The sequence below is a fragment of the Homo sapiens genome, chromosome 11 (genome assembly GCF_000001405.40).
Source record: "Homo sapiens chromosome 11, GRCh38.p14 Primary Assembly".
NCBI lineage: Eukaryota > Metazoa > Chordata > Mammalia > Primates > Hominidae > Homo > Homo sapiens.
In genome coordinates, this window is record NC_000011.10 from 128,676,950 (window position 1) to 128,879,346 (window position 202,397).

Consider the following 202,397-nt stretch of genomic DNA (forward strand, 5'->3'; position numbering starts at 1 on the left):
TCCCGTCTTTGCAACTCTTCCTCCTGAGATGAAAGGAAGAGAAATAACAGGCAAAACTGAATCTTTTAAACTTGGAAAGAAGGAAGAGAGTTATGGAAATCAGTTAATTGGTATTATTAGTGAACAACCTTCACTACCACCTAAAGTGAATGGAAAATCGATCTATTTCATAGGACATGTTGATAGAAACTCAACCAGCAAACATGAGATTAGAAGTTAAACAATGCAAGTGAGCTCTAGCCCGGCCCTGTGGCTCTCCCTGCAAAGTCTGATCAATTACTTAATGTTGCTGGGACTCAGCTTTTTCACATGAGGCTCAGTTTTCACCACATTAAAGATGGTGATAACACTAATGATATCCCTTAGGGAAACAACATATTTAAGCTGTGCCATGGAAAAAGAGGTAATTTCTGTTTGCGATTCTGTTTCTTCATCTGGAAAATTGAGCACAGGTTTCTCTCAGGTCCTGTCTAGTTACATGTACCTCTAAGTGCTCCATAAAATATATTATATAAATGTTGTAAACCTAGATGATGGGTTGATAGGTGCAGCAAACCACCACAGCACATGTACACCTAGGTAACAAACCTGTGTGTTCTGCACACGTATCCCAGAACTTAAAGTAAAATAATAAATAAATAAATGTTGTAATAGAAGAACAAGATCAGATTTTCTATATTCACTCATATCTTTCTTTGACGAAAGTAAAATGTGAGCTTTTTTATGTCCATGGGTGGCTTTTCAATAGCACATGTATTAAAACTTAAGTAAAATTTACTCTAAAGATAAATATGAGAGGTGGAAGGGGACAATTCCCTTTACAAAAGCATTTTTGATTTATAAAGTTTTTAAAATGCTGAACCATGATATTTGTATAACTGTTTTCCAAAGGCAAAAAATGTAACTTAATTGTGATATAACCAATTATTAATTGATGCCACTGATATACTTGATATCAGCTGCATCACTAATGTCAGCTGTGTACCCATGGAACACACATATGGTAAATCTGTATATCTGCATCTGTGTGTGTATATTCAAACAAGTAACTGTGGGATGGAGGTTATTTTATATGTTAGAATATCATATTAAAAATGTGCCTGGAAAATAACCCACTCCTTAGCTCTGACTCACATCATTGTTGATCTTGGTGGGTGCCACTGTCCTACCCAGCAGTTGCAAGGGAGCTGAAGTGAGAGGGCCTAAACACCAGCAATGTGTTCCCTTCATTTCTGTCCCCACTGGGGCAGGCAGGAAATGCCAGCCTCCTCACAGGAAAGCCTGTTGTGGTGAGATTTCCCGATTTACTATATAAATGCAAGAAAGCCAGATACAGGAGGAGATAAGTGCTCAAGGTTGTGAGTGCTTATCATCTCATGGGGTTCTGGGCCCCACAGTCATGGCCAGTTTCTCTTGTAGGGATGCAGGCCAAAATTCAGTTTGGTTCCAAGTGGAAAGAACTGTGCAACTGAAATATGCCAGTCATCAGACGACAACCATTCCAAACAACTTGCTGGCTATTCACCCTGAGTGATATCCTTTCTTTAGCAAATTAAGAGAACTTCACTCTTTGCCTTGACTGCACATCGGGCTTACCTGATGCTGGGGTTGTAAAAAAGATTGCGGTGTCTGGTTCTCTAAGCTAATAGCTGAAGTCATGATACCTACTCGACTGTTGCCTCTGTTGACCTGTGACATTTTCAGTAGGAACACTCTTCTTGGCTCTGATGTTTTACTACTGATGACACTTAAGTAAAACATTTAGTGGAATGAAAAGGATAGAGACCTCAAAAGAACAAGACAGTCAAGCGAGTGGCAAGCTGAGAGAATAAAGGACATGTTGAATTAGCTCAATTTTTAATCAAGCACGCTCTAGGAGCTACCCAGGCCAACTCACTCTCTGGTCAGAGCTTGGGGAGGGGAGTGGTAAGGGTTGGTGAAGGAGAAGACTATTTCTTCAGGGTCCACTTCACTCTACGCCTCCTCTTCTAGTCAATTTCTGTAAAGTAGAACCCCTGATAATTATCACCTAAAGAAGCAGCTTCAGGATGTATATAGACAGGGAACTATAATTTCCTACTCTTTCTGTCTCCACATTACCAATCACTTTGAAGCAATGAAAATTTCAGAGTCAAATACTCAGCTCGTCTGTGTGTCTAATCTTTTAAAAAGAGAAAATAGGATTTGGATAAACATCTATGCCCCTCTTTCCCTCCAACAAAAATCTAGGAGAAACTTCAGCTCACAAAATCTGATTTTAAAACACACTAAGAAAATAAAAACATGTCCTTTACATTTGATCTCTTATCTAGGGAAGCCAGGTTCCCTCAGAGGGACTCTCAAGGCTGTGAGTCCCCAGTGTTTATTGTGTTTAGTGGGCCACATTGTTTCGTGTTCAGCTGTGAAATGCATTGAAGTACTACTGAGTGGTCATGCTGTCTCTCTGGGACCCCACTGTCCCCTGTCTGTCAAAGTTGAGGGTAATAATAATAATCAAACATCAGACATCAGACCAATATTTAATCAGACAAGTATTTATGCAGCATCTTTTCTCTCTAGAAGTTAGAAGCACTTGACCAAACATATCTCAGTTCTCCAAAGACTGTCCTTAAGCACTAGTGCACTAGCATTAGGGATATCATGTATACCTTCTCATTCAACTATCTCCTCATGCTTCACCCCACTCCTACCAGCCCCATTAAGAAATATACCTAAAACCTTTATGTCAAATGTAATTGGCATTGGTGCAGCTTGACTTCTAGCAAGCTTTCTTTCTTTCTTTCTTTCTTTCTTTCTTTCTTTCTTTCTTTCCTTCTTTCTTCTTTCTTTCTTTCTTCTTTCTCTCTCTCTCTTTTTTTTAAATTAAGGTCAGAAAGAAAGGAAGAGGAAAAAGATAATGGCATCTATGCTCTGGTTAACGTTGTTCTCTATTAACCTCAGTGGCTACAGTATGTTTTGTATTTCTGTGGCACTTTTCTCAAAGGTGTCCCAAAGGATTTGGGGTTTTTTCCAACTAACACAATCATCTTCCACCTCAAAGTCTCAATGGGTGGACCAGTTGTCCCACTTATGCAATTATGTTTTGGATCCTTTAAAGTGGCTGATTCATTTCCCATCAAACTGTAATGTCATGCTTTTTCTACAAGGAGTCCCAAACTTTATGCTTTCTTTTAATTCTGTTCTCTTTCCTCCTTTTCAGGGTTGAGTAAGGCCAGATTGATAAAGAAAAGATAGCAATCTTTGCAAATCTTTGCCTTCTCATCAATAGCAAAGTGATATTACTCAGGTCCTTTTCACTCCTTTCTCCCCAGGACACACGAATGAATGACTGATTCCATCAGAAAAAGCATTCCACTCTTAAGAATCATACTGAAATTATTGCAAAGGATTAATTCCATAGTTTTTAAACAGGAGCAGCAATGGAGAATATTTCCCAATAACCTGAAAAAATATATAACCATAGATGAAACTAGCAATGTGCTCCTTAGAATTATGTAATTTTAAGCTAGAATAGGCCTCAGAGATTATGTAATAAAATATAATAAATTAATTGATGTTTATGAAGAGACAAACTTGAGAAGAAAAATTTGCTAAGGGAGTTGGAGGGATGAAAATACAGTACATAAAACTTTGGTCTTAGAACTCCTCTTTGCTTTAATGCATAATCTTATTTGTCCTCCAATAACCTGACCTCTGCATCCTCAATCCTAGGGCACATTACATATGCTTGATTTATGAATGGGAGGAGGGTAAATCTGTTTGCTTGTGGGAGAACTTTTCTGCTATACCGGTATGAATGGCAGATCCCTCGCCCCAGCAGCCCCTCTTTTGCCCCTCCTGCTACCCATCCAAGGATTTTCTTCTACACCTGGGATATGTATGAGTGTGCCTCTTTCTCTCTCTCTCTCTCTCTCTCTCTGCCTGTGTGTGTGTGTGTGTTGGTACATGATGGGAATCGAAGGTCACACACATCCTGGAATCCAAAGCGACCCCTGTCTGATCATTCTTTCCATGGTCCTTGCTCTAGTTACTGCCTCTATTTCCTGAACTTATCTCGCTCACTAGATTTCCCACCCCTTCTCTCTCCCTGAAATGCCCGGGAGCTCAATCTAGGTTTGCAGCCTGTCAAGGGCTACAAGAGGATGCAGATAATGAGAGATAAGGAGGGTGACTCCCTGTTGGCTACCCTTTAAAATCTGAAATTGCTTGTTTGAAGCACAGGAAGTGGCTTTCTTCCTTCACCATCATTAAAAGCAAAAAGAATAGAAAATCCACAAAGGAGGCAGAAACTCAGGGTGGTTTTGGATTTTATGTGGAGTGAAAAGAACCATAAAGACAGGAGCACTGCTTTGCTTTATACACAAAGCCACACATGGCAAAGCAAAACAAACAAAACAAAACACATTGTGGGTTCATAATAGATACTGATCATCAGAGTAGGTTCTAGAAGGGTTGAGTGAAACGAGTCACCATTGTTTATTCCCTTTTACTTACTTGGAGAAACCAAATCATGGCAAAATATTATTCCACAGTTGTATTGGTTTACTAGAGCTGCCATACAGAGTACCATAGATTTCGTGGCTGGAGCATCAGAAATTGATTTCCTCGAAGTTCTGGAGGCTGAAAGTCCATGATCAAGTTATCAGCAAGTTGATGTCTTCTGAGGTCTCCCTTCTTGGCTAGTCGGTGGCTGCTTTTGCACTGTGTGCTCACACGGGCTTTCCTCTGTAATCGCACATGTCTGTGACCTAATCTCCTCTTCTTATAAGGACACCAGTCATAGTGGATAATGGCCCACCCTATGATCTCATTTTACCTTGTTCACCCTTTCTAAGGCCCTGTATCCCATCAGCGTCACATTCTGAAGTATTGGAGCTTAGGGCTTCAACTTGTGAATTTGGAAGTGATAAAATTCAGCCCATAGTGCCCGTCATCAGGAGCACAACCAAGACTGGAACCCAAAGTTCCTAATCCTAGAACATTAATTTGCCTTATGTTCATATCCTTTCCCCGGGCTAAATAATCTTACAGAAGTATAGCATGTTCAAATTTGAAAGTATTTCATGATGATATAATGTAGCCCTCTCATTTGCCAAAGAAGGAAGCTAAGTCCTAATTGTCTTGCTCAGAATGATGGAGTGCATGGATGATTCAGAGGGGCACTGCCCAGATATCTTCTCCTGCTCTCCTACTGGAGTGCCCTTCTTGGATTCCAATCTCTTGCTGCTGTAACCTCCACACGAGAGTCTCTTTCTACCCAGGCTCTGCATTGCAAATCTATGGCCCAGGGAAGCAGCTTGGTATAGGCTGGCGAGGGAGCATAACTGTGGGGCAAGAACCCCCTCCCCACCCCATTCTCCCTTTTGAGGGGTAAGTTGGCTTTAATGAGTCCTCCCTGCCCCCAGCTGCCTCTCTCTTGCTCCTGTTTCATGGCAGCTGTTGCCAATTTCAGCAATTTTCTTCCGGTGAATTGAAGGCTCCAGGTGACAAAGGGAGTTGGCCATATCCTCCTGGAAAATAAGATAGCCTGGGTTCCACTCTCACCCCACCCCTGACCCTGGACTGGGTGGCTAGGGCTCACTTTCCCAGTGAGCATGTCACAACCCTTCCCATCACCACCCCCCACCACATACACACACACAGCAGGCTTCCAGGTGTATGTCCATTTCTTAAACCCTGTTTGAAAGGAACTTCAGATTCTTCCTCAGTTCATTCTCAGCTCATCTGTTTTCCTAAGACCACCAAGATTTTGATCATTTGCCTAACCCTTGGAATGAGCACCCATTCTGGCTTCTAAAATCACAGGAAGAATGGGAAATAGGACACACACACACACATACACACACACACACACACACATGAGTTTCGTACAAAGCCTAGGACACTGGCCTCTCCATCTGTGACCATCTCCCAGGGTGCTTGGAAGGGGCATGATCTCTCTAGTTAAACCATTTATGCACAAATGAAGCAGACCCATGAGCACTGATTTTATGTAACCCTCCCTGCAAAGCAGAAAATGAATCAGTATCACTCAGGTAAAACTTTCCTGTCAGTTTTTCCTTAATAACAATGTGACACTTTTGTTTTGTTTGTTTTATATTTCTGTTATGAGTTATTGGTTAGACAGAAGGGAGGTAGCTTAATAGTTGTTCCACTTCTCTGCCTAAGGATATCAGTGTGAACGTTGGGTGTCTAGCTGTGAACAAAACAAGCTCAACTTTTGCTTTCAGGGAGCTTACAAGGTATTGGAAGGAGACAAACATTAAACAGATACATCTACAAATAAGGATGCAATAACAACTGTGAAAATGTGAAGAAGGAAGAGCTTCAAATCTAGAAGGATGTACCCAAGTGATCTCTTAGAAATCTCTCTCAGGAAAAGAAGGAAGGAAGGAAGGAAAGAAGGAGGGAAGGAGGGAAGGAGGGAAGAAGAAAAGGAGGGAGGGAGGGAGGGAGGGAAGAAGGGGAAAAACTGAGGATGGTGAGATATTCGACAATTTGTTTAGTCCTCACTTTCTCTAATACAGCTGAAGCCTTCATTTTCAAGTCTCCAGGTTTCCTAAAGATAATCTATCTTCAAAATGCATGACATCAGGGTAGGATGCATTATCTGATATAGGAGCATCTACTGTTTTATTTGCAGTTGTTTGGAATAGCATGCTTGTTCCTTTGGGAGGGAAGATGATCTCCCCAAGAATCCCAAGAACAAAAATCTGGGGCAGTGGCTCTAGTCCTTCAGGCCCCCCCCCTCCCCAGGCCCCCTGTCTTGTTTTCCTAAGCAATGGTCAGGAATGTGGGGCGGGGGGCAGCCCAGCCCTCTGTGCCCAGCCCAGGCAGCCCCAGTCACAGTCCCAGGCTGGCCTTTCACCTCATTGCTCTCCCGGCTGCTCTTATTAAGCAGCAAAATGTTTCAATATGTGGAACTCTGGGGGAGGGATGGGAGAGAAAAATCGGGATATTGTTGAGAAGGAAATAACGAATAACCCTGCCGCCAGCCCTCATACCCCCCACGTGGGGAGATCTGGATGATAGGTGTGTTTTCTCCTGAAATGGAATCCTACTAATTGCCTTTTGGTCAGAAATGTCCAGAGCCAATTGGGGAAGGGGGTAGGGGGAGCAGGTACTAAATAAATTTTCTCGAAGGTTCCAGAGCAAAGCAGTCAGGGATCTGGGTACCCAAGAAGGAAGGAAGAGAACGCTTGAGAAACAGAAGCCAACTCAGAGTGGTGCAGGAAGCTGTGGGGTTTGCTTTTGCTAACTGACATACTCCCATCTCCATCCTTACCTGTCACCTCTCCCCTGCCACCCTGCCCCCCCCCCCACACCCAGGTTAGAAACAACTGTGAACAACTCCCTGTTGCCAGAGATCCACAGAGGAGAGTGAGGGGTGGGGTGCCGCCCACCCCAAAGCACAACCAACTCAGCAATGCAGATTCTATTTTGTGGGTAATGGCCCTGGGATTGGGCAGTGGAAAGGGCCCATATGAGCATTGACTCAGAAATCTGAGCCCCATTCGAGTGAAAGAATGAGCAACGTTCCAAATTTTAAGAAAACACAAATTTGACAACCCAGAAACAACTCCTTAACAAGAATGCTTTTAAATGTTTGAGGTTTTTTAAATTAAAACCTCATAATATGGCTATTTCTATGGCATTTGCAATCCACTTTGCTCTTATAGATACTGCCTAGAAAAAGTGGATCAAGAAGAGGTGTATTCTCGGTGGTGGTTGGGAGGGCGGGCGCAATAGGACTCAATAAGGGGAAGGAGTAACCCTTACGAAAGAAAAACATAAGGGCTCAAAAAGTAAAAGATAACTTCACCGATATCAAGTTTGAGGAATGATTACTTGCATATCGATAATTTGGAACTTTCAAAGAATAAATAATCAGCTCAAAGAAGCCTGGGTCTGCATGTCTTCTTTTGGCTTCGCTTAGTTGTATGTCTTTATTTATGATATGCGTTCATGATTTCTAGCGTTCTTTAAAGTTTCCTAGTAACACCGAGTGGTTTCTAGAAAAGCAGCTGGGGGCAAACTGGTGGCTGTCCTGTAAGAATAATTCATCAGACAGCAGTTGGAATATTGATAAGAAAGCGGAAATCAAATTACAAGAAAGGGAAAGAGAAAGGAAGAGGGAGTGGGACCCAGAGAGCTGGCGGGAGGCAGCGAAGGGGAAAGCTTCAGTGCACGCATAGCTCCTGCACAGCGGCTCCTGCAGCCCCCCAGGATGCGCCTGAGCTGAGGCTGCTTGTGGGCAGGCCCTAGAGAGAGGCAAACTTTGACTCCAGGCACGCAGCAGGTTTAACTCCTCACTGGCTGGGTTCTGGGAGCTCTGGGCACACAGGATAGGCACCAAGAACTAACACATCCTGGAGCTGCCCGGAGTTCCGCTCCTGCGGGCTTAGCAGGAAAGGGTGCCTAAGGTGAGTGCCCACTTGCGTCCGATCCTCTGGGGGCGATGCAGGGTCGGGGCGCCTCAGTGTGTCTCGCTGCTTGTTCTGGTTGCAGTCGGGAAATGTGGGACTTTGGGGTCTTCTCCTTTCTCCGGCTTTCTTTTTTCTCCTTCTTTCCTCTCTGTTTTCTTGTAAATTACACTTCGACTTTCAAAAAAAAAAATGTAGGGGACCGGTGGGGTCGCTGGGGTTGGGGGAGAGACTGAAGAAAGTGCGCCTGGGCGGAGGCGGCGAAGGGAATCTCTGGGCCCGAGGAATATACCTTGTCCCTGCACTAGTGTGTGTTCTCTTGTGGCTTGAGGAGCCAAAAAAAAAAAAAAAAAAAAAAAAAAGCTGGAATTTGTTAGTGGGGAGAAAAGTGCTTTATCAGAAACACATTGGCTGCCAGAGAAGCTGTGAGCCGCCACGTTAAAGATGGTTAAGAGAAGGAAGGAAAGGAAGAGGAGAGATACGGCCGCCAGACTGGGCTAAGTCAGGGAGAGACCCACTCACGCAGAGGCACCTGGCAACCTAGGGTGGCTTTTGCGCCTTCCAGCCCAAATTATCAGACCTAAGTAAGACTCTCCTGCCACTAAAAATGAGGACCTGACAGTCATTGTAGCAGTCTCTTCCCAAAAACCTATTTTCTAAGGGGCCTCCACAGACCTCCCTAACCTTGCGTTAGTCTTCCTCCGTCCCCGGGCCACCAGCAGGGAAGAGCAGCGCAGCTGGATGCTGGCAGAGAAAGGGTGGTGAGGAAGTCAAGCAGGTCTGTGCACTGAGGGGCGAGTGTTGGCAGCTCTGTAAGCTTCTGCTCCTCAGCCTGCAAGAAAGGGGAGTCCTACCTCTGTCCTGGTCGCGTTCTCTCCTCAACACGCACCAAGAACTAGAACATCCTGGTTTCCAGAACAAGCTGCGGGCATCCCCAGTTCGAAACTGCCCAGGCCCTGGGGGAGGCGGCAGTCTGATTTCGGGCAGGGGAGAGTAAAAGGACTGTAGGGAGGAGACCCAATGGTGTGAGGTGGCTCTCAGTTCTCACCGTCCCCTGGCCTGAAGCCCGGGGACGGGACTGAGGCGTAGGGAGAGTGCTCAACACCCAACCACTCGGACCCTCCCTCGCCGGACTAGGCGGATCTGAGCTTCCCAAACCCCTACAGTCTCTCCATCTGCATCCCCACTTCATCACCATCCCACCGTCTCTCCCTCGCTCCACTCGCGGGTAACCGAGGCTTCTCCCTCCCAGGCTGGTTCTTGGGCGTTCCCGACCCTTAGCTACCCACGATGTTTCAGACAGTCCCCGACACGTCGTCTTACATCAAGGTAAGACATGGCAGCGTCTTTAAACAGGTGATGACCCCCAGCTTCTACCCCACCCGGGCCTATGGTCCCTTTTCCCTTTCCCCGGGAAAAAGGGGTAGGGGTGGAAGTGGGCCCTACTCTCGGCTCGTGGATCTCAAGCTAGGGCGCTCCTGGCCAGATGAGAGTGGCACAGACCCTCGGGAATCCTAGGTTGAGAAGCAACGCTCCTGGCGGCTAGTGTTTGGGAAACTTGGAGCAGGAGAGCCTGGCGAAGCCTGTGCAGGAAGACCGAGCAGCTCGCCGCGTCAGGTCCCAACGGGTGGGGTGCTCTGAGCGGCTGGCGCACAGCGTGTTCCCTGCATTAAGCGCGTGCGCGCGCTTGTGTGTGAGCGCGTCTGTGCATGTGTGCATGCGTGCGCCTGTTTGCATGTGGGCGTGTGTATGTGGGGTTGTGTGCGGGTATGCGGGCGCCACGCGCTTCTCCTACAGGTGAGACACGCGCTCAGTCCTCGAGCCCACCTTCTTTGGCCCCGCCCGCCCTTCGGAAGCGCAGATTGCTATATTTGACAGCACATCGAAGGGTTTTGGTTTTTTTTTTTCTTTTCCACAACAGTTTCCAAGAATGTAAACAAACTGAAGCTGGGACACCTGGGTTACAAGTTAAATGAAAATCCGCTGGCTGGGTGGGGCGGGGAGTGCGCACCAGGAGGCCCTGCTCATGGGAGGGGCGGTGACTGGGTCCCCTCACGCCATGCAGCCGCGACCTGACGCCCTCCGAGTAGGGACCCAAAGCTTAGGACCATCTGAGTCAGTCCGAGAGCGGAGGAGGAAGGACTCTCCGCAGTGCTGCAAACACCCGCATACTTTTCCCAGATCTCTGCCCCGCCCTCCCCATCCTGAAGCCCCGCCTCCAAGTGCTCCCCAGACCGGTCAGTGAGGCCCAGCTGAGCTCCCTCGAGTGTCGGGCAAATGCCAGGGCAGTCCCTGGCCCTGTGTGATGGGATGCAGACTCTCGGGTCCTGTCCAAGGATTGCCAATTATGCGTCCAACCCTCCTCAGATCTCTCTAAAGGAAAACTTGTCACACGGACGCATCTTCCCGTGTGAAGCAGTCACTCGTCATTTCAGGAAGGGAAGGCCTAATCCTAGAGGCTTGGCCCAAAAAGGGGTGTTTCATTGACAATGCCTGAGTGAGTGAATGAATGAATGAAATACAGTGTAATTCATGTAGCAATAACCAGTGAATGGATGGATAGCAAAATGACTCCCAGGAGGTTACAGAGCATACTTTAAGGTTAGACTAAGGCGCGCACGGATTCGCTGTCCCCAGTTTTCCTGAGAAGTTTAGGAAGAGTACTCGGGTACTCCCACCACTCGGAGTACCCGAGCCCGGCAAGAGGAGCTCTCACTTCTAGCTCTGCACTGAGGATTGTAAATGGCCCCGGGGAGGGGAGCTGCAGTCTCTCTCCCACTCATAGGAACCCTCGAGTCCATACACACCCCGGGACCCAGGACCTCAGGGATGAGGAGCCCTAGAGGGGCACGTGGGAGCCCCGGAACCCGACTCAGGCCACGGGTCAGGGACAAAGCGGAGGCGAGGAGACGGCAGTCTGGGAGCTGTGGGCCGCCAGAGAAGCTGCTCGCTGCAGGAGCTCTTTTCAAGGTGGAAAAATGGATTTTTCAGCAGCCACAAAGTTTGTATTGTTGCACAAAGGGGTGCATTGATGGCGGCGAAAGGTCTGCGTGGCAGGGACAATCTTGAGTCTGTTCCACCGGCTCCCTCCATCGAACATTTGCCAGAGGGGCACAAACAGTTGCAGGCTGCCAAGCCCCTGCCGTTGTCCGGCAGGCACCCGGCTCAGGAGTTGTTGACAAACACCGCAGGCCCAGGCGCCCAGGCCCCATGAGGGAGGAGCCCAGCCTGGCCCCTAGGGGCCAAGGGTGCCGGCTCCACCGGGGTCACGATCTGAACAGTGGTCTGGGCTCTGAGGGGTCCCACAGAGAGGTAAAGGAGGTAATTGCCCACATAAGAGCGCTTTAGGTAGGAAAGGGGCAGGGAAGAACAAGGGAAAGGGAGAGAGGGAAGAGGGTGACACTTGGAGACACTGACATGCAGTAGTTGATGGATAACCGCAACGACATTCATAGCTACCTCTCAGATCTTACCTTCGCCAGCCGCTGCTCTAAGCGTTGTGTCTGTATTAGCTCATTTAATATTAACAACAATCTTAGGAGGTAGTCCATTCTGCAGGCGAGAAACTGAGGCATTGTGAGGTTAATGTGATGTGAGGGGCAGAGCCAAGATACATAGAGTAATGACAAAGTTGTGCTGGCTGCCAGGCAAGTTCTAAAGGCTTATTTCGTCTTTACAACAGCCCTTTGAGATAAGTCCTATTATAACCCCATTGTACAGATGAGGACAGTGAGGCACAGGGAGGTTAAGTAACTTGTTCAAGCCCTCAGAGCTAGTAAGTGTAGAGCTAGAATTCAAACCTAGGTGCGCTAGTCCTCAAACTGGAACTTCCGCTCCTGATATTTTGTTTAAGGATGGAGGCGTGGAGGGACCAGGAGACCCAGTGGAGTAACCCTGACCCGCACCTGCACGATGCCCGCGGAGTGCAAAGCACTTTCTCCTAGCGCGCAGAGCATATATCTGAAAGCTTCTCGCCCGTCCTCCGCCCAACACCCCCGCAGGACTGGCAGGGTCCTCCTTTTTTTCTCCTTGTGTACCCCCCAGGTTCCTTGCTCTAACTCCTTCACTTATCAGCCTGAGGATTGGGCCCAGGCTGCATTCTGAGGGAGATGCCGTCTTCCGCCTGTCCCCCGGACGAAAGGAGGTTGCTAGCCCCAGAATGTTCACAGTGACCCACCCCTAAGGTGGTCTTGCCGGCGGGTCTCGAAGCTGAGTTTCAAGACCACGGATCTGTTCTTAGAATGAATGCTGTTTGGGGCGGCTGGGAGGAGGGGGTGTGATGGAGATTGGAGAAGCTGAACCCACCTTGGCCCCATCCCAACGGCCCCATCTTGGATCCGCCACTGGGCGAGGGTCTGGACACCTGGCTGGTCTCCACCTCTTGTCAGCCTGCTCTCTCTGGTCAGGATTGGACTCCCTCGGGGTTTCCTCAGCGACGCCGCGTGGTCTGGGGGCTCGGAGACCCTCCTCCTCCCCAACCCGCCCGCCCCCGGCCCTCCCGCCGCCGCGGCCTCCCACGTAGCGTTCTGAACCCGCTCAGCGCTAAGGCAAGAACCAGCGTGGGGAGCGGGCCAGGCGAGCAGAGGCTCTAAATCTTCCTTCACTCTGTGAGTAGATGAAGTCTGAGAAACAAATTCAAAGCAGGCGCGCCTGCAGAGCCTTCCTGCAGAAATATTCCCCGGCATTCAAGCGCATCCAGGGGCGGCTTGAGCTGCCTTGTTTGGCTAAGGTCAGACGAGACTCGAGTTCTCCAATAAAAATAAATCTCAAATTAATTATGGCCTCGAGCGAGAGGCCAGACACTTGAAGCTGCATTTGTGCAGTCTGGAGTTTTGGCGCTTGCCCGCCCACCCCTCCGGTTTTCTCCCGCCCTCTCCTCCTCCCCCTTTGCCAGCTCGGATACCCGCTGCGGCCTCGCTGGACCAGAGGGGCATGGGAGGGGAGGACGAAGGACGGAGGGAGAGGAGCGGCCCGAGACATTCTGCCAGGCCTGGCATCCTGCGGAGTTTCAAGTGACGGAGCCACCCCTGGGTCTGTTACCCCAGGGACCAGGCTCAGATCGTCAGGTCCGCCCACCCCAAACCCAGTCTGGGGCCGAAGAAGCCCGGGAAGCCCGTGTCTGGAAAGTCTTGACCGGGTCAAAAGGGCTGACATTGAGCGAGCCAAGACACGTTTCGACCCGCCGCTCCCCTCCCGGGGGAAGCAGGACTTCCGCATCTTTGAAAATACTGTCAAGTGCGAATGGTGCGAGGCAAGTCGTCTCACCAGCGTTCCAAATGAAAATGCTCCAAATCCAAATATTTCCTGAGTATTCACGCCCATGTGCACGGTTTCTGTAAGTGACCCCAGACTTGGAAACATGTGGTGGGCTGTTTTGTTGTTGGGACATTTTTTTCTCCAGTTGGTAGCTTTTGTTTTAAATACTGGGAAGAGCTTCCTTGGCTGTGAGCTGCCTCTGACTTGAAAACCAGCCCCGAGCTGCTGGAAAGTGAGCTGTCGCCGATGGCACTCATACCAGCTCCTGTTCAGCAGCTCTGCCCAGTCTGGGAAAGGGCGAGGCCATTGGAGCCATGGTAAGCCAGGAAAGAGGGTGTGCACAAGTGTGTGGGCAGGGGCAGCCTTCCCCAAGCTGGGCCCAGAGACTAAGGAAAGAGGAAGGAGAGAAGAGAGGAGGGAGAGGAGAGGGAAGGGGAGGTCTGCCCCACTAACACAAGACAGTTTTCATTTGTAGGCCCTCACCGCAGGCTCTCTATCAATTTGTCTCAATGCAAACATTCAAAATATCCCCTTTGGCTGCTCGTGAAAACAATGTGAGCTGCCAGGATCAAACCATCTTTCCAGATGTCTGGTGGTAACCACATTAAACAGGGTAGACTTGTTTACTATTGTGCTTGGTTAGGGCGCTTCCCCCATCCCCTTTCAGGATTTAAAAAAGCAGCAGTAGCAGTGGAGTTGACCATCAAACCCTGAGTTACATAAAAGTGGGGCAAACTGACCTACGGGCATGCCAACACTGGATGGAGGAAATCCGAGATTCCCGCAGGCATCTAGTCAGAGTTAGGTGGGGTCTTCTTTCTGGGTGGAGACCTCTGTGAATGGACAGGAGCTTCTCCCAGGGGGCTGAAAATCGCCAACAACAGTGGCACCAGTGCCAGTCTGTGAGTCCCAAAGGGCCGGGGTGCCTGTGTCTATGCATCTAGTGGTGCCTGTGCCAGGCTCTCCACTACCCCCCGCCCATCTCCAAAACCATGAAATTGCCGTAGCTTTGGAGAAACAGAAAGTGCGATGGAGTTCCACAGTTAAAAACTAAAGGGCAAGTCTTCAATTTAATCTAGTTCCATATTGAATAATTCCAGTGGGGGAGGCAGCTGGTGCTGAAAGGAATTGGGGGACAGTATAGGAATGTTCGGGTGACTACTGATTAATGTAGTGAAGATGATCTGTCACTTGCCAGACCAACAGGAGTTGGAAAGAGAAACCTAGCCATGGTGTCTGCCACAGAGGGACCCTCTAAAGTGCTAGGAGGAGGGTGGGGGGCAGTCGCCACCTGTGGGATGCCATGAACAGCCTCTGCAACTGGCCAGCACCAGGAAGGGGGGCCTCCTGGTGGTGGAGTTGGAGTCCTTTCTGGCTGAATGAGGAGCAATGTGGCTGGGGTGTGCGGGTTTCTGGTGAGGTCCGGGTGGGAAGCCGTCTCTCCGCATTCTCCTGAAAGCTCTGTTGTAGTTTGAAGGTCGGTAGAGCCTGGGCTGAAAAGGAAACAATTTGGGGTTTGAAAGGATGTAATTCATTCTTCCTTTCCCGTTAACCTCTTTCCTCTCTGGAAAGCACGTGGAAACGCTGAAGGGAGGAGTGAGAGGGCAGGCAGCCTGCCGCGGGGAGGAAAGGGTTAAGCCTGATTTCTTTTAATTGAACTCCAGAACTGGTGGCCCCAGGCAAAGGGGGGGACTGACCCCGCTAGCGGTAACCAGATGTGGCGGTCCCAGGGGAGCCCCGGAGCAGACCCCTGGATTGAGAAGCAGACAGGAGCGGGGGGAGTCAGCCCGGCCCCCATCCCACCATCCACCCCACCCCCACCCCCAACACGCACACCAAGTCTCAATTGCTGGCAGGCTGCACCCGCCACTCCAGGTCTGGTCACGTTCAGACCCGTGTCTGTATTCGAACCCAAAATTGGAGCCGAATTGATGAGACTAATTTCTAGAGAGGGAGGGGGAGGGAGGGAGACGAGTGAGCTCTCGGGCTCAATTGCTCCTGAAGAAATAAAGAATTAATAAGTCACCTTTTTTCGCCTCTGTGGACACCCTTTTGAAATTTTTTCTTCCAATTGACTTGGATCTCCTCTGGATTTTTTTTCCCTCTTTCCCCCGTCGGACTCTTAAATAAAAGTGAGCAAGTCCAAAGCGTGGTCCGGAGAGCGTGGACAAGGTAACCTGTTTTGGATGTCCGGGAGAAGGGAGTCCGGCCGAAAGGGCCCAGCCCCTCGAGGCTGCTCCAACTGGGGCGCGCGGCGGCCCAGGAGGGAGGCGGGGAGGTCTCCGGGTTGGGCCGGGGAACGCCGGCCTCCAGGCTGGGTAGGGAGGACGGTCCAGAGCGCGGGCCTCCGGGTCTCACCCCGGGAAAAGTCTGGGTCTGCTCTGCGCTGTTGCGTGCTGCGCTCCTGGGACCTGCTGACTGTCCTAGAGGGAACGTCCCGCGGTAGTGTCAGTTCCCTGGGGACCAGGAAGGGCGACTCTTGCCTGGGAGTCAGTGCTTGGGCCGTCGGGTCCGGGTAAGCGCTGGGGGTTTGGCTCGAGAAGATGCGGATAGGTGGCCTAGGGCGCCGCGGATCTCCGCCCTCTGCGGGCACCGGGAGCCCAGGGTCGAGGCGCGCCGCCCCGAGGGGCCCCTTCTCCTAACAATGCGCCCGGAATGGAGTCCGCGCCCTGACAGCGCGGGTCAGCCCGAAACCGCCCAGAATCCGCTTCGATGAGTGGGTGAGCCGCTCTGGGAGTCTGCCGCGTCTCGGCAGCGGAGGGCCTGAGTGGAAAAATTCTTATTGGATGCACTTTTTAATGGTTGGTTTGCCTCGGTTTTCGTCCGAGTCTTCCCCGGCAGTAGGCGCTGGGTTACCCGCAGCCCTAGCCAACTCTCCCTCCATACCCCCCCTACCCCACCCCCAAAAAGTTTGTCTCCGGCTGGAAAAAGCATTAATGAACGTATCTGTGGGAAGAAACGGAAAGTGAATGAGTCAGGAGGGCCACCTTCGGCCAACCGCCTCAGGAAAAGCAAAGAAGCCAAAGGTCTTTGGCTTTGGATTTTGGGGGAAGGTGATGGGGGGAGGTTCAGACTTCGGGAATCAGGGCGCGGACGCTGGGCGTGGACCCCGTCATTGTTCCCGGCTAGCTCTTATCTCCCAGGAGCAAGTATCCTGTGTGCGCAGCGCATGAATGTGTCTGGGCATCTCCGCGTATATTTATATAGTGTGTGATGCGAAAAGCAGGACCAGCAGGGGAGGAAGAGGGGGTGTGGGGGGGGAGGGAAGACGAGGGAGAGCAGAGGGGAGAGAAGAGAGAGGAGAGCTCGAGGCGAGAGAGAGAGAGAGAGAGAGAGAGAGAGAGAGAGAGAGAGAGAGAGAGAGATAGGACTTCCTCCCCGATTCGCAAAGTGAAGTCACTTCCCAAAATTAGCTGAAAAAAAAGTTTCATCCGGTTAACTGTCTCTTTCGCTCCGCTACAACAACAAACGTGCACAGGGGAGTGAGGGCAGGGCGCTCGCAGGGGGCACGCAGGGAGGGCCCAGGGCGCCAGGGAGGCCGCGCCGGGCTAATCCGAAGGGGCTGCGAGGTCAGGCTGTAACCGGGTCAATGTGTGGAATATTGGGGGGCTCGGCTGCAGACTTGGCCAAATGGACGGGACTATTAAGGTAAGCGGCGGGGCAACGGACGCGGGCGGCGGGGACCGGCCGGGGAGGCGAAGCGGCGGGCGGGTAGGTGCGGGGCCCGCGTCCCGGAAGACGTGGCCTCTCTCCCTTCCCTCCGCGCCCCGGCTTCGCGCCGGCTCCTCCGGCGCTCGGGTGGCGAGTCCTACTCGCGGGCCAGCCGGCCAGGCGCCCGCATTGAGGGCGACCCTCCCCCGAAATCCCAGCCCCCAAAGTGGAGCCCCGGCCCCCCTCCCACCTCGCTGCCCGCCGGGGCTGCAGGAGGGGACGGCGGGAAACCGGGGGACCCCAGGGTACGGAACGGAGTCAAGGGCGAGAGACCTCGGGGTCCACCACTCCCACCGACACCCGGGGCTCCCGTGGCCCCAGCGCTAGGCACTGGGCTTCCTCTCCGCAGAGGCGGAACACGGCGGGGGCGGGGGCTGCAGTCGCCCGGGCTCGGGTCCCTGCCTGGTGGGCCCTGGGGTGGGTAAGTGGCCTCGTTGCACGAGGGTAGGGGTGCAAGTGAGTGTGTCGGGGGATCTATCTGAGCGGGCTCCTCCAGATGGAAGCCCCTGTTTACATGTCAGCGCTTTCCCTTCCTCTCGGCACTCAGTCGCCCGGCTCTAGGCGCTGGAGAGCCGCCGGCTCCGCGGGACTCCTGGGCCGGCCTCGCCGCCTCTCCGGCGGGGAACCTTCCCCAGCCCCCGTCCGCACAGATCCCTAGCGCCCCGAGCCCCCGCCCTTCGCGCCTAGGCGTGCGCCGGCTCCAGGACCAGGGCTCCTGGAGCTGTCGCCTCCGAAAGGGTCCTGCGTCCTTCGGAGCCGCCTCCGTTGCAGGGGCCGGCTGTGAGCCCGCGCCCCGCGCCCGCCCGGCCATTCCCACCCCAGCCGCCGCCGCCAAGCCTGGGTCTAGGTTGCAAAGTGCAACCCAGGCGGAAAGGTGAGGGTTTGGGTTCGCGTCTCACTTCAGAAAAGTTGACTGCTGTCTCTGAAAGGGTTCGCCAAGTAGGGCCAGGAGCAGAGAGGAGGGACACCCCCTAACGTGACGGGCCTTAGAGGACCTAGGGGAATGAATGGGACCAGGGGTTAGCTTCGAGGCTGCCGCGCAACACCAAGCGGGAGTCTGTCTGGAAAAACTATTAGGCTGGCGAGGTGGGGACTGGCAGAGCCCGCCATTCCCCAGAACCCGAAAGAATCGACTCCCTGCTCAGGGCTCAGCAAGAGAAGGCTAAGATGTTGGGCTCAGAGAATTCAAGAGATTTTTATCTTCTGGGTGGGGTCGTGGTTTTTATTTTCTAAGTTTTTTTTATGAAAGTTTGAAATATGCTGACTTAGGTAAAAGACACCAACCGAAGGAACTTGCAAATCTGGAGATGAGATAACTGACTGTGATGGGTTAAAGGGAGCTATAAGAGCCTATAAGAGCCTGGGTTCCTCAAACCCAAAGTGAGTAGGTGAGAAGTAGGTGAGAGGGGATTCCTGCAAAGACCCGAGAGTGGGGGTCATTGGGCCATTTTATGCCTGTTTCTCTGCTTCCTGTTGATGTGTTCATGCAAGTGTCTCTGTATTTCTGGGTTTAGTAATGAGATGCTCCCCTCTAGAAAACTCCCTCGCCCCAATCAGGACAGTTACCACTTACTCTGAAGGCCTCTTCTGATCCAGAAGGGTGGTAAGATGGCCTCAGGGTCTTGATGTGGACACCCTAAGGAAAAGTGAAGAAATATCTCCACACTGCTTAAACTCTACGCACAGGCCCTGAGCAAAAGGAGGAAGCTGTGGTCTGTGTACCCAGGATGTGCTAACCTCTTTAGATACACACAGGGATTGGCATGGCAGGCCTCGAGAACAGGCTTAGAGCAGGAACCTGACACTTCAGGCCAAGGATGGGAGTGAAAGTCCTTCCTTTTTTTGTGGGTGGTAGGAGCCATGAGCTCCTCCAAACCCTCCCTGTGAGCAACCTGTCATTCACCTAAGTTACCTGGCTAGGCTGAGTCCCCACAGAGCTACCTTCAGTCTCCAAGCATTCTGCAAGATTGAGCCTTTAGTGTGTGTGTTGGTGTTTAAGTTGTGTGAAAGCCACAGTTTTCTGTTCGCATGTGACCTCTGGATCTTGGGGTTTCCAGATCCTGTTCCCACAATAGTTCAAATACTGTGCTTGGAGAGGACAGTGGACCAGGAGAGAGGCCAGCATTCTTCTGCTCTCTTGGTGAGAATGAACCGTCCATTAAGCCTGTTTGAGATTCATAGTCATCACAAAAATGAAACAGTGGAACTAGGTTACCTCTACAGTAGTATCTAACCAATCTTCTCAGTGCCTAAAATGTGCTCATATGTGTTTACAAGAACACTTGCCTGTATGTGCACTAAATCCAGCCCTACACTGATCGAGGTTGACGACACTCTAGAGAGAATCTAATTTGTGTACACAAATCCAGGGTGTCCATTTCCAGTTTGAACTGCCTGGAAAAATCAGGTTTGAGTGATTCTAGGATGTGATTTTATGCACCTGCATAGTTCTTCCTCAAATATAAGTCATGTCTATATTTCAAAATACCTGTGGGTCTTGGCACTTAGGTGGTATTTGGTGCAGGAAGCCAGGGAAGTCTGGATTTCTTCACAGAAGCCCTTTATTTTGTGCATAATTTGCACAACTCTATGTGATTACAAAATCCCAATCTTGTTGCCCTCCTTATAAGTCCCTCCATATTATATTCTCTTCTCTTTTCCAAGAACGGCTCCTGGAAAGGCTCTGACCGTCACATTGGGAGAAGCAATATTTGCTGGAGCCACGCTACTCTTTTGTCACAGACAGGTTAACTTGCAGTATTAAACAACACCCGACCCACGCCCCTGCTTCCCACACTGATATTATCAGTGTTAAAAAGCACATGATACTGTTTGCTGCTTTAAGAAATGACCTGGTTTCAAAAACTGCATCTTAATTTTAGGCTGGCTTCAGTTGAATCCAGTTAATTTTATCTATGAATGCCTGACTCAGTGCACGTGGTGTCATTACAGATGGGGAGACAGAGAAGACAGACATGGTGAATGAAGGTGGGAAATAGAGAATGAACAGTGGATTTGGAGTCAGAAAGCCCGGGTTCATTCTCAGCTCTGCTACCTAGTAGCTGTGTGCCTTATAGCAAGGCACTTCTTGTATCTGTTTCCTTATCTAGAAAATGGGGCCAAAGCACCTCCTTGCCACAAGCCATAGGAAGAATTTTTAAAGTCTGCTACCTTAGCTGGATACACATTAAATTAACTTCATGTGCCTTATAGCAAGGCACCTCTTGAATCTGTTTCCTTATCTAGAAAATGGGGCCAAAGCACCTCCTTGCCACAAGTCACAGGAATAATGTTTTAAAGCCTGCCACCTTAGCTGGATACACATTAATTGAACTTTGCTTTTGGGAATGGGCATACCAGGACAGATTGGTCAGAAAATTAGAACACAGGTCCAAATTTACCATCATGCATATTTCATTAATTCAACAAATGTTTATGATGCATCTATTATGTTGCAAGGCTCTGCACTGTGTATTGAGGATAAAACAGGGGTCAAAACCCTCCAGGAATGTAGACGCTAGTGGAGGGAGCTGACACATACAGAGAACAATCTCAGTTGAGTGGTGATATATCTTCTGAAGAACAATAACGCAGGTTAGGGAATGGAAAGTAATGACGCTATATAGCCAGGATGGTGAGGAGAAGCGTGTCTAACAAAGTCACAGTCGGGCAGAGGCACTCTCTCGTCATTAACTCCAGAAGAGTACAGCACCAACCACACAGCCAGTCAACAATGGACAAGCACAGCCCGAAAGAAGGGCCAGGGTTATGGCTGGCTCTGCAAGGCTCTGGAGGGCAGGTTGTCACTGGCAGGGCAGGGAAACATCTGGACAAGGTTTGGAAGAAGCAGCAGAGTGAGGAATACTTGGGAACAGAGGCTTGACTTCTGTCCTCAAGAAGGTGTTGCTGCCTCCCTCTACCACACACACCTTGTAATCTCCATGTCACCTGGATTCACAAGAACTCCAGACAAGATGGCCTCTGTCTATTGATCTGTCCCCGTGACCACACAGAATTGCTCCCCTCAGGTGGTTACCAAGTGGAATCCTGTTTTGTGTGTGAATAATTTCCACCAAAAGGCTTCCTTCCAGTTCCACTGCCATCCAAATTTAAGTTTATAGGTTGGCAACTTTAAAGCTTTAGAGAGTGTTTAGCTTGAATTTCTCACTTTATGGGTGGGGAAACTGAGGTCTAGGTTGTTAAATGAATTGTCCAAGATCATACAGCTAACTACCAACAGAGTCATAGTGAAAGTTCAGGGCTCTGCACCCTTAGGCCAGTGTTCTTTCCACTATACCATGAAAATATCATTTGCTTTTGTTACATTTTTATGAATTATAGAATCGTGGAGGCAGTGTGTGTATGTGTTTGCGTGTGTGTGTGTGTGTGTGTGTGAGAGAGAGAGAGAGAGAGAGAAGTCTTTAAAAGAAAAATCATAAAGAATTTGGCACTTTACACTAAAGACACCTCTGGTATTTAATGAAAAATAAATAAAATTGTATCACTACCATCTTGAATTATTTTTATCCTTAAAGAAAAGAAGAAATTCCAAATTTTTGGATAGAATTTTTATACAACTGTTTTCCAAAATAAGTCCTTCTTTTCCAGCAGACAAAGTAAACAGTCTCCATTACAAGGAGACAACCAAAAATATAGTAGTTTACTGAAATACCCAGGCCCTTCTACAGATCATGGGCAGGTAGACAGACGGAATTCTTATTTCAGCTCCTTTAATAATGGAATATTGGACTATTTAAATAAAATCTATTAGAAGGCATCTTATGGATCCATCAGACTGTGTCATAAGTAGGTCTTGAATAACAATTGCATTAAAAAAGATTTGGGATTTTCATGTCTCTTTCTGTTTGGGGTTAAACAGTTAACTTGGCATTTGTTTAAAAAACAGTTGATTTAAACCAAGCCTCTTTCTAGGTATATAGCATTAGTCTAATGCCAGTACTAAGTTACCCCCAGCCAAAAAAATAGAAAGAAAGAAAAGAGTTGGGAAAATTTTTATATTGATAGTTTTTTTGTTCTGTACTTAAAACATTCCTTTTAAGTCTATATTTTGCTTGTTGTTTTGTAACGAATTAAGTAGGCTAAGGGACATTGTCTGTTACGTACACACAAACACACACCTACACACACAATCTCATAAAACCTTCAACCAGCCACAATAGCTTTTTTCGTAATCTCAGAGTTATACAGGTGTCTTTTCCTCTGCAGAAGACTACACCCTGTTTCAATTTCTGTTGCTTTAATGATTTCATATCTATAGCGTTCTTCCCATTATGTATTAATTGATCCATGGGATGATATCATTAAGTGATGTCACTCTTTGTGTATTACAGTTCTGCCACTGACCTGATAGACCCACCATCAGTTGCCTGTGCACTGAGATGTTTCCCCAGAGGCTATGGATAGGGTTATATGTCCCCACACTATCTGCAGGGCCAATATAGTGCAAATCTGACAAAATTTAGGTAATCTATGGAATAAACCTTTCCTGTGCAAAGCTAGCTGGCCTTATGGGAATTGGTGGTACCTCAGTCTCAGGGGCATCATAAACTGACCAACCATATGAAGGTGATTGCATGTCTGTTAGGCAGGGACTAAACTATGTTCTGTGAAGATAGAACCCCAATGGCAAAAGGGCTCTGCCAGGAGATCTAGCGAGAAGATAAGCCACATATGTGTGCCCTGCAGAGCACAGCAAGTGTTACCATAGCCCTGAGAAAAGAAAGGATGATTTGAACTGGAGAGACAGACAAAGACCTCATGATAATAGTTGTTTATGTAGTCCCTTTCATAAATCTCTTCACAGATCATACAGTCCCTCCACAGATCACTGGCCCACACACTCTTGCATCCCATTCTCACAGTAGCCCTATGGGAGATAATACCATGATGTCTCTACTTCATATGGAAGAAGTTAAAGTTCAGAGGAGTGAGGTAACTTGCCCAAGAGTATAACTAACAGGGGACAGATCTGGGTTTCAAGCCCAGTGTTTCTCATTCCTGATTCCTGCTTTTACTACACACACTGGCCACACTGCCTCTTGGCACAGGTGGATCTAAGCCTGGCCTTGAAAGATAGGTAGGTCTTGCATAGGAAACTATGGTAAAGGGCTTTCTAGGAGAGTGGAGGGTACTTTGGGGAGGAAAGTGTACAGGTGATGGAGAGGATGGGAGTGGAAAGACTGAATTGAACTAGACTACAGAGGACCTTACATACTATAACAAAGAATTTGGGGGTGAGTATGGTGGCTCATGCCTGTAATCCCAGTTCTTTGGGAGACGGAAATGGGTGGATCACTTGAGCCCAGGAATTCAAGACCAGACTGGGCAACATGGAGAAACCTAGTCTCTACAAAAACTACAAAAATTAGCCGGGCATGGTGGCACTCACCTGTAGTCCCAGCTGCTCAGGGAGCTGAGGTGGGAGGATCACCTGAGCCAAGGGAGGTCAAGGCTACAATCAGCCATGAGCGCCACTGTATTCCACCCTAGATGACAAAGTGAATACCTGCCTCAAAATAATAATAACTTGGGTCTTGTAACATGTATAGAAAGGAGGAATGAAAACTTGTGACTAGAGGGATGATCTACATAGCTGTACAAGTCTCTTAGAAACAAATCCTTCGTACTCTCTTCTCCTTAGGAAATGAAGATGGAAGTGGCTCCATCACTTATCAGAGGCCACACAAGAAATGAGCAGCAGTCAGGATTAGACAACCAGAGATAGATTCAGGCAACCAGCAGTGCTGTCTTCTGTCTTCAAAGACACCTGTTGATTAAATATGGCATTAGGGGAGGGAGGAGAAACTCTATTTCACCAGATGACATAAAACTGTGATTATCCTTCTCATCCCTTCCTTCCCAGGGGATTTCACCATGAGCAATCTTTTCAATTGGGCCTTCTATCCTGGGCTACAATTTTAGTTCCTTTTGAGAATGAGTCAGCAGATAGTGCTTGAGAGGAGAAAAAAGAAAAAAAAAAGTCTCTCTAAAACTCAAATCAAATTTCTGTGGGCCTTCAGACAAGTCTGACATTCTTCCATGAGTTGGCTGGGCCGCTGGTCTCAGTTAGGAATACTGACACTTCACCCCAGCAAACCAAAAACGCAGAGACTCATCACCGTCATTCCAAGTAGGATCAGAGATGGAGTGTTCAGACGCATTTTCAGATAATTCAGATCAACTTTACAGTACCTTCAAAATTGCTCATCCCTACAAAAATGAAGCAAACACTAATGTATTTAAGAGATTTGCCATCTTTGGGAAACAATGTGTCTGCCATTTAGTTTAAGATCAAAATCTCAGAGTATGAGAATTTTTCAAATCACCTCAAAGGGAAGGCAGACTTGAACACTGAAATGCTTTCCCAAGAGCAAGCCCCATTTACCCAGCCAGTGCTATGTGTCCAAGGCAATGAAAGATCTTATGTCACATCTCAGTGCACACATGCAAGAGGCTGGAATTACAGGTGCCATGGGAGCTTTAACCTCGAATTTCTAGACATTGTGTGGGTTTCACATGTCTACTGGAATCTAACACTCCAGTAGCAGAATTGTTAGGTCTGAATATATGGGTATTCATTGATGTTATGGGAAAGGAATCGGAGAGTGAGCAATTCTGCAGTACCATTCATGTAGCAAAAGTGTGAAAACAAACAGGTTAATATTAGAAAATTACTCTGCTCATGAGTTGTTTTAAGTTACTGCTGTTACAGTCTATGGAAAAGCGTATGTTTCAATTGAAATTCTCATGTCTACAGAGTCATTTTGTCTTTAGACATTTATGACTGAATTCATACTCATTCATGTATTCAATACTCATTCATGTATTCATTCACCCAAATGTTGAATAATATTACCAGGCACCAATCTCAATAGAGCATTCATGTAAATGAACAAGAATAAGGTTTCTATGCTATTTCTTCCAGGCTTTGAGAGAGTAGACATTTCTCTTCTTTCTGATTTTTAGCTCTGAGTATTGGAAATTCCAAAAGAAGCAATACTCATTGGAGAAATCTTTATTTGTGGCTTATAATCATAAGGATGGTTAGACACATTTTCTTAAAGGTAACAACCAGTTTATATTCTCCATTGCCCCTTCACCCTTGGTGATATAATTTACTGTAAGGATATTTTTGGAAGGCTAGGTCTTCAGCCAAGGATATTTCTTCTTCTGATTCTCCCTTTCTCAGCTTTAGTTCCTCTATTTATATATTAACATGGGGCCAGGCACGGTGGCTCACACCTGTAATCCCAGCATTTTGGGAGGCCAAGGCGGGTGGATCACCTGAGGTCAGGAGTTCAAGACCAGCCTGGCCAATATGGTGAAACCCTGTCTTTACTAAAAGTACAAAAATTAGCTGGTCATGCTGGCGCATGCTTGTAGTCCCAGCTACTTGGGAGGCTGAGGCAGAAGAATTGCTTGAACATAGGAGGTGGAGGTTGCAGTGAGCCAAGATCGTGCCTCTGCACTCCAGCCTGGGCAACAGGGCGAGATTCTGTCTCAAAGAAAAAAAAAAAAAACATGGAGAAAAATACCATAGGTAAGGTGAAAACTAAATGAGAAACGGAGAAAGAATATTTATCATACATAAAGCATAAATGTCCTATCATACAAAGACTACTTACAAATCAATAAGAAAAGACACACCACTTAACAGAAAATAGGCAAAAATGCTATGAATAGACAACACTAGAAAGAAAATACAAATGGGCAATAAATAAATGAAAAGAATTTCAAGCACATGCATAAAGACATTCAAATAAAAATAATAAAATTCCAATGTTTATGACCTAGGAGGACAGCAGAGACTAAAACAGCTTAATGTCTCATGTTGGAAAGAGTAAAGGAAATGTCACTGTCTTATCCTCTTGGTAGGAGTATGACTTGGTATAATCTTTCCACAGAGCAACATCTATTTGAGAAGTTAACTATTTACACAAATTTGATAATGCCAATTCTACAGCTATGTTCACTCAGATATATGTACAATGTGTTTATTGTAGCATTGTTTGTTACAGCAAAAGTTGGAAATAATCTAAATGTCCACCAGTAGGGGACTAGATAAACAAAGGAGGAAAGATTCATGTAAGAAAATGCCATGCAACTACAAAATGGGATAAAATCAATTGTCGTATACACTGATTTAGAAAATTCTCCAATGTATATTATTACATGGAAAAAAGCAAAAAGTTCCAAAATATTGGGCCGGGCACGGTGGCTCACTCCTGTAATCCTAGCACTTTGGGAGGCCGAGGCTAGCAGATAATGAGGTCAAGAGATTGAGACCATCCTGGCCAACATGGTGAAACTCTACCTCTACTAAAAATACAAAAATTAGCTGGGTGTGGTGGTGCATGCCTGTAGTCCCAGCTACTGGGGAGGCTGAGGCAGGAGAATCGCTTGAACCCAGGAGGCAGAAGTTGTGGTGAGCCGAGGTTGCAACACTACACTCCAGCCTGGGTGACAGAGCGAGACTCCGTCTCAAAAAAAAAAAAAAAAAAAAACAAACGTTAAGAGAGACACAGAAACAGACTTGTAAAAAGGTGAATGGGCACCAAGATTTTATCCTGAATGTGCTGGTCCCGGTGACTTTAAGATTCGAAATTGAGGTAAATGCAGGGAGAAATTGGCTGGCCTAGGATCCGGAGACCTGAGTTCCAGCCCCAGCTCTATCCCAAACTAGCTATGGGATGTTAGGCAAGTCACTTCACTTCCTCATCATTCATGTTAAAGGTCTTCTCATATATAAAATGAAGGTATGATTTCAAAATTTGCTTTCAGCTCTCATGTTCATTTGACTCTGATCCTAGACAGGCTTTAAAACATTTCTTATTTGGGGGTGTGGATGATAGAACCTCACGTAGATGTTCTATCTGATCCTGTGTGGCTCTTCTCCCATAATCTCAGGGCTACATTTTGTACTGTGGAGTGACCCTCAAGGCCAGGTGAAGGCAGGGGCTCTCAGCAGGTGCTTGGTGAGTTTCTCCGAGCTGGTTGTTTTTATTGCCAAGTGACACTAGAACTGTGCTAATCCCTTTCCGTTAATGCAAACTAAGAATAGGGCCTGACGCCACTCTGGGGTCTTAGATTCTTTTCCGAAATTTGGTCTCATTTAAAACCCAAAACACTCTTTGGCTCCAAGCGTCTTTCCCGTGGCCTTTAAAAAAATCCTGTTTAATTGAAAGGAAATTGAATTTGTCTGGTTTTGATTCATTTACACTTAACTCTTCTAAAAACAATAATTTGATGTCCAAGGAGAATTTTGAGTCTCTTAATGGGTTTTCTGGAAGGCTTTGTTTCTTCTTGTTAAAACAGGAAGTGGTGTTCTATGGGCAAACACAGTCAACCCCAGAAGGCCCCAATTCAGTTTGAAACTGTATCACCCACCATTTTGCATGGGTCCTCATGACCCCAAGCTAAGGCCTTTCTTTCCCTAGTACTCACCTAAGAGAAAGAGATGCTCATCTTTCATCAGAGGGGGAATAAAAATGAGGAAGAACAATCATAGTTATAAAGAGAATAAGTTATCTATCCAGCTCAAGGTGACAATATCTATTCAAACCTTTAAGACATGCACTTGATCCCTGTAACAACCCTGTGATGTATGTAATATTTCCATTTTGAAGAGATTGGGTAAGTTACTCATGGTCATACAGGTAGAAAATAGAAAAGCAATTATTGGAACCTAATCCTGCTTACTTCCAAATTCCATAAAGCTTAGCCACTGTGATACATCACCAGATTGATACATACATCTCCATATAGTTTAGGCTACGAGCCCATCTATGGGGACCATGTAGGTTTTGTTACTATTTGTTTTATCTCTTTGTCTAAGTGACCACTATCCACAGTCTGCACCGGTCAGATTCATGAAACTGCTCAATTCTTCACAACTCTTTATTCAAGAAGGCCTATTTCCCAGGTAAGAAAGCCTGCCTGGCTTTGTTAGCAGGTGCACTGGTGTGAAACTGACAGGTTCTCTTTTTACATAATGATCCAATGAGTTGATTTTTAAATGTTTTATAGCTCAATAGAGAACGGCATATTCTTTGACCTGCCAAGGCTTCCTCCTCTACCCTTGTACCTTCGTTCTTTCTTCCTTTCCTCCTCGAAATCTTGCTCTCTTCTTCATTCTATTCCACTCATATACACACAAAACTATACACAATTTTTTTTAAAAAACATAACAGATTCAGGAGGTTATATAAAACACAAAGAAGGGAATGTTTTGCGAGGTTAAAAGGAAATCATTGAGTAGGGCTGACTTCAGGCTCCAGTTTCTCTTGAATAGCCTTTCTTGTTATTTCAAGGCTGATTGACTTATAACTGCATCCAAAGCTGCCTCACACCAGTTCCTTTTATCAGACCAAGTGAGACTTCCTGTGGACTGGCCCAGCTTCCTGATATATTTCCTTTTTCCTTTGGCAGAACAAAGAAAACCATAGCTCCAAGGATCCTTGGGAGCAAACACAATTTAGCCCTGAAGAACCTATTATTTTAAATTTTTCATTCTCAATGCGTAGGGCCAAGCGCCTGCCTTTGCTTTTTTTTTCCCCACAGCATTCTGTGTAATGTCCCGATGAACCCTATGTGCAATTACCAGGGGTCGATGAGCTACTTGAATTCATCCTAGTTGTAGTTTGATTTTATTCAAAGTAGGAAAATTAAGCCATTTTCAGTGCACAAGCACCCCCACCTCATACACGCATACACCTTCAAGAGGGACGTGGAACACCTCTCTACATAGGGTTTAACCTTTTGTTACCTGAGCTCAACACAACAGGTGTGCAAGGAAACCCTCTTGTCTAGAGATTTCAACCTATCTGTTTTTGCAGTTCTGACTCTAGAAACATGCGTATAGGAGAAGAAGCTTCAAGGTGTATCCAAAGGATCATCAAAGTCAGTTGAAGAAGAAATTCCAGAAATTGAGTTGAGATCGCTGCTTTTCTCTTTTGCCTGGAGTGTCTCCCACATCACTCCATACAACGTGGCCTCACTATTCACTCTACACATTACTACTGAAAGACCTTTAGGCATGACCCAGGGTAACAAGGGAGCACTGTTAAGAAAGTTGCTTGTTTCTCTGTCATATCTCCCAAAGTACCTATCACACATTGCCAACTTAGGATAGCCCCCTCCCCAGTAGTCTCAAAAAGAAAGAGGCCATTGACGGAGAGACAACTGAGGCTTCAAGATGTAGTGTGTCAAAAGATGGGAACCAGGCAAGAGCCCCTGGAAGCAGAACTCAAGTATTCATGCCCCCAAACACCACGCTCTACAATGAGGGTGTTTTCTGGAGCAAAGATATCAAGGCTCATTTAACCCACAGGGACTCCTGCTTCTTTGTTCATTGGTCCTATTTTCTGACCATTGTCATAATATTTCTGGGTGATTGAAGAGGGCACTTTCCATAGGAACCACATGGGTAAGTGAGTAATCATGTAGCCACCCAAATTTTACTAAAGTAGATTTTTCTCTTTAAAAGGATTGCTGATTTGGAAGAGGGTAAACAACAAAACAAATGTAGCTCTTCTGGCAAGAGGCATTTCTTAGGGCTAATTCAACATGGTTAATTCATAATGATTTTTCCTAACCCAGTTCTCATTGTTATCATGTCTAGTTGAAAATGGATTTAAAGAATATTCACAAAGAAGAAAATAACTCAGAAACTATGTGGCATGAGGAGACTGTGAGGGGGTTATGGGCACGGTTGGTGTGCTCTGCTTTGTATAACCTGCTTGGGCGATAGCAAAGGCAAGGGGTTAAAATGACTGCCCCACACTATGAGCTTAGGATCTTTCTTTTCCCAGCACGATACTCTGTCAATAGCCCTGTACCCAAGTTCATGAACAGTCAGGAATCCTGAAGAAAAGATTCATACATTATCTTAAGCAACTTCCCCCGCCCTGATAACACTGCCTGTAGAGAACCATGCTAACCTGCCCTTCGACTTCTCCATAATAAGAACACATTGGTCGAAGGGCACAAGTCCTCTTTCTCAAATACGGTCTTTGGTGCAACATAGGACTTCCCTAGAGGTGAGGGACTTGAAGGGCACCTGTACTTTTTGCACTTTTCTAGAAAGGAGAGGGAGAAAGAGCAGGTGACTTTTCTAGAAACGTCATTTCAGGAAACCAGCATGTGGAGACTTCCCAGGGTGCCTTGGGGAAGGCATCCAGCCCTGTGGCTGTGCTGCTCTGGGCTTCTAAGCCATTCCTTTTGGAGACTGTGGGTCTCTATAAACATACTGAGTCTGAAGTGTGGTAAAGGAATTACCATGGCTCCCCCTCCCTGCCTTCTTGGAGTTTGCCCCCTGAGTTTTGTAGACAAGCCATGACAGGGCAGTAGGACTGGGTTTAGAGCTCATCAGAATTATTTATTTCTTCCTATCAGTTTGGACAGGGTATGACCCAGACTCTTCTCTGCCCAGAGCACCCTTTTAAAAAATTTAAAACCCTGTGTGTATTTCATGGGAAATTTCACATGCCTGTTTCTGATTCACTTCCAATTAAAGGCTCAAAACACTGGTTTTGTAAGAGCTCTTTGATGATTCAGATTCTTGTTGGTTCATCTTTTTTTCTCTCCTAAATGTCCATAGAAGCTTAATAAATGTTGTTCAGACATTTGCATGCTTAACTGTTGAAAATAATTGGAAACAGGAAAGAATGTTTTGTTAGTGTGCACAGTACAAGCACACTTACAAGGGAAGGAGAGACACAGCCTCAGTGAAGGGAAACTCCTGGGAAAACAGGGGTATCCCTGAAGGTGGGTGCCTTGGTTTCCCCATTGCCGTGCATGGGGGAGGAAGCTTTCAGCTCAGAGCTACCAAAAAGGGAGAGGAGCGTTACATGAGACACAAGAATCCTTCTTACTGTGGTCAGTTACCATCGACAAGCAGTCAGTTGAGTGGTCAGTCTCATCCAAGATGGAACAGGTGGATTGGCATTTTCCATATGCTAACACTACTTTTAACTCCCTTCTGATTGGAAGGAGTTGGTTGTCTGCTATTAGAGCAAGCCTCGTTCTCCACCTCCTTTAAAAACTTTGCTGGTGAAGCTGTCTAGGTGCACCTGTGCCTAGCTCCCCTGAGAGAGTTTTATATATCGGTCCCTCTAAAGTGCTAATGTGGGCACCGGCTTGGGTAGTCTGAGTTCTGTACCTGGTTTTGCCTTAGGCTGGCTTCGTGACATTGGACAAGTTACTCTCCCCTTCTCAGTGGGTCCATTTACCCAAAAGGATTAAGGCTTCTTGATGATCCTCTTCTTCCATGGATTTGGTAAAAAACTGGAGTAGTGAGTTGCTTTGAGTTTCTTCAAGAAAAGCGTGAATTAATTACTACACTTTGACTAACTACTGGGTGGCTCATTGGATGGCTTTCTTGTTGCCAATGTAACAAGATTGCTGTAAATCATGCGGCATTTCAGATTCCGAGCCTTATTTGGACTTTTTACTAAAGAAAGAGCACCCGCCCCGTCTTTTTATTTGTCAGGCAAAGTTCAGTCAGCCAATATTCAGTTAGCCAAAGTTACCAAATGTGACTTCATGCCCACACAATGTAAATATAATGTGTCAATGCTGTGTGCTGTAAGGTGCTTCTTGCCTAAAAAAGGTGAGACAAAACCTTAGGAAGGCTGGCAGTAAACCTCTGGAGTATTTTGCCAGATTACTGTGACAGTGGCAGAATGATTTTGTGAAAGCCACATGCAGTCTGAAGTTTGGAAATCTAGGTTCAGACCCACTTATTAATTGTGTGGTCTTCGGTCAGATAATAACTTCTCCAATCTCCTTTCCTACCTGTAAAATAATAGTAGTACTGGTAGTAATAATGCATAACGTTAATTTTTCTACCAACCTTACTAATAATAAGAATCAAAAGTAGTATGGAAGTAAAAGCACTTTGTAATTGTAAAGTGCTGTGCAACTGCTAGTTGTTATTATCTTAGTTATTATTCTCATTCAAGTCGATGCATGAATATAACAGATAATAAATGTAACTTAAATCTGTTGGGTTGCTTTTTTCTGGCCTTAGTGATTTCAAAGACTTGCTTGCATGTGGTTAAATTCACCAGTTAGTGACTTATTCATATCTCTTTGCCCATGTAGACACCATCCCCTACAAATGCACAAGTACAGATCAAACATCCCATATTCCTCCTTTCCCTCCCACGTATCCGGCCATTGTTCTACTTGTGAAACTCCCATCCCAATCAATGGGGGGTTTACGTAAAAACCGATGGCAGGATATGAGTGTGGCTTCAGGAATTCCAGGCTTGTGCTGCTGATAAAGAGAGTTGTGTCAAACAGAAAACACCAGAGAAACAAATTCTCTTGTCCAACCTATGCTACAGCACTCCCTTGTGAATAGTTTTAAAACATCCGTCTGGCTGACCAAATACCTATGGCTGCCTCCACCCATACATCTACGCCACCTCTTCTATTATCTTCCCCATGTCCTTGTGGTAATACAGTACAGAACCAGGCTAGAAGTAGGTTAATTCAGAGGGAGATACCAGTAGAACTGAGCTCCCTGATTAAGGGATGTGAATTTAATTGGGTTGTGACAGTCTGTATTAAGTGTAAATGCTACTAATAGGTTTAACTGACTTTGGTGTGAGTGAAGGGACAACAGAACAAAAGAAGTAATTTGCCTTGAAGATGATCCTCTTTTAGTGTTGAAGTCACAAGTGATGGAGGCCCTTCTTTCACTTAACGAGGCCAGGAAAGCTGGGTTGGTCTTTATTCTCATCATGCATCATCAATATTTTAGGAAAGGTCATATTGCTGTCTTTCACGGTACACTGCACAACCAAGTATGATTATGTGACCAGAAGTGAAGGGAAGGAGAACATTTGCCCATATTCTACCCACACTGAAGTAGCTCAAAAATGAAGAGATGAAGAAAGGAAAATGGAGTTGACCATTTCCATTTAAGTGCTCATTCAGACATTTAGTATTAAAATGATGAACTTCTTTTGCAATCTTTTTATTGAACGCATTGAACTAGGTATTAGGGTGTTATCCTTGGCCAACAGAATTGGGATTTCAAAGTTCATGAGGCCGAACATTGAACTGCTCAAACACTAGTCTGTAGTTCCTAGGGACCACAATCTAGCTAAGATCAGCCCTACTGCTTTTTCTCCATGACAACAAATCACCACCAAGACCGAGATGCTGTATTGAAAGAGCATGCTGTGTTTTTCCACACTAACACCACAGAGTGAAGGTAAAGAGATTAGAGAGCATCTCAAATTTATATTTCAAATTATGAAGAACATCTGACACAATGAAAGCAAATGCAGCCTTGCAGAAAATTTATTTGTCTATCTTTGTGATGTTGGATTGTATAAAGGGTTTGGACATACTCATTGTCCTACCACCTTAACTACATAAAAAAATATAATCTCTTCAGCTACTAAGTTTCTGATTTTGCATTTGATATGGGAGCAATAGTATTTTATTGGGCTACACAAGGTTCCAAAATCTCTCTTTTGAAGATATTCATGTGTAGGAAACTCTGTAACAGATATAGCTCTTGCACAATTTTTAGGAGAAGAGATTTGGGAAACTTTATCAGTTTTTCTCAACCTTTTTAACTCTATCTTAAAGTCCAAGGAAAGTGAAAGATTAAGAAAACTTTCCTTATCAGGGCTGTCCAACAGAACTTTCTACAAACATGGAAATGTCCTGTTCTGCACTGTTCACTATGGTAGCCACTGTACTCTCTATTTGAGTGGCTATTGAGTATTTGAAATATGGCTAGAGAAAGGAAATGTAAAATTGTGTTCTTTTTTCATTAAGTCAATTAAGTTTAATTAGTTGATTAATCTAATTAATTAAATATGGTTAGAAGCTACCATAGTGGGCAGTACAAGACTGCATCATTCAAGTTAAAAACATCATCTTGAAATCTGAATTCAGTCAGAGGGGCATATTTACACGGATTATTTTGATCTGAGTCAGCAATGTGTTGTCCACATGGAGACTAACACTTCCATTTATTCTTATGACTAACATTAAAGCAAAGCAAAATGAAAAGTGAATGTTCAGCATTATCATGTTGGCCTGGGGCTGGAGCTAAGTTTTCTATCCCGTCTCCTGGCTTCATCATCAATTCTCTGCTGACCTTTAAGAATGTAATACTTTATTTCCCTTTTATCAAATGAGGGCATTTGGAATTTATCAAAAGGATAGTCACGAATCATGATCGAATGTTTATTGGGCTTATCAAAGAAAGGTATGGGCTTTGCCCTATACCTTTTCATTGAAAAATAATCTTGGCCAAAAGGAATCCCTATTATACATAATGGCGATTTCAGTTTCTCCATTTGCAAAATACTGGCATTGTACTTGCTTATTTTTAAGGTCATTTTTAGCTCTAATGCTTTATGCCACCATGAAAATATGATTTCCTATTAGGTAGAGCTCCATACTATTAACAGATGGTTTGCTTTTCTAGTTCCCAGATCCCTATAACCGTTTGTAATATTTCTTCTTAAGTATAAATGTGAACAAAGCACTTTAATTTAGCAAATAACCAGCTAAAGTGGTAGTCTTTGTCTTTTTTTAAAAAAATTTTATTTTAAAACTTACTAGTTAGACTGGTAGTCCTTGAAAGCCAATTTCTCTCCAATGAGTATTCCCTAGGTTTGTATTCAACACAGTTTGGTCGTTTGTCCTCTCCAAATCTCATGTTGAAGTATGATTCGCAGTGTTGGAGGTGGGGCCTGGTGGGAGGTGATTAGATCATGGGGGGCAGATCCCTGGTGAAGGAATTAGTGTCATCTCTGGGCGAGAAGTGAGTTCTGGCTCAGTTAGCTCGCCTGAGATCTGGTTGTTAAAAGAGTCTGGGACCTCCTCCTTCTCTCTCTTGCTCCTGCTCTTGCTATGTGACACGCTGGCTCCCCATTCACTTTCCACCACAATTGTATGCTTTCTGAGGCCTCATCAGAAGCAGATGCTGGCACCATGCTTTCTGTACAGCCTGCAGAACCATGAGCACCATGAGCCAAATAAACCTCTTTTCTTTATAAATTACCTAGCCTCAGATATTCCGTTATAGCTACAGAAAATGGATTAAGCTAGTGCTGTTCTATGGTACACTGTATTAGTCTGTTTTCACATTGCTGGTAAAGATATACCCGAGATGGGGCAATTTATAAAAGAAAGAAAGAGGTTTATTGGACTTACAGTTCCACATGGCTAGGGAGGCTTCACAATCATGGCGGAAGGCAAGGAGGAGAAAGTCACACCTTACACGGATGGCAGCAGGCAAAAAGAGAGCTTGTTTAAAAACCATCAGATGTCATGAAACCCATTCACTATCATGAGAACAGCACAGGAAAGACCCACCCCCAGAATTCAATCATCTCCCACCAGGTCCCTCCCGCAACATGTGGGAGTTATGGGAGCTTTGGGTGGGGACACAGAGCCAAAACATATCATACACTTTCCAAAGATCTATATCCTTGATATCCTGAGACATGAAGCAATTTCTCTCTACCCTTCATACTTCTCACCCATGGATAATAGAAATATATTGCCTGCTACACCTCCTGTGGTTTTAGAATCACTGTGAGGAATAAATACCCCAGGCTTTCTCATGGGGAGATCTGACTTCATTACTGAGGTCTCGCTAATGAGCAGACCTATAGCAGCTTTTTCTTTGGAAGTCTTCAGGTACACATCATTGCGAAGGTCAATCCTGTGTCCATCACTGAATGGCATAAATTTGTGAGGTGAACTGTTTAAAACAAAGATGGGCAGACTCCTCTCAGAAAATGAGGCCATGTTCCTAGAGGTCCAACTCTATGTAATGGTCTTAGGGGTGATGAAGCACTGTAGTCCTGCTTCTCACTCATACCTGCCCTCCAGAAAGGATAAAATTATAAATGTCCAATTAGAGTCTTTATTAGTCTCTTCCTATGTAGAATTTATCAATAGTTTGACAGTTCTGCAGCTCATGCATTTTCAGAAAAATCCTTCTTCAGTTTAAAACATTCCACCATTGTTTTTTGTTGTTGTTTTTTCAAATTGCATTGGGAAGAAGGTAAGGAGTATGTATAGAATACAATTCTGTGAACAAAGTGAGTGAGTTACTTGCTCCTTGAGGGCAGAAACTCTGGCCATTTGTCCTCAAGTCCTCAGTGCCTGACACATATCCATGTATTAATTGAGCTGCTTCTATGTGCCAGGTGCTGGAGTACAGCAGTAAAGCAGACAGGTATAGTTCCTCCTTGGACAGAGGTAATAGTCAAGGCAAAAAAAAAAAACAGTTATTGAGCTTGTTGTTATAAGTGCAAAGGGTTCTATGAAAGGGGAAGTATGGGGTGCCTCGGGAGGGCACAACGTGGGGACCTAACCTAGTCTCAGAGGTCAAAGGCTTCCTTAAGGAAGTGACATTTAGGCCGAACCCTGAAAGATAAGCCTCGGAGTCAGTATGAAAGAGAACAGGCCTTCCAATAAGTCTTTACTGGATGAGTGAATGAATGAAATGGCCACCCGGGGCATTGCTAAATTAAGTACCTTGAGCTTAGTCATCCTAACCATAGTCCCCCCAGGCATTATCTGTGTGGCCATAAGCCATTTTCTTAGCCACTCTCTTCTTCAGTAAAGGCAAGTAGAGTGTAATGAAGAATACTGTGAGAGGACAATTACCTTAGAAGGCATTATCAGACTAATGTTTTACTGAGTGCATAGAGTACATATCTATAGGTTAATATGCCTTTACTATGCAATGCATCCAGAAATTTCAAAGTCAAGAAGATTCTAGGAGGCTGAATTCCACCTTTAGAAATCTCAGCTATGAAAGCTCTGGGTTTCAACTTGATATAACTCTTCACTGGCCAGAAAAAAAAAAAAAAAAAAAAACGGCAACTCTTTGGCAAATAGAGCTCTGGAAGATGCGCTGGCTGGCGCCGACATAAACTGCTATCCTGATCTCCATCAAAGATGTGGGCCTTCTCATGCTGCAGTTTCCTCAACTGCAGAACAGGGAGATTCTTCCAATGATAATTTTACCTCGAAGTGATGTTGTAATAAAGATGGTGGTAAAAGCATTTTGCAAGACCAAAAAAAGAAACACCTACTAAACAGGCATGCTGTCTATATCTGGTGTTTGTTAGAATTTCTGAGGAAACCCTCTGGTCTAAGATTCTAGAGAGTCTACAGAGGTTGATAACTGGGATTGGCTTTTAAGATCTTTTCTGGAATGGCTGTTCCCTTTACCTCATTATTACTTTAAACAACTTTGGCAGGAGATATCAGTAATGCCAATAACAATAATGATGATGATGATGATGGTTACTGAGTAGTTACTGATGAGCCCAGCACTGTGCTAAACACTTGAAGGACCTTTTTTTTTTTTTTTTTTTGACAGAGTCTTGCTCTGTCACCAGGCTGGAGTGCAGTGGTGTAATCTCAGCTCACAGCAACCTCCGCCTCCCAGGTTCAAGCAATTCTCCTGCCTCAGCCTTCCGTGTAGCTTGGACTACAGGCACGCACCACCACGCCCAGCTAATTTTTGTATTTTTAGTAGAGACGGGGTTTCACCATGTTGGCCGGAATGGTCTCAATCTCTTGACCTCGTCATCCGCCAGCCTCAGCCTCCCAAAGTGCTGGGATGACAGGGGTGAGCTACCGCACCCGGCCCTTGAAGGCATTTTAGCACTTGACTTCCACCACAGCCCCAAGGAATCCATCTATCATGACTCGCACGCACCCAGTGAGAAGAACCAAGACATACGAAACTCAAGTGACTTGCCAAAAGTTGTGCAGCTAGCAGGTTCTGTCTGATACCAAAGACTTTACTCACTGCATATGTGAAATATTTTGAGATTTTCAGAATAAGAGCTCAGGGTTGCTAAGTGATTAAACATATACAATTAATTATTCCTGCCCTGGAAGACAAGAGTGTTACCATTAGCAGAAGTTTATTTTTGCAATTCCTCTGGCCTTCTGGTGTTCCCACATGCCTCCACCCCTTTTCCTAACGTATTGCTTGCCTGTTGTTTAAAGAAAACAAAAATTTATTCTCAAACTTGTCCAAATAGAAATGAATTGCATTAAAAATAGTGAAAGCCATGGTGAAGGACTGAAAAAGTTGAGGAGTCAATGACATTTGCAGAGCCCCTGCTGTGCAACTTCCATGGGACTACCAGGACCGAGGCTATATTTTATTAATAAGATCTCAATTTGTAAGGGTCATTTTATTATCTCCGTATCCCCCATCCCACCTCATTTAGTTGGATGATCTAGAGAGAAAACAGCATTTCTACCTTCTTGCAATGGAAACAATAGGCTTTGCTTGTGCCACTTTTATTTTCCCACTGGGGAATCTGAGAGATGACCTGATTGAATTCCACCCGTAAAGGTCATGCTTTGAATTCAAGGCAGAGGAAAAAAAATGAAGAAAACATTTTGCAATGATACCCCACGAGTCCTGAGCATGCTGGGGCCTCTCCTGGTTGCATTGTGGTCTGCTGATAAGGATAACATTAATGACAAGTGGAACATTTCCAGGACAAAGGAAATTCCCTGTTGTATTGTTTAAAGGAAGCCACCATCCACTAAGGAGAGCAAGGTTTGTGATGTAGGCACAGATTTCCCTGCAGGAGAGGCAGGGAGAGCTGCCAAGCTGCCTGTGAGTATGCCTGTCCTTAATTTCATCTGGGGAAGCATTTGCATGGTTAGAAGTCAATAAGGGGTCATGGCAGTTTATGGCATTGGTAGGGTTAGGAGCCAGACTGTTAGAAATGGAGGCACATTGGCTGGGGGAGTAAAAAGCCTGATTCATACAATGCAGCCCATTTAGGAATCATAGCAAAAGCACCAGGAGATTTAGAGAAGTTGATCTGGTTTTGAGTTTAAATTCTGGACCTCCTTCTCTCCCCACCCCCTCCAAGCCAAAATGTCAGAAAAGGGCCTGGTTTCCCTTTATGGAGTGCAAAATAAACAGATCCTCAGCAGCAGGAGAGGGGCCCAGTTCCCCAGCCCATAATGCCAGAGCTGGGGGTGGGGGTGCTGTGGGGAAAAGCAGTTATTCTTCTGTCTGGTTAGTATTTGGCATTGACTTTCATTTTCTCCAACCTCTGTTTTCTAGAAGCCTGCCTGTACGGGAAGTACAGGAATAAAGAGAAGCTGATCGTGGGGGTTTTCTTGCCAGACTTCAAAGGAGGTGGATTTTTGATTTTTGATAGTTTGGAGAGCTAGTTCCAAAAGTAAAAGCTGCTTTGGGGACTTGAACCTAGACACTGGGATCTTAGCCGTGTGCCCATCAGAGCCGCTGCTCTGCTCCTGATGGAATGGAGTGCTCTGGGCTTCCCACTCTCCTCTCCCAGTCCAGGAGGGCTGGAGCTCTGGGCATCTCAGGGTCAGCTGCGGTGAGCCTGGCCACAGGGCTCTGCATTCCTTCTGGGCTTTGCTTGGTTTGAGTGGGTGTGACCGCCAGTTTACTCTGGAGAAAACTGAGACAAAGAGTCTAAATTGGGCAGGATCTTGAATCTAATGACTTGTTTACAGACCCTGTACTTTTTCCAGTGCAGGGAGGAGGAAGAAGGCAGGGCATGCTCGTCACTGTGGGCATGGGCACATTGCTGTTTTCATCCTAAGGAGGTAGGACAGCTTCAGAAAGCAGCAGGGCATCTGCCTGGCAGCCAGCAGGCAAAGTGGCATGCTGTGTAATTTTCCAAGGTAGGGAGGAAGCAGTGGCGGCTTCTGCTTGGTCCTACCGGCTTGGCTTCCGGGGCACACGCTGCTCTGGGGAGAATGCCTGACCCTGCCACATGAAAGGCCTTGCTTCCTCCCACTTCAGCTTCAAGCGATGGGGAGATTACCCTCCTCACCCCTGCTCCAAGTGCATCACAACCCAGAGCACCCAGCCAAGAATGCACACCTGTGATGGGGCTAAGGAGGCCTCACTGGACCTGTGTAAGGAGAGAGGAGATTCCCAGGAGGACCTCACTAATAGAAAAGCACACGCATGATGGTTTTGCTATCGTGTGACATTTATTTCATACTTGCTACCTGTAAGAAATTCCTTGAAAACGAAATAGTATATGGCAAGATTTAAGGACTTGCTCTTCCAGATTCTGGAGGTCCTTCTGGAGCCCAGGGATGCTGTTTCTAAGGCATGTAGGTGCTGAGGGTCTACCCCAAAGGGCAGTTTGGGACTGCAGGGCAGGCAGGAAGTGCCTTTGTTTGTGTGCATGCCAGGCGGTTTATAAACATCCCCTTTACTTCCCTTGCCAACCCAGGAGTATATATTGCAATTACCACATTCTGATGAGGAAACTGAGGCTCAGAGAAGTTAAATCATTCACTCCAGGCCATACATCTGCTAAATGTGTCATGCTACATCCACTTTGCACCTAGTTTGAACAGGTTTACAAAGCAAGTCAGTAACCCCTGCATGCCTGGGTGCCTGAAGTTGAAAAGGGGTGGCTCTAAGATGTGGTCTACTACCTCTCCTGGACTGTTGCAGTTGGGTGTGGCTGATTTGAAATTGTGCTTCAAAAGAATGAGTTCTAGTCCCTGAATAGAGGAGCTCACACCACAGTGCACTGTAGATCTTTGTGATCCAGAAGTCCTCCAGATGTTCCCAAAAGGATCTCTAAGGTGTTGCTGGGGATGTTGTGTGTATAGGGAGTGTTCCCTTGGGGGCCTCTGAGCCCTCCTGGCAGAGAAGCCTCATAGATAATGGCATCCCCAGAAAACTCTACACTTGGAATGGGACCCAAATTAAATACAGCACCAGCAAGACTAACTGAGCCACTACCTGGAATATGTCAAGATACAGCAACTAACACTTACTTTATGTTTGTCATTTGCAAACCCTATCATGTCCGTTAATCCATTCAAATGCTGAGAGGTAGGCAGGGCAGCTATTATGATTCAAAAAAGAGGCCACATCTTTGTGGATTTGGGTTCTAATCCCAGCTCCTGCCGTCACTAGATGTGTGTGGTCTGAGCAAATCCTTCCACTTCTCCTAACCTTAGTTTCCTCATCTGCAACATGAGAAACTTGCTTTCCAAAGTGCCTCAAGCTATGGGAGTGGGGATACGGGAATGAGTCTCCCCAACATTCAGAGGCTCCCCCAGAGCTGGCAGCCCAAGGCACACCACTAAGTGCCACTGCCTTCTCCTCCCCTCTGCTGGCCGGATACTGACCAATGGAGAAACCAGGACTGGGGCGGGAAGGAGTAGGTGGTAAGATTCTTTTTCACTTGTTTCCTGCACCTGGAGACAACAGCAAGACCATTATTTGGATGAGTTATTGTTTAGAGTTTTGTTTGTTTTGGTTTGGGTTTTTTTAGCTTTATGAAAAGAAATGCCTATTTTTCAAATTTCAATTGTTCCTTTCTACTGCCTGTCCAAGCTCACTACTTTTCAAGAGGCCAATCCCTGGGTAAATCTTAGTGAATAGCAGTCGACTGTGTTATTTATCTGTGCCCCATGCTGGAGGTGCAGACTCGGTGAGACCAGCAGAGCAGCTGAGGTTAGACTCAGTGGAAAATCCAGAAGTGCAGATGTGGATCCAAATTGGGCTGAAAAAATCTCATGAGATCAGGCTTTCTTGGACTTCCTGCTTTTAGCCTAAGCACTATGTTCAACATAAACGAACTTTCGGTATTTTGAAACTTCCGTTTCTGATCTCAGAACCTGGAAGTAAAGAGCTGTTGTGAACATTTCCACAAATTTTGTCATGGTTATTCTGGAGGCAGAGTTGAACCCTGTAATTACGGAGCTTTGGGACTCACTACACCCACAGTGGCCTGCCTGGATTGCAGTATGGGAGAGGGGAAGGCATTTTGGTGGAGAGTCCAGGCTTTGGAGACAGGCAGGACCCTGTTCAAATTCTAGCTCTGCCATTTCCGGCCATGTGACTGGACCTGTCAGAGTCTCAGTTTCCTCATCAGTTAGATTAAAAAAAAAAAAAACAGTTCGTAATGTTGTGAGGACAAAATGGTCTGCGTGTGTGTGTACTCTTTCTCCCCTTTTCCCGTGTGTGTGTGTGTGTGTGTGTGTGTGTGTGTGTGTGTGTAAAATCTGTAATATTTATTTACTTATAGCTTGAATAAGTTCCCCTGGGAGTCTCAGGCTGCCTGCCTCTGATAGATGTGACATTGTGAAGTTGCTGAAATCCACCTAATTAGCTGTCAAAGAGTGCATTATACAAAGACAGCGAGGGCTCTGCATTCAGTCTAAGCTCTAAGGACTGGCACGATCTCTGGTGGACTTGAAGGGCAACGGAGACTTACTGCAAATTTTGGGAGCTGAATTACATTCATCCCGTCTACTCATGTTTCTGGGGCCTCATTTGCTTTCCTGGGACAAGCAAGGGCAAGGCGCTGGGCAGGTCAGTGCTGTGAGAAAGCAAGGTGCTCCAGCAGCATGGAGTCACCGGCTGAAATGGACAAGAGCTATGCAGGGCAAGGAAAAAGGGAGGAGAGGGAGTCAGGGCCATGGGAGACAAGGGACATGGAAAACCCACCCAAGGCTGCTGAGAAACAGGACTAAGTTAGTAAGCCCATCCTGCAGGTGCTACTACTTCTTCTCTGTTTCTTGGCTTACTTTTTTTTAAAACTCATTACGTGCATCGTTTAAGTTCTTTAAAATAATGATTGCAGAAGTGTCACTTCATCCTTGTATAAAATTTAAAACGTATAGAAAATTTCAAAATAAGAATGTAAAAGCACGCATAGTCTCACAATACAGAAAGCAGCCGATTCATATTTTGGTGCCCTTCCTTCCGGTCTTTATAATGCAAATATATAGACATATATGTATTATTTTATCTAGCCAGAATCATATTGCTTTGTAACCTCCTTTTATTCTCTTTATATTAAATTACGGCCATGTTCCTGTATCATTAAATATTACACTATATCACTACTTCTGATGGAAGTACAGCAAACCACTAAACACGGAAGTCAAGTCCTGGGCTCTGGAATAGTATATATTATTTTAGTTATGCCCAGCTTCTGGACCTGGGATGGCATTTTGTAACAGACGCAGCCTTATCTCTTTTGTATTTTCATAAAATCTTCAGTATAGGCTCTAAAAAGGAGCCCACGTGAAATGCTGAAAAGACGATGTTTAAAAAGTCACAAAGTCCCCCTAGAGTCATAAAACCAGAAACACTGGGGGGTGGGGAGGCCAAGCCGGGCCTTCGCTCACCTCCTTGTGCCTCTTAATGCAGCCCAGATGGAAGCCCGTCCAAGACCGGATTGCAGGCAAGCCCAGGGCCCGATCTGATAGCACAAAGACACCCACAACTCTGAATTTCCTGCTACCAGGAGGCCTCTTTTTGCATAGGCTGTCTGATTTACACATACGTGGAAAGCAGCCACTAATAATAGAAGGGTTGCCTCTTTTCTTCCGTTGTCAGACTCCGCGGGCCCTGCTCAGTGACTCCCGCGTCTCCAAGCAGCTGCCTGCCTCTCTTTCTGCCCCTCACAGCAACAGGGTCAGCCGGGCTCCTTGTAAGAAAGAGGCCAGGCCCTCTGCGCCTTCTCTGTGTGTGGCGGAGGTGGGGAAGGTGCTTTCTGAGGGCTCTTTGTCTGGCGAGCAAGCCGGACCTCTGTGCAACAGAAGCCGCCTCTGGCCACCCCCGGCCCTTCCCCCTCCACCCAGTCAAGTTCTGCACAGCCAGTGTTTTCTCCTCCAGCCCCAGCTAACCTGAGCTCTCTCAACTAATCCAGAGAAGCTTCTGGAGAATCTGTCCTTGCCAACTAGGGGCTGGCAAGTTCGTGAGAGAGAATTAATTCTCTGTGAGCCCCTTAAGACTAGTAACTATGTGGAGCTCACCCCTGTAGGATGCACCACAGACAGCTGGAATGGTCAAGCCCTTCAGGGATGCCTTCTTCTGCTGCCTTGATTCACATGGTGCCATCCACTCAATCATTCATTCATTCCGCCAGCCTGTACTTGGCACCTCCTATTCTCAGCACGGTGTAGAATATAGGGATGGAAGAATGGAGGCGAAGACAGACGAGGTCCCTGCTGTCACAGAAGAAACAAAGAATAAAAAGAGAAGAAACTAGAATTGAAGAGTCTGTGGTGGGGATTGCAGGGGAGATGCCTGTCAAGTTATAAAAGGCCCTAATACATTTTTGCTTTATGTTTGAAATTGTGACCCTGTCCTTAGCCTATTCCCAACCAGCCTCAAGCATGGTTCAGTCTCACAGTCCAGCTGCTGAGCTGTAGAGAGACCATCTCTTTATACAAGATCAATTATGGGTGCAAGAGCATGCCTGGCTCAAGCACACAGACCCACAGACCCTTGTGGTCAGGGAGTTCCTACATGAACCCAAACCTTTGGGGGCTGGGATGTTTACTCTTGGCACTCTGGGATTTCCTGTTTCTAAGAAAATGGGCCTAGATGCTCAGCTACATTAACCAAACAACATGTTGACACAAATGAATCTGAAGCTTGCCCGCTCCAGGCTCTCTAGAAGGTCAGGTTTGGGAATGAAGGCATTTGGGTGACTTTCCAAACTCTGAATCCCAAGCCCAGTGACTCAGGCCAGGTATTAATTTGAGGGATCTGCTTCCCTCCTCTTCCTGCCTAAGAAGGCCCCACTAAGTGGCTAGAGTCAGAGGCTCCCTGGTCATCTTGAGTAGTGGGAATGCTTCTCCTGTCTGTCTGCAGCTGGTCTTAGAGGGAGGCAGCCCAGGTAGTATGGTAGGATGCTCCAAAAGACCCACCCCGCAGAAACCTCCATCACGTTTCTGTCTGCCTGAAATCCTTGCCATGGGTTCACTCCTTTGAACGTCCAGGAGGTTCATGTAAAAATGTAAAAGTTACCCCCTGACGTGACTTAACCATATGACATTTGACACACGACTATATGACATTTACTATATGGCTGAGCCTAGCAAGGTCCTGGGAATATGGAAAACCTGAAACATTTTGACAGGGTATGGAGGAGAGGAAGGGGAGAAAGCAGAGGAAAAGCTGACAAGGTCAAGGGATGCTTCTCGGAGAAGGGAGAAGGGCAGGAGGAGGATGTTCAGGCAAGGAGCAGAGCAGCCTGGAGATGCCAGTTTGGTGATTATGGACACCTTGGCTGCTTAGCCAGAGGTGGCCCTCACAATGCCATTCCTGCTGTGCCCACTGCCCAGAGTGCCAGCAAACACTGCAGGATTTGCTTGCTCAGACTTCAGGCAATGCAGCTTTGTCTGCTGGGGAGAATCTTACCATTTTTAACCTGTATTTGAACCAAGAGATTTGCGTGACCTCCACAGGAAAGTGCAACTATCTTCCAAAAATGTATAAATTATCAAAGATGTATTCTATAACAAAAATGACAGTCCTTGAGATGTGGTGGATTAATATTGCTAGATCAGGAGCTACTCAGATGAGGTAAAGTCCCTTTGGGAAAGCACAGAGCCTGGGGAATGAGGGATGGAGGCCAGTGTGCAGAAAAGCCGTGCGGAAACACCTCGTGCAGTCATTCTCCTATCGAGCTCTGGGAACCGCGGGGTGGGGGAGAATCCAAACAATCGGGAGGAAAAATATCCCTGTTCTAGCTGTTCAGGCTGCTGTAATGGAGTCCCATAACTGGGTGGCTCATCAACAGTGAATGCTTATCTCTCACAGTTCTGGAGGCCAGGAGTCTGAGATCAGAGTGCCAGCATGATCGGGTTCTAGTGAGGGCTGTCTTCCTCACTGTGTATCTGCGTGGTAGAAAGAGGGCAAGCTAGCTCTCTTGGGTCCTCTTTATTAGGGTACTAATCCCGCTCTGAAGGCTCCACCTCCACGATCAAATCACCCCCTGAAGATCCCACCTCCTATACCATCACATTGTCCGTTAGGATTTAATGTATGAGTCTGGGGAGGGACACAAACACTCACTCCATAACAACATGACAGCTGGCACCATGGCACAATTAAAGAGAAGAGAGGAGCAAGTGGGGGCTCAGGCAGTGTAGGCGGGATGGAAGCTCCCTGTGGGCTTGGACTCATGTAGGAGGGCTTCATGGAGGAGGTACATTGTGGTGCAGGAAGGCCCATCTCCATGGGTGTCTACGTCTCCAGGTGATGAGTCAATGTCTTTGCAAACATCAGAAACCCAAGAAGCATGGTGAGCAGGAACACTATGGGTAATCTTAGGAAATTTGTGCACAAGGATGGAGACATTCCAGAAAAAGAAATAAAAGAGGTGCATTCCTGCTGCCATATATGTGCTGAGCCCCATGAAGCAGTGACATATGGGAAAGAAAGGGGAAGAAGGAGGATAGGTATAGAAAAACCCTGCTTGAGATTCCAAAAGTAGATCAATGCAACCCATTTGTTCTTTCATTAATGTAATCATCCTTTATTGAATACCTACTATCCTGGGCAGTGTGCCAAATTGAGAATGCAATTATGCATAAGACATGGTCCCTGTCTTTGATGAATTTAAGATCCTCTGAAGGAAAGAGGTGTAAATGAACACTCACACTAAAAACAAGTGCTTTCATGGTGCTAGGTGCAAAACATCACAAAAACCCAACCACAGGAGCAACCAGCTCTACTGGAAAGACCCAACAGAGTCAGGAACAGATTTATAGAGGAGGAGGAACAATGGAGTTGATTTTTTTTTTTTTTTTTTTTTTTTTTGAGACGGAGTTTCACTCTTGTCGCTCAGGCTGGAGTATAGTGGCGCCATCTGGGCTCACTGTAACCTCTGCCTCCCAGGTTCAAGCAATTCTCCTGCCTCAGCCTCCTGAGTAGCTGGGATTACAGGTGCCCACCACCACTCCAGGCTAAGTTGTTTGTATTTTTAGTAGAGATGGGGTTTCACCATGTTGGGCAGGCTGGTCTCGAACTCTTTACCTCAGGTGATCCACCCGCCTTGGCCTCCCAAAGTGCTGGGATTACAGGCATGAGCCACCGTGCCTGGCCTGGAGTTGATTTTGAACATGACTCAGAATTTACCAGACAGGGTATTCCAGGGAGAGGGACCAGCACGGAAAGGGTGTGAACATGGGATGGTGCCAGGCCAGTGAGAGTGCCACGGATATGGGGCAGCAGGTGAGGAGGCAGGACACAGGTGAGGCCTGACCCCAGAAAGCCTATTGTGCCAGGCTATAGGGAATTTGGGTTTTCTGTTGTCAATGATGGGAAAATCAGTGCAGGTTTCCAGAAGAGGATGTGACAACTCACATTTTGTTCAATTGAGTTAAATAAGCACTTATAGAGTGTCTACCACATGCAGAACACTCACTGAATCGAGTATGGATGATACAAAGAAAAATCTATCCCAAGCCCTCCTGCCTACACTGCCTGAGCCTCATGGGACCCTAAATAAGTTTGGTAAGGAATGAGTGGTGAGAAAGGGTGAGGAGAAACAAGAGCACACATCGTCTTGATACGGGATCTAAATGGGTGCATGGTTCTAGGAGAGGCACAAGGGTTTATGGAGGTAGAGATTCCCAGTGTCCCAGATTTGTTTCTTCACTCTCAGGTCAAAGCAGGCCTTATTTAGGAGGCCCAGTCATTCCTCATTTCCCTTCCTTGGTAATATCACTACGATTCTCTCTCCTCCCACTGGCCAAAGTGTTTGATTAAGCCTGCAGAGAATGATGGGGTTCAGTAAGAATGCCAGCAAAGAGACGGCATAAAAGCCACCCAGAATGGGGCTGACAGCGTGGCCTCTTGATAGTCCCCCATGCTCTGTCCAGGGGGAGGATGCTAGGCTGAGACTCTAGGTGTTCTCGTAGTTTCGATAAAAACTATAATTGACCACCACAAGTACCAGTGGATGTGTGAGGGTGAGGGGAGAGCTGAAGATGAGTAGTTTGTTCTGATTTCAGTTTATTTTGGGCTCTTCTAGCCTCAAGTCTGTGTTCAGCTAAAGATATATGGCTGCATAGGCAAAGGGACCTGTTAGGTGAGCCTGAAGGTGATTCTTGCATAATTCTCAGAAACTCAATCAAGGTCTTCCTGTATCTCCCGCTTCCTCCCCTTTCTCCTGCCTCCAACCTGCACATGTCAGTGCATCCACATGCACACACATTCAAGCAGGACATAAGGCGGCCGGCCGGTCCACTTCAGATCATAACCAAAAGTCTTGGCCCCTCACCACTCACCTGTCAGCCTCAGGCAGCCAGGGACCCAGCATGGGAGGCACACCTCATGAGAACTACCCCAATGCTCAAGTGCCCGCAAATGCCCACAAACCCTTAAATGTGTCTAGGAACCTTTCACCAACTGAAGCCTGACTGCAAGATGAAGGAAGGACCTTTGGAATGTAATAAATGATTTCTAAAAAGACATCTCATCATCCTTTCTTTCATTCTCTCTCCCTCTCTCTCTCTCTCTGTGTGTGTGTGTTTGTGTGTGTGTGTGTGTGTCTGAGTTGCCTCAGGGCTGGTGGTTTCAAAACTAGCAGCTGCAAACTTATGAAGGGAAAAAAAAACCCAAACCACAAAACCCCGTCTTGTGAAAACTGTGTGCCAGTCTAAAAGTGGCAGTCCGTGCAGGAGAAAAAGCCTGTCAACGTTCAGGGCAGAAGCAGGCAGTGTGAGATCACAGCTGGCTCTTGACAGTGAGGAGGAATTCAAATGTGTCCTGGGCATGGGGACAGTAGGGGACAAGGACAAGGCAGAAGAGAAGCCGGAGGGGACTGAGGAGTCCAGATCCTGGCTGGCCAGGGGAGGCCTCTCTGGAATGGCTCCGTGCTTCAGCTGAGCCCTCTGAAAAATTCAGCTTCCCAGATGCAAATCAGACCAGCTGCTACTATCACATTACTGAGTCTTCTTCCAGAACCCCCGAGGTCCGGTCTCCCCTCTCCATCCACTCAGAAGCTTCTGAAGCATGACTGGCAGACATAAATCTCCCCCAACCGCTGGCTCAGCCCCCCTGCCCTCCCCTGAAGCTGACACCCACCCATGCTCCCCTGTGTAGGCTCACCTTTCAGAACACTCCCGATTACACATTAAGACGCTGCCCCAACCCAGCCCCAGACTCCTACTCTATGGCTAGTTTCAACCTACAACTCAATCCAGGGGTGCAGGGGGCTGGGGGTGCAACCGGGAAGCCCAAGGGAAGATCCACTTGGAGAGAATGAGGGTCCTGCCTGGCCCCAAGGCTGGACAGAGGAAATCCTCAGGTGTCATCAAAGATGAAGACTGGAGAAGGAGAGTTCCTGGAGGGACACTAACCAGCCTGGCTATTTCTCCTGCCACCCTCCCACCCCCCTACCCCCACCCCCGCCTAAGCTCCATACCAATGGCCTCTGGCCAGAACAAAGTGGATACTTGAGTCACTTGGCTAGATAGTTGGGCGGTGCCCTCTTTTGTATAGGAAAGGCAGGCCATCCATAGGCCCACAGACAGAGACAGAGGAGGCCAAGCCCCAGAGACCACAGTGGAACAAGTGTCTTGGGGTGCTTTGCCCATAGGTGCAGCTTAATGAAGGACAGCCAGAGGACACGGTTGTAAAAACAGGGCAGCAGAAATCTATGTGAATATTATAAGTATTTGAGGAGAAGCAAAGTTAGTGAAGTGATCAAAACGGAATGGGGTTAATGACAGAACGCTTCAAGGAGGAAGTTAAGTTCTGAAGGAGGGGAGGGACAACGGCTGGGGCAGAGGGGGGAAGAGGAAGTGTGTTCTGCAGGGGAGGGTGCTGTGTCTTTGGGAAGGGCAATACTGATTGCATGGTGGCCCTGGGAGCTGTGCCACTCTTGAAGGTCCTGCCTGGCGTTAATATTTGGATATATTTTCAAAGAGGGAGAATCCTCTTCTGTATTAGTAATAGGCATGTCCGTAGTTGAAAGAATGTAGATTTTGGAAGGAGCACACTTCAGAATCAGATCTGAGTTGAGATCTTAGCTCTGCCACTTATAAGCTGGGTAACCTCCCAAGCCTCACCTTCCTGAACTATAAAATGAGGAAATTATTTCATAAGGCTATGGTGAGAATGAAACGAGATAACTTACGCAAAGTCCTTAGTTCCATACCTGGCAAACAGTAGCTCCTAAATCAATAATGGCTAGTATTATGTATATACTTTATAGCTTATGGATTAGAAAACCAGCGATAGCAAGCCACTTTAAGTCCTCAAGAGGAAGAGTGTAAGGAGTTGGGTGGTCTAGATGCTGATCTCAGCAAGTCAGGCCCTGTTTCAACCTTTCCGTGAGATGCAGGCAGCCAGGACCTGGACAGAGCCCAAGGGCCAGGTCTAGAGTAGTGGTTGCGGAAAGGGCTGATGTATCAGCTTCAAAGGCTGACTTGCTGCAGCCCAAGACCTTGGTACATAGATTTAAGTCCCATCTGATTGAGAAGGAGGTGCATTCAGCCACATGTGTTCATAAACACTTAACAACTGGCTCTCCAGGTTTGTGTAATTTGCACTTATTTCATGATGCCCAGCTTCAAGCTCCCACTGGGCATGCAGTTGAGAAGAGATGCGTGCAACTGGCTCTCAGGAACCTCATGAGCCAGTTCCAGCACACCACTGCATCCAGCCACCCTGTCCCACAACCACAGCCCATCTCAGAGCAAAAGAGGCACCTGTCCTCTATGTCTGACCTAGCTTTGTCTAAGTGGAGAGGTAAGGAGTTAAAGCGGGGAGAAGAGCAGGCATTCCTGCTCTCTTCTCTGTCCCACACCGGCCAGAAGTAAAGCTTCCCTCCCTGACCCACTTCCCCTCAGGCCAGTTCCATACTGACTAGCAAGTTCATTTTCCTCACAAGCTGAAACAAAACAAAACACAAAACGTGGCCCTCTCCCTTGGGCCTTCAGCAGAGTAGCTCCGCTTTAAGAGGAATCACAGGGTGCAGCCCCAAATGCCATGGAGTCTGATAGTGCAGCAGGCCGGGGGCTAACGCTGTCTCCACCCAGCTCACCACGCAGGTGGAGCGGCCAGGACATGGGCATGCCTTGGCCTAGGCAGTGCACTTCCGGATTCCCTTTGGGAGGCAGCAGGGAGGGTCTGGCCTCATCCTTAATGAACTATCTGGCAGAGGCTGTCACAGAACCATGGGACGCCAGAGCCAAAAAGAGCTTAGTAATCACCTGTGTGTCCCTTTGCTGCGCAATGAGGGTGCTGCGGCAGAGGCCGCACCTCTTAGCTGTGTCACCTCTGGAGCTGGACCGCCCTCTCTGGCCTGCTGCTGGTGGTGCTCCTGCGTGTTGACGCTTGGACACTTTTTGAACAACATTTCTTCCATAACTGCAGTGGCCCCTGTGAGTAAAATCTCCCTGAGGCAGGTTCTATGCCTTCTCTTGTCCATTCCCCTTGGGCACCCAGTATGCCCTGAGTGTCCTTGTGACCAGAGCCACTCCTGTTTTGCAGTAAGGGAAGCCAAACAAGGAGCAGAGTCAAGGCAAACGTTCCAGTGCGTTCTGTATTGGGATTCTTCCCTTCAGGCACAGAAATTCTCATTTGCACTCCCCATTTGCCCTGGTGGGCATCCCAGCTGTACCTGAGTATCAGGTAAACCTGCCTTGGCTACATCAAGTCCAGGGATATGATGAACCATCTAGAACTAACCACATTCAATTAGTCCCCTAGCCAAGGGTGGGGTGAAGGAAATGAGAGGAACCTACAACTTTTTGCAACCTCTACTCCAACCGCCAGAGACACACCCTTCTGCCTGATGTTCTTTGACTCAAGGAGTTGAGAACCACTTTGGGTCTACACAGATATGACACAGCTACCCGTGTCTGCCTCGGTTTAGAAAGAGCTGGCTGAGCTCCTGCGTGAATCCTAAAGACAGGACGGTCATTTGAGTTTCAGCTGCAGGGATTCTTCTGCTAGGCACCTCTGCTTTGTAATCGGATGTGTACGAGGGCAACACAAAGGACTCCCAGCCCGGCTCTGCCAAGAGACTTTGTTGTGCTCCATGGTTCAAAGAAAAAAGGTAGGGGGAGAGATTAATGGAGCGAGAGGAGGCAAGCTTATTATATTTATCAACCATGTTCGCATTTCAAGTGCCCTGATTTATCTCACAGGTGGGAGGGAAGAACTGCTGGCAACCCTTCTCTCAGGGCTGTGAGTTTTGGAACAGGATTTCCTCTGCAAGTTGTCAAAGATCAGATAAAAGTCTTAATCTCAGGCACACACAGCCACAGGCTTTGGCCTCTGCCACTGTGTGTTCAGCTTTCAGTGATGAGACTGAACAATGGTTGGCGATGCTTTGCATTTAAAGAGGTGGGAAAAGAAAAGGATCAGAGTGGAGGTATGTGAGGCATATGGCACTGCCCGGGGGAAACACGAGTGCACCAAGCAGGCTCCAGAATGAACTCAGGACTCAGGACAACTGAGGTCCCCTTTTGCTCCCTTTGGTGTCCTTTTACCAGTCGTCATGTACACTAAATCAATGCACATACCTGTCACCCCTTTTTAAAAGGATGGCAACCAGATCATTCACCTCTCCTTCCCCATTCCAAGAGCCCGGTTCTTGAGAACCAGGCTGGAAGAGCATGTCCCAGGTACTGGCTGGTGGGACTGTGGAGATGGGAAGCATTTTGACCTTGTTCTCCAGAATGATTTTTGCTAAAGAGATGCTTATTTTTTCAAAATGCAATTCTATAACTTTAATGCCTTTTCAGAACAGAAGAACTGCACCTTTTAGGCACCATGTTGATTAAGTGGCCCTGTGTTAGGGAGTGCTCTGAGGAAACTATGTTGATCTGGCATTTGACCTTGAAACATTTCTAATATCAGAACACAAAGTTCATTCATGTTGCCAGAGCTAGCCAACTGAGTTAGCAAGGGAAGTTTCAGGAAACAGAAAAGTCGAAAATCTTGAAATCTGGATTCTTTCTGTTCTCAAGTCCCACTCTGATTTGTATATTATCACCACCTTGACTATGCCTACCTTGTATTGTGCATTTGTTAAGTGTGTACTGTGTTAAAAACTTTACTTATATCCTCTCATTCCATCCTCACAACCCTATTTTACAGATGAAAACTGGAATCTCAAAGAGGTTTCCTAATTGGCTGAGGTCACCCAGACTGCGGGTGTAGGCCACACGTTTACGCTCACCTTTGTGGGTCAGCCTCTCAGTAGCTGCGCTGCTCATCCTATTCATTTCTGTGCTTACTCAATAGGGAGAAGAGCTGGGTAAGGAGCAAATCGGTGCTACTAAAGTCAGGCTCAGTATCAAGAACATGCATTCTATTCTAGAATGCTGATAAATACACTGGCAGTCCCAGAAAGTCACTTCCAAAGCAGTAAAGAAGGGCTCTGGAACAGACACATGTTTTCATTTCTTTTTGAAGGCTTCCCTTTGAGAACAAAGGTGGTCTGTGGTGCTGGGCCCTTCAAGCCCTGACACCCACTCCTTTTGTCTCTGCCTCTTGGGATCTTGGGAGAGCTACACCAAGGGCTGCGTGATGGATACACCACGAAGGGGTGTATTTATTTATTTGCCAGGGAAATGTATTAGGGAGAAGCAAAGACTAATTAATGATTTTCAAGGGAAACTCAATCTATGGAATGAATGGTTTTCCCAATGGGCTGTATTTAGAGGCTCACAGAAATCCTGCATGCTTCCATTGCCGTTTCCCATCCTTTCTTAGCCTTTGCTGAATGTGTCCGGAAATCTTTTGCAAAAGAAAAGGCACCAGTCTGTTTGCCTTGAAAATGAAGAAACCAAAAGGTGTAACATCCTTCTTCCTTCTCAGGTGGAGTAGTTAATTTTACAAGTGCTTCGAGAGGTCCTGAGGAAAAGGCACATGCCATCATGTCCTCTCCCCGTGAAAGAAGTTCATAATAATCTGTGCAAAACAGCACCTTTGGATAAGTTCAATGTGGCTATATATAGACGCTTGGCCGTTTCCTGTTGCTCTTGCAGCTTGCACAGGTTTGAAGGTAGGGTGAGGCTGTGACCATAAGCCACACGGTGACATGTACATTAGCCATGCCCTCTGCTTCCTGTGCTGCTTATGACCTGGGCTGGACTAACCCCAGCACTGCTCAGGGGCAGGGAGCCCTTAGGACCTAAATGTGGGGGGGTTGGTGAGTTTGCTCTCATCTTCTCTGAGCACAGGTTGCCTGGCTGCAGATAGATGGTGCAAAACACACCAGCGAGCCAGTGTGCTTGTCTAACGGTCTGCTCGTGTAACTTTTGCACCACAAAACAAGAGGTCAAGTATGAAAGGGTGGTTAACAAATTGAGCAGCCCTTTTTTTTTTCTGTTAAAGGGGCCGTGTCAGAAAAAACAAACAAAAAACAAAAACAAAACAAAAAACAAAAATAAAACAAAAAACAAACAAAAAAACCCTTCCTGAGTGAACTTGCATGAAAAATCATTTGGCAAAACCCAAAGTTCATAGCCATGTGCTGAAAAGCCATCATGCTAGAAACGGTCATCGTGATTTGACCTCAGAACCGTCTCCTATTTTAAGATTTCAAAATGCTTAAGTAGATGGGGCGCAGCGGCTCAGGCCTGTAATCCAGCACTTTGGGAGGCGGAGGCGGGCAAATCACTTGAGGTCAGGAGTTCGAGATCAGCCTGGCCAACATGGCAAAACCTTGTCTCTAATAAAAATACAAAAATTAGCTTAGTGTGGTGGCACACGCCTGTAATTCCAGCCACTTCGGAGGCTGAGGCAGGAGAATCACTTCGAACCGGGAGGCGGAGGTTGCAGTGAGCCGAGATCGTGCCACTGTGCTCCAGGCTGGTGGACAGAGCGAGACTCCATCTCAAAAAAAAAAAGAAAAGAAAAGAAAAGAAACAAAAATTGCTTAACTAGACATGTCATGCAATTTTGGAGAAGAGATGAGTGGTAAATGTGACTCCAGCTTTACTAAACAGTGAAATAAATTAAGGCACCAAAGCATGCTGAGCCTTGTCTAAAATCCTATAGCAGAAGAGGCCAGAAAAAAATTCACTGGTTCCCTTCTTTCTCCATCCATTCAGCCAATCAGTACCAGATTATTCTCCAGCTATCTTCCCCCCTTCTCATCTAGGACATCTAAGGTAGAACCGTGCATCTTAAAAAAGCTTTTCAGGAAATTCTGATGGGCAGACAGAACCAACGTGAGTCTATGTCATTTTGACTCTCATGTTCTATATGGGCTGCTAAATAAAAACTTTGAAAGTCTTTCATGTGACAAATAGTTTTGGAGTGCATACTCTGCCAGGCATTGTGCTAAGTCCTTGGGGACACAGGTGAACAAAACAGAGGAAGACCCTGCCTCCATTGAGTGTAGTCCAATGGGAGAGCGACACAAATCACACTTTTGCATAGGTGAATATCTAATTATACATGTGGTAGGTATTATGAAGAAAAACTAGAGTGCTCTGAGAAAGACGTTAAGGCCGGATAGATACAAGCCTGGGATTGGAGAAGTCAAGGAAAGCCCCACTTTTTTACATGACATTTACACAAAAATGATTAAGATGAGAGGAATATGCTTCGTTGCTTCCAACACATAACCAAAGCAAGTTATGATTCTAAAAAACCAACTAGTTACCAAAAAAGAAAGAAAAAAGTAAATGATCTCTTGGGCTTGACATGCCCTTGTTTTGCCCAGAGAAGCACACTTCCTTTTACAATTGTTTGGGAGGTTTGTGGCAGAGAAAGAGAGGAAAAATCAGATCTAGAGAAGTAGAGTCCTTCAGCGACTTGCAATAGTGGCTCTTACTAAAGCATCTCATTGCTTCTCAAATGTGTCCAAGGGATGCTCAAAGCTGCTTTCTCAAAACAGGATTCTGTGTTCAACTGAGTGTGGGAAATTCAAAGGAACTTAAACAAGTCTCTTTGCATCAGGACTTATCAGAGCCTTGAATATACTAATGGAGATCCTGAAGCTCCAAGGGAAAGGGCCGCACAATGCAGTCTGCAGCGTTTTCCAATCAAATTTGATTGCAAGAGGTTTTTTTTTTTCACTGAGTACCTAACTCAGTGGCTCTGAAACTTACATCTGCACAAAATTCCCTTGGGGAGTGTAAAGAATGCTGATTCCTCGGCTCCAGCTCCAGAGATTCTAATTCACTGGATCTGGAATGGTCCCGGGAATCTTCATTTTTAACAACACTTCAAGTGATTTTGAGGCAGCAAGTCCAGGATCCACACTAGGAGAAAAACTAGTAGGATTAGTGTCCTGCTGGTGTCCCGGAAGCATCTCAGTAGCTCTACACACTCCGCCATTCAAGCTTTCTCAGCTTCCCCTCACTCTTTAGAACCTGGCTGATGCTGAGTGAACACGGTCAAGTTAGTGGGCCAGAGTAGATAAAAATAATGGAAACATGCAAAGTGAGTCACAGACAGCAAATCCAACCATTGCCTAGAATTTGTTGGGTGTCACAGGTCAAGCTACAAAGATCACATTCGCCATTTGGACTCAGTTGGCAGGAATGTTATGCATGTGTGATATAAGATGCTGTGCGCTGAAAGTCCCTGAAGCTGTGCAAATACTGGATCCAGCAGAAGTTTTCTCTGTTGTGCCCATCTGCCTTTGTCTAATTAGCCAAGGGTCACTTTGGCTGCCTCCCTTCCTTTCACATGGAGCAAAGGTACCCAGAGAGGCACATGTTGATGCATTCATATGCAAAGAAGTTCTTGTCTTTCTCTCTCTCAAGTCATTGTTCAGTGAGGAGTCAGCTCCCACATGCTCCTCCTATCTGGGCTGCAATCAGCACAGTGAGGAGAGGAGCGACAGAGCACATGATTATGACCGGGGCTTGCTGCTGAGCTGCAGGGGTTCAGAGTACTGCTACCTGTGCAATGGCAGCTTCCCCAGAGCGCCCAGGGGCTCCGAGGCCACAGACAGAAAATATCTTTGCTACCACGTGCTGAAAAATATCCCCAAAACCATTTGCCAAAGATTTGACTTGGTTAAAAGCGAGGTGGAGAGGGGTGGTTAAACAGGGGAAGCTATAGAAAGGAAAATGCGAGAAAAAGATGTTTTGCATATTAAACAGCCCTGCTTTGTCCTCCAATTCAGCCAAAACGTTTGGAGGAGGCTGCGCTGTCCACGTCCACAGTGCTCTGAACGTGCCTCATCTGATCTTGGAAGCTAAGCAGGATCGAGCTGAGTACTCAGATGGAAGAAGGCTATTCTCGTGCGTGTGCAGAGACCAAGATCATAGGGAAAAGCATGTCTAAGGTTGGGTTTTGTGTACAAATATTGTATAGGAACATAATTCAACCTGTTTAAAACAGGAGGATGATTGTGGCTGAAACCACGGTGGGAGGAAGGAACATGTTACATTTCTTCAAAGATAACTGCAGATCGAATGCCTTCATCCTTGTGACCCGCGCTGCCTGCACTGTGGTGTGTTTTGCTTGGTTTGCACCAATGCCCTGGCTGGCGGTCACTTGCTCTTGGTGGCCAGTTTCATTTCCTGGTTTTGAGAAAATGTCAGGGAGGCCTGTTGCTTGGGCATACTGTCACTGAGGGAAGTGTGCAGTTTTAAAATGTCAAAGCCAGCAGGCTCATGTCCAGTGCATGCCATCAATCAGCAAATGTCCCTGGACCCCTAATGAGCCCACTGAAAGTTCAAACGGTAAATAACGAACAGATAAAGATCTTGCCCTAAAATCGCCTACCATCTAACCAAAGGGGCAAGATCAAAAGGGAAAGAAAAATAGTATCAATATGGAAAAATAAATGTACTAATTGCTGTAGTGTTTGTGGGCAAAGAATGCAGCTGAGAAAGTGCAGCCTCGTGGAAAGGGCCCCACGGAAGGGAGTCCAGAGGGTTGGCCTCACACTCTTCCCCTTCCCGCTTTATGACCACGAACGTAGTCCTTCAGAACCTTTGTTTCTTCATCAGCAAAGTGGGGGAGGGGAATAATCCTGCCTTCTTCTCCAGTTTATTAGAGTAATTAAATAAGATTATAGATGTGGGAAGGCTCCTATTAAGATCAATGTCTTAAACTATAAAATAATCTACAATTTTCCTTGTCATTATTATTACTGATAACAACAAAATGAGGGGAAATAAGTCTAGAAAATGCATCATCTGCCTGTTCCATTAAAAAGAGACAGAGGCAGAGATGGAGCTGGACACAAGAATTCAACCAGCCTAGGACTTTGTTCTGGCACCTCAGTGTATATTTAAAGTCCTGTATAATAACATAGAAGTAATCATGGTTATCGCTTATTTGTATTGATGGATTTAAGGTGGGCTTTTTATTTCTAAGGTTTGGATACATCTAAGAAAATAGCATACTTCCTAAGATACCATTTGATTTTAATTTTCAGAGAGCTGATCACCAATTTGGGAGAACTTTGTGACTGTATGTTTGGTATAATTCCTTTAGAGATCAATTTGATGATGGAGAAATAATCCTCACATTATCCACATTATCAGATGTCTAGATAAGATAGGAAAGGTAACTTTATCACAGCTGTGTGACCCATGATGGCCTAGGTAGCTGAGTGAACCAGAAGTCTGAACTTGGAAACTAAGTTGTAAAGTTCTTATGAACTTCCTAGGGCTTCCTGAGCCTCCCCCCACCTTTAGATGCCAAGTCTCTTTGCAAATTCATATCATTCCTGCAAACAGAAAATAGTATTTAGAATAATAAGATGTTTTTCAAATTTTCCTTCAAGGGTCCTATGAGCTGGCCTGATAAATTGTTTAACTTTGAAGGGAATTTTGAACAAATAGGACAAGACAATCGAAACACGTATCTAGAATTAGGACATGGTTGATCCCGAAGTTCTTAAATACTGAAACCTCCTTGTGGTATGCAGAGGCCAAATTGATCATCTTTAGGCAGAGATTCCTTAGACATGATCGATGAGGCTATCCATCTAGCGTAACACTGAGACTTTCTTGTGTAAACCCCTCACACCCACTAAACAGGAAATGCAAGCTACTAGAGCTGAACATTCAACCACCCCCTAAGTCCCCACCCTCCACCCCCGCCCAGCATAAGAACATTATTCTTTGCTTTCCTTTCCGAAGAGCTGTAGGCATTCATTCATATATGCAGAGCAATCAGACATCATTAGACAAAGAACACCTGATAATAATTCTCACATTTTGGAATCTTAAGAAACTTCCAATGAAAGGGGTGATACGAGTTGGTAAGCCACAGCTTTTGGCGGTAGCATGAGCCCTCTGGCTTCTGAAACCCTAGAGGCCACAGATAAGATACACTCTTGTAGCAGGCTTGTCATACTTGAAATTCTAACTGGTAGCTTGATATCCTGAGTTGCTTTCTCACTTGAGCAACTTTGGTTGAGAATGTAGGAACCTGGAAAGATTTCTTGAGACATGCTCATTTTAGACACACCCAGAAACATGCCAGGTACAGATGACAATTTCCACTATAGGTAAAACATCTCAAAACAGAAGCCTAAGCTGACAGTGGACCAATAACTGCATTGTTTATTGGTTTCCCAAGGCAAATGTTCAGCAAATTCTGTATATATAATCAACAGAAAATTTTGTTCAGATTCTAGAAAAGATAGCTGCTGTTTTGTATATGTGTGTACTTTCTGCTATAGTAGTATTTGCATAAGTTAAATATTTTCAGTGCAATTTTTATTAGTTTTCAAAATGCACTTTTGTGGGTATCTGTGTGTATGCAGGTGTGTGGGGAGAACCATGAACAAGACAAAGACCCCTTGTCACTGAGGGCAGAGCCTGACTCAGCATCCCAATACAGCCCCTGGTTTGCATTCTTCCCAAAGGAGGCACATTCTAACAAACAAACAACCATGCCAAGCCTCCGACCACAAACCCAACCAAACATTTTCAAAAAGATGTATATATTTCTGTGAAAGAATATGGATATCTTTCAGTGCTCAAGAGGCAGTATTCTGCAGTAGATCTAACTCAAGTGGATAGGGACTTCGGAAAGCCCTTTTTCAAACTGAGTTTGTTGAATCCAGCTAGCTACATGGAAGGGATGGCAGGGCTCAGTGGGAGCAGGACACAGTAGGGGAGGCCAGGGTGCAAGCTCATCCACTCCCTCATCTGTAAAATGGGTTAGTTCCCTGACCACCTCACCACACTATTGTCAGGCCTCCTTCACTGGGAGCTGAAAAAGACAAACGCTGAAGCAGAAAGGAGGGTTTTTACAAACAAGGCTTGAATGATAGACACATATGGGGCATGCGTCTCCCATCACAGCCCCCACCACACCGGAACACGAGCTCTGTTCAACATGGTCCTCCTCTCTAATGTCTATGAGTTCTAGAACTTGAACAAATCTTTGTCAAGAATGTAGTCCAGCTCTGTCTCCAAACCATGAACTCATCTGTGAACAAGACATTTCTATTTTCCTTTATCTTTAAAAATTTATTTTAAATGAAATAAATGATGCATGAATGTATTCTGTAGAAAATTTAAATAGAGATCGAGGAAAAGCCCTCTTGCCTCAGGGTACCCCATAATCTCACTTCCCATCCTAGAAATGGCCATCCAGGGCTTATTGAGGTACCTAAGATAGCTTATGTGAATGATGTCACTTTTAGCCTTAGGAAATGTTCTTTTGGGCTCAGTTCCAGTTACTTTTGTTGTGAGGTTCTTGTGGAAGGTTCACTTTCTATCTACCTGCAGACAAATGCTCGGAGCTTATGATATATAACATCAAGGGCTTGCTTGGCTGTCAGAAGTAGGATTGCTTAATCAAAACCTGTGTGGAAATAGCCTGTTATCTCTATGGACTTAAATGGTCATCAGCAGTTCCCCAAATTCAAGACTCCCATGACAATACCATTGAGTTCTGAAGCTGGAAGGGATCAACAAGACGAGGTTCTACCATTGTTTGAGCCTTAACAAGTCATGGCAAGGTTTTACCTTAATATTGTCATTATTACAGTATAATTTTAGAAGAATGAGTTTATAGGGGAGCAAACATTCTCCATGCTCCCCTTAACGTCACCCTGCTCTCCTGACTTAAGTGCCATCCGCCTTATTTTATAGAAGAAAATACTGAAACTCAAGACCCGCTACCTGGGCAGGGGAGGAGCAGAGACCAGAACCCTGGACCTCTGGCTCCATGCTGTTTCTACTCTACACTCCATCTTCCACATCTGCTTTTTGCTAATATCCCATAGCTAAGAAATAAGATATAAACAATGCCTTGAAATACAAGACAACCAAGGCCTCACCTTTCTCTCATTACTCAAATGATGCAAAGCCCGAAGCCCTCTCCACCTGACTTCATCCACTACCGCCTGAGCTCTCCAAATGCTTCCAGGTGGGACACCCAAGTTCAAGGCCCCTTTGATTCCTGGTTATCTTCTAGCTGCTGAGCCTCTGCATTGTATAGCGTGAACAGAGCCCAGCTTTGCAGCCAGAAAGATCTGGCTTTTACTCCTGGCACCCCACTTCAAGCTGTGTGACATTGGACAAATCACATATCCTAGCTCAGGCGCAGTTTCTTTACCTGTGAACCGTCTGTCCCACCTACCTTAAAGAGTTGCCATGAGGGCCAGACAATGCAATGACTAAGAGCGCTTTGGAAAGGAGAATGCTGGATGCAGGTGTCGTCGTTATTAGTGTCCAGCCCATCCTTTTTATGTGCAGCTCTGTGAAGACATCTTCCCTTGATGTCAGAACCAAAAAACCCAAGCAAAGCAAAGACCCAGGGCTACATTTCTGCTCTGGAGTCTCTTGTATGACAGTATCTATGTTGGGCTTTTCAGTGTGTAAACCGAAACAAAACAAAACAAAAAAGAAGAAAAATCAGCAGCAAATACTGCTTGGTTTTGCATTTTCCCTTCTGTTTTCTGATTAGAGTCTCTATGGCTTATGAGTGCAGAGAGAACCTCAAAAGATCATGTTTGCTGCGGATAAGCACCAAACTCGATGTTTATCAGCACTTATCTCCTGCAAACTCACTCTCTGGAGGCTTCAAAGGCTGAGGGAGATCTCTTAGCCTTGCTCTGAGGAGACAGGCAGGCACTCCTCCCCGGGGCTTCAGCTGCAGGTGTGGCCCAATAGCACTTGCTCCATTCTTAGGAACGTGGTTCTCTTGCTCTTCCCCATGCAAAAAAAGGAAGCAGCAGGTTTACTGAAGGTATGGGGATGAGCTGTGGGGTAGAGGGAGCAGGAGAAGAAAACAAGTATTTTAAAACAAGCCCGGAAAGGCTGAGAAAGTAGGTAGAGAGGGAAAGGGAAAGGCACACTCCTTACGCTCCTGCTGCCCCCACCCCTCAACCCCCCTGCCCCACCCATCTCAGTCTTTAATCTGCCAAACAAGCCCGTGAGCCTTCAAAAGGCATTTTAATTCACTTCATCTGCTCCCAGCTCACCTTCCCTACCTCCTTTGGGTCTGCCCACTACTCTCCATTCCCAAGGATTGTTGGCTGAGAGTGGGACAGTGGGAGGGAGGGAGGCAGTGGTGTGGGCAGGGGGAGCCAGCATTTTATTAGGCTGTTGAATTTGATTTATTAGGGGGGAAAAATCCTTCGCTTGCTTGCCACACAGGTTATTCTCAAAGTGAAAACTCTATTTTACTTCGAAAAAAAAATGGTGAAAGTGCCTACAGTTATGAATGGAGCTCTTTGTTACCTTCCAGATCGACAAGACAGACTGTTTGGTTCATGTCTGTGCACCAGCAAAGGAGTGTGGGGGCCTGGGAGACAGATGTGGCCTTAATTGCATGGAAATATTAGAAGATCGTTAAGGCATTTTGACAGGATTTTCCTCTAGCTGTGGGAGCAAAGGGCCACGTCTGAGCCGCATCAGGCCTGGCCAGAGCCACTGGCAAGGTCTCTCATCCCCACGTGTGAGGGACACATGGGCCTTGGTTCACGTGCCCTAATATTGGTAGGGAATAGATGTCTCCTTGTCACCAACTTCCACCCCACATCTCTGCCCCATAAGCGCAGAAAGCAATCTCCCAAGAAACCCTAAGGCCTGTAGCGGGAGTTGGAAGAGAAGCTACCTAGTGAAATAAATATTTGGGAATGTATACGCACAAGTACATGGACAGAGAGAGATCAGACCATCTCCAACCTGAAAGGTGCACTCCATAAGGCTCTCCAGGGACCCACACGGGCCTGAAAGAGGAAATGTTGTCACGACAAATTATGGTGTCTAAAGACAAAACCTTTTCTATCTATTCACTTCTTCCCTTTCAAAGTAACATTTGGTTACAGAAGTCATGACCCATGAGAGTCCTGTAATTAAGTCAGAGAAATCCTTAAACACTGTTGGCTCGCCAAAGAACGAGACCCCATAAATATGGTCAACCTTGTTTCTCCTAGGCTGGCCTAATCATGGTTCCAACATACTTTTAGCTCCCCACTTTTTCCCCCACTTGCCCTGGTTCATTTTCTGCATGCTCAGAGAATGCAAATATTTTCACATTAGCTTAAATTAAAAATAAGTAGGAGGGTTAGTCTGCTGGGAGGGAGGGAGAAGCCCCGCCCAAACTACAGTTCAGTAATCCCTTTGGGTTATGACAGCAATGTTTTAGATCAGCTCTTCCTCACTTAGATCAGACAATGTTGGCAGTCAGACCAGGAGTAGATTAGTATTATAGGGTCCTCCCTTCAGAGGGGTACACCCCTACAGCTCAGAGGCCACTTCTTAGAGTTGGGGTGGTAGGTGGTTGCTTAGATGATGTTTGGGCCTCAGCCTGGTGCTAATGGGGATGGGGACTAGGTGAACAGAAAGGAAGGCTGGTGGAGAGATGAGGAAGGAGAGAAGGTGCAGCCACAGAGATCCCGTTCTCATGCCAACGTTGTTGTTAACCCAGAGGGAAAAAGGGAAGAGCTCCCAGGCACGTTGGCACGCCAGCATCCCCAGGCTGGGTTTGACATTTAAGGAGCACCAGCAATGAGTTAAGGGGCTAAAGGCCCACAGTCTGCAAGCTCTGGTTTAAAATACAGTCACTCAGCCAGGCATGGTGGCTCATGCTTATAATCCCAGCACTTTGGGAGGCTGAGGCGGGCGGATCACTTGAGGTCAGGAGTTGGAGACCAGGCTGGCAAACATAACGAAACCCTGTCTCTACTAAAATACAAAAATTAGCCAGGTGTGGTCATGGGCGCCTGTAATCCCATCTACTCGGGAGGCTGAGGCAGGAGAATCGCTTGAACCCGGGAGGCAGAGGTTCCATTGAGCTGAGATCGTGCCAGTGCACTCCAGCCTGGGCAGCAGAGTGAGACTCCGTCTCAAAAGTAATAAATAAATAAATAAAATAAGACACAGTCATTCTGCCTACGGTGACTCTTCAGGCCAGAGCCCCCAGCCAGTCCGGATGCAGGGGCAACTTACTGTGGACTCTCTCTCCCGCCTTTCCAGAGGACTCCAGATCTAATGGGTGTTTCAGGACCCTGCAGTGAGAGCCACAACAATGGAGAAAGTGCCACAGTCAAGCCTTTGTGTCCCCTTCTCCTTCTTGCTGTGTGATCTGCAGAGGAGGGGATAAAAGGCTCATCTGAGGTCCTGGCTGGCTCTCTGTGACCAGAAAGTCCCTGAGCCAATGAAGTGTTAATGCCTTTGCCCCTCCCCCCGATTCCTGCTCAGTTCACGGCTTTCCTGTCCTCTGAAATCCCTTCCTTGGTAGCCAGTTGCACCACCTCTTTACTTCAAGTTCTGCCACCTTCTCCTGAGGCAATGGCTCCCTTGCTTGGTTGGTTTCTGGGATGCTGAGTGGGGGAGGCTGGGGAAGCTTGTGCCTGGACTGTCTCGGGAGCTCCCAGTGACGGTGACAATGCACTGCTTCCATTTGTAAATGCCATGTGCTTTCCAGAATGCTTTTGAGGACCTTATTGTTATTTCATCTAAGCTTCAAACATAGCATCGTTCCTACCATATTTAATTCAGACTCTTTTCTCCTTTCCTGTCGTCACTTCCCCATCTGTGTGCACAGCCTGTGTTTACACAGCAGGTTTGCCGCAGCTACTCACTTGTCCAGGGTTACCATGCATATTCCCATAATAATCTGCGTTTCACCCATTTAGCTCACTGTAGAAACTTAGCCAGTTCCATGGAGGAAAAGTCCCACAATTCTCCTAATCTCATAGTCATCAACAACGCCATTAAAATGATGGCATCATTTTTCCATAGACATATTCCTGGCTTTTATCAACAGTGCCCAGCACATAGAAGATATCCAATAAATATTTGCTAAATTAATGAATGCATCAGTGAATGAGTGTTCTTTTGTGTGACAAATCTGTTTTATGGCCCCATTGTGAGACAAGACATGTTAAAGAAATATCCAGAGTGACCTTTGCATGTTTCGAGGAGCACATAGTCTGGTCACCAAACACAAGTGTCCACAGCCTGTGCTCTCCAAGATGGTAACCACTCATAACATGTGGCTTTTTAAATTCAAATGAACTAAAGTTGACTAAAATTAAAAATTCAGTTCCTCAGTCACACCAGACACATTTCAAGTCCTCAATAGCCTCACAAGGCGAGTTGCTTCTGCATTGCATGGTGCAGATTTTAGAACAGTGCCAGCGTCACAGTCATCTCCCCTGGACCAAATCAGAGAATTCAACTTCTTTCTATGGAAATGAATAAGAAGTTTAGGTAAAGGTTTTTGTTTCTTGATCCTGATTTTATTTTAAGATTGATGCTGACGAGTATGCATTTGTTGGTTTTACGTGGAATCGTCAGCACATTTTACAGGCCATTCAGGCTGATGTTATACCTGAGAGCATTTCTGGTTCATGATTAAAAGAAGCAAGAGGACCACAAGGTTCCCCATGGACATTTTGCTCTCACAGTTTCCCAAGAGAGAAAGGTTTGAGAAGGTTGGCTTCACTGGCTTCATTGACTTTGGGTTTCTCATGAACATCACCAACCTATAATGAACATGGGAGATCTCAATCACACAGAAAACCAGGTGGAAGTAGCAGTGCGAGAACTGGGAGCCATCTGGACATGGTGGCTCATGCCCGTAATCCTATCACTTTGGGAGGCCAAGGCAAGAGGACCACCTGAAGCAAGGAGTTCAAGACCAGCCTAGGCAACATAGTAAGACCCTGTCTCTACAAAAAATAAAGAATAAAAAAATAAATTAGCTGGCATGGTGGTGTGTGCCTGTAGTCTCAGCTACTTGGTACTTAGGAGGCTGAGGTAGGAGGATTCCTTGGGCCCAAAAGTTTGAGGCTGCAGTGAGCCGTGATCATGCCACTGCACTTCAGCCTGGGCAACATGGCAAGACCATGTCTCTAAAAAAAAAAAAAAAAAAAAAGAACTTGACCACTTGGCAGGCTTTGACAATGGATCCTGAGGAAAATGGAACTGAACGGGACAAAGGAGCTCAGAAATTTTTGAGGCGGTTTGGGACATCTCAGGGCATGTCCACCTGGTAGGTTAATTATCCATTTCCCACAAGTTTTTATAATGTGGAGATTGAGCCTCCCTGCCCTGAAGACACATGTCCTTGAGACAGACAGACAGGCATGGCTCTGTTGGGCAAGGTTGGCACCTCCAGAAGCTTCCAAGAATAGAACACTAACTGTCCCTTATGGAGTAACTAAACCAGTCCCAAGCCCCCAGGAACTGTCCGTGGGTTTTAGCTGGGTTTTCTGCTCAGCTAGCTTTACTGAGCTTGACAAAGAAAACATCTCCAGGTAAACCCAATGAAATGTTTTCTTTGGAGGACCACAGCAGGACTTGTTCACAAAATATCTACTTTTCCTGTAGATGGATGCCGGGAGACAGGAGACCCCTGTGCTGGACTGTCCAGGCTTAGCACTCCAGTCAAGCAGGATGTAGGCCAGCCCTGTCAGTGACTGTCTCCAGGGTAGCTGCCAATGGAGGGACCAGCTGTGCACCAGAGAGGGAGTCTGAGCTCTGTGATGAGAGGATGCTTGGCTCCTCGTGTAGAGACCAGGCTGTCCTCAGTTCCCCTGATTCCCTTTAGAAGGGAGAGCAAAGATGACAATCAATGGGGCCATGAAGCTCATGAACACTGAGTTATCTGAGCTTACTCGTAGACAGAGTGGCCATATAATGCATCAACAAAAGTGGGATAATTTTGAGCGGGATAAGCATTTCCTGGAACAACAGCATAAAGCGGAACTGTTCCAGGTAAAGGGGCTGTAGAATCACTCCACTAATAGATTTTAGGGTTGAAGACCTGGAAGGGATCTTACGGATCATGTAGCTCAGTCCTTTTATGTAGTAGGTAAAGAAATAAGCCCAGAGAGATAAAGTGCCTTTTCTGTACTATAATTTGTGAATTATAATAAGATGATTACATTTAGGGAGGGCTTACTATGTGATAGGCATGAGTTAGAACACTATTATTATCGCTAGTTTTCCAAAAAGGAAACTGAGGCATGGAGAGATTAAAGAACTTGTCCAAGGTCACAAGACTGGCAAGTGGTAGATGTAGAATTCAGATCCTGACAGTCTGGCTCTGCGGGTAACATGTCAAAGATGACAGACTGTACCTCTCACAAACCAGCAGAATGGAGAGCCCCCTCAACCCTCACATCAAAACCCTGTGGGTGCTGTCATTGTGCCCATTTTATGGATAAGGGGAGAACCAATTCACTCAGCTAGTAAGTGGCAATCATGTCTACAGAAAAGCACAAAGAAAATTATCGTGGGGAATTCTCAATCTAGTAGGAGAGATAGAACATAAACTATGAAAAACAACAATGGAAGGCAATGGTTAAATAAATATAAAAGCAACATGACAAGGCAGTCTAAGATAAAGTGCCAAATTGGTGCCAACAGACTTCAGCAGAATGGAGGTTCTTATGCTGGGCTGGAGTGAGCAGGGAGACTTCCTGGAGGAGGCAGAATGTGAGGTGTTCAACAGTTTGGTGAATGAATGAGATATGATTAGGCAGAGAAGACAGGGAGGCAATTCTATGCAGGTGAAGCTGCATATGTATATTAAATGTACATTAAATATGCCTCCAAAGGTTAAGAGTGCAGGCGAGAAAGAGGTGGGGGAGTCTTACATAACAAGAAGAAAAACTATTTGAAATAGGACCTTAAAATGCAGGAGGTTGAGCAAGAAAGAGAAGGCATGGGAGCACAGGGCAGAACAATTGAAGGTGACAGAGGGAAAATGAACAGAGAACACAAAAGGAAAGGAGGAGCAGAATGAAATAGAGCACAGGAACTGCGCAGAGACGGCCCTGGCTGCCGAGCTCTCCCAGAAAATGGACCTCCCCAGGCCCCACCTCCCTCCATCACTCCCATCCACAAGGTTTCTGCCACATGTCACAGCAACAATATGGTAACCATATGCCCCGAGCCACAAAAGAACTAAACACCTTGGACAGAGCAGTTCACCCAGATGTGCTAGTTGGAAATACTGCACCCTCAGGACCTGCTTCCTGACTTGATGGGCCTGAGGTCACCAAGCATGGCTCAGCCGTGAATCACGGAAAAGAAGCGGCCATTAAGAGCTGGAAAACGGATTCAGGGTCTCCCCTGTCCCCATGCCCTGAGAGGAAACGAAATAAAATGGATGCACGCCTCATCTGTGCGTCGAGTTGAAGCGGCATTCTTTTCTGGCTGCTGCCAGTCACACAAAGCGTCCCGGCTTGTGTGCGTGAGGCAGGACGTCCTTGCTTCGCAAGGCTGATTTTGCCTTCGTCCCCCTGCCAGGCTGCTCTCTGGGTGTTGCTGGAAGGGAGTGAAGCCCCCCCATATGCATGTTTCCTCGTGGGCTCCCTGTGATTGTAAGGGCCCCGGTTACCATGGCAACTGCCACGTGAGGAAATTGTCGGATAAGATCATAGCTTCTAGGAATAGGACCTCAAGTGGTTGTTTGGGGAAAGTGGTCAGTGGCTTCATGTTTAAATTTGAACAAGAAACAGTCACTGGGTGTGGCTGCTTTAAAAGAAAATTAGGCAAGCCTTGGGGGAAGGCTTCATCAAAATTACTCAAAGCGCAAAGATAGAAGGGGTAGTCTGGCTGGTGTGGAGGTGTGGGCAGGCAGGGAGGGTTTGCATTTCCCATCGGGCGCTGAGGTTTTTATTTAACTTAATTCATTGCACACTTCTTAGGTGCCAGGAAGTGTGCCAACAACTGGGGATGAAAACCAGGAATCAGACTGATGAGGTTCTTCTCTTCAGGGTGCCTAACTAGAATTTGTCCTCGAGAAAAAGAATAGGAAAGTTCCCATGACCCCAGGAATCGAAGAGACAACCAAGGGCACATGCCATCCACACTCTTTCCTCTCCTCAAGGCTTAGAAAAACTGCAGAACCTGCCGCCTCCACCCCTGGTGGACAAGCCTCTGCTTCCCCTGTGGGAGCCCATCCTTTAGGATCTGAATGTTCTGACTCCCACCTTCCCTTTGTCACGCAGAGTCCTCTCTTGTCCCTGCAGACCCAGATTGAGATCCTCTTGGTCTAGCTGCCAGGTCAGACCCATAAAGACCAGGCCTCAAGGGACATTCTTAGAAGCCTCTTTCTCAAGCAATAGGAAAGCTCCGGAACTCCATCCTGGCTCCCAGGCTACTATTTCAACCCTGCAGTGGGTGAAATTCACTCCACGAGGAAGCACTGCAGTCACTCCCCACGGAAGCTTTTCTTCCAAACTTTCAGCTCTTGGTGGTCAGGGAAGTCTGACCATTTATCATCATCGGAAAGCATGAAACTTTCAGTAAAGGATGGTTAAAAATGTCCAGGAGCTGGGAGATTAAGTAACTTGCCCAAAGTTGCACAGCCAATAAAGCTCCACATTGACCCAGCTGGTGGCCAGTGCCTTTTGTTAGAACAGATTTAAAGCAGCTGTCCATGAAGGGAAGCAAGCAGTGTGGTGATTGGCTGCCTTTTGACCCCATCTGCAGCCAGGATGGCCAGGGCTCCTCTGCAGGAAGAGGCTGCTCCCAGTGTGGTCCAGATCTTCACCCATCCTCAGGCGGCACCATCACTGGGATCAGGAAACCATTCCCCAGGTCAGGGACAACATTCACATCATGACAATCTGTAAGGCGCGGGCTGCAAGACAGCAGCCCATTGTCTTGAAGCAGGGTTCTGGAGGAGACACGGTGCCCATCACCTGCCCTTTCTTTGTCCCAGAGCAGAGGAGGGAAATGACGAATCTCAGCGCAGCAGCACTTTATCCACCTGTGTGGCTGTGCTGCAGTATTTTTCATGACGGGTACAGCCACTCCAGTGACATCTGGCGGAATAGAGTCCCAGGGAAAAGTATGTGGGACAGCACTTGTGCTGGTGCATCCAGGTGGCCTTCCCAGAAGCAGCCCTCCCTGCAGGTTCTCCCATGCCATGTGGGTTTTGTCGTGGTGGTTGCTGCTTCCATTTTTATCATCCCACCTTTGCTCCAGTGAGGCCTGTATTTAATACTTCCTACCCATCCGGCTAGGTGGGAGAATACTGGCTCCGTCTTACAGAAGAGAACATCTAAGCTGCTTAATGGTAGTAAGTCTCAACATCTCAGTCTGGCTTTGCTTTGCGCTGTCCCTTTGATACTGTGGGACCTACTTTAATGGTCAGGCCACCCCCTACTTTATTCTCTGAGAGGAGCTTCGTCCCGGACGGTCAAGTGTGAAGAATTACACCCAGTAGAGCATTGCCGACCCTTTTGTGGTTCCCACTGCCATCTAGAAAAAGCCACTGGACAGTGGACAGACCCAGTGTAAAGAAACAGAAAGTAAAACACACTGTAAAATGTTCTCTTCGTGGGGTTCAGATGAATGTTCTATCTCCCATCCTGTGAGTTTCCATATTCAGCACTTTTTGCTTTTCAGCAGTAAAAGCATTCTCTGTGGGAGGAGAATTTAACTTTGATCTTTAGAGATGCCCTTTAAATGTGGTTATGGTCAAAAAAGTGACTGTGAACACTCAAAGTCAACAGGCAAAGGTAAATACCACGGGAGACCTGGAGCAGCACTGAACGGGAGGCCCGTGAGGCACAGAAGGCCATGGCTCTGGATTCTGTTACAGGGTACAGTCCTGGGAGGATGCAGAGATCCTCTTCTCTGTGCTCACTTAGGCTATACCCTTCATTTGTAAAACACCATTAAATAAAGTACTTTCGTCTGCAAATAATTGCAATTGCATCTTCTAGGAATTCTTTCTCTGGGTCATCCACTGCTGAGCCCCCTCCCCAGGAAGTGGAATTGTAAGTGAAAGGGGAAAGGCACTTGGGAGGGGGAATGATGTTCAACAAGACTCCTTGAAAAGTCAGCCGGGGTCCAGGCACGGTGGCTCACACCTGTAATCCCAGCACTTTGGGAGGCCGAGGCAGGTGGGTCACCTGAGGTCAGGAGTTTGAGACCAGCCTGACCAACATGGTGAAACCCTGTCTCTACTAATTAGATGGGCGTGGTGGTGGGCGCCTGTAATCCCAGCTACTCAGGAGGCTGAGGCAGGAGAATTACTTGACCCTGGGAGGCAGAGGTTGCGGTAAGCTGAGATCGCGCCTCTGCACTCCAGCCTGGGCGACAAGAGTGAAACTCTGTCTCAAAAAAAAAAAGAAAGAAAGAAAAGAAAAGTCAGCCGGACACTCTGAAGCTCTGTGGCAGATTTGGCTGTGTGCTACGGCCTAAAATTGGAGACGGCAAAGTGGAAACGGTTTAGGGGAGGAGTAGAAGCTTTGCAGTCAGGCCAGCAGCATGGAGACTCATGAGGTGAGGGGCCAGAGGCAAGTAGCAAACCTCTTTAAGCCTCAATTTTCTTTTCAATAATATGAGGATCCTAACTCATATTTTAAAAGGTTAAATGAGGTGATGATAGTAAAAGTTCCTTGGAAACTTCAAGTCATCAAATAATACATGTTCTATTTGATCGTTCTCATTTAAAAATGTGGTCCTTGTTTGGTTTTTGTCTGTTGTTTATTTTGTTTTTGTCGTTTGGAGATAATTCCACTATGTGTCTATCAGAGGACTTAGACTTTAATTCTGAGATCGATTCCCCCCTCACTGTGTGAACCTAGAAGGGTTATGCTTTGTGCCTCAGTTTCCCCACCTGGACAGTCATGGTGCTGATTCCTGCCAGCCAGTGTCAATAACCACAGTGAAAGGATACTCAGACAGTCACCTCTACAGCCTTTGAATATGGGTTTTCGGTTGCTGAGTAAAATGCTCGGAGACGTTCCGGTTACTATGGCTACATAAGAAATTACCCCGAAACCTAGTGGCATAAACCAATTATTAGGCTCATGAGTTTTGTTATCCTTCACTGAAGGCTCGTTCACTCTCAAGTCTGGAGGTTGACGCTGTGGTTGGCTGTGGCCTCGGTTCCTCTCCTGCGGGCCTCTCCATACGGTTGCTCAGCTTGGGCTAATCTGAGCTTCCTCACAGCATGGTGGCGATTTCCACGGACTAGAGGCCCAAGAGAGAACAAGAAGCAGGTGGAAGTCATAATACCTTTATCACCTTGTCCCGGAAGTCACGCAAGGCCATTTCTTGAGGCAATCATAAAGTTCCATCTGAGTTCAAGGGGGAAGAAAATAAGCTCTGCCTTTTGATGGGAAGAGAGAGGCAAAGATAAGAAATATTCTGATGGTCATTTTGAGAAAATGCGACTGTGCCTCATGCAAAGGAGTTTTCAGTTAATGCTTGATGACTGACTAATGTTTCCCACCTTCTTCCTTATCCAACTTTCCATAAAATTTACCTCCTCTTCCCTTTTCCCTCCCTGCCCTTTACGCAGTGGAAATGAGGAGCAAGAAATGCGCACATGTAGAGAGGAGAGAGAAGCAAAAGGCTTGGCCTTGCTAACAGCGGCCACCTGCTCTTGGCACTTCAGATGAGACTTGGAGTGACCCCAACCCAGGCTGATCACCCCCACTGCTGCAGAGCCTGCTGGTTTCCCAAAGCAGAGAACACAGAGGGCTTTGCACCTAAGTATCTTGTTCGCATTTCATATTCTCTCCGACTGGCAAGAGAAGGGACTTCGTGTCATTATGCAAATAATGTAATAAAAAGCCAAAACTAGCGTGCTCCCTGTGGTGACCCTGGGTAATGGATATGCCAGAGATTAGCCTTCCAGAGCCCTGCACTGGGAGCGGCGGAGTGGGCCCACTGAGCAGGGCAGCCACAGGGAACTTGGTCTGGTTGCTTTTGACATTCCTTTCACCAGACACCTCCAGCCAAGCTGGTCAGCCCCAGACAACTGTCCTTAGGAGATTCAGGGCAGAACAGAGGGAAAGGAATGGGAAGGACACAATGGGACATTGGTGCTTCTCAGGCCCCATGTCTTGGGTCATTCTGTGTTAGAAATAAAGCTCAGCCTACGTATAAGGAAGAACAGAGGGAAAGGGTCTCCCACTCATGTCCACTTCTGGCATTTTTCCTCCTCTAACTCCACTGGACTCATAACTGTGAAATATTTGTTCCTTCCCACACACAGGATAATGGCAGAAATTTCTGTTATGTCTTCCCGAGTGAAATGGGGAGATACTCAAACCACCCTCTTCTTCTTTCCTTGCCCCTCTGGAGGCTTTTCCATCTCGGCCTTAGCTAGACTGTTTGAAGATGCAATGGTTTGCTCATCGTTCATATCGGCCAGGCCACTGTGCGGCCATGCTCTGATCACATCCCATCACTCAACTCATGTGCACATGAAAAGTAACATTTGACTTAATCTAAGGAAAACAAATGTTGGAAGACACATTTGTAAGTATAACAAGAAAAGATGCATATAGGCACACATATGTGACAAATTCCAAAATAAGTGAAATTTTTAAATTCGTGAATGCACAGATGTACCCACGCCATTCTTCTGATATTCACTGAGTATGTGGTGTACGAACAACAGTATAAATAGGTGCTAGCCACCTACCATTTTCATTATCTCACAACAGATGCCTCCTCTCCTCATTCACAGGGCTATTCAGGCTATGTAACAGAGCCTTATCTATGGCACCTAGAGGCCTGGACTCAGAAACCAGAGACAGGCAGAGGACTGAGCCTGCAATGGAATGACACCCATGGTTTTAAAGGAAGAGTGGACACGCAGATTAGTGAAATCGGCTCTGTACTCTAGGAGCCCATGGGATTTGCATTTCAGGCTCTATCATCACCAAATCTACTTATTAGTAGTTTAGGCAACTAATCTTTTAAACAATCAACATTCGGAGAAGTAGGTATCGCTCTGGCTTTATCTGAACTCCCTCTTGACCCATCTCCAACCCAATGGTTCTCACGCCATTTCTCAGCATTGGCCTTCATTAAAATTTTTTTTAACTTTTTTTTTTTTTTTGAGACACTGTCTTACTCTGTTGCCCAGGATGGATGGTATGATCATGGCTCACTGCAGCCTCCACCTCCTGGGCTCAGGTGATCCTCTCACCTCAGTTTTCCAAGTAGCTAGGACCACAGACACACCACCACACCTTTTTTTTATTTTTTATTTTTATTTATTTATTTTTTTGAGACGGAGTCTCGCTCTGTCGCCCAGGCTGAAGTGCAGTGGTGTGATCTCGGCTCACTGCAAGCTCTGCCTCCCGGGTTCACGCCATTCTCCCACCTCAGCCTCCCAAGTAGCTGGGACTACAGGCACCCGCCACCACGCCTGGTTAATTTTTTGTATTTTTTTAGTAGAGACAGGGTTTCACCATGTTAGCCAGGATGGTCTTGATCTCTTGACCTCGTGATCCACCCACCTCAGCCTCCCAAAGTGCTGGGATTACAGGCGTGGGTTTTTTTTTTTGGGTTTGTTTTTTTTTTTTTGTAGAGAAAGAGTTATGCCACGTTACCTAGGCTGGTCTTGAATGCCTGGGCTCAAGCATTCCACCCGGTTCAGCCTCCAAAAGTGCTGGGATTATGGGCATGAGCCATTGTGCCCAGCTTTTTAAACAATTTTTTTCTTTTTTTTCTTTGGAGACAGAGGCTCACTCTATTGCCCAAGCCAGAGTGCTGTGCCGCTACATCGGCTCACAGCAAGCTCCGCCTCCTGGGTTCAATCGATTCTCCTGCCTCAGCCTCCTGAGTAGCTGGGATTATAGGCACCCACCACCACACCTGGCTGAGTTTTGTATTTTTAGTAGAAACAGGGTTTCATTATGTTGGCCAGGCTGTTCTCAACCTCCTGGCCTCAGATGATCTTCCCGCCTCAGCCTTCCAAAATGCTGGGATTACAGGCATGAGCCACCATGCCTGGCCACATTTTTAAGTATTTACTTTGTCCCAAGAACTTCAGGTGCTTGATTTAGGTACTTTACTCATATTATCTCATTTTATCTTTATCCAGAATTACCAGATCAGGTACTGATATTATCCCCAACCTACAGATGAGGAAATGAAGTTCTTGGAAATTGTACTAGATGCGTAATGAGCAGCAGATGAAGCTTGGATAGAAACTCAAATCTCTCTGACTCAAGATTTATGCTCTAAGTTACAATAAACACCGGAGTTACACTTAAAGAGCTTATGGTCTAATTGAGAGGACAGAAAATTCACAAGAAAGAACCTGTGAAGAGTAGTGGTTATGTGCTTAGGCTGTAGACCTGAATTTGGATCCCACATCACACTAACTTTCTGTGTGCCTGAGCAAGTTATTTCACTTTTCTGAATTTCCATTTTCTCATCTGAAAAAATAGAATACATCCCTCATAGAATTGCCAGGAGGATTAAATTAGGTTACTCATGTAAACAGTGTTTTGTATTTAATAAGTGCTGTGATTATTACCACTTTTATCTGTTTTCTGTAACGACGACAGAGGGTGTATTATATCATGTACTAAAGGCACCTTGCCCAAACTGGAGGAGAAAAAGTATCCCACCGGTTCAAGTGCATTACTGGTAGCAGGCCCCAGCTGGATCCAGGACCAGGAGGGGGTCGTGGAAAGCAAGCATTTCTATCGGCAAATGTGAGTGATCTGCTGTAGCTCAGATGCCACCCCAAGCAGCTTGCCTTGCCAGAGGTCTCTGGTAAAGGGGCATCATTGGGTACAAATGTGCTGGGGCACTTCCCTGCCTGGAACAAGGGACCCTATGCCACCCTCTGGATCTAGGACTCAGTGGCTCTGGACCCACAGACCCAGCCTTTCCAGCATTCTGCAAAGGAAAGTGCTTCTCAGAAGCCAATGACTAAGCCAGCCCAGGGGTTCCTTTTACAGAGACAATTGTTGGGTCAAGAAGGAACCCCAGAGCTGAGCCCCACATAGGGCTAGGAGCCCACGCCTCCTGTCTTTCTCACTTGGAAGTCAATTTTACATAGCATGGTCTAAAGCCTCATGGACCCCACAAGTCTTTTAAATAATAACTAACTTCTCTTCCCTTGAATAAAATAATCAGCAACAATAGGAGAAGCAAAGTCATGAGAAACGGAAGGAATGTAGTCCCTCTGAGGATGGCTGGTGAATTTGCATGCTGGTGTTCTTCCTACACCCAGCCTATCACCTCAGTTAAGTACTTATTGATGATTTATCCGTGGAAAGTTCTTGAACGCTAGCAACATGCTCATTTCTGTAAAGAGCTTGAAGTACAAGGAAGAGTTTTAAGTTTAAACTTTAAAAAGTTTTAAGAGTTTAAGTAAAGAGCTTTATAAGACACACATGAAGTAGCAACAGCTCCTCATGTGTAACAAGCTGCAAATAAGTGAAATTTCTGCCAGCTCAGCAGCTCCTCGCCTGCAGACAGCAGCAGCCACATCAAGTTGCCCAGACTCATTCCTCTTGTTTGCCTCCTCCGTCCCTACTCTGGTCTTCCCAGAGCAATTTGGAGAGGGCTCCCTACTACCAGTGGCATCATAAAAATGACAGTGTACTTGCCAAGGGCATGGTCTTGGGGTGCTCCTAAAGCTGTTGAACTGCAAAAAGGGGTGCCGTTTATTTGCAGAAGCCACAAGAATGCTCTCCTCCCCAACTCTGCTCTTTCACTTGGGTCTCAAATCAGCTTGTCTGGGGCCTTATCTCCCCAAATCTTTTATTCCACTTAGGGGCCCTCACCTCCCTTCCCTTGCCCATATTGGCTTTTCAAATTCAGCCCAGTGAGCCAGACAGGGAACTCTTCTCCTTCATCTTCTCTCTCTTCACAGCCCCCATGATCTATCTCTTCTTTTCTCTACATTGTAATGGAAAAAAAGCTTTTTGTCTAGCCATGATTGCAAATAGAAGGGGGATGTGTGTGTGTGTGTGTGTGTGTGTGTGTGTGTGTGTGTGTGCACATATGCATACCCAAAGCAGTATTCTCACGAGCTGTTAACAGCTCAAAGGAGTCATAGGTCATCATCAGAAAGGTTTCATGGAAACAGGAAGCTCTCAGGAAGATCTCACTTACCTTACACAATGGCAAAGATAATTGTGCATCAGGGTGAAAGAGTAAAGAAAGGTTACTTGCAGCAAAAGGAACCACAAAATTAAGGCACAGAAGCATACCTGAGTAGGGCTTGTCTAGTGGAGCAGTGAGAATAGTTAGAATTGGACACAAGTTGCAGCAAGAGGAAGTTGTGCAATGTAAGTGTGGCAGGTGGGACAAAGATGACCTTTGGAAGACAAGTGGCTGAGAAGAGATTTGCTGTGGTCCATCTCTAGGGAGCTCTCTGAGGTTTTTGAGCAGATTGTGGCAGGATGACAGCAGTATTCACAACTTGCAAGGGAGCTGGATCCAGCCAGGGAGCGCACAAGGTGTACTGAATGAGGGAAGAGCATGTCAGTGGGTCGTCAGGGAGGGAAGAGTCTCAGAGAGAAATGCCCAGACTGGACAGAAGTGTGAGGCATTCCCGGTGAACCGGGACGCTCTCCTCCTACAATGTTGCCACTTGATTGGAGTTTCCTTGATTGTGAACTACATTCTTAAGGAAACTTCTATTCCAAAATGAGTTCAAACTGGTTTTGTGCCCTTTCTACACCTACACTCTATCTCATCACTTGTTTTTTTCTAGCTGTGTACCACTCACTTCCTTAAGAAGTCTCTCCTGGGTCTGCCTCCAGAACCGCTGGCTTTGTGTTCTCTGTGTATTCTCTTTGCTGTGAGTCTTGATTTTGCCGTCTGCATGTCCCCTTGGCCAGGACAATCCTGTGTTCCCTGTTGCCTGGTCCACCCTCCTTAGGATAATGATGGGAGGAACTTTTTGCCCATCTATGGAGCATCACTGTGCCCAGCCCTGCCTCCCGGGCTTCTTTGCCTCTGATATTCTGTCATCTTCTCCCCCAACCTAGAAGAGGGAAGGGAAAGAAATTATTTTACTGGAAACTCCAAGGTTCATGAATGATAAACTAAGAACGTAAGCCATTCTCTACAGCAGAAGATGCTACCTGATTCCTGAAATGTCATCTGTTTTTGTAGCAGGACTGTGGTACATGTTCTTCACTCTTATCACCAAAAGACACTTAGGGGTCATAGGTGGTAATGTGTCCTCTGCTTCCAGTGCGGAGCTCAAGGAATTTCATGGAGTCAGGGACAGCTGTCTGAAAGGTTGCAATGTCACCCTTTTCAGCTCAGAACCATAATTCCTTGAGCCCAGATAACAGTTCAAAATTTAGGATATGAAGCCAAAGCTGAACTCTAGCTGAAATCAAGAGTGGATATAATAACCAAGAAACAAATGGTTCTGACAAGCACAGCTTTACTCTGAGCATGACTCAAGGGCATCTGGTAGAAAATGAAGAAGGATCCCAGCAGATGTTAGGGCTAGGGAGATCCCCTCGGTTGGGGGATGTAAGTGTTTTAATATTGTGTGGGCAACTCTGCTTTGAATGTATGTCTGGAGGCACCTACACCATCCAAAGCCTTCTGGTGCAAAAGCAGGACTCCTAGAGTATATTCCAGTATTTTTTCCCTGATCCCAGCTGAAAACAGCCATAGAAGAGCCTCCCTTTTTGAATTATGGCTGTCTGTCCGCTGGGGTGGAGAATGGCCCTGGGAGACAAGAGACAGCCCATGGAGCAGGTTGTAATTCTACAGGCATATGAAGAGCATTCATTCTGAAGAAGACATTCAATTCAGGAATGTGAATTACACAAGGAAGGTAGACAAATCCCAGCTTTAACAAGTGCTGTTCACCTATCACTACATTTTCAAGTAAAGGTGGTGTATCCATTTGCTAGGGTTTCCATAACAACATACCAGGGCTGAGTGGCTTAAGCAAAAGAAATTTATTTGCTCAGAGTTCTGGAGACTGGAAGTCCAAGATCAGGGTGCCAGCAGGGTTGGTTTTCCTCAGAGGCCTCTCTCCTTGGCTTGCCAATGACTGCTGTGTCCTCACATGGCAGCCCCTCTGTGCACACACTCCCCTGGGGGCTCTCTGTGTGTCCAAATTCCCTCTTCTTATAAGAACACCAGTCATATTGGATTAGAACCCACCCTATCAGCCTCATTTCACCTTACCTCCTTAAAGGTCCTATCTCCAAATACAATCACATTCTGAGTACTGCGGGTAAGGGCTTCAGCATATGAATTTTGTGAGGACACAAGGCAGCCCCTAACAGGTGGCCTAAGAGAATCTTTGTTTGAATGCTAATAATCATGATACCTAACATGTTCTGAGTGTGACTCACTATGTGCCAGAGACTTCTAAGTACTTTGCATGTATTATCACAACTATTATCACAATTATAGATTATATAATTATTGATTATATAGATTATAGATCAATTATAGATGACTACCATCTTCTCTGAAGACTTACTTTGGTGTAATTATGTGACTGTAGTGAACACTATGCCCTGGTCCCTGACCTTGGATGCCTGTGATTCGATGAGACATGGAATAATGGGAGACTCTTACCCTCATGTTTTGATTGGTAGCAGATCTCCGGAATGTGCAAAGTTTTTTAGTTGTCGTTGTTGTTGTTGTTTCGAGACTGTCGCCCAGGCTGAATGCAATGGCACGATCACGGCTCACTGCAGCCTCTACTTCCGGGGCTCAAGTGATCCTCCCACCTCAGCCTCCCAAGTAGCTGGGCACATGCCACCATATCTAGCTAATTTTTTCTTTCTTTCTTTCTTTCTTTCTTTCTTTCTTTCTTTCTTTCTTTCTTTCTTTCTTTCTTTCTTTCTCTCTTTCTGTTTTTGTAGAAACACAGTTTTGCCACATTGCCCAGGCTAGTTTAGAACTCCTGGACTCAATAGATTCTCCCACCTCAGGCTCCCAAAATGCTGGGATTACAGGCATGAGCCACCATGCCTGGCCAAGGCTTCTTTTCTTAATCCATGATCTCCCAAAGTCACACCCAAGTCAGTGATGGGATAATATGAGTGGGAGGACCCAACAACCTCTTTTGGAGGGTCTTGCCCTGACTGGCACTTCACGTGTCTGAGGTTCCTCTTTCGTCCTTTGGCTGGCTGAGTCATCAACATTGAGATCTACAGGATGCACCAGCACCTCCTAGAGGGCCCTCAGCAAACCACTGAGCATTTCTTACAAGCTACACCCCCACACCAGATCTTCTCATTTAATCCACCTATCGACTCTGTGCTAAAACTATTTTTATCCCTGTTACAAATAAGGAAACTGAAATTGGCCTGGCCACAGCCATGGGCACCACCCTTCCCTTGTGTGACCTTGAGCAGCACACCTAGCCTCTCTGGGTGGATCTCACTGGCCTTGCCTGGAAAATAAATGCTGGATCTCATCTCCCCTTCATTGCTGATGACTCCACTCAGCTCGTAAGAGGCATTTCTGCTTATGCCTGGAAAAATCTAGCATTCACACACCACCACAATACTATATTCCATGCCAAGTCACCACTATTCTTGGCCTCCCTATCCCCACCCTCCTTTTTGGGGGTCCCAGACTACAGAACCAATAAACAAACCCACTTTCATGATTCCTCCATCCCCACTCCACTGCCCAAAGTCCCTCCTCACCCAGGTAACCTGCAAACACCCATCTGGTTTGCATAAGGGCAAACCTGCCCCCTGGAGTGTGAGTCAAACAGGAACTTCCAGACAAGCTGTCCTGGGGCAGCCCTGGGCCACCTTGCCAGCTCAAAGCAAGAGTGTCACTTGCTTGGGTGAAGAGTGACACTGGGCTTTCTGTCTCTTCTCTGGCCCTGCAGGAGGCTCTGTCGGTGGTGAGCGACGACCAGTCCCTCTTTGACTCAGCGTACGGAGCGGCAGCCCATCTCCCCAAGGCCGACATGACTGCCTCGGGGAGTCCTGACTACGGGCAGCCCCACAAGATCAACCCCCTCCCACCACAGCAGGAGTGGATCAATCAGCCAGTGAGGGTCAACGTCAAGCGGGAGTATGACCACATGAATGGATCCAGGTAAGCTCACCAGGCCTGTGCAGGATTGGGGGAAGGCACAAAGTCGCCAGATCTGCAGCAAGTGGCTTCTGGCACTTAAGGTTTTTGCAGCAGATGGGGCTCTAGAGCTGGGCCAGGAAGCCTGTGTCAGTCCCTAGAGAGCTAAGGCAGAGAGGGCCACAGACTGATGATGGGGTGGAGTAGGGCTAGGAAGCCCCCCTGCCTCTCTGGGGCCCACGAAGCCCTCAGAGGCCAGGTAGGAGTCAGGCCCCAAGCGCCTATGCAGACACTCGTGGAACACTTATTTCTTGTTAATCCCAGGCCCAGGTCCAGTCCTGTTGGGGACAGCTTAGCAATAAGCTACTCTTCCCTGTCCTGTTGAAGATACTTAACCCCTCTGGGCAGGTCTCAGCAGAGCAAAGGTGACCAAACCATTCTTTAGTAAGAGTGGAGAAGGGATGAGGAAGGTGTCTACCTTCCTGTGGGGGCTCACTGTGTCTGGGAGGGGGCAGGCACCTGGAAGGCGTGCATGAAGTGGGTACAATACTGGGTCAGTTCGGGCTTTGCTTGTAGAAATGGAGACAGGAGGGTCCAGGGAGAGAAAATCACAGGGTCATGGAAGAGGACAGTGGACAGGCGGCCTCAGTTTTGCGTCCTGCCTCTGCCCCTTGGGCAAGTCATCGAAACCCCTCAGAGCACCAGCTTTCTCCCTTCTCAAACAGGACTGGGATATTCACTTCCTTATGGTCCTTACTCTAGCGTTACTCTGATGCCTCAGGGAAAGGACCTGGGATGGTGCCTGAGACGCGTTAGGAAAGTGCTCTATAGTGACAGTGATTGTTATGAGCAAAGACTTGAAAGACAGAGAACATCAGTCTTATTCACAAAATATCAGATAATCTACTGGGCCAAAGGCACAAAGAGATGAAAATAAAAAGCAACAGAGGGCCCTGAATGGCAGGCTGAAAACATGTGCCATTTATTCCACAGCCAGAGGCTGACTTTGAGCACCGATGTGACATTTAACCCAGAGGCTGACTTTGAGCACAGACGTGACATTTAACCTCATCAGAGCAGTGACTTAAGACTAGCGAGCTGACAGTCCTTGCGCACAGACGGTAGGATGGGAGAGTCAGAAAGACAAGTGAAGAAGTTAGTAAAATATCCCAGATAGGAAATAATGAAGTTCGGAACTAAGTGATGATAGTGATTTTGGAAAGTGAAAAGGACAGATACATAAGGGCGATAGCAAAGAGATGATTAACAGGGCTTAGGTGAGTAAAGTGTGAATGAAGGGGGTGCATGACAGGAAAGAATCAAAGGCGACTAAAGCCTGCACATTTTAAAGGCTGGTGCTGTGAGCAGCCGCAGAAAGGTGGCACAGGAAATGCTTTAGGATGGGATGTCAGTGTTCTCTTTGAGATTCCTTGTGAGCAATGGGTAGAACATCCAGATAAAAACGTCTACTAGGCTTTGGGAACTGAAGCTCAGATAATCTTTCAGGCCTGGAATTTACGTTTGGGCATCATCTCTAAGGAGTCTGAACTGTGAAAGTGGATGAGGTCACCGAGGAAACTAGTCTAGATTGAAGAGAGAGAAGGGAATGAGCATGGTTGGGAGGGAGAACTCCTCCAGAGCAGCTCATGGCCTCAGACCTGCCTGTGGGAACTGCCAGGCCTACCACATTTCAACCCTACTAACCAAAACCAGTGACTGGGATCTCAGCCACCTTTCCAGATCCCAGGATTTCAGGAAGGCTCAGAGGTTCTGAGCCTGCAGCCCCTCAGATGAATCTCTCTCCAGATGTAATTCTGATGGTGCCGGAGCTCCTAACAGTCGAAGGACATGGTGTGTTGAACGTTTTCCCATATTATCTTACCACTTGTTCCTCACCACTATACTAAGAAGTAGTTACTGTAACTTCACTGTTACACAGGAAGGCAAGCAGGGCTTTCAGGGGACAGTGCTTTGTCTAAGGATTTAAAGGAGGCAAAGTTGGAGCCCGAACCCAGGCGTTTGGTTCCAGCCCCACGTGCCATCTGTTAGGCACCTTTCTGCTCCCTCTGCTTGTGTGTCATGCTTTTGCACCACCACCTCATTCCTGCCAACGCCCACCTGGTGAGGAGGCCTATTCTACGATGCCTCCTAAATGGGGCCCTTCTCCAAGGAGCTCCCAATGCTTGTTGAAGATCCAGATCCCACTGGTGGAGATTCCTTTTTTTTTTTTTTTTTTTTTTTTTGAGATGGAGTCTCACTCTGTTGCCCAGGCTGGAGTGCAGTGGTACAGTCTTGGCTCACTACAACCTCTGCCTCCCAGGTTCAAGCAATTCTCTTGCCTCAGCCTCCTGAGTATCTGGGATTACAAGCACATGGCACCACACCTGGCAAGTTTTTGTATTTTTAGTAGAGACGGGGTTTTACTATGTTGGCCCGGCTGGTCTTCAACTCCTGACCTCATGATCCGCCTGCCTCGGCCTCCCAAAGTGCTGGGATTACAGGCGTGAGCCACCGCACCCAGCTTTGTTGGAGATTCTCTGGCCTGTTGTAACCTGAATCTGCCTACTCCTTACCTCCACTGCCCCTGCCTGGTGCAAGCCAGCAGCACCTCTCCTAGGCTTCTGCGGGGGCATCCTGCTCTCCCCACTTCCTCCTGCCTTCCTGAAGTCTATTCTCCGGACAGCAAGCAGCCAGAGCCATGCTTTCCTCGTTTGTAATCCTCTTGCTCAAAACTCTTCAATGGCTTATGACAAAATGCAAAGCCCTTAGTGTGGCCCCACCATCCCTCTGACATCCTCTCTACTGCCCCCTCCCTCCCACTTCTTCCCTCCGCGCCAGCCTCATAAGACTCTAGCTGCTGCTCCTAGACCCCCAGGCACCCTCGTGCCTCAGAATCTCTTCCCCTGAGCTCCTTCATTCTGGAACATTCCTACTCCATCTAGTCATATGACTCTCTCCCTCACGAGTTTTGGGTTTCTCTACCTGAACCTCACCTTTTCAGAGGCCTCCCCTGGCCACCTGATCGAAACCAGCGCCTCCTCACTCTTTACCCTGCTTAGAGTGTCTGTCCTAGTTCTTATCACCTCCCTCACTGACACGTGGGCAGGGCCTGAAACGGTAGGTGCTCAATAAATTGTCGTCAAATAAATAACTGAGAACACATGGCTGAGCAGACTCAAAAGAGAAGGTGCTTGTTTAAAGTTAGGACGCAGATCCAGGTCTGCTGACTCAGCCCCTTCAATGCTGAGCCTGAGTTGATGCATGGGCTTCTGAGTTCCATCTTCATGCTCAATGGAGACCCATGGGTATTTGTGTCTCTGGTGGGAAGGAAGTATGCTGCTCACCACTCCCTCCCCTGCTCTCAGAGAATCCTCAAGCACTTCAGGATACTGATCCTGTGCAAAGAGGGTCCCCCAAGGAAATTGATTTTTCAGAACCCACTTGCCAGCTCATACCTGGCTCCAGTCACACCAAAAGCCAGCTGGAGAGGGCCTGTGTGAATATTCCAGTGAACAGACAGGATATTTACCTGGCTTTGGCTACACAGAGCAGCAACCTCTGCTTTTGAGTTGCTTGTCTTGACCCATACCATCAGCGGGTAACAAAGTAGGTTCAGAAAGACTGATATCTTCTCACCCACCCTGGGCAAGCAGAGACAATCCTGTGGACTCTCAGAGCCAAGCAGCTTAGGCACAGCTATCGCCAGCACCCCACAAATATTCCCTAAGGGCTCACATGTAAGCTGGACTAGTGGCTAGCAGGAAGCAAGGAGTTTTAGAAAAATGTCATTGCTTACAGTGGAACCATGTCAGACCCTATCATTTAATTATGCCAAAAGCAATGACAGAATGAAATAAATGCCAGGCTCTTTAAATCTCTCATCCTGAACACTGTGCTTCTCCTATCCTCTGAGTATTATTGATAATGACAGTTCGTTACTTGCACATGATTTGATTGTTTGCAGTGGTCTAATTCGCCATAACACAAAAAGATAGGAGAGGATGTTATAATGATTCTGAACTTCAGATGAGAAAACCAAGGCAGGGTATAAAATTTGAGATTGCTTGGCTCATGGGCTAGACCTGTGCTGTTCAATGCAGCAGCCACTAGCCACAGGTTGCTACTGAGCACTTGAAATACGGTTAGTTGAAAATTGAAATGTGCTCTAAATATAAACCACATACTGGATTTAGAAGACTTACTATGGAAAAAGTGTAAAATATCTCATTGATTATTTATTATGCTGAAATGATCTTCTTTTGGCTATATTGAGTTAACATATTAATATACTTTAATATATTATTAAAATTCATTTCATCGTTTTGTTTTCTTTTAAAAATCTGGCTACTAGTAAATTTAAAATTATGTAGCTCGGCCAGGTGTGGTGGCTCATGCCTGTAATCCCAGCACTTTGGGAGGCCAAGGCGGCGGATCACCTGAGGTCGGGAGTTCGAGACCAGCCTGGCCAACATGGTGAAACCCTGTCTCTGCTGAAAATACAAAATTAGCCTGGCATGGTGGCGCATGCCTGTAATCCCACCTACTCAGGAGGCTGAGGCAGGAGAATTGCTTGAATCTGGGAGACGGAGGTTGCTGTGAGCCGAGATCATGCCACTGGACTCCGGTCTGGGCAACAAAAGTGAAACACCATCTCAAAAAAAAAAAAAATTATGTAGTTCGCACATGTGGTTCCCATTCTACTTCTATTGGACAGTGCTGGGCCATGGTGGTCTGGACTGTTCTGTGATTCACAGTGCATTTTTTCTGCATTCCTTGACAGCATGGGCTTCTGAGTTATGTCTTCATGCTCACTGGAGACCCATTGGCATTTGTGTCTCTGGTGGGAAGGAGGTGTGCGGTGCACCTGAAGCTACCATGCCCACTTGCTTTTCACCCCAGTAGCAAACCCTCTGGCCCAGGAGCAAAGGGTCAAGTGCAGAGACTGAGGTCTGAGGATCTCAGAGACAGAGTGGCTTGCCCATGTTGAGGGAGTTTTGTGCTCTCTTTCTTCATATCTTCCTGTTGTGGTTGACTCTGTTAGGCTGGGTTGCCTTGAAACAGCATGGCCCATAGGTTCTGTGTCGCATGTAGACTTCAGCAACTTGATCCAAACTGTGGTCTGCAAATAACTCTCAGCTGCATCCTGTCTCAACCACAGGGATAGGGGAAAACATCCCATGAAGAAAAGAATATCAGGTTATAGAGGGAAATGCAAGACTTGCCTTGTGAGCCTGGTATTCAGGACCAGAGTTCAGAGCTAACCTTCCTTGAAATTCCCTGGCCTGGCCCCCAGGGTCTGGATGCCCTGGACACCTAGGGACTCACATTCCACACAGAGAAGGATCAGCTCCTGTTCCCTGGAACTTGTGCCTCTCTGGCTGCGAGGCCCCTTTCTAAACTCTTGTGTTCTCAACCTTGCAGTATGAGACATGTCACACATAACCTGGGTGGGGAGGATACACAGGATCCTGGAAAAGTTAGCAGCATCTACTGTGTATGGGGATGAAAACAGCTAGTGGATTAGGGCGGTGGCTTTATCATAAGTGATGCTTTTTCTTTTCTTGGAATTTGCTTTTAAGTTATTGCATCTCCTTTTCAAAAACAAAAAAGTCACATCTATGTCCTACAGACTTCCTAAAGGCAATACAGATTGTTTAATTTTTGCACAGGGTGCATACTACGCAGGAGTTACACGCCGCGGGTCCTAATGCAGCCATGTGACTTAGGCAGCCCGCGAGGCCTCACTTTGGCCACGTGAACATCAGGTATCCTTTGACAGTGAGCCTGGGCTCAGATGTGCGGGTCTGATGATATACCCAAGTTCAGTTGCTCTGAGTTGACTAGGAAGGTAGAGAAGATCTTTGTACAGCCTAAAGAGGTAATCTTCAGGAGAAGTCTTTGAAATCTCCCTTCATCCAAACACCCAAGATCTTACACCTTGTTTTAAATGGCCTAACACATTGCAAAGCTTTTTTTGGAAACCAGTAGCAATGTTCACAGAACACACACAAACAGAACTCGAGGAGTCAAGAGCTATGTCCAGTGGTGGAAATGAAGGACAAGGGCTACCCTACCCTCGGCAGCTCTGCTGTGGCCTCTGTCGCCCTGAGATGGAGATGTGCTGAGTTATTACACCCTTGGGGCCACCGCCACCTCCCTGCTCTATTGTGGCAGCCCCAGGCTCTCTTGTCACCTGTCCCAGTGCTATCAGCTGCCAGTGGGCCCCAGCCCCATGCTAGCTGTAAGTGCAGGTCTTAATACAAATTAGCAGCAGTGCAGGCAAGCTGAATGGCAAAACCTCGTCCCGCACTCCCCCTCCCTCTTGTTTTCATCAAGCCTTCTTCACAGGCGCCAGCTGCCTCATTAAAGAGCAGCCTTTTATGCTGGGCTTCACCTGTACCCACCCTGAGCGGCAGCCGTGGAGCCCCATGGCCGCACGCAGGGCTTGCGCTGGCTGGAGGAGGCACGGTGCTTGGGAGCTGCAAGAATGGAGGGAGGACTGGCAGGCGAGCGGGCGAGGTATGGCTTTCCTTCTTTCTCTCCCTGAGCAGTGGGAGGAGGGCCAGCTGGGCAAGTGTGGGGAACCAGGATGGTGCCAGCCCTTCTCCCTAAGGACACCCGCCTGCAGGTCCTAGTGCAGAAGCCTGGGACCGAGGACAGGGCCATTTTCCAGAGGAGAAACACCCTGGCGGGCGAGCGGCCAAACCGATCACCTGTCCAGCTGGAGAGCAGGTGTGTGCACAGGGCCGGGGGAGGGAGAGAGGAGGAGGGAAGCGGAACTGGGAGAACTTCTATGGGTCAGTGAATGAGGAGGTTCTGCTCAGGGAATGAGTGGCAGCGGCCACCCCAGCAAGAGAGCCCCCTCCTCCTCTGCGTCCACTTTCCCTTCGTCTAGGTGCCCATGGCTCCTCTCCTTACAAGGTCACGTGTTAGGCAGGTTTGGGGAAATGTTTCTTTCAGCTTTTCACATTTATTTTCCTCCAACCCTGGCACCTGGGACCAGCCCTGCCACCTGTGCCTACCGTACATGGCCATAACCATAAAGGCTCACTCCATTTCAGTGAGTCCTGAGGTGCTGACTTCTCTGCACAGCAAGAGGTCAGTTTTTAACTCAGAAATCCCCAGGGGCCCGGCTGATGTGGAAAAGAATTTTTCCAAATATCGTATCCCCACCGTCCACAAACGGGAGGAGCCCGGGGAGTGTGCCCTCCTGTCCCACCATCCTGCCCCCTGCTGTAGTTCTCCTTTCCGAGAGACCCCTGCCCATACCCTATGCCCTCTTGCTCTGGGGGTCCTCCAAGGGAAGAGCGTGCAGTGTGGAGCCCACCTCTCCCACAGAGGCCGCCTGCCAATGAAAACCTTGCTCACTTGGTTGCAGGCCAACTTAATCCTTCAAACTTCTGCAGCACTTGGACTGTTTCACAACTGACAAGGATGCAGGGAAAGGCTGCCAGACCATGTGCGTGAGTGTGTGTGTATGCACGCGTGTGTGTAATGTGTATGCGTGTGTGTGCACTGTGTTTGCATGTGTGTGCATGTGTTGAATGTGTGTGCAGATGAAGTGTACGTGCATGTGTGTGCATGTTCTCTGTGTTGAAATGTGTGCTTCCATGTGGGTGAAGTATGTGTGTTCCATGTTGGAATGTGTACAGTGCATGTCTGTGCATGTGTGTTGAAGTGTGTCCATGCATGGGAGTAAGCATATGTGTGCACGTGTTCTCTGTTGAAGTATGTGCATGCATGTGGGTAAAGTATTGTGCACATGTGTTCTGTGTTGGAGTGTGTGTGCACATGTGCATGCATGTGTGTGAGTGTGTGCCTGCAGTTAGCCCCAGGGCGGGTGAGGGGACCCAGTGCACTCGGGCCAGAGCTCAGCTCAGATGCAGGCACCAGGGTCTGACTGGGACTGCTTCATCTCAGGCCAGGTCCTTCCGCAGCAGAAGCCAAAGGGCCAAACGCTGGTGAAAAGTCCTGATGTGCTACTGCCTCCCCTCCCCTCCCCTGCCATGGGGACGTTAAACCTTCAGCAATCTGGGACTCTGACGGCTGGTTTTTGGTTCTCTGCCTGGAAAAACAGTAGGCGAATAGTAAAACCTTAAATTCTAACATGTGTGAGTTATACATCTTATTTTCATTTTCAGCCCATGTTTCCCTCTGTAAGACATCAGGAAAAAATTACCGTCTGACTTCTAATATCTCAGTGGAGCATTTATCTCCCAGCTATGATAAGTGATCTTCAATATTTTTTTCCTTTCAGATTAAGAAACAAATTCATTTAATTTTCTTTATTGAATGTGCTCAGGCCTCCCCGCCCTGCCTGGGTCTCAGGAAGCCCTGGGCTGATCTCCCTTCTCCTGGGTTAGTGACTGCCGTCCCTGCTTGTGGGATGGGTGGGTCCCTATCTGGTACGGCCCTGCTCCTCAAGGCCTCGCTGTGGTCCGTTCCTGCGCCTGGCAGGGGATGGAGGACAGTGGCCAGGCCTTTGGAACGTCCGGAGAGGTTATGCGGCCTAGAGTTGGAAGGCTGTAATCTGAACCTTATCTGAACTCCTTGGTCTGAAGGCCTGGTTTGGAGCTCTTGAGAGAACTGGCTGTCTCCCAGGCTGCCAGAACCGATGCTTCCTGCTCAGTATAATGGCGGCTACAGCTTCTCCTTGGCCTTCCCATCGTCTCCTTTGGTCCTGCTGCTGCTGGAGTGGCTGAGCAGCGGGCACTGGGTGTGACAGGGTGGCACCTCCCCCAAGTATGCTGGAGGTGCGTGATGCTGGGCTGGAGGGCATGCAGAGTGTGTTTGCCAGCCAGCTTCAGGGCGCCAGGTGGCCATGGGTGGGACTTCACCCCTCCAGACAGCTGCCCATCACCAGTGCTGCAAAATACCAGGTGCTGATCAAGTTCTGTAGTTCTAGGCTAAGTTGGATGATCTGCTTTCTCTCTTGTGAATGTCCATACTGCTTCCACAGTGAGCTTGGGGCCAGGGATGCAAAATGCCACAGGGCCACCACCTCTCCATCAGGTGGAAGTTCCTGGACTCCATTCCTTCTCCAAGTAGCAACCAGCTCTTTTGCATGTGTGCTTGATAGTGAAGCTTAACACAGAAGACCTGAGTCCTGTTTCCACCTTGACTAGCTGTGTGACTGAGCCAGGCAGCCCCTGTCTCGATTTCATTAACCATGAAAAGGAGATAGTAACCCTTGCTGTGCCTATCCTGGGGGCTTATTGGGAAATTCGAATACAACAGTGCATAAGAAATGCATTAAACTTATATATGTGCAATAGAAATAACTCACTGAGAAAGCATTTGCTGCTCACCTCCTGTAAGAATACTAGGGTTAAACAAAGAAAGTGATGACTATCCTCTCAAGAACTCAGCAGTCAGGGGGCGCAGGCCAAGCTGAGAATCAGACAGTGTGACAAGTCCTTATAACCAAGGCGGGCACCAAGTGCTGGGGGACTGTGGGGAAGGCGTGTCTGGGAGCATGGACTAGGTTGCCTGGCAGTGAGGCTAAAAATGTAAGCTGCAGTCAGACAGGGAGGGCTGCGATGCCACACAAAGAAGCTCAGACCTTGGTCTGAGGGCACTGAGGCGCTGCCAGCAGTTTTTACGTACTGTAATTATAGGATTGGGCTGGGATTTGAAGAAAACTCTGGTGGCAGCATGGAGGATAGAAAGAGGGCATCATCATCATCATGACACCAAGTGTGGCCGGGCAATGGCTCCATGCTCATCATCGGAGCCCTGGGCTCATGATTCAGAGGCTGAGGCAAGCTGCCCTGTCAGTGCTGACCGCCTCTGGGCTTTGTCTCTTCTCACTTTAGGGAGTCTCCGGTGGACTGCAGCGTTAGCAAATGCAGCAAGCTGGTGGGCGGAGGCGAGTCCAACCCCATGAACTACAACAGCTATATGGACGAGAAGAATGGCCCCCCTCCTCCCAACATGACCACCAACGAGAGGAGAGTCATCGTCCCCGCAGGTAATTCGAGAACCAGGCTGCCTGGGCGCCATTCACTTCCCCACTCTCTGGGGGGGCAGGGAGCATCTAAACCTTTATCTGATACTCTATTCCCTGTGGAATTGCAAAATGGAGAAAGCTGCACGCCAGCCGGGAGTGGTGGCTCGCGCCTGTAATCCCAGCACTTTGAGAGGCCAAGACGGGTGAATCACTTGTCAGGAGTTCAAGACCAGCCTAGCCAACGTGGTGAAACCTCATCTCTACTAAAAAAAAAAAAAAATACAAAAATTAGCCAGGTGTGGTAGTGGACGCTTATATTCCCAGCTACTCAGGGGGCTGAAGCAGGAGACTCGCTTTAACCGGGAAGGCGGAGGTTGCAGGGAGCCAAGATCACACCACTGCACTCCAGCCTGGGTGATGGAATGAGACTCTGTCTCAAAAAAAAAAAAAAAAAAAAAAAGCTGCACATTTTACCTGACTTCCTAGCTGCCCTTTAAGGCAGTATCCCAGATGTCACCTGATGTGTGGGTGCTAGAAGCCCCACCCTTAAACAGACCACATCACAGACTCTACATCAATGGCCTGGTCCTCAAGGACGGGCTGCTCAGAGAGCAGAGGCAAGGCCGCCTCCACCCAAAAGGAATCCCGTGAGCTCTGGATGTGGGCATCCCTGCCTGTGAGGAGGAGGTCAGCTGCAGAGGCCAGTCCTTCCCTCCAGGCTCGTACTTCCCGGCATCTACCAGGTTCCACCTTTCCAAAATTACAGCCAGCTCTTTCAGTTTTAAAATAGAAAGAACTATATTTAACTAATGGAGTGCCTTAACATGTGTGCCACAAGTTATGTCATTAGGTAAAAATAGCCTCTTTTTCCTAGGTGTTGGTGCTGTTGGTCCCAGAAAATAAAATCATCGTTCAGTCCTTCAGTCCATTGGCTGGACACTCCACCCCAGCTAGCACCAGCAAGCTCAGCTGCCTGCACAAGAAGGGTGTTTACAAACTGCCACGTGTAGAACTGGTGCCAGGTAGAAGGGGCAAGGATGTCCAAATCTTAAGCAAAGTGATTACAGGGCAGGGATTAAACCTGATCTTACCAAAATAACTTTACCAGAGAGGCAAAACTCCTTCCATTTGTAAAAGCATAAATGTAGTTGCCTCTGAAGTCAAAAGGTTAGACATCTCTTTGAGGTAGTCCGAAGGCATCTGCTTGTAGGTCTAAAGGCAGAAATGTTAAGGGCTGCCTCCTGCCTTGGCCCGTGGTGTTTGTTTTCCCTGGGAAGCTGCATCTCACCATATCCCTGGATTACAGCTGCCTCCCTGTGCTCTGGGCCAAATTCAAGAAGGTGTGAGCAAGAGTGAGGCAGCAGACGGGTGGGGCTTGTAGAAATTTCTCTGTACCCTTTAGGACTTAGAAATGACTCCTAAAGCAATTCTAAGTTTGCTCTTCCACAAGCATCTGACCTAACAAAGGAAGAGGAAGAATCACTTCCATTTATTGAGTGCTTTCTAGGTGCCAGGCACCACGTAAATTGCTTTATCTCCATGGCATTACTTAAAACACCTGTCACAGGAGACCAGCTAGTAATGTTTAGCCCAGGTGTATCGTCTCCCTCCTCACTGAAAGCAGACAATGAAACTGTATTAGAACTGACAGGTGGGAATCTCTTTGTACAGCCCAAAGCAAAGCTGAGCCTCACTGGGTCTTCACTCAAATGGTTTCAAACTCCCCTGCTTCAGTCAAACAGCTCCCAGCCTGGGAGGGAAAGCTTGCTGGACTGAAGGGTTTGGGGATCTGAGATTGTCTTTGAACCAACCTTTGGCACCATCTCATTTTGGTCGTCATTTTGGGGAAGGAATCTTGGAAATGGGCAGAAGTGGCCAGACTGCTATGTCGACCCTCCAAACTTTCTTTGATCAGTGTTGAAATGCTTTCAAAAGGAATAGCAAAACATCAGGCTTGGCTGAGCCAAGTTACCTATAGCGCTGGTGGTGAAAATAAAACAAATTCATGTCAAATGATTTTCAAAGCACTTTCAGGCTATGGATTTACTTCATTATTTTAGCTCCGGCTAGATCTTTTAGGTCCTCACACATTTTGGCTTCCTCCAGGCCAGGCTGTGGATATGAGGGGAAGTCTCATTTGGGCAAGTCCACAAATCAAGGCAATAAAATATTAGTGGAATAACCGATTGAATTTATGATGGGATTTAAAGACAAGTATAAATGTGGGCCCTAGTTAATCACTAGCTCCATGTTCAGATGGGAAGAAACTAGGACTAAATCATCCAGGAAATGCATTTGGAAGAGTTTAGCATGATCCAGAGTTGAAGATTTATAATTCATTGTGCTGTAGAGGGAGAGTAATAATATTGTTGCAGAGCCCAAAGCAAGGGAGGAAATAATAAAATAAATAAAATATATGGTGTAAAATTGAATTTGAGGCCTTGGATACTAAAAGTGAGGAACTGGGAGAAGTGAAGAATGAAATAATATGCTACATAATCCAACTCTCCCGAGGATATGTTTCTCTAGAATTCTGAAAAGGTGCAAAATTATTTCCATTTGCCAATGATCCATGCCTAATTGCTTCTGGAGAGTAAAAGAGCAAGAAATGTATCTGAGAGAGAGAGAGGAAGACATACTTGTACAATGACACTTTAGAGGAGCTCCGCTTTCTGGCTTCAGAGCAGTGTAACTCACAGGTGAGGTAAAGCAGGATGGTGAGAAGAGGAAAGGGGCTTTGGGGGAACCCACCTCTTCAGCTTAGTGAAGTCCTATAATGGTTTCTATTGGAACCCCAGCCCAGATACTTACCAGCGATGGGGCTTTGGGCAAAGGACTTAACCTTTTAAGACTCCATTTTGCATCTGTAAAATGGGGATATTAAAAGATTTCCTTGGTAAGTAAAAATAGGGCTCGCGGAGCAGGTGGCACATAGCACCCACCATCTGAGCCGTCACTGCTCACAGGGCATTAGGTTGTTGGAATGACATTCAGCAGCAGGCTGTGACCTGTGAACCCAAACTCTCCTAACTCCTCCCCTTTGCCAGCTCCTCCACCTTCAGCACAACACAGCAGCCACTCTCGTGCATGGGCAGGGCCTGGGCACTTTACAAAGCAGACTACTCGGGCCCTGCCACCCAGATTCTCACACATAAAAACCAAGGTGGAATGGAGAGTCCAAGGACAGTTGGTGGATGCTTGTGTAAAAGTGCTGGGAAACTTGCCTCTGGCTGCCCAGCTGTGAAGCGTGAGCCTTGCTTCTTGCCCCACATCCACTCCTAGTCATTCAATCCTGGTTCCCTGCTTTGCCAGGAGCCTTCACAGACGCTGTAGAATGAGAGGGTGAGTTGCTTGAGGGGTAGCACAGATATTCCTGCCTAATAAATATGTTAAATCAAACAGGCTCATTAGAAGCCGGAGGCTAATGGCCGACTTACAATAAAATGCCGAGTCTCTCCTCCCCCAGGAAGTCTTCCTTGACTCTCCAAATTTTCACTATTCCCTTCCACTTATGAGTCCTCGAACCACCGCCACACAGTCCATTGCTTAGTAGTGGTGTGCTTGCCTACCTGTTTCATGGGAATGAGTATTTCTTGAAGGCAAGCGTCATGTAATTTTCTTCTATGATAAGGATATTTAAGGTGTTTATTGGACCCACTAACCATTGGTTGCCAAGTGAAGAGATGGGCTTCAGACTGTGATGAGTGATAAAAGAGTTCTGCCTACTGTGGAACCTGCTGGAACTCATCACTTGTGCTGAAAGTGCAACATCCCCACCACACACACACACACACACACACACACACACACACACACACACACACACATACACACACTGAGAAGGAGGAGGAGGTATGAGTGTCCTACCATAGAGATGGCCTCAGTGGTTACCTTACCTGTGTTCACTCAAGAGCTAAAATGTTCTCCCCAACGTCATCTCTCATCTTTGGGTATTTAAATATCTAAAATATGTTTTGGGGATGCCCTGGTAGAAATTTCTACACAGCTGTGCTCAAAAGGAGAAAAATCTAGTTTGGGTTTCTGTTCAAGACTAACACCGCTGGGTTTTTCAACTGCACAGATGGAATTGCAGTAAAAGTCTCTCTGTTTCTTTTCTACAGCCATCTGAGGGATCCGTGTTCTTTCATGAAATCATTAATATTCTTAAAATACAGATGGTTCCCGTTTCCAGAGACATTGGTCCCGGGGTCTGTGAAATTGTGTTTATTTTCATTTTGATGCCACCATTTCTCAGGCAAAGGTTCCAACTGCTCTCCAAAACTTTAAAGAGTGCTCTGTCAGGATACGTAGTGAGGCAGCTAAGCACCTCCCTGGAGTGCTAAGTGGTTCAGGCAGCGCCAGATGCCATGGAGCCTGATGAGTGTTCTAGGGGAACCATGTGGAAGGGAGCTCTCCCAGAGAGAAAGAGAAGGGAAAGAAAGAGGGACAAGGGGTGAGGGAGGCTGCCTAGGCTCTCAGGGAGCCTCTACCTTCCTGCAGTCCTTGCTAACAACGTCTTCTCCTCTGCAGACCCCACACTGTGGACACAGGAGCATGTGAGGCAATGGCTGGAGTGGGCCATAAAGGAGTACAGCTTGATGGAGATCGACACATCCTTTTTCCAGAACATGGATGGCAAGGAACTGTGTAAAATGAACAAGGAGGACTTCCTCCGCGCCACCACCCTCTACAACACGGAAGTGCTGTTGTCACACCTCAGTTACCTCAGGGAAAGTAAGTGCCGCCCAAGTACCCAGGGCTGGGAGGAAGCTTGGCATGGAGCCAACCCAGGGAGAGGAAGTCAGTGCTGCCCGTTCGTGTTGGGCAGATGCCGCCGGAGCAGCATCGTGGGGCCTGTAGTGTTGCCAAGGTCACGTGGGCTCCTACAGACCCTGTGAGGGGCAGACCCAATCCTGAAGTGTCAAAGGAAGTAAGACGAGAAATGGAGAAAAGTAGAGAGCTGTGACCTGGAGGGGTCTGGCAGAGGCTGGTTACACTCTTCCCATGAGACCGCCTTTCCAGAAACTATTCCAATTTGAAAATAGATAGAGATGGGTGGTGCCCTGGCTGGTGTTTTCCTAAGTGATTATTTAAAATTCCTCCAGGAAACTCTAGATTCAAGGCTTTTGGATTTAAGGTGTTGAAAATAATTTACATATTAGCTTCCTCTTAATCTTGGGATACTCTGGCACACCCTAACCCCATTTGACAGGGCTGCTATCTGCACACTTCCTTGATAAGGAAGAGCAGCCAAAGGTGCAGGTGTGTTAGGATCCATTGGAGGCTTTCTTCTGGTACAGCCAAGAAAAGGAAAAGAGCTTTGGAAAGGGCGAGCTTAAGAAAGAAAGCAGGCAGTTGTCCAAGAGATTTATCTAGTATGAGGTACTCTAGCACCAAGCGCCCATCAGTCTGATATGAATTTCATTTGATATGAAATATACACAGAGCAGAAGAATGGAATTATTTTAGTCCTGCTGGTAACCTCAGCCTGAGTGCCCTGCTGGGAATCCAGGCCAGGTGGTATATCAATATCAGTGCTACCCCTAAGTATGGAAGGATTGTCCTGGGGCCTGAAAAGATGGTGCTAGGATCACAGGAACACAGGTTTGGGCTCACACTACGTAAGAGCATTCTAGCAGCCCTGTGCAAAGACAGGGCAGCCTTGAGATGCTATTTGTTGTGAATGGCCAAGGCAGCTGCGAGTCTTGCAGGAGTTTAGCTTTGGGCAGGGGCTTGATGATTTTAAGCCCCCTTCGCAAGTTCAGATCCTTAGACAGCAACTCTGGGACCTGCTTTTCCTGGACTGGCTGGCTCTGGGTTGGTGAGCTCTGTTTGCTCGCCATCGTTCTGTGGACCTTTAACTCCCCATCTTTGGAATCCACTGTCCCTTCAGCGACAGTGTTCCTCATGGGGCAGGGGCAACACGTGCTGGCTGGAGAAATGAAAAATCAAAAAACTGGCTTTGGCAGTTTCCACTGGTGCCTCTGTGCTCTCTGGTCACCTTTCCGAGGCGTCTGGTAACTAGTGCGAGAAAGTAGATGATGCAGTATTTGTTAGCTCCGGAGCAATTACCTCATGTCTGAGTCTTGCTGCAACATGAGGTCAGCCCAAGAAACAATTTCAAAAAAGGGGACAATTTTCCACCCAGTTTTTCAGAGCTTTGGATAATTAGCACTTTCTAATTCATATTTTCAGCTTTTAACTGTTTGTGGAATTTTAAAAAATAAGGATCTTTGAACAGAGTCCTGCAGTGATCTAGGCAGGCCAGGGTGGGTGTGTGGAGGTTAGCATGAGAAGGAGAGACCAGCAAAGCAACCTGATTCCAGCAGGAGTTTGCAGGAACCCTAAGCCCTTTCCTTCATTTGCCAGGAGTAGAGAGGACAACAGTAGCATAGACAGCATGCTCTGAACTGTTAGTTAAAGGGCCCAGTGCTTCGAGACTCTTCGGCGGATGCCCTTGTTGGGAGAATGTTCAAGGCATTCTCTCCATGTGGGGAAAGCCCATTCATGCCATATGACCCCGGGGCCCTAACCAGTCCATAAACAGCCCAAGGTCCCCTAGTACTTCCTGCCACCGAACAATGGGAACACAGATGCTGAAGTGAGACAAATGCCTGAGAAGGTGGTCACTGGTCGCCAGTAGAGAGACCTTCTATTGGAGAAGAGCAGATAACAAGGTTGAAGTGGAGGTGCAGAGGATGGCATTTTGGGGGGTATAGCATGGCAAGAAAAAGCAAATTGCTTCTTTCTTTTTAAGAATATTTATAGACAGAAAGTGCCCCCAAATCAATAAAAATATTAGGTTTCCCAAAAGGGACTTATTAGTGGAGCATATTTCCAGAGTGGAGAGGAGGTGGAATCCAGCTTGTATACTGAAGACATTTGAAAATGCAGGGCAGATATCCAGAGTGGAGGATGGTGGCGAACAGTAGTACATCCACAAGATGGGAAGTAGTTGTTCTGCCATTGAAATGATTATTGGGAAACACCATGAGAAGTGCTTAGGATACAATGTTGGGTGGAAAAGCTCATTATAAAGTGGTCTGTGCACTGATAGAAAAACCATGTCTGCCTGCGAAAGCAAAAAATTAAAATAATCGTGTTAAATTAAAAAAAAAAAAAACTTGCCCCAACATGGTATTGAAATATCCTTTTGAGGAACCTAGACTTAAAATGATCCACTGTCAGGCAAAAGGCTTTTAGATTCATGCTGCTTTTTAATTGGTGTCTACCTTGGGGTTCCAGCCTTGGGGACCCTCTAGTGTGAGGTGGTGGCTGGCTGCTAAGCGCCTGCAGGAGGCCATGGGCTGGCGATCGTGTCTGCTCTGTTTCTGCTCTGGATTGCTGGGAACTCCCCCGTGACAACCAGCACTTTAAACGCTTTTAAAGCCTTCAAACACTTTATTGTTTTTCCAGACTGACTTCCAGTGGATGTTCTGTGCTTAGGAGGAAGGCCAGTGCTTGTGGAGAGTTTGAGGCGATGAGTCAAGGCAAGGGGAGAGGGTGCTGATTCTTTGTGCTTTATCATCTTGTCCTTTCATTGGAGAGGAAGGTGGGGCTCAGATATTTCCACTTTAGCAAGAGATGGATGGAAAATAGCTGAGATCCTTCACTCCGGTGGAGGAAGTACTGCAGGGTGAAGGAAAGTTGATAGAGCAGAATCGGGGACCTGAGACTGTGGCTGGTTGGAAGTCAGTAGAGTCCAAGTTGGTGGCACTTCTCTGATCTAATCTTTCTGGGCTTTATAGAAAGTCTAGAAAAAGGAAAACTTCATAGGATAAGAAGCTTTGGCATCAAATTTACATTTCACAAAAGGTGCTTGACTATTTATTCTGGTGGTTTGGGAGGGGAGCTAGACTTTTACATTTTAAATGCAAATGTATTTTCCAGGGTAGAGAAGAAATAGCAGTTCCCTGTGCCCCTACAGACCCTGTCTGATGGCCAGGCATGCTAGGGAGGTGCTTGTTCTTCACACCTGGGCGTGTCAGCTGTGCCAGAGGAGCTGTGTCACACGCCACACAGGCGCCCACCCCTCCCCCCCACCACCACAGGAAATGCAAGGAGGACTGTGATGGCTGGGGTGGCCACGGTTCTTGGGGGTAATTCCCATGAGTCCTGGGAAACTCCAGGGTTTACACCTGTCAATCCCAGCACTTTGGGAGGCCAAGGCGGGTGGATCACCTGAGGCCAGAAGTTGGAGACCAGCCTGGCCAACGTGGTGAAACCCCGTCTCTACTAAACATACAAAAATGAGCCAGGTGTGGTGGTGGGCGCCTGTAATCCTAGCTACTTGGGAGGCTGAGGCAGGAGAGTCGCTTGAATGCGGGAGGGGGAGGCTGCAGTGAGCTGAGATCGCACCACCGCACTCTGGCCTGGGCGATAGACCGAGGCTCTGTCTTCAGAGGAAAAAAGGTTGCCCCCTTGTGGACAACTATCTACAGTACCCATTTTGAAGCTGAACCCACTGAGGCCCAGACAGCTTCAGAAATTGGTTCAAAGGCATCCAGCCGATTGAGAGCACCTGGCATCTCAGACTAGGGCCTCTGGAGTCCCAGTCCCTGGCCTCGCGTTGCCGACGTTCCCCCGGCCCTGGAGACAGCAAGCCAGCCTGCGCCACACAGGCAAGGCAGCCTCACTCCCGGCCTTCCACGTGGGCAGCCCGGCCACTTCCCCCACAGCATTTTCTGTTGTCATTTGTACCAAGAGATAAATGCTTTCCAAAAACTTTCCTGTGGCCTCCTGGAAGGAGGCCGATTAAGCCAAACCTATCACCACGCTAACTTTGTCCTTCTCTGGGCCTGACTGTCGGCCCCACCAGTATCTCTCCCGGACACACCCCGTGTGGCAGAGGAGCCTTCGCAGCAGCTGCTGCGGGAACGAGATTTGTCCCTTCTCAGGCCAAGGCGGGGAAGGACCTCGAAGAAACGGAGGGCGCCGGGCTGGCAGTTCAGGCTCAGGGCCGCTGGGGGGAGTTTGCGCAAGGCTGGGAGCCCCGAGGCCCCGGGGGAGGTGGGGAGGCAGAAAGAAAAAGAGCCTTTTTTAAGTTTTACAAACAAGTTCGTTTTGTATGTCAATCTGGGTCTGACCTGGAAAAAAAAACACTAAGAAACTGCGTCTTCAAACAGTGGCTGCTCAAAAGAATGAAACTGCGCGACCGGGAGACCACGGAAAGGGTGTCTATCTTCATTCCCATTTTTAATTTAAACTTTAATGGAAAACACATTTTGCATTTTCTGGTCTTTCCACCTGCAGCCTCAGATGGTCGGGCAGAGGTTTTGAGTCTGGGCAATTAAGCTGGTGCAATCTTATCACTTCCAGGCCTGGGTTTGACTGGTGAAGGAGAACAGAATGCCAGCTGAACAAAAGGCCAGGTTTCCCTGGACCCAGTAGTCAGCCAGGATTGTTGTTTAAAGATCCCAGAGCCTTGCACCCTCCCGCTCCTGCACACTCAGCCAGAGCTGTTGATATAGCAGTGCAGCCCAGAGAAAAGAGAGACCTGGATTCAATAGGCTGGCTGTGAGGGGGCACTGGTGAATTCTATGGTCACAGCGAGGCAGGAGACAAAGGCTTTGGCACTGGGACGCTTGCGCCCCCTGGCCCAGGTGTCCCCGATGAAAAGCAGGTTAGGTTGAGGGAATGTGAAGCAGCAGAAACCGTGATTGTTGGGGTTCTACCCCACACCTGCAAAGCCTCACACTGCTCACTCCCCTCTCCTTTCAGATCCAGGTACTGTCTCTAGCAGCACATGGATTCAAACATGGAATGGAAAATGATCTTTTCCCCATGCTTGCACTTTGGGAAGGCCATTCTATTCTCAGCAGGAGCTACTTTATGCTTTTTAGAGCAAAAATGCCCTCAATAAATAGATATATGTATATGCATACACACCCATATACAAATATATACATACAAACACATATACAGAAACTTACAAATAACCAAGTAGGCAAATCTTATACTTCAGTTTGAACTGAAGTACAACACAGAGAGAAGTGCAAAAATCATGAAGTGCGCTACGTGAGACATTATCGTGACGTGAATCCACCCACTCCCATAAGCACCTCCCGGGCCAAGGAGTAGAATTTCAGCCCCCTGTACCCTCTCTCCACCCCACAACCGCTTCCTCCACAAAACTAACCACCACCCTGCTTCCCAGCCCCATAGGTGAGTTTTGCCTATTTCTACGATTTAGCCTGGAGGCAGTGGGATCTGCCAGATTGAGGACAGGTTTTGTGAATAGACCACGATGGGGCTCCTGCCTTCTGCACTCTCTGGCTGTGTGATCCTGGGAAAATGATATGACTTCGCTGAGTGTTGCTCCTTTCATCTGTAAAAAGGAATAAGGGAATGCTGGCTCTGTATGGCTTATGCAAGGATTAAGTGAGAAAATAGATGGAAAGCGTCTGGCACACCGTGCATGTTCAGGGAGCACTGCGTCCCCACCACCACCTTCATCATGGCCTGTTTACCCTGATGTGCTGGCATCGGGAAGGTGGGGGAGCTCAGCAGCACAGGCCTGTGGCAGGGTCAGGCCAGAAAGAGCCTCAAGGCAGGAGAAAGCAGTCCAAAGCCACAGAGAGGGAGGCCAGACTCCAGGAGGACCTGCCTGCATCAGAACAAGTTCCTTAAGAAAACAGAGCCTGGGGAACTAATGAAGTAGAAATCGGAGAAGAGGAGGGAATCTAGGTCCCTTGGGAGAGAGGCCAGATGCCCCCAACCAGCCCCTCCTTGGGGAAGGCAGCCTCTCCTTCTAGGAGTGAAACTTGAACCAAGAACAGTCTTTAGGGCAAAATCCTTTTCCTAGGTTGCCATGAAATATACATTTCATGCAAGCTTTGGAGAGGTCAAATGACCCTTTCTCTCAGCTTTCTGGGAGTTTCCTGTGGAATTCATGTGTGCCCAAAGAAGAACTTTCACCAATGGGGAAATTTAATAAATGTGGTTTATCTAAGGTTCGTGCTTTCGGCTACATCTGCACTAATGACTCAGGCAGTTTGCTCCTCGGAGACCATCATTTTTCTTTATTTGCTCCAGCAGTGAGGTTTCAGCCTGAGGGAGAGAACGTCAGGGACGGAGAGGCAAGCATTCTTGGTCCTACTTCTGGGATTTTTTTGTATTCCCTCCGAACATTTGGTTCCATTTCTTCACTTCCTTCCAGTCGTGCCGGATTATTTCTTATTGCAGCAGAACCCATTCATAACTTTAATCAGAGGACAGGACGAATGTTCAGTAAACGCATGTATAAAGAGAACTATTGTATGTAATTGTGACATCTGTGGGAGAAAGGATGTAAAAATAGTAACGATCATAGCTAGCATTTATGGAACACTTATGAGCCAAGGTCCATTCTGAGCACATTGCATGCATTATTTGATTTAATCTTCATAATGCCATTGAGTGGTGTTAGCCCATTTTACAGATGAGAAACTGCTGGCTCAAAGAGATGAGGGAAATCAGTGGAGGGCACAAAGCTAGTCAGTGATAAGAGGCAGGTCTAATTTTAAAGTCTCCTTTGCTTAATAAACATACAGTCGTGCTTTGCTTCATGATGGGGATAGTTCATCTTCATGTGAATACCACAAAATGTACTTACACAAACCCACATAGCATAGCCTACTACACACTGAGGCTGTATGCTACAGCCTGTGGCTCCTAGCTTACTAAGCTGTATAGCATGTTATTGTACTGAATATAGTAGACAACCGTAGCACAATGGCAAGTATTTGTGCATCTAACTTTTAAAAGATACAGTAAAAATACACTATTACCGTTGTCGTATATGTGGTCCATCTTTGCCCAAAACATCATTTTTTGGTGTGTGACTATTAACAGGAACTTGTCCCAGCCTTACTTTGTCATTGGTATTCTTGAACATGGAATAACCAAATGTAGCTGGCTCTTGGATGTTATATTCATGTGACTGTCTCATTTCTAAAATGGCATCCACATAGCCACACTTTGGCATACAGCGGGCTCAATACCACCCCCGTCATCCCCCTCCTTGTTTTCATCTGGAGCTGCTGCAGAGCTAGAACTAACAGTCATATTCTAGGCAATTGGACAATTCTTATAAAATTCTCTTCCTCTGCCGGGTGCGGTGGTAATCCCAGCACTTTGGGAGGCCGAGGCAGGCAGATCACCTGAGACCAGCCTGACCAACATGGAGAAACCCCGTCTCTACTAAAAATACAAAATTAGCCGAGCATGGTGGCACATGCCTGTAATCCCAGCTACTGGGGAAGCTGAGGCAGGAGAATCACTTGAATCTGCGAGGCGGAGGTTGCAGTGAACTGAGATCGCGCCATTGCACTCCAGCCTGGGCAACAAGAGCGAAACTCCGTTTCAAAAAAAATAAATAAATAAATTCTCTTCCTCATCGTCTGGCTTGGATAGTGCACACATTTTCTCTGAGGCACACAACCAAACGCCCACAGCTGGGTGAGGCGGCAACTCCATTTCGGCATCCCTTCCATGACTGGAGACTAAAAATAGGGGTGTGTCTGACAGCCCATTCCCACCCCTGGCACCCAAGCCAGTCCACTCGGCCACAGGGAGCGGGGAAAAGGGTTGTTTAGAAGAATTTTCTTAGCCTCGAATACATGTGTTGAGCTTATGGTATGTTTTATAAAAGCAGATCCCAGCCCTCGTTTCAAGGGCTCTTTAAGATTTCCTTAGGAGAATCTCAAAGAGAATGGCAAAAATGCCTAAGTTTCACAAAATACAACCTTGAATTCACTTTAAACAAAGGAAAAAGTCTAGTTTTAGGAAAGAAGGGAGAATGTGTTTTACATGTAACAACAAATTGCTTTTTCAAAGTGCTGGGTACAGAAGAGGTATGAATTGAAGTTTAATTTGAAAAGATTGGATATCAGCATTCTGAGATTACAGAAAATTCAACGCGTGACTCCTCAGGTTCAGTGCGTGCTCTTAGACATAGGTGAAGGGAAGCAAAAGTTCCTATTGGAATACTACCACTCACCTCCTTCCCAACTCCCATTGCCCCCTCCACCAGTAACATACCTGTGTACCTTACCCTCACCTGTGAAAGGACCCATATGTACATAAACCCAGAAGATACCACAGCAGGAAGGAGTGATACTGGCTTCTCCTCCAGGCCATGGCAAAGTACAAGCTGCAGGCCAAATCTGGCCAAAAGTGGCCCATGGACAAAGCAAAACAAAAACTAAGAAGACTGTGCAACAGAGATTGTAGTTAGCCTATGAAGCCAAAATATTTACTATCTCCTTTTGATAGAAGAAATCTGCCAACCTCTGCTCTAGTTCAAGAAAAAAAATCAAAATCTAGACATGTCAAGTCACTCACCAACTGTCACATGGTGAGTTAATAACAACTGGAATAGACCCGGGTTTACTGATTCTCAATGCTGTGTTCCTATCATGATTATGGCACAGACCACAGCGCTTCAGAACTATGAATATGGCAGCTTAGGGGGCGTGGTGTTTGTTTCCCCAGAGAGCATTTCATTCCAAAGTATTCTGTCTCTTCACTCCATAAAGCTATTACAGGCCTGTATGATTGTCTCCAACCAAATGGATTCCATTCGCTTTTCCTTTCTTCCTAGGAGTCCTCTGTCCCTCTTCCCCTCTCCCCATCTCTTTCCCTTTCTACTCCCTCCTCATGTCATCTCCTACTCTTGATCTCAGAAGAACATTTTGGTTATAACCTGTTTATGTTTTGCCTCTCAGGTTCACTGCTGGCCTATAATACAACCTCCCACACCGACCAATCCTCACGATTGAGTGTCAAAGAAGGTAAGTTTGTTCTTTTGTGCACTTAAAATTTTCTTCTGTACCAGACATGACACAGGCCCATGCTGTTAAGGTTGTTGCAGAAAACCAGCTTGCGTGTTCCACTCAACTTTTCCTAGCATACAAAGACAAGCCAAAATTTTCGCCACTTGTGCTACCAGTTGCAAAAATACAGTAAAGAAAGTTTTACAGTATCTTGTAATAATATCACAAAGATACAACTTGAAGTTGTCACTCCATGCAGGAAAACATGTTACTTTTAGAAAAAAATGAATGCTGCTTACTTTCAAAGTTGAAAGTTGGGAGTTTTCTCTGATGAAAATAATGAAATGAAGAGTTCAAGGATTCCAGCATGTCTACCTTTAAAGGTTTTTTTCCTAAGAAATTTTAGCAGCCGGTCATGCTGGCTCACACCTGTAATCCCAGCGCTTTGGGGGGCCGAAGTGGGTGGATCACTTGGGGTCAGGAGTTCGAAGCCCAGCCTGGCCAGCATGGCAAAACCACCATCTCAGCTAAAAAATACAAAAATTAGCCAGGTGTGGTGGCAGGTACCTGTAATTCCAGCTACTCAGGAGGCTGAGACATGAGAATCGCTTGGACCCAGGAGGCAGAGGCTGCAATGAGCCGAGTTCGCGCCACTGCACTCCAGCCTGGGCGACAGAGCAAGACTCTGTCTCAAAAAAAATTTTAGCGATGTCAATTCATTTTTAAAGTGGTGGCTTAAGGGTTTGGTCTGGTTTGGTTTGGTTTTGCTGAGAAAGAAAACTTCCTCGGCAAATGATTTTTGCCAGTGAAGATTTTAGTACACGTCACAATAGAATTCCTCAGCGTCTTTATGAAACATCGTGAGGAGTGGTTCAGATACTGTTAGATTTCAGGCATTGAAACAAGTGAATAATTCATAGTACCTGGTTTAAAGGAGGAAAAGATGTGAACAAATAATTATTAGGAACCAGAGAGAGACTGGAAAAAATATTTGCGCGGCATAGCAAAAATTCCACAGAGGAGGGGACTTTTGAATAGGAGCTTGAAGAATAATAAGAGTGTGGCAGGCACTCTGTCCTCCTTGGCTCGCTGTCTGTCCCCAGTTTTTCTTTAACTCACCCTCCCCAAAATATATAAGAAAGGCAGAAGTTCTCAGGATCAGTTACATATAGCACAGCACTGCAAAACCTTTCAGAGAAACAAAGGCTCTTCTAAGGGAAGGACCATTTGGCTTAAAATCCGCATGGGGTGTGAAGGAAACAGAGAGCCAAAGGCACTAGCTGGCTGTCTTGCCCAAGGTTACAACTTTGATCACACAGCACTTTGTGTTTCCTGTTAACAATTTATAATTTAATAATGACCAGAACATTTAGTGGAAGAATTATACAACATAATGAATCCGCTTTTAAACATTTGTGTTTTTCATTTGTTTCCTTCTCTCCTATCCCACCCTGAGCCAGTCCTGTTTCTGCCACTGTTTTTCCTTTCCAAATCAGATTTCTTGAGTTTTGTCATGAACGCTGAATTTCTATGGATTCATTCTACATTGTGAGTCAGATTTCACTTTTTGACCTATTTTAATATGCTGTTGCAAATGTCTGTAAGAGAGAAAATACATTTTAGTGGCAAACGCATTAGATTGAAGGTCAGGGCACCTTTGGCTTCCTGTGAGAAAACCACTTCAGGCCCTGAACCTCAGTTTCCTGCAGAACGAAAGAGAAGAACTCTGTCAGCAAGAGGCCAGCCCTGACTCTGGAGATCTTGGCCTCTAAGGAGATGACAGGAGCACTCACATTGCGAGGGCTCAAGAGCCACTGTCCTTTGATATGTTCTACATACTGAGTTTTATTTCATTTGTGGATAGGGATCCACTTTTTGGAAGGAAGGAAAAAAGAAGGGGAAAAATGACTAGAGGGAGAGAGAGAGAGGGAAGGAAGGGAAGGGAAGGAAGATAGGGAGGGAGAAAAGCAAGGCTATAAGGAAGGAAGGGAGGGAAGGAGGAAGGGAGGGATGGGAGGAACCCTAACCTCTGAACTGCTGAGTTCGGATTTTTGTAAGTTTCTCCAACACTTCAGGCTACAACCTGCTACCAACATCAGAATTAGCCAGTGAGGCTCTGAAGCAGAGCTAATGAAATATTTTCTGATATTGGGCTTCAGATATAGGGTTTAGTTTAGAAACTGGTTTAGCCAAGTTGAAATGTGTTGCTAACCATCTCCTCCTCCTCCTCCTCCTCCTCCTCCTCCTCCTCCTCCTCCTCCTCCTGCTGTCTTATTGTTCAGCCGTGTCCTCTACCTGCCATACACATTTCCTTCCCTTGGCCCTTTTGTGTTTAGGGAGGACATTTGTAACACTGCTGGCTCATTCAGGCTTATTGCAGGAGCAGCTCCCTCTTGCTGGGTAGCAACCCCTCTTCTGAAATGAATTAACTGTAGTATCCAGGCAAACACACGCTGCCAGGACCTCATTCAGGTGGTGCCGGCATTTATCTCCCAACATCGGGCCTGGCCTCTAGAGACGATTAAGCCTGTGCTTTGCAGGTGCATCTTTTGTCCCCAGTAAAGCTCTCCACTTGAGCTGTCTTGCTCCTCTATGCCTTCCCCTTGTGAGGTGGTCTGAATCTGTCTGAACGACCCATCAAGCCACAAAACAAAGTACATTAGCAAGACAAAGCTAAGCAAGCCCTCCCTCTATCCTCCCTGCCTCCTCCCCACCTCTCACTGGCTCTCCTGCTCTGCTCTAATCACTATCTATTAGCTATTAGAAGACATCAGGCAACCTTGGCTCCATCTTCTTTGAATAAGACACACACAGCCCCAAACAAACCCAGAGTTCATCAAGAGCACCAGAGCTGTGTGTGTGTGTGTGTGTGTCTGTGTGTGAGTGCACACTGGTGCAGTCCACAAAGGGCAGGTGCTGGCATCAAGCACAAAGCAAGGAAGTTGAGGAGATGCTGTCTATTAATGTCTTCAAAGCACTTATCAAATTAGAATGGCTTTTTGCTTTAAAATTGTATAATCACCCTTCCAGCTTGTCTCTTGAAAATGGCTGCAATCTCTAGGGGTTATTTGTGCCCAGGAAGTAAGAGTAGATTTTAAAAATTAATTTAGAACAATCTTTAAGCCCCTTTAAATTAAATATTCTATGGACATGGATTGGATCCAGCTAGAGCAGTTATGCTCTACCTTTAGTTTATCAAGGCTAAGGCACTTAAAAAAATAAACTAGGATAAAAGCTATTGTTATCCATTTACAATAGCAGCCACAACTGTCATCTGTAAAGGGTTTTGGAATATATCAGACACCTCCACATGCTTTGCTTTGGAGCCTAGCACTGGGTCTTTGAAGTAGATATTATTATCTCTATTTTGCAGACAAAGAAAGTGGGGTTCAGCACTATTAAGTGACTCACTGAAGGGTACACAGCTACTAGATGGCAGAGCAAGGACTCAAACCAGGTTAGAGGATTAGACTAGAACCCCCTCACTTTCTGACAAATACAGCCTTTCTCTTCCAGCTGCCATTCTGCAAAAGCAATACCTAGCCTAAATGTAACTTGGGCAAAGATGTGAATGTTTTGCATTACTTGATTTCTGTCCATGCAGTTTTCCCACTGTCAGCTCCATCTCCATCCCTAAACTTTTCTCTCTTTCCAAAGATGAACCAATAAACAACTTATGCTTGGCACCAGCCCTTAGTTCTGACAGCACAGAGAATCACCAGGAGATCTTTCAAAATACTGACTCTAGGACAAACATTGCATGATTGCACTCATAGGAGGTAACTGTCAACTTTGTAGAGCCAGAAGGTACATGGTGGTTACCAGGAGCGGCAAGGAGTGGAAATAGGGTGTTAGTGTTTAATGGGTAAGAGTTTCAATTTGGGAAGATGAAAAGGTTCTGGAGCTGGATGGTGGTAATCGTTGCATAGCATTGTGAATGTACTTAATGCCACTAAATTGTACACTTAAAATGGTTAAAATGGTAAGTTTTATGTTACATATTTTACTAAAATTTTGTAAATGCAAAAATTAAAATAAAAAAATACTGATGCCCAAGTGCCAAAAAATGATGCATTAATTCAGAACCTCCAAGGGTGACTCCTGGGCATTGGAAATGTTTTAGAGCTCTCCGGGTTATTCATATAAGCCAAGCTGCAGCCAAGCTAGAGAAGCCTGCTTTATAGAACAGAGACAAACTAGAGAGAAATGAGGCCCATGTTAGAGCTACTCCAGATTTTCTTGGAGACACACTGGGCGGTTGTCTGGACCCAGATTGTCCTAGAAAAGGAATAGCAGGCCCTACTGGTATATTGATAAAGGTATAGGTAAGTGAAGAGACTGTACGATCTTGATTAGTTTTTTGTCATTGTCATTGATGACTGATTTTATTGATGCATGATGTTACTGATTTAGACAACTGTACGTTCGTACATCTCAGAAATTTCTTTCTGACGTGTCCTCATTCAGTCCTCTAAAAAGTAGATATGGTGTTGGTAACGTGATTTTATAGGAAGGATACTGGGGTTGCAGAAGTTAAGTGGCCTTTTCAAGTGTGTAAGAGTCCTGGAGCCAGGGCTACTGACTTTCCACACCTTGTTCTCTCCCGTCCTCCAGGCTGCAGATGTGCGTGTGTCTGCCCTGGTCCCAGGTCAGAGCTTCCCTTTGTTTTTCTGGGCAAACCCTGCCGGAGGCCTTCCCAGCACACTCAGCTGGCCCAGCAGTGTGCAACAATCAGCACATCTCTTCCTCAGAGCTTCTTTGCATGCCTAAGCCCTCATTTCCTTAGTTCCTCATGCTGAATCTGTTTAAATACCTCTGACTTTCCAAAAGACAGAGGATATTGAGTTCCTTGTTTATTAACTCCTGGAACTCATCAACCGGCCAAGGGCCTGTGGAGCACTGAGCTTCTAGCCCCAGCCTGGAGCCTTTCAGGACTGCCATTGAACACGGAAACTGAAAACCACAGCCCCACTGCAAGCGGAATGGCCATCTCCAGCCATTGCCTTGGCTGATGGATAAAAAGTCTGTCGGCTTGCATGCTAAGTATGGAAAAGAGAGGGGAGAAACTACCTTTCTGTGTCCCTTAGAGTGAAATGCCTGGCTGGTGCTGAAGCCCATGTTAACGAGAGGCTGGCTTCTCTCCAGGAGAGTCCTAGGTGGCAGGAGCCATGCACATGGTAACAACAGCATTTTGGCAGCCTGGTAGGGTTTGCCAAGCACGTTCCTATCCATTATCCCGTTTGTGCCCTCTGGTGCCATCACCATGAGATGAGAAGGCTGGTAGTATTATTATCCCCCTTCTATAGATAATGAAAACAAGGCACAGAGAGATTTCAGGGTTCCTTAGAAGGCACCCAGGTCATGAAGCAGAACAAGACTCAAGTCCGGGCCTTTGGTGTGTTCTGTCCTTCCTCTAGGCTGCTTCTGGAATCATTATCTCAGCATACTTGATTCAAGCATCTGACAACATCTTAAGGATTCTTTAATACTCTCAATTTACCGAAGGTGGGCACTGGTCTCCTATTTCAGCATTATAGCATACTGATTAAAAACTTGGGCTCTGGACTCAGACTGTGACCTGGACAAGGTGCTTACATTTTTCTGCCTCAGTTTTCTCATGTATAAATGAGGATAATTGTAGTGCCCCTTCAGGGATAATGTAAAACTCATAAATCAGCACAGTTTCTGACACACCAATAAGTGCTCAATAAAAGTTATAATAAGGATAGTAAATTGTTATTCTAATTTATTATAGTACAAATTCTAATAGTAATTAACATTATTATTGAAAGCTAATTACAATTTTTTTTTTTTTTTTTGAGATGGAGTCTCGCTCTGTCGCTCAGGCTGGAGTGCGGTGGCGTGATCTCGGCTCACTGCAAGCTCCACCTCCCGGGTTCACGCCATTCTCCTGCCTCAGCCTCCTGAGTAGCTGGGACTACAGGTGCCCGCCACCACGCCCAGCTAATTTTTTTTTGTATTTTTTAGTAGAGACGGGGTTTCACCACGTTAGCCAGGATGGTCTCGACCTCCTGACCTCATGATCTGCCCGCCTCGGCCTCCTAATTACAGTATCCCGCTAATTACAGTATTTTTGAGGGTTTACCAGATGTTAACACCGTACCAAGGGTCGTGAAGGATACTATACATAGATAGCCAAGCTGCTTTAAAACTTATTCGGGGGCCGGGCATGGTGGTTCATGCCTGTAATCCCTGCACTTTGGGAGGCCAAGGTGGGCAGACCACCTGAGGTCAGAAGTTCAAGACCAGCTTGGCCAACATGGTGAAACCCCGTCTCTACTAAAAATAAAAAATTAGTCAGGTGTGGTGGCATGTGCCTGTAGTCCCAGCTACCCGGGAGGCTGAAGCAGGAGAATTGCTTGAACCCGGGAGGCGGAGGTTGCAGTGAGCGAAGATCACACCACTGCACTCCAGCCTGGGTGACAGAGTGAGACTCTGTCTCAAAAAACAAAGCAAAAAAACAACTATTTAGGGAGACACACCTAGGAAATATGAAGGAAATATAAAACTGCATGTAATCGAAAAACAACAATGCATGCTACACACAAGATATTTTCTGAGTGTAATGAAGAGATGGAAAATCATTAATGCTCAAGCTGAACATCTCCTCCAAATCCCTTATAGAACAGGAGAGATCTGAGGCCAGAGAAGGTGTGGACCCAGCCATGGTCACACAGGGAGTGAAGACAAATATATACAATTATTCCTATGTAGGCAGATATTATAGATACATGATACCTTAGTCAGGAATTGACCTAAATTCTGTGATTCATGCTCTCCTCCATTCATTCATTTCTTTCTTATGGAGAATCTTCTCTGCATAGAATACCAGGCTGAGCCCTAAAACCATGGTGAACACAGCACACTACCTACCCTCAAGCAGGTTCTAGTCAAACAGAGAGACAGACAGCTAAGTAAGTAAGGAACTACTGTGCTTTAGAGTGAGGGCAATGCACGTATATTACCACGTCTTTCAATTTTCCCCTGCATTTAGCTCCTGTGTGGATGTCCTTTATGATTTTAGAGGTCATAGTAAAAGATGGAGGCCTCTAGCAAGCTGCAGCATGGCAGGGCTGGAAATAGATGTTGAAGCAAAGGGAAGGAGGAAGGCACCAAGGAAACCAGCGTGTTTGTTGGGGTGGGTGTGTGAGTTTTCAAGTTGGGTTTTGGAGACAGGAGCCCAGGTGAGCCCTTGCAGGAATAACTGAGGCCTGGGTGTTTGATGTGGGTTTCAGGAAGACACCCTGGGGTAGAACCTGTGCACCATGGCTTCCTGGTACCTGGAAAACCGGGTGCAGTTGGATGTTTCATTGTGAGACAGGAAGCTCAGCGAAGGAGCGGAGAGCCAGGGACTTGTGTCAAAATCATTTGGCCGGGGAGGGCGGAGTAGGTGGGCATGGAGCTGAAATAAGACTGACCATGAATTCATGATTGTTAAAGCAGGGTGATGGGGCCTCAGGGTTCATTAGACTTTCCTCTCTACTTGTATATATCTTAGAAATTCTCCGTAACTCAAAAAATGCCTCAAGATATCTTTGCCTTATTTCTCCGGGCGAAGAGTTTCCCGAGGAGGGCATCTTTGTCCCTCGCGATATGCACTGCCTGTGTCAGGCTGATGCGCTCCCGGGTGCAGTACTTGGGAAGGCGGGCATTTGGCAGCCTTGTGTGTGTGTCTGTGCAGGAGGGCGTGAGCTGGTGCTCAGTGTGGAGGTGGGCTGTGTGTGTTGCCTTGTAGAGTGCAGCGTATGGGGGCTAGGTCTGGAACATGTGTACCCAAAGGAAAAGGCCTGTAATACTGTGAGGTAATCTCCTGTTATTTTTAGGGAGTAAATAACATCTCTCATGCAGCAGGTTGTGTGGCCCCACAGGCCCCATCTACGTCAGCTCACACACACTTCAAATTGGAGGGTATCGCGGCCTCACAGGAGAGCCTGTGAAGAACATTGTCATTATATGTTCTTCCTTTATGATGAAATGTGCCTAAGCCATTCTTAGCAAAAGCAGGGATGATTGCTGGATGTGTGTGTGTGTGTGCATGCATGCGTGTGTGTGTGTGTGTGTGTGTGTGTGCACGCGTGCTGTTTCTGTGGTCCAAAGGCAAGATTTATGATTATGGGATAGACAGTAGCTTGCTCTCTCTATTTTATTTTTTAAAAACTGTTTTCCTTTGAAATTCCTGAGTTAATGTTCTGTCTGCTTTCTATCTGACCCTCTTCGGAGAGTTGCATTTTTTTTTTTTTCCACGAGAGAGAGATTAAGAGAGAGAGAGACAGAGAGAGAGAGAGAAAGAACGAGGGTGACAGAGAGAAACAGAGATCGGGGGAGGAGGGAGAGCGAGAGAACTGGAAACAAAGACTCGTTGTCTCTAAGCTGGAGCAGGCAGGAAACCCCAATCCCTCGGGAACTTAGCCAGCCCGCCCTGTCCTGGAGTCAGACTCCAGCTCTCTGAATTCAATTTGACAGCTTGTCTGGGACACTTTCTAAGTAACCATTATCCTTCCTTTCTCTAAGTAAAAGGACTGTTATTTCTTTTCGTGGGTGTGCTGTGCGAACTGCTATTGCACACGTGTGGCTCACACAGTGACTAGGACACACTTTCCTCAAATTATTGGAAACAGCCCGTTTCCTAAGACAAGTGTAAATTTGTTCCAGGATAATAAGGCAAAAGACTGAGTATCAGTCCACTGCCTTATTAGAGGTGGGCCTATTCCATTAGAGGAGGAATTTTGTGTATGTAGGTTTTACTTCTTTGAGGATTCTTTTGAAATAGACACAAACAACAATATCTCCCAATGATCATTCTCCCCAGTTTCTGTGTTAATTGATGGATTAATTTAATGAAACGCATCACCATACATCCCACTGTGGAGGGAACTCAGATGTCCTCAAAGCTACCAGAGGTTGTGCAGGCCACGGGCACAACTAGGGGTGACCACCTAGAGTTCAAAGGAGCCTGTCTTCTGCCTGGGAACAGGGCCATCCTGGGGTTTCTTTTAATTACTCAGACCCAGTTGAGTCACCACCATAACCTGAGGGACTGTGAGGTGATCACCTGCCCTTCAATGTGTTCCTATTGGAAGACCATCCCGATTCAGCTCTGTGGGACCGCTAGAGACAAGTTCCAGAACTGTCTGGATCCCCCTGGAGCGTAGAGGTGTGATAGTTTTGCTCAGTAATACAGCTTTGCCCATTTAGGTTCTGACCCAAAGACCTGTCCTTCAAACATGACTTGGTTCCTGTCTACTCTATCTTCAACCACACTTTGGAATAATGTTTCCCCATTCTTCCTTTGCCGGGTATACCTTTCATCCGTCTCAGTCCCCACCCCCAGTCCATATTCTAGGAAACCACACTCACCCTTTAGGGCCGTGGTCAGATCAGACAGCATCACCTCATTACGGTCTTGTGCACCCTTCCCCAGGATGCTTTGCTTATACCCACTGTTTTACCAATACAGCATTCAATAGATTCTAGCCCAGCAGTCTTCTGTCTTGTGAGACGGGAAGCGTCTTGAAGGTAGGGACTATTGGATGGATGGATGAAAATAATAGGCAAAGTACCTTAAACTGTTCCCCAGCAGTCTGGTGTAGAACTAACCCTTTGAGATGTTTCTACAAGGTGGATGTTTTGGCTCTATCCACTGCAGCTGCTGGTGTGGCATTGCCTTTCCTCCCTACCCTGCCCTAAATTTCCATTGCATGGGACCCCAGGGTGGTTCCTTGGAAGCTGTGATCAGTCCCATCCCTGAACAAGGAAGCAAAACTGATAAAGAGCAGATTTCAATCACAAGATGATGGCACCAGAGCCCCTTCTTGGCCCAACCACCGCAGGATCCTGCTGCCAACTGGACTCCACAGGCCCTTCAGGTCTCTGCCCATCAGGAGGAGGCTGAGGACACGCCAAGCCGAGGAAAGGTGACGCTGCAGGGAGAGTGTACCTTCTGCTCAATTCCACCTTCCTTTCTTCACTTATGCCCCAGACAGCCACAATAAGAGCTAACATTTGTTAAGCACCTACTATGTGCCAAGAAATTTCCTATTCATTTCACATTTATCCTTCATAAAACCTTGTTAAGTTGGCACTATGATTATTCCCATTTTACCTGAATCACAGGTATGATGTTAAGCCTGAATCACAAAGCTAGTATGAAACAGAAACAGAAGAGAGCCTGTTCCTGTAGTCCCCTCCCCACCTAGGCAATGGCAAGGGCTCCAAAATGACCCTTTCCTACTTCATCTACCACCCCCATCATGCATTTCCCCCAAGTAGCTGATGTTGTCTAGTTGCTAAGATATATTCATCTATTGACTCCTGCTACCATCTAAAAAATCAGGAGCCTGACCCAGTGCAATCAATCTTATTTGCATTTCAAGAAGCAATCTAGCAATTTAGAATTTTAGAAATTCCACTATAAAGAGGTTGTTTGCCGGGTGGGATGGGGCGGTGGTAATGGAGCTGCAAAGTATATAAAAGAAACATGCTTTGTCCACGCTTATCAGTCAAATTCTTTCTTTCTATCCATCCCTGGAGAGAGAGAGGGAGAGGAAGCTTCTTCCATGCCACATGGAGACAAACGGGCTTCAGACATCTTCTAGTGAAAGACCAACGTATAGGAAGCATCATTTGTGGTGGTTTCACAGATTTTTTTTCATTGTTATGCTTTATAATTTATATAATTATACACATATCCTTTTGTGTTTAATACTACATTTAAGAGGATAAAGGAAAACAAGAGATTTAGAAAACAAAGTATTATATTGAGTAACACTCTATTGATGAGAATTTCAATAAACTGAATTTAAGAAACCATCCAGGCACAGTGGCTCACACCTGTAATCCCAGCACTTTGGAAACCCAAGGTGAGAGGATCACTTGAGCCCAGGAGTTCAAGATCAGCCCTGGCAACACAACTAGACCCCATATGTACAAAAAATAAACAAAAGTAGCCAGGTGTAGTGGTGTGTTCCTATAGTCCCAGCTACTCCAGAGGCTCAGGTGGGAGTATTGCTCGAGCCCGGGAGATCGAGGCTGCCATGAGCCGGGATTGCACCACTGCACTCCAGCCTGGGCAACAGAACAAGACCTTGTTCTCAAAAACAAAGCAAAATAAGAGTGGGGGTGGATAAATTCAATAAATTTAATAAATTTATTATTTGAGGGAAATAAAGTTTCCCTCAAATAATTTCATGGGTCTATCAGTTTCATGGGTAATCCTCTGCCTCTGTAAGCTTCATAAACCCATGGTTCCCAAGGAGAAGAAGGAAGAGATGTCAAAATCAACTTAAAGCATCTTAAAGACACGTCCAGGATGCTCCAGCTGCCCCACCCTGCCCCGTGTCCCTCCATAAATTCACCTGTGCCCTTGGTAGATGAAGGAATGAGGAGAAGGTTGGAGATGAACACTTGTGTTCTTAGAATAATCTCCTTCCATTGCTCTGGAATGCCCCACCCCTGCCCTGCCCCAGTATTGAGAGCCAGGGCTTCATCCCAATGCTTAACTGGAGAAGAAAGGCACCTTCCTGCCACTACAGAGTTCGCCTCTTCTCACCCCTGTGCCAGAAGGCTCCAGGCCAGGCACTGCTCCTGACCACTCAGAAGTTCCCACTTTGCCCTTTCTGCCTTCCCTGGGCTGTCTTTGGTCTTTCTGCTTATCAGAGCTGCCCTTAAATGCACCCTGAATAAATCAAGACCCTCATAGGTGCCCATGTGCTCTGCTACATTAATGATGGTGACAATGAATGCATGAGCCCTGCTACATTTTAGTAAAGGACGGTGACATTAGGTAAACCTCCAAGTGGGGCAGGGAACTGGTGCCAGGCTGTGGGACTGTTGCTGGGGGTCTCCAGAGCACCCTCCCCATTCGTTCCCATTGGACTCAGCCCAACAATGACTCCTCCCGCACTGCCAAGGAGGGGCTTTCATGACCCTGAGTGCTTGGCAGGGTAGAGCTCCACTACAGTTCTCAGTGGCAGTTCACATCCACTGGGTGGGCCGTTTGGGTTTTGCATGTCTTCTAATTTATCTGCAGACTCTGGGATGTTACTATTTTAGGCCTGCCATCTCTACCAAGTTTCCCCTTGACACTACACGCTCATCCCACTCCAGACGACAGAGCGAGGACTGCAGATGCAGTTGGCCTTGCTTGATGCAGCTTCATTGCTATTGCTTGGTTCACAATAGAAGTTAAAAGTGATCCCCGTTGGCCATTTAGAGGAGAAGGGTCCCAAAATACTTTGGGAAAAAAAAGGACAGGCCTATAATGCTCTGCCAGGGGCCACCTCAGCACAGAGTGTTCCAAATGTGTTGGTTCTGCCTAGTATACTGATTTAGAAATTCCACCACATGGAGGTTATTTGAGGCGATTGGTAGCTGGAAGGTATTTAAAAGAAACTTGTTTCACCAAATTCTCATCAACCAAATTCTTTCTTTCATCTATCTGGAGAGAGAGAGAGACGGAGAAGCTTCTTTTGTGCCAGACAGAGATCTATGAGCTTAGGGCATCTTCTAGTGAAAGGCCAATGTATAGGAAACATCATTTGTTATTTTAATATAAAAACCTTTCTAATCCCTTTTTATAGATTGAATAACTCTCTCTCTTCAGAAGCCCTTATCTAAGATAATAAAGAGCATATTTCTCATGAAATATCCTTGTTGGAGAAAAGAAAGTCCTTGAGGAGGAAATATGGAGGCTAGAAACACTACCCAGGTTGTGAGTGGGCTTTTTCTTTCTTGTCTCAGGGATCTGTAAGATCGAGAAGTTTAACATGGGTCAGGTGTGGTGGCTCACGCCTGTAATCTCAACATTTTGGGAGGTCGAGGTGGAAAGATCACTTAAACTCAGGAGTTCAAGATCAGCCTAGGCAACATGGGGAGAGTCAATCTCTACATCAAATAAAAAAATTAGCCAGGCATGGTGGCACGGGCCTGTGGTCCCAACTATTTGGGAGGCTTAGGCACAAGAATTGCTTGAGCCTGGGAGGTCAAAGCTGCAGTGAGCCAACATTGCGCCACTTCACTCCAGCCTGAGCGACAGAGTGAGGCCCTGTTTCAAAATAAAAATATTAAACAGAGGCTTAACATGCCTCTTTGATAAAGTTTAAATTCTTGTATTTGGCATATTCTAAAGAAAAGATGGTAAAATTAAGTGGGACAATTACTTTATCTGTCAAAATCCAACACACTCTTCAAAACCCGATTCAAGTCCTATCTGCCTCAAGATATGTTTTTCTTCCTCCTTAAGACTATAGTCTCCTCTCGGAGCCTCACCTCATTCACAGGCTATTTATGGACCTAATTACAGATTACCTTGTGGTCTTTAATTGTGAGTTTTCTCCTGGCTCTTTTCTTCCAGCCCTGTATATATTCAGTAAATACCATTGAATATTTACTCAATCCTGCTCCAATAAAGGAAGAACCAGAAGAAATTAGCTTTGGTTGACACAAGAAAAATTAACTTCTTATGTCCCATGAACTAAACTCTGAAAAAGAGTATCAGCTAGAGTTCTGTAGGATGCGTTAGAATATAGAAAGCAATTTTTTTTTTTTTTTTTTGAGACAGAGTCTTGCCCTCTCGCCCAGGCTGGAGTTCAGTGACGCTCACTGCAAGCTCCGCCTCCCGGGTTCACACCATTCTCCTGCCTCAGCCTCCCGAGTAGCTGGGACTACAGGCACCCACCACCACGCCCAACTAATTTTTTGTATTTTTAGTAGAGACATGGTTTCACCATGTTAGTCAGGATGGTCTTGATCTCCTCACCTCGTGATCTGCCTGCCTCTGCCTCCCAAAGTGCTGGGATTACAGGCGTGAGCCACTGCGCCCAGCCCTAGAAAGCATTTTCATATGCATGGTGTCATTTATTCTCAAAAGATCCCTGTGAGGATCCAGTGTGCTATTTGCTTTTCCAAACTCTTAAATTTAGGAATAATCACACCACTCTCTCCCGCCCCTGCCAAGTATCTACCTTTTACAGAGAGGTTCAATAAGAGGTTCAGAGAGGTTAAGTCATTTGCCTCAGACCACACAGCTCATAACTGACAGAGATGAGAGGCAAAGCAAGGAGTTCTGACCCCCCAGCCCAGAGTTCTTTCCTTTGCAATGAGCCATTTCCCTGTTTGGAATGGATTCACGAGAAATTATGGAATTTCTTCCCATGAAGATCTTTAAGAGCCCTTAGTAACACCACCAACAGTCCTATGCTTGATAAATTTTAGGTATCACTCTTCCAAAGAGATGAAAATCATTCTTGGTATCATTTTGAAAAATCTTTGAGCTTAAGAAGTCTTCGGCCTTTTGGGCCTGTCTGCAAAATAATTATCAGCCCTGCCCAATACACTAGAGGAGGTTAGAGAGAGGCAGTTTTTTGCTATGAGTCATAATTTCAATTTCTATTAAAATTCTTACATGGCCACATATGCTACCTCTCAGGCTTTGGGCCTCTGGGCCTGTGCTAATTTGCATGTCTGGTTTAGATAATGTCTGAGGTCCTTCCAGTCTAAAAAGGAGCCTCTGATGCTGTGATATAATAAGTGAGATCACATTCCACCTACCAAGACTTGATGGTTCTTTTTCTTTTAACTACTGTGCTCTGTCTGATGTGTGGATGCACAGCTCAGGGACGGAAGTGTTTCCTGCTCACCTGCCAGGCCACAAAAGAAGGAGTGCTCTTGGCCGGGCGTGGTGGCTCACGCCTGTAATCCCAGCACTTTGGGAGGCTGAGGTGAGTGGATCACCTGAGGTCAGGAGTTCAAGACAAGCCTGGCCAACATGGTGAAACCCCGTCTCTACTAAAAATATAAAAATCAGCCAGGCATGGTGGCAGGCGCCTATAATACCAGCTACTCAGGAGGCTGAGGCAGAAGAATTGCTTGAATCCGGGAGACGGAAGTTGCAGTGAGCCGAGATTGCGCCATTGCACTCCAGCCTGGGGGACAAGAGCAAGACTTCGTCTCAAAACAAAACAAACAAACAAACAAAAAGAAGTAGTGCTCCTTCAGCATGAACTCACCTGTCCACTTCTGCTACACTGAACCCAGAGACTTGTCCTTTCCTGCAAAGCATTTCAGACATAGGTCAAAAGGCAAATCATGGGAATTGTTGGGATTTTACGTTTCTTGATTTGAATGGCCGTTCTAATTCAACGTGAATCCAAGACCACAGACTTGACAATCACCTGATTCAAAATATGTGAAAAGTACTTGAGTCTTTAAAATATGGGGTTCATCTCACCTTTTACTATTCCTCTCCCAAACATCAAAGAGATGCTGTCAAGTTTCTTAGCTAACTTTGCTATCCTACAACATAAAGCAACTCTCATGCATAAAAAACTAATTAAAAGGAATTGGCTTTCCAGAGGGACTTTGAGACCAATGTCAGCCAATCTGTCACTTTTCAAAATAAAATTATGGAACTATGTAGAGCTCTATTTTCATAATGTTAGATCAAGTCTTTGCTCAAATTCTATATTTTCAGAGAAGACCTCCCATCCCTGCACTGCCTACTTCCCTCCTCTGGTTTTCTCTTCTTCATAGCATTCATCGCCTTCTAATATACAATGTAATTTACTACTTGTCTTGAATGTCAGCTCCACAGAGGAAGGACGTTTGTCTAGCGATTGTTGTGTTCTCAGCATGTAAAGTGTCTGGCAAGGTAGTAGACATTCAGTAAAACATTGTTGAATGAATAAATGTGTGGTGGGACATAAGGCATCAATTAAATCCAATAAGTTGGTGATGGCGAGGGGCAAGAATGAATTTTTGAGAGAAACAAAGGTGCTTAAGATACAACCCCTCTTCCTAAAGATGATCACCTAGCGAGGGACACAAGCGTACAAAGAATTACACTCAAAGGCTAAGCAGGACACGGGCAGTAGACACAAGACAACTCACCAGTGAGCCTTGACCTGCAGAACTTTGAAAGCAAAGGACACAGAAGCTGAATGTTACGCAGACCCAAGAGTGTATCCCCTATGGCCAAGGAGAAGAAGGGCAACCTCGCTGTGAACATTGCAACCTATGAGGGTCGGAGCAGGGCAGAGGGCGTTGCGTATAAACTGCCTCTCATTTATCCTCAAGCCTGATTACCTAAGTGAACTGTTATGTTTTCTTCTTTCTACCTGGAATCCTCTTAAACCAGAGGCAGATTTGACCTAAGAAGTATGCAATTTAGTTGCGTCTACATGACCCAATATGGAAGGAAGTTTTGGCAAACACCCAGTTAATCTAGTCAGTATGAATTGCTATTCCACATGAGGCTGGCTCAAAAATCCCACTTTGAGGCCTTATCAAAATAAATAGGTCATTTAGACATCTGTGTCACTTAGACACAGAGCCTGTGGGAGAAATGAAATAGAAGAAGGTCCCAGGTTCAGCAGGGAGCCTCACGTGGCCATGGCAAGGCTGTGCCCAGAGAATGTGCCACTTCACTCTCCACGCTTTTCATATTTAAAAGTCAGCTATTTCTTCCAAGCCTTTTCCTCGTAGGTCTTTTTTTCCCTTTGCCCATCTAATATCTTCAACAGTACCTCCATTATGCTCCACACAGCAGGGTCAGCTCCGAGGCAGAGGGGCTGTTGGATTCCAGGACAAGATCCTTGAGCAAAGGAAACCTGATCCAGGATGTTTTTTCCCTGTGAGTTCCAAGTTTGGGGAAAGCGTTCCCTGGATATTTTCCTCCTTCCAAGGTCTCAGTGGATGCCAAGCTCCTCTGTTGCTCTTTGGGATGTAAGACGCCGCTGAAGTGAAGGTTTAATAGCCCCTCTAGAATGGTGGGATGTAGTGAGGACTTGGTCCTGAGCTTCAAGGCCAGGTGGCCAGTGACTCTGGCACCTGACAGTGGGGGAGGAAGGAGGATGCTGGGTAATGCCTGGGCCTAACAGCCAGGCAGACCACCTGTAGCCATCAGCCCTCTCTGTCTTCTGGGGTGGGGTTTCTCAAACCAGGGTCCAGGATAATAATCCACCTCTTCTTTTAAAAGAAAGCCACGATTTATTTTATTATATTATTATTATTATTATTATTATTATTATTATTTTGCTTTGGAGACAGGATCTCACTTTGTCACCCAGGCTGGAGTACAATAGTGTAATCATAGCTCACTGCAGCCTTAAACTCCTGGCCTCAAGTGTTCCTCCCACCTTGGCCTCCCAAAGTGCTGGGATTACAGCCCTGAGCCACCACACCCAGCCTGAGAGCCAAGCTTTATTTAAATTTGGGAATCACTGTTCCAGGAGCACAGGAATAAAACTGTCCTTCATCCTTTATAGCCCTCAGGCTTCTCTTCCTTTTCAAGGCCTTCCTCAATGGGCTTGGTAATCTCATCTCACCAAGATAAGCATGGTAGAGGGGCAAGCAGGATGGAATAGACTCCATGTATATGGTGTGTATTTTTAAAATCACCATTTATCACATGCTTATTTAATCCTCATAGCAACCGTAGAAAGCACCTGTTATTAATGCTTTTCAGAGAAGCAGAACTGGAGGTTCAAAGCAGCTGAGCAACATGACCAAGGTCACTCCACAAGGCCAATGGCGGAGCTGGGATTTGAATCCCGGGTTAACTGATTCGAAGTCCTATCTCCTAACTGCCAAAATAATCCCCAGGCCCACCAGAGAGAAAGGATACCTTCGTGATGACATCCTAAGCCCTGCATCTACTTTGCCTCAGGGTGGGGCTGAGGGCGCGGACTCGAGCAAAGACTGCAGCAGATGAGAAGCTGGTCCTGAGCTGTGGGTTGGGAAGGTTCGGGCAGTGCAGCAGTTCTCACAGGTGGAGAGCAGGATGAAGGAACGCTTAGAGGAGAGCAGCTTCTGCAGGTTGGTGGCTGGGAGAGGCTGCTCCTCCCCAAAGACTGGACCTATTAGAAGCACAGGACCTCTGATGGAGATGGGGTTTTAGAGGATCTCCTAGTCCAGCCCTCTACCAGTACACGTCATAACCTGTCGGACAGCCCAACAACAAAGACCGCCGCTCACCTGCAGTTTCTTCCCTGTCGGAGTCTGGGAGTGAATCTTCCTCCTCGTGGGCTTGGCTCTCTTGGGAAGTTGAGGGCTTTGGGTCTCAGGTCTGCCATTGATTTGAGCATTTCTCCTGTGCATCCTCACTCTTTCAAGAAAGGAGGTCTGGATCTGGCTACCAAATCCCCCTGCTCTGCTGGGAGCATGAGCAGCCTTGCCCATTGCTCGGCTGAAAGGTCTGCATTCAGAAGCCAGGCTTTCCAAGGATAAACAGGGTTAGGTGCTGCCAGCCTTCTTAGCAGCAACCAGAAATTCAATGAGAAGTTTCAGGGAAAATTCATCTTTTTCCACCCAGTCATTGAGAGCAAGGTTTTATGACACAGAGGATGAAGAGAGAGGCTTTTGTGGGCTGATGTCGCTGTGTTGCTGGCCTCTGGTCAGGTCACAAGGTGGAGCGCTGCATGCCGGCAGGGACGTTTGGGCTTTCAGACAGCAGAGGCATCAGAGCAGAAGCAAATATCTTCCCAAAGATGTTTGGCCATATTTCTAGGACCAGGTTAAAAGCTTCACACAGAAGCTAAGTTAACATTGGTATGTCTATGAGAGGGTCATGTCCAGAAACAGCTTTCGCCTTCCAACAGAGACTTTGCGGAAAAAAATCTCCATGCTCATATTTCTCTACCTCAGGAGGCTCTCCTGGAATCTAAGAGGCCATTTAGTGTCAAATTCAGCCCCACTAAGCATCACATAATGGTGATACTGTTAAGGACATCATATATGTGAGGCTGAATTATCCACAATGGCTGGCAATGTCTTCATTCTCCAGACTGAGGCTCCGGCCTCTTTGCTTTGGCAAGAGTTGATCTCAGGACTGCCTGAAACCAGAAACTCCAGGCAAAGCTCTTTGGGTCACTCTTCTGAAAAGGAATCACAATAATAAGATCTGTTATCTTGGTACTCTGTAAAGCCAAGGTGTCAGCCTTCACGACAGTGAAAAGTTAGTTTGTCAGAACCAGGGTGTGATTGTCTGCTGATTAAGCCATCTGCCACCACAGAAACAGACCAAGATCATCAACTGGTACACTGGTGCCGACGGCCACATTTTTACACACTGGGCCTTTGGCTGCCACCTCAAGTTTGTCAGTTCTCAGGAGGCAGACTCCAGGCACCACATTCGAGAGGGCCTCCATGCACGCTCAGGCTTCTTCTCATAGCAGGCACACCCTGCCTGAGCCCCACTCCATGCGCTGACGGAGAGTCGGGGCAGGAGCTCTCATGCAGCCAGGTGTTGGGCTCTGCAAGGGGGTTTGTGTGGGGATGTGAGCCACTGGGTCAGCTCCCTGGTTCAGGCTTCTGCATTCAGGTTATAGACATATCTCTGTGTGTATGTTGGGGACTAGAGATGACCACACTGCTAAATTCTTCTTGAGTGACTTTTAGTAGGAAAAAAATATGAACCCTCACTTCAACAATGACATTGTTAAAAACACATAAAATGCACACCACTTCACCGAGCAGCATTCAGGCCTTGACTTCCCTGTGGGAACAAGCTTTTAGCCTATGCCTCATACATAAATAGGTGGATTGTGGTCCACTCAGAGGGGACACAGGAGTGATGTAGTCTGTACCCCTCAACACCCCAGATGGAAATCTTTTGCCTGGAGGCTTAATTTCGTGAAGAAGTCAGGGTAGGAGCACTGGGTTCTCTTCAGCTAGTGATATCATGAACAATAAGAAGAATTGTGTGTATGTAGCAAGTAGGAGAAAATATTGGCCAAGTTTATTCATTCAACAAATACTTAGAGTCTACTAACTCTGTGTGGGGCCCTGTTCTAAGTGCTTGGATGTATCAGAGAACACAACAGAGATCCCTACTCTTATGGACCTGATGTTCAGGAGGGAGGGGGATATGAACCATAAACGACAAATACAAATTAATTACTGATTAAATTATGTGATAAGTGAAAATGGAAGAGCAGAGGAAGGAGGATGAGGGAGTTGCGGGGAGGAGGGAATTAATGTGGATTTGGAAGGCTGCCCAACATGTTTCTGGGTCTGAATATTTTTGGTCTGTGACACAAATCGTATTCTTGATTGCTAACATCCACTGAGGCCACCTCTGTGCTGGGCACTATGCTGGGTGTTTACTTGGGTATCTCATTTACTCTGCAAGGCTGGCCTGGTTCTTCATACCCCTAGGGCAGAATGCAAGACTTTAGTTCTTGGCCTTCTGCATCTTCATGCTTTTTCTTTGGAGCAGAAATTGCTCTGAAAATGCTGGGTTTAACTTAAATCTTACATTGACCAGACGTCTCCTCGAGCCCCAGAGCCTACGGAGTGCTTTTGTTAAACCCCAGAGCCAATGTGCTCAGGCTGTCCTTTGTGCAGCCAGGTACCAGTGGGAAGATTTTCCATGCAAATACTTGGGAATAAAAAAGAAATGAGAGGGAGGCCTGTGGTCTTTGCTACTCTGACTCCACAGGCTGCTGGGATGGACGTTGGATGAAGACACCAGCTTAGGGCATGGCCTGTTGCTATTTATGACTCTATTACTTCACAGTGAGAGCACAGTTCAGGCTGACTGCTGGGTGGCCTCTGTGTTTCTGTCACTTCCTTTTTCACCTATGTGAGGACTGTAGCATTGATTGGGACTTCCAAAGTCCTGTTAGCCAAGCTTCTGCCATCAGATGGGCCTGTGGGCACATTGACCCATAAAACTCTGCCTCCTTCCTAAGGCCCTGGGGCACCACAGAAAGATGGGCCTGCCAAGCCACTGCTCTGATAAGGCATGCCTTTAACCAGGCTCCATCACTCAGAGCTACAGGAAAATCCCATGGTCATCCGCCCTCTGTTGGTGACAGGGAATTCCATCATGCATTCAGATTTTTGCATGCCTGCTCTGTCCCTGGAACTAGAATAAGAGAATAGGGAGAAAAGCCGATAAGAAGTCAACGATAACTATAGCCATGGCCATAATTTGGGCTCCAAAAGAAATAATTCTGAGTGGTTACCAGATAGCTTTCAGAGAGGGTTGAAGCCTTCAGTAGACTAATGATTGAGCAGAAAAAAATGTTTAGAAAACTTGAGACAGATTTTATCCATGCAGTAAGTCAGAAGTCAAGTCAGAAGTTCAGATGACATGTACGATTCCCTGGAATTTAGTGATTTTTTGTTTGAATGTGTTACTTCTCTTCTACTTTCTGTTCTGCTCCCACTAGAATTATCTCCTTCCCCCAGGCCCTCAGATCCACCCCACATACCACAAGCTCATTCTTCACCACACCCTGTTTTCTAGCATGGCTGCAAGCGCAAAACCTCCCTTAGTTCCCACCTGCAACGCCAAGGTCCCAGAGTTTGCTGAGCTACCATCAGCAAGACCTTGAACATGCCTCGGCCCTCTCTCCTCTCCCTCCACATTGCTCTACTTCAGTGGTACAGCTCCTCCCATGGCTGTCTCTAGACCTCACCTTGACATCTCACCACCCACCTCTGCCTTGTTCCTACCTGATGCACTCTCCCCTCTCCAAAGAGTCACCTGGCCCTAGTTCCACTCACCTCTCTGTCAACCTCCAGGAACCCTTTATGTGTCCTCCATGCCTTAGGCACATGACCCGTGTTTCCTCACAATCACAGTTACCCTCTCATACTCACATGCAAGGACGAGGAACTTGTTTCCTATTACTTCACACCCACTCCCTGGCCATGCACACAATACAGTGCAGAAGTTGGTCCCAAATCTATTACCAGAGGCCTAAGCAGCAGCCTCCTCCTGCTCAAAGAAAAATGTTCTGCCGCTGCCAACATTGCACTTCCTCTGCAAGACATCTCAGAAAATGCCCATCAGAGCCTTCCACCTCATTCCAAGCTTGCAAGCAAGCTGGTCTTTCATTTGTCTTGTTTGTTTTTAAGCAAGAAGAATCCCTTTAGAGGAGGAATTAGGAAAGAAAAAAAAGTCAAACAGAAACAGAAGGAGTGGAGGTTTGTCTCTCTCTTTTGTCCCCTGCCTTGCCCTTCCTCCCTATCCCATCCCCCTCACTTTCTGTGTTGCTTTTCATGCCAGTTGCTAAAGACTGTAATTTTAAAACTGAACGGGCTTTTCCAGAGCCTTGAGGAATGTGCATCTGCACGTGGATTTTTCCACAAAAAAAGTGTCCCTGTCTTTTGGATCTTCTTAGCCAGAAACAATGAGGCCAGGCAATCAGAGTCCATCCGTCTTCCCAACTCTTATTCTAATTTGTTTGAGAGGCTCAGAAGGGGCTGAAGGGCATGGTTGTGTTTCACCCCGTCAGACTCTGTTGTTTGATGAGGTTTGTGCTCCATTTGTTCGGATGGTTTTTATGGTTTCTTTGTTGTTCATGGAATAACTTTGAAGGTCATAATTCTGTATCCTCAAGCTCCTCTGCTATTCCTGCTCAATGTCTCAATGGGACTCATACCAAGAGAAAGGGAAGGAAGAAGTTTCCAGCTAGTTAGTTAAGCAATTTCTCAACACATTTATGGAAGCATGTGGAATCTTTCAAGAAAGGGGTTACGATCACAAAAGTTCGATTTGAGGAGTATTCTCCAAGACAACTGAGAAGCAAGCCCTTAGTCATGCCCAGGTGGGGAGCAGGTCTCCAACCTCTCATTTCCTGATCCAGCCCCTTTCCCAGCCACATTTCTGGCCTCTTCCCTTTCTCTGTGGTCATCAGCCCAGCCCTCTCCACTATCAATAGAAAAGCCCGAGAGCCCTCAGAGAGCCTGGAATGTGCTCCCACCGCTGTGATGTCATCCCACATCATCCATGTGCTGAAATCAGGGACTGGAGTCGGCCCCCAGGAATGTCATGGCCATGGGCTTTGAGACACTCTTCTTATGGGCCTTTCACCCAATCCAGACCTTGCCTGCTCTTCAGAGCTGCTTGAAGGATTTTGCTACAGAACTATGGACATTTAAGAAATGTCTAACCTTGTGTCAGTTTATATTTGTAGAACGCTTCATAAGGTGCTTTTCCATATGTTATCTCATCTGATCATTTCCACAACCCCATAAGGTAGATAAAACATAAATTTTTATTTCCGTATTAAAATTGAAGCCCAGAGGAGACTTTTGATTCATCCCAGGTTTCACAACAAAGAGTGTCAGGAAGAGAACTTGAACCAATCCTCTGACTTCACATTCAGGGTTCTTCCCATTACTTTGGCTCCCAGATAAGACTACAATCTTCTGAAAGTCAGAGTGTTAATATTCCAACCCCAGGGGGTGAGTACACTTCCAGAATTTAGGGATGCTTTAAAAGCCATTGCTGAATTGAATTTTATTTCTCCTGATCACTACAGATAATGCTCATGCAACTTTTCTGAGAAGCAGGCGATGCTAATGTACCCCTATTTGTTATTGTTCATTAGACCCTTCTTATGACTCAGTCAGAAGAGGAGCTTGGGGCAATAACATGAATTCTGGCCTCAACAAAAGTAAGTAAATGTTTTATAGTTCTTTGGAGGAAAGCATGTTTCTGAGGACAGGATTGGAGAACAGGATCATGAGACACAGGAGAGCAGCAAGCATTTGTTTCCCTGCTTTTTGAGTAGACATCAAAATTATTTGCCAATTTAGGGCCTTTCCATGATACCAGTCCTTGAAAGATGATATGGGATTTTCGTTTAGATTTTTGAGTTTTGTTTTATTGCGCTCGGTTTTAGAACATGGGAAATTTGAAGGTTTTCTTGAGACAAGGTTCTGTACCAATGAATGGTCACTGTCACTGGGTTTTGCTTTTGTTATTTAAATCAAGATAATGACTCTCTATAATTTTGCTCCCGTAACTGTTGAGGCTAAGTCGTACCAATTTCCCCATTCCCCTTGATACTGGGTAGATTTCCTCATATCATCATCTCACCACTTGGTGGAGAAATTGATGTCTCAGAACCCTGCCATCTCCTCAACAGGTTATCTTCTGTCCCTGATGAGGAGATGCCGGGGGGTCTGGGACATCAGGTTCTCCACCAAGTGGTGAGATGATGACATGTCGAAGTCTACCCAATATCCCCCAGTAAGAGAATAAGGGGCAAGAATGACTCATGAACTCCTGTACCAGAAATCAAACTTGCCATGCCTAGGAAGCAAAATATGAAGCACATGAACAGGTGGTAAAGGGAATTCTTTCAAGAAAGAGGTTGGGGTTACAAATTAATGCCCAAACAATAACCAAGACCCCTTCCAATTATGTGTATTAATTATTTACTTACTCTGCACATGACATTTGGCAATATAAGATTCACAAAGATGAATCAGACATGCACTGGTCCCATAAGCGGGAGAGAGAAATCAAGCACACACAGAACTCCTTTCTTCTGGTTGGTATCAAGGAAGGCTTTGTGGACCTGGTAGCACTTGAGTTAGCTCTGGAAGGAGAGGCAGGATTTGGACCTGTGGCGATATGGGCTGGGGAAGACATGAGCTTGGCATGTCTGACAGTCAGTGAGGACCTCAGGTTCCTGGAGCTTAGGATGTGTGATGCAGAAGAAGTCTGGAAAGGTAAGAAACAGAATTGTAAATGATGCTATGAAGATATGCCTTAGTTCTTTAGGCAATGAAGAGTCACTAAGGTTTTGAACACTGGCGTGTATGGTGGGTTGTGGGGAGACAGAAGAGTAATGAGGACACCAGTCAGACTAAGCCAGAAACCATGCAAGAAGCAATACAGATCTGTGATGCAGAAGTGATCATGGGAATGGAAGGGGTGTGTGAGAGATACCAAGGAGGAAACTCACAAGACAGGGACACCAGGAAGCAGCTGATCTTTGCTCAGATGTCACTTTCTCAGTAAGGACTTCTCTAACTTTCCGATTTGAAAATGAAATCCACAGCCTCAGTACCATCAGTGATGCTATACTGTTAGTTTACTTTTTAAAAATTTGAAAATGAAAAGGTGACATTTAAGCAAAGACAAAATTTTAAGAATTTAAAAATGTGTTTATTATTGTCTCTCCCATTGGAATGCGAGTTCTACCAGGAACTGCTTGTTCATTCCTGAATCTCCAGCCTGGAGAACAGGGCCAGCACATAGTAGATTCTAGGTAAATGTTTCTAAAATAAGATGAATAAATGAGTCAGTGGAGAGTGGGCGAAGGAATGAGTGAGAAAGCACATCTGTCAAGACGTCTTGCTCCCCTCGGGGAGCTGGGTCCTACTCACTGCATTTCTTTCCCTCTTGCCACAGGTCCTCCCCTTGGAGGGGCACAAACGATCAGTAAGAATACAGAGCAACGGCCCCAGCCAGGTACCTGCCCAGGATATGTAATCTCTCCTTTGCTTCCTGCACAGTTGTTGATTTCACATGGTCAACTGATGGAGGGTTTAAACAATATACCACATATGTTTTCTCTTATTTCTCTCAAAGAGGGTCTATCTTTGACCCTAATAGTCCTGTGAATGAAGTAACAGGTACTGACATCAAGTAGAGACTTGTTAAATATCAAAGGTGAAAGAACTTGAAGATGAACTATTCCAATGCTTTATTTTGTTCAATAAAGAAACTGAGGCCCGGGGAGGTGAAGTGACTTGCTAAAAACCATACAGCTGGTTAATGAAAGAAATAGGGCTACAATCCCAGATCCCCCAAATTCCTGTCCAAGCCTTTTATGCTTCACCAAACCTTACTTTCAGAAATATCCCCATCCTGTGATGAGTTGGCTTAACAATTAAGGCAGAGGAACTTTGAAAGCCATGGACCTGGAGACTCCGTATTGGAGAGGAACTTGGAGATTTCTGGGTCTATCCTACCCTCACCTCTACCTTACTTGTGCTTGTAGTAAAACAGGGCGTTGACTTTCTAGCTGGGCTCAGTTCCACTATCTGACCCAAAGTCTGCCTCCTGGAATTTCCACTCAAGCTTTTCCTTCTGGAGAAGCCTTCCTCCTGCTTCCTCCGAAATCCTTTGCATATCTGAAGACAGCTGCTGTGCCCAAGCCCCAGCTCCTCTCTCTATCTTCTTATGTGATGCAGCTGAGATGAAGTTCTGAACAAGTCATTTGCTTTGGGGTAGGCAAACATTGTTCCCCATCTCCACAGAAGGCAGAGCAAGAGAAAATCAACTGACATTTCACCTGGAAGGTTAAGAAAAAATTTGCTGACTGTGGATCATAAGTCAGATGTAGAGAGTTTTAAAGACTGTCCAATAACAACAAAATTATGCATTAGTCATCACCTGCCAAAAATAATTATCATATTAATGATGTGGATGAGAAAAGATGGTCTCAATGGGCTTAAGGACTTTTGAAGGTAATTTATGGTTCTAAGTAGAAACCCAAAAATCATAGTGATATTTTTAAAACTGCAATTATAGTTGAAAAATAGCAAAATTTTACAAAATACATGACAATTTTGCCAAGTCGAGACCCAGCTCTCTACCATGATTTCCTCAACTAACAAAAAAGGAGATAAACCTCTCACCTAAACCAGTATTGCAAAGACTTTTTCATGGCTAAATAAACACATACGTTTTGAGGAAAGTGAGATTTTAAGAATAGTCATTTTATAGCTAAAATGTACACTCTGGTTTGTGCTGACATTTCTGGCTTGTGTGACATTTCAAATCACAGAGTGTTATACTAGAAGAAAACTGAGGAATCCAGTAGCCCAACCCACTCATTTGTCAGATGAGAAAACTGATTCCCAGAAATTGTCCAACAAGTTATTTGTTTATCACATAGCTGCTGCTAAAACCCAGGCTGCTTGGTTTCTAGGCATGTGTTTTTCATGCTACATTTAAAAAAAAAAACAGATTAATAATGTTGTTAGTATTAGGTAGAGTTATTAAAGACCAGTAACCATGAGACCTGCTTTAAGCCCATGGAGTCAGCTGTCCGTTGTATCATTGAATATTATCCAGTTCCTTTCCAAATGTTTTCTTTGTTTTGCTTTGGGTAATGACAACATAATCTGCACATTTTAGATGCCAAAATAAGAAAAAGTAATCCTGTTCCTATTCTTTGTTCTTTCTGTAATTATTGAGATGAAGACCACAAATGTCATCAAGATCTTTGAGATCTGCAAATAAAAGCAGTAAAGTTTTCTGAAATCAGTCTTTCCTGTGATCTTGAAATAAAAGTATAAACCCTTATGGTTTTCTTATGGTTGGTACGGTTGTCATATTTTTTAAAAACACTGAAGCAAATTTCCTTTTTTATTTCCTTAGATCCGTATCAGATCCTGGGCCCGACCAGCAGTCGCCTAGCCAACCCTGGTGAGTTTACCTTGGCCTGCAAGCCTTTTTTGCCAGAATGTTTCGTAGCTTTGTGAAATCACAGAGACTTCTGTCCTAAGTCCAGACACCTGAGTGGGGAGTAACATGCACGTCTTTCCTTGAAATGTTCAATGTCTGTTTCTGGAGCATGTGAACAACAGGTCAGGGCTTGTTATGAGGTGTCAAGGTTGGTTAGCTGAGGATACTTCTAGGAATAAACACATCAGCACTGCACATGTGCACTTAGGTGTAGATGAGTAATAAGTGGCACAGGTAGGTAGGCGTTTCAATCAGAGAAAATGGGCAAGAAAGAAAAGAAGACAACTCCACTCAGCTCTCAGTTGTCTCCCGCATGCCAGGCACAAGTTCATAAATATTCCAAAGGGTTTTATTTGTGATTTTAGAAAGTGTTGCCAAGTTATCTGGCCTTATAAAAGAGATGTGTCCTGGAAAAGTTGCAGATATAGTCAATTTGACCTTGTACTTTAAAGATTTAGTATCAAAAATAACTCTCAAGAGGGTCCTTCTAAACCAAGTCCATCGAGATTGGGAGCTAGCAGGCCCTTGTCGCAGTGTGGCCCACTCACCTTCCCATCCCAGGGACTCTGCCTACCCATTCCTTAGTGCCTGGTCATTACTGCCAGAGGAGAAAGCAGCCACCCAGCATATTCTGGGTATTTTTCTCTCTGCACAAGTTCTCTGTAGAACTTAGAGCTGCAAGCCAAGCTCTGGGCCTGCCAAGGGCCAATCCAGGTCCTGTCCATCCAAAAGCTAAAGCTCATGGCGCAGCTTCTCCCAATGACTCCCACAGTCATGCCTTGCCCCTGACTTTTTATTGCTGACAGGGAATTCCCTGGGGGACATGACCACTAATTAGAGATCAGTCAGTGATTCAGGCCTTTCTAGATGAAGAGATTCAAAAGCCTTGCCAAAGGGATTGAGGGGGGATATGGCTCACCCAAGATCACACAGCTAGTTCTGGGCAGAGTTTGCACCTCACTTCCCACATTCCATTTACCAGGCCTTGGGGCAAAGCATCTTAGGATCTAACCTCGCTTATTATACCCATCTCCAAGGCAAGCAGAAAGGCAAATCAACAATGACATAAGAAGGGCTTGTCAAGTCGATCCCAATGTCGAAGGAAACAAAAGGTTTCTTTAAAAGGATGAGAAGCTCCCTGCATTTAGGGAACTGGGTTCTGCCTTCTCTGGGCTGAGGTGTTCTGTTCTCTCCCGTTTGCCTCACGGCGTGCAGGAAGCGGGCAGATCCAGCTGTGGCAATTCCTCCTGGAGCTGCTCTCCGACAGCGCCAACGCCAGCTGTATCACCTGGGAGGGGACCAACGGGGAGTTCAAAATGACGGACCCCGATGAGGTGGCCAGGCGCTGGGGCGAGCGGAAAAGCAAGCCCAACATGAATTACGACAAGCTGAGCCGGGCCCTCCGTTATTACTATGATAAAAACATTATGACCAAAGTGCACGGCAAAAGATATGCTTACAAATTTGACTTCCACGGCATTGCCCAGGCTCTGCAGCCACATCCGACCGAGTCGTCCATGTACAAGTACCCTTCTGACATCTCCTACATGCCTTCCTACCATGCCCACCAGCAGAAGGTGAACTTTGTCCCTCCCCATCCATCCTCCATGCCTGTCACTTCCTCCAGCTTCTTTGGAGCCGCATCACAATACTGGACCTCCCCCACGGGGGGAATCTACCCCAACCCCAACGTCCCCCGCCATCCTAACACCCACGTGCCTTCACACTTAGGCAGCTACTACTAGAAGCTTACTCATCAGTGGCCTTCTAGCTGAAGCCCATCCTGCACACTTACTGGATGCTTTGGACTCAACAGGACATATGTGGCCTTGAAGGGAAGACAAAACTGGATGTTCTTTCTTGTTGGATAGAACCTTTGTATTTGTTCTTTAAAAACATTTTTTTTAATGTTGGTAACTTTTGCTTCCTCTACCTGAACAAAGAGATGAATAATTCCATGGGCCAGTATGCCAGTTTGAATTCTCAGTCTCCTAGCATCTTGTGAGTTGCATATTAAGATTACTGGAATGGTTAAGTCATGGTTCTGAGAAAGAAGCTGTACGTTTTCTTTATGTTTTTATGACCAAAGCAGTTTCTTGTCAATACACGGGGTTCAGTATGACACAGAATCATGGACTTAACCCGTCATGTTCTGGTTTGAGATTTAGTGACAAATAGAGGTGGGAAGCTTATAATCTAATTTTAGGAGGACCAAATTCAGTGGATGGCAACTGGAACATTGATTGTAAGGCCAGTGAAGTTTTCACCCAACTGGAATTTGATGGAAAGAAGGTTTGTGTGTTTAAGACGCCAAGGGCATTGCAGAATCCCTCTCAGTGGACAGTATGCACTCAGCTGACCACTCTCTCTAGAAATAGTCAAGATATGAACTAAGAAATTTTAATGCAAATACATACATTCCTGAAAGACGGGGAATTAAATTACTAATTTTTTTTTTTTTTTAAATGATGACAGTGGTCCCAGAACTTGGAAAAGTTGTAGGGATTTCTAAACTCAAGCAGATTCGCAAGTGCTGTGCGCTTGTCAGACCATCAGACCAGGGCCAACCAATCAGAAGGCAACTTACTGTATAAATTATGCAGAGTTATTTTCCTATATCTCACAGTATTAAAAATAAATAATTAAAAATTAAGAATAAATAAACGAGTTGACCTCGGTCACAAAAGCAGTTTTACTATCGAATCAATCGCTGTTATTTTTTTTAATGTAATTTGTACATCTTTTTTCAATCTGTACATTTGGGCTGTCTGTATGTTTTTATAGCTGGTTTTTAAAAAGCATAATATGCCTATAGCTGAAAAGGAAACAGGGCTGTTTAAGTCACTGACTTATGAGAAAGCAAAGCACTGGTACAGTTATTTAACAGGCATACACAAGCAGGGAAAAGATAATCCATTTAGATCTTTAATGCTTTGGAAATGCGTGTAACAGTACTGCAATAATCACAGCTCTGGGAAAAACAACGAAACTTTCCCTTGTGGAGAGGAGGGATTTTCCTGCTCTATATAAGCAACATATTTTTAGACATTAAAATATATATAATTTTGCAGGTAATTGTTGACTTTTTTAACTATATTAAGTGTTAAGCTGACAACTGTCAAAGAAGACCATGTTGTAAAATAATTTGACTAAATAAATGGTTCCTTCTCTCAGTGCTGAGGACAGTTTTCTTATTTACCGCCCCCGTTAGGTCAAAGGGTTTTCCCTGGGGAACTTTCCTATTTACTTCTTGCACTATCAAGAATTTTTCGAATGTACCTACTGCAGTACAGCAGAAGGTAAAAAATCAGTGTGGTTTTTCATTGTTGTTGATGATGTTTGTAGTGTTTTTGTGTGTGTTATTTAAATCTTCCTCCAGCCTAAAAGGGTTTTATAAAACAGCAGCTAAGGCCATGGATAAACCTGTATGTAAGGACTGGAGCAAAGCGAGCTGGTCTATCCAGACTGGTCTGTGAGATTTAACTCTGCAGCCTCCCCTGGGCACTTCAGACCCAGACGGCCACCTTCTGCCACTCCAGCAAAGAATAAGCGCCCTGCTTCCTTCAGGTCTCAGACCAGGACTTTATGGCTCATGCAGATTTTTAAGGTCATTTTTCTTCCCAAGGAAGAAACTTGCCTCCAGTTCCTTCACTGTTAGGTAGCTTATTTTCATTTTCTCTATTTTACAATGAAAAGAGTGAGACCTGGGAAGTCCTTGATTTGCAAGGAATTAGACTCACAGCATTGGTAACCCTAGAACCTTCTTAGGGTAACACTAAGTACCTTCTAGACAACATGTCTACCTAAATGAAATGGGATGTGTTTCGGAACATTTGTCTCCAGTTTTTTTTTAATCTTGCACCCTGCCATTTAAAAAGATGTGTAAAGCACATATTCTCAACATATGCACATTGATTTATAAATCATATATACAAACTGTTACATTATTCTTCATATTAGAAAACAAATACAAAATAGAACATTTTAAATGGTGATATAAAAATAAATTGAAACTGAAATTCTACTCTTTTCCTCCTATTTTCTCTATATTGAATATCCTCTGCTATTAACTCTCAAAACAAAGATGTTGGTCTTTAGTGAAAAAAGTGTATGCATGTACTGGATTTCTAGTGACTTCCAAGAAAGGAGAAAATTAAAACTTGGTATTAGTGGCCCAAGCATAGAAAGAGGAATGATGAAGGCCAGGTATGTTTAAGAACAAACTAGCTGAATTCTTTGGCAGATCTCCATCTTAGCCACGCAATTTCCCCATCAATTTTGAAATCTGCAAAGTATTCATTAGGGAAAATGGAGGCATATATTTCTGAGTGCTGTAAGAAGATGCTCAGCCCATTAGTTCATTCTTTTAAAGGTTTTCTTTATGTGTCCTACTCAAACACTGGCTCAGGCTCATCTTCTCTACACAGTCATAGAGCTTTAGCCAAATCTCGCCCCCTGAATATGTTCCACAGTGATTTGTCCTATGCCTCAGAAGCTGGCCCACTGGCTGACAGGACTGGGGCACCATTTTCTCCTCATAAGCATTTGTACAGAGGGGGCACTGGCATTTATTCCCCTGCAATGCCCAGATTGAACGTTTGCTAGCTGGCTCCAGGGCATGCAGCGGACTAGTCCCAGAGGACAAACAGAATCTTTGCCCTCCTGTCTGCTAGTCCAGTCTTTTCCCTGCTGGATCATTCTGTGCCTGTGCCATGAGGTTTCTGCCATCTAACAAACAGTGCCAGCCAAGCAAAGCGGGCATGCAGGCCTGCAAGTGGTTCTCATGGAAGCTGTTCCTCCCCACAGTTTGGGACACTGACCAACAGTCCTTTAGCAGGAGGTCGTCTTAGTCCATTTGGTCTGCTATAACAAACTACCATAGACTGGGTGGCTCATAAAAACAGGACTTTATTTCTCACAGTTCTGGAGGCTGGGAAGTCCAAGATCAAGGTGCCAGCAGATTCAGTGTCTGGTGAGGGCCCTTGCCTTGGTTTATAGAGGGAACCTTCTCACTGTGTGCTGATATGGTGTAAGGAGCAAGGGAATGCTCTGGGGTCTCTTTCATAAGGGAATTAATCCCACTCTTGAGTGCTCCACCCTCATGCCCTAATCACCTCCAAATACCTTCACATTGGGGATTAGGTTTCAGCATATGAATTTGGGAGAAGGGACAGACACAGTCAGTCTATAGCAGAGGTCATCTTTTTTCAGTGTCGAAAAATGTTGTTGAGTCCCACACAAAGGAAGTTCTATTTTATTTTATTTTATTTTATTTTATTTTATTTTATTTTATTTTATTTTATTTCTGGAGATAGGGTATCTCTATGTTGCCCAGGCAGGTCTCAAACTCCTGGCTTCAAGCAATCCTTCCACCTCAACCTCCCAAAGTGTTGGGATTACTGGCGTGAGCCACCACACTGGGCCTATTTTCAATATCTGTTATTTTAAAACATTTTTAATAGTCAACAGCCACTAGAAAATGTAATGACACTTAAAAAGATTGTTATTTTACTTAACCAATAACATCTGCATGCAAGTGAGCGATGAACATACACAAAGGGAAATGGATTAAGAGGTTCTCAGATAAGGTTTGCTAGTTTAGACCAAATGAGATCAGGAGGTTCTAGAACACAAGGGAGGAAAGCAGCATCTGTCCACCCCAAGCCAAGTTACTGCCAACCCAAGGCAATGCTTAGTGGATAAATAAAAACCTGAACAAAATGCAGTACTTCATGTGAGAGGTGGTTTCTGTGGACTTGGATTCTTACCGTATTTCCTCTAATATCTGTTCATTACAAGCATCATGTAAACCTGTTGCCTTAAAAACTCTTGAAAAGGTGTCCTTTGGGGGAATGTGCTTGGGGGAAGCAACCCTTAAGCATGGCTGTCTGCTGCCCAGCCCCACTCCCACACCTTGCTCAGAAGTTCCTCCACCATCAACAGCACCACTGAGCTTGTGTCCAGAAGGCCCTCAGGGGGTCGAGGTAAGAGGATGCTTTGTATCAGTGGGGGCAGGGATGGGAGAGGTAATAAGAGCCGGGATGGGGGCCAGGGGAGTGACTGGGTTCTGGTGAGCATACAGAAGCTTTGCTGTTATTCAGGAAGGAATGCAGGTTTTGCAGAAAGCACATTGGGCATTTCATCACGTAGAAAGCTACTGAAACTGACACTACACGCCCTCAGCCAGGGAGTCCCGCTAAGGGATTATGAAAGGCAGGCTGATACCAAAACTACAAATCCCAGGCTCCCCCGGGGGATGGACACTTGTGAGAGGAAGTGGGTTAGCCAGTCAAACCTCCAGGGTTTCAGCCAGTTGAGAAAGGATAGGGAGGGAAGTTTTAAAAGGAATGTGGGCCCACAAGCCTGGGATCTGTCTCTCTCTCTCAGTCTGATGCGGCCTCCTGTCTAATTGTTTCAGTCTGTCCGAGCTGGTAAATCCCTAAGCACATAGTCAATTTACACTCAGCTTAAAAGCTCTAGAGGGAGACAGGAAAAATTTCCAGTGAGACCACTCACTCACCTACAACTGCTAGATTAACCTTCTGCATTTTAACTGAGTTAACTCATATGTTTTCTTAGTGGGAGGAAAGAGGCAATTTGAGTAGACAAATGAAAATGAATACAATGCCAGAAACCCTGGGTTCAAATGCTGGCCCTTCCACCTACTGGGTAACTTGTCTTCATCGATTAACTAGGACCTGAGTTATACCTCCTGCATGAGTTTCTGTGAGGCATCGGACGACAGTGTGGAAAACCCATTGTAGACTGCTGTACAGGAGGTTTATGGATAATCATCGTTGTCTGCTAGTATTGGCTAGTATTTTTCAAGAACATTCATTAAGTCCTTGGTAGCTGGTGGGCACCCTGTTTGGGGAGTTCAGTGCAGGGTCATTTTTGTTTTGTGGTCAGAAAGACATTTTCCAAATGGGTGCAAAGTAGAAATAAGTTGGGTTTTCCAGAGAGTCTTTGCATTTTCCCCATCCACGGCCCTCCCAGTGCCCCACTTGGGCTTTTGCCCTTCCTTGGCTCTATGTGTGCACCTAAAGCCAGGGGAGCGTGTGGCCAAGCTGCAGGATGTTGCAAATAAAATGAGATTTTATAAAGGAATGCTAAAAATGTGCTTTCACAGCAATGTTGGATGGGATTTTTCAATCGGCTAAGAAATAGAGGTTGGGAGCTGGGATTTTATGCCCGGCAAGCTCGGAGCTTGATTTTTCCATCTATAAAATGAGGATGATTTAATAACTGTACAAGAGTATCACTGGAGTTAAGTAAGATAGTGTACATAAAAATGCTCTGTATGTTGAAAAGAACTAGGAAACTGCAAGATTTCCTAGGTATTATTGCCAAGGTCTTACTGTCTTCATCGAGAGGCAACTCCTCTTTACCTTCAAAACTCTGTACAGGTCTCTGTTCCTCTCTGATCTAAGATAGAGTGAAGCCACACTATTCTATTCTATTCTATTCTGTATTGTGAATATACATTGTGATTTTTTAAAAAACTGTAAAATCTTGAAATAGTCACAAACTTCCAGAAAAGTTAGAACAGTACGACGAACAATTTTTAGTGAATCATTTAAGAGAAATTTGCCAACCATGCTTCATCAACCCCAAATGCTTAAGGGTATATTTCATTTAAACAACAACCTTTTCCTACATAGTCCAGTATAATCAAGAGAATCGAATAACTAATGCAAGCGGATTACTCCTATGTAATCCCGAGGCACCATGCACTGTTGGCTGATTGTCACCACTGCAGTCTTTTGGAGCAAAAGGTTCCCATTCTAAAACACTGATTGTGTATAGCTGTCATCTACCATTAGTCTCCCTCGGTCTTTCAGGTCTGTGACAATTTTGAATATGACAGGTCAGGTATTCTGTAGAATGTTCCCCAATTTGGGATTGCTGGTATCTCTTCGCGATTGGATTGAGCCAAGGCTTTTCTGAGAGGACCATCGCAGAAGTCATGCTGCCTTCCTCTCCTGTATTCCATTGCATGGTACATCATTTCAACGTATCCCGTTATTGATGAAGTTCACTCTTTGTTTAAGGTGGTGCCTCCCAGCCTTCTCCTTTGAAAAGTTATTCCTTTACCCTTTGTAATTAATAAGTATTTTGCGGAGGTTTACTTTCAAAATATGTAAATATCCCATTCAACATCAAATTGCAAAGTATTCATTCATTTATTTATATCTCTAAGACTCATGGCTCTCTATTTTATTGAGTGGATATGATCTGTTCTTTAATGATTACATTGTCCCAATGGAAGGATATTCACGCTGGCTTCTGTCTCCTTTGACATGTTCCCATCAGTCTTTAAGTGCTTCCTTACTTTCTCGCACAACAACTTATTTTGGAGTTTCTGCCCTAGCCCTGGAATTAGTCATCTCCTCATGGATTCCTAGTTCTTTTTAGTGGAAAATGCTATTTAGAACCCAATACCTGGGGGATAGATGTGCCAATTGCTAATGGGGTGTCCCTGCTCCCAGGCTCCCTCAGTGTACAGAGCCAGGCAATAGACGTAGATACATACATACACATATATTATGTATGTATGTATGTGACTATATGCACTCACGTACATACATACATATACAGTCATGCCTTCCTTAATAACGGGGATACATTCTGGAAAATGTGTCCTTAGGTGATTTTACAGTTGTGAATATCATAGAGTGTACTTCACACACCTAGATAGAACAGCCTATGACACACCTAGGCTACATGGTACAGCCTATTGCTCCGAGGCTACAAACATGCACGGCATGTTACTCTACTGAATACTGTAGGTGACTGTAATACAATGGGAAGTATTTGTGTATCTAAACATGGAAAAGGTACAGTAAAAATATGAGGATAAAAGTTAAAAAATGGTACACCTGTATAGGGCACTTACCATGAATGGAGCTTGCAGGACTGCAAATTAATCTAGGTGAGTCAGTGAGTGAGTGGTGAGTGAATGTGAAGGCCTAGGACATAACTGCACACCACTGCAGACTCTGTCAACATTGTACACTCAGGCTACGCTAAATCTACAAAACCTTTTCCTTTCTTCAATAATAAATTAACCTTAGCTTACCGTAATTCTTTATAAAGTTCTAAATTTTTTAACTCTTTTACTCTTTGGTAATAACATTTAACTTAAAACACAAACACATTGTACAGTATAAAAATATCTTCATATCCTTATTCTATACACTGTTTTTATTTAAAAAAATATTTCGTTTTACTCCTTGAAATTTTTGTTAGAAATGAAGACATGAATTCATATTTAGCCTATATCCTGCCTGAGGCTGTTTTACAGTTAACTTTCTAAACATGTAAGTAGGCATTATCTACGTATATCTAAAATCTATCATTCTAAAATAATGATAAAAATCTATCATTTTAAAGTAATGATACATAAACAGTAACATAGTTGTTTACTATCATTATCAAGAATTACGTACTCTACACCTGCTAGACTTTCATAGACCGTCAGGGAAGTAGGTTTGTTCACATCAGCGTCACCACAGACATGAAGATTGCATTGCACTTCCACAGGGCATGAGCACCGATGTCACTGGGTGATGGGAATTCTTCACCTCCTTTATAGCCTTGTGGCACCACCATTGCATATGGGGTCTTTCACGGACCTAAACATCTTTATGCAGTGCATGACTGTATATGCTTATACATTTATATCTATATTTATTTCTGCTATCTATATGACTATGCATATACATCTATTTCTGTATTTATTTCTACTACCTATCTATATTGAAACCCTGAGTTCACTCAGAAGCATTCATTTCTAATCCAACACTGGATGTTGATTCCCCTTTTGTGTCTGTAATTCCTTTATTTGACAGTGAAAAGAATGGTTTCCATTAGACATCCTATAAGCCCTTCCTTGTCAATCCTTCTGCATGCACCCGGTCTTCCATCTCTGCTGCACCCCTCACCTCCATGCAACGTGTTCATCTCCCTGCATTGGCCCTAAACTCCCATCCAGGCCACCCCACTGCATGGGCACCCTCCTCACCCCACCCCAGGCAGTGCCTCTGTGTGGATGTTGTTCTCACCCTGTTCAAGCTCTGATGCCCCAACCCAGGCAACGCCTCCACAGGCAAACCCTCCTCAACCAGCTGTAGCCCTGACAGCCAGGACAGGCTGCACGCCCTGCGTCCCATGCTCTCTTTACTCCACTTGGGCACTAACACTTCCCATCAGGACGCGCCACACGGAAGCCCTTCTCACCCCGTTCAGGCTCTGATATCACTACCCCCTGACACCTGCCTTGCTGTGCTGCACCCATGGCTCCTGCAGTCAAGACTTCAGTGGGAGGGGGAGGAAGAGGGAAGGAAGGGGAAGGAAGAAGGGAAGATGCGTGCTTACACATTTACAACAGCACATATCTCATTGGGTGTGTGTATGTGTTGCCCATGCATGGCAAAAAGGGACCACAAGATCCATTAAACTGTAGTTTTGCCTGCTTCCATATTCTCTCTCTCACACACACACACACACACACACACACACACACACACGCACACACCCTTGTGCCTTTTGAGATGCAGAATCTGGCAAGCAGTTAGAGAAAGGAGAGAAAGAGATGAAGGAGTAGTTAACCAGAGAGGCTAACAAGATAATAATAAGGAACGAGGCACAGACAAGTGGAGAAAATGAAATGTTAAAATCTTGTTTTAGGTGTGCAGGGGAGAAATTGGAAGTGTGGCTGGTAAGGATGAAAAAGCAATGTTCTGGGTTATAACGTTAATGTTTTTGATAGAGGCTGGGGTGAAGAATGCATGGCTTTTTAATTATTTTTGGTTGTTGTGTTCTGTCAAGAGAGAGTAATACAAGACCCCAGGATCTATTTGTATCTGAAGTCTGTGTCCTCCATTAGACAATAAGGGAATGAAGGGCAGAAACTTTGTCTAACTCTTTCTTTATAAGCCAGTGCCTGGCTTCTAGAAAGATCCAGAACATGTCTATTTGTCAAACTACACCTACTGGACAAAACGTGTCCAAACCCAATACAGCTGCCCAGAAATTCTGAGGGAAGCATGAGCTGTCCGTTCTGCTCAGTTACTGTTAATTCCGGAAATACACAGAGAAAATAAAAATCACGGAAGATGCAGTTAAAGTATGGAGCTAGACCACTGTTAAAACTTGCCAGCAATTTTTACCAATCCAATCTTTGGTGTTAATTGGTTTCCCCAGAAGATGCAATATCTCTTTCCCCACTGATGATTATATTGCCCAGAGCCGCTGGCTTTCAGAAATGTTTAATCAAGCATTGCATATATTCAAGCAATACTTTCCAGACACCTCAGCTTTTCTTGACAGCGTTACCTTCCTTCGCTCTTTCTTTGTCTCTTTTAGGAACATCAAATCATCCAGTGATTTTCTGCATAACTCAAAGTTTTGTCATTTAGAAAAAAAATCATAACAGAACAGATAACCATTAGGAAATCAATTTGCATCAGACATCCATTTGAGAAGTTTAAAATGTGGGGAATGCAAACTCTACCCATAGGGACTTAGTCTGTAGGGAAGAAATATGAACTTGCCACTAATTTCTGAAAAGCAAAATTAATTCAGTTATAGCTAGATCTGCCTTCATAAGGATATTTCTGATGCTTCTCAGCCTGTTCCTTTTATACTGAATATTTACAAACTTCAGTGATCACCTGATCAGAATCCAAGACACAAAACTCAAATGAATCCAATTTTTCAAGTGGCTTCAACCCAGCAACCAAATCATAGGGCTGCCATTTGTGCTCAAAGCCAACACTCCAAGGTTTTGTGTAGATGAGAATGAAGAGGGAGAAGGCGAGAAAAGAAGCCATTTCCTGCCGGGGGCGGTGGCTCATGCCTGGAATTGCAGCACTTTGGTAGGCTGAGGCGGGTGGATCACCTAAGGTCAGGAGTTCAAGACCAGCCTGGCCAACATGGTGAAACCCTGTCTCTACTAAAAATACAAAAATTAGCTAAGCGTGGTGGTGCATGCCTGTAATCCCAGCTATTCAGGAGATTCAGGAGGCAAAGGCAGGAGGATCGCTTGAATCCGGGAGGTGGAGGTTGCAGTGAGCCGAGATGGCACCATTGTATGCCAGCCTGGGCGACAGAGTGGACTTGGTCTCAAAAAAAAATAAAATAAAATAAAAAATAAAGGTGTTTCCATCCCCACAAAGAGCTATGTCACCAAAGACACAGGCACCCCCTATGACGTCCTGCTCATTTAGGAAACCCATATTCCTAGAAGATCAAAGCCCATTACCTCTGGGGAAGTTTGTTTAATTCCGGGAGGGATATTATGGGCATTTGTGGAGTTTCCAGAAAACTCAAAAGAGCCATAAAAATCGTATTTACATACAACATTCATCTAGGTTAAATTTCTTTGCAAGAAGTGTCTAATTCTCAAGAGATCAGCTATTCAGCTTGCTGGGAGCTAATTACAAATGGTCCCTTAGCTTTGCTCAGTCAACTGGCCAAAAGGCAACGGAGAGGAAATTGGAGTTAAGACAACTGCAGTTGGTCCCTGGAGGGAGCCTATTCTACTGCCAGCATTCTGGCTAATCAGAATGGATACAGATGGACAAGTATCCTTTATGCATGAGGGCCTGCTGGTTTTCCTGGGCGAGAATATGACAGAAAGTCGGGGGGCTGATGCTGGGTTTCCAGGAAATCAGCTTAATGATATTAATGGAAAAATATAGTTTAGCAAGAGACATAGCAAATCTAGGTGAAAACCGTCTCTCACTAAACCCTGAACCATTCTGATCTCTGAGAAAACGGAAAGATTGGCCTAACCATGGAATTTCCTGGTCTTGGTGGATTTATAACTGAAGCTTCAGCAGATGACCCGAGCCATAACTGCTGGCTGCACAGCAAATTCAATTATCCCAAATTCCAACACACCTCCCCTCTTCCTGCCCCTCACCCCTTTCTTATCATAATCTTTTCTGGGCCATCAACCCCCACTGGGTTGGCTGAGCCCAAGTTTAATTTCTCTGCAAGCTCTGAACTAAGAATCGATGCTGAAGACTTCTCATCGAGGAAGAAAGCCACATTCTTCATGGAGAGCAGTGACATAATTTCAGACCCAGCCTGGCCTAACCAGTACAAAGAGTTAGTAAATCAGTCCTGTCCCCTTTTTTCTAGCCATCTCCAAGGACAAAGAAAACAGCATTAGGATACACAAAGTAATTTTTCTAACAGCATGGAGGCCCTTACTGTTAATGAAGGGAAACTTTTGAAACAGTTTTATCTGCTGAGGTTTTAATCACCATAATGCATACCACATACCTATCATTGGTCTCCCCGCTCTCAACCTGGCCACATATGGTCAGAGAACATCCCTTCATTATTTAGAGTGGCTTCATAGAAGATGGCTCCTTTGAGTTGATAGGCATTCATGCAGGCTTCCTGGAATACTGGGAATTTACTGTCAAACAGCCATGGCAATGAGGGAGACAGGAACCTCAGGAGAACAGGAACTCTTGGAGGGACAGCCTCCTGGCGCTGGAACAAAAAAGTTACCAGTGTCCAAAGTGGCAGGTGTTCCTGGGTTCCCATGACTAAGGTCCCTTCTCACAGCTTGCCACTGGTGGTTCATCTCACTATCATCTTGCCTCAATCTCTCCGTATTTCCCAGTTAAAATGTTTGAGCGGGAAGATCTGGTTTGCCTAGAGAGTTACTGCCAGTGAGGTACCCTAATGGGCCAGCCTAGGCCACCCCTATGGCCAAAATCAGGACAGCACCGAGTGAGAGGCCACCTAGGACAGCATCTCCCCAGAGTGGCCCCACTGTCCAGGACTTACAGGTATCCATGCTTCACCCAGAAATCTTATGTTATGGAAAGTCAGCCAATGTCATCTTAGAGAAGGATGCTACATCGCCACTGGGCCTAGGCTGAAAGGCGGCCTTTAGGAACTAACACCAAGTACTATCGATTTTCATTTAACCCTCGTAACAGCCCAATGAGGTGGGTATTGCCCATCCCAGTTCATAGTTGAGGATTCCGAGGTTCTGAAAGGACACTAGCAGGTGGACTTGGAACCTGGCCTGCCGGCTCCACCCCTGAGATGTTTGGCACTAGCAGCACCTTCTGACTCTTGGCCTTTTCTGCCTGCTCCACGGGAGACAGACGACCCCGGCAGAGAGCTGCCTCCACCACAGAGCTGAAGCACAAAGCCCTTCACAGTTTCCAAGGCCTTTCTTTCCTGTAACATTCGTCACTGCCCATCGTACCCACTGGCTTAATGTCTGTCTCTCTCCACTGGAAGGAGGCTCCACGAGGGCACCGCTCTGGTTTTCTTCCCTGGTGATCCCAGCACCTAGAAGGACGCCCGCCCGCTGCCTGTGCTCAGATACATTCTCAAATGAACAGCTCTCCTGTGACAAGGACACGTTCGGTCCCCACTTTACAAGTAAGGGACACGGCCTCTCAGCAACTCCGGGACTGGAGGGCTAGGGCAGTCTGGGATGCCTCATCCTGCAATGGAGTCCGCCTATGACAACGTAGAAGCTCTCTGGGAGGAAAAGGGAAGCGGTTTGGGAGTTTCTAGAAGTCTACCTCTGCAGCAACATTTGGCCAACCAAAGAAAGGTTTTCGATTTGTTTTATTTTGAGAAAGGTTCCTGGAAGACCCCCCCACCCCACCCAGGGTGGAGACGTCCACCTGGCAGCGCCTCGGCCCAGCTCCGGCCTGACCACCCAGGTTCATCTCCCCCTGCCCGCCGCCTCCCACCCCCCGCCAGGCCCCTCCTCCAGCCGTCTGTGAATCCAGCCCATTTAAAATTCCCTTTGAAAAGATCTCTGTTTGGGTGAGTTCCGTGGGCTCTGCCCAGAGAGGGCAGATTATCTGAAAATAGGTGTTATTGATTACAACCAAGTGGTCTTTGTGGAAAGGGTTCCACTTGAACCAAAATAAATATTTGCCATTACAAAGAACAAGCCGGTCCCTGTTGCGGGCGGGGGCGTCCTCGGCCCTCTCTGGCCCCCTCGGCCCAGGAGCTACGCGAGCTCGGATTGTGTTTCCCCGGCGAGGACAGGGACGCGCGCGGGCGGGGAGCAGGGGCCCGGTGGCTCCGACGCCGGAGGCTTGCGGCCCAGGGCCGGCTGCAGGCTTGAAGCCTGCTCGGAGCTTGGGATTGTATTTTCTTTGGCTTTCTGGCGCGCTCCTTATTATTTATTTCTTTTCCCTCTGTTTTATTTTTATTTTCAAGCTGCCGGCCAGGCTGGATGCCGTCCATTCACCCCGCTGCCTTGGAGCGCTGCGCGCAGACAGCCGGAGCCGGCTCGGGCTCAGCCCTGGGGGTGGGGGGCAGCCGAGGGCGCGGGGGGCGGGGTACGCGGGTAGCAGCTCAAGGGTGAGGGGCAGCCGAGAGCGCGCGGGGCGGGGTACTCCGGGAGCAGCTCCGGGTGGGGGGCAGCCTTGGGCACAGGGAGGTGGGGGGAACTCAGGGGGCAGCTCCGGGTGGGGGGTGGCCGAGGGCGTTGGGGGCCGGGGGATACAGGGGACAGCTCGGGAGCAGCCGGGTGGGGGTGGCCGAGGGCGCGGGGAGCAGCTTGGGGGTTGGGGGCAGCCTTGGGCGAGGGAATGTTGGGGGACGCAGGGGGCAGCTCGGGTGGGGGTGGCCGAGGGTGCTGGGAGCCACAGGGGGCCGAGGGCTGGGGAGAACAGGGGCACCGCGGGGTTGGAGGGAGGACGCCAGGCTGTGTGCCTGCCTGGCTGGGGCGACAGGAATCCATCTTGGCAGTGGGTGCCTCCGCGGTCCAGGGATCTCGTGACCCGGCAGTAACAATTTGGTTTTCCTGAAAAGATGATGGTAATTCGGTGTAAGACCTGGGGGTAGGAGGCAGCTGAAACTTGGACCCCCACTGGAGTCCCCTTCTTCCATTCTTTTCTCCCTGCTTTGTGCCCAGGGGGAGCACAGACCTTCCCCTCGAGGGTGCTCGTGGGCGGCATCCCGCGGGAGCCGGAGCCTCTGAGAGGTCTCCTCCTGCCCCTGGAGATCCCACCCTCACCTCTCTGGAGCCACTGGTGGATGGCGGAGTGGCGGGGTGGGGGATCTATGGAGAGAGTGGGATCCCCTTCTCTGTTAGTGTGGAGACTAGAGGCTTTGGGGAGCCACCGTGCCCCCGCCCCCAGCCAGAGTGGATTGTCCAGGGCCCGGTGTGGAGGGCTAGAGGCTGAGAAGGAGGGAGCAGGAAGGCCTAATTCCGGTGGCTCTAGAAGGCAGACAGGAAAAGCTGGGGTCAGAAAGAAGGGAGAGGGGGAAACAAAGAATGTGGAGTAAACCGTTCCTGCCAAGTGCGGATCACCGGAGAGCTGAGCAGCTGGGCTGATGGAGTGGGAGAGGGATGGACAAAGAACTACAGCTACCAGGACCTTGTGTCATACACAGGACCCGGCTTCCCCCGCTGGGCTACAAATCACAAACTCCTTCCTAACCCCAGCTTCCTCTTACATGGCTGAAGAAGGCATTCCTGGTGTTTTTGGCTTTCTGGCGCGTTCCTTATTATTTATTTCTTTTCCCTCTTATTATTTATTTCTTTTCCCTCCGTTTTATTATTTCTCTCTCTGCCTCTGTCTCTGTTTGGCAACTATTTCCCTCCTCCCCAAATCCTGGCAAGATCTACCATCAGCCCAGTGTGCATGGGCAGCCTGCCCCAGGCCAGCCCCTTAGAGCCAGGATGACTTTCCAATGAGAAGGGACCCCAGGGCATGGAAGGACCCTGGCATGGAAGGAGGAGGAAGGACTCCTCTCCGTGGAGGCTTCAACTTCCCCCTGGGAAGTCACTTCCGGTAGGAAAACCTGGCTCCCTTACCCCTGTTTCCTCCAAGCCACAGCTAATGCGGAATAGTTACTGACCTCCCATCCCAGCATGAGGTCCGCCTAAGCGTGGGAAGTGGAAAGTGTCCTGTAAAGGTGGAAACTTGTCAGCAGCCTCAGCAGGCAGAGCAGGGCCTAGGGTTGTGAGGAAGAGATGGCTCTGCAGAAGACGATTGCTCTTTGCAGCTAGGTTCTGGCAGTCCCTGCACCAACCTATGAACACATTGGGTGGCAACCAAAAGCAGATAATTTTAGAGCTAAAAGTGACCTTTAGGGGCATGTAATCCACCGGTTCCACCACTTATTGTAAAACCAGAGTCCAGCTAGATGTGCTGGCTTACACCTGGAATCCCAATGCTTTGAGAGGCTGAGGCAGGAGGATCACTTGTGGCAGGTGTTCAAGGCTGCAATGAATTATGATCATGCCACATTGCATGTCAGCCTGGGCTATGGAGCAAGAGGCCCACTCAAAGAAGCACCAAAAAACCAGAAAACAAAACAAAATAACAGAGACCGATGTCCAGGTCTTTGGAAACCCCCAGGGCACCAGAAAATCCTGACTCCAGGGGTCAGCAGAGGGGCCCAGGGATTGTATCCACTGCTGGGCCCAACGGATATCCCCTGCTAGGCCCGAAAGATACCCTCAGTGGTGAGCTGGTAAATGTTAGCAGCTGGCCCCTGAGGGGGGGCAAACATGGGTGATACAGTTTGGCTGTGTCCCCACCCAAATCTCATCTTGAATTGTAGTTCCCGTAATCCCCACATATCGTGGGAGGGACCTGGTAGGAGGTAATTGAATCATGGGGACGGTTACCCTCATGCTGTTCTATGATAGTGAGTGAGTTCTCACGAGATCTGATGGTTTTACAAGGAGCTTTTCCCCCTTGGCTTGGCAGTTCTCCTTGTGCCACCCTGTGAAGAAGAATATGTTTGCTTCCCCTTCTGCCATGATTGTAAGTTTCCTGAGGCCTCCCCAGCCATGCTGAACTGTGAGTCAACTAAACCTCTTTCCTTTATAAATTACTCCGTCTTGGGTATGTCTTTATTAGCATCATGAGAACAGACTAATACAGTAGGCCCTGAGTGATCACATTTGCCGATTCCCAAGACATAAGCTTTCCGCCACCACTGGTGTCAGGGTGCCAGCATGACACTGAATCCAGAGCTAGGAAAAGATGCACCCATCAGCTCTTTACAGGAATGGTCCCACCCCCTAGGGGCCACAAAACTGAAGTGACAGCTCCTTGGGGACAGAGCCAGGAGAGGATTCTGGATCCAGGGGCCTTCCCCACCACACTGCACTGCTTCCTAGTTAGTCACTGCCCTCTTGCTTAGCAGAAATCATGACCAAGTAGCTCAGGGATGGCCCTGGTCAAAGGCAGGGCCAGAATGAAATCAGGAAGCTGAACAAGAAACAAAAGCACAGTCGGTCTTTCCTTCCTCTTCACTTTGCAACAGAGGCCTCAAGAGTGTGGGTGACCAGGTAGAAGGAGAGAGCCTTACTGCCCACGCTTGTGTTCTCCGAGGGGAAAGTGGAAAAGGCAAGAGAATGATTCTGGGAAGTGGACATAGAGTATTGGCAAAACTCAGAGGCCACAGAGACAGCATTCTTGCCAGCTGGCCTGAGCCGATTCCACCCAGGGCCTTGGAGGTGCGGTGGCAGTGCTGTAATGGGCGTGGAGAAATGGGTGTGGAAAGCAGGGTCAACTTGAGAGAAATGGGGCAAAGAGAAGACTGTGCTTTACTTTTTTGTGTTTCATTCAGAGCCTACCATAAGAAAACCCCAGAAATTGAGTTCACATGAAAACTAGTTAAAAAACAAAAGCTAAGATCCTGCGGAGCTTGGAGGTTCGGAGGTGGCTGCTATTTGGAAACTCCCCTTGCATGGAGTCAGGTGGCTCATTGTTCAGGCTGCCGTCTGTTCTTCCTCACCTGCAGCTCCAGTTCGTGGAGTTGTAGGATGATAGGATTCATTTTAGAGATGAGAGAACCAGAGACCCAGAAAGGTAACATCTTCTTCCCAGATTGCACTGCTATTTACTGGAATTCAAATTTACCAGATCTAATCCAGGCCCAGAATTCCATCTAGCTCCACTACAATGTCCTCACAATTACCTTTTGTCAAAAATTATGATAAAAGAAATGTATTGTCATGATAGAAAATCTGTAAAATTCAGAATATTAGAAATATTAGAAGTATTAGAAACCCCGGGTCTAGTGGAAGTGATTCACAGCATGATCCGGTCAGCTTCGGGTGGGAGCATAGTGGTCATACTGGTCATCTGAGTTGTGGGTTTCTCATTTGTCCTAGCAGAGGATATCTGTTGGGCCTAGCAGTGGATACAGTCACCTGAGAGCACGTGTTATGAAAACAGAATCCCCGGGCCCCTCTGCCGACCTCTGGAGTCAGGATTTTCTGGTGCCCTGGGGGTTTTCAAAGACCTGGACATCAGTCTCTGTTATTTGATGACTAGTATGCTCCCACCCAAAGCTGATCAGATCATGCTGTGAGTCACTTCCACTAGACCCGGGGTTCTCAGGGGTCAGCATTCTCAGAGTCACCAGGAGAGCTTAGGAAAATTCCTGTGACAATCCCAATGCCCAGATTGTCCCCCTACAGCCAATAAGGCAGACTCAAAGGTTGAGGAATGGCAAGCAGCAGTAGTTTCTGAGGCTCTCGGATGATGCCAATGTGTGTCCGAGATTGAAGGCCACTGGCCTAGAATATTCTCCACCCAAGTCTGCATGACTAGGTCCTTCTTCCTATGGCTTGGCCCTCGGTGGCTCCTCCTCAGGGAGGCCTCCCCTCACCACTTGGTCTGAGGAAACACCCTCCCTGTGAGTTGTTCTCCACGTCATCACCCTTGTGTATTTTCTTGTATCGCTATTTGAATTTTATTTTATCTTTTTTTTTTTTGACATAGAGTCTGGCTCTGTCACCCAGGCTGGAGTGCAGTGGTGTGATCACAGCTCACTGCAGCTTCCACCTCCTAGACTCAGGTGATTCTCCCACCCCAGCCTCTTGAGTAGCTGGTACTGCAAGTGTGCACCACCATGCCTGGCTAATTTTTGTACTCTTTGTAGAGACGGGGTTTCACCATGTTGCCCAGGCTGGTCTCAAACTTTTGGGGTCCAAATGATCCGCCCACCTCAGTCTCTCAAGGTAGGACTACAGGTGTGTGCTACCATGCCAGACTATTTTTTCCATTTTTTTTTTTTTGTAGAGATGGAGTCTCGCTATGTTGCCAGGCTGGTCTCAAACTCCTGGGCTCAAGTGATCCTCCTACCTGGGCCTCCCAAAGTGCTTGGATTATAGGCATGAGCCAGCGCGCCCAGCCTGTTTGAAATTATTTTAAATGTATGCATGCATTGCTTATTTTCTGTCTCCCTCCTCTAGGAAGTCAGTCCATGAAGGTGGGCCCTGGACTGTCTTTGTTGTTCTATCCCAGGGGCCTCAGCAGGCCCCAGTGCCACAGGCTCTCAAAACACATTTGATGAGTGAATGATAGAGTGAGTGAATAAGTGAAAGAATGCATTTATGTTTACTTCTGAGTCTTTTTGGGTACACGTATATGCACATATATATGCAACAAAATTCTACATTTTAAAAAACATTTCACACTTAAAACCTTTTTTAGCTAAAAAAATGTTTATAATTTCTGGTACACACTTCTTTCATTTGATGTTTTGAGGACATTGTCTAAAATCATTCCTTATTTTTAAGATGTGGTGTATGGAGTGTTGTGCTCTCACATCCTGAACCTTGGACACATTTCCTCTTCCTGGACTCCCCTCCACCCATCATTTGACTAACTCTTCCTTTTGCTTCACATTTCACTTCCATGTCTTTTTCTCAGAGAAGCTCTCTCTCCTCGGTGCCTCACACTAGGTAAGGATGCCTTGTGCCAATTCTCCCCTCTGACATTGGTGTGCCCTGTCAGCTGCCCCAAGAATATGAGCTCCATGGAGCTCCTAGTGTATTTTATTTTCTAAATGTGTCTGTAGGACATTGTTCAGTGCCCAAATATTTGTTTAAAATAGCAGGCTGGGCGCGGTGGCTCACGCCTGTAATCCCAGCACTTTGGGAGACCGAGGCGGATGGATCACGAGGTCAGGAGTTTGAGACCAGCCTGACCAACATGGTGAAACACCATCTCTACTAAAAATGCAAAAAATTAGCCAAGAGTGTTGGCGCATGCCTGTAATCCCAGCTACTCAGGAGGCTGAGGCAGGAGAATCACTTGAACCCGGGAGGTGGAGGTTGCAGTGAGCTGAGATCGCGTCACTGCTCTCCAGCCTGGGCGACAGGAGGGAGATTCCATCTCAAAAAAAAAAAAAATAGCGTAGCATTTCACACTGCATTAACTGATTTCCCTGTCATAGTACACTTAGGCTTTTCACCCCTACACATAATCCTGCAACAAACATGCGTTTATGTGAATTCATCTATTAGGTGTCTGTGGTAAAAATAATCCCTTAACAAGGAATATGACTTTGTGGTTAATTCTGTGTCATGTGTTCTACTAATTGATCTTCTCAACAGCCACATGGGGTTGGTTTCATTATCATCAGCTTACGAATGAGAAACCCACAACTCAGAGAGGGTAAGCGAGTTACCAAATTCATATGAAAGCAACTGAAAAAGAATTTGGACTCAGGCCTCCGGGAGACAGGAGCTGGCCTGTTCCTGGGAAAGCCCATGAATTTTGACCCAGACTAACCTGTGCTTTCAAAAGTGCCTGTTCTGCTATCTACAGTTGTTACTGGGATTAAATGAGTAGATACTTATAAAGCACTTAAAATAATGTCTGCTCATAATAAACCCTGTATAAATGTTGAATATATAGATACATAGCAGCTCTGCCCTGACTAGCCGTGTATGGACCATGAGCATGCATCTTAACCTCTCTGGGCCTCAGACTTCTCATCTGTAAAATGGGAGTCATGGTATTATGTCAGCTTTATTGTCAGGAAAATGTAAAGCACATGGAATCTCATAGACTCTAACACATGGTAACAACTTCCTCTTCGAGCCAGTCTAATCTCTCTAGAATGATAAACTTCTATATTTAAATCACAATTTAAATTTTTTTATGTCTTTCACGGTCATTTTATCACCCCAGCAATGACTAGAAGGCCCAATATTTTATATATCTCTGTTAAATATTCTAAGCATTATTAAGAGCTTTCTGGGTATAGCCAAGCCCTCTTAACCGTCAGAGGCAGACTACTTTTCAACCAGGTCAGTTTCACTTTTGCGATCTGGAAGTATATGGCGCCACCTGCTGGCCAAAGCACACCTCGCCAACAAAGTGCAGGTTAGTTCAGGATTGCCCATTCTAGTAGGATCCCCCCTCGACCCCTACCCTCCCCTGTCTTCACTTCCACCCAGGGGGAAATCTGAAGCACAGGATGGGTCAGCAATCGACTCTTTCTGAAGCTGGGTAAGACACATTATTCCTCTTGAACAGGCCCCCCTGCAGAAACTTAGGGACCCTAAGTTTCTCCACTTATGAAATAACAGGGTAGGGTCAGGCTTTGCCTAGGTCCCTCTCACCGCTAAGCTTCTAGGATTCTGTGAGTTCACCTCGGAGGCAGGCACAGGGAGGAAGGTGAGCTACTGTGTCTCAGGTTAAAATCAAGCCTGGAAATGGAAAGCAAGGCCAGGAATGTAGGCTGGGAAACGATGAGGCCCAGGACAGAGGAAACGAGGGCACAGCATGGGACCCCCGCTCATCAGCCAGACCCACCCTGCCTTGGCCTTGCCCATCATCGGCAGAATAATCATCATCACTCAAACTACCGCTTATTGGGAGCCTATATCAGACACAGTGCTAGGTTCTTTACATAGTGTTTTGTTAAATATTATTTCATACTATATCTGTACACTATCCCTTTAAGGTAGGTATTATTGTTGTTCACAACTGGAAAAAAGACTCAGAAAGGCTAAGAATTTGTTCAAGCTAAACACAGCCAATAAGTGGGAAATCTGGGATTTGACCCAAATCTGTCTGTCTTCAAAGCCCCTGAACCTTGCACCTTATTTCTTGCCTTCATCCCTCCTCCTTCCTTGCCTACTTTTTTCTTTTATGCTTCATCAGGCTGTGTTTTTCCGAGGCTATCACAGGTTCAGGTTGCATCTGGCCATTGATGTGGGGAACTGAGATAACCATAGGGATAATTGTGGTCTCTACTTGCCATTTTTAGTTCAACTAAAAACAACTTTGCTGGTGGCCTCAACAGCCCACTCATTAGTGATTGCTTACTTTCACTTTGTTGGTGTAGATGAAGGTGCCTCCGTGTCTTCCCTTCCAGTGAGGGCTTCCCAGCTTCCTCAGATGCTAAGTGCAACTGTAGATACACGTGGCCTCTGTGTTCCCAAAAGAAGCAGTGCAAGGGTGCAGGGCTTTATCCATTCCCAGACTCACCTGCCTTTCTGATCCTGGCTACCACCTTCCAGGTGCATTTTCCTTCAGGAACAGTGACTGCCAGGCACAAAGTTTGTGGGTGGCTCCAGGAAAGGGGAGAGGCACAGGAAAGAACGCTGGGCTAACTAGCAGGCAGGCACCCTGGCTTCTGACCCCTGCTTCCCCACTTCACAGCTACATGACCTGGGCAAGTCATAGGGTCTCTGAGACTCAGTTTCCCATCCTGAAAAATGGAAATGACGACACTTTCTCTGCCTCCCTCAAAAGTTAGTTTCTGCCTCTAATTCTCTAATCTGTCCCTCATGCCAACACAAGAGATATAGTCCCAAAATACTTGTTTAATCATCCCATGCCCCCTCAAAGACTCTGGTGGTTTGACTGATCAAGCCAGGACTCAAACTCAAGTCGGCTTGGCACCAAACTTCTGCCTCTTTGGACCATTCCTTCCACGTGGCCATGCTGTGGCCATGTAAAACTGCACGGCACTTCCCAGAGCCCCCAGACACATTCACGCTCCTGTGGCTCCGTCCGTCTGGAACATGTGCCCACCTGGTCACACCTCTCTACCCTTCGCCTTTCCCTCTGTCAAGTCGTAACCACACTTCGAACCTAGATCAACTGCCTTCTCCTCCTAGAAGCCTTCCCCTGCCTCCTTCAAGCACTTTTTTCATACTTAGTTTGTAGCCTTTATTCATTTCATTAATTAACTTCATTTCCATTTTAATATACTTGCGCACAAAATTTTCCACACAATGGTGAGCTCCATGACCCTAACCCCAAAGGGTCAGAGGATTCTAATCAAAAAGGGGTTATCCAGAATGCTCTGGGAATTGAATCCCCCCTCTCCAGCCAAGCCCCCACCCCATGTACTGGAGTGGGATGTCTCTCTTGAGGATACTTCTGATTTTCTACCCAGCCAAAATTCCAGGGAGGTTTGATCCTCAAAGAGCTGTTGGTCCTGGGCAGACTCTCTCCCACTGGGAGCCCGGTTGAGAGCCCAGCTTATTCCCCAGCAGGGTAGGCAGAATCAGCCCTAGAGTCACCCTGCAAAGAGAGGGAAGCTTTCAGGAAGGCAAAACAGAAAAGGCCACCATCTCTCAGGCTCAAAACTGCACAGCAGGGGCCTCTGGAGCAAGATCCCAGCAACTACTGCAAGAGCACCCACGAAGGTGAGGGAGGGTGTCGCATAGATGTTGGTATTATCAGCACTTATCCCTACACAGTGATCTGCAGAACATTCTATTAGGTGAAGAAAACCCTGCAGAATGGTGTTTCTAGAGTGTTACCTTTTGTGTAAGAATGGAGCAGCATGTAAATACTAACATGTCACATATGCATTGCTTACATCTTTCACAAAGAAACCGCCACAGGATACAACATAATAAAGATGCTTACCCTTTATAGAACGGGAAGAAATAGAGTGGAGGGCACAGGAATGGAAGCATGTTTTCTAAACCCTGTTCTGTGGTTTTGAAATTATATAAATTCCTTGCATAATTCATAAAAGAAATGGCGAAATCAAAAAAGGAAAACAATAAACAGACTTTAACGATTGCAAATAAATGGAAACAAATGAACCTATGTCCAGTTGGTACCTAATCACACGGAGAAAAGAACTACTTCAAGTGACTTTATCACTGTGTTGATTGTACATTGTTATATAAAGAATATCTATAGGATGGATGATTTAAAAATGTTTAATCCCAAATACTTTTAAGACTGTAATCAATAGTCTTATTGTTAGCAGTGGAGTCAATATTGTTTTTGCTGAAACTATTATAAGCACATGGCATAAGACAATAAAAAGATTCTCCCCGACATCAGCAGTTTTCCAGTTTAACTCTCGTCCTCTGAACTGGCTGGAGCTCTGGGATCTTTTCTGCAGTAGGCAGGACCCTTGCTTCCTCTTTTTTGCCTCCCCAGTGCCTGGCTCACAGTAAACCCAAAATAAGCATCTCTTGAATTGAAGACAAACCCAAAGCACCAGGATTCTACTCAAATCCCCCCAACTCATAGCCTATCCCAGCTGGGACAGACCCCTGCAGGCACTGTTCTTGTCCCCCAGGCCTCCACTGGTCTCCATCAGGCCCTGCCCTGGGCTCTGCTTTCTTTGCCCTTGAAGCACCAGGCGCAGGGTTTGCTCTGGGACCAGTGTCCTCCCCTTCATTCCTCACCTTCAAACCCATTGCTCCCACCTCATGTTGCCATATGCACAGCCATTTACTTTCAACAGATGGATTTTTCACATCCATTATTTCATTGAATCCCCTCCTTAACTCTATTACAAAACTCCATTCTACAAATAAAGAAACTGGGGCTTAATGAAGTTAAGTCATTTTTCCAGGCCCCTTGACTAATGACTGGTCAATGACATAGGTCAGTCAAAAGCTCATTGGACAGATGTGGGTTTGAATCCACTACTAGCCATGTAGACCTTGAGCAAATCATTCATTGGTTTATTTTATTCATTATAACCATGTATGGATTGTGTGAGGAACTCTGCTGGTGCTAGGAATACAGAGGTGAGTAGAGAACACAGGGGCTGTTCTCCAGGGAGAATGGAGGCTCCACTTCCCATGTCAAAATGGAAATAATATCTGCCTCTACATCAAAGACTGAAATATAAATATGTGTGTGTGTATGTGTATACATACATATGCACACACATAGTTTTTAATTATATATATATAATTAGTATATATATTTAGTGTTTGTGTATATTTAGAGAGAGAAGTATGTGTATTAGTATTAGGAAGATACTTTGCACCAATGGGCTAATCAAATCTTCAGGACACCCATGATACTTCCGTATACTGACCTGGTGGATGACCTAGAGCTCATGGGAAAAGACTGCCTTTTCCTAGAACCTGCAATTCCAGAGATGTTCGTTCAGCACTCGCCAGGGCTCTGTCTTGTGCTGAGCAATGAGTGGTTTCTCCCAAAGTATAAGACGCATCCCAAGAGCATGCGCCAGTCATCCGTGGGTTTCAGGGAAGTGTGCGATGGCCCTGGGGAATCTGCTCAGAGGATGGTCCCTCCTAGGATGTCGACGAGGGATTTTAAACTCATGGGCTTTCAAAGCGGACTGCCCGGGGTTTGCATGCCAGCCCTGCCATTTTCCAGGTAATGTCTCTGGACACCTTCCTTACCTTAGCTGCCTCAAGTGGAATAAAGGTATAATCATAGTCTTGACCTCATAGGATTGTTGGGAAAATTACATGAGGGACTGCATATAAAATGCTGTAAACAGAACCTCGGACATGGTAACAACGTAGTAAATAACTCCTAGTAAATAACTTTCTTCTGCCACTGCACAAGCCTTGGGGTTTCCCACTTGTCTGAAGGATACCGATGTCTTCCAGAACACCCAAGCAGTCGAGAGTGCGCTGGGTAGAGACGCACCCCAGCTCCTGGCCCCTGCAACCGGTGGTGCAAATCTCCCTCTCCAAGGGGCTCAGCTCCAAGGAGTCCAGCTGGGTGCATCTGGCTGGGGAGATTAAATTATTTTTGAATTCCTAACTGAATGTTCTTTTAATGGAAACTTAATGACAGGCATTGAAATAGATTTCCTCCATAACCCCTCCTCCCACCCCCCACGGCTCTGCCTTGCGCAGTTCCCGATAACCTTTATTCCCTGCCCCTGGACTTTTATCTCCCCAATGACAAACAGCCCTTGCCGGACAGAAAGAGGAAATTCCAGTCATTGTTCTCAAACTTCTGGCTTCCAAAATAAAATGCTCTATCTCCCCTGTCAAGCTTTGATTGACACACACTTCCTGTAATGGCAGGCAACAACGGCCCAGGGGCGGGGCCGGGTTCATTTGCATTCTTTCCATCAGAAGCTGTCCTAACGTTTGTTCTAGACAGGGAAAGATCCCCGTGCTATTCACAGAAGCATCCTGTTGAGGACCCATATTCTGTTTCATGAAAAATCCCCAAGGAAGACACTTCCTCAACCGTCTCTGCAATCCGCCCAGGGAGTTCTTCTGGAAGGTCCAGTTGCACATCCCCTTAGTGATGGATAGAGAAGGACAGTCACCTATCAGCCCATGTCTTAAAAAGGCATGGCAACACAAAAGGATCTTTCCCTTCTACCTTTTCTCTCTTAAGGAATAAATAATTTTTAAACATTTAGTGCTTTCCATTAAAGACAACCTCCCAAATCTTAACTCTTAAATATTGGAGCTTGAGCCAACCTAAGTCCAGGAAGATTCAACCAGGATCAAACGCTCTTAGTCAAAATCCCCATAGCAACAGAGATGAACTGGGCAATTCAAAGAGAATCAGTCTCAAGGAAAATTTTGAATATAATAATGCATCATGGGATGCAGTTTTTCACGAAGGAAATTAGAACAGTTGACATGCTTTTGAAATCAGCAAATAGAATAACCCAGCATCTGTAGCAAATAGCAGTACTGATGTAGTCAGATTCCACCGGGAAAAATGTCACTGCATTGTAATAAAAAGGCTGCCTTTAGCAGTGGTGTTAACCTACAAGCAGTTTGGCCTTCTCAGGCTATTTTTCATTTCTCTTTACTACTTGAGCACCCATTCCCTTGTTACCCCCTTTCTTAAAATGCACAGGAGTGTTATGCGCTTTGGGGTTCCAGCCACTCCTTAGACCTATCAAAAGTTACCTGTTCCAGGCCTCTTTTCCTAGGGGCTTAATTGGATGTACCTGTGTTAATGGTTGCTAGAGGGTCAATGGGAATTTCCATTAAAAAAGAGACTCCAGGTGCAGAGTGTCTTGATCCTAGCAAAGGGATATTTAGAAGCAGATGGGCCTCCACCAAATAACCCAGAAGTAAATACCAATCAGAAAGATGTATGTTGTTCACCTCCCTAAACAATCAAAGGGAATGGATTGCTTATGACCATCTCACTTCCAGCCATCTACATGCATGCTGCCAGCCAGCAGGAGAATACACCAGGAAGAGTGCATGCTGATGGGAACAAGTGTCAACACAGTTTCCCTCCAGTTTATGAAGGGGCTACATCATGACAGTGGGCCAGCAGAGAATTCCAGCTCCCTCAAGCTTGTGATACCTGATTTCTTTTTCCTGTCAGCACATTAAATTGTGGTGCCAAAGCACTCACAGGTACAGAGTGAGAGTTCCACATGGGCCAGCTATGGCCACTGTTATGGCCACTGACAAGGTGTGCAACCCTAAAACCATCAGACTTCCCACTGTTCTTAGTCAGAAGGACCAGAGTGGTGCATGGATCTGTACAAATACAGCCCAGGCATGGAAAAACATAAGCCATCCCTCCCAACAACTGTGGGCAGCTGCCGTTTTATGTGCCAAGACTCACACTGGAGAGGCGTGATGGAGCTGTACCGGAAGGGGTGTGTCTGTGGCCAGGGTCATTTCCTCCTGAGGACTCCAGACAACAAATGTGTCCTATCTGCTTCCTCTCCACTCCTCCCGCCCCTTCCAGGAGAGGGTCCTCTCTGCAAGAGGATTTTCACCTGGAACCTGACTCAGTTAATGCATAGTAATAATAATAATCAAAGTGCATGCACAGTTTCAGAAATTTACTATATTAATCAACACACTGAAAACATTTTGATTCCTAAGCAGCTTTGAGTACCAGTTTTTTTCCAGGACACATTCGGAATGATGCAGGTGGGGATCTGAAGAAGACTTTCACAGTAAAACTTTCCCCTCAAGGTCGAGCCTTCCATAAGCTGGTCCCTTTTAGGAAGATGGGCTGTCAGGGAAAGAAAGACATAGTAACATTCTGACTGTGGGGCTCCATCCCATTCCTCTCTCTTTCCCACTTCTTCTTTAGAAATAGCATTCCAGTACAAACTCTAGGTGGAGGAACACATGAAACTGTTTCTTCTCAGGTGCATTAATGATACATTCCCTTCTCTACTGACTTTGCACCTTCCAACTCCTCATTGCTGTCTTCGAAGAGCAGGAAATGCTCTTTATAAACAGATTTATAGCCCTTTAAGCCATCCAATACAGATTGAAAGAAATATCATCACCACTTTTAACTAAAGCATTCTGTCTTGCAGGAAGGTATCATCAAGATTCTAGTGTGCAGATTTAGCCTCTGTCTAAACGTACCACATGAGAAGCTTAGAGCCTCAAATTGTTCTTTGTGTAAGCGTTTTCTTGTCATTGATTGGTTGGTTCATCTCCCCAAATTAGGAGACAATTTTTCCATGAGTAAAAGTCCACATTAAAAGTGGAGTCATTCTTATCAGTAGAATCAAAATGAGATTATTATTGTCCCCTGATCCTTTCTAAAGTTCATAACTTCTTTAAGGAAACTTTAAAAAATATTTTGTTTGGCCTGTTCATGAAACTTTTGATAATTTTATCTGCTCCAATCCACCTTATATGAGCTCAAATAATCATATTTAAGATTTCAAGAGAGCACCTATGTCTTCCATACACCAGTTTCATATAAATGCATTGCACGTTCTAATACAGTAGCCTTGTGGAGATGCATGTCTTGTGGGATCACAATTGCGGGGCTCAGGGGTCTTTGTGCTGGTAGACTTTGAAGGCTCTCATCCTACTTTCGTACCCCTAAATTGTTGACTGCTTCATAATGCTTCTAGGTACTAGGAGCTTTAGAGACTTTGCTTTACTCCCGTTGAAAAGCCACTGTTACATTTTGGTGTCATCTGTTTCATTGACTTCTGACAAGATGAAGTTGGGGTTGTCATAGCCTCTCTTCATCCTGGCTCTAACATCTTTCTCATTATAAAGGCACATGGCACAGTGAGGGGTCTCCACTTCCACTGTCTTGCTAAAGTTATGGAAATCCACTCGGTATTTCCCTTCCTTTGTCTTGGATACTATGGGAGCAAAACGGTAGCCCCAAAGCACCTCCTCTGGGACATAGGATGTCCGGACTTGGCAGGTAGCACTGGTGGACTCCACTGTGCCATCTAAAAACACCACTAATTCAAAGTCCTGCTGGAGAAGGGTCTCCGCTGCCATGTGGAAGAAAGGGCTGTTGTGATCAATGACATGGTAAATTGTCAATGGGGAGATGAAGAATAAATTTTCATTCCCAGCGTCAACTACAAAGTTGATATTGATCTGGTCCAAAATAATGGTCTCTCCTTCAGGAGTGACTGTGGTCTTCAGAAGCTTTCCATAAATGTGACTGCCAATAAGAAGGCTCTTCCTGAGATTAGCCACTCGGATTAGGAGGCAAAGCTTCCCTCCCCGTTTGCTGATCACTGCGTTCTTGCTGAACGTAATGGTCTTGGCACGTTTTTTGGGCCTGGAGATCTTGGCTAAGATGGCCCCACACATGAAAGAATTGATTATAACTCCAAGTATAGACTGAAAGATAAGCAGAAAAATGGCAGTGGCACACTGTTCTGTCACACACCTGAATCCATATCCAATGGTCACTTGAGTCTCCAGAGAAAACAGAAAAGCTGAGGTCAAGCCATTAATATTCTCCACACAGGGAGTGTGATTGGCAGAAGGATGGAATTCCGGGAGGTCTTTGTGAATGTACGCTACTGCATACCACAGGAGACCAAAGAAAAACCAACTCCCCAAGAAGGCTGTGATGAAAATGGTCATTTTGTATCTCCACTTGAGGTCAAGTACCGTTGTCCAGATGTCCACAAAGAATATAAACCTTGACTGTGCCTCCACATTGCCAAATTCTATGTTGCACCTTCCATCTTTGGAGACTAGCCTTGCTCTTTGCCGAGAATGCCCAAAAAAGCGAGTGACGACCCATTTCCGAAGATGTTTGAACATACTTTCTGTCAACACCCTGATCTGAAAACACATCAAAGAAAAACAAAAAAGGATTATGTTTATAGCAATAGTGAACTAGGTGACCCACATGAAAGACCTAACTACGAAAAGATCATTCAAAATTATCTGGGTTACTAATCATTTGGCAAGCTGACAAGTTTATTCTGGATACCACAATGCTATTTCTGATAGAAACTTTCCACTGGAAGACCATGTTACTCAAACATAAAGAGGCAAAATAATTACAGAGAGCTAGAAATGAAGACAAACTAAGTGATTATATATTCAAGTGTTTCCTGACCTCAATTAGTCTCACACAACCTTAAATATGTTTGTAATAACCAATTATGACCTGTATTTTTATTTATTGAATATTACTTAAATCACCTTCTCATAAGTTTAGCCTTATGTTAAGCAATAATTTCTGAGAAATCACAAACTTGAAGCATTATGTATGTTTTTGAGATATAGAAAAATGAATAACTGACCAATAAAACACTCATCAATATACTACCTAAATCATCTATGTACTTCTATTGATACTCATATATCAAGAAAAATCCTAATTCAATTCTGTTCTCTCATTTATCAAATGAGAAAACTGAGATTTAGAAAATTTAAATAACTTGTCCAAATGCATGTACCTAGCCAGTGGCAGGATGACAACTAGAATATAGGGCTCCCTGCCTCTAGTCTAGGGGAGCTTCTACCACTCCGTGTCTCAGTTATCAAATGTTATATTCTAAAGTCACACTTCCCTAAAATATTTTCAGACAAGTATTGGTCATATTTCTTTTTGTTAAATGCTGAACACTATTTAGAACAGAGCTCAGATCCAACCAGATGGTCTCATAGGGCTTCTCCATAAATCTACAAGCCTGTTCCTACTCTCTCCCCACGGTTTCCCAAGATTCCCAAAAGGAATAGTATGAGAGCCACCATCAACACATCTAACACTTCCTTCCCTACTCCAAAGCTGGAGGACTGGGGAGCACTGATTTAAGTAATACTCCATAAAGACAGACCATACTTTATTCATTCCTATATCACAATTGCTAGCACAGTTGATGAGTGCCTACTGTTTATTCAGTAAACGTAAATGAAATAATTCAGTGAATGAATTACATTTTTCAAAATCCTATTTGCTCAATTGATTTTTTATAGATGACATTACTGTGACTTCCATTGTACAGCAAAATGGTGAAGGGCCTGTCCCATAAACACCTGACAGTGGTGAAACCCAAAGTCATAAACGCTAGATTACCTCCTCCCCCATGCCCAAGAATATCAAGGTGTGCCCACCCTGGTCCGCAATGTCTTCAGGGTATTTTTCATTAAATGCAAATATGTTTTTAAAATAGATTTCAAAATCCCCCTTGAAAAATGTGTTTATTCGTAAGAACTAGGAAGCGAAACCAACTGAGTGATACATTTTAAATAATAGTGATATCCCACAGTGTCTTGTTCAAGGCCTTAACCCAGCTGAAAACACAAGAAGCCAACGCCAAGTCGAAGCGGTGATGAGAAAACCACAGCTGTGGTGATTTGAAATGTTGAGGGCAGGTTCTAAAGACATAAAAAAAGAAAATGCTGCCAAGAGAATAAACAGCAATGCACATAGTCAAGAGGGCCCTCCTCTCATCCCACACTGCCCTCACTGACCTCAAGTCCCCAGTGAGGATTAGGGGATGGTGCATGTGAGGTACAGAGAAGGAAATGGTCTTCTCCTTTCCTTGTACACACATCCTTTACCCTGGTCTACACCCATGTGGACTGACCTCTCTCCCAGGTGCATTCAGGGTCACACTGTTTACCCAGCTCTCCAGAGAGTGACTCTCAGCTCAAATAGTAAATTCTAAAACCAACATTTATCAATTGAATCCACATTCTCTTTGTCATACATTATAATTCCAGAGATGGCTCCTAACACACCAACTTCTGAGTTTTTTTCCCAGCACCCTGCTCCTCTAGCCTCCCTTAATTTCATTTTACTTTTAAAGGTAAAGAAGATTTCTGTAGAGTGAAGAAGTACCCCCTGATTGATCACTTGAATAACGTTGAGTTTCCATGACTGCATTAATGATGAAACATTATCTGCCTGGCTTTCCAGAGAGGTGATTTCCCCAGCCTCCACTTACCAACGTGTCAAACACATTCCGACTGGAAGCATTCATGGCTGGAAAAAGCAAGGAAGTGGTGCTGGTTGTTGGTCTTTCTATGCAGACTGATTTCTTTTAGACTCAGCCTAATTTATTGTAGGCGACAGTCAGTGGACTGACGCTAATTTGTGTAAACTTGGAAACACTTAATTTGATAGTGGAGTCGTGTGATTTAAACCAAGGCAATTGGTTGTTCTCAGACCAAGCCCCAAGCTGAATAGGTATTTTTTCTTTCCAACATCACATGGCTTGAATACCAACATGCTAAGACATGACAAGCCATCAGCTAAGGTCTCTGGGCAGCAGGCATGGATTGGGTTCCAGCATTGCCTTCCTCTCCTTGGCCACGCTCTATCGCTCACTTGTTTCTCCTAAAAGTTGTGCCTAATAACAACTGGCCGGAAACACTTACTTATCATCAATCTCCCGGCCTATTCTCTGAAACCCACTGAAATACTGAGTTTTCCAAGGGTTCACAAAGATGCAGGTGAACATACAGACATAAGTACATATTTACAAGACAAAAGTAAGATCACACCAGGAAGAAACAAGATACCATGTTAATCTCTCCATACAACAGTTATGTAAGAAACAGACTTAAAAGAAGTCTTTATTGTTGGAAGTCTTTATTATTCGGGAAAACCTGGCATTTACTGAAGGTGTTTTTTACATGCACTGGGTTAGCCAATGCTATTGATTTATTTGTTCAGAGTGAGAGGGATTATTCTTAGAGAATGCAATGATACAGGATAAATTCATCCACTAACCAAAACTGTCATTCACATGGCAGACCTATTATTGCACAGATCCTACTTTTTTTAGATAATGGCATTTAATCTAACCACAGACAGAGCCAATATGTATTTTATGAACTCTTAGGTGATTAGAGATTGTCCCTGGTGTCTGGGTTATATAATATGCTCAGTTTTTAGGTTCCTTTCTATTGAAATCAGTAAATCTTAATAGCAAGCAAAGGGCTGCACATTAGCTAATATTTACCAAGGTATTTTTAGTGGCTTGGCAAAACAAGCGGATTACATTACTGCCACTTTTTCTTTAGTGCCTCAGCATTCTTGTTCTATAAACAATCCATTCTCAGAAAATAGACATTTTGTGCACTTCCCAAACACTGATTGTATGCTTGTTCTGTAGGATTTCAAAGACAAATAGAACTCTTCCTGTTCTCAAGGAGTTCATAGTCTAATGGGGAAGTGAACTAAGGAAATCAACCACAACCGAGCATGGTTGGTATAATGCCAAAAAGAATAACTTTTTAAAAAGATCCCCATCAGCTGGGGATCCACCCTTTCTTTGCAAACATACTTCAACTGGCAGAAAACTCATTGCATTTATGTATACATTAATTTATTTATCAATCACTATTCAATGATGATATGTTGATACCCAATGTTGACTGTGTGTGCTGACCATTGTGCTAGACATCAGAGAAGTAATGGACTCAGTCCTTGTTATCATGCAACTCCCATTTCAGCAGAGAGGGTGGTGCAAATGTGTCAATAATCTATGAAATGACCAGTGATGAATGCCAGGATATGAAACAGTGGGAGCACTCTGGGGAGCACCTATTTTGATGAGCAGAACTGTAACCCTGAGGCCAAGCCCTGAAGATGAGTTAGAGTCACATATAGTAGAAACTCTATAAATATTTGCTGAATGATGATAAATACATTAATCAATGAGAATATAAAATCAATGAGCTTACTGTCACTTATATCACATAGTATCTGGTGGCTCCCACTCTAATGGAGATGTCTTGTGTGTGCACTACTAACCACACTACAGGGTAGTCTTCTGTGTGACCCAGGCAGGGGCAACCAAGGAAAGAAAACATGGGGGAGCTGAAAGAAGTTCCAAGTAAGCAAATAATGGAGCATAGAAAGCCTCAGTGAGACACTGGGCTGCAAAGGCAAGCTAGGGCCAACGGACTCTGCACTTGGTGTACCATTTGACAGGTTTTTTTCATAGAACGAAAGGAGAAACTGTTATAAAGAACATTGTTCTAGTTGTGCTTCAGAGAAATCTCATTAAAATTCTAAATAAGTCTGAAGTCTCCTCCATTTAACAGCCCTTCAAATTCTTGAAAGCAAACATATTTTCTTCCTGAATTTCCTTTTCTCCATAAAAATATGTGCTTCATTTTTATGCAACATCTACTTTAATCAGCATGTGCTCATTTTAAGGGAGGGACCAACAGTTTGTGGTCCTTACTGAATCTGATGAACCCAGGTGCAGAAGCTCTTCTTCCACAGACATCCACTTGAGAACAATTCATTCAGAATTTGGGATTTCTTACAGCACTTACCACCCCAGCCTGCTCAGCAGTCAAACAGCCACTATGTCAAAGAGGGGAAAGGGAAAATAGGCATGGCTGTTACCGCTTCTGATTTAGAATTAAAAGTCTATTGTTCCTCTATAGAAATGGAAAAAAAAAAAACACTTATTGCAGTCTGCCTTTCAGCCAAACCTCTCATAGCTCATGCACATCCTTAGGTAACTTTAGGACATTTCTGAGAGTCAGGATTTCAGATTAGAGGTAGGAAATATGAGCTATGTGGCCTGAGAGGAGAAGTCAGATGATTTTCTCTAGTCCCTTTCTAACCGTGATGGAGAAGAAATTCGTTTCTATGAAAAAATTACTGCTTTGTCAACAGTCGATTGAATCTGGAAACATTTCTTGAGGATTTTCCATTGCAATGATTGAATGGGATTATGGGGCAGAGCCCCTTCCTTCTTAATCAATATAATTAAACAAACACATTATTTATTGAGCATCTACTATATACCAGGTGCTATGCTAGGAAACAATGCAAGGTAACAGTCCCTGCTCTCAAGTTGTTCACGAATAAGTAATTCAAGAATTGTAATGTGGCAGGTTTGCTGCCTTGAAATGATTGAGGACACGATGTTAAGGCAGTCCCAAAGAGGAGACCCAGAAGGTTGGGTGGGTGTTGGGCTTGTATTCTTACTCAGCTTTGCTAAGGAAGGAAAACAAGTGCATCTAACTGCTGCTGTGGAGGACTTCCTGTTTTCTATGAAAATCATCTCAAGCTATTGGAGGATCACCACCCTGCTGGATCTGCAAAGGTTCAGAGCCCCGAGAAGCAGTAAACCATCTAGCTCCACAGACTACACTTATCACATCCAGAACCTGTAGTAGACAGAGAGTGGCATTTCCCTTCTGTTCGGTAATGCCAGAGAAGTTATCTCTGATGTCTTTACCACTATCAGGCAGCTCACATGGGAACAGCATGGGCTCTTTTTAGATAGAACTTGGCAAGGCTGGTAGAAACCATCTTTCCTGGCCTCATGGGCATAGAAGAGGGCATCTGAGCTTCAGGACTCTTCCAGGCTAGACTTGGGAATGCACTTCAGGAATACCCTACTTTTTTGTAGGGTGAGCATACTCCTGGGTCCCCACTGCTATGAACCAGAGTGTGTCTGTATCCAGGGTGTGTGTACAGCAAGGGCCTTCCTAGGTGCCTCCCTCCTTCCAGAGAAGAGAGCTTGGGGAAAAAGGGCTGAAGCATCACAAGGTCTGATGGTGTTGGTACTCTCAGGAGGCACACTGTGTTCTGTAGGCGTCTCTGGGCCAGCCATCCAGAGTATCACTTTCTGAATAACTTGTCCTTTTGTGCACAGGGGATCAGGAGAAGATAGGAGATCCTGGCCAGTAATGTTCCCAGAAGAGGTAACAGCTAGGGGCAGCATGGCAGAGTCGACGGGCTTCTAGCTCGGGTTAGCACAGACATTGATTTGAACCCTATCTCTGCCACCCAAGAGTCAGGTGAGCTAAGCAAACCACTGACCTTTGCTGATACAGGTGAGTTTCCTCACCTGTGAAATGGCTATAATATACTCTCAAACATTGTTGTATGATTTAAATGCAATAGCATAGGTAAAGTTCCTAGAAAATAGTAATTATGCAATAAATAGCTACAATTATTATAACTGGTTCCCAAATTTCAAACTAGCATGGCAGTTTAATCAGGGGTCACTGGTCCAGGCCAATCGGGGTCTACCTCCTGGAGCGAAATGGGCCATATTGGAGACTACAGCCAATGGAGGAAAAGGCTTCCGTGAGAGTGATGAAGGTTCTGACAACATATCTGGTCTATCAACTATGCTAGCTTCAGAGCCCATCCTCCCAGTGCGCAACAGAAGATCTGGAAAATACAAACATGTTTTATAAAGGTTTTCTCTATAATCAGGGCAAAAGACTTGTCTTGGAGAGGTGGGAACAGGATAGAGGGAGAGAATTATCCTTGGCAAGGCTGAACAGAGCGACGGTACCGAGGCTTGATGCTGTTCTTCTCTCACCCTAGGATTAGGATTAACTAGGATTGGATCTGTGGAAAAGCAGGCCACTGGAAGGTGACCTCGTACTACCGGCGAGGTCTTGGTTCTCCTGGCACATGAGGCTGGGTCTTGCTCCTGTTAAACACAAGCAATCTCACAAATCATCAGCCTCAGACCAGGCCACTCAGATCATGATGGATTGGGATAAAACAAGGCCACTCTGTAATCATGTCTGAACACCAACAAAACACAAACATTGTCCAAGCCACAAAATGGCCGAATATCCCCCCATCCTGATGAGTGTCTGCTGTTTCTTTCCCCAGAACAGCTTTAGTCTCATGTCAGTCTTCTCACCTAGATAATAAGAATTATCAACATATTTGATCATAGAATCATCACTACTCCCTAACAGCCCCTAATCCAGAGCAAAGCATTGCTTCCTTAAGCCTCCCCCGCCGCATCACCTGAAACATGCCCAGATCCTATGCAAGTCCTTTCCAAAACCCTCTCAGTGAGACGCCCCATGATTGTTTATGGTGCAGTTCTCCATAGCTGCAAAAAGTCCAACTTGCTCAAATACAGGGTACTACTGGTGCTTTCTGACTGGAGGGCACTGACCACTGAAGACCCTAAGAGCACAGGAAATAAGTGTAACTATAACACAACAAAACCACTTTACAAGCCCACTGGTGAGAACCAATTCCATTCCGTGGCTTCCACAAGTCTTACATGCCTATGTGCAATTGGTACATATGTTTGTTTCTGTATGAAGAAGTGAAGAATCAAGGATATAGCCAAGTTAAATAGAAAAAGCCATTAAAATGAGTTAAAAATTTCAAGTTCGGCTTTTGAATTCTATCTAGCTAACTTGTTTCCCAAAGCCATTGGTTATCCTAAGATAACTATACTCTGACCACAAAAACCTATACCTCTTCTTGGCACCTTGATTGGGTCCCAGTGGGAAGCGCTGGAAGCTGTGATGTCCCCACCACTGGGAGCTAGTGAAGCCTGAACCCGGGCAGGGTGTTTGTGAGGTCTTACCAGTCTTTGGTGGCAGCCCACATTTGCTGTAGTCAGAAATCAATGCTTTGGAAGGTGAATGCTTATCCTGTATGTATTTTCTTTTTCATTTCTTTTCTTTTGTTTCTTATTTGTTTATTTATTTTTGAGACAGGGTCTCACTCTGTCATCCAGATTGGAGTGCAGTGGTGCAATCACGGCTCACTGCATCCTCGACCTCCTGGGCTCAAGAGATCCTCCTGCCTCAGCCTCAAAGTACCTGAGACCAGCTGGGCCCAGTGGCTCACGCCTGTAATCCCAGCACTTTGGGAGGCCGAGGTGGGTGGATCACGAGGTCAGGAGATCGAGACCATCCTGGCTAACATGGTGAAACTCCGTCTCTACTAAAAATACAAAAAATTAGCCGGGCGTGGTGGCGGGCGCCTGTAGTTCCAGCTACTCAGGAGGCTGAGGCAGGAGAATGGTGTGAACCCGGGAGGCGGAGCTTGCAGTGAGCCAAGATCGCACCACTGCACTCCAGCCTGGGTGACAGAGCAAGACTCCGTCTCAAAAAAAAAAAAAAAAAAAAAAAGTACCTGAGACCACGGGTGTGCACCACCATGCCCAGCTGATTTTGTTGTTATTATTGTTTTTGCAGAGATGGAGTCTTACTATGTTTCCCAGGCTGGTCTTGAACTCCTGGCCTCAAGCAATCCTCCTCCCTCAGCCTCCCAAAGTGCTGAGATTACGGGTGTGAGCCACCATGCCTGGCCTCTGTATTTCCAATATTGTTTCCTGTTGTTCTTCATAATAGTTTCTTAAGATATTTCAGAAATGCTAGCATGTCTCAGCTGTATGAAGAAAGACCAAAAGAAGCACTTGATCCCTGCCCTGTTCAGAGTTTTAAAGAGAGAGCAGCACATCCTCAGGGGCTGTGAGGAACAGTGACAAGGAGCTGGAGCACCCTAGGGGACAGGAGAAACTCACTGCCACACAATGGGAGCTACTTGGCTATACTAGAGATTTTCTAAGAATTTTTCTCTTCTAAAATTCAGAGTACTGCACTTTAAGGGAAAGTGTTGCTTTATTGGATATAAGTGGATTGAGCCAGGGTTGAGAAGGTAAACCAAGGTAAAAATGGAAGTGCAAGGCACAGATGAATGAAGAAAAAGGCTGGGGCTGATAACAGTCTCCAGAGAGTGTGGAATGGCCATTAAGGCGGCCAGAATGGGCTTCTGTAGTCTGCTGCCCGTTGCTGGAGACACACGCTGCGGCAGTCTCAGTGAACAGCGCCCCCTGGAGCACGATGCCAGCGGTGCCCCTCTGGAGTAGTGGCATTCTGGGCCCCCAAAGGCCTGTAGTGTCATCCGAGGCACGGATACAAAATCTCTTAAAGGTGTTGTTGGATTTAAACTCATGGTAACTCTAGGAGGCTGGGAACTGAGGCTCAGAGAAGTTAAGCAACTTATCCAAGGTCACAAAGCAGAAAGCCCAAAGAGCAAAGATTAGAAGAATCTAGATCTTCCCAACTGACAAGTCTTTGCTTTTAAGCCCTAAAGCATATGTAACACAGTTGGTAAACAATGTAGAGGGAAAGTAAATATTTATTCAGCATCAACTTACTCTGCGCCAGGAATGGTTTTCTATACATTTCCTTGCTTTGTGTGAGTGATCACATGAGAGGGTGAGAGCTAGCAAGGGTCCAAACCTTTTTAGATAGTGAGCATAAAAGGATCAGGAGGGGACAGTTTTCTGGGGTTTTGCAGCATCTACAAAAGCACTACAAGAGGAGGAAGGAGAGAGCTCGATGGAGAGGGCAGCAGGTACCCTGGGTTGGATCTGAGGGTGTGTGTTGGAGGAGAAGACCATAGGCCCTGATGTCATGAGAGGGGCCTGGCAGAGCCAGGCAGAGTTTAGAAATGGTTATGATATCAACAGAATTAAGAAGCAGCCATGAGAGCAGCTGAAGATACACTGTCCAGCATCATACTTTTTTTTGGAAGCTTCTGTGGATTGTCCTGGCATAAGCAAACGGCCTGAGGTTGTGGGAGTGACATTTTACACTTAGGGACATCTGTAGGCCTCTACAGGGTGTTGTTACTTCTTCTATAGGCAGAAGTTTGGTGTGATGACAATGGCTCCTGTGGGAAGAGGAGGCAACACCTCCAACCCCTCCTGCCCGCCCGCCAACCCACCACCTGGTGGATAAGGCAAACCTGCCAGTGACGATGAGCCAGCCCCATACACTCACTGCTCTAGCAGAGGGCAAAGCTCTTGACCTTGGAGTCAGTACTGAGGTCATGTCCAGGAAGCAGACTGGGAATACAAAGGCAAAAAAGGACACATCGGAGGGCCCCCCCGCCTCCAACCATAGAGGCTGGAGCAGGTCGTTTAACCTCTCTGGGCCTACATCACCTGCTATTTCCTCGGCTGGAAACCCTTGGAGCTCTACTCTCCCCCACGCCACACCCACCCCCTTGCCAACTTCTTGACCTCAAGTTAAATGTCATTTCTCAGAAAGACATTTAAATGTCAGTTTCTCAAAGAAGGAAGAAGATCCCCCTCCCCATTTAAATCAAGTTTCCTCTCCTTGCAAAATTTGACTGTATGCTTTCCTTTCATTTGTGGTATGAACAGTAATTTTAACTGATACATTTACTTTTGTGCTGTCTCCTCCACTGCCATGTCCCCAGTCCCTGCCTACCCCAGCACCAGGCAGAGAACAGAGGCTCAACAGGTATCTGTCAAGGAAATAAACAGATATAGGAAGGTGTAAATGACTCAAAGTGCTTGATTTTTGAAAGGGGCTGTGGAGAGAGCAATGCCAGCCTAACACCACTCTCTGATGCTGGTGGTGGGACTCAGTACTTGCAGAACCTGCAAGGGCAAATGACTAGGTCCCACAGCCTTTGCTTAAGAGGCTCTGCATAACCAAATGCTTACCTAGCTTTCTTGTAGCCTGGGGTGTCCAATAGTTGCTTATTGAAAATCAAGCCACTCACCTCTGTCAGAAGAGGTTCAGGAGATGATTTTCAAAACTTCATGTATAAGTAGATCTTGGGGTGACCAGCAAGAGCTGCTTGGTTTGGGATTCCACCTGTGGGGCTCAGAACTTGTCACACTGTCTTTGTCAGGGCCCAGGATGGGGATGAAGGCACAGTAGAGAAGAAACCTGGTAAAATACAACACATATGGCTACTGTCTGGAGACAGAGGACAGGCCCACACAGAAGCCAGGGTGAAACTTCAGTTAGTTTGGACCAGGAACACACAGGACCCTCCACATCAGCAAAGGTAGAAAGGTCAGCTTGGGCTCCAGTGGACTCAACTTTAACCCAAGTTCTCAAACCTCTACCACACACTGAGGCCACATCTCCCTAACTAGCCCATTCTAGTTTCTAGTGAATTTAGGATTGAAAAGTAAATTAACACAATGATCCACAGTCTTTCCTGTTCTCATGGTCTGTTTATTCTTATTACTATTAAAAAGAACACCACTGCCTTGAAAATATCATTGTACACATCTAGATATATAATTCCATATTGAAATCACTGTATACTCTCAAAAGATGTATGTAGACAGAAATTGTGTATGGTGAATCATATTACATATGCATTAGGATATTAGATATTTATAGGAATCCTATAGTGGATTATTTTATAAAGTGAAGAATAATTTTTGCAAATCAAATAATCATTCTTCCACTTGTTTATCCTGTGTGTGTGTTGAGGAGGAGATGGTTGTTCTAAAAACCGGATAAATCTGTAATGAAACTGTTCTTAAGTCTCATATTCAGCCACCCACCTCAAATGGCACTGGAGTTTAATGAAGGAATTCCAGTGTTTATTAAAAAGTTGTAGCTATTATGTGTGCAGAGATCTGTTATTAGTCTGACCCTTCTAGTTCTGTGTGGTTTGGGTTGGTATTAAATCAACTCAGTCTTTCCAGACCAGAAAGGAATGGATTCCATGTGGACGGGAGGCCTGAACATGCTTTACCGAGCGTCTGCAACAAGAATGTACACTTTGTTTTAAAGAAAACATATAGGATGCCCAACCTTGACAATTTATAAAATGGAAAAAATTCAACTAATGTCTTCAGTATGGACACTCGGAGACTAGTATTCATTATGTTGCATGAGGCAAAGAAGGCTGGTGTAGCCCAGCTTCCACAGACACACAAGATCTAAGGCACAGAGCACCACGTGCTTGGGTTTGGAGAGGGATTTGGATGCCTTCTAGGCCCACACCTTAGCGTGTTTGAAGTTTCTCTGTCCCAGTCCCAACAAGTGGCCTATGGGGTAAGATTTAAGAAGTGGGTTTCCAGTGTTTGAATCTGAAATCAGTCACTTACTAGCTCTAACATTGGGTATTCAGTGTGTCAATTTCCTCATCTGAAAAATGGGGGCTTTTATATCTATCTTACAGATGGATGGAAAGAGCTTAGACCACACTTGGACATAGAACGTGATCAAGCTGTTAATACCTTGAGTCATACTACGTGCAACTCCAGTTTCTCCTTCAAGCTCCTGCCATGCATTGAATGAAAGGAGGCAATCTTGTCCCTATCTGTGAGGCCTTTAATCCTGGGCTGCTCTTGCTACTGTGCAGGCTGCAATAGCATCCTGCTTCTCAGAAAGGAGGTGAGAAGAGCCAGGCTCTAGGGGATTAGTGGAAGAGCCAGCATTTCTGTTGACTCCGTTGCTATGCCCACGGGTATCATTGACCCTCAAAGGGTCAATGATTACCAGTTTCGGCTTGGGTTCTGCCAAGCCATCAGAGTTACATTAATGGAGCGGCACGTCATATCACCCACCCTCCCATGTTCAAGTGCTTTCTGGGAAAGCCCTGGAGCCAGAGGGAGCAGAGCCAGCAGCTTCGGTGACCCTTTGTTCCATGCCATAGAGCTGCCCTTCAGCAAATGCTGGAGTCTTCTCACTGGGGCTCTTCTTGCTGGCATTTAGCATGCCCCCATCCTCATTACCGGGCACAGCCCACCCAGGAGCCCTCTCAGAACAGGACACTGCCCGGGAGACTTCCCAGCTGCGTCCTCCAGCAAATGTCTTGAACTGCTCTTGACCAATCCTCGTGTCTGCCTCTGAAACAAGGAAGACAAGCAGGAAGGGGGGCATCCCCCTAGACCTTAGAGCCATGCCAAGGCAGGCAAGCTCAGGGCCCTCACTGAGACCGACCTCTCAGGAGAGGCCGGTGGTACCTACAAAAGGCCTGCTGACGCACTTTCTCTCATTCCTTTCCTTGTTTCTTTTCACTCAGTGGTGTGTATAATGACCTGGAAAAGGTAAAATTAAATTCCACTTTATTTCCACTTATTTGCCATTCTATCAAAATCAAGCCAAATCAAAAGAAGCGTTTCAGTCTCAAAGACGTTCCTTAACCTCTCTGAGCTGCACTTTTCCATACTATATTGATGATTCTAGTGCCTTTGTTGTTATGAGGATTCAGTGAGAAATACACATATCCACGTAAAATGAGTATGTGAATAGCAGGATTATTCATAATAGCCAAAGAGTGGAAGCTTTTGAAACAGTTGATGTCCATCAGCTGATGAATCAATAAATAAAATGTGACATATCCATACAGTGGAATATTATTCAGCTCTAAAAAGGAATAAAGTACTGGTAGATACTACAACATGGATGGACCTGGAAAACATTTGGCCAGTGAAAGAGGCCAGAGATTGTATGATTCCATGTAGATGAGATGTTAGAATAGGCAAATCTACAGAGAAAGAGAGTTAGACTGGTGGCTGCCAGGGGCTGGGGAAGAGGCGGATGGGGAGTGACTGCTAATGGGCACCAGGTTCTTTTGGGGGTGATGAAAATGTTCCGGTATTGATTGTAATGATGGCTGTGCAACTCTGTGAATACACTGAAAACCACCTCTTACACACTTCAAATTAGTGGGTTTTATTTTATGAGAATTATATTGCAATAAAGCTGGGATAGAAAAAACACACATGTAAAGTGCCTGTCACACAGTACAGTCGCGACCGACTTCCCCTCAACTCTCAACCCACTTCCCCATGCCTTTGGGCCCTTGTTGGAACCTCGGCTGAACTCAGCACCTGCCTTCTCTAGCAAGTGGTTACTGTGCTCCTGAAGGCACCACCATCAGAATGATTTTCTCTGCCACAAGAGCTTGGAGTACGGAAAGTATTATTCTGCTCACCCTCACTGCTAAACAGAACCTCTGCTAGTGTGGGAGATGTCTCTTCTCCCAGGGTCTGCAGGAGAAGCTCTTCCCTGCTGCTGCCCAGGTGTGTTTGGGTGAAGCAGTCCAGGCTGGCCCGTGGGCCCTCATACCCACCCACCCACCCATCCACCTGCACCTGGGCTCTGCAGGTCTGAGAACGGTGTTTGGTTACGATCCTGGGTTGGCAGCTCCAGGGTGAAGTCCCTCACACCTCCCAGTGCCAGAGGGCAGGTCTGTGGGATGGGAGGAAACTCACAGGGTCCCTCCTACTGCACCAGCCAAGCAAGAGCTCCTTCTCTCGGCTCTCCTGGGAGCTCGGTTTCTTTTCTCCCTCTTTCTCCTTCTTTCAGCACATCTTTTGTTTGAATGTTTTTGAGCATTTTATTCCTTGCCCATAGCCCTTGTTGTATTCCTGGAGTCAGCAGCGCGGATGTTCCAATTCCCATTTGAGCCAGCCCCTCCAGAGACTCAGCATGACCTCGCAGACAAGCCAGAGGCCCACGGGCCCATTCAAAACCCCGCCTTGCCCCACATTTCCCCCGTGCCACTACTTACCTCTGCTCCCCACCCCACACCACATACACCAAGGAGAGAGAGGGATGGAACGTGACTGGGATGGGGACCTTGCTGCTTTCTTGGGTGACAACAGGGCACAGAGTTGTGTTGAGTCTACATTCAAGGACTCACGGGAGAATGACAGAAACCTCCCACTGTGCATGTCCAGAGGCTGGGCCCTTTCTCAAAGGCAGGGCTGGATGTTCCTTGCGTACTTCCTGAATAAGGGCCACTATCAAGAGCTACAAAGAATGTCCCCAACCACCACCTCTCAACATCCTAATCTGGATTAGCACAAATCGTAATGATCTGTTTGATGACACACCTGCAGGGCCAAACCTAGATCTTCTTAAGTATCATAGATGCACGATGGGTTTGGGGAAAGAAACTGAAGCCCCTGGTGTGCTATGAGTACTAACTCCTATGAAAAGAAACAAGGTGGTCTAGCTGGAGCGCACGTGCAGGCTCCCCACTGAGTCTCTGGCCTTGAAACACGTATCTGGAGTCAGGCTTGAATTCCAGCTCTGCAGCTTACTGGTGCATGACCCAGCAGCTCACCTGGGGATTTTACAGAGCTAATTTCTCAATGTAATCGATTAAGCCTGGAAAACAAACAAAAAATAGTTGCTAAGAAACGTAAGGAGCAGTAAAAACCCTGGAGCTCATTGTGAGCTGTTTACGGTTTTTCTTTCCTTTTCTTTTCTTTTTTGTTGTTTTGGACATACTGTCTTCCTGATTCACTTTTCTTACCCTCCCACATTTCCAATAATTGTACCCATTTTCAGTGATGGGTTTATTCTTTTTCCCCAACATCATTTGAGTCCTGACCTTTCCCACCTTGCCAAGGTCCCCTGAGCTTCACTGGAGCAGATGGAGAAAAGAGGATAGAAGGAAGCCCTCTAGGAATTGTGATGAGATTGACAACTGGGCTTAGTACTAACCAAAATGCTGGCTCCCTGGCACCCAGAGGGTGTGAGGTCCAAGCTGTGATCAGCATTAAGATTGAAGACATTATTGCAAAGAGGCAGCAAATGAGGTTGGCAAAGCAAAGATGGGGCTCCACAGGTGCCTTGAAAATAGTGAGGGGATAGGCTATAAGGCGGTGTAGAGCTGGGCTTAAACGTCACCTCTTCCACTTGTTATCAGAGTGAGTTATTTGGCTTCTCTAAACCTGAACGTTCTCCTCCATGAACATGGAAATAAGGAAATCTGTTTCCCAATGCTGAGATAGGATTAAGTGTGGGAAGGCCCAGTAGAGGATCTGGTATGGGGAAAGCCACAATAAATGCCAGGCTCCTTCCTTGTTTAGCAGGGCTGAGGGGCTCTGATGAAGAGATCAGGACTGGGACAGCCAAAGGCTGAGTTGGCACTTGGGGAAATCAGTTTTAACTCCCAGGTCTGGATTTGGGCAGGCAGCTCTCACCTGCCAGACCCAAGGACGGTACCACTGTGCCTGTGTGAGCTGCAGAGGAAATGCAGGAAGGATGCATAGTCCTGCTCGGGGCTCTTGCCAGGTCTTGGGAAGTCTTCTTTCTCCCTCCCCTCATCCCCTCCTGGAGCCTCTTAAAGAAGGTTCTCCCACCAGAACTTCCGGGCGGGAAAAGACAGCAGGCTCTGAGCTGCTTTCAAGGGGCCTGTCAGAAGCATCTTTGTGTACATGAGGCCCAGAGGGAGAAGACTGTTTATCCGGCTGCTAGGGACAAATTAATGAAGTGGTGAAAGGCTGTGGATCAGAGAGAAAAAGATTGCCCATGGAATGATGAGATTAGGTTAGACGAGAAGGATGCAATTGTGCCAGACCAACTGAATTTCCTCTGAGGTTAGCACGACCAGCCTTCCAGACCCGGAGGCAACCAGGGCACAGGGCTTGGTGATGGATGCCTGGCGTGATCCTTTCTCTGGAAGCTCTTGGCCAGGGTTGCAGGTACCATGGCCACCAGGCTGGGGTGAGAGGTGCATGTGCACCCTCAGAGTGCAGGGCAGAGAGAGGACCGCAGAAGAGGGAGCAGGGGAGGGGCAGCTCCACATGTGATGTACGCTGGGACAGCACATCTGGGCATAGGCATCTTGGACTGAAATTCCTACTCTAAAAAAATGTCCTAGCACCATCTTCTTTTCCTTCTTAGCACTGAATACAACTGATTTCATGTTGGTTTTGTTCAATTCAGATCATCCTCAGCCCTGTCAATGGCACACCCACCCCCGAGTCAAGCAAAACCTTGATTCACCCTTAATTCTTTTCTTCCTCTCACCTCACACGCAATCCATCAGCAAATCTTGTCTGCTCTTTCTACACAATATAGTCAGGACCTGTCTGTCCTCTTCTCTTCATCTCCTCTGCTTGCCAGGCCACCATAATTCCTTGGTTGGGCTACAAAACTCGCCTGCTCCTTGATCTGTCCACCGCCTCTTTCTCCTCATAATAGAGTCCACACCGTCAGAGTGAGGAAGGAGTCCTGAAAATCGGATCATGCTGCTGCCTTGCTGAGACCTTTCTCAGCTTCCCCCTGTTCTGATGACCTCAAGGCCCCATATAGCCAGGACTCTGCCACACTCCACAGCCCAAAGTCATCCCCTCTGTCACCTAGCTCACTATGTTCCCACCCCCTCTGCTCTGCAATGTGCGGCGCAGCTCCTGCCCTGGGCTTCGGCACCTGCTGCTTCCTCCTTCAGGGCTGCTCCGCTCTAGGCCTTCCCATGTCTGGCTGCTCCATGTCGCTAGGGACCTAGCTCCATCACCACCTTCTTCGAGAGCCTTTTAGCATCCAATCTAAGGTAGCACCCACTGCTCCAGTGGGAACTCCATCCTGTCTTGGCTTCTTTCCATCTCTTATCAAGAGTGGCTGTCAGGTTGGTTGTTTATTTCCCTGCTGGTGATGCATTCACTTATTGTCGATCTCCCCTCTACAGAACACACCCTCCAGGACAGCAGCCCGTCTTGCCTTCCTCTGAATACCCAGCATGTGGACCCACAGTAGAGACTCTAAAAATCTTTCTTGACCAAGGTCAGTGCCCTCCCCTGGGCTGGGAGTGCCACAAGTGCAGGGACCTGTCAGCTGCATCCCTATGTTATACCCAACACTGCTCACTGGGCCTCAGGGCTCTCTCCAAATAGAGAAGGCCAGGGGAGAGAGAAGCTATTTTTTTCTCTAAGTTGTAGCTGAGCTAGTTTTTCACTTGCTCACTGAACTAATGACCAAGCAAACATCCAGGGATGGTGTGGACACTGCACATGGTGGATTCATAAGTGCCAATGCTGACAGGTGGCAAGGACGAGTGCCTGTGCAATGGCTCAGGATGCACCTGGGAGCATTGTCCCCATCTTGTCTTTTTAAGTTAAGCTTAGATTTTCTACAGTGAGTAATAGCACATAGATCTCATGTATTTTGAACTCAATATTGTGCCTGAAAACATACATAAAAATGTGTTTCTGGGTATTTATTTACATTTTTAAAAACTACCTAATTTTAGCATTTATTGGCTTAATAAAGGGTTTAAAAGTTTTAAAAAGTGCAAGAGCAGCTAAACCCTGTGCAAGAGCTTGGAGAAACTGAAGAAAATGTAGATAAAATAGAGTGGGCAAAGGGAATGCGAGAAGCTCCACGATGGCGAGAGATGGGGAGGGATGGGGCAGGATGGGGAGGGATGGTGAGGGAAGGCGAGGGTTGGGGAGGGATGGCGAGGGATGGCGAGGGATGGGGAGGGATGAGAAGGGATGCGGAGGCAAAGAACACTGGCAAGTAAGAGCAGCTAAGAATGAAGAGACAAGGAAATGCATGCTACAGACCAAGCAGAAGTGCCCAGAGAAAAACATCCACTCCTTAAGGAGGTTCGCAACACAGCAGTGAGCCCTACCATGAAAAACAGGCAAGAACAGTTAAATGTCAACTCTGCACCACCATATTTGATTGACGATTAACAACTGTTCAAATGGCACGTGTCTCCGTGGCAACAGCTAGGGTTTGTTGAAGGAGTGAATGGAGGAATGAATGAAAAATGGGAAGGGCACATACTTTTCAGAGTTATTTGAAGGTGAGGGAAGACAAGATGTATAAAAGAGACTGGCCAATAATAAATGTTCCATAAAGTTTTCTTGAAACTAGTTCAGTTGGGGTAATTTTCCTTCTCATCCATGGACCAGAAATCACTGACATTAACAGATCTCACTGTGTTCCAGGCGGTCTCCAGGGGTAAACTCAGTAGTTTACGGAGCGTCTATGTCACTCTGTGACATAGACAGCATTACTATTCCCAGTGTCTAAAGGAGGAGATCAAACACCAGAGAGGCTAAGTGATTGATCCAAGTTCACAGAGCTAGAAGGTTAGAATTTAGTCTACTATAGGACTCAGTTGGTAGCTATATGTCTACCTTGGGTTTAATTATTGGAAGAAACTCATTAAAACTCATCCTTTCCCATGTGACTTTGGCACAGACCTGAAAGGTGGTAGTGTATTTGCTACCAGACCCCCATGCCACCAGGCAGGTCACCCCTCTTATGTGATTGAAGGCACATAAGGGGTTGATTTCACTCTACAGGATTGGGGTTAAATGGTTAGTCCCTTCTAGGCATGGAATTCCCACAGGGGAAAAGGAACAGACACTTGTTGAATCTCTGTCACATACCAGCAACTGTGGTAGGGGCTTGGCAGAAATTATTTCATTCAATCTCACAGCGACCCCATGAAGTAGGTCTAATTTTCTCTGTTTGACAAGGAAGGGAACTGAGGTTTAGAGAATTTTAAAAACTCATATGAGGCAGAACTGGGGTAGGAACGCAGCTCTTTTTGAGACAGGGTCTTGCTCTGTTGCCCAGGCTGGAGTGCAGTGGCACAATCATAGCTCACTGCAGCCTCTACCTCCCATCTCATGGGATCCTCCCGCCTCAGCCTCCCAAGTAGCTGGGACCACAGGCAAGTGCCCCACTCCGGGCTAGTGTATTGATTGTAGAGATGAGGTCTCACTAGGTTACCCAGGCTGGCCTTGAACTCCTGGCCTCCAGCAATTCTCCTGCCTCAGCCTCCCAAAGTGCTGGGATTACAGCCCCGAGCCACCGCTCCCGGACAGAACCCAGATCTTAACCTGATGTCTCCACGCCAAGTTCCCTAAAGATCTGGCCCAGAAGATGAGTGAATTCCTATGTCTAAGGCAGGAGGGAAAAGGAAGGAAGGTCTGGGGGAAAGGCTGGCCCTCCCTCCTCACCTCCCTTCCCTGCGTGCCCTCTCCTGGCTAGCCCTCCCGTCTGCGTCTCTCAGGGCATCTGTAGTGGGAGCCGCCTGTGCTGGGCACTGGGGTACGGCCTTCTCAAGACCCAGGGAAGTGGGGGAGCTGGGCAGGAAATTAAAAGGAGCCAAATAAACAGAGTAATTATAGATTGTGATAAGGACTTAGAAAGAAACAGTAACTAGAAGTGACCTTGAAAAGTACCCGTAAGTAGGCACTGGTGCTGCAGACGGCGGGCAGCAAAGCGCAGGCGGGAGAGGAGGCGCGGCAAGGCCCACACTCGCCTCCGCCGGGCCTCCCGCTTACCAGCAGCAGCAGCGCCCCCTGGCGCCTGCCGAGGGCACTGCGCAAGAGAGGTCGGCATTGATTTCAGAAGGGCGCCCGGAAGGACACCTGTCTGGCCCCAGACCGGGCAGGAGCCAGGCCTCGGATTTCTCATCTGTCAGATGACAATGATGCTATCTACTTCCCAGGGCCATCGTTCAGATTAAATGATGCAGTGCTTGGGAGAATCCGGATGGATGAGCGACACTATAGAAACATGACTTGGATTTATGGCAAGAGGGACTTCAGTGAGACATGAAGAACTGTTGACTAGACAGGCCGGCAGGACACTGTGGCAGGTTTCCCGTGAAGAATTCCATACTGACAATGTAAAAGAGAGGCAATGACCGTCTGATATAAGTGCGTGACACTGCACAGGTTTCACTGTGTGAAATGCATACATGAGTTCTTGTAGAAATGAATTGATTTTTTTAAGAAGTGACTTAAGGGAAGGAAGACGTGACTTAAGGAACTCAGGAAGTCTCTGTGCCGTCACTAAGTCAGAGATTCCAGAAGATTCTCTCTGAAGAACAGTCACCAACTGGATTATTGAAAATTAGCCCACTGCCACCTCACGGGTGGGCCTTGTAACCCACATCAGCTGGACCAAGGGGCCTGGAGACGCAATAGCCTGGAAACAGGGTGACCCCAAGGGGCAGGCGGGATGCAAGCACAGAGGAAACAAGAAAATGCTGAAGGAAGCTGCTCAGAAAAGTGGAGGCCAGGTGGCTCTGAAACCCAGGTGTGACCACAGAGGAAAGTGCCCTGAAGGCCAGAGACCCAGCTCCAATTACCAGCTATGTGACAGGGGCACGCCCAGCCCCTTTCCTGATTTTCAGAATTTCCCTATCTGGGAGACGAAGATCATGTCGCCGGGGCCTGCCTGTAATACTTCAAAAAACACAAAAACACTCTATGCACCATGTAGAGGATTATTTTTGTGAACTCCAGGGCAGGGAGCATCAACAGCTCAGAGGCAGCACTGGCATCTGCCTCAAGTGTCCTGCCTTCTCTCCATCCCCAGGCACAAGCAGGGCCCACGAATGCCCAGCATCTGCTCTCCAGTCACTGGTGAAATATGGGTGGCATTCACTGTGTCAGCATTTGGAAATTAGCCCGCCTGTGGTCTGGCTGTTGGCGTCCCTGGGGCTCCCTAACCCACATGGCTACGCAGGCAAAGACAGAAACTCTGGTGCCGCCAGCTTCCGCCCGAGGCGCTTTTCTGCGTGGGGTGCTGACTGAGCAACTGAAGCAGGGCTGCAGCATTCACTGGCAGCTGAGACCCAGGATTGGGGGCCCTAGTGGGGCTGGGGTCAATGGGGATGGTACCATGGAGGGGCATGAGCTGGGACATTTAGAACAGAAAGAGAAACATGCCGAGTGAGGAGGCAAGATGTGAGCAGCAGGGCTAGCGGGTATCCCTGGGACCTCAGACAGAAAGGAAGCTGCAAGGGAGCTTGTACCCAGTGATCACAGGCTCATTTATGGGATAGACCCAGGCAACCTGAAGAAAGGCAGAATCAGAGCAATAGCCAGAGGTGACTGTCGTCAGAAACATACCCCTGCTCCTGGGAGCCACTGCAGAGCGGGATAACTGGGGCTCGCCTCCCTGGTGCAAGCCCAGGAGTGAGGGCCTTGTGATAAGATTTCCAAAAACACCAGCCCCGTGCCCTGCCTGTCGGTAAGCGGCCACCGGAACCCCTCCCAGAAAGATAGATGCAGGCTCCGTGTCTGTAGAAGTTTGTGTCCATTTCCCGCTGAAATGGACTCCTGCCTCTCCACACCCCTAAAACCCAAGCTTCTTCCTGATCTCCAACCCACATCCTAACGGGTGAGGTTGAAGTCTAATTTCCTCTGGCCTTCAGTGAGGATGAGAAAACCAGCCCCTTCATAGATGAGAAAGCAGTTTCAGCCCCCAGCTCTCGGCCGCGCTTCTCCGGTGGCTGCCTATTCCCAGCTTCAGGTCCCAGTGGCCGTGGTCATCCGCGTGGGAAGGGATTTGCCTGCTGTGCGCTGGGTGCCTGGGTCGCACCGCTCATCTTGCTGCAGTGCCATCCTCCCAGTCTCTCCACCCCTTTCCCCACTGCCACAAGATACTTAAGGGGCAACTTTGTAGAAATCCAAATCTGTAAACTCCACAGGCTGGGAAACACCCAGCCAAAGGAGCAGGTGTATCAGTAATAAGGGGAAGAAAATCCGAGTGCGGCACGGGGTTTTCTCCACTCTCTGGCAGCCTCCGTCCCCAGCAGACCTCATCCTGTCTCTTCAGTGGTGAGCATTGCCCAGGCTGGGTGTGAATTCTTATGCACAATGGATTCAAGCAGGACTAGGAGTGAGGAGACCCATGTTGGAAAGGACTCTCAGACCTGGTCCTGGGGAGCGCTCTGGGGGTCTCCTGACTCCCCTTCTCCACTCCCTCTGAGGGGATGGAGTATTGGGAGAGGAAACAGCCCTGTGTCCTACCGCCCCCTCCATCCCCCCCGGGGCTGCCCTAGAAGCAGACTGGGTCGGGGAGCCTGGTTGGTAGGTTAGAACGTGCTCATGCTCTGCCAGTTCGCTGATGTGTCATGCAGCCACTCTTGTACCTGCCATCCCTACTCATCCCCTCACGGGGACCAGAGCTTCTGCAGCATAGGGACTGTGTCATCACACTTCACTAAGGCCAGCACAGCGGGGGCTTCCCAGAGGTCTAAGGTGACCTTAGCCCATGCCTGTGGCTTATCTCTGAACCCGATTCAAGCTCCCCATACTCTGTGCATAATTCATCAGCAGTCCAACACTTCCCTTAACAGCATCCAAATACCCTGATCCCCAAAATGGTCACATGCACTTTCCAGCATGAGACCGGGATTACCCTTATCTCTCTGAATATCTCATCACTGGACTCGGACTCCAAGGGGCCACACACTTCACAGAGTCTTCTCCTGTGAAAAGACCCACAACAGTTATTCACAGTTGCTGAGTTCTGCTGAGCTCTTCAAGGACAAATGGTAGATCTGGATAAAGCCAGAAAGCTCCTGAGAATTTAATCAAGGGCAACGAACCATGAGACTTCCCCTACGGGTAGTCACCTGAGAGAACTTGGGCTGTTTTAACTCTGCAAAGACAGTATTAACCTGTTGCTTTCAATTGTGTTGGGTTGCATATTTAAATCTGTTCCCTGGGGATATGGTGACACACTGATAGACCCCAATAAATACAATTCCTGAATCCCAGCCAAGAAACACTGGTGTGTGTGCAACTGGAGCAGAGGGAGGGGCAGGGACATTGGGAAATTCTAAATAAATGGAAAAATCTGGCTTGTATTTCAAGGATTATTCAAAAAGAATCTTCCCTTAGAAGCATCAGTGAGTCACACGCATCTAACCAGAATGCAAAGTTTACAAAGCATGGTAATGGCAGAACACAGCACAGGGCAGATACACACATGCAGAGATGGACTCTGTTGCATACTGGGGAACCAATTTTGAAAAGTAACAACAGGCTTCTTCTGAGAGAGGAAATTATTCATCCAAAACAGTGCTGGGAAAATTCAGATTTACATTTTTCCTAGGGCCTTTGAGTTGCATATTTCTGCAATGAGTGAGCTGGATTTGATGAGGCTTTACAATGATTGTTCAAAATTAGTGTTTCAATGCTCTGGTTTTAAATGGAATGCTTTTGGGTTGGGTTTTATATTTGACAGCTAAGGACCTTAATAACAGTTTTTGAGAAGCAACTCCTTAGGGCAGAACATCTTTGGATCCTCAATAGTTTTGAAGCGACCTGTTCTCTGCACTATTTTTGGTTTCTTTCTGCTATTTTTCTAAAAAGAATCCAGGAGTTTCATGTGTAAGAGCATCGTTCTTTTTTCCGTTTGCTCACAGATTCTGACGAGGCAATGGCAAGAAAGGCTGACACTTTGCACATCCTTCACAATCTTCTGCAAGGATGGCTTAGAATCGTCCTGCGTGGAGGAAGGAACAACCTTTGACCTTAAGGTAACTTAAGGTTTGACCTTAAGGTTTATTACTGACTTTTCTTTTTCTTTTTTCTTTTTCTCTCTTTTTTTTTTTTTTTTTTTTTTTTTTTGAGACAAAGTCTCACCCTATCACCCAGGCTTGAGGAGTGCAGTGGCACGATCTCAGCTCACTGCAACCTCCGCCTCCCGGGTTCAAGCAATTCTCATGCCTCAGCCCCCTGAGAAGCTGGGACTACAGGTGTGTGCCACCATGCCTGGCTAATTTTCAAATTTTTAGACAGATGAGGTTTTTCCATGTTGGCCAGGCTGGTCTTGAAATCTTGACCTCAGATGAGCCTCAGCCACCAAAAGTGCTGGGATTACAGGTGTAAGCCACTGCACCAGGCCTATTGTTGACTTTTCTAGGGGTCTATCTTTTATATGTCTCTACACTAATTTTTTTCTTCAGCATTTTTTGAAGATGTTTGTTTTTGTTGTTTTCTTTTTCCAATTTCTGCACACCCTGCTTGTTCATGATGATTTCTGAACCACATAATCGAGCCAACCACTTTTTGCTATTTCACAGCAGTACTAATACTATTCCTGAACCATATATATTTCAGGAGAAAGAGCAGATTGGGAAAGCCTAGGCCCTTTTCTGTATACTTTTGGCTTGAGCCTAGGTCATCACAGTCTTGAATGTGGGAGGGTGAGTGGAAGGAAAAGGGTCTGTGCCATTCAAAGTGTGCTCTTTTTGCGGACTTTGGGAGTCTCTGGCTCCTGTTTCAGAGCTCCACTTCATCCTCGCCTGTCCCCATCACTCTCTGCAGCTGATTGGCCACCAGACTTTGTGTCTTCTCCCTCTTGGTAATCTCCTCCCTGATTACCCGGCCGTGGTCTTACCCTACTCTAGTCCACCTTGCACTGTGCAGGCAGAGCAACTCTTCCACAATGTAAATAAGATCTTACCCCGGTTCTCACCACCTTCCGGACACTGCCCAAGTTCCTCAGCATCACATACTAGGTCCTTCATCGTGGCACCCTGCAGCTTCCCTCACCCCTCCCCTGGCCACCCACCCTCAGCCACACCAGCCTGGTATTCCCTGTGTAAGTCATGCTCTCTCTCATTCTTGCATATTTTTGTAAATGCCATTTCCTTGTTCTAGAATGTTCTTCCCCCTGCCTCCAGTAGGCCCCTTCCTGCCCACCCAGCGCATTTAGGATCATGCTTCCATGAGGTCCTCTGTAGGAAAAGTATGATGTACTTTTCTGTGCAGGCAGCGATGATACTATGAGCTACATTTCTGTGTCACAGTCCCCACTCATCAGGTATCTCTCCCATTAGCGTGTGAGAGCCTGTTTCCATGCACATAGCCCCTAGCCCAAGTACCTGCCCTCTAGAGCAAAGCATTTCCCAAGCCATTCAGTGGTTTCCCAGGACCTAGCATCCAAAACACAATGAGTTCTAATTACAAGCTTGTTGAAAGGCAAATGAAGAAAAAAACCTGTATGTATAATAATAATAGTCATGAGAAAGACAAGAATGAAGAGAAGAAAGACAATAGTCATCACTGGCATCTTAAATTATGGAGCCAAGGGGAGAAACATTTGGGTCACCCTCAGGATCAAACTGCCAGGCCAGAAGCAATTCCACTGAGAGGGCACCAGGAAGCCTTCAATGCATGGAAACCCTGGAGCAAGTAAAAGGCAAAGCATGTGAGTCACAGCTGAATCCCTGGACAATCACTGAGCTGTGACAAGGTGCAGGGTAGACTCATAACCTAGCACAGAAAAACACATTACTGAGGAAAGGAAAAGAACGTGAATGGGGAATTTTGAGACTTAGCTCTTCACAGAAAAGCATGCTTGGCAATTACAAACTTCTTATATTAAAAAAAATCAGGCAAACCAAAAGTCATTAAAGCATTAAAGATTAAGACCCACTCACAAGGAATTCACATACTCTGCTTCTTTACAAGGGCAGTCTTGCACCTACACTGACTTGGTGCACCTCCTTACACAGAAGAAATCCACCTTCATGACTTGAGTATAAAAAAATGCTTTTCTGATGGCCCATACGTTCCCAGATATCTCCACCCCATCATGCTCTTAAAAGCTGAAGCTGACTTAGTGAGAATCCATTTACACTAAACAGTGTAGAGTAAGACAACACAAGCCAAGCCCATGACTGAAGGGAGCCCACAAAGACTGGGCAGCTCCTCCAATGTAACCGAAGATTCAACCAAAGATTCTAACTGCCCTCCAGCCCCAGGGCTACGGAATGGCCCAGGGAAGGCAGCGTGCAGCTCGCAACTAATAATCCAGGTACAACCAGCAGATCAAAAGCATCCAGTGAGTGGCTCTGCCAAGTCCCTGTCCATAAAAGGTCCATAGCACAATCACTATGTTTTGCTCCATTTTGTAAGCCCAGCTAAAAGGAGAAAAATTCAATCATTTTTCCTAAAGATTGCTGGTTGCGAAAGACCAACTCCTTTTAAGCGTCTATGCACCAAATCTGTAAGATACAGATATTGGGAGAAGGGGCTCCATACCTGTTCAGAGCAGAGATAAACAGTTGGCATTCACTGGTATAGAGCAATTGTCACAACAGTCATTAGGAAGCTGAACAAATGTTGAGAAATCCAAATGTATCCATTCAGAATGGTGCAAAATTCCTATAAAGTCCTACATCAGAAAATGAAAGAAAGACATTTGGGTGAAGGTAATCAAAATGTCTGGCTAACTCTTGCCTTTTCCTGATATATGTTTTCCATAATAGACCCCACTAGCACCTTGATCCTCTACCTTAAAGATGGAAACGGCTTGGCAGAGGTTGTGTTACTAGGCAAGGTCTTGCTACAATTGAAAGGATGCCACCAGAGATGAAAACCCTACATACATCTCTGCCACCAAAAGAAGACTTTGGAATCAGGCATGATGCAACCAAAGATTCTTACTGCCCTCCAGCCCCAGGGCTGCGGAGTGACCCAGGGAAGGCAAGATGCAGCACACAGCTAATAATCCACATGTAACCAGCACACCAAAAGCATCCAGTGAGTGAGTTAAAACCATGCTTCTATCTATCCCCCAGGAGTGGACAGACAAGTCTGCCTAGATTTGAGGCGGGGAAAAGAGGTCTAAATTTTCACAAGAATTAACTTCTTTTTCCTACAAAGAGACAATGAGGTGTTTCTCCTCTTACCTCATGGATTGCTGGAGTAAATGTAGAAACAAAAACTCATTTTCTTGGTCTCCAAGAAAGCAACCAGATTCTCGATGTGAGCAAGTCCCTGCACCTTTGATGCAAGAGTTTGGATATGCTAGGTGAGGGTACCCGAGGCCCTGTTGATTTTATGAGTCTGTGGGCCAGCTCAGACCGGCTGCCAACTCATCTGTATGCAACAGTTCTCAAAGAACATAGTTTACTTTATAACCGGATCCAACAAGAGTAGGCGTGGCAGTTAAGTGAGTGAGATACCAAAGGTGTTGAGCTACCAAGGCTAACTAAGAAGGATTTGTTTATGGAACCCTGGCTTGGAACCAGAAGGCCGGTATGCTCATGTCGATGTGTCTAAGTCAAAGGCATGAAGTTGAACACGTGCGCACATGAGGCTGGATGTTACAGGGCAGGGAAGTAGGGGTCCCCAAGGAGCCCCTCACAAATGTCTCCTGTCCTGTGAATCACTCAGTGGCCCTAGAACAGCAGTCCCCAACCTTTTTGGCACCAGGGACCAGTTTCATGGGAGACATTTTTTCCATGGACCAGGGAGGTGGTGGGGGAGGATGGTTTCGAGATGATTCAAACACATGACATTTATTGTGAACTTTGTTTCTACTGTGTTTACTTATAATAATTACTTTACTTCTATTATATTCTATTATATTCCTTATTTCATTATATATTATATTCTAATATATAATGAAATAATATTCTATTACATTATATAATATTCTATTCTATTCTATAATATTATAGAATGAAATAATGAATATGGGATGAAATAATGAAATATTCTATTCTATTATAGAAGGAAATAATATTCTATTCTATTCTATGAAATAATATTCTATTATATTCCTTATTTCATTATGTATTATATTCTAATATATAATATAATATATATTATGTATTATATTCTAATATATTATATAACATATATTATGTATTATATTCTAATATACTCTATAACATATATTCTGTATTATATTCTAATATATTATATAACATATATTCTGTATTATATTCTAATATATTATATAACATATATTCTGTATTATATTCTAATATATAATATATATTCTGTATTATATTCTAATATATAATATATATTATGTATTATATTCTAATATATAATATATATTCTGTATTATATTCTAATATATAATATAATATATATTATGTATTATATTCTAATATATTATATAACATATATTACGTATTATATTCTAATATGTTATATAATATATATTACGTATTATATTCTAATATATTATATAACATATATTACGTATTATATTCTAATATATTATATAACATATATTACGTATTATATTCTAATATATTATATAACATATATTACGTATTATATTCTAATATATTATATAACATATATTACGTATTATATTCTAAATATTATATAACATATATTACATATTATATTCTAAATATTATATAACATATATTACGTATTATATTCTAATATATCATATAATATATATTATGTATTATATTCTAATATATAATGAAATAATTATACAACACCACCATAATGTCGAATCAGTGGGAGCCCTGAGCTTGTTTTCTTGCAACTAGACAGTCCCATCTGGGGGTGATGGGAGACAGTGACAGATCATCAGGCGTTAGATTCTCATAAGGAGCGCACAGCCTAGATCCCTCGAATGCGCAGTTCACAAAAGGGTTCAGGATCCTGTGAGAATGTAATGCCGCTGCTGATCTGACAGGAAGCGGAGCTCAGGCAGTAATGTGAGCCATAGGGAGTGGTCAAAATACAAATGAAGCTTTGCTCACCTACCACTCACCTCCTTCTGTGCAGCCTGGTTCCTAGCAGGCCACAGACCAGGTGTGGGGACTCCTGCCCTAGAAGGTCAGGCTGACCTGACTTTCTCTTGGCCATTCACCAGCCACCCTGGTCCCGGGGCAATGCAGAACTTTACATCACAGACTTTGCACTTCAGTGGTGGGGTTGAGACCCTGCTCTACCAACTGCAAGTTACCTAGCTTCTCACCTCAGAAGTCTACAGTGGGAAGCTCAAGAGATAGCATATGTAATACACTTGTCATTGAATGAACAGGGTTGAAATCCAACCTACTCCGAGTGTCAGCCTTCTGTCTTCCTCCTCAGCCCACCCCCTAGGGCCATCTCCCACTAGGAGACTGAGGGAGAGGAGTCCTTACCCCACACCCCTCCTGAGTTGCTCTCTTCCCACTGTTCCTCACACTTCACAGCTGGTAATCACTTGAAGCATTGATTGGGTTCGCAAGAAGCAAGAGTGGGTGACTGTGGGCTGGCCACATGCCCCTTCACTGCCTGTCCCCTCCTCCACTCAACACCACACAAGATTGTAGGAGGGATCAACCTCAGCTCAAGAGTCAAAGAGATGAGAAGCATCAGAGCAGCAGCGTAGCTTGGAGACCATACACCAGGTTCCTGACACCAGTCCCCGGGGCAGGACAGCTGAGTCTCCATGATGCTCAGAGAAGGGATAAAATGGAAACAGATGCAAAATTTCACGGAAAAGGCACTTTTGCTTTCAAACATTTATAAGCATAACCAGTCATTACAGATAAGGAAAAAGAACATAGTAGGTTGCTATGGTCTGAATGTGTCTCACAAAATTTATATATTGAAACATAATCCCCATGAGATAGTTTTAAGAGGCAGGGCCTTTAGGAGGTGATTAAGTCATCAGGTAGAGCCCTTCCAGATGGGGTTAGGGCCCTTATCAAAGGGCTCGAGGGAGGAGGTTCATTCTCTTCTGCTGTGAGGACACAGTGTTTGTCCTCTTTCTGCCCGTCTGCCTTCCACCATGTGATGCAGTGGTCAAGGCCTCAGCAGACATCAAACCTGCCTGTGCCTTGGTCTTGGACTTCCAGCCTCCATAACTCTCTGTGGTTTATAAATTACCCAGCCTCAGATATTTTGTTACAGCAGCCCAGACAGAACAAGACACAGGTGTAAGTGAAGCCACTTGCAGAAGGGTTCCCATGCGAAGTGAGGTGGGAGGAGACCCACACTAAGGAGCTACAACATGGTGGGGGAAAGAGCAACAGGCGGGGAGTCCACGCTCCTGCTAAATCTGGCCTTCTCCCTTCACAGGTGGCCTCCTGTGGTCACGCCTGTCCCTGCTGCTGCTTGCCGTCCTTGGGTTCACCCCCTCTGTCCACAGGCCCTCCCTTCTGCACCCCTCACTGCGTGGCCCTCTACCTACCTTTGCAGGCCTCCCAATCCCCCCAGTGGGATATTCCCAAGCCTCAGGTTCACCCAACCCTACCCCTGAGCAGGCCTGGGTGTGGAGGCCAGGAGAACACGCCCTGCAGCCCAACGAAACGCAGGGAGAGGAAGTGTCCAAGGCCAAAGGGGCTGCACTCTGAAGGGACTGAGCACAGGAGGACATGAAGGGAGGCAGTCCCCGGGAGAGGTGGGCTCCTCCAAGGGTGCCTTTGGCTGGAGCACTCTTGCACGGCCGTGGAATCTTCCTTAGACTCCATGGCAGTCTAGGATGCATCCTCCCAACCTGCTCTCCCTCCTCCCCTCAGGGTCTGCCCTGAGTCCTGGTCTGAAAACTCCTCAGACAGCCTCCCTCTGACTTTCCTCACCTGGGCATCTCCTCCAACAAAATCTTGGCATTTTTAATCCCCTCTTGGCATCTGCTTCTCAGAGGCCCTGGACTGGTGCATGAGGCTCTTCAGATGGGATGTGAACTGTCAGAGAGCTTGGCAGGAGGCCCTTTGGAGTCCCACAGAACAACTCAGGAAAGGGGGCTTCCCTGACCCAATGTCCAGCGTGGAGGCCCTAGGGGGCAGGCATTCTGAGCCTCCCCACCTGTGTGGGCTGAAGGCGTGTCTTTGACTCTTGTGATCCAGCAGACAGCTGTGGAAATACAAACACATACAGAGAAACATGTGTCTCCCCCAGGTAAGCATTCATCCTCACAGAATAAACCCCAAACAGGGAGAAGTGTTTTTTAACTACTTCATTCATTTGCAAGGCAGGTACCTTTTGCACAATGGAGCCAGAATGTCTCATTATTATGCAGACCAGGGAGTTATCTTACCTTCATCCCCCACTCCTTGCCCCCAATCTTCAAAACTGGGCCCTTTTGGACCTGCTGGGAATGAGAAAGAGGACTGTTGCTAAGCAACAGGGAGGGCAGGGGATGCATTCTCCCTGTTCCACAAATCCTAGTCTTAAAGCACAAATGATAGCGTTTGCCCTGATGGAATCCTACACCTTCCAGTACCCCAGCGGGATGCACTCTCAGTCCTTCCGCCTTACCACTGTCTTCACGGAGAAATTCCGTTCCTGCTGTGGCGCCTGGCAACTGCTTCACTACCTCTGTAGCCATGAGACAGCCTGAGTCCTCCATGGTGGGATTGTGTGTGACAATGAGAAGACAGCCCAACTCCTCTTTCCCTGATGCAGTCCGGCCCCTCTGTGCTGTGTAGCCTCACCAGGTTCCCAACACTGATGAGGTTACACGCCCAGCATTTACTCCTCAGACTGGACCTGGAGCATCCCGCCGCTGGACCTGAGTGAAGACCAGAGTCAACAGACGGTTTTCTCTTTCTCTTAAAGAAGTTTGGAACATTTGAAACATATTATCCTATTCATGACTAATATTCCAACAGGAGTCATTCAGATAAACAAAAAGCCTTTCCAGGTGCTTGTCTGATTTAGAGGAAGGCAGCACATTCCCATTCACACAACAGAGGGGCCAGGTGCCTCTGAAAGAAGAGCTGATGTGTGGGGCTGAAAACAGGATCACTGGTTGAAAGTGCCTATAGGAAACAGACTCCCCAGCCTAGGGTTTGAGGTTGACTCTGGAGAAACCCAGGAAGGGTGTGGATTTGGGTTCTGCATTACTTAGGGTGGGGGGCGAGGCGTGTCCTGGAGAGAGGGGGTTGTGTGAAAATCTGCATACAGGGTGACTGACCCATGACTCCCTTCCTCTACTCAGCACCCAGGTGCCTCATCCCAGCCGTGTAGGACTCTAGGGAAATCCAATGGGCTGAGAGGAAAGACCTCCTAGTACTGATGCCTGAGTGTTCCTCCACCTGGCAGGACCAAATGCAGCCCTCTCCCTCACAGCTTCCGATGAGCTGACTAGTGGCGCTTTCTTAAATGACGGGCAGCCAAGGGTAATCAGACATTTGAGGAAAGGCTTTAACATGAAAAAGAAAGGTCAAGGCAAACAGAGAAAGGAAACCTGGAGTAAGTAGAGGCCTAGCAGGGGGCAAAATAAATGTCTAAAACCCTTACCTACCTTCAGAGAGAAAAGACGATATTATAGATGTCAAACAAGACGCTAGAAAAAAAGACTCCAAGAACAAGAAAGAGCACTTGGAAATTTAAATATTAGAGCAGATAAAATGATCTGAAAACAAAGCTAAGAAAATCTCCCAATAGTTTTTGTTAAGGAACAATAATAGGAGAGAAAAGATAAGGAAAGGATAGAATCCATGCAGGAGAGTCAGCAATCACAGGATGATAGGAGGTGGCAGCCATGAGAATGTACCTGGCCAACTTGCAGCTGCAGCTGCTGAGGCCCTCCACAGCCTCTGCTCCAAGCACACAGTCTGTGGGCTGCTCCTAGTCACTGAGTGAGGCAGAGCACCAAGGCAGGCCAGTTCTTGGAAGAGGTAGGCTCTCTGATGGGGCTTCAGCTCCGTGACAGCTGTCCCCTACGAGGTGCACCCTCCAACCCTCCCTCCCTCTCTCTTTCGCAGGGGTCAGACTTGCTGCCCCAGCCCCCAGCCTCCCTTAGATTCCTCCCCACACTCTCTCACCACCATCTCCCTTAACAAAATCCTCTCATGTTTCATCCTGTCCTGGCATCTCCTTCCTGGAGGACCCAGACTAATACTACAAGTTCCAGAAAGAAAGAACTGAAAAAATAGAGGGGATAAATTATGGAAGAATGATATATATACATTTTTTAGTTTCTCAGAATGAAAGGCCACAAGATTCCAAATTCAAAGAGCCCACTAAGAACCCCAAACAAAAAATGTAAACCACATCAAGGCAATCTCATGAAACTTCAAAACATTGGAGATAAAGCAAGAGAAATATACTGCACATCAATGATTATGAACAATTGTTCACCAAAAGGGCACTTGAATCCCCAAAGCCACACAGGATGCTACGAAAAACAGTGGAGTATTTTCAAATTGAAATGTTGAGGGAAAATAATTCTATACCTAGCCTAACCCTCAATTAAATGTGCAGGTGGAATAAAGACCATTTCAGATACACAAGGTTCAAATTACCTCTTCCACACCATTTCCTAGGACATGACTAGAAGATGCAGCCACCAAAGAAAGGGAAGAATCCCAGATAATGGGACACAGGAAATCCCAGACACAGGGGCTCCTGCACGGGCAAGAAGCAAAGAGTCTTGCCTGGGTGATGGTGAAGGACCACCCTGCAGGACATCTGCCCAGCTGGCCCTGAGAATAGCCAGCACCGAGGGGTGGCCACCTCTCAGGAAAATGGGACAGACTGAGTTGCCCACATGTGTTAAGAGGGTGTTTATGGTTCTGAAGGGGATTTTCAGGATGAATCAGTGATAGACATATAGAGAACTATGTAAATAAGAAAAGGAGAACATTGTTAACTCCACTAAATGCAAGCAACTATAAAGGAGAGAAAATGTACTTATAATACCCTAACTTGGTTGAGCTGTGAACAATATTAGAGTTATCAGAATGCAACATTGAGTATTGATCTAATAAAATTTCTGATCTAGCTACATGGGAGTGTGGAGAGGAATATAGAGGGGATAATGTGAACAAGAGCCTTTTTAAACATTATATGTAGATTACTTTAACAAAAATAAATTTTAAAGGCACAGTCCCTTTTATCTTTGAATAATTTACAATGAAATGGGGCAAGACGAAGCAAACGCCCTGATGGTGGATCTCTATGCCTTGCCCTGACCATGGGTCTCCATGCCATTCAGAAGGAGCATCTGATTTGCCCTGAACCACAGTTGCTCACCTGAACCACAGCTCCTGGAGCCCTGGGAGTGGTAGCCATCCCCCCACACCCCAACACACCCCAAGTAAGAATGGCACAGTAACTAGCACTGAGTGACTCGGGGGTATCTTCTCCCAGCATCCACTTTTGGGTAGGGGGAAAGGGATGAATCCTCTGCGTACAACTGTCACCATCATCTGCATTTTGGCATCTCCCCCTATTTTCTCCCACAAGCCCCTCTAAAAATTTCGCTGAGGGCAGAGAACTTTTTTCAGAAATGCAGCTCCAAGACTAATGCTCATAGTTGGACGGTGTGGTTGTGATTTTTTTCTGGTGGATAGTATTTCCTCTCCTTGACTCCAGCTCCAAGGGAGGGGTGGTCTTGTTTAGTGATGTGGAAAACATGCTTGGCAGCTGCAAGAGTCAGACAGGAAGAGCCAAGCAGTGTCCACTGGCGAGTCTCATTGATACATGACTTCATCACCACAGCCTCATGGGTTTTGCAAAACTAGCTCACTGACATGTATTCAAACACAATGAGACTGAGTTGCATCTTTGCTTCATGCAGCCACAAATCTACAAGCTGTTTCCCATCCATACATAAGGCATCCCAGGCCACTGCTCTCTACAGATTCTGACCTGTGAATGCCCTTCTTTGATTGAGGAAGGGCAGCCATGCAGATGACACCACTGGTAGCAAGGCACATCACCTAACAGGCCCTCCAGCTCCTAAATGGAACAGGACAGAGGGACTCTGCTGGAAGAGGCTCTTCTACCTTTGAGGCCTCATTTTCTTGAAAGCTCCTGTCTGGTGAAAGAGTGATGGTAAAATCCAAATGTGTTTGTGACAGAGGAGAACTGGATAATCCACTGAGATGACAAGAAGGAAAGAACATTGCTATATATTCTCACAAGGGAAAGGTTTTGAGAAAGCCACATGCAAGAGATAAAAATGCTTTCCCTCTGAAACCTTGCCTGCCACTGCAGATGAAAGCATCTCACTCAGTGAGAAATTCCAGGTTGAAGACCTTTTTTTGAAAAAGAAATCGAATTGAATGCAGGGAAAATTTGGATGATTCCATTTAATTCATCCAAAGCTTTTTGAGGGCCTTACTAAATAAAAGGCAGCATGCTAGGCACTTTAGGAGTTGCAACGATAAACAAAACATGGCTCTTGCCCTTTAAGAGTTGAATCTCTTATAGAAGAGAAGACAGTCACAAACATAATAAGGCACAAATGCATAGGAAGGGTTATGAATATACAGAAGTTCTGTCCAGCTGGGAAAATTGGAGAAGCTTCACAGAGAAGGTGCTGTTGGACTGGACACTATAGAAAGATTAAAATTACAGCAGGTGGTCATGGAAGGTGGGGAGTAGAGGAAGGAGAAGCAGCATGGAGGCCAGAGAGTAAAGGGGAGAAAGCCGGGCTTAAAAGAAGATGTGCTGGCAGACAAGGCAGAAGGGCAGGTGGGAACAAGGTGGCAGGATCTGCTGTGCTGGGGAGGGTGACCTTTCATCCTTCCCTAACTGTGGAGACCCCTCCACACAGGCCCTGTGGCCTCCTTCTGGGGCAGGGACCAGCTCTTGGAATGCAGGAGCCAGGGGCCTTTCTGTAGGAGGAAGCTCACCACTTCTCTTTGTTTCTTATTGTCAATCTTGAGGAGTTTTGCCACGTTTTCCCCAGAATTTCATATTTACAAATATTGTTTCATATTTTGACATCCCTAGTAGGTTTTTGACAGATACAAAATGTTTCCTTCTCTAGGATATTGTGCAGACACATCCCATAGCCCAAACTTCACACCCAGAGACACATAGTAGGTTATTCACGGAGCCCTGACACTCACACCAGTCAGAAAGGGCATTACACAAGGAAGAGAAGGAGCCAGAAGCCCTCAGGCTTGGCCTCATTCTGCTCTCTCCCAGGCTTTCTAGAAAAAGATGTGGTCCCTCTGCAGTGCCCTGAGGCCTGCTTGCCTCTCAGAAATGCTCTGGAGACTAAATAGATTCTAGTCAGTTTCCCTGAAGCAAGCGCTTCATCAATGCTAAGCAGCACGGTATTTTTCCATCTCCCCACCCTTAGAGATGAATAGGGTGCCGACGCCGCAGGCTGTTCCCTTTAGGTAGACCGCGTGGAGCGCCCAGTGGACTCGATAGCGCTGTCCTGGGAACAGAACCTTCCCGGACTGTGCACTTTTAACCCTGCAGGTTCTCAGCTGTCTGCCGTCAGAAGGAAAGCATTCACACTCCAGTTCCCAGGAGACTGCAGCCAGGACGCTTGGGTTTCCACCACGGATTCCTCTGCTGAGGGGCTGCTCCGCGGTAACTTTCCTCCCGAGAAGCACAGGAATGAAACGGCGATGAGCCCCGTAGGTGAAGATGATCGTCTGTTCACCTGCAGTTCACAGAACCTTTGATGTTACTCTATCGTCTGGATCTCTTTTGCCTGTGAGGGAGGCAGAGAGGTATTTAGGCATGAGGCAGCAGAGGTTTAGCAAGAGGTGCTCCTGGAGGGCCTTGAACACCCATCCTAAAGGGGTCCTGGTGTTGTCGGTGGTGAGACCAGGGGTCAAGGCTGCACTCAAGCACTAACTCTGTGAACCTGACTGCTCAGTAGTTTCCATAGCTAGGTACCACACCAGCAATCTGAAAAGCCTTGGACCTCCACTCCCCAAGCAGCTGCTTCCTGGAATGAAAAAGAAAGGTTCATAGATTCACAAACTCCCTGCATTGGAAGGGAATTTAGAAGTCACCTCTGGCCTGCCCATATTTCCTGTGCTTTCTGCCTCAACAACATCCGCCCAAACACTCCAGCCTGCAAGAACCTTCTTCACACCTAGCCCTCGGGGCCCAGCCCTCTGGAGGTGCGCTCCCACCTGCTCCAGTGAAATAGGACCATCACCTCCTTCATTCTAGACATCATGCTCCTATTAATGCCCCTTAGAATTCATAGGGTGATTTGTATTGAGCTAGAAGTGACTTGTTTCATTTACAAGTGCTAAAGAACCCGTACATCAGGAGGCTGAGGCAGGAGAATCATTTGAACCGGGAGGCGGAGGTTGCAGTGACCGAGATGGTGCCATTGCCCTCCAGCTTGGGCAACAAGGCAACAAAAGTGAAACTCCATCTAAAAAAAAAAAAAGAACCCATGTGTCTCCCAGCCTGCACCTTCATGGCTTGTTGGCAGTTAACTTGCACAAGAGAACACGGATGATAGATAGAGAACCAGGGCTCAGATCCCAGACTCCACCTCCACTGTGCAATGGAAGCATAAATACTAAGCAGATCATAAAGACAAAATACTCTCTCTCAGTCTTCGAACATTCAAGAATTGGGGTGAGGAACTTGGCAAACCTCAGGGAAGACCTAAAATGTCTCCACCCCAGTGCCTGGGCTTGGTGGTGAAATCACAAGGGCAGGTTGGAGAGTGCCTCCTCTTTTTTTTTTTCCTTTTACATTTCTCTCCTTTTTGACACATTTGGAAAAAAAAAAAACCTGATAAGGTCTACCAAAAAAAATGTGGGCAACTTACTAGAAGCTTAAAGAGTAAATATATAAAAATAAATCTCTGGGAAAGGCTGGTGTGTATATAGGTCGTCTGAGCACTGTGGCAGAGATGGCTGTCTGGTAGGCTGGATTGATGAATACAAATAGGGCAGGAAGACAGGCCAAGAGCCCCACGGTGGCTTCACCACAGAAATTCTACTTTTCATTCTGAAGATGTGGCCTCACTGCTTTCCTGACCTCTGTCCCCAGCAAGCAGAGGGGAGACAGCAGCCTCCCAAAGCCTTCTCCATGAAGGCTTCCAACCCCCAAGTCAGCGGTCACGCCCTCCTCCCCTAACTCTCGCACTCTTGCAGGACTTTGTTGCTACTTCTCAGGTTGCTTTTATCTGTGATCATGGCTTTCTCCTTTACTGGCTTGAAGTCCTAGGAGGAGAGTAGGGACCTCCTCCGAGTCAACATTGTATCTCCCAAAGATCCTCACACTCCAGAGCTCCCAAGAGTGATGCCTGTCCAAAGAATGAATGAAGGATGACTAAAATTGTGTCTTCCCTTTTCTTTGCCTCACCCAACCTGCTAGTCCAGGATGCCTGTTCCCCTGCAAAGTGTCACCACCCTGACCCAAGAAAGTCTTTTCCAAGAGGTGCCCTCTGGGGTCTCACACGTACTCAAGATCAAGGCATGAGGTGCTCAAGGTGTCAGATCCACAGAGCCCACTGCGCCTTCCACAGGGCTGCCAGAACACACAGGAGGCCTGTACTGTGCCATCTCTGGCAGAGTGAGCAGGGGAGGTACCTTTCATTCTGTTTCTGGAGAGACACCAAGACCCACATCTGCAGGGGGTTGGGCTGAGGACAAAGCTGAGTGGCCCCTATACTGTGTGTATAACCCACCCTCTCCGCCTCCTCTCTGAAGACCCACGGTGTTACCAGGTTATGATGGTCTGGCTGATGATCTTCACTGGAGGCTACAATTCCTCTGGCAGCCAGTAGACCCTGGGAGGACCACCCACCACCCCCTCAGTCATGCCCAGACCTGTCAGATTCCCACAGAGCAGGCAGTTCAAGCTGGAACCTCTGACAAGAGAAGCAACAGATGGTGATGGCCCTGCTTCTCACATTCCTCTGTGGAGAAAGGAAATCTGGGCTGGGGAGTTGGCAGGGAGTGAGGCCAGAGAACCATGCCGGGGCCCTTTGGCAAGCTAAAGCCAGGGGCTCAAGGGAGATCCCAAGCTTTACATTGTGGTCCACACTGGCCTGTGTCTTTCTACGGTTCCATACTTCAGCATCTCACTTTGTTCCAGATCCCCAGTTGCCTCACACATGTCCCTGTAACATCTGAAGTCAAAACAAGCAGGTTCACACATTCCCAGCTGGTCAGCCCCTGTGCTCACTGAATGCTGGGGGGAAGTGGGCAGGGGTGGGTAGGTAGCAAATTCCCCTTGCACAGATAGACACTCGGCATGCACCTTCGCCCAGGCTCTGGAAGTCGTCAGCTTCTGCAAAGACAAAGCAGTGCAGAGACCTTGAAGTCAACGCCCTTCAGCCACATTAGATGATGTGATCTGCCCCACTCCCTACCATGCTGCTCAAAGATCCACCCACAGCTGATGCCGTGGGACAGTCTTTTTTGCATGCCCAGGGCCTACGGGACCAA

At 46.3% G+C, this 202,397-nt stretch overlaps 2 protein-coding genes and 3 long non-coding RNA genes across 17 annotated transcripts, besides 42 other annotated features; 2 read left to right on the forward strand and 3 right to left on the reverse strand.

Moving 5' to 3' along the window:
* Positions 1–4,290: 4,290 nt before the first annotated feature.
* LOC101929538 (uncharacterized) lies at positions 4,291–9,973 on the reverse strand. The gene is made up of 2 exons (NR_135072.1): positions 9,278–9,973; positions 4,291–5,510 (listed from the first exon to the last, which is right to left on the reverse strand). It is a non-coding gene; the product is annotated as an uncharacterized LOC101929538 (long non-coding RNA).
* FLI1 (Fli-1 proto-oncogene, ETS transcription factor) lies at positions 8,183–136,318 on the forward strand. 9 transcript variants are annotated; one of them, NM_001167681.3, is made up of 10 exons: positions 17,123–17,327; positions 71,288–71,341; positions 81,166–81,377; positions 91,169–91,323; positions 95,833–96,036; positions 105,009–105,074; positions 128,417–128,482; positions 130,231–130,290; positions 132,208–132,255; positions 133,510–136,318. In NM_001167681.3, exons 3-10 carry the CDS (start codon positions 81,247–81,249, stop codon positions 134,037–134,039), a joined length of 1,260 nt encoding a protein of 419 aa, NP_001161153.1. In that variant the 5' UTR covers positions 17,123–17,327; positions 71,288–71,341; positions 81,166–81,246; the 3' UTR covers positions 134,040–136,318. The 9 variants fall into 9 exon arrangements, with proteins under 9 accessions (NP_001427299.1, NP_001257941.1, NP_001427300.1 ...); NM_001271010.2 differs by lacking the exon at positions 71,288–71,341 and adding an exon at positions 87,702–87,872; NM_001440370.1 differs by lacking the exons at positions 17,123–17,327; positions 71,288–71,341 and adding an exon at positions 8,183–8,423.
* Positions 9,139–9,278: an enhancer, noted in NCBI's record as "active region_5731". NCBI's record gives its function as "activates an Ori minimal core promoter by ATAC-STARR-seq in GM12878 lymphoblastoid cells {active_cell/tissue: GM12878}" and the evidence as "EXISTENCE:reporter gene assay evidence [ECO:0000049][PMID:35858748]".
* Positions 10,036–10,235: a silencer, noted in NCBI's record as "silent region_4056". NCBI's record gives its function as "represses an Ori minimal core promoter by ATAC-STARR-seq in GM12878 lymphoblastoid cells {active_cell/tissue: GM12878}" and the evidence as "EXISTENCE:reporter gene assay evidence [ECO:0000049][PMID:35858748]".
* Positions 14,723–19,074, reverse strand: SENCR (smooth muscle and endothelial cell enriched migration/differentiation-associated lncRNA). The gene is made up of 3 exons (NR_038908.1): positions 18,964–19,074; positions 15,706–16,442; positions 14,723–15,172 (listed from the first exon to the last, which is right to left on the reverse strand). It is a non-coding gene; the product is annotated as a smooth muscle and endothelial cell enriched migration/differentiation-associated lncRNA (long non-coding RNA).
* Positions 16,182–16,231: a silencer, noted in NCBI's record as "silent region_4057". NCBI's record gives its function as "represses an Ori minimal core promoter by ATAC-STARR-seq in GM12878 lymphoblastoid cells {active_cell/tissue: GM12878}" and the evidence as "EXISTENCE:reporter gene assay evidence [ECO:0000049][PMID:35858748]".
* Positions 16,252–16,391: a silencer, noted in NCBI's record as "silent region_4058". NCBI's record gives its function as "represses an Ori minimal core promoter by ATAC-STARR-seq in GM12878 lymphoblastoid cells {active_cell/tissue: GM12878}" and the evidence as "EXISTENCE:reporter gene assay evidence [ECO:0000049][PMID:35858748]".
* Positions 16,611–17,343: a transcriptional cis regulatory region, noted in NCBI's record as "chr11:128563455-128564187 region (GRCh37/hg19 assembly coordinates) targeted for CRISPR interference". NCBI's record gives its function as "negatively regulates ETS1 gene expression in GM12878 lymphoblastoid cells {active_cell/tissue: GM12878}" and the evidence as "EXISTENCE:mutant phenotype evidence [ECO:0000015][PMID:33828297]".
* Positions 16,611–17,444: a biological region, named in NCBI's record as "CRISPRi-FlowFISH-validated ETS1 regulatory element GRCh37_chr11:128563455-128564187". NCBI's record gives its function as "regulatory_interactions: ETS1".
* Positions 17,075–17,444: a silencer, noted in NCBI's record as "silent region_4059". NCBI's record gives its function as "represses an Ori minimal core promoter by ATAC-STARR-seq in GM12878 lymphoblastoid cells {active_cell/tissue: GM12878}" and the evidence as "EXISTENCE:reporter gene assay evidence [ECO:0000049][PMID:35858748]".
* Positions 17,665–17,714: a silencer, noted in NCBI's record as "silent region_4060". NCBI's record gives its function as "represses an Ori minimal core promoter by ATAC-STARR-seq in GM12878 lymphoblastoid cells {active_cell/tissue: GM12878}" and the evidence as "EXISTENCE:reporter gene assay evidence [ECO:0000049][PMID:35858748]".
* Positions 17,755–17,974: a silencer, noted in NCBI's record as "silent region_4061". NCBI's record gives its function as "represses an Ori minimal core promoter by ATAC-STARR-seq in GM12878 lymphoblastoid cells {active_cell/tissue: GM12878}" and the evidence as "EXISTENCE:reporter gene assay evidence [ECO:0000049][PMID:35858748]".
* Positions 18,025–18,154: a silencer, noted in NCBI's record as "silent region_4062". NCBI's record gives its function as "represses an Ori minimal core promoter by ATAC-STARR-seq in GM12878 lymphoblastoid cells {active_cell/tissue: GM12878}" and the evidence as "EXISTENCE:reporter gene assay evidence [ECO:0000049][PMID:35858748]".
* Positions 23,495–24,694: an enhancer, noted in NCBI's record as "CDK7 strongly-dependent group 2 enhancer chr11:128570339-128571538 (GRCh37/hg19 assembly coordinates)". NCBI's record gives its function as "activates an origin of replication core promoter dependent on BRD2, BRD4, P300/CBP, MED14 and CDK7 cofactors, with strong dependence on CDK7, by STARR-seq in HCT116 cells {active_cell/tissue: HCT116}" and the evidence as "EXISTENCE:reporter gene assay evidence [ECO:0000049][PMID:35650434]".
* Positions 27,769–27,858: a silencer, noted in NCBI's record as "silent region_4063". NCBI's record gives its function as "represses an Ori minimal core promoter by ATAC-STARR-seq in GM12878 lymphoblastoid cells {active_cell/tissue: GM12878}" and the evidence as "EXISTENCE:reporter gene assay evidence [ECO:0000049][PMID:35858748]".
* Positions 38,658–39,183: an enhancer, noted in NCBI's record as "NANOG hESC enhancer chr11:128585502-128586027 (GRCh37/hg19 assembly coordinates)". NCBI's record gives its function as "activates a minimal SCP1, AML or CMV promoter by ChIP-STARR-seq in naive H9 embryonic stem cells {active_cell/tissue: H9 hESC(naive)}" and the evidence as "EXISTENCE:reporter gene assay evidence [ECO:0000049][PMID:30033119]".
* Positions 38,658–39,282: a biological region, named in NCBI's record as "NANOG hESC enhancer GRCh37_chr11:128585502-128586027".
* Positions 39,123–39,282: an enhancer, noted in NCBI's record as "active region_5732". NCBI's record gives its function as "activates an Ori minimal core promoter by ATAC-STARR-seq in GM12878 lymphoblastoid cells {active_cell/tissue: GM12878}" and the evidence as "EXISTENCE:reporter gene assay evidence [ECO:0000049][PMID:35858748]".
* Positions 40,223–40,322: an enhancer, noted in NCBI's record as "active region_5733". NCBI's record gives its function as "activates an Ori minimal core promoter by ATAC-STARR-seq in GM12878 lymphoblastoid cells {active_cell/tissue: GM12878}" and the evidence as "EXISTENCE:reporter gene assay evidence [ECO:0000049][PMID:35858748]".
* Positions 40,991–41,510: an enhancer, noted in NCBI's record as "NANOG-H3K27ac hESC enhancer chr11:128587835-128588354 (GRCh37/hg19 assembly coordinates)". NCBI's record gives its function as "activates a minimal SCP1, AML or CMV promoter by ChIP-STARR-seq in naive and primed H9 embryonic stem cells {active_cell/tissue: H9 hESC(naive and primed)}" and the evidence as "EXISTENCE:reporter gene assay evidence [ECO:0000049][PMID:30033119]".
* Positions 42,029–42,238: an enhancer, noted in NCBI's record as "active region_5734". NCBI's record gives its function as "activates an Ori minimal core promoter by ATAC-STARR-seq in GM12878 lymphoblastoid cells {active_cell/tissue: GM12878}" and the evidence as "EXISTENCE:reporter gene assay evidence [ECO:0000049][PMID:35858748]".
* Positions 48,781–48,860: an enhancer, noted in NCBI's record as "active region_5735". NCBI's record gives its function as "activates an Ori minimal core promoter by ATAC-STARR-seq in GM12878 lymphoblastoid cells {active_cell/tissue: GM12878}" and the evidence as "EXISTENCE:reporter gene assay evidence [ECO:0000049][PMID:35858748]".
* Positions 48,901–49,070: an enhancer, noted in NCBI's record as "active region_5736". NCBI's record gives its function as "activates an Ori minimal core promoter by ATAC-STARR-seq in GM12878 lymphoblastoid cells {active_cell/tissue: GM12878}" and the evidence as "EXISTENCE:reporter gene assay evidence [ECO:0000049][PMID:35858748]".
* Positions 49,317–49,816: an enhancer, noted in NCBI's record as "H3K4me1 hESC enhancer chr11:128596161-128596660 (GRCh37/hg19 assembly coordinates)". NCBI's record gives its function as "activates a minimal SCP1, AML or CMV promoter by ChIP-STARR-seq in naive H9 embryonic stem cells {active_cell/tissue: H9 hESC(naive)}" and the evidence as "EXISTENCE:reporter gene assay evidence [ECO:0000049][PMID:30033119]".
* Positions 49,841–49,940: an enhancer, noted in NCBI's record as "active region_5737". NCBI's record gives its function as "activates an Ori minimal core promoter by ATAC-STARR-seq in GM12878 lymphoblastoid cells {active_cell/tissue: GM12878}" and the evidence as "EXISTENCE:reporter gene assay evidence [ECO:0000049][PMID:35858748]".
* Positions 49,961–50,020: an enhancer, noted in NCBI's record as "active region_5738". NCBI's record gives its function as "activates an Ori minimal core promoter by ATAC-STARR-seq in GM12878 lymphoblastoid cells {active_cell/tissue: GM12878}" and the evidence as "EXISTENCE:reporter gene assay evidence [ECO:0000049][PMID:35858748]".
* Positions 57,057–57,346: an enhancer, noted in NCBI's record as "active region_5739". NCBI's record gives its function as "activates an Ori minimal core promoter by ATAC-STARR-seq in GM12878 lymphoblastoid cells {active_cell/tissue: GM12878}" and the evidence as "EXISTENCE:reporter gene assay evidence [ECO:0000049][PMID:35858748]".
* Positions 57,057–57,645: a biological region, named in NCBI's record as "OCT4-NANOG-H3K27ac-H3K4me1 hESC enhancer GRCh37_chr11:128603944-128604489".
* Positions 57,100–57,645: an enhancer, noted in NCBI's record as "OCT4-NANOG-H3K27ac-H3K4me1 hESC enhancer chr11:128603944-128604489 (GRCh37/hg19 assembly coordinates)". NCBI's record gives its function as "activates a minimal SCP1, AML or CMV promoter by ChIP-STARR-seq in naive H9 embryonic stem cells {active_cell/tissue: H9 hESC(naive)}" and the evidence as "EXISTENCE:reporter gene assay evidence [ECO:0000049][PMID:30033119]".
* Positions 78,730–78,849: a silencer, noted in NCBI's record as "silent region_4064". NCBI's record gives its function as "represses an Ori minimal core promoter by ATAC-STARR-seq in GM12878 lymphoblastoid cells {active_cell/tissue: GM12878}" and the evidence as "EXISTENCE:reporter gene assay evidence [ECO:0000049][PMID:35858748]".
* Positions 80,476–80,735: an enhancer, noted in NCBI's record as "active region_5740". NCBI's record gives its function as "activates an Ori minimal core promoter by ATAC-STARR-seq in GM12878 lymphoblastoid cells {active_cell/tissue: GM12878}" and the evidence as "EXISTENCE:reporter gene assay evidence [ECO:0000049][PMID:35858748]".
* Positions 80,792–81,292: an enhancer, noted in NCBI's record as "H3K4me1 hESC enhancer chr11:128627636-128628136 (GRCh37/hg19 assembly coordinates)". NCBI's record gives its function as "activates a minimal SCP1, AML or CMV promoter by ChIP-STARR-seq in primed H9 embryonic stem cells {active_cell/tissue: H9 hESC(primed)}" and the evidence as "EXISTENCE:reporter gene assay evidence [ECO:0000049][PMID:30033119]".
* Positions 81,293–81,793: an enhancer, noted in NCBI's record as "H3K4me1 hESC enhancer chr11:128628137-128628637 (GRCh37/hg19 assembly coordinates)". NCBI's record gives its function as "activates a minimal SCP1, AML or CMV promoter by ChIP-STARR-seq in primed H9 embryonic stem cells {active_cell/tissue: H9 hESC(primed)}" and the evidence as "EXISTENCE:reporter gene assay evidence [ECO:0000049][PMID:30033119]".
* Positions 99,779–100,384: an enhancer, noted in NCBI's record as "H3K4me1 hESC enhancer chr11:128646623-128647228 (GRCh37/hg19 assembly coordinates)". NCBI's record gives its function as "activates a minimal SCP1, AML or CMV promoter by ChIP-STARR-seq in naive H9 embryonic stem cells {active_cell/tissue: H9 hESC(naive)}" and the evidence as "EXISTENCE:reporter gene assay evidence [ECO:0000049][PMID:30033119]".
* Positions 107,159–107,706: an enhancer, noted in NCBI's record as "OCT4-NANOG hESC enhancer chr11:128654003-128654550 (GRCh37/hg19 assembly coordinates)". NCBI's record gives its function as "activates a minimal SCP1, AML or CMV promoter by ChIP-STARR-seq in naive and primed H9 embryonic stem cells {active_cell/tissue: H9 hESC(naive and primed)}" and the evidence as "EXISTENCE:reporter gene assay evidence [ECO:0000049][PMID:30033119]".
* Positions 107,707–108,253: an enhancer, noted in NCBI's record as "OCT4-NANOG hESC enhancer chr11:128654551-128655097 (GRCh37/hg19 assembly coordinates)". NCBI's record gives its function as "activates a minimal SCP1, AML or CMV promoter by ChIP-STARR-seq in naive and primed H9 embryonic stem cells {active_cell/tissue: H9 hESC(naive and primed)}" and the evidence as "EXISTENCE:reporter gene assay evidence [ECO:0000049][PMID:30033119]".
* Positions 138,517–138,626: an enhancer, noted in NCBI's record as "active region_5741". NCBI's record gives its function as "activates an Ori minimal core promoter by ATAC-STARR-seq in GM12878 lymphoblastoid cells {active_cell/tissue: GM12878}" and the evidence as "EXISTENCE:reporter gene assay evidence [ECO:0000049][PMID:35858748]".
* Positions 142,413–142,919: an enhancer, noted in NCBI's record as "H3K27ac-H3K4me1 hESC enhancer chr11:128689257-128689763 (GRCh37/hg19 assembly coordinates)". NCBI's record gives its function as "activates a minimal SCP1, AML or CMV promoter by ChIP-STARR-seq in primed H9 embryonic stem cells {active_cell/tissue: H9 hESC(primed)}" and the evidence as "EXISTENCE:reporter gene assay evidence [ECO:0000049][PMID:30033119]".
* KCNJ1 (potassium inwardly rectifying channel subfamily J member 1) lies at positions 161,071–190,347 on the reverse strand. Of its 5 annotated transcripts, NM_153767.4 has the most exons (4): positions 190,224–190,347; positions 189,574–189,706; positions 173,772–173,941; positions 161,071–163,315 (listed from the first exon to the last, which is right to left on the reverse strand). In NM_153767.4, exon 4 carries the CDS (start codon positions 163,292–163,294, stop codon positions 162,176–162,178), a length of 1,119 nt encoding a protein of 372 aa, NP_722451.1. In that variant the 5' UTR covers positions 163,295–163,315; positions 173,772–173,941; positions 189,574–189,706; positions 190,224–190,347; the 3' UTR covers positions 161,071–162,175. The 5 variants fall into 5 exon arrangements, with proteins under 5 accessions (NP_722451.1, NP_722450.1, NP_722449.3 ...); NM_153766.3 differs by lacking the exon at positions 189,574–189,706; NM_153765.3 differs by lacking the exon at positions 173,772–173,941.
* Positions 164,700–164,909: an enhancer, noted in NCBI's record as "active region_5742". NCBI's record gives its function as "activates an Ori minimal core promoter by ATAC-STARR-seq in GM12878 lymphoblastoid cells {active_cell/tissue: GM12878}" and the evidence as "EXISTENCE:reporter gene assay evidence [ECO:0000049][PMID:35858748]".
* Positions 168,499–168,598: an enhancer, noted in NCBI's record as "active region_5743". NCBI's record gives its function as "activates an Ori minimal core promoter by ATAC-STARR-seq in GM12878 lymphoblastoid cells {active_cell/tissue: GM12878}" and the evidence as "EXISTENCE:reporter gene assay evidence [ECO:0000049][PMID:35858748]".
* Positions 180,484–190,230, forward strand: LOC107984409 (uncharacterized). The gene is made up of 3 exons (XR_001748442.2): positions 180,484–180,541; positions 186,948–187,061; positions 189,801–190,230. It is a non-coding gene; the product is annotated as an uncharacterized LOC107984409 (long non-coding RNA).
* Positions 182,765–183,024: an enhancer, noted in NCBI's record as "active region_5744". NCBI's record gives its function as "activates an Ori minimal core promoter by ATAC-STARR-seq in GM12878 lymphoblastoid cells {active_cell/tissue: GM12878}" and the evidence as "EXISTENCE:reporter gene assay evidence [ECO:0000049][PMID:35858748]".
* Positions 182,765–183,219: a biological region, named in NCBI's record as "Sharpr-MPRA regulatory region 11395".
* Positions 182,925–183,219: a silencer, noted in NCBI's record as "tiled region #11395; HepG2 Repressive DNase matched - State 12:CtcfO". NCBI's record gives its function as "represses a minimal TATA promoter and a strong SV40 promoter by Sharpr-MPRA in HepG2 cells {active_cell/tissue: HepG2}" and the evidence as "EXISTENCE:reporter gene assay evidence [ECO:0000049][PMID:27701403]".
* Positions 193,886–194,648: an enhancer, noted in NCBI's record as "NANOG-H3K27ac-H3K4me1 hESC enhancer chr11:128740730-128741492 (GRCh37/hg19 assembly coordinates)". NCBI's record gives its function as "activates a minimal SCP1, AML or CMV promoter by ChIP-STARR-seq in naive H9 embryonic stem cells {active_cell/tissue: H9 hESC(naive)}" and the evidence as "EXISTENCE:reporter gene assay evidence [ECO:0000049][PMID:30033119]".
* Positions 195,098–195,693: an enhancer, noted in NCBI's record as "NANOG hESC enhancer chr11:128741942-128742537 (GRCh37/hg19 assembly coordinates)". NCBI's record gives its function as "activates a minimal SCP1, AML or CMV promoter by ChIP-STARR-seq in naive H9 embryonic stem cells {active_cell/tissue: H9 hESC(naive)}" and the evidence as "EXISTENCE:reporter gene assay evidence [ECO:0000049][PMID:30033119]".

Bases quoted from the DNA above. Each gene is read 5' to 3' on its own strand.
- FLI1 (NM_002017.5), top strand. The intron at 81,378-91,168 runs GTAAGCTCACCA...TTCTCACTTTAG, and splicing joins GACCACATGAATGGATCCAG to GGAGTCTCCGGTGGACTGCA. The intron at 105,075-128,416 runs GTAAGTTTGTTC...ATTGTTCATTAG, and splicing joins ACGATTGAGTGTCAAAGAAG to ACCCTTCTTATGACTCAGTC.
- KCNJ1 (NM_000220.6), bottom strand. From the start codon at position 165,468: ATGAATGCTTCCAGTCGGAATGTGTTTGACACGTTG. The intron at 163,316-165,432 runs GTAAGTGGAGGC...ATGTGTTTTCAG, and splicing joins GGAATGTGTTTGACACGTTG to ATCAGGGTGTTGACAGAAAG.